At 40.5% G+C, this 286,834-nt stretch overlaps 8 protein-coding genes, 3 long non-coding RNA genes and 2 pseudogenes across 31 annotated transcripts; 5 read left to right on the forward strand and 8 right to left on the reverse strand.

Moving 5' to 3' along the window:
• Window positions 1-4,938: 4,938 nt before the first annotated feature.
• LOC148054571 (uncharacterized) lies at window positions 4,939-17,217 on the forward strand. Its single transcript, XR_015706984.1, has 5 exons — window positions 4,939-5,055; window positions 6,266-6,372; window positions 10,045-10,237; window positions 15,603-15,756; window positions 16,669-17,217. It is a non-coding gene; the product is annotated as an uncharacterized LOC148054571 (long non-coding RNA).
• LOC148054572 (uncharacterized protein C12orf50 homolog) lies at window positions 7,124-15,593 on the reverse strand. The gene is given in 7 exon segments (XM_087765546.1): window positions 7,124-7,881; window positions 9,067-9,264; window positions 9,452-9,571; window positions 12,753-12,866; window positions 12,959-13,036; window positions 13,984-14,151; window positions 15,195-15,593. Coding segments are annotated over 7 exon segments (1,065 nt in total). The 5' UTR covers window positions 15,421-15,593; the 3' UTR covers window positions 7,124-7,720.
• Window positions 17,218-20,460: 3,243 nt separating the features above from the next.
• On the reverse strand, window positions 20,461-23,128 carry LOC148054573 (uncharacterized protein C12orf50 homolog). The gene is made up of 5 exons (XM_087763981.1): window positions 22,999-23,128; window positions 22,572-22,769; window positions 21,938-22,027; window positions 21,295-21,386; window positions 20,461-20,688 (listed from the first exon to the last, which is right to left on the reverse strand). Exons 1-5 carry the CDS (start codon window positions 23,126-23,128, stop codon window positions 20,629-20,631), a joined length of 570 nt encoding a protein of 189 aa, XP_087620107.1. The 3' UTR covers window positions 20,461-20,628.
• Window positions 23,129-26,890: 3,762 nt separating this feature from the next.
• On the reverse strand, window positions 26,891-31,410 carry LOC148054574 (uncharacterized protein C12orf50 homolog). The gene is made up of 6 exons (XM_087763987.1): window positions 31,034-31,410; window positions 29,823-29,990; window positions 28,798-28,875; window positions 28,593-28,706; window positions 26,985-27,182; window positions 26,891-26,901 (listed from the first exon to the last, which is right to left on the reverse strand). Exons 1-6 carry the CDS (start codon window positions 31,257-31,259, stop codon window positions 26,891-26,893), a joined length of 795 nt encoding a protein of 264 aa, XP_087620113.1. The 5' UTR covers window positions 31,260-31,410.
• Window positions 31,411-34,368: 2,958 nt separating this feature from the next.
• On the forward strand, window positions 34,369-46,116 carry LOC148054575 (uncharacterized). The gene is made up of 5 exons (XR_015706769.1): window positions 34,369-34,485; window positions 35,683-35,789; window positions 39,460-39,652; window positions 45,020-45,173; window positions 46,083-46,116. It is a non-coding gene; the product is annotated as an uncharacterized LOC148054575 (long non-coding RNA).
• LOC148054576 (uncharacterized protein C12orf50 homolog) lies at window positions 36,540-45,010 on the reverse strand (annotated as a pseudogene).
• Window positions 46,117-47,944: 1,828 nt separating the features above from the next.
• Window positions 47,945-59,613, forward strand: LOC148054577 (uncharacterized). Of its 2 annotated transcripts, XR_015706513.1 has the most exons (4): window positions 47,945-48,061; window positions 49,224-49,330; window positions 58,514-58,667; window positions 59,580-59,613. It is a non-coding gene; the product is annotated as an uncharacterized LOC148054577 (long non-coding RNA). The 2 variants fall into 2 exon arrangements; XR_015706512.1 differs by lacking the exon at window positions 59,580-59,613 and having other exon boundaries at window positions 58,514-58,701.
• Window positions 50,627-58,331, reverse strand: LOC148054578 (uncharacterized protein C12orf50 homolog; annotated as a pseudogene).
• A 3,766-nt stretch (window positions 59,614-63,379) lies between the features above and the next one.
• LOC148054579 (uncharacterized) lies at window positions 63,380-79,709 on the reverse strand. Its single transcript, XM_087766005.1, has 18 exons — window positions 79,115-79,709; window positions 77,904-78,071; window positions 75,705-75,713; window positions 74,300-74,377; window positions 74,095-74,208; window positions 72,913-73,020; window positions 72,486-72,683; window positions 71,512-71,625; window positions 70,330-70,437; window positions 69,903-70,100; window positions 68,931-69,044; window positions 67,749-67,856; window positions 67,322-67,519; window positions 65,918-66,025; window positions 65,491-65,688; window positions 64,857-64,946; window positions 64,214-64,305; window positions 63,380-63,607 (listed from the first exon to the last, which is right to left on the reverse strand). The coding sequence occupies exons 1-18, from the start codon at window positions 79,338-79,340 to the stop codon at window positions 63,548-63,550; spliced, it is 2,289 nt and encodes a 762-aa protein (XP_087622131.1). The 5' UTR covers window positions 79,341-79,709; the 3' UTR covers window positions 63,380-63,547.
• A 4,706-nt stretch (window positions 79,710-84,415) lies between these two features.
• LOC104011691 (uncharacterized protein C12orf50 homolog) lies at window positions 84,416-96,110 on the reverse strand. The gene is made up of 15 exons (XM_087763988.1): window positions 95,697-96,110; window positions 94,486-94,653; window positions 93,463-93,540; window positions 93,257-93,370; window positions 92,076-92,183; window positions 91,649-91,846; window positions 90,677-90,790; window positions 89,496-89,603; window positions 89,069-89,266; window positions 88,097-88,210; window positions 86,916-87,023; window positions 86,489-86,686; window positions 85,855-85,944; window positions 85,212-85,303; window positions 84,416-84,605 (listed from the first exon to the last, which is right to left on the reverse strand). Exons 1-15 carry the CDS (start codon window positions 95,920-95,922, stop codon window positions 84,546-84,548), a joined length of 1,974 nt encoding a protein of 657 aa, XP_087620114.1. The 5' UTR covers window positions 95,923-96,110; the 3' UTR covers window positions 84,416-84,545.
• A 2,972-nt stretch (window positions 96,111-99,082) lies between these two features.
• Window positions 99,083-108,866, forward strand: RLIG1 (RNA 5'-phosphate and 3'-OH ligase 1). Of its 2 annotated transcripts, none has more exons than XM_087767766.1 (7): window positions 99,083-99,224; window positions 101,198-101,315; window positions 101,877-101,972; window positions 105,362-105,478; window positions 105,831-106,025; window positions 107,164-107,333; window positions 107,928-108,866. In XM_087767766.1, the coding sequence occupies exons 1-7, from the start codon at window positions 99,135-99,137 to the stop codon at window positions 108,114-108,116; spliced, it is 975 nt and encodes a 324-aa protein (XP_087623892.1). In that variant the 5' UTR covers window positions 99,083-99,134; the 3' UTR covers window positions 108,117-108,866. The 2 variants fall into 2 exon arrangements, with proteins under 2 accessions (XP_087623892.1, XP_087623893.1); XM_087767767.1 differs by having other exon boundaries at window positions 99,090-99,188.
• Window positions 108,866-164,582, reverse strand: CEP290 (centrosomal protein 290). Of its 14 annotated transcripts, none has more exons than XM_087767748.1 (56): window positions 164,284-164,582; window positions 162,062-162,118; window positions 161,319-161,439; window positions 161,101-161,178; window positions 160,279-160,348; window positions 160,025-160,071; window positions 159,506-159,649; window positions 159,246-159,299; window positions 158,140-158,292; window positions 157,592-157,774; window positions 157,148-157,237; window positions 156,951-157,073; window positions 154,971-155,094; window positions 154,262-154,434; window positions 153,584-153,746; window positions 152,802-152,902; window positions 152,625-152,709; window positions 152,030-152,142; window positions 151,039-151,839; window positions 148,855-148,939; window positions 147,319-147,461; window positions 146,575-146,739; window positions 145,435-145,584; window positions 144,309-144,424; window positions 141,873-141,975; window positions 138,876-139,106; window positions 138,144-138,317; window positions 136,465-136,576; window positions 135,408-135,613; window positions 133,117-133,268; window positions 132,031-132,142; window positions 130,798-131,253; window positions 129,508-129,672; window positions 129,160-129,267; window positions 128,939-129,073; window positions 128,007-128,273; window positions 126,778-126,885; window positions 125,978-126,177; window positions 125,107-125,320; window positions 124,756-124,893; window positions 124,440-124,661; window positions 123,753-123,869; window positions 122,150-122,295; window positions 121,110-121,265; window positions 120,374-120,497; window positions 119,162-119,809; window positions 117,947-118,081; window positions 117,589-117,675; window positions 116,227-116,391; window positions 115,781-115,903; window positions 115,296-115,459; window positions 112,975-113,116; window positions 111,212-111,285; window positions 110,951-111,054; window positions 109,972-110,078; window positions 108,866-109,679 (listed from the first exon to the last, which is right to left on the reverse strand). In XM_087767748.1, the coding sequence occupies exons 3-56, from the start codon at window positions 161,418-161,420 to the stop codon at window positions 109,491-109,493; spliced, it is 8,847 nt and encodes a 2,948-aa protein (XP_087623874.1). In that variant the 5' UTR covers window positions 161,421-161,439; window positions 162,062-162,118; window positions 164,284-164,582; the 3' UTR covers window positions 108,866-109,490. The 14 variants fall into 14 exon arrangements, 13 of the variants coding, with proteins under 13 accessions (XP_087623874.1, XP_087623873.1, XP_087623872.1 ...); XM_087767747.1 differs by having other exon boundaries at window positions 162,062-162,180; XM_087767746.1 differs by lacking the exon at window positions 162,062-162,118.
• Window positions 164,583-164,696: 114 nt separating this feature from the next.
• On the forward strand, window positions 164,697-199,752 carry TMTC3 (transmembrane O-mannosyltransferase targeting cadherins 3). 6 transcript variants are annotated; one of them, XM_087767761.1, is made up of 17 exons: window positions 164,739-164,778; window positions 171,819-171,931; window positions 172,219-172,320; window positions 173,149-173,263; window positions 173,828-174,044; window positions 175,655-175,873; window positions 179,961-180,060; window positions 180,758-180,873; window positions 182,556-182,728; window positions 183,603-183,855; window positions 189,556-189,704; window positions 192,059-192,179; window positions 192,798-192,909; window positions 193,649-193,752; window positions 194,972-195,141; window positions 195,825-196,051; window positions 197,575-199,752. In XM_087767761.1, the coding sequence occupies exons 5-17, from the start codon at window positions 173,856-173,858 to the stop codon at window positions 198,384-198,386; spliced, it is 2,745 nt and encodes a 914-aa protein (XP_087623887.1). In that variant the 5' UTR covers window positions 164,739-164,778; window positions 171,819-171,931; window positions 172,219-172,320; window positions 173,149-173,263; window positions 173,828-173,855; the 3' UTR covers window positions 198,387-199,752. The 6 variants fall into 6 exon arrangements, with proteins under 6 accessions (XP_087623890.1, XP_087623886.1, XP_087623891.1 ...); XM_087767764.1 differs by lacking the exon at window positions 171,819-171,931 and having other exon boundaries at window positions 164,697-164,778; window positions 173,808-174,044; XM_087767760.1 differs by lacking the exon at window positions 171,819-171,931 and having other exon boundaries at window positions 164,697-164,778.
• Window positions 199,753-286,834: the final 87,082 nt, after the last annotated feature.

Here is a 286,834-nt window from a genome sequence, read left to right on the forward strand (position 1 = left end):
CATCTCTAAGTGACATACCTTCACTAGTTTAACTACATTTAAAAAAAAAAAAAAAGTATTTGTACGTGTACACATGCAGTTAAACCAGCGCAGAGTGTTGTATGGATTCTCTTTGCTAGATTTAAGGATAACTTTCTGTAATAAAACGAGACTGCCTAGAGAGTTTTGGAAATCAGTGGAACAAATTACTTAAGCTGAAGTCACACCACTATCGTTCCTAAACAATCCTGTGAGTTCGCCTTCAGTGACCAGTGTGTACAGCCCCTGTTCAAAAGCTTGTTTGCAGAAGAGGAGTGCCTCCTCAACTCGTAATTTCGTCCCTGAATTTTGAGCAATTTTGGAATCGAAACCCATGCTACTGCCTTGTAAAAGAAAGAAAAAAACTCTTTACGAGTCTCTTCATCCTGCTCCGTATCGTCCTCTTCATCCTCTTCGTCGTTGAGGTTTATGATCAGTGGAGGGTGAATTGGTCTTAAAATAGTCTCTTGAGTTCTGAGTGGTTCTTGACGATGGGCTGGATGCAGAATCCCTTCTTGGACACCCTGTTGTAATGGGGCATCTGCAGAAAAGAACGTGATCTTGATTTTGTTTGGAGGGAACTAGATATCGAATCCAAGCTCAGACCAGCAGGTGTAGTTTTGAAATCCTTATCATACTGAAGGACTCGTTACATAGACAGATTGTGCCTTTTAGGCAAAATACTTTAATTTAAAATAATAATAATTTACACTTCATTAGAAGAAAATCAGAAAAGACAGTCTTTTCCTCAGGCATTTCTATCTCCCCATAATGTCTGCAGCAAAACGGTTTCAGCACTGGGATAGCATTTTCTGAGCGCCAGGAAATGCAAGGGACTGAAAATAAACATGGTGAAAAATGGTGGGTCCATTTGTATTGTTGAAGCCGACCAATTTGCAGCTATAGATACAACCCGGATTCTGTGCATTCTATCAGAAGTATTGAAGCGGGCTATGTTTTGCAGTTTGAAAGCGAGAAGGTGAAGCACGGGCATTTTCTTTTATTCCAGGTGTTGTTAGTTGTGTGCATCTCTTGCTTGCCTACGAGCAGCATGCGTATCATCTTAAACCCATTTCAGTACCACTCCTGCAGATGGGATTTGTTGTATCTCATGCAAGAGAAAGTAAGGTGCAACACTTTAGCTTGATAGAGCCTTTTTCAGTGTCCCGACTAGGATATTATTAGCTCTGCGGAGTGTAAGCCCAATCAAACTTAAATGAGTTTAACAAGATTTTGAAGTATTAAGCGGAATAAATGCAGTGTTGGTATTGGCAATGTTATTGTGGAGCACGCGGACTTTGAATTTGAATCCATGTAACGTGTTGTGCTCTATCAACAGATACTGCTACTAGTGGAAGGAGGATCCATAGCATGACAGCTCAAAACCCCCATATGGCCCCCCTATTCAAATGCCAGGGCAATTCCTTTCTGTGCCTTGAACTTGCTGGGAGAGCAGACCGTACCTGAGTGATTTGCCATGGTACAGTTCTCGACCTTAATAGATATTACGGGAGCGCTGGAAGGACGATTTTGTGTATTTACTTACGCTAAGGAACAAATTGTTGAGAAAGTATTGTTACTCACTGTTGCTAGGTGGCAAAAAGAGTCCATTTATATGACGAGGTTTGCTATGATGGAATGCGCAGCTGATCCTCATGCAGCCTATGGGTTGTGTTTCCCAGTAACAGCGGATGTTGCTGTACTTCTGCTGCAGGAGAAAACGGTTTTCAGATCTTGTAAAAAGAAGCAGAAAAAGGACCAAATGGATGAATAGGTGGTGCCCTGCTGTGCAGATTTTGTGGAACCACATTCTGATATTTTAGAACGTTTAAAGTTATCTTAAGCTCCAGATAACTCTAAAGTTGCCCCGAGTGAGCTCAGACAAATAGGAACTCGGGTTTATAGCCTGGCTATGACCTACATCCCAGCGGAGAGCTGCAAATGCCAGGTTGCCGGTTACTTTTTAACGCGTTTCTGTGTAATTTTTTAAAGGAAGACAAAGTCACACGTGAAAATATTGGAATATCACCCGGTTCCAGACATTAACAGCTGGGGCTAGGAGCAGCACCTCCAAAACACGCCGCTCTTGGACTGTAGTCAGTACCACTGGACCATCTGCCGAGACACGCTGGGGTCTGGAGCCGAGGTATCAACTTCTACCTTTACATAATAAACCTCCCTTTCAAGACGGATATATCAGGAAAATGAAGGCTACAAACCACTCTGCAATCTACAGCATTTACCTGTGCATAGTGGGAATAGAAATGGGAATAGCTGTCACTCCCAGCTGCGGCCATTTTCACCTCCTGTGTTTCTCCTCCACTCTCTTAACGCTGGCAGAACATACAGGAAAACGTTAAAGCTATCAACGTTCAGGCAAATTGTAATCTTATCCTGAAAGCGGGAGTTTTCTTTCAAAAACTGGACCTTCAGAACCTTAGCTCTGCTGCTTTTTTGAAACAAAACTCCCACAGACAGCAAAATACGCTTGAACGAAGGAGGTGGTACCTTCTCCAGCCTTGCTGAACCGACGAAGGCAGTTGCTAGCCGGTATAGAATGTTACCTTTCCACGGTTGCCAACCGCTCCTCCAGCTGGTGACATCAGCGTGATGGCGCTGCGTGGCCTGTCCAGCTTGAACATCTTCCTTTGTCTGCATTGCTTCAGAGTGAAGTACGGGAAATCGGACCGTTGCAAAGAGTCTCCCATTCCGGTGTTTCTTTAACGTAACATGGACCGAACCCATTTGGCGGGGCTCAGTACCCAGCTTCTTGCCGTGGGACCTGTGGCCTTAGAAACAAAGCTTTGGCACCACAAAGACAAACCTTGTTCGTTGACTCTTTGTAACCAAAACCCTCGTGCCCAATGTTTTTCTTACTGGACCTCTTTCTTTGGATGGGGAAACTTGCTGCTTCCCACTAGTGCACTCTTAGCTGTTAACTGCTTGCGTTGTTGGGGTTCATTGCTTCTGCGTGCTTCCAGGACGCCCGCTGCCACAGCTAAAGCAGACAGAAGAGCGTACACTTGTGTCCCTAATTAACACCTCTGTTCTCATGCAGGTCCTAGGCTGCCTCTGAACAAAAAATACCTAGGTGGGAGATGAAGTTGCGGTCCTGGAAGATGGCGGGGCGAGCTGCTCTCCCCAGGACATGGGGTCACATTTACAACACGGAGTGACAACGGCAAAGGAGAATACCTCGTGCCTGAGCACCGGGGCTTTGGCCCGGGAATAAAGTGATTTCTACGGGAAGGACTTCACCTAAGTACAGAAGGAAACCGCTGGCTGGGCTCAAGGTGGGGAGTGCTGGCGAGAGCTGTGAACAGAGAAAGGCTGTGAAAAGGCTCCCACAGTTCCGTAAGCCCTACGACTGAGTGGGGCACAGAGGGGAAGGAAAATTCAGGAGGGCAGATGAGAGCCTTTGGAAGAAAGTGGGAACACCGCCAAGAGCTATCCGAAGAGGGGCTCTTTGCAGCTGTATAGCTGTGCCTAAATGAGGCACAGAAGAAGGTCTGGTCAGGAAGAATGAATTCTGTATTGGGCTTGCGTGGCCAGGTTTTGGTAGCGGCGGGGGCTACGGGGGTGGCTTCTGTGAGAAGCTGCCGGAAGCTTCCCCCGTGTCCCATAGAGCCAACGCCAGCCGGCTCCTAGACGGACCCGCCGCTGGGCAAGGCCGAGCCCATCAGCGACGGTGGTAGCGCCTCTGTGATAACGTCTGTAAGAAGGGGAAAAGACTGCTGGGCAACAGGAGCCGGAGAGAGGAGTGAGAATATGTGAGAGGAAGGAACAGCTCTGCAGACACCAAGGTCAGTGAAGAAGGAGGGGGAGGAGGTGCTGCAGGCACCGGAGCCGAGATTGCCCCGCAGCCCGTGGTGAAGACGATGGTGAGGCAGGCTGTCCCCCTGCAGCCCATGGAGGTCCATGGTGGAGCAGCGTGGAGGACAGCACGCCGCAGCAGGTGGATGCCCGAAGGAGGCTGTGACCCCGTGGAGAGCCTGCGCTGGAGCAGGCTCCTGGCAGGACCCTTGGACCCCTGGAGACCGAGGAGCCCAGGCTGGAGCAGGGGAAGAGGGCGAGGAGTCCTCCCCCTGAGGAGGGAGGCGCGGCAGAGACCACATGTGATGAGTTGACCGCAAGCCCCCTTCCCCGTCCCCCTGCGCGGCTCCCAGGGGAGGAGGTGGAGGAGAAGCAGGAGTGAACTTGAGCCCGGGAAGAAGGGAGGGGTGGCGGGAAGGTGTTCTAAGATTTAGGTTTTATTTCCCAGTACCCTGCTGGGATGTGATTGGTAATAAAGCCAGTGAACTTCCCCGAGCCGAGTGTGTTTTGCCCGTGGCGGTGAGGGGCGAGCGATCTGTCCCCGTCCTTCTCTGGGCCCAGGAGCCTTTCGCGGTGTTTCCTCTCCCCTGCCCAGCTGAGGAGGGCAGTGACAGAGCGGCTTTGGTGGGCACCTGGCGTCCAGCCGCGGCCAGGCCCCCACCGACCCAGAGGCTGCGCAGCGAGGCAGAGAGCCTGGGTGAGAAAAGGAGGCCGCTGCCCTGAGGGAGGCAGGAGGAGACCCAGAGAGGCCCCCACCCGCTGGGGACAGGGCCCCCAGGCCCGGGCGTGTGGCACCCTGGAGAGCAGAACAGGCAGCCTGAGGAAAGGCTGCCGGCCCGGGGGAAGGGCAGCGCCGACGGCTGGCGGCCGCCTCAGCCCGGCGCCGAGCACAGCTGGGGCGGCCCGGCCCGGCCCGGCCCGGCCCCGCCAGGCCGGGAGCCGCCGCTGTGGGCAGCGGAGCTGCCCCAGGCCCGCGGCCGGGCTGGGCGTCGGAGAGCGGCGGAGCCGCCGCCTGGCTGAGGGCTGCTGGCGAGAGGCGACCGCGGCCCGGCCCGCCGTCCCCGGCACACAGGTGCGTCGCGGGGCTGCTGGCGGGCGGCCGGGGCCGGCGGCGGGAGGGGGCGGCCGGGGCCATGAGGCGCCGTGGCGCGGCGCAGCGGCAGGTTCCGTGGTCTGTTCGTGACCGAGGTGAAGGAGGAGCCGTCGGCCAAGCGGGAGCGCCAGGTGGCCGGGGCGGCACGGGGCCGGGGCGGGGGCAGGCGGGGCCGCAGTCCCCGCGGCGGGGCCGTGGCCGTGGCCGTGGCCGTGGCCGTGGCCGGTCCCCGTGCCCGGGGGAGTCGCTGGGCCGCGGGGAGGGGGACAGCCGAGAGGTTTCGGTGCAGCTCTTGAGCGCAGTGCGCGGTCGAGGTGTCCCTAGGGCTCCCCCTGAAATGCGGGCCAGAAAGGTCGTTTGGGTGCCGTTTTGGCTCTGTCCCAGGCTTTTCCTGCCAGGTGCATCCAGGTGCTCACCCTGGCGGTGTGTTTGCTTTTGCTCAGTGTGGGCAACAGTCGTGGCGAGGAAGGAGGCCGCTCCAAGGTGGTCGTGCTGGCGGCCTGTGGAAAAGCATCCTGCCGTCCGCGCCTGTGAGCCCTGTGGGGAAAACTCAGCTTGTCTCTCTCTCTCTCTCTCTCTCTCTCTCTCTCTGGGTTTTTGGTTTTGGTTTGGTTTTGTCTTTTTTTGTGATCGAAGGCGTATCAGGCTTCTGACAGAAGAATTCATTTGAGGCTGGATATAGGTGTGGAATACTTGCCAAGGGGCAAGTAATGGAGGCCAATCAAAGTTTGTTGTCCCCGAGATGTCGGGACAGATTGGGGTGGCATTCACCTGTCCAGCTGTAGCCCTCCCCCAACTCGCGTTTCCCGGTTTTAGTAGCAGCACCTACTGCTGTCTGTTGGCTGCCCAGAGAACTGGAATGCGTCTGGGTGACTTTCTCCCGCTGGTGTTTGACTTCTGGGTGGAAGAGCGGGAAGGATTGCCAAACCATCAGCAACTGAATTGTTGGGCTCTCAGTGCCAACACCATCTTGATAATGGTGGTGGAAGGGTACCTCCCCGTGCTGGTTTTGTCTGGGATAGAGTTAATCGTCTCCATAGTGGGTGCTATGGGGCTGTGCTGCTTTGGATTTGTGCTGAAAACGGTGTTGCTAACACAGGGACGCTTTTGTTACTGCTGAGCAGCGCTCCCACAGCGTCAAGGCCTTTGCTGCTTCTCACCCCACCCCACCAGCGAGTAGGCTGGGGGTGCCCAAGAAGCTGGGAGGGGACACGGGCGGGACAGCTGTCCCCAGCTGAGCGAAGGGGTGTTCCGCACCGTAGGACGTCGTGCTCAGCAATAAAAAGCTGGGGACAGAAGGAGGAAGGGGGAGGTTTGGAGTGATGGCGTTTGTCTTCCCAGGTCAGGCGTGATGGAGCCCTGCTTTCCTGGAGGTGGCAGACAGGCGTACAGTGCAATTCCTGCTGAAAAGGTGGACGGAGCCTGCTGTTGCGTGACTACCTATAAGGGTAATGAGGAAGACCCACATGCAGATTTCTCATGCTGACTAGAAGCCCTGTTTTACTTGCTTTTCACTTTTATGAAGTGAAGTCCGCGCCACACGGACACGTCCTTTAAATACGTGCAGGGACGGGGACTCCACCACTTCCCTGGGCAGCCCGTTCCAGGGCTCGACAACCCTTTTGGGGAGGAAGTTTTTCCTCATACGCAATCTAAACCTCCCCTGGCGCAGCTTGAGGCCGTTTCCTCTCGTCCTGTCACGTGTTACCTGGGAGAAGAGCCCGACCCCCACCTGGCTCCAACCTCCTTGCAGGTAGTTGTGGAGAGGGGTAAGGTCTCCCCTCAGCCTCCTTCTCTCCAGGCAGCAACCCCGTTCCAAACAACCCCCCTTCCCTCAGCCGCAGCAGGGCACAGCCCAGCACAGCCTGCGCCTGCTCAGGCTACCTGTGCTGTGGATAATGTAGGTAAAATAGATAATGTAGATAAAATAGAATACCTCTTTATTTGTATTAGGTACATTTATCGTACACTTACGAACATACAAACACTAGTTTTAAACACAAATGCCCATTTTTACCAGTTTCAAAATGCTACAGCGTCCTTCCTACATCTTAGTTTTGGAATATGCAATTTTATCATCTTCCGATCTCCAGTTGATAAAGCTAAACTGAAATAAGGACATTTTCTTGTCAATTGACGCGCTGGCTTCATCTCCTGTCTACATATCGTTCTCCTTTTCTGTTCACTTCCGTGCCGGCTTCATCTCCTGTCTACATATCGTTCTCCTTTTCTGTTCACTTCCGTGCCTTCCTGGCTCTGCTGCCAAAACAGATGTACAGACCGTTGTGTGCATAATTTAGTAGAGTGAAACTATATGCTCTTTCAGAAACATCTTAAGAAGTAAGCTTTCAAGACGAGACACAAGACAGAGGTTCTCATCTCTGCTTTCAAGACAGCTGTAAAATGTCTTAGTGGTCCTTAGGGTATCTTGTGAATGTTTGGTAGCCTGGGTCCTTTTCTGAATTGGGACCTGGGCTGATCATCGTTCAGCTATGGCAGGTGCTTCACGAGCAATCCACCAGAGAGACGCAGAGATCACACTCACATGGTCCCTGCTGTGCTTTGGCCAGTGCTACAAGCCAAAACCCGCTTCTTGCAGCTCCTCGCTTTACAGGCGGGAGCATGGTTTGCTTTCCTATCAGTAGTACTGTGACAAATTAGGAATCATGGGTTAGTTAGGCAAAATGACACGTCTGCAAACAAATGGAACTATTAACTGCCCTTTCAGACTGCTCAGCGTTGCTTAGAATCTTGCGGGTTTTGGTTGGGGAAGTTTTAAGGGCAAGTTTACGTTTTCTAGGTGGGCAGAGACGTGTCCCTCTGACTGAAAAGACTGAGTTGTAAAAATTTCTGTCAGACAGTTACCTGAATGGTTGTTTTAAACCTGGAGAACGTTTTTGCACGTGGATTTCTTTTCCTCCAAGTTGGTGCACTGTAAGATCCTGAAGTATATTTGTCTATAGGAAAAGCATATACATTGTCTCTTAATTTCAGCTACAATTTCCGGAGAGACTCTCTGAGCCTGACATGGGAATTAAATATTACATGAGCTGAAGTATCAAGGAATGCATCAGGTGAATCATAGCTCATCATCTGAAATACAAGCTAGTGTTAAATACAGACTTTCTCTCTGGTACTTCAAAGATCGTTGGTAATCTTGTGGAGTGTCCGTCGCGCTCCCAGGATCTTCCAAATGAGGCGATTCTGCCACGGACATCCTTGACTTGAACCAAGTGAACGTTCCCGTGTTGAAAATCTTCCCACAGGCATCAGTTGCTTTTAGATTAAACAAACCCATACTGCAGTCTGCTTTTTTGTCTCTGCTTGTGAAAGCAGCAGAGTGTGCTGCCTAATGACTAACCACCTTCTGTAAATTATGGTTCAAAGTCATTATAATTAATAGTCTGGTTTTCTGCTCATTCCAGCTTAATTCCGTAAATTCAAACTATTAGTTTAACTAATAATAATCCTAAAACTTTCAGCTTATACACAACATGTGAACTATTACCATAGTTTTCCGTCTGGGTCCCAAATCTCCTATTTGTGTTGAGCCGATTCTTTTGTTCGGAGCATTTCCCGCCATATGGCTCAGGTCCTGCTGAAAAGAAAGGTAGCGAAAACGTAACGGTCGTTCTGATGACAAAAATGCTGATCACCTATTTTTTTTTTTTTTTAAGCAATCTATCCTTTTTCAGCCTGGCAATTTGATAAGATGTGTTCTTCAGAACGAAAAAACCCACAACTCTTTGTGCCCGAGATGAAGCAGTGATGTTGGGATTCATTTCACTTAGTTTTATGCATCTGCAAGTAGGAGTTACTCTGCCTGAAGGAGGTTCCTTTTATTGGAAATTAAGGCAGGGAGGCACCTCAGGATGGAGACTGAATCCAGTTTAAGAGAGGTGACTGAAACTGGCAAGATGAAATCGCTTTCTTAACTGCTGATTACTTAAATGCTTTACTACTAAATTTCTTGCTGAAGTTCTGCAATCTACTTGTGCAAATTATGCTGGACCAAATTTACTCTTGCCCCTATTTAGGCATCAGCAACTTAATATTCACCTGCAGGGACAAAACCGAAAGCAGCACAACACAGACAGGTAAATTTGAGGCATTGGAAGAATCCTGTGTAAGCAGGAACCCACCTGTCGATCCATTGAACTTTGGTTCCTGGGTGACGGTTCGGTAGACTACATATGCTGATCTTTGAGGTTCTGAAGAATTGAAATAAGTCTTTCTTCCAGTGTCTCTCACGTAAGGCATGGAAGGAGCAGTTTCTTCATCCTTACTTTGACCCCTGTGTTGGTAACTTGGTTTTACTTTGGGCTCTGAAGTGTGAATTCCTAAAAGTGAAAAAAGAAACAAAAATGTTGTGCTGTTACTCCAAATTTGTCCTACTGCAGGAGACTGGAGGCTGGAAGACGAGATTAAAAAAACCGTTCTTTGTGGATAGCCCCATCAAAATACATTCAGTCATTTTATTTACCACACGATGGTCAGCAATGAGTGGCCTATACTAAAGTATATTACCTCCATTTTCAAAGGATGTACGATCTGTTCTGGGCATACTCTCTATTGGTGCTCTCCTTCCTGAACTCGCTCCTTCTCTTTTTGTATTACGAAATTTTGTAGGAATTGTGTTACCGTCACCTGGAAAGGCAACAGAAAGAATGTTTTAGCTGCTTGCGTGTAAGCACAGGGAGTGGCACGGCCGTTCTCTGCCTCCCACCTCTAGGAGCTAGTGATTAGTTTAGTGGAATTCCCTTTAACCTCTCTTTTTATAATCTTCTTTCTCTTTGGTTTGTTATTTGGGTCCTGTCTAGTGTAACTCAAGCAACTCGAGCACCTGATGTATGACTCTCATGCTCTCTTAAGAAAATACCATAATACACAGGTTGAAGATGACTATGGCTCCAAAGTGAAGAACCAGCTAGAAATTACCTGCTCGTTCTTTAGCTTCTCCTTTTCATGAATGATATTTATGAATCCCATCTGACCGAACTTATGGTATTTTCAAGATGCACATCATCCTAGTACCTAAAGCCTTGGGGAACTCAGTTGAAGAAATGCCTTGGGGAAACATCTCTATCCTTCTCTCTGAATGGATCTGTCTGTATTTTCAGACTGTCTCAGGCGCAGCTGTGAACACAACCCCCTCATCCGCTACTCTCCTGTAAGGGCTGACTGCCTGCCCAGATACAGTTCTCTGCACTGCCTCGGTGGTGAGTGGACCTCTGGAACATCTCGGGTTAATCCCATGGAGACCAATGCCCTCCGGCTGAACCATGAATGGCTTCTTCTGTCTGGAGCATCTAGGTACATTCTGGACGTGGGCAGTTCGTGAACAGAACAAAACACTACCCATGAGGAGGCTAAAATTGTAATAGCATTGGTTGCGTAGGCAAGCCCACTTCCAACTACAAACAGAACTTTACAGGGAAGGCTGCAGCATAAAGTAGCCCCAGCGCTCTCCAGCTGGCCCCTGCGACTCCGCAGGAAGAGGCGGCTTTGCCTGTTCCTCCTTTGCTCCTGCGCTTTTGGTCAATAAGCTCTTTTGGTTCCTCTCAGATCAGGCCAGAATGCAGCAGAAACTCTGTACTTCTGCTTCAGTTTAGGGGGTAGTTTAAAGCCAAAAGCATCATAAATCCATCCCAATCAAAACTCCAGGGAAATCCTAGTTGTAGAAAAATACCATGCAAAGCAAGCTCATTCTTTCGCCCACTGCTGGGAGGAAAAAAGTTGAACGCTTCTTGAGAGGAAACTGAAATGCTACTGCAAAACTGTTTCTACCACTTTCCGTATCGAGAGAAAAACGAGAAGTTAAAGGTGGACTATTTTGAGCGTTATTAAATACTTTCAAAAGAATAAATCACATAAAAGATTCTGCAAAAACCAGGGGTCAGAATATTCGTGCACATCTGCGTGTCTTTGGATTCATCCCTCTGAGATGGGTAGCGAAAGGAATTCTTGCTATCAAGGTGGCTAAATGATTGTTCATGAGTATTCTATCTGACTAATTGTAAAGCTTCATAAAGCTTTCCGTTTCTCTCTGTGGATACTGCTGCAATCTACTTGTGCAAATTATGCTGGACCAAATTTACGCTTGCCCCTATTTAGGCATCAGCAACTTAATATTCACCTGCAGGGACAAAACCGAAAGCAGCACAACACAGACAGGTAAATTTGAGGCATTGGAAGAATCCTGTGTAAGCAGGAACCCACCTGTCGATCCATTGAACTTTGGTTCTTGGGTGACGGTTCGGTAGACTATATATGCTGATCTTTGAGGTCCTGAAGAATCGAAATAAGTCTTTCTTCCAGTGTCTCTCACGTAAGGCATGGAAGGAGCAGTTTCTTCATCCTTACTTTGACCCCTGTGTTGGTAACTTGGTTTTACTTTGGGCTCTGAAGTGTGAATACCTAAAAGTGGAAAAGCAAACAAAAATGTTGTGCTGTTACTCCAAATTTGTCCTACTGCAGGAGACTGGAGGCTGGAAGACAAGGTTAAAAAAATGTTCTTTGTGGATAGTCCAATCCAGATCGGGATTGTCCGTATTTGCCACTAAGAACAGAAATCAGCTAGGTGGTGCTAAATCACCGAGCAGTTGAGTAAATAAAAGTGAATAAGCCAAGGGTTTTCTCAAAATACCTTTGCCTGTTCCTGTAGTAGGTGAATTTCTTGGCTTCTCAGAAATCCATTTCTCTTCCTTTGCTTCTTTACCGTGATGGTTCTTTACCAGCTCAGTCTGGTTTGTTTCTGAGGGATTAAAATAGCACATATTTACTGTTTTATAAAAGCTCGCAAAATTTTCTGATCCAAAAATGCGGTGGTGTTTTGAAAACCTAATCTCCCACTTCATACACAGGTCTTCTTGGGTGGAACATGGTTTTACGTGTTAATTATTCTAAAAGTATCATTCCTCAAAAGGAAAGTGGCTGTATTCCTTCTAGCAGAGTTCGTGGTCACAAAATCTTGAAAGCAACCTCCAAAACTGACTGATAAACACAAAGACCAAGGCTACTTTGAACTTGTACAGTTGCTGTGAGCAGGTCTGGCTCCAAAGGCTTCTCATTATGAATTAGAAAATCTTCATGAATACTGTATTTAGGGTTTACAGTTTAAAAGTACAAACGTTTGCTTGGAATCCACATACACATTCGTAATTCCTGAGAATGAAAAGTTGCATGCAATGTATGTGTGCGTTCACAGGGGGAAGAAGTAAGTCCTTCTGGGAAGTCAAAGTGTAGCATCGAAATGGGAACGCAATGCAAAGGGACTCGGAGGCACAGGGTGACAGACACCTTGTGAGCTCGGAGTGTGTGTCGTTACAAGAGAACTCAGTTAGCAACAGAACAGGAACCGTGATATGGTCCAGTCTACCGGTGCTTGTTTCTCATCCCTTGCACATGAGGTATGCTTTGCCTCTGTCTCAGTTGTATCAGTTCAGCTGTGTGTTGCCCTGCAAGCTGAACAACTAAAATGAGGTGGCATAAAAAATAACTTCAATTTATAAAAGGATTATTTTAATCCTCAGGCACTTCAGTGATACAGTTTAGAGCATGGGCCTGCAAATAGTTTTAACAGCTGAACTGGCATGGCTGACGTAGTGACAAACAGCCTTGCAGAAATGCCATTGAATGGCTGGAGATTCAACCTTCCTATAGCAGCTTTACCTCCGATGTCAGCACACCTAGTAGCTAAGGCTGTTCTACTCTATGCATGTCCTTTTCATAACTCCACAGAACCATTTATTTTCTATGCAATAGTTTCTCCCTATAGCAGTAATTTAAAAAGTGGCAAACATTGTCCAAGCAGATGAAAAGTACTTGCCTTTCTGCACGTCTCGCTCGGTAGCTTCCAAGGGTAATGGCTCATTTTCCCGAGGTGAAGACACAGTTGTGGTTGATTGGTGTTCGTGAGGGTACTGAATCCTGTAATACTCTCCTAAACATACCCCAAGAGGGAAAAAAAAACCCCAGAGTTTCCTATATTGGCAGCATTGCCATTTAGGAAAGAGTGACCAATGTCATATTTACCAGATTTGTAGCATATGTCCTTTATTGCTCTTTCCTCTTCAACATCTGCAGCAGTCTTAGGCACCCAATTGGAAACATCTGTAGGAAGTATTTTTAGAGGATTACTAGAGAGTTGTACAAAGACGTTCAACAATTCTTAATAATCAAATACCAGAATGAATTTCATTTTGGTCACGATTTGGTTTTTTCTGCTGACTGTGACCGAAACATCTTCAGTCCTCATTTTCAAAATAATCCTGCCTTTACACTCAAAAGGAAATCTTGCGATTAACCGTGTGATCAGGGAGTGGTTGTCACAAAACCCCTGCCCAAAGTTACTGTCCTGCAACGTCTGCCGGCAGAGCTGGTGAAGTGAGTGCTCCTTACCTGTCTCAGTGAAGGCTAACTAAGATTAGCCAAGCCCTGCTGTTTCTAGTTTTGAGATGAATGTGGCTTCCTCAGACTGAAACCGAGTTGGGAAGCACTAACAGGCAGCCCTGCCAGCCAACCTGAAGGGCAGGGGGAAAGTGAAAAGCAGCTTGGGGCTGCCTGAGAACTAGCAGAGTAATTTGCGGAGTGCACGCATGAGAGTAGGTCGTTCCCTCACTTTCACTCTGCGGGAATGTGCAATTGCTTCCTTCCCTGTGAATCTCTCATCTCTAAGTGACATACCTTCACTAGTTTAACTACATTTAAAAAAAAAAAAAAAAGTATTTGTACGTGTACACATGCAGTTAAACCAGCGCAGAGTGTTGTATGGATTCTCTTTGCTAGATTTAAGGATAACTTTCTGTAATAAAACGAGACTGCCTAGAGAGTTTTGGAAATCAGTGGAACAAATTACTTAAGCTGAAGTCACACCACTATCGTTCCTAAACAATCCTGTGAGTTCGCCTTCAGTGACCAGTGTGTACAGCCCCTGTTCAAAAGCTTGTTTGCAGAAGAGAAGTGCCTCCTCAACTCGTAATTTCGTCCCCGAATTTTGAGCAATTTTGGAATCGAAACCCATGCTACTGCCTTGTAAAAGAAAGAAAAAAACTCTTTACGAGTCTCTTCATCCTGCTCCGTATCATCCTCTTCATCCTCTTCGTCGTTGAGGTTTATGATCAGTGGAGGGTGAATTGGTCTTAAAATAGTCTCCTGAGTTCTGAGTGGTTCTTGACGATGGGCTGGATGCAGAATCCCTTCTTGGACACCCTGTTGTAATGGGGCATCTGCAGAAAAGAACGTGATCTTGATTTTGTTTGGAGGGAACTAGATATCGAATCCAAGCTCAGACCAGCAGGTGTAGTTTTGAAATCCTTATCATACTGAAGGACTCGTTACATAGACAGATTGTGCCTTTTAGGCAAAATACTTTAATTTAAAATAATAATAATTTACACTTAATTAGAAGAAAATCAGAAAAGACAGTCTTTTCCTCAGGCATTTCTATCTCCCCATAATGTCTGCAGCAAAACGGTTTCAGCACTGGGATAGCATTTTCTGAGCGCCAGGAAATGCAAGGGACTGAAAATAAACATGGTGAAAAATGGTGGGTCCATTTGTATTGTTGAAGCCGACCAATTTGCAGCTATAGATACAACCCGGATTCTGTGCATTCTATCAGAAGTATTGAAGCGGGCTATGTTTTGCAGTTTGAAAGCGAGAAGGTGAAGCACGGGCATTTTCTTTTATTCCAGGTGTTGTTATTTGTGTGCATCTCTTGCTTGCCTACGAGCAGCATGCGTATCATCTTAAACCCATTTCAGTACCACTCCTGCAGATGGGATTTGTTGTATCTCATGCAAGAGAAAGTAAGGTGCAACACTTTAGCTTGATAGAGCCTTTTTCAGTGTCCCGACTAGGATATTATTAGCTCTGCGGAGTGTAAGCCCAATCAAACTTAAATGAGTTTAACAAGATTTTGAAGTATTAAGCGGAATAAATGCAGTGTTGGTATTGGCAATGTTATTGTGGAGCACGCGGACTTTGAATTTGAATCCATGTAACGTGTTGTGCTCTATCAACAGATACTGCTACTAGTGGAAGGAGGATCCATAGCATGACAGCTCAAAACCCCCATATGGCCCCCCTATTCAAATGCCAGGGCAATTCCTTTCTGTGCCTTGAACTTGCTGGGAGAGCAGACCGTACCTGAGTGATTTGCCATGGTACAGTTCTCGACCTTAATAGATATTACGGGAGCGCTGGAAGGACGTTTTTGTGTATTTACTTACGCTAAGGAACAAATTGTTGAGAAAGTATTGTTACTCACTGTTGCTAGGTGGCAAAAAAAGTCCATTTATATGACGAGGTTTGCTATGATGGAATGCGCAGCTGATCCTCATGCAGCCTATGGGTTGTGTTTCCCAGTAACAGCGGATGTTGCTGTACTTCTGCTGCAGGAGAAAACGGTTTTCAGATCTTGTAAAAAGAAGCAGAAAAAGGACCAAATGGATGAATAGGTGGTGCCCTGCTGTGCAGATTTTGTGGAACCACATTCTGATATTTTAGAACGTTTAAAGTTATCTTAAGCTCCAGATAACTCTAAAGTTGCCCCGAGTGAGCTCAGACAAATAGGAACTCGGGTTTATAGCCTGGCTATGACCTACATCCCAGCGGAGAGCTGCAAATGCCAGGTTGCCGGTTACTTTTTAACGCGTTTCTGTGTAATTTTTTAAAGGAAGACAAAGTCACACGTGAAAATATTGGAATATCACCCGGTTCCAGACATTAACAGCTGGGGCTAGGAGCAGCACCTCCAAAACACGCCGCTCTTGGACTGTAGTCAGTACCACTGGACCATCTGCCGAGACACGCTGGGGTCTGGAGCCGAGGTATCAACTTCTACCTTTACATAATAAACCTCCCTTTCAAGACGGATATATCAGGAAAATGAAGGCTACAAACCACTCTGCAATCTACAGCATTTACCTGTGCATAGTGGGAATAGAAATGGGAATAGCTGTCACTCCCAGCTGCGGCCATTTTCACCTCCTGTGTTTCTCCTCCACTCTCTTAACGCTGGCAGAACATACAGGAAAACGTTAAAGCTATCAACGTTCAGGCAAATTGTAATCTTATCCTGAAAGCGGGAGTTTTCTTTCAAAAACTGGACCTTCAGAACCTTAGCTCTGCTGCTTTTTTGAAACAAAACTCCCACAGACAGCAAAATACGCTTGAACGAAGGAGGTGGTACCTTCTCCAGCCTTGCTGAACCGACGAAGGCAGTTGCTAGCCGGTATAGAATGTTACCTTTCCACGGTTGCCAACCGCTCCTCCAGCTGGTGACATCAGCGTGATGGCGCTGCGTGGCCTGTCCAGCTTGAACATCTTCCTTTGTCTGCATTGCTTCAGAGTGAAGTACGGGAAATCGGACCGTTGCAAAGAGTCTCCCATTCCGGTGTTTCTTTAACGTAACATGGACCGAACCCATTTGGCGGGGCTCAGTACCCAGCTTCTTGCCGTGGGACCTGTGGCCTTAGAAACAAAGCTTTGGCACCACAAAGACAAACCTTGTTCGTTGACTCTTTGTAACCAAAACCCTCGTGCCCAATGTTTTTCTTACTGGACCTCTTTCTTTGGATGGGGAAACTTGCTGCTTCCCACTAGTGCACTCTTAGCTGTTAACTGCTTGCGTTGTTGGGGTTCATTGCTTCTGCGTGCTTCCAGGACGCCCGCTGCCACAGCTAAAGCAGACAGAAGAGCGTACACTTGTGTCCCTAATTAACACCTCTGTTCTCATGCAGGTCCTAGGCTGCCTCTGAACAAAAAATACCTAGGGGGGGAGATGAAGTTGCGGTCCTGGAAGATGGCGGGGCGAGCTGCTCTCCCCAGGACATGGGGTCACATTTACAACACGGAGTGACAACGGCAAAGGAGAATACCTCGTGCCTGAGCACCGGGGCTTTGGCCCGGGAATAAAGTGATTTCTACGGGAAGGACTTCACCTAAGTACAGAAGGAAACCGCTGGCTGGGCTCAAGGTGGGGAGTGCTGGCGAGAGCTGTGAACAGAGAAAGGCTGTGAAAAGGCTCCCACAGTTCCGTAAGCCCTACGACTGAGTGGGGCACAGAGGGGAAGGAAAATTCAGGAGGGCAGATGAGAGCCTTTGGAAGAAAGTGGGAACACCGCCAAGAGCTATCCGAAGAGGGGCTCTTTGCAGCTGTATAGCTGTGCCTAAATGAGGCACAGAAGAAGGTCTGGTCAGGAAGAATGAATTCTGTATTGGGCTTGCGTGGCCAGGTTTTGGTAGCGGCGGGGGCTACGGGGGTGGCTTCTGTGAGAAGCTGCCGGAAGCTTCCCCCGTGTCCCATAGAGCCAACGCCAGCCGGCTCCTAGACGGACCCGCCGCTGGGCAAGGCCGAGCCCATCAGCGACGGTGGTAGCGCCTCTGTGATAACGTCTGTAAGAAGGGGAAAAGACTGCTGGGCAACAGGAGCCGGAGAGAGGAGTGAGAATATGTGAGAGGAAGGAACAGCTCTGCAGACACCAAGGTCAGTGAAGAAGGAGGGGAGGAGGTGCTGCAGGCACCGGAGCCGAGATTGCCCCGCAGCCCGTGGTGAAGACGATGGTGAGGCAGGCTGTCCCCCTGCAGCCCATGGAGGTCCATGGTGGAGCAGCGTGGAGGACAGCACGCCGCAGCAGGTGGATGCCCGAAGGAGGCTGTGACCCCGTGGAGAGCCTGCGCTGGAGCAGGCTCCTGGCAGGACCCTTGGACCCCTGGAGACCGAGGAGCCCAGGCTGGAGCAGGGGAAGAGGGCGAGGAGTCCTCCCCCTGAGGAGGGAGGCGCGGCAGAGACCACATGTGATGAGTTGACCGCAAGCCCCCTTCCCCGTCCCCCTGCGCGGCTCCCAGGGGAGGAGGTGGAGGAGAAGCAGGAGTGAACTTGAGCCCGGGAAGAAGGGAGGGGTGGCGGGAAGGTGTTCTAAGATTTAGGTTTTATTTCCCAGTACCCTGCTGGGATGTGATTGGTAATAAAGCCAGTGAACTTCCCCGAGCCGAGTGTGTTTTGCCCGTGGCGGTGAGGGGCGAGCGATCTGTCCCCGTCCTTCTCTGGGCCCAGGAGCCTTTCGCGGTGTTTCCTCTCCCCTGCCCAGCTGAGGAGGGCAGTGACAGAGCGGCTTTGGTGGGCACCTGGCGTCCAGCCGCGGCCAGGCCCCCACCGACCCAGAGGCTGCGCAGCGAGGCAGAGAGCCTGGGTGAGAAAAGGAGGCCGCTGCCCTGAGGGAGGCAGGAGGAGACCCAGAGAGGCCCCCACCCGCTGGGGACAGGGCCCCCAGGCCCGGGCGTGTGGCACCCTGGAGAGCAGAACAGGCAGCCTGAGGAAAGGCTGCCGGCCCGGGGGAAGGGCAGCGCCGACGGCTGGCGGCCGCCTCAGCCCGGCGCCGAGCACAGCTGGGGCGGCCCGGCCCGGCCCGGCCCGGCCCCGCCAGGCCGGGAGCCGCCGCTGTGGGCAGCGGAGCTGCCCCAGGCCCGCGGCCGGGCTGGGCGTCGGAGAGCGGCGGAGCCGCCGCCTGGCTGAGGGCTGCTGGCGAGAGGCGACCGCGGCCCGGCCCGCCGTCCCCGGCACACAGGTGCGTCGCGGGGCTGCTGGCGGGCGGCCGGGGCCGGCGGCGGGAGGGGGCGGCCGGGGCCATGAGGCGCCGTGGCGCGGCGCAGCGGCAGGTTCCGTGGTCTGTTCGTGACCGAGGTGAAGGAGGAGCCGTCGGCCAAGCGGGAGCGCCAGGTGGCCGGGGCGGCACGGGGCCGGGGCGGGGGCAGGCGGGGCCGCAGTCCCCGCGGCGGGGCCGTGGCCGTGGCCGTGGCCGTGGCCGTGGCCGGTCCCCGTGCCCGGGGGAGTCGCTGGGCCGCGGGGAGGGGGACAGCCGAGAGGTTTCGGTGCAGCTCTTGAGCGCAGTGCGCGGTCGAGGTGTCCCTAGGGCTCCCCCCTGAAATGCGGGCCAGAAAGGTCGTTTGGGTGCCGTTTTGGCTCTGTCCCAGGCTTTTCCTGCCAGGTGCATCCAGGTGCTCACCCTGGCGGTGTGTTTGCTTTTGCTCAGTGTGGGCAACAGTCGTGGCGAGGAAGGAGGCCGCTCCAAGGTGGTCGTGCTGGCGGCCTGTGGAAAAGCATCCTGAAAACTCAGCTTGTCTCTCTCTCTCTCTCTCTCTCTGGGTTTTTGGTTTTGGTTTGGTTTTGTCTTTTTTTGTGATCGAAGGCGTATCAGGCTTCTGACAGAAGAATTCATTTGAGGCTGGATATAGGTGTGGAATACTTGCCAAGGGGCAAGTAATGGAGGCCAATCAAAGTTTGTTGTCCCCGAGATGTCGGGACAGATTGGGGTGGCATTCACCTGTCCAGCTGTAGCCCTCCCCCAACTCGCGTTTCCCGGTTTTAGTAGCAGCACCTACTGCTGTCTGTTGGCTGCCCAGAGAACTGGAATGCGTCTGGGTGACTTTCTCCCGCTGGTGTTTGACTTCTGGGTGGAAGAGCGGGAAGGATTGCCAAACCATCAGCAACTGAATTGTTGGGCTCTCAGTGCCAACACCATCTTGATAATGGTGGTGGAAGGGTACCTCCCCGTGCTGGTTTTGTCTGGGATAGAGTTAATCATCTCCATAGTGGGTGCTATGGGGCTGTGCTGCTTTGGATTTGTGCTGAAAACGGTGTTGCTAACACAGGGACGCTTTTGTTACTGCTGAGCAGCGCTCCCACAGCGTCAAGGCCTTTGCTGCTTCTCACCCCACCCCACCAGCGAGTAGGCTGGGGGTGCCCAAGAAGCTGGGAGGGGACACGGGCGGGACAGCTGTCCCCAGCTGAGCGAAGGGGTGTTCCGCACCGTAGGACGTCGTGCTCAGCAATAAAAAGCTGGGGACAGAAGGAGGAAGGGGGGAGGTTTGGAGTGATGGCGTTTGTCTTCCCAAGTCAGGCGTGATGGAGCCCTGCTTTCCTGGAGGTGGCAGACAGGCGTACAGTGCGATTCCTGCTGAAAAGGTGGACGGAGCCTGCTGTTGCGTGACTACCTATAAGGGTAATGAGGAAGACCCACATGCAGATTTCTCATGCTGACTAGAAGCCCTGTTTTACTTGCTTTTCACTTTTATGAAGTGAAGTCCGCGCCACATGGACACGTCCTTTAAATACGTGCAGGGACGGGGACTCCACCACTTCCCTGGGCAGCCCGTTCCAGGGCTCGACAACCCTTTTGGGGAGGAAGTTTTTCCTCATACGCAATCTAAACCTCCCCTGGCGCAGCTTGAGGCCGTTTCCTCTCGTCCTGTCACGTGTTACCTGGGAGAAGAGCCCGACCCCCACCTGGCTCCAACCTCCTTGCAGGTAGTTGTGGAGAGGGGTAAGGTCTCCCCTCAGCCTCCTTCTCTCCAGGCAGCAACCCCGTTCCAAACAACCCCCCTTCCCTCAGCCGCAGCAGGGCACAGCCCAGCACAGCCTGCGCCTGCTCAGGCTACCTGTGCTGTGGATAATGTAGGTAAAATAGATAATGTAGATAAAATAGAATACCTCTTTATTTGTATTAGGTACATTTATCGTACACTTACGAACATACAAACACTAGTTTTAAACACAAATGCCCATTTTTACCAGTTTCAAAATGCTACAGCGTCCTTCCTACATCTTAGTTTTGGAATATGCAATTTTATCATCTTCCGATCTCCAGTTGATAAAGCTAAACTGAAATAAGGACATTTTCTTGTCAATTGACGCGCCGGCTTCATCTCCTGTCTACATATCGTTCTCCTTTTCTGTTCACTTCCGTGCCTTCCTGGCTCTGCTGCCAAAACAGATGTACAGACCGTTGTGTGCATAATTTAGTAGAGTGAAACTATATGCTCTTTCAGAAACATCTTAAGAAGTAAGCTTTCAAGACGAGACACAAGACAGAGGTTCTCATCTCTGCTTTCAAGACAGCTGTAAAATGTCTTAGTGGTCCTTAGGGTATCTTGTGAATGTTTGGTAGCCTGGGTCCTTTTCTGAATTGGGACCTGGGCTGATCATCGTTCAGCTATGGCAGGTGCTTCACGAGCAATCCACCAGAGAGACGCAGAGATCACACTCACATGGTCCCTGCTGTGCTTTGGCCAGTGCTACAAGCCAAAACCCGCTTCTTGCAGCTCCTCGCTTTACAGGCGGGAGCATGGTTTGCTTTCCTATCAGTAGTACTGTGACAAATTAGGAATCATGGGTTAGTTAGGCAAAATGACACGTCTGCAAACAAATGGAACTATTAACTGCCCTTTCAGACTGCTCAGCGTTGCTTAGAATCTTGCGGGTTTTGGTTGGGGAAGTTTTAAGGGCAAGTTTACGTTTTCTAGGTGGGCAGAGACGTGTCCCTCTGACTGAAAAGACTGAGTTGTAAAAATTTCTGTCAGACAGTTACCTGAATGGTTGTTTTAAACCTGGAGAACGTTTTTGCACGTGGATTTCTTTTCCTCCAAGTTGGTGCACTGTAAGATCCTGAAGTATGTTTGTCTACAGGAAAAGCATATACATTGTCTCTTAATTTCAGCTACAATTTCCGGAGAGACTCTCTGAGCCTGACATGGGAATTAAATATTACATGAGCTGAAGTGTCAAGGAATGCATCAGGTGAATCATAGCTCATCATCTGAAATACAAGCTAGTGTTAAATACAGACTTTCTCTCTGGTACTTCAAAGATCGTTGGTAATCTTGTGGAGTGTCCGTCGCGCTCCCAGGATCTTCCAAATGAGGCGATTCTGCCACGGACATCCTTGACTTGAACCAAGTGAACGTTCCCGTGTTGAAAATCTTCCCACAGGCATCAGTTGCTTTTAGATTAAACAAACCCATACTGCAGTCTGCTTTTTTGTCTCTGCTTGTGAAAGCAGCAGAGTGTGCTGCCTAATGACTAACCACCTTCTGTAAATTTTGGTTCAAAGTCATTATAATTAATAGTCTGGTTTTCTGTTCATTCCAGCTTAATTCCGTAAATTCAAACTATTTGTTTAACTAATAATAATCCTAAAATTTTCAGTTTATACACAACATGTGAACTATTACCATAGTTTTCCGTCTGGGTCCCAAATCTCCTATTTGTGTTGAGCCGATTCTTTTGTTCGGAGCATTTCCCGCCATATGGCTCAGGTCCTGCTGAAAAGAAAGGTAGCGAAAACGTAACGGTCGTTCTGATGACAAAAATGCTGATCACCTATTTTTTTTTTTTTTTAAGCAATCTATCCTTTTTCAGCCTGGCAATTTGATAAGATGTGTTCTTCAGAACGAAAAAACCCACAACTCTTTGTGCCCGAGATGAAGCAGTGATGTTGGGATTCATTTCACTTAGTTTTATGCATCTGCAAGTAGGAGTTACTCTGCCTGAAGGAGGTTCCTTTTATTGGAAATTAAGGCAGGGAGGCACCTCAGGATGGAGACTGAATCCAGTTTAAGAGAGGTGACTGAAACTGGCAAGATGAAATCGCTTTCTTAACTGCTGATTACTTAAATGCTTTACTACTAAATTTCTTGCTGAAGTTCTGCAATCTACTTGTGCAAATTATGCTGGACCAAATTTACTCTTGCCCCTATTTAGGCATCAGCAACTTAATATTCACCTGCAGGGACAAAACCGAAAGCAGCACAACACAGACAGGTAAATTTGAGGCATTGGAAGAATCCTGTGTAAGCAGGAACCCACCTGTCGATCCATTGAACTTTGGTTCCTGGGTGACGGTACGGTAGACTACATATGCTGATCTTTGAGGTTCTGAAGAATCGAAATAAGTCTTTCTTCCAGTTTCCCTCACGTAAGGCATAGAAAGAGCAGTTTCTTCATCCTTACTTTGACCCCTGTGTTGGTAACTTGGTTTTACTTTGGGCTCTGAAGTGTGAATTCCTAAAAGTGAAAAAGCAAACAAAAATGTTGTGCTGTTACTCCAAATTTGTCCTACTGCAGGAGACTGGAGGCTGGAAGACAAGGTTAAAAAAATGTTCTTTGTGGATAGTCCAATCCAGATCGGGATTGTCCGTATTTGCCACTAAGAACAGAAATCAGCTAGGTGGTGCTAAATCACCGAGCAGTTGAGTAAATAAAAGTGAATAAGCCAAGGGTTTTCTCAAAATACCTTTGCCTGTTCCTGTAGTAGGTGAATTTCTTGGCTTCTCAGAAATCCGTTTCTCTTCCTTTGCTTCTTTACCGTGATGGTTCTTTACCAGCTCAGTCTGGTTTGTTTCTGAGGGATTAAAATAGCACATATTGACTTTTTAAAAAAGCTCGCAAAATTTTCTGATCCAAAAATGCGGTGGTGTTTTGAAAACCTAATCTCCCACTTCGTACACAGGTCTTCTTGGGTGGAACATGGTTTTACATGTTAATTATTCTAAAAGTATCATTCCTCAAAAGGAAAGCAAAAGTGTCTATATTTCCTCTAGCAGAGGAAATCTTGAAAGCGAACTCACAGACTGACTATAAACACAAAGGCCGGATACGTCCTTTCTCTACACTGCCTAGGTGGTGTGTGGACCTCTGGAACCTCCATGGTTGAGCCCGTGGAGACCAATGCCCTCCGAAGGAGACCACCTGGCTGAACCATGAATGGCTTCTTCTGTCTGGAGCATCTAGGTACATCCTGGACGTGGGCAGTTCGTGAACAGAACAAAACACTACCCATGAGGAGGCTAAAATTGTAATAGCATTGGTTGCGTAGGCAAGCCCACTTCCAACTACAAACAGAACTTTACAGGGAAGGCTGCAGCATAAAGTAGCCCCAGCGCTCTCCAGCTGGCCCCTGCGACTCCGCAGGAAGAGGCGGCTTTGCCTGTTCTTCCTTTGCTCCTGCGCTTTTGGTCAATAAGCTCTTTTGGTTCCTCTCAGATCAGGCCAGAATGCAGCAGAAACTCTGTACTTCTGCTTCAGTTTAGGGGGTAGTTTAAAGCCAAAAGCATCACAAATCCATCCCAATCAAAACTCCAGGGAAATCCTAGTTGTAGAAAAATACCATGCAAAGCAAGCTCATTCTTTCGCCCACTGCTGGGAGGAAAAAAGTTGAACGCTTCTTGAGAGGAAACTGAAATGCTACTGCAAAACTGTTTCTACCACTTTCCGTATCGAGAGAAAAAACGAGAAGTTAAAGGTGGACTATTTTGAGCGTTATTAAATACTTTCAAAAGAATAAATCACATAAAAGATTCTGCAGAAACCAGGGATCAGAATATTCGTGCACATCTGCGTGTCTTTGGATTCATCCCTCTGAGATGGGTAGCGAAAGGAATTCTTGCTATCAAGGTGGCTAAATGATTGTTCATGAATATTCTATCTGACTAATTGTAAAGCTTCATAAAGCTTTCCGTTTCTCTCTGTGGATACTGCTGCAATCTACTTGTGCAAATTATGCTGGACCAAATTTACGCTTGCCCCTATTTAGGCATCAGCAACTTAATATTCACCTGCAGGGACAAAACCGAAAGCAGCACAACACAGACAGGTAAATTTGAGGCATTGGAAGAATCCTGTGTAAGCAGGAACCCACCTGTCGATCCATTGAACTTTGGTTCCTGGGTGACGGTACGGTAGACTACATATGCTGATCTTTGAGGTCCTGAAGAATCGAAATAAGTCTTTCTTCCAGTTTCCCTCACGTAAGGCATAGAAAGAGCAGTTTCTTCATCCTTACTTTGACCCCTGTGTTGGTAACTTGGTTTTACTTTGGGCTCTGAAGTGTGAATTCCTAAAAGTGAAAAAGCAAACAAAAATGTTGTGCTGTTACTCCAAATTTGTCCTACTGCAGGAGACTGGAGGCTGGAAGACAAGGTTAAAAAAATGTTCTTTGTGGATAGTCCAATCCAGATCGGGATTGTCCGTATTTGCCACTAAGAACAGAAATCAGCTAGGTGGTGCTAAATCACCGAGCAGTTGAGTAAATAAAAGTGAATAAGCCAAGGGTTTTCTCAAAATACCTTTGCCTGTTCCTGTAGTAGGTGAATTTCTTGGCTTCTCAGAAATCCATTTCTCTTCCTTTGCTTCTTTACCGTGATGGTTCTTTACCAGCTCAGTCTGGTTTGTTTCTGAGGGATTAAAATAGCACATATTTACTGTTTTATAAAAGCTCGCAAAATTTTCTGATCCAAAAATGCGGTGGTGTTTTGAAAACCTAATCTCCCACTTCATACACAGGTCTTCTTGGGTGGAACATGGTTTTACGTGTTAATTATTCTAAAAGTATCATTCCTCAAAAGGAAAGTGGCTGTATTCCTTCTAGCAGAGTTCGTGGTCACAAAATCTTGAAAGCAACCTCCAAAACTGACTGATAAACACAAAGACCAAGGCTACTTTGAACTTGTACAGTTGCTGTGAGCAGGTCTGGCTCCAAAGGCTTCTCATTATGAATTAGAAAATCTTCATGAATACTGTATTTAGGGTTTACAGTTTAAAAGTACAAACGTTTGCTTGAATCCACATACACATTCGTAATTCCTGAGAATGAAAAGTTGCGTGCAATGTATGTGTGCGTTCACAGGGGGAAGAAGTAAGTCCTTCTGGGAAGTCAAAGTGTAGCATCGAAATGGGAACGCAGTGCAAAGGGACTCGGAGGCACAGGGTGACAGACACCTTGTGAGCTCGGAGTGTGTGTCGTTACAAGAGAACTCAGTTAGCAACAGAACAGGAACCGTGATATGGTCCAGTCTACCGGTGCTTGTTTCTCATCCCTTGCACATGAGGTATGCTTTGCCTCTGTCTCAGTTGTATCAGTTCAGCTGTGTGTTGCCCTGCAAGCTGAACAACTAAAATGAGGTGGCATAAAAAATAGCTTCAATTTATAAAAGGATTATTTTAATCCTCAGGCACTTCAGTGATACAGTTTAGAGCATGGGCCTGCAAATAGTTTTAACAGCTGAACTGGCATGGCTGACGTAGTGACAAACAGCCTTGCAGAAATGCCATTGAATGGCTGGAGATTCAACCTTCCTATAGCAGCTTTACCTCCGATGTCAGCACACCTAGTAGCTAAGGCTGTTCTACTCTATGCATGTCCTTTTTATAACTCCACAGAACCATTTATTTTCTATGCAATAGTTTCTCCCTATAGCAGTAATTTAAAAAGTGGCAAACATTGTCCAAGCAGATGAAAAGTACTTGCCTTTCTGCACGTCTCGCTCGGTAGCTTCCAAGGGTAATGGCTCATTTTCCCGAGGTGAAGACACAGTTGTGGTTGATTGGTGTTCGTGAGGGTACTGAATCCTGTAATACTCTCCTAAACATACCCCAAGAGGGAAAAAAAAACCCCAGAGTTTCCTATATTGGCAGCATTGCCATTTAGGAAAGAGTGACCAATGTCATATTTACCAGATTTGTAGCATATGTCCTTTATTGCTCTTTCCTCTTCAACATCTGCAGCAGTCTTAGGCACCCAATTGGAAACATCTGTAGGAAGTATTTTTAAAAGATTACTAGATAGTTGTACAAAGACGTTCAACAATTCTTAATAATCAAATACCTGAATGAATTTCATTTTGGTCACGATTTGTTTTTTTTTTGCTGGCTGCGACCTCTGCTTCTGGACAGAAAAATGATTCCTTAACAGCAGGTATTTCCAAGTGCAACGTGCTGATGACAAAAATGCTGATCACCTATTTTTTTTTTTTTAAGCAATCTATCCTTTTTCAGCCTGGCAATTTGATAAGATGTGTTCTTCAGAACGAAAAAACCCACAACTCTTTGTGCCCGAGATGAAGCAGTGATGTTGGGATTCATTTCACTTAGTTTTATGCATCTGCAAGTAGGGGTTACTCTGCCTGAAGGAGGTTCCTTTTATTGGAAATTAAGGCAGGGAGGCACCTCAGGATGGAGACTGAATCCAGTTTAAGAGAGGTGACTGAAACTGGCAAGATGAAATCGCTTTCTTAACTGCTGATTACTTAAATGCTTTACTACTAAATTTCTTGCTGAAGTTCTGCAATCTACTTGTGCAAATTATGCTGGACCAAATTTACTCTTGCCCCTATTTAGGCATCAGCAACTTAATATTCACCTGCAGGGACAAAACCGAAAGCAGCACAACACAGACAGGTAAATTTGAGGCATTGGAAGAATCCTGTGTAAGCAGGAACCCACCTGTCGATCCATTGAACTTTGGTTCCTGGGTGACGGTACGGTAGACTACATATGCTGATCTTTGAGGTCCTGAAGAATCGAAATAAGTCTTTCTTCCAGTTTCCCTCACGTAAGGCATAGAAAGAGCAGTTTCTTCATCCTTACTTTGACCCCTGTGTTGGTAACTTGGTTTTACTTTGGGCTCTGAAGTGTGAATTCCTAAAAGTGAAAAAGCAAACAAAAATGTTGTGCTGTTACTCCAAATTTGTCCTACTGCAGGAGACTGGAGGCTGGAAGACAAGGTTAAAAAAATGTTCTTTGTGGATAGTCCAATCCAGATCGGGATTGTCCGTATTTGCCACTAAGAACAGAAATCAGCTAGGTGGTGCTAAATCACCGAGCAGTTGAGTAAATAAAAGTGAATAAGCCAAGGGTTTTCTCAAAATACCTTTGCCTGTTCCTGTAGTAGGTGAATTTCTTGGCTTCTCAGAAATCCATTTCTCTTCCTTTGCTTCTTTACCGTGATGGTTCTTTACCAGCTCAGTCTGGTTTGTTTCTGAGGGATTAAAATAGCACATATTTACTGTTTTATAAAAGCTCGCAAAATTTTCTGATCCAAAAATGCGGTGGTGTTTTGAAAACCTAATCTCCCACTTCATACACAGGTCTTCTTGGGTGGAACATGGTTTTACGTGTTAATTATTCTAAAAGTATCATTCCTCAAAAGGAAAGTGGCTGTATTCCTTCTAGCAGAGTTCGTGGTCACAAAATCTTGAAAGCAACCTCCAAAACTGACTGATAAACACAAAGACCAAGGCTACTTTGAACTTGTACAGTTGCTGTGAGCAGGTCTGGCTCCAAAGGCTTCTCATTATGAATTAGAAAATCTTCATGAATACTGTATTTAGGGTTTACAGTTTAAAAGTACAAACGTTTGCTTGAATCCACATACACATTCGTAATTCCTGAGAATGAAAAGTTGCGTGCAATGTATGTGTGCGTTCACAGGGGGAAGAAGTAAGTCCTTCTGGGAAGTCAAAGTGTAGCATCGAAATGGGAACGCAGTGCAAAGGGACTCGGAGGCACAGGGTGACAGACACCTTGTGAGCTCGGAGTGTGTGTCGTTACAAGAGAACTCAGTTAGCAACAGAACAGGAACCGTGATATGGTCCAGTCTACCGGTGCTTGTTTCTCATCCCTTGCACATGAGGTATGCTTTGCCTCTGTCTCAGTTGTATCAGTTCAGCTGTGTGTTGCCCTGCAAGCTGAACAACTAAAATGAGGTGGCATGAAAAATAGCTTCAATTTATAAAAGGATTATTTTAATCCTCAGGCACTTCAGTGATACAGTTTAGAGCATGGGCCTGCAAATAGTTTTAACAGCTGAACTGGCATGGCTGACGTAGTGACAAACAGCCTTGCAGAAATGCCATTGAATGGCTGGAGATTCAACCTTCCTATAGCAGCTTTACCTCCGATGTCAGCACACCTAGTAGCTAAGGCTGTTCTACTCTATGCATGTCCTTTTTATAACTCCACAGAACCATTTATTTTCTATGCAATAGTTTCTCCCTATAGCAGTAATTTAAAAAGTGGCAAACATTGTCCAAGCAGATGAAAAGTACTTGCCTTTCTGCACGTCTCGCTCGGTAGCTTCCAAGGGTAATGGCTCATTTTCCCGAGGTGAAGACACAGTTGTGGTTGATTGGTGTTCGTGAGGGTACTGAATCCTGTAATACTCTCCTAAACATACCCCAAGAGGGAAAAAAAAACCCAGAGTTTCCTATATTGGCAGCATTGCCATTTAGGAAAGAGTGACCAATGTCATATTTACCAGATTTGTAGCATATGTCCTTTATTGCTCTTTCCTCTTCAACATCTGCAGCAGTCTTAGGCACCCAATTGGAAACATCTGTAGGAAGTATTTTTAGAGGATTACTAGAGAGTTGTACAAAGACGTTCAACAATTCTTAATAATCAAATACCAGAATGAATTTCATTTTGGTCACGATTTGGTTTTTTCTGCTGACTGTGACCGAAACATCTTCAGTCCTCATTTTCAAAATAATCCTGCCTTTACACTCAAAAGGAAATCTTGCGATTAACCGTGTGATCAGGGAGTGGTTGTCACAAAACCCCTGCCCAAAGTTACTGTCCTGCAACGTCTGCCGGCAGAGCTGGTGAAGTGAGTGCTCCTTACCTGTCTCAGTGAAGGCTAACTAAGATTAGCCAAGCCCTGCTGTTTCTAGTTTTGAGATGAATGTGGCTTCCTCAGACTGAAACCGAGTTGGGAAGCACTAACAGGCAGCCCTGCCAGCCAACCTGAAGGGCAGGGGGAAAGTGAAAAGCAGCTTGGGGCTGCCTGAGAACTAGCAGAGTAATTTGCGGAGTGCACGCATGAGAGTAGGTCGTTCCCTCACTTTCACTCTGCGGGAATGTGCAATTGCTTCCTTCCCTGTGAATCTCTCATCTCTAAGTGACATACCTTCACTAGTTTAACTACATTTAAAAAAAAAAAAAAAAGTATTTGTACGTGTACACATGCAGTTAAACCAGCGCAGAGTGTTGTATGGATTCTCTTTGCTAGATTTAAGGATAACTTTCTGTAATAAAACGAGACTGCCTAGAGAGTTTTGGAAATCAGTGGAACAAATTACTTAAGCTGAAGTCACACCACTATCGTTCCTAAACAATCCTGTGAGTTCGCCTTCAGTGACCAGTGTGTACAGCCCCTGTTCAAAAGCTTGTTTGCAGAAGAGAAGTGCCTCCTCAACTCGTAATTTCGTCCCCGAATTTTGAGCAATTTTGGAATCGAAACCCATGCTACTGCCTTGTAAAAGAAAGAAAAAAACTCTTTACGAGTCTCTTCATCCTGCTCCGTATCATCCTCTTCATCCTCTTCGTCGTTGAGGTTTATGATCAGTGGAGGGTGAATTGGTCTTAAAATAGTCTCCTGAGTTCTGAGTGGTTCTTGACGATGGGCTGGATGCAGAATCCCTTCTTGGACACCCTGTTGTAATGGGGCATCTGCAGAAAAGAACGTGATCTTGATTTTGTTTGGAGGGAACTAGATATCGAATCCAAGCTCAGACCAGCAGGTGTAGTTTTGAAATCCTTATCATACTGAAGGACTCGTTACATAGACAGATTGTGCCTTTTAGGCAAAATACTTTAATTTAAAATAATAATAATTTACACTTCATTAGAAGAAAATCAGAAAAGACAGTCTTTTCCTCAGGCATTTCTATCTCCCCATAATGTCTGCAGCAAAACGGTTTCAGCACTGGGATAGCATTTTCTGAGCGCCAGGAAATGCAAGGGACTGAAAATAAACATGGTGAAAAATGGTGGGTCCATTTGTATTGTTGAAGCCGACCAATTTGCAGCTATAGATACAACCCGGATTCTGTGCATTCTATCAGAAGTATTGAAGCGGGCTATGTTTTGCAGTTTGAAAGCGAGAAGGTGAAGCACGGGCATTTTCTTTTATTCCAGGTGTTGTTAGTTGTGTGCATCTCTTGCTTGCCTACGAGCAGCATGCGTATCATCTTAAACCCATTTCAGTACCACTCCTGCAGATGGGATTTGTTGTATCTCATGCAAGAGAAAGTAAGGTGCAACACTTTAGCTTGATAGAGCCTTTTTCAGTGTCCCGACTAGGATATTATTAGCTCTGCGGAGTGTAAGCCCAATCAAACTTAAATGAGTTTAACAAGATTTTGAAGTATTAAGCGGAATAAATGCAGTGTTGGTATTGGCAATGTTATTGTGGAGCACGCGGACTTTGAATTTGAATCCATGTAACGTGTTGTGCTCTATCAACAGATACTGCTACTAGTGGAAGGAGGATCCATAGCATGACAGCTCAAAACCCCCATATGGCCCCCCTATTCAAATGCCAGGGCAATTCCTTTCTGTGCCTTGAACTTGCTGGGAGAGCAGACCGTACCTGAGTGATTTGCCATGGTACAGTTCTCGACCTTAATAGATATTACGGGAGCGCTGGAAGGACGTTTTTGTGTATTTACTTACGCTAAGGAACAAATTGTTGAGAAAGTATTGTTACTCACTGTTGCTAGGTGGCAAAAAAAGTCCATTTATATGACGAGGTTTGCTATGATGGAATGCGCAGCTGATCCTCATGCAGCCTATGGGTTGTGTTTCCCAGTAACAGCGGATGTTGCTGTACTTCTGCTGCAGGAGAAAACGGTTTTCAGATCTTGTAAAAAGAAGCAGAAAAAGGACCAAATGGATGAATAGGTGGTGCCCTGCTCTGCAGATTTTGTGGAACCACATTCTGATATTTTAGAACGTTTAAAGTTATCTTAAGCTCCAGATAACTCTAAAGTTGCCCCGAGCGAGCTCAGACAAATAGGAACTCGGGTTTATAGCCTGGCTATGACCTACATCCCAGCGGAGAGCTGCAAATGCCAGGTTGCCGGTTACTTTTTAACGCGTTTCTGTGTAATTTTTTAAAGGAAGACAAAGTCACACGTGAAAATATTGGAATATCACCCGGTTCCAGACATTAACAGCTGGGGCTAGGAGCAGCACCTCCAAAACACGCCGCTCTTGGACTGTAGTCAGTACCACTGGACCATCTGCCGAGACACGCTGGGGTCTGGAGCCGAGGTATCAACTTCTACCTTTACATAATAAACCTCCCTTTCAAGACGCATATATCAGGAAAATGAAGGCTACAAACCACTCTGCAATCTACAGCATTTACCTGTGCGTAGGGGGAATAGAAATGGGAATAGCTGTCACTCCCAGCTGCGGCCATTTTCACCTCCTGTGTTTCTCCTCCACTCTCTTAACGCTGGCAGAACATACAGGAAAACGTTAAAGCTATCAACGTTCAGGCAAATTGTAATCTTATCCTGAAAGCGGGAGTTTTCTTTCAAAAACTGGACCTTCAGAACCTTAGCTCTGCTGCTTTTTTGAAACAAAACTCCCACAGACAGCAAAATACGCTTGAACGAAGGAGGTGGTACCTTCTCCAGCCTTGCTGAACCGACGAAGGCAGTTGCTAGCCGGTATAGAATGTTACCTTTCCACGGTTGCCAACCGCTCCTCCAGCTGGTGACATCAGCGTGATGGCGCTGCGTGGCCTGTCCAGCTTGAACATCTTCCTTTGTCTGCATTGCTTCAGAGTGAAGTACGGGAAATCGGACCGTTGCAAAGAGTCTCCCATTCCGGTGTTTCTTTAACGTAACATGGACCGAACCCATTTGGCGGGGCTCAGTACCCAGCTTCTTGCCGTGGGACCTGTGGCCTTAGAAACAAAGCTTTGGCACCACAAAGACAAACCTTGTTCGTTGACTCTTTGTAACCAAAACCCTCGTGCCCAATGTTTTTCTTACTGGACCTCTTTCTTTGGATGGGGAAACTTGCTGCTTCCCACTAGTGCACTCTTAGCTGTTAACTGCTTGCGTTGTTGGGGTTCATTGCTTCTGCGTGCTTCCAGGACGCCCGCTGCCACAGCTAAAGCAGACAGAAGAGCGTACACTTGTGTCCCTAATTAACACCTCTGTTCTCATGCAGGTCCTAGGCTGCCTCTGAACAAAAAATACCTAGGGGGAGATGAAGTTGCGGTCCTGGAAGATGGCGGGGCGAGCTGCTCTCCCCAGGACATGGGGTCACATTTACAACACGGAGTGACAACGGCAAAGGAGAATACCTCGTGCCTGAGCACCGGGGCTTTGGCCCGGGAATAAAGTGATTTCTACGGGAAGGACTTCACCTAAGTACAGAAGGAAACCGCTGGCTGGGCTCAAGGTGGGGAGTGCTGGCGAGAGCTGTGAACAGAGAAAGGCTGTGAAAAGGCTCCCACAGTTCCGTAAGCCCTACGACTGAGTGGGGCACAGAGGGGAAGGAAAATTCAGGAGGGCAGATGAGAGCCTTTGGAAGAAAGTGGGAACACCGCCAAGAGCTATCCGAAGAGGGGCTCTTTGCAGCTGTATAGCTGTGCCTAAATGAGGCACAGAAGAAGGTCTGGTCAGGAAGAATGAATTCTGTATTGGGCTTGCGTGGCCAGGTTTTGGTAGCGGCGGGGGCTACGGGGGTGGCTTCTGTGAGAAGCTGCCGGAAGCTTCCCCCATGTCCCATAGAGCCAACGCCAGCCGGCTCCTAGACGGACCCGCCGCTGGGCAAGGCCGAGCCCATCAGCGACGGTGGTAGCGCCTCTGTGATAACGTCTGTAAGAAGGGGAAAAGACTGCTGGGCAACAGGAGCCGGAGAGAGGAGTGAGAATATGTGAGAGGAAGGAACAGCTCTGCAGACACCAAGGTCAGTGAAGAAGGAGGGGGAGGAGGTGCTGCAGGCACCGGAGCCGAGATTGCCCCGCAGCCCGTGGTGAAGACGATGGTGAGGCAGGCTGTCCCCCTGCAGCCCATGGAGGTCCATGGTGGAGCAGCGTGGAGGACAGCACGCCGCAGCAGGTGGATGCCCGAAGGAGGCTGTGACCCCGTGGAGAGCCTGCGCTGGAGCAGGCTCCTGGCAGGACCCTTGGACCCCTGGAGACCGAGGAGCCCAGGCTGGAGCAGGGGAAGAGGGCGAGGAGTCCTCCCCCTGAGGAGGGAGGCGCGGCAGAGACCACATGTGATGAGTTGACCGCAAGCCCCCTTCCCCGTCCCCCTGCGCGGCTCCCAGGGGAGGAGGTGGAGGAGAAGCAGGAGTGAACTTGAGCCCGGGAAGAAGGGAGGGGTGGCGGGAAGGTGTTCTAAGATTTAGGTTTTATTTCCCAGTACCCTGCTGGGATGTGATTGGTAATAAAGCCAGTGAACTTCCCCGAGCCGAGTGTGTTTTGCCCGTGGCGGTGAGGGGCGAGCGATCTGTCCCCGTCCTTCTCTGGGCCCAGGAGCCTTTCGCGGTGTTTCCTCTCCCCTGCCCAGCTGAGGAGGGCAGTGACAGAGCGGCTTTGGTGGGCACCTGGCGTCCAGCCGCGGCCAGGCCCCCACCGACCCAGAGGCTGCGCAGCGAGGCAGAGAGCCTGGGTGAGAAAAGGAGGCCGCTGCCCTGAGGGAGGCAGGAGGAGACCCAGAGAGGCCCCCACCCGCTGGGGACAGGGCCCCCAGGCCCGGGCGTGTGGCACCCTGGAGAGCAGAACAGGCAGCCTGAGGAAAGGCTGGCGGCCCGGGGGAAGGGCAGCGCCGACGGCTGGCGGCCGCCTCAGCCCGGCGCCGAGCACAGCTGGGGCGGCCCGGCCCGGCCCGGCCCGGCCCCGCCAGGCCGGGAGCCGCCGCTGTGGGCAGCGGAGCTGCCCCAGGCCCGCGGCCGGGCTGGGCGTCGGAGAGCGGCGGAGCCGCCGCCTGGCTGAGGGCTGCTGGCGAGAGGCGACCGCGGCCCGGCCCGCCGTCCCCGGCACACAGGTGCGTCGCGGGGCTGCTGGCGGGCGGCCGGGGCCGGCGGCGGGAGGGGGCGGCCGGGGCCATGAGGCGCCGTGGCGCGGCGCAGCGGCAGGTTCCGTGGTCTGTTCGTGACCGAGGTGAAGGAGGAGCCGTCGGCCAAGCGGGAGCGCCAGGTGGCCGGGGCGGCACGGGGCCGGGGCGGGGGCAGGCGGGGCCGCAGTCCCCGCGGCGGGGCCGTGGCCGTGGCCGTGGCCGGTCCCCGTGCCCGGGGGAGTCGCTGGGCCGCGGGGAGGGGGACAGCCGAGAGGTTTCGGTGCAGCTCTTGAGCGCAGTGCGCGGTCGAGGTGTCCCTAGGGCTCCCCCCTGAAATGCGGGCCAGAAAGGTCGTTTGGGTGCCGTTTTGGCTCTGTCCCAGGCTTTTCCTGCCAGGTGCATCCAGGTGCTCACCCTGGCGGTGTGTTTGCTTTTGCTCAGTGTGGGCAACAGTCGTGGCGAGGAAGGAGGCCGCTCCAAGGTGGTCGTGCTGGCGGCCTGTGGAAAAGCATCCTGCCGTCCGCGCCTGTGAGCCCTGTGGGGAAAACTCAGCTTGTCTCTCTCTCTCTCTCTCTCTCTCTCTCTCTGGGTTTTTGGTTTTGGTTTGGTTTTGTCTTTTTTTGTGATCGAAGGCGTATCAGGCTTCTGACAGAAGAATTCATTTGAGGCTGGATATAGGTGTGGAATACTTGCCAAGGGGCAAGTAATGGAGGCCAATCAAAGTTTGTTGTCCCCGAGATGTCGGGACAGATTGGGGTGGCATTCACCTGTCCAGCTGTAGCCCTCCCCCAACTCGCGTTTCCCGGTTTTAGTAGCAGCACCTACTGCTGTCTGTTGGCTGCCCAGAGAACTGGAATGCGTCTGGGTGACTTTCTCCCGCTGGTGTTTGACTTCTGGGTGGAAGAGCGGGAAGGATTGCCAAACCATCAGCAACTGAATTGTTGGGCTCTCAGTGCCAACACCATCTTGATAATGGTGGTGGAAGGGTACCTCCCCGTGCTGGTTTTGTCTGGGATAGAGTTAATCGTCTCCATAGTGGGTGCTATGGGGCTGTGCTGCTTTGGATTTGTGCTGAAAACGGTGTTGCTAACACAGGGACGCTTTTGTTACTGCTGAGCAGCGCTCCCACAGCGTCAAGGCCTTTGCTGCTTCTCACCCCACCCCACCAGCGAGTAGGCTGGGGGTGCCCAAGAAGCTGGGAGGGGACACGGGCGGGACAGCTGTCCCCAGCTGAGCGAAGGGGTGTTCCGCACCGTAGGACGTCGTGCTCAGCAATAAAAAGCTGGGGACAGAAGGAGGAAGGGGGAGGTTTGGAGTGATGGCGTTTGTCTTCCCAGGTCAGGCGTGATGGAGCCCTGCTTTCCTGGAGGTGGCAGACAGGCGTACAGTGCAATTCCTGCTGAAAAGGTGGACGGAGCCTGCTGTTGCGTGACTACCTATAAGGGTAATGAGGAAGACCCACATGCAGATTTCTCATGCTGACTAGAAGCCCTGTTTTACTTGCTTTTCACTTTTATGAAGTGAAGTCCGCGCCACACGGACACGTCCTTTAAATACGTGCAGGGACGGGGACTCCACCACTTCCCTGGGCAGCCCGTTCCAGGGCTCGACAACCCTTTTGGGGAGGAAGTTTTTCCTCATACGCAATCTAAACCTCCCCTGGCGCAGCTTGAGGCCGTTTCCTCTCGTCCTGTCACGTGTTACCTGGGAGAAGAGCCCGACCCCCACCTGGCTCCAACCTCCTTGCAGGTAGTTGTGGAGAGGGGTAAGGTCTCCCCTCAGCCTCCTTCTCTCCAGGCAGCAACCCCGTTCCAAACAACCCCCTTCCCTCAGCCGCAGCAGGGCACAGCCCAGCACAGCCTGCGCCTGCTCAGGCTACCTGTGCTGTGGATAATGTAGGTAAAATAGATAATGTAGATAAAATAGAATACCTCTTTATTTGTATTAGGTACATTTATCGTACACTTACGAACATACAAACACTAGTTTTAAACACAAATGCCCATTTTTACCAGTTTCAAAATGCTACAGCGTCCTTCCTACATCTTAGTTTTGGAATATGCAATTTTATCATCTTCCGATCTCCAGTTGATAAAGCTAAACTGAAATAAGGACATTTTCTTGTCAATTGACGCGCTGGCTTCATCTCCTGTCTACATATCGTTCTCCTTTTCTGTTCACTTCCGTGCCGGCTTCATCTCCTGTCTACATATCGTTCTCCTTTTCTGTTCACTTCCGTGCCTTCCTGGCTCTGCTGCCAAAACAGATGTACAGACCGTTGTGTGCATAATTTAGTAGAGTGAAACTATATGCTCTTTCAGAAACATCTTAAGAAGTAAGCTTTCAAGACGAGACACAAGACAGAGGTTCTCATCTCTGCTTTCAAGACAGCTGTAAAATGTCTTAGTGGTCCTTAGGGTATCTTGTGAATGTTTGGTAGCCTGGGTCCTTTTCTGAATTGGGACCTGGGCTGATCATCGTTCAGCTATGGCAGGTGCTTCACGAGCAATCCACCAGAGAGACGCAGAGATCACACTCACATGGTCCCTGCTGTGCTTTGGCCAGTGCTACAAGCCAAAACCCGCTTCTTGCAGCTCCTCGCTTTACAGGCGGGAGCATGGTTTGCTTTCCTATCAGTAGTACTGTGACAAATTAGGAATCATGGGTTAGTTAGGCAAAATGACACGTCTGCAAACAAATGGAACTATTAACTGCCCTTTCAGACTGCTCAGCGTTGCTTAGAATCTTGCGGGTTTTGGTTGGGGAAGTTTTAAGGGCAAGTTTACGTTTTCTAGGTGGGCAGAGACGTGTCCCTCTGACTGAAAAGACTGAGTTGTAAAAATTTCTGTCAGACAGTTACCTGAATGGTTGTTTTAAACCTGGAGAACGTTTTTGCACGTGGATTTCTTTTCCTCCAAGTTGGTGCACTGTAAGATCCTGAAGTATATTTGTCTATAGGAAAAGCATATACATTGTCTCTTAATTTCAGCTACAATTTCCGGAGAGACTCTCTGAGCCTGACATGGGAATTAAATATTACATGAGCTGAAGTATCAAGGAATGCATCAGGTGAATCATAGCTCATCATCTGAAATACAAGCTAGTGTTAAATACAGACTTTCTCTCTGGTACTTCAAAGATCGTTGGTAATCTTGTGGAGTGTCCGTCGCGCTCCCAGGATCTTCCAAATGAGGCGATTCTGCCACGGACATCCTTGACTTGAACCAAGTGAACGTTCCCGTGTTGAAAATCTTCCCACAGGCATCAGTTGCTTTTAGATTAAACAAACCCATACTGCAGTCTGCTTTTTTGTCTCTGCTTGTGAAAGCAGCAGAGTGTGCTGCCTAATGACTAACCACCTTCTGTAAATTATGGTTCAAAGTCATTATAATTAATAGTCTGGTTTTCTGCTCATTCCAGCTTAATTCCGTAAATTCAAACTATTAGTTTAACTAATAATAATCCTAAAACTTTCAGCTTATACACAACATGTGAACTATTACCATAGTTTTCCGTCTGGGTCCCAAATCTCCTATTTGTGTTGAGCCGATTCTTTTGTTCGGAGCATTTCCCGCCATATGGCTCAGGTCCTGCTGAAAAGAAAGGTAGCGAAAACGTAACGGTCGTTCTGATGACAAAAATGCTGATCACCTATTTTTTTTTTTTTTTAAGCAATCTATCCTTTTTCAGCCTGGCAATTTGATAAGATGTGTTCTTCAGAACGAAAAAACCCACAACTCTTTGTGCCCGAGATGAAGCAGTGATGTTGGGATTCATTTCACTTAGTTTTATGCATCTGCAAGTAGGAGTTACTCTGCCTGAAGGAGGTTCCTTTTATTGGAAATTAAGGCAGGGAGGCACCTCAGGATGGAGACTGAATCCAGTTTAAGAGAGGTGACTGAAACTGGCAAGATGAAATCGCTTTCTTAACTGCTGATTACTTAAATGCTTTACTACTAAATTTCTTGCTGAAGTTCTGCAATCTACTTGTGCAAATTATGCTGGACCAAATTTACTCTTGCCCCTATTTAGGCATCAGCAACTTAATATTCACCTGCAGGGACAAAACCGAAAGCAGCACAACACAGACAGGTAAATTTGAGGCATTGGAAGAATCCTGTGTAAGCAGGAACCCACCTGTCGATCCATTGAACTTTGGTTCCTGGGTGACGGTACGGTAGACTACATATGCTGATCTTTGAGGTTCTGAAGAATCGAAATAAGTCTTTCTTCCAGTGTCTCTCACGTAAGGCATGGAAGGAGCAGTTTCTTCATCCTTACTTTGACCCCTGTGTTGGTAACTTGGTTTTACTTTGGGCTCTGAAGTGTGAATTCCTAAAAGTGAAAAAAGAAACAAAAATGTTGTGCTGTTACTCCAAATTTGTCCTACTGCAGGAGACTGGAGGCTGGAAGACAAGGTTAAAAAAATGTTCTTTGTGGATAGCCCCATCAAAATACATTCAGTCATTTTATTTACCACACGATGGTCAGCAATGAGTGGCCTATACTAAAGTATATTACCTCCATTTTCAAAGGATGTACGATCTGTTCTGGGCATACTCTCTATTGGTGCTCTCCTTCCTGAACTCGCTCCTTCTCTTTTTGTATTACGAAATTTTGTAGGAATTGTGTTACCGTCACCTGGAAAGGCAACAGAAAGAATGTTTTAGCTGCTTGCGTGTAAGCACAGGGAGTGGCACGGCCGTTCTCTGCCTCCCACCTCTAGGAGCTAGTGATTAGTTTAGTGGAATTCCCTTTAACCTCTCTTTTTATAATCTTCTTTCTCTTTGGTTTGTTATTTGGGTCCTGTCTAGTGTAACTCAAGCAACTCGAGCACCTGATGTATGACTCTCATGCTCTCTTAAGAAAATACCATAATACACAGGTTGAAGATGACTATGGCTCCAAAGTGAAGAACCAGCTAGAAATTACCTGCTCGTTCTTTAGCTTCTCCTTTTCATGAATGATATTTATGAATCCCATCTGACCGAACTTATGGTATTTTCAAGATGCACATCATCCTAGTACCTAAAGCCTTGGGGAACTCAGTTGAAGAAATGCCTTGGGGAAACATCTCTATCCTTCTCTCTGAATGGATCTGTCTGTATTTTCAGACTGTCTCAGGCGCAGCTGTGAACACAACCCCCTCATCCGCTACTCTCCTGTAAGGGCTGACTGCCTGCCCAGATACAGTTCTCTGCACTGCCTCGGTGGTGAGTGGACCTCTGGAACATCTCGGGTTAATCCCATGGAGACCAATGCCCTCCGGCTGAACCATGAATGGCTTCTTCTGTCTGGAGCATCTAGGTACATTCTGGACGTGGGCAGTTCGTGAACAGAACAAAACACTACCCATGAGGAGGCTAAAATTGTAATAGCATTGGTTGCGTAGGCAAGCCCACTTCCAACTACAAACAGAACTTTACAGGGAAGGCTGCAGCATAAAGTAGCCCCAGCGCTCTCCAGCTGGCCCCTGCGACTCCGCAGGAAGAGGCGGCTTTGCCTGTTCCTCCTTTGCTCCTGCGCTTTTGGTCAATAAGCTCTTTTGGTTCCTCTCAGATCAGGCCAGAATGCAGCAGAAACTCTGTACTTCTGCTTCAGTTTAGGGGGTAGTTTAAAGCCAAAAGCATCATAAATCCATCCCAATCAAAACTCCAGGGAAATCCTAGTTGTAGAAAAATACCATGCAAAGCAAGCTCATTCTTTCGCCCACTGCTGGGAGGAAAAAAGTTGAACGCTTCTTGAGAGGAAACTGAAATGCTACTGCAAAACTGTTTCTACCACTTTCCGTATCGAGAGAAAAACGAGAAGTTAAAGGTGGACTATTTTGAGCGTTATTAAATACTTTCAAAAGAATAAATCACATAAAAGATTCTGCAAAAACCAGGGGTCAGAATATTCGTGCACATCTGCGTGTCTTTGGATTCATCCCTCTGAGATGGGTAGCGAAAGGAATTCTTGCTATCAAGGTGGCTAAATGATTGTTCATGAGTATTCTATCTGACTAATTGTAAAGCTTCATAAAGCTTTCCGTTTCTCTCTGTGGATACTGCTGCAATCTACTTGTGCAAATTATGCTGGACCAAATTTACGCTTGCCCCTATTTAGGCATCAGCAACTTAATATTCACCTGCAGGGACAAAACCGAAAGCAGCACAACACAGACAGGTAAATTTGAGGCATTGGAAGAATCCTGTGTAAGCAGGAACCCACCTGTCGATCCATTGAACTTTGGTTCTTGGGTGACGGTTCGGTAGACTATATATGCTGATCTTTGAGGTCCTGAAGAATCGAAATAAGTCTTTCTTCCAGTGTCTCTCACGTAAGGCATGGAAGGAGCAGTTTCTTCATCCTTACTTTGACCCCTGTGTTGGTAACTTGGTTTTACTTTGGGCTCTGAAGTGTGAATACCTAAAAGTGGAAAAGCAAACAAAAATGTTGTGCTGTTACTCCAAATTTGTCCTACTGCAGGAGACTGGAGGCTGGAAGACAAGGTTAAAAAAATGTTCTTTGTGGATAGTCCAATCCAGATCGGGATTGTCCGTATTTGCCACTAAGAACAGAAATCAGCTAGGTGGTGCTAAATCACCGAGCAGTTGAGTAAATAAAAGTGAATAAGCCAAGGGTTTTCTCAAAATACCTTTGCCTGTTCCTGTAGTAGGTGAATTTCTTGGCTTCTCAGAAATCCATTTCTCTTCCTTTGCTTCTTTACCGTGATGGTTCTTTACCAGCTCAGTCTGGTTTGTTTCTGAGGGATTAAAATAGCACATATTTACTGTTTTATAAAAGCTCGCAAAATTTTCTGATCCAAAAATGCGGTGGTGTTTTGAAAACCTAATCTCCCACTTCATACACAGGTCTTCTTGGGTGGAACATGGTTTTACGTGTTAATTATTCTAAAAGTATCATTCCTCAAAAGGAAAGTGGCTGTATTCCTTCTAGCAGAGTTCGTGGTCACAAAATCTTGAAAGCAACCTCCAAAACTGACTGATAAACACAAAGACCAAGGCTACTTTGAACTTGTACAGTTGCTGTGAGCAGGTCTGGCTCCAAAGGCTTCTCATTATGAATTAGAAAATCTTCATGAATACTGTATTTAGGGTTTACAGTTTAAAAGTACAAACGTTTGCTTGGAATCCACATACACATTCGTAATTCCTGAGAATGAAAAGTTGCATGCAATGTATGTGTGCGTTCACAGGGGGAAGAAGTAAGTCCTTCTGGGAAGTCAAAGTGTAGCATCGAAATGGGAACGCAATGCAAAGGGACTCGGAGGCACAGGGTGACAGACACCTTGTGAGCTCGGAGTGTGTGTCGTTACAAGAGAACTCAGTTAGCAACAGAACAGGAACCGTGATATGGTCCAGTCTACCGGTGCTTGTTTCTCATCCCTTGCACATGAGGTATGCTTTGCCTCTGTCTCAGTTGTATCAGTTCAGCTGTGTGTTGCCCTGCAAGCTGAACAACTAAAATGAGGTGGCATAAAAAATAACTTCAATTTATAAAAGGATTATTTTAATCCTCAGGCACTTCAGTGATACAGTTTAGAGCATGGGCCTGCAAATAGTTTTAACAGCTGAACTGGCATGGCTGACGTAGTGACAAACAGCCTTGCAGAAATGCCATTGAATGGCTGGAGATTCAACCTTCCTATAGCAGCTTTACCTCCGATGTCAGCACACCTAGTAGCTAAGGCTGTTCTACTCTATGCATGTCCTTTTCATAACTCCACAGAACCATTTATTTTCTATGCAATAGTTTCTCCCTATAGCAGTAATTTAAAAAGTGGCAAACATTGTCCAAGCAGATGAAAAGTACTTGCCTTTCTGCACGTCTCGCTCGGTAGCTTCCAAGGGTAATGGCTCATTTTCCCGAGGTGAAGACACAGTTGTGGTTGATTGGTGTTCGTGAGGGTACTGAATCCTGTAATACTCTCCTAAACATACCCCAAGAGGGAAAAAAAAACCCCAGAGTTTCCTATATTGGCAGCATTGCCATTTAGGAAAGAGTGACCAATGTCATATTTACCAGATTTGTAGCATATGTCCTTTATTGCTCTTTCCTCTTCAACATCTGCAGCAGTCTTAGGCACCCAATTGGAAACATCTGTAGGAAGTATTTTTAGAGGATTACTAGAGAGTTGTACAAAGACGTTCAACAATTCTTAATAATCAAATACCAGAATGAATTTCATTTTGGTCACGATTTGGTTTTTTCTGCTGACTGTGACCGAAACATCTTCAGTCCTCATTTTCAAAATAATCCTGCCTTTACACTCAAAAGGAAATCTTGCGATTAACCGTGTGATCAGGGAGTGGTTGTCACAAAACCCCTGCCCAAAGTTACTGTCCTGCAACGTCTGCCGGCAGAGCTGGTGAAGTGAGTGCTCCTTACCTGTCTCAGTGAAGGCTAACTAAGATTAGCCAAGCCCTGCTGTTTCTAGTTTTGAGATGAATGTGGCTTCCTCAGACTGAAACCGAGTTGGGAAGCACTAACAGGCAGCCCTGCCAGCCAACCTGAAGGGCAGGGGGAAAGTGAAAAGCAGCTTGGGGCTGCCTGAGAACTAGCAGAGTAATTTGCGGAGTGCACGCATGAGAGTAGGTCGTTCCCTCACTTTCACTCTGCGGGAATGTGCAATTGCTTCCTTCCCTGTGAATCTCTCATCTCTAAGTGACATACCTTCACTAGTTTAACTACATTTAAAAAAAAAAAAAAAAAAGTATTTGTACGTGTACACATGCAGTTAAACCAGCGCAGAGTGTTGTATGGATTCTCTTTGCTAGATTTAAGGATAACTTTCTGTAATAAAACGAGACTGCCTAGAGAGTTTTGGAAATCAGTGGAACAAATTACTTAAGCTGAAGTCACACCACTATCGTTCCTAAACAATCCTGTGAGTTCGCCTTCAGTGACCAGTGTGTACAGCCCCTGTTCAAAAGCTTGTTTGCAGAAGAGAAGTGCCTCCTCAACTCGTAATTTCGTCCCCGAATTTTGAGCAATTTTGGAATCGAAACCCATGCTACTGCCTTGTAAAAGAAAGAAAAAAACTCTTTACGAGTCTCTTCATCCTGCTCCGTATCATCCTCTTCATCCTCTTCGTCGTTGAGGTTTATGATCAGTGGAGGGTGAATTGGTCTTAAAATAGTCTCCTGAGTTCTGAGTGGTTCTTGACGATGGGCTGGATGCAGAATCCCTTCTTGGACACCCTGTTGTAATGGGGCATCTGCAGAAAAGAACGTGATCTTGATTTTGTTTGGAGGGAACTAGATATCGAATCCAAGCTCAGACCAGCAGGTGTAGTTTTGAAATCCTTATCATACTGAAGGACTCGTTACATAGACAGATTGTGCCTTTTAGGCAAAATACTTTAATTTAAAATAATAATAATTTACACTTAATTAGAAGAAAATCAGAAAAGACAGTCTTTTCCTCAGGCATTTCTATCTCCCCATAATGTCTGCAGCAAAACGGTTTCAGCACTGGGATAGCATTTTCTGAGCGCCAGGAAATGCAAGGGACTGAAAATAAACATGGTGAAAAATGGTGGGTCCATTTGTATTGTTGAAGCCGACCAATTTGCAGCTATAGATACAACCCGGATTCTGTGCATTCTATCAGAAGTATTGAAGCGGGCTATGTTTTGCAGTTTGAAAGCGAGAAGGTGAAGCACGGGCATTTTCTTTTATTCCAGGTGTTGTTATTTGTGTGCATCTCTTGCTTGCCTACGAGCAGCATGCGTATCATCTTAAACCCATTTCAGTACCACTCCTGCAGATGGGATTTGTTGTATCTCATGCAAGAGAAAGTAAGGTGCAACACTTTAGCTTGATAGAGCCTTTTTCAGTGTCCCGACTAGGATATTATTAGCTCTGCGGAGTGTAAGCCCAATCAAACTTAAATGAGTTTAACAAGATTTTGAAGTATTAAGCGGAATAAATGCAGTGTTGGTATTGGCAATGTTATTGTGGAGCACGCGGACTTTGAATTTGAATCCATGTAACGTGTTGTGCTCTATCAACAGATACTGCTACTAGTGGAAGGAGGATCCATAGCATGACAGCTCAAAACCCCCATATGGCCCCCCTATTCAAATGCCAGGGCAATTCCTTTCTGTGCCTTGAACTTGCTGGGAGAGCAGACCGTACCTGAGTGATTTGCCATGGTACAGTTCTCGACCTTAATAGATATTACGGGAGCGCTGGAAGGACGTTTTTGTGTATTTACTTACGCTAAGGAACAAATTGTTGAGAAAGTATTGTTACTCACTGTTGCTAGGTGGCAAAAAAAGTCCATTTATATGACGAGGTTTGCTATGATGGAATGCGCAGCTGATCCTCATGCAGCCTATGGGTTGTGTTTCCCAGTAACAGCGGATGTTGCTGTACTTCTGCTGCAGGAGAAAACGGTTTTCAGATCTTGTAAAAAGAAGCAGAAAAAGGACCAAATGGATGAATAGGTGGTGCCCTGCTCTGCAGATTTTGTGGAACCACATTCTGATATTTTAGAACGTTTAAAGTTATCTTAAGCTCCAGATAACTCTAAAGTTGCCCCGAGTGAGCTCAGACAAATAGGAACTCGGGTTTATAGCCTGGCTATGACCTACATCCCAGCGGAGAGCTGCAAATGCCAGGTTGCCGGTTACTTTTTAACGCGTTTCTGTGTAATTTTTTAAAGGAAGACAAAGTCACACGTGAAAATATTGGAATATCACCCGGTTCCAGACATTAACAGCTGGGGCTAGGAGCAGCACCTCCAAAACACGCCGCTCTTGGACTGTAGTCAGTACCACTGGACCATCTGCCGAGACACGCTGGGGTCTGGAGCCGAGGTATCAACTTCTACCTTTACATAATAAACCTCCCTTTCAAGACGGATATATCAGGAAAATGAAGGCTACAAACCACTCTGCAATCTACAGCATTTACCTGTGCATAGTGGGAATAGAAATGGGAATAGCTGTCACTCCCAGCTGCGGCCATTTTCACCTCCTGTGCTTCTCCACTCTCTTAACGCTGGCAGAACATACAGGAAAACGTTAAAGCTATCAACGTTCAGGCAAATTGTAATCTTATCCTGAAAGCGGGAGTTTTCTTTCAAAAACTGGACCTTCAGAACCTTAGCTCTGCTGCTTTTTTGAAACAAAACTCCCACAGACAGCAAAATACGCTTGAACGAAGGAGGTGGTACCTTCTCCAGCCTTGCTGAACCGACGAAGGCAGTTGCTAGCCGGTATAGAATGTTACCTTTCCACGGTTGCCAACCGCTCCTCCAGCTGGTGACATCAGCGTGATGGCGCTGCGTGGCCTGTCCAGCTTGAACATCTTCCTTTGTCTGCATTGCTTCAGAGTGAAGTACGGGAAATCGGACCGTTGCAAAGAGTCTCCCATTCCGGTGTTTCTTTAACGTAACATGGACCGAACCCATTTGGCGGGGCTCAGTACCCAGCTTCTTGCCGTGGGACCTGTGGCCTTAGAAACAAAGCTTTGGCACCACAAAGACAAACCTTGTTCGTTGACTCTTTGTAACCAAAACCCTCGTGCCCAATGTTTTTCTTACTGGACCTCTTTCTTTGGATGGGGAAACTTGCTGCTTCCCACTAGTGCACTCTTAGCTGTTAACTGCTTGCGTTGTTGGGGTTCATTGCTTCTGCGTGCTTCCAGGACGCCCGCTGCCACAGCTAAAGCAGACAGAAGAGCGTACACTTGTGTCCCTAATTAACACCTCTGTTCTCATGCAGGTCCTAGGCTGCCTCTGAACAAAAAATACCTAGGGGGGAGATGAAGTTGCGGTCCTGGAAGATGGCGGGGCGAGCTGCTCTCCCCAGGACATGGGGTCACATTTACAACACGGAGTGACAACGGCAAAGGAGAATACCTCGTGCCTGAGCACCGGGGCTTTGGCCCGGGAATAAAGTGATTTCTACGGGAAGGACTTCACCTAAGTACAGAAGGAAACCGCTGGCTGGGCTCAAGGTGGGGAGTGCTGGCGAGAGCTGTGAACAGAGAAAGGCTGTGAAAAGGCTCCCACAGTTCCGTAAGCCCTACGACTGAGTGGGGCACAGAGGGGAAGGAAAATTCAGGAGGGCAGATGAGAGCCTTTGGAAGAAAGTGGGAACACCGCCAAGAGCTATCCGAAGAGGGGCTCTTTGCAGCTGTATAGCTGTGCCTAAATGAGGCACAGAAGAAGGTCTGGTCAGGAAGAATGAATTCTGTATTGGGCTTGCGTGGCCAGGTTTTGGTAGCGGCGGGGGCTACGGGGGTGGCTTCTGTGAGAAGCTGCCGGAAGCTTCCCCCATGTCCCATAGAGCCAACGCCAGCCGGCTCCTAGACGGACCCGCCGCTGGGCAAGGCCGAGCCCATCAGCGACGGTGGTAGCGCCTCTGTGATAACGTCTGTAAGAAGGGGAAAAGACTGCTGGGCAACAGGAGCCGGAGAGAGGAGTGAGAATATGTGAGAGGAAGGAACAGCTCTGCAGACACCAAGGTCAGTGAAGAAGGAGGGGGAGGAGGTGCTGCAGGCACCGGAGCCGAGATTGCCCCGCAGCCCGTGGTGAAGACGATGGTGAGGCAGGCTGTCCCCCTGCAGCCCATGGAGGTCCATGGTGGAGCAGCGTGGAGGACAGCACGCCGCAGCAGGTGGATGCCCGAAGGAGGCTGTGACCCCGTGGAGAGCCTGCGCTGGAGCAGGCTCCTGGCAGGACCCTTGGACCCCTGGAGACCGAGGAGCCCAGGCTGGAGCAGGGGAAGAGGGCGAGGAGTCCTCCCCCTGAGGAGGGAGGCGCGGCAGAGACCACATGTGATGAGTTGACCGCAAGCCCCCTTCCCCGTCCCCCTGCGCGGCTCCCAGGGGAGGAGGTGGAGGAGAAGCAGGAGTGAACTTGAGCCCGGGAAGAAGGGAGGGGTGGCGGGAAGGTGTTCTAAGATTTAGGTTTTATTTCCCAGTACCCTGCTGGGATGTGATTGGTAATAAAGCCAGTGAACTTCCCCGAGCCGAGTGTGTTTTGCCCGTGGCGGTGAGGGGCGAGCGATCTGTCCCCGTCCTTCTCTGGGCCCAGGAGCCTTTCGCGGTGTTTCCTCTCCCCTGCCCAGCTGAGGAGGGCAGTGACAGAGCGGCTTTGGTGGGCACCTGGCGTCCAGCCGCGGCCAGGCCCCCACCGACCCAGAGGCTGCGCAGCGAGGCAGAGAGCCTGGGTGAGAAAAGGAGGCCGCTGCCCTGAGGGAGGCAGGAGGAGACCCAGAGAGGCCCCCACCCGCTGGGGACAGGGCCCCCAGGCCCGGGCGTGTGGCACCCTGGAGAGCAGAACAGGCAGCCTGAGGAAAGGCTGCCGGCCCGGGGGAAGGGCAGCGCCGACGGCTGGCGGCCGCCTCAGCCCGGCGCCGAGCACAGCTGGGGCGGCCCGGCCCGGCCCGGCCCGGCCCCGCCAGGCCGGGAGCCGCCGCTGTGGGCAGCGGAGCTGCCCCAGGCCCGCGGCCGGGCTGGGCGTCGGAGAGCGGCGGAGCCGCCGCCTGGCTGAGGGCTGCTGGCGAGAGGCGACCGCGGCCCGGCCCGCCGTCCCCGGCACACAGGTGCGTCGCGGGGCTGCTGGCGGGCGGCCGGGGCCGGCGGCGGGAGGGGGCGGCCGGGGCCATGAGGCGCCGTGGCGCGGCGCAGCGGCAGGTTCCGTGGTCTGTTCGTGACCGAGGTGAAGGAGGAGCCGTCGGCCAAGCGGGAGCGCCAGGTGGCCGGGGCGGCACGGGGCCGGGCCGGGGGCAGGCGGGGCCGCAGTCCCCGCGGCGGGGCCGTGGCCGTGGCCGTGGCCGGTCCCCGTGCCCGGGGGAGTCGCTGGGCCGCGGGGAGGGGGACAGCCGAGAGGTTTCGGTGCAGCTCTTGAGCGCAGTGCGCGGTCGAGGTGTCCCTAGGGCTCCCCCCTGAAATGCGGGCCAGAAAGGTCGTTTGGGTGCCGTTTTGGCTCTGTCCCAGGCTTTTCCTGCCAGGTGCATCCAGGTGCTCACCCTGGCGGTGTGTTTGCTTTTGCTCAGTGTGGGCAACAGTCGTGGCGAGGAAGGAGGCCGCTCCAAGGTGGTCGTGCTGGCGGCCTGTGGAAAAGCATCCTGAAAACTCAGCTTGTCTCTCTCTCTCTCTCTCTCTCTGGGTTTTTGGTTTTGGTTTGGTTTTGTCTTTTTTTGTGATCGAAGGCGTATCAGGCTTCTGACAGAAGAATTCATTTGAGGCTGGATATAGGTGTGGAATACTTGCCAAGGGGCAAGTAATGGAGGCCAATCAAAGTTTGTTGTCCCCGAGATGTCGGGACAGATTGGGGTGGCATTCACCTGTCCAGCTGTAGCCCTCCCCCAACTCGCGTTTCCCGGTTTTAGTAGCAGCACCTACTGCTGTCTGTTGGCTGCCCAGAGAACTGGAATGCGTCTGGGTGACTTTCTCCCGCTGGTGTTTGACTTCTGGGTGGAAGAGCGGGAAGGATTGCCAAACCATCAGCAACTGAATTGTTGGGCTCTCAGTGCCAACACCATCTTGATAATGGTGGTGGAAGGGTACCTCCCCGTGCTGGTTTTGTCTGGGATAGAGTTAATCGTCTCCATAGTGGGTGCTATGGGGCTGTGCTGCTTTGGATTTGTGCTGAAAACGGTGTTGCTAACACAGGGACGCTTTTGTTACTGCTGAGCAGCGCTCCCACAGCGTCAAGGCCTTTGCTGCTTCTCACCCCACCCCACCAGCGAGTAGGCTGGGGGTGCCCAAGAAGCTGGGAGGGGACACGGGCGGGACAGCTGTCCCCAGCTGAGCGAAGGGGTGTTCCGCACCGTAGGACGTCGTGCTCAGCAATAAAAAGCTGGGGACAGAAGGAGGAAGGGGGAGGTTTGGAGTGATGGCGTTTGTCTTCCCAGGTCAGGCGTGATGGAGCCCTGCTTTCCTGGAGGTGGCAGACAGGCGTACAGTGCAATTCCTGCTGAAAAGGTGGACGGAGCCTGCTGTTGCGTGACTACCTATAAGGGTAATGAGGAAGACCCACATGCAGATTTCTCATGCTGACTAGAAGCCCTGTTTTACTTGCTTTTCACTTTTATGAAGTGAAGTCCGCGCCACACGGACACGTCCTTTAAATACGTGCAGGGACGGGGACTCCACCACTTCCCTGGGCAGCCCGTTCCAGGGCTCGACAACCCTTTTGGGGAGGAAGTTTTTCCTCATACGCAATCTAAACCTCCCCTGGCGCAGCTTGAGGCCGTTTCCTCTCGTCCTGTCACGTGTTACCTGGGAGAAGAGCCCGACCCCCACCTGGCTCCAACCTCCTTGCAGGTAGTTGTGGAGAGGGGTAAGGTCTCCCCTCAGCCTCCTTCTCTCCAGGCAGCAACCCCGTTCCAAACAACCCCCCTTCCCTCAGCCGCAGCAGGGCACAGCCCAGCACAGCCTGCGCCTGCTCAGGCTACCTGTGCTGTGGATAATGTAGGTAAAATAGATAATGTAGATAAAATAGAATACCTCTTTATTTGTATTAGGTACATTTATCGTACACTTACGAACATACAAACACTAGTTTTAAACACAAATGCCCATTTTTACCAGTTTCAAAATGCTACAGCGTCCTTCCTACATCTTAGTTTTGGAATATGCAATTTTATCATCTTCCGATCTCCAGTTGATAAAGCTAAACTGAAATAAGGACATTTTCTTGTCAATTGACGCGCTGGCTTCATCTCCTGTCTACATATCGTTCTCCTTTTCTGTTCACTTCCGTGCCTTCCTGGCTCTGCTGCCAAAACAGATGTACAGACCGTTGTGTGCATAATTTAGTAGAGTGAAACTATATGCTCTTTCAGAAACATCTTAAGAAGTAAGCTTTCAAGACGAGACACAAGACAGAGGTTCTCATCTCTGCTTTCAAGACAGCTGTAAAATGTCTTAGTGGTCCTTAGGGTATCTTGTGAATGTTTGGTAGCCTGGGTCCTTTTCTGAATTGGGACCTGGGCTGATCATCGTTCAGCTATGGCAGGTGCTTCACGAGGAATCCACCAGAGAGACGCAGAGATCACACTCACATGGTCCCTGCTGTGCTTTGGCCAGTGCTACAAGCCAAAACCCGCTTCTTGCAGCTCCTCGCTTTACAGGCGGGAGCATGGTTTGCTTTCCTATCAGTAGTACTGTGACAAATTAGGAATCATGGGTTAGTTAGGCAAAATGACACGTCTGCAAACAAATGGAACTATTAACTGCCCTTTCAGACTGCTCAGCGTTGCTTAGAATCTTGCGGGTTTTGGTTGGGGAAGTTTTAAGGGCAAGTTTACGTTTTCTAGGTGGGCAGAGATGTGTCCCTCTGACTGAAAAGACTGAGTTGTAAAAATTTCTGTCAGACAGTTACCTGAATGGTTGTTTTAAACCTGGAGAACGTTTTTGCACGTGGATTTCTTTTCCTCCAAGTTGGTGCACTGTAAGATCCTGAAGTATGTTTGTCTATAGGAAAAGCATATACATTGTCTCTTAATTTCAGCTACAATTTCCGGAGAGACTCTCTGAGCCTGACATGGGAATTAAATATTACATGAGCTGAAGTGTCAAGGAATGCATCAGGTGAATCATAGCTCATCATCTGAAATACAAGCTAGTGTTAAATACAGACTTTCTCTCTGGTACTTCAAAGATCGTTGGTAATCTTGTGGAGTGTCCGTCGCGCTCCCAGGATCTTCCAAATGAGGCGATTCTGCCACGGACATCCTTGACTTGAACCAAGTGAACGTTCCTGTGTTGAAAATCTTCCCACAGGCATCAGTTGCTTTTAGATTAAACAAACCCATACTGCAGTCTGCTTTTTTGTCTCTGCTTGTGAAAGCAGCAGAGTGTGCTGCCTAATGACTAACCACCTTCTGTAAATTATGGTTCAAAGTCATTATAATTAATAGTCTGGTTTTCTGCTCATTCCAGCTTAATTCCGTAAATTCAAACTATTAGTTTAACTAATAATAATCCTAAAACTTTCAGCTTATACACAACATGTGAACTATTACCATAGTTTTCCGTCTGGGTCCCAAATCTCCTATTTGTGTTGAGCCGATTCTTTTGTTCGGAGCATTTCCCGCCATATGGCTCAGGTCCTGCTGAAAAGAAAGGTAGCGAAAACGTAACGGTCGTTCTGATGACAAAAATGCTGATCACCTATTTTTTTTTTTTTTTAAGCAATCTATCCTTTTTCAGCCTGGCAATTTGATAAGATGTGTTCTTCAGAACGAAAAAACCCACAACTCTTTGTGCCCGAGATGAAGCAGTGATGTTGGGATTCATTTCACTTAGTTTTATGCATCTGCAAGTAGGGGTTACTCTGCCTGAAGGAGGTTCCTTTTATTGGAAATTAAGGCAGGGAGGCACCTCAGGATGGAGACTGAATCCAGTTTAAGAGAGGTGACTGAAACTGGCAAGATGAAATCGCTTTCTTAACTGCTGATTACTTAAATGCTTTACTACTAAATTTCTTGCTGAAGTTCTGCAATCTACTTGTGCAAATTATGCTGGACCAAATTTACTCTTGCCCCTATTTAGGCATCAGCAACTTAATATTCACCTGCAGGGACAAAACCGAAAGCAGCACAACACAGACAGGTAAATTTGAGGCATTGGAAGAATCCTGTGTAAGCAGGAACCCACCTGTCGATCCATTGAACTTTGGTTCCTGGGTGACGGTTCGGTAGACTACATATGCTGATCTTTGAGGTTCTGAAGAATTGAAATAAGTCTTTCTTCCAGTGTCTCTCACGTAAGGCATGGAAGGAGCAGTTTCATCATCCTTACTTTGACCCCTGTGTTGGTAACTTGGTTTTACTTTGGGCTCTGAAGTGTGAATTCCTAAAAGTGAAAAAAGAAACTTGAACAAAAATGTTGTGCTGTTACTCCAAATTTGTCCTACTGCAGGAGACTGGAGGCTGGAAGACGAGATTAAAAAAACCGTTCTTTGTGGATAGCCCCATCAAAATACATTCAGTCATTTTATTTACCACACGATGGTCAGCAATGAGTGGCCTATACTAAAGTATATTACCTCCATTTTCAAAGGATGTACGATCTGTTCTGGGCATACTCTCTATTGGTGCTCTCCTTCCTGAACTCGCTCCTTCTCTTTTTGTATTACGAAATTTTGTAGGAATTGTGTTACCGTCACCTGGAAGGGCAACAGAAAGAATGTTTTAGCTGCTTGCGTGTAAGCACAGGGAGTGGCACGGCCGTTCTCTGCCTCCCACCTCTAGGAGCTAGTGATTAGTTTAGTGGAATTCCCTTTAACCTCTCTTTTTATAATCTTCTTTCTCTTTGGTTTGTTATTTGGGTCCTGTCTAGTGTAACTCAAGCAACTCGAGCACCTGATGTATGACTCTCATGCTCTCTTAAGAAAATACCATAATACACAGGTTGAAGATGACTATGGCTCCAAAGTGAAGAACCAGCTAGAAATTACCTGCTCGTTCTTTAGCTTCTCCTTTTCATGAATGATATTTATGAATCCCATCTGACCGAACTTATGGTATTTTCAAGATGCATGTCATCCTAGTACCTAAAGCCTTGGGGAACTCAGTTGAAGAAATGCCTTGGGGAAACATCTCTATCCTTCTCTCTGAATGGATCTGTCTGTATTTTCAGACTGTCTCAGGCGCAGCTGTGAACACAACCCCCTCATCCGCTACTCTCCTGTAAGGGCTGACTGCCTGCCCAGATACAGTTCTCTGCACTGCCTAGGTGGTGAGTGGACCTCTGGAACATCTCGGGTTAAGCCCATGGAGACCAATGCCCTCCGGCTGAACCATGAATGGCTTCTTCTGTCTGGAGCATCTAGGTACATTCTGGACGTGGGCAGTTCGTGAACAGAACAAAACACTACCCATGAGGAGGCTAAAATTGTAATAGCATTGGTTGCGTAGGCAAGCCCACTTCCAACTACAAACAGAACTTTACAGGGAAGGCTGCAGCATAAAGTAGCCCCAGCGCTCTCCAGCTGGCCCCTGCGACTCCGCAGGAAGAGGCAGCTTTGCCTGTTCCTCCTTTGCTCCTGCGCTTTTGGTCAATAAGCTCTTTTGGTTCCTCTCAGATCAGGCCAGAATGCAGCAGAAACTCTGTACTTCTGCTTCAGTTTAGGGGGTAGTTTAAAGCCAAAAGCATCATAAATCCATCCCAATCAAAACTCCAGGGAAATCCTAGTTGTAGAAAAATACCATGCAAAGCAAGCTCATTCTTTCGCCCACTGCTGGGAGGAAAAAAGTTGAACGCTTCTTGAGAGGAAACTGAAATGCTACTGCAAAACTGTTTCTACCACTTTCCGTATCGAGAGAAAAACGAGAAGTTAAAGGTGGACTATTTTGAGCGTTATTAAATACTTTCAAAAGAATAAATCACATAAAAGATTCTGCAAAAACCAGGGGTCAGAATATTCGTGCACATCTGCGTGTCTTTGGATTCATCCCTCTGAGATGGGTAGCGAAAGGAATTCTTGCTATCAAGGTGGCTAAATGATTGTTCATGAATATTCTATCTGACTAATTGTAAAGCTTCATAAAGCTTTCCGTTTCTCTCTGTGGATACTGCTGCAATCTACTTGTGCAAATTATGCTGGACCAAATTTACGCTTGCCCCTATTTAGGCATCAGCAACTTAATATTCACCTGCAGGGACAAAACCGAAAGCAGCACAACACAGACAGGTAAATTTGAGGCATTGGAAGAATCCTGTGTAAGCAGGAACCCACCTGTCGATCCATTGAACTTTGGTTCCTGGGTGACGGTACGGTAGACTACATATGCTGATCTTTGAGGTTCTGAAGAATCGAAATAAGTCTTTCTTCCAGTTTCCCTCACGTAAGGCATAGAAGAAGCAGTTTCATCATCCTTACTTTGACCCCTGTGTTGGTAACTTGGTTTTACTTTGGGCTCTGAAGTGTGAATTCCTAAAAGTGAAAAAGCAAACAAAAATGTTGTGCTGTTACTCCAAATTTGTCCTACTGCAGGAGACTGGAGGCTGGAAGACAAGGTTAAAAAAATGTTCTTTGTGGATAGTCCAATCCAGATCGGGATTGTCCGTATTTGCCACTAAGAACAGAAATCAGCTAGGTGGTGCTAAATCACCGAGCAGTTGAGTAAATAAAAGTGAATAAGCCAAGGGTTTTCTCAAAATACCTTTGCCTGTTCCTGTAGTAGGTGAATTTCTTGGCTTCTCAGAAATCCATTTCTCTTCCTTTGCTTCTTTACCGTGATGGTTCTTTACCAGCTCAGTCTGGTTTGTTTCTGAGGGATTAAAATAGCACATATTTACTGTTTTATAAAAGCTCACAAAATTTTCTGATCCAAAAATGTGGTGGTGTTTTGAAAACCTAATCTCCCACTTCATACACAGGTCTTCTTGGGTGGAACATGGTTTTACATGTTAATTATTCTAAAAGTATCATTCCTCAAAAGGAAAGTGGCTGTATTCCTTCTAGCAGAGTTCGTGGTCACAAAATCTTGAAAGCAACCTCCAAAACTGACTGATAAACACAAAGACCAAGGCTACTTTGAACTTGTACAGTTGCTGTGAGCAGGTCTGGCTCCAAAGGCTTCTCATTATGAATTAGAAAATCTTCATGAATACTGTATTTAGGGTTTACAGTTTAAAAGTACAAACGTTTGCTTGGAATCCACATACACGTTCGTAATTCCTGAGAATGAAAAGTTGCGTGCAATGTATGTGTGCGTCACAGGGGGAAGAAGTAAGTCCTTCTGGGAAGTCAAAGTGTAGCATCGAAATGGGAACGCAATGCAAAGGGACTCGGAGGCACAGGGTGACAGACACCTTGTGAGCTCGGAGTGTGTGTCGTTACAAGAGAACTCAGTTAGCAACAGAACAGGAACCGTGATATGGTCCAGTCTACCGGTGCTTGTTTCTCATCCCTTGCACATGAGGTATGCTTTGCCTCTGTCTCAGTTGTATCAGTTCAGCTGTGTGTTGCCCTGCAAGCTGAACAACTAAAATGAGGTGGCATAAAAAATAACTTCAATTTATAAAAGGATTATTTTAATCCTCAGGCACTTCAGTGATACAGTTTAGAGCATGGGCCTGCAAATAGTTTTAACAGCTGAACTGGCATGGCTGACGTAGTGACAAACAGCCTTGCAGAAATGCCATTGAATGGCTGGAGATTCAACCTTCCTATAGCAGCTTTACCTCCGATGTCAGCACACCTAGTAGCTAAGGCTGTTCTACTCTATGCATGTCCTTTTTATAACTCCACAGAACCATTTATTTTCTATGCAATAGTTTCTCCCTATAGCAGTAATTTAAAAAGTGGCAAACATTGTCCAAGCAGATGAAAAGTACTTGCCTTTCTGCACGTCTCGCTCGGTAGCTTCCAAGGGTAATGGCTCATTTTCCCGAGGTGAAGACACAGTTGTGGTTGATTGGTGTTCGTGAGGGTACTGAATCCTGTAATACTCTCCTAAACATACCCCAAGAGGGAAAAAAAAAACCCAGAGTTTCCTATATTGGCAGCATTGCCATTTAGGAAAGAGTGACCAATGTCATATTTACCAGATTTGTAGCATATGTCCTTTATTGCTCTTTCCTCTTCAACATCTGCAGCAGTCTTAGGCACCCAATTGGAAACATCTGTAGGAAGTATTTTTAGAGGATTACTAGAGAGTTGTACAAAGACGTTCAACAATTCTTAATAATCAAATACCAGAATGAATTTCATTTTGGTCACGATTTGTTTTTTTCTGCTGACTGTGTCCGAAACATCTTCAGTCCTCATTTTCAAAATAATCCTGCCTTTACACTCAAAAGGAAATCTTGCGATTAACCGTGTGATCAGGGAGTGGTTGTCACAAAACCCCTGCCCAAAGTTACTGTCCTGCAACGTCTGCCGGCAGAGCTGGTGAAGTGAGTGCTCCTTACCTGTCTCAGTGAAGGCTAACTAAGATTAGCCAAGCCCTGCTGTTTCTAGTTTTGAGATGAATGTGGCTTCCTCAGACTGAAACCGAGTTGGGAAGCACTAACAGGCAGCCCTGCCAGCCAACCTGAAGGGCAGGGGGAAAGTGAAAAGCAGCTTGGGGCTGCCTGAGAACTAGCAGAGTAATTTGCGGAGTGCACGCATGAGAGTGGGTCGTTCCCTCACTTTCACTCTGCGGGAATGTGCAATTGCTTCCTTCCCTGTGAATCTCTCATCTCTAAGTGACATACCTTCACTAGTTTAACTACATTTAAAAAAAAAAAAAAAAGTATTTGTACGTGTACACATGCAGTTAAACCAGCGCAGAGTGTTGTATGGATTCTCTTTGCTAGATTTAAGGATAACTTTCTGTAATAAAACGAGACTGCCTAGAGAGTTTTGGAAATCAGTGGAACAAATTACTTAAGCTGAAGTCACACCACTATCGTTCCTAAACAATCCTGTGAGTTCGCCTTCAGTGACCAGTGTGTACAGCCCCTGTTCAAAAGCTTGTTTGCAGAAGAGAAGTGCCTCCTCAACTCGTAATTTCGTCCCCGAATTTTGAGCAATTTTGGAATCGAAACCCATGCTACTGCCTTGTAAAAGAAAGAAAAAAACTCTTTACGAGTCTCTTCATCCTGCTCCGTATCGTCCTCTTCATCCTCTTCGTCGTTGAGGTTTATGATCAGTGGAGGGTGAATTGGTCTTAAAACAGTCTCTTGAGTTCTGAGTGGTTCTTGACGATGGGCTGGATGCAGAATCCCTTCTTGGACACCCTGTTGTAATGGGGCATCTGCAGAAAAGAACGTGATCTTGATTTTGTTTGGAGGGAACTAGATATCGAATCCAAGCTCAGACCAGCAGGTGTAGTTTTGAAATCCTTATCATACTGAAGGACTCGTTACATAGACAGATTGTGCCTTTTAGGCAAAATACTTTAATTTAAAATAATAATAATTTACACTTAATTAGAAGAAAATCAGAAAAGACAGTCTTTTCCTCAGGCATTTCTATCTCCCCATAATGTCTGCAGCAAAACGGTTTCAGCACTGGGATAGCATTTTCTGAGCGCCAGGAAATGCAAGGGACTGAAAATAAACATGGTGAAAAATGGTGGGTCCATTTGTATTGTTGAAGCCGACCAATTTGCAGCTATAGATACAACCCGGATTCTGTGCATTCTATCAGAAGTATTGAAGCGGGCTATGTTTTGCAGTTTGAAAGCGAGAAGGTGAAGCACGGGCATTTTCTTTTATTCCAGGTGTTGTTAGTTGTGTGCATCTCTTGCTTGCCTACGAGCAGCATGCGTATCATCTTAAACCCATTTCAGTACCACTCCTGCAGATGGGATTTGTTGTATCTCATGCAAGAGAAAGTAAGGTGCAACACTTTAGCTTGATAGAGCCTTTTTCAGTGTCCCGACTAGGATATTATTAGCTCTGCGGAGTGTAAGCCCAATCAAACTTAAATGAGTTTAACAAGATTTTGAAGTATTAAGCGGAATAAATGCAGTGTTGGTATTGGCAATGTTATTGTGGAGCACGCGGACTTTGAATTTGAATCCATGTAACGTGTTGTGCTCTATCAACAGATACTGCTACTAGTGGAAGGAGGATCCATAGCATGACAGCTCAAAACCCCCATATGGCCCCCCTATTCAAATGCCAGGGCAATTCCTTTCTGTGCCTTGAACTTGCTGGGAGAGCAGACCGTACCTGAGTGATTTGCCATGGTACAGTTCTCGACCTTAATAGATATTACGGGAGCGCTGGAAGGACGATTTTGTGTATTTACTTACGCTAAGGAACAAATTGTTGAGAAAGTATTGTTACTCACTGTTGCTAGGTGGCAAAAAAAGTCCATTTATATGACGAGGTTTGCTGTGATGGAATGCGCAGCTGATCCTCATGCAGCCTATGGGTTGTGTTTCCCAGTAACAGCGGATGTTGCTGTACTTCTGCTGCAGGAGAAAACGGTTTTCAGATCTTGTAAAAAGAAGCAGAAAAAGGACCAAATGGATGAATAGGTGGTGCCCTGCTGTGCAGATTTTGTGGAACCACATTCTGATATTTTAGAACGTTTAAAGTTATCTTAAGCTCCAGATAACTCTAAAGTTGCCCCGAGTGAGCTCAGACAAATAGGAACTCGGGTTTATAGCCTGGCTATGACCTACATCCCAGCGGAGAGCTGCAAATGCCAGGTTGCCGGTTACTTTTTAACGCGTTTCTGTGTAATTTTTTAAAGGAAGACAAAGTCACACGTGAAAATATTGGAATATCACCCGGTTCCAGACATTAACAGCTGGGGCTAGGAGCAGCACCTCCAAAACACGCCGCTCTTGGACTGTAGTCAGTACCACTGGACCATCTGCCGAGACACGCTGGGGTCTGGAGCCGAGGTATCAACTTCTACCTTTACATAATAAACCTCCCTTTCAAGACGGATATATCAGGAAAATGAAGGCTACAAACCACTCTGCAATCTACAGCATTTACCTGTGCATAGTGGGAATAGAAATGGGAATAGCTGTCACTCCCAGCTGCGGCCATTTTCACCTCCTGTGCTTCTCCTCCACTCTCTTAACGCTGGCAGAACATACAGGAAAACGTTAAAGCTATCAACGTTCAGGCAAATTGTAATCTTATCCTGAAAGCGGGAGTTCTCTTTCAAAAACTGGACCTTCAGAACCTTAGCTCTGCTGCTTTTTTGAAACAAAACTCCCACAGACAGCAAAATACGCTTGAACGAAGGAGGTGGTACCTTCTCCAGCCTTGCTGAACCGACGAAGGCAGTTGCTAGCCGGTATAGAATGTTACCTTTCCACGGTTGCCAACCGCTCCTCCAGCTGGTGACATCAGCGTGATGGCGCTGCGTGGCCTGTCCAGCTTGAACATCTTCCTTTGTCTGCATTGCTTCAGAGTGAAGTACGGGAAATCGGACCGTTGCAAAGAGTCTCCCATTCCGGTGTTTCTTTAACGTAACATGGACCGAACCCATTTGGCGGGGCTCAGTACCCAGCTTCTTGCCGTGGGACCTGTGGCCTTAGAAACAAAGCTTTGGCACCACAAAGACAAACCTTGTTCGTTGACTCTTTGTAACCAAAACCCTCGTGCCCAATGTTTTTCTTACTGGACCTCTTTCTTTGGATGGGGAAACTTGCTGCTTCCCACTAGTGCACTCTTAGCTGTTAACTGCTTGCGTTGTTGGGGTTCATTGCTTCTGCGTGCTTCCAGGACGCCCGCTGCCACAGCTAAAGCAGACAGAAGAGCGTACACTTGTGTCCCTAATTAACACCTCTGTTCTCATGCAGGTCCTAGGCTGCCTCTGAACAAAAAATACCTAGGGGGAGATGAAGTTGCGGTCCTGGAAGATGGCGGGGCGAGCTGCTCTCCCCAGGACATGGGGTCACATTTACAACACGGAGTGACAACGGCAAAGGAGAATACCTCGTGCCTGAGCACCGGGGCTTTGGCCCGGGAATAAAGTGATTTCTACGGGAAGGACTTCACCTAAGTACAGAAGGAAACCGCTGGCTGGGCTCAAGGTGGGGAGTGCTGGCGAGAGCTGTGAACAGAGAAAGGCTGTGAAAAGGCTCCCACAGTTCCGTAAGCCCTACGACTGAGTGGGGCACAGAGGGGAAGGAAAATTCAGGAGGGCAGATGAGAGCCTTTGGAAGAAAGTGGGAACACCGCCAAGAGCTATCCGAAGAGGGGCTCTTTGCAGCTGTATAGCTGTGCCTAAATGAGGCACAGAAGAAGGTCTGGTCAGGAAGAATGAATTCTGTATTGGGCTTGCGTGGCCAGGTTTTGGTAGCGGCGGGGGCTACGGGGGTGGCTTCTGTGAGAAGCTGCCGGAAGCTTCCCCCATGTCCCATAGAGCCAACGCCAGCCGGCTCCTAGACGGACCCGCCGCTGGGCAAGGCCGAGCCCATCAGCGACGGTGGTAGCGCCTCTGTGATAACGTCTGTAAGAAGGGGAAAAGACTGCTGGGCAACAGGAGCCGGAGAGAGGAGTGAGAATATGTGAGAGGAAGGAACAGCTCTGCAGACACCAAGGTCAGTGAAGAAGGAGGGGGAGGAGGTGCTGCAGGCACCGGAGCCGAGATTGCCCCGCAGCCCGTGGTGAAGACGATGGTGAGGCAGGCTGTCCCCCTGCAGCCCATGGAGGTCCATGGTGGAGCAGCGTGGAGGACAGCACGCCGCAGCAGGTGGATGCCCGAAGGAGGCTGTGACCCCGTGGAGAGCCTGCGCTGGAGCAGGCTCCTGGCAGGACCCTTGGACCCCTGGAGACCGAGGAGCCCAGGCTGGAGCAGGGGAAGAGGGCGAGGAGTCCTCCCCCTGAGGAGGGAGGCGCGGCAGAGACCACATGTGATGAGTTGACCGCAAGCCCCCTTCCCCGTCCCCCTGCGCGGCTCCCAGGGGAGGAGGTGGAGGAGAAGCAGGAGTGAACTTGAGCCCGGGAAGAAGGGAGGGGTGGCGGGAAGGTGTTCTAAGATTTAGGTTTTATTTCCCAGTACCCTGCTGGGATGTGGTTGGTAATAAAGCCAGTGAACTTCCCCGAGCCGAGTGTGTTTTGCCCGTGGCGGTGAGGGGCGAGCGATCTGTCCCCGTCCTTCTCTGGGCCCAGGAGCCTTTCGCGGTGTTTCCTCTCCCCTGCCCAGCTGAGGAGGGCAGTGACAGAGCGGCTTTGGTGGGCACCTGGCGTCCAGCCGCGGCCAGGCCCCCACCGACCCAGAGGCTGCGCAGCGAGGCAGAGAGCCTGGGTGAGAAAAGGAGGCCGCTGCCCTGAGGGAGGCAGGAGGAGACCCAGAGAGGCCCCCACCCGCTGGGGACAGGGCCCCCAGGCCCGGGCGTGTGGCACCCTGGAGAGCAGAACAGGCAGCCTGAGGAAAGGCTGCCGGCCCGGGGGAAGGGCAGCGCCGACGGCTGGCGGCCGCCTCAGCCCGGCGCCGAGCACAGCTGGGGCGGCCCGGCCCGGCCCGGCCCGGCCCCGCCAGGCCGGGAGCCGCCGCTGTGGGCAGCGGAGCTGCCCCAGGCCCGCGGCCGGGCTGGGCGTCGGAGAGCGGCGGAGCCGCCGCCTGGCTGAGGGCTGCTGGCGAGAGGCGACCGCGGCCCGGCCCGCCGTCCCCGGCACACAGGTGCGTCGCGGGGCTGCTGGCGGGCGGCCGGGGCCGGCGGCGGGAGGGGGCGGCCGGGGCCATGAGGCGCCGTGGCGCGGCGCAGCGGCAGGTTCCGTGGTCTGTTCGTGACCGAGGTGAAGGAGGAGCCGTCGGCCAAGCGGGAGCGCCAGGTGGCCGGGGCGGCACGGGGGCGGGGCCGGGGGCAGGCGGGGCCGCAGTCCCCGCGGCGGGGCCGTGGCCGTGGCCGTGGCCGTGGCCGTGGCCGGTCCCCGTGCCCGGGGGAGTCGCTGGGCCGCGGGGAGGGGGACAGCCGAGAGGTTTCGGTGCAGCTCTTGAGCGCAGTGCGCGGTCGAGGTGTCCCTAGGGCTCCCCCCTGAAATGCGGGCCAGAAAGGTCGTTTGGGTGCCGTTTTGGCTCTGTCCCAGGCTTTTCCTGCCAGGTGCATCCAGGTGCTCACCCTGGCGGTGTGTTTGCTTTTGCTCAGTGTGGGCAACAGTCGTGGCGAGGAAGGAGGCCGCTCCAAGGTGGTCGTGCTGGCGGCCTGTGGAAAAGCATCCTGAAAACTCAGCTTGTCTCTCTCTCTCTCTCTCTCTCTCTCTCTCTGGGTTTTTGGTTTTGGTTTGGTTTTGTCTTTTTTTGTGATCGAAGGCGTATCAGGCTTCTGACAGAAGAATTCATTTGAGGCTGGATATAGGTGTGGAATACTTGCCAAGGGGCAAGTAATGGAGGCCAATCAAAGTTTGTTGTCCCCGAGATGTCGGGACAGATTGGGGTGGCATTCACCTGTCCAGCTGTAGCCCTCCCCCAACTCGCGTTTCCCGGTTTTAGTAGCAGCACCTACTGCTGTCTGTTGGCTGCCCAGAGAACTGGAATGCGTCTGGGTGACTTTCTCCCGCTGGTGTTTGACTTCTGGGTGGAAGAGCGGGAAGGATTGCCAAACCATCAGCAACTGAATTGTTGGGCTCTCAGTGCCAACACCATCTTGATAATGGTGGTGGAAGGGTACCTCCCCGTGCTGGTTTTGTCTGGGATAGAGTTAATCGTCTCCATAGTGGGTGCTATGGGGCTGTGCTGCTTTGGATTTGTGCTGAAAACGGTGTTGCTAACACAGGGACGCTTTTGTTACTGCTGAGCAGCGCTCCCACAGCGTCAAGGCCTTTGCTGCTTCTCACCCCACCCCACCAGCGAGTAGGCTGGGGGTGCCCAAGAAGCTGGGAGGGGACACGGGCGGGACAGCTGTCCCCAGCTGAGCGAAGGGGTGTTCCGCACCGTAGGACGTCGTGCTCAGCAATAAAAAGCTGGGGACAGAAGGAGGAAGGGGGGAGGTTTGGAGTGATGGCGTTTGTCTTCCCAGGTCAGGCGTGATGGAGCCCTGCTTTCCTGGAGGTGGCAGACAGGCGTACAGTGCAATTCCTGCTGAAAAGGTGGACGGAGCCTGCTGTTGCGTGACTACCTATAAGGGTAATGAGGAAGACCCACATGCAGATTTCTCATGCTGACTAGAAGCCCTGTTTTACTTGCTTTTCACTTTTATGAAGTGAAGTCCGCGCCACACGGACACGTCCTTTAAATACGTGCAGGGACGGGGACTCCACCACTTCCCTGGGCAGCCCGTTCCAGGGCTCGACAACCCTTTTGGGGAGGAAGTTTTTCCTCATACGCAATCTAAACCTCCCCTGGCGCAGCTTGAGGCCGTTTCCTCTCGTCCTGTCACGTGTTACCTGGGAGAAGAGCCCGACCCCCACCTGGCTCCAACCTCCTTGCAGGTAGTTGTGGAGAGGGGTAAGGTCTCCCCTCAGCCTCCTTCTCTCCAGGCAGCAACCCCGTTCCAAACAACCCCCCTTCCCTCAGCCGCAGCAGGGCACAGCCCAGCACAGCCTGCGCCTGCTCAGGCTACCTGTGCTGTGGATAATGTAGGTAAAATAGATAATGTAGATAAAATAGAATACCTCTTTATTTGTATTAGGTACATTTATCGTACACTTACGAACATACAAACACTAGTTTTAAACACAAATGCCCATTTTTACCAGTTTCAAAATGCTACAGCGTCCTTCCTACATCTTAGTTTTGGAATATGCAATTTTATCATCTTCCGATCTCCAGTTGATAAAGCTAAACTGAAATAAGGACATTTTCTTGTCAATTGACGCGCCGGCTTCATCTCCTGTCTACATATCGTTCTCCTTTTCTGTTCACTTCCGTGCCTTCCTGGCTCTGCTGCCAAAACAGATGTACAGACCGTTGTGTGCATAATTTAGTAGAGTGAAACTATATGCTCTTTCAGAAACATCTTAAGAAGTAAGCTTTCAAGACGAGACACAAGACAGAGGTTCTCATCTCTGCTTTCAAGACAGCTGTAAAATGTCTTAGTGGTCCTTAGGGTATCTTGTGAATGTTTGGTAGCCTGGGTCCTTTTCTGAATTGGGACCTGGGCTGATCATCGTTCAGCTATGGCAGGTGCTTCACGAGGAATCCACCAGAGAGACGCAGAGATCACACTCACATGGTCCCTGCTGTGCTTTGGCCAGTGCTACAAGCCAAAACCCGCTTCTTGCAGCTCCTCGCTTTACAGGCGGGAGCATGGTTTGCTTTCCTATCAGTAGTACTGTGACAAATTAGGAATCATGGGTTAGTTAGGCAAAATGACACGTCTGCAAACAAATGGAACTATTAACTGCCCTTTCAGACTGCTCAGCGTTGCTTAGAATCTTGCGGGTTTTGGTTGGGGAAGTTTTAAGGGCAAGTTTACGTTTTCTAGGTGGGCAGAGACGTGTCCCTCTGACTGAAAAGACTGAGTTGTAAAAATTTCTGTCAGACAGTTACCTGAATGGTTGTTTTAAACCTGGAGAACGTTTTTGCACGTGGATTTCTTTTCCTCCAAGTTGGTGCACTGTAAGATCCTGAAGTATGTTTGTCTACAGGAAAAGCATATACATTGTCTCTTAATTTCAGCTACAATTTCCGGAGAGACTCTCTGAGCCTGACATGGGAATTAAATATTACATGAGCTGAAGTGTCAAGGAATGCATCAGGTGAATCATAGCTCATCATCTGAAATACAAGCTAGTGTTAAATACAGACTTTCTCTCTGGTACTTCAAAGATCGTTGGTAATCTTGTGGAGTGTCCGTCGCGCTCCCAGGATCTTCCAAATGAGGCGATTCTGCCACGGACATCCTTGACTTGAACCAAGTGAACGTTCCCGTGTTGAAAATCTTCCCACAGGCATCAGTTGCTTTTAGATTAAACAAACCCATACTGCAGTCTGCTTTTTTGTCTCTGCTTGTGAAAGCAGCAGAGTGTGCTGCCTAATGACTAACCACCTTCTGTAAATTTTGGTTCAAAGTCATTATAATTAATAGTCTGGTTTTCTGTTCATTCCAGCTTAATTCCGTAAATTCAAACTATTAGTTTAACTAATAATAATCCTAAAACTTTCAGTTTATACACAACATGTGAACTATTACCATAGTTTTCCATCTGGGTCCCAAATCTCCTATTTGTGTTGAGCCGATTCTTTTGTTCGGAGCATTTCCCGCCATATGGCTCAGGTCCTGCTGAAAAGAAAGGTAGCGAAAACGTAACGGTCGTTCTGATGACAAAAATGCTGATCACCTATTTTTTTTTTTTTTTAAGCAATCTATCCTTTTTCAGCCTGGCAATTTGATAAGATGTGTTCTTCAGAACGAAAAAACCCACAACTCTTTGTGCCCGAGATGAAGCAGTGATGTTGGGATTCATTTCACTTAGTTTTATGCATCTGCAAGTAGGGGTTACTCTGCCTGAAGGAGGTTCCTTTTATTGGAAATTAAGGCAGGGAGGCACCTCAGGATGGAGACTGAATCCAGTTTAAGAGAGGTGACTGAAACTGGCAAGATGAAATCGCTTTCTTAACTGCTGATTACTTAAATGCTTTACTACTAAATTTCTTGCTGAAGTTCTGCAATCTACTTGTGCAAATTATGCTGGACCAAATTTACTCTTGCCCCTATTTAGGCATCAGCAACTTAATATTCACCTGCAGGGACAAAACCGAAAGCAGCACAACACAGACAGGTAAATTTGAGGCATTGGAAGAATCCTGTGTAAGCAGGAACCCACCTGTCGATCCATTGAACTTTGGTTCCTGGGTGACGGTACGGTAGACTACATATGCTGATCTTCGAGGTCCTGAAGAATCGAAATAAGTCTTTCTTCCAGTGTCTCTCACGTAAGGCATGGAAGGAGCAGTTTCTTCATCCTTACTTTGACCCCTGTGTTGGTAACTTGGTTTTACTTTGGGCTCTGAAGTGTGAATTCCTAAAAGTGAAAAAAGAAACAAAAATGTTGTGCTGTTACTCCAAATTTGTCCTACTGCAGGAGACTGGAGGCTGGAAGACAAGGTTAAAAAAATGTTCTTTGTGGATAGTCCAATCCAGATCGGGATTGTCCGTATTTGCCACTAAGAACAGAAATCAGCTAGGTGGTGCTAAATCACCGAGCGGTTTAGTAAATAAAAGTGAATAAGCCAAGGGTTTTCTCAAAATACCTTTGCCTGTTCCTGTAGTAGGTGAATTTCTTGGCTTCTCAGAAATCCGTTTCTCTTCCTTTGCTTCTTTACCGTGATGGTTCTTTACCAGCTCAGTCTGGTTTGTTTCTGAGGGATTAAAATAGCACATATTGACTTTTTAAAAAAGCTCGCAAAATTTTCTGATCCAAAAATGCGGTGGTGTTTTGAAAACCTAATCTCCCACTTCGTACACAGGTCTTCTTGGGTGGAACATGGTTTTACATGTTAATTATTCTAAAAGTATCATTCCTCAAAAGGAAAGCAAAAGTGTCTATATTTCCTCTAGCAGAGGAAATCTTGAAAGCGAACTCACAGACTGACTATAAACACAAAGGCCGGATACGTCCTTTCTCTACACTGCCTAGGTGGTGTGTGGACCTCTGGAACCTCCATGGTTGAGCCCGTGGAGACCAATGCCCTCCGAAGGAGACCACCTGGCTGAACCATGAATGGCTTCTTCTGTCTGGAGCATCTAGGTACATCCTGGATGTGGGCAGTTCGTGAACAGAACAAAACACTACCCATGAGGAGGCTAAAATTGTAATAGCATTGGTTGCGTAGGCAAGCCCACTTCCAACTACAAACAGAACTTTACAGGGAAGGCTGCAGCATAAAGTAGCCCCAGCGCTCTCCAGCTGGCCCCTGCGACTCCGCAGGAAGAGGCGGCTTTGCCTGTTCTTCCTTTGCTCCTGCGCTTTTGGTCAATAAGCTCTTTTGGTTCCTCTCAGATCAGGCCAGAATGCAGCAGAAACTCTGTACTTCTGCTTCAGTTTAGGGGGTAGTTTAAAGCCAAAAGCATCACAAATCCATCCCAATCAAAACTCCAGGGAAATCCTAGTTGTAGAAAAATACCATGCAAAGCAAGCTCATTCTTTCGCCCACTGCTGGGAGGAAAAAAGTTGAACGCTTCTTGAGAGGAAACTGAAATGCTACTGCAAAACTGTTTCTACCACTTTCCGTATCGAGAGAAAAAACGAGAAGTTAAAGGTGGACTATTTTGAGCGTTATTAAATACTTTCAAAAGAATAAATCACATAAAAGATTCTGCAGAAACCAGGGATCAGAATATTCGTGCACATCTGCGTGTCTTTGGATTCATCCCTCTGAGATGGGTAGCGAAAGGAATTCTTGCTATCAAGGTGGCTAAATGATTGTTCATGAATATTCTATCTGACTAATTGTAAAGCTTCATAAAGCTTTCCGTTTCTCTCTGTGGATACTGCTGCAATCTACTTGTGCAAATTATGCTGGACCAAATTTACGCTTGCCCCTATTTAGGCATCAGCAACTTAATATTCACCTGCAGGGACAAAACCGAAAGCAGCACAACACAGACAGGTAAATTTGAGGCATTGGAAGAATCCTGTGTAAGCAGGAACCCACCTGTCGATCCATTGAACTTTGGTTCCTGGGTGACGGTACGGTAGACTACATATGCTGATCTTTGAGGTCCTGAAGAATCGAAATAAGTCTTTCTTCCAGTTTCCCTCACGTAAGGCATAGAAAGAGCAGTTTCTTCATCCTTACTTTGACCCCTGTGTTGGTAACTTGGTTTTACTTTGGGCTCTGAAGTGTGAATTCCTAAAAGTGAAAAAGCAAACAAAAATGTTGTGCTGTTACTCCAAATTTGTCCTACTGCAGGAGACTGGAGGCTGGAAGACAAGGTTAAAAAAATGTTCTTTGTGGATAGTCCAATCCAGATCGGGATTGTCCGTATTTGCCACTAAGAACAGAAATCAGCTAGGTGGTGCTAAATCACCGAGCAGTTGAGTAAATAAAAGTGAATAAGCCAAGGGTTTTCTCAAAATACCTTTGCCTGTTCCTGTAGTAGGTGAATTTCTTGGCTTCTCAGAAATCCATTTCTCTTCCTTTGCTTCTTTACCGTGATGGTTCTTTACCAGCTCAGTCTGGTTTGTTTCTGAGGGATTAAAATAGCACATATTTACTGTTTTATAAAAGCTCGCAAAATTTTCTGATCCAAAAATGCGGTGGTGTTTTGAAAACCTAATCTCCCACTTCATACACAGGTCTTCTTGGGTGGAACATGGTTTTACGTGTTAATTATTCTAAAAGTATCATTCCTCAAAAGGAAAGTGGCTGTATTCCTTCTAGCAGAGTTCGTGGTCACAAAATCTTGAAAGCAACCTCCAAAACTGACTGATAAACACAAAGACCAAGGCTACTTTGAACTTGTACAGTTGCTGTGAGCAGGTCTGGCTCCAAAGGCTTCTCATTATGAATTAGAAAATCTTCATGAATACTGTATTTAGGGTTTACAGTTTAAAAGTACAAACGTTTGCTTGGAATCCACATACACATTCGTAATTCCTGAGAATGAAAAGTTGCGTGCAATGTATGCGTGCGTTCACAGGGGGAAGAAGTAAGTCCTTCTGGGAAGTCAAAGTGTAGCATCGAAATGGGAACGCAATGCAAAGGGACTCGGAGGCACAGGGTGACAGACACCTTGTGAGCTCGGAGTGTGTGTCGTTACAAGAGAACTCAGTTAGCAACAGAACAGGAACCGTGATATGGTCCAGTCTACCGGTGCTTGTTTCTCATCCCTTGCACATGAGGTATGCTTTGCCTCTGTCTCAGTTGTATCAGTTCAGCTGTGTGTTGCCCTGCAAGCTGAACAACTAAAATGAGGTGGCATAAAAAATAACTTCAATTTATAAAAGGATTATTTTAATCCTCAGGCACTTCAGTGATACAGTTTAGAGCATGGGCCTGCAAATAGTTTTAACAGCTGAACTGGCATGGCTGACGTAGTGACAAACAGCCTTGCAGAAATGCCATTGAATGGCTGGAGATTCAACCTTCCTATAGCAGCTTTACCTCCGATGTCAGCACACCTAGTAGCTAAGGCTGTTCTACTCTATGCATGTCCTTTTTATAACTCCACAGAACCATTTATTTTCTATGCAATAGTTTCTCCCTATAGCAGTAATTTAAAAAGTGGCAAACATTGTCCAAGCAGATGAAAAGTACTTGCCTTTCTGCACGTCTCGCTCGGTAGCTTCCAAGGGTAATGGCTCATTTTCCCGAGGTGAAGACACAGTTGTGGTTGATTGGTGTTCGTGAGGGTACTGAATCCTGTAATACTCTCCTAAACATACCCCAAGAGGGAAAAAAAAACCCCAGAGTTTCCTATATTGGCAGCATTGCCATTTAGGAAAGAGTGACCAATGTCATATTTACCAGATTTGTAGCATATGTCCTTTATTGCTCTTTCCTCTTCAACATCTGCAGCAGTCTTAGGCACCCAATTGGAAACATCTGTAGGAAGTATTTTTAAAAGATTACTAGAGAGTTGTACAAAGACGTTCAACAATTCTTAATAATCAAATACCTGAATGAATTTCATTTTGGTCACGATTTGTTTTTTTTTGCTGGCTGCGACCTCTGCTTCTGGACAGAAAAATGATTCCTTAACAGCAGGTATTTCCAAGTGCAACGTGCTGATGACAAAAATGCTGATCACCTATTTTTTTTTTTTAAGCAATCTATCCTTTTTCAGCCTGGCAATTTGATAAGATGTGTTCTTCAGAACGAAAAAACCCACAACTCTTTGTGCCCGAGATGAAGCAGTGATGTTGGGATTCATTTCACTTAGTTTTATGCATCTGCAAGTAGGGGTTACTCTGCCTGAAGGAGGTTCCTTTTATTGGAAATTAAGGCAGGGAGGCACCTCAGGATGGAGACTGAATCCAGTTTAAGAGAGGTGACTGAAACTGGCAAGATGAAATCGCTTTCTTAACTGCTGATTACTTAAATGCTTTACTACTAAATTTCTTGCTGAAGTTCTGCAATCTACTTGTGCAAATTATGCTGGACCAAATTTACTCTTGCCCCTATTTAGGCATCAGCAACTTAATATTCACCTGCAGGGACAAAACCGAAAGCAGCACAACACAGACAGGTAAATTTGAGGCATTGGAAGAATCCTGTGTAAGCAGGAACCCACCTGTCGATCCATTGAACTTTGGTTCCTGGGTGACGGTACGGTAGACTACATATGCTGATCTTTGAGGTTCTGAAGAATCGAAATAAGTCTTTCTTCCAGTTTCCCTCACGTAAGGCATAGAAAGAGCAGTTTCTTCATCCTTACTTTGACCCCTGTGTTGGTAACTTGGTTTTACTTTGGGCTCTGAAGTGTGAATTCCTAAAAGTGAAAAAGCAAACAAAAATGTTGTGCTGTTACTCCAAATTTGTCCTACTGCAGGAGACTGGAGGCTGGAAGACAAGGTTAAAAAAATGTTCTTTGTGGATAGTCCAATCCAGATCGGGATTGTCCGTATTTGCCACTAAGAACAGAAATCAGCTAGGTGGTGCTAAATCACCGAGCAGTTGAGTAAATAAAAGTGAATAAGCCAAGGGTTTTCTCAAAATACCTTTGCCTGTTCCTGTAGTAGGTGAATTTCTTGGCTTCTCAGAAATCCATTTCTCTTCCTTTGCTTCTTTACCGTGATGGTTCTTTACCAGCTCAGTCTGGTTTGTTTCTGAGGGATTAAAATAGCACATATTTACTGTTTTATAAAAGCTCGCAAAATTTTCTGATCCAAAAATGCGGTGGTGTTTTGAAAACCTAATCTCCCACTTCATACACAGGTCTTCTTGGGTGGAACATGGTTTTACGTGTTAATTATTCTAAAAGTATCATTCCTCAAAAGGAAAGTGGCTGTATTCCTTCTAGCAGAGTTCGTGGTCACAAAATCTTGAAAGCAACCTCCAAAACTGACTGATAAACACAAAGACCAAGGCTACTTTGAACTTGTACAGTTGCTGTGAGCAGGTCTGGCTCCAAAGGCTTCTCATTATGAATTAGAAAATCTTCATGAATACTGTATTTAGGGTTTACAGTTTAAAAGTACAAACGTTTGCTTGGAATCCACATACACATTCGTAATTCCTGAGAATGAAAAGTTGCGTGCAATGTATGCGTGCGTTCACAGGGGGAAGAAGTAAGTCCTTCTGGGAAGTCAAAGTGTAGCATCGAAATGGGAACGCAATGCAAAGGGACTCGGAGGCACAGGGTGACAGACACCTTGTGAGCTCGGAGTGTGTGTCGTTACAAGAGAACTCAGTTAGCAACAGAACAGGAACCGTGATATGGTCCAGTCTACCGGTGCTTGTTTCTCATCCCTTGCACATGAGGTATGCTTTGCCTCTGTCTCAGTTGTATCAGTTCAGCTGTGTGTTGCCCTGCAAGCTGAACAACTAAAATGAGGTGGCATAAAAAATAGCTTCAATTTATAAAAGGATTATTTTAATCCTCAGGCACTTCAGTGATACAGTTTAGAGCATGGGCCTGCAAATAGTTTTAACAGCTGAACTGGCATGGCTGACGTAGTGACAAACAGCCTTGCAGAAATGCCATTGAATGGCTGGAGATTCAACCTTCCTATAGCAGCTTTACCTCCGATGTCAGCACACCTAGTAGCTAAGGCTGTTCTACTCTATGCATGTCCTTTTTATAACTCCACAGAACCATTTATTTTCTATGCAATAGTTTCTCCCTATAGCAGTAATTTAAAAAGTGGCAAACATTGTCCAAGCAGATGAAAAGTACTTGCCTTTCTGCACGTCTCGCTCGGTAGCTTCCAAGGGTAATGGCTCATTTTCCCGAGGTGAAGACACAGTTGTGGTTGATTGGTGTTCGTGAGGGTACTGAATCCTGTAATACTCTCCTAAACATACCCCAAGAGGGAAAAAAAAACCCCAGAGTTTCCTATATTGGCAGCATTGCCATTTAGGAAAGAGTGACCAATGTCATATTTACCAGATTTGTAGCATATGTCCTTTATTGCTCTTTCCTCTTCAACATCTGCAGCAGTCTTAGGCACCCAATTGGAAACATCTGTAGGAAGTATTTTTAAAAGATTACTAGAGAGTTGTACAAAGACGTTCAACAATTCTTAATAATCAAATACCTGAATGAATTTCATTTTGGTCACGATTTGTTTTTTTTTTGCTGGCTGCGACCTCTGCTTCTGGACAGAAAAATGATTCCTTAACAGCAGGTATTTCCAAGTGCAACGTGCTGATGACAAAAATGCTGATCACCTATTTTTTTTTTTTTAAGCAATCTATCCTTTTTCAGCCTGGCAATTTGATAAGATGTGTTCTTCAGAACGAAAAAACCCACAACTCTTTGTGCCCGAGATGAAGCAGTGATGTTGGGATTCATTTCACTTAGTTTTATGCATCTGCAAGTAGGGGTTACTCTGCCTGAAGGAGGTTCCTTTTATTGGAAATTAAGGCAGGGAGGCACCTCAGGATGGAGACTGAATCCAGTTTAAGAGAGGTGACTGAAACTGGCAAGATGAAATCGCTTTCTTAACTGCTGATTACTTAAATGCTTTACTACTAAATTTCTTGCTGAAGTTCTGCAATCTACTTGTGCAAATTATGCTGGACCAAATTTACTCTTGCCCCTATTTAGGCATCAGCAACTTAATATTCACCTGCAGGGACAAAACCGAAAGCAGCACAACACAGACAGGTAAATTTGAGGCATTGGAAGAATCCTGTGTAAGCAGGAACCCACCTGTCGATCCATTGAACTTTGGTTCCTGGGTGACGGTACGGTAGACTACATATGCTGATCTTTGAGGTTCTGAAGAATCGAAATAAGTCTTTCTTCCAGTTTCCCTCACGTAAGGCATAGAAAGAGCAGTTTCTTCATCCTTACTTTGACCCCTGTGTTGGTAACTTGGTTTTACTTTGGGCTCTGAAGTGTGAATTCCTAAAAGTGAAAAAGCAAACAAAAATGTTGTGCTGTTACTCCAAATTTGTCCTACTGCAGGAGACTGGAGGCTGGAAGACAAGGTTAAAAAAATGTTCTTTGTGGATAGTCCAATCCAGATCGGGATTGTCCGTATTTGCCACTAAGAACAGAAATCAGCTAGGTGGTGCTAAATCACCGAGCAGTTGAGTAAATAAAAGTGAATAAGCCAAGGGTTTTCTCAAAATACCTTTGCCTGTTCCTGTAGTAGGTGAATTTCTTGGCTTCTCAGAAATCCATTTCTCTTCCTTTGCTTCTTTACCGTGATGGTTCTTTACCAGCTCAGTCTGGTTTGTTTCTGAGGGATTAAAATAGCACATATTTACTGTTTTATAAAAGCTCGCAAAATTTTCTGATCCAAAAATGCGGTGGTGTTTTGAAAACCTAATCTCCCACTTCATACACAGGTCTTCTTGGGTGGAACATGGTTTTACGTGTTAATTATTCTAAAAGTATCATTCCTCAAAAGGAAAGTGGCTGTATTCCTTCTAGCAGAGTTCGTGGTCACAAAATCTTGAAAGCAACCTCCAAAACTGACTGATAAACACAAAGACCAAGGCTACTTTGAACTTGTACAGTTGCTGTGAGCAGGTCTGGCTCCAAAGGCTTCTCATTATGAATTAGAAAATCTTCATGAATACTGTATTTAGGGTTTACAGTTTAAAAGTACAAACGTTTGCTTGGAATCCACATACACATTCGTAATTCCTGAGAATGAAAAGTTGCGTGCAATGTATGTGTGCGTTCACAGGGGGAAGAAGTAAGTCCTTCTGGGAAGTCAAAGTGTAGCATCGAAATGGGAACGCAATGCAAAGGGACTCGGAGGCACAGGGTGACAGACACCTTGTGAGCTCGGAGTGTGTGTCGTTACAAGAGAACTCAGTTAGCAACAGAACAGGAACCGTGATATGGTCCAGTCTACCGGTGCTTGTTTCTCATCCCTTGCACATGAGGTATGCTTTGCCTCTGTCTCAGTTGTATCAGTTCAGCTGTGTGTTGCCCTGCAAGCTGAACAACTAAAATGAGGTGGCATAAAAAATAGCTTCAATTTATAAAAGGATTATTTTAATCCTCAGGCACTTCAGTGATACAGTTTAGAGCATGGGCCTGCAAATAGTTTTAACAGCTGAACTGGCATGGCTGACGTAGTGACAAACAGCCTTGCAGAAATGCCATTGAATGGCTGGAGATTCAACCTTCCTATAGCAGCTTTACCTCCGATGTCAGCACACCTAGTAGCTAAGGCTGTTCTACTCTATGCATGTCCTTTTTATAACTCCACAGAACCATTTATTTTCTATGCAATAGTTTCTCCCTATAGCAGTAATTTAAAAAGTGGCAAACATTGTCCAAGCAGATGAAAAGTACTTGCCTTTCTGCACGTCTCGCTCGGTAGCTTCCAAGGGTAATGGCTCATTTTCCCGAGGTGAAGACACAGTTGTGGTTGATTGGTGTTCGTGAGGGTACTGAATCCTGTAATACTCTCCTAAACATACCCCAAGAGGGAAAAAAAACCCCAGAGTTTCCTATATTGGCAGCATTGCCATTTAGGAAAGAGTGACCAATGTCATATTTACCAGATTTGTAGCATATGTCCTTTATTGCTCTTTCCTCTTCAACATCTGCAGCAGTCTTAGGCACCCAATTGGAAACATCTGTAGGAAGTATTTTTAAAAGATTACTAGAGAGTTGTACAAAGACGTTCAACAATTCTTAATAATCAAATACCTGAATGAATTTCATTTTGGTCACGATTTGTTTTTTTTTGCTGGCTGCGACCTCTGCTTCTGGACAGAAAAATGATTCCTTAACAGCAGGTATTTCCAAGTGCAACGTGCTGATGACAAAAATGCTGATCACCTATTTTTTTTTTTAAGCAATCTATCCTTTTTCAGCCTGGCAATTTGATAAGATGTGTTCTTCAGAACGAAAAAACCCACAACTCTTTGTGCCCGAGATGAAGCAGTGATGTTGGGATTCATTTCACTTAGTTTTATGCATCTGCAAGTAGGGGTTACTCTGCCTGAAGGAGGTTCCTTTTATTGGAAATTAAGGCAGGGAGGCACCTCAGGATGGAGACTGAATCCAGTTTAAGAGAGGTGACTGAAACTGGCAAGATGAAATCGCTTTCTTAACTGCTGATTACTTAAATGCTTTACTACTAAATTTCTTGCTGAAGTTCTGCAATCTACTTGTGCAAATTATGCTGGACCAAATTTACTCTTGCCCCTATTTAGGCATCAGCAACTTAATATTCACCTGCAGGGACAAAACCGAAAGCAGCACAACACAGACAGGTAAATTTGAGGCATTGGAAGAATCCTGTGTAAGCAGGAACCCACCTGTCGATCCATTGAACTTTGGTTCCTGGGTGACGGTACGGTAGACTACATATGCTGATCTTTGAGGTTCTGAAGAATCGAAATAAGTCTTTCTTCCAGTTTCCCTCACGTAAGGCATAGAAAGAGCAGTTTCTTCATCCTTACTTTGACCCCTGTGTTGGTAACTTGGTTTTACTTTGGGCTCTGAAGTGTGAATTCCTAAAAGTGAAAAAGCAAACAAAAATGTTGTGCTGTTACTCCAAATTTGTCCTACTGCAGGAGACTGGAGGCTGGAAGACAAGGTTAAAAAAATGTTCTTTGTGGATAGTCCAATCCAGATCGGGATTGTCCGTATTTGCCACTAAGAACAGAAATCAGCTAGGTGGTGCTAAATCACCGAGCAGTTGAGTAAATAAAAGTGAATAAGCCAAGGGTTTTCTCAAAATACCTTTGCCTGTTCCTGTAGTAGGTGAATTTCTTGGCTTCTCAGAAATCCATTTCTCTTCCTTTGCTTCTTTACCGTGATGGTTCTTTACCAGCTCAGTCTGGTTTGTTTCTGAGGGATTAAAATAGCACATATTTACTGTTTTATAAAAGCTCGCAAAATTTTCTGATCCAAAAATGCGGTGGTGTTTTGAAAACCTAATCTCCCACTTCATACACAGGTCTTCTTGGGTGGAACATGGTTTTACGTGTTAATTATTCTAAAAGTATCATTCCTCAAAAGGAAAGTGGCTGTATTCCTTCTAGCAGAGTTCGTGGTCACAAAATCTTGAAAGCAACCTCCAAAACTGACTGATAAACACAAAGACCAAGGCTACTTTGAACTTGTACAGTTGCTGTGAGCAGGTCTGGCTCCAAAGGCTTCTCATTATGAATTAGAAAATCTTCATGAATACTGTATTTAGGGTTTACAGTTTAAAAGTACAAACGTTTGCTTGAATCCACATACACATTCGTAATTCCTGAGAATGAAAAGTTGCGTGCAATGTATGTGTGCGTTCACAGGGGGAAGAAGTAAGTCCTTCTGGGAAGTCAAAGTGTAGCATCGAAATGGGAACGCAGTGCAAAGGGACTCGGAGGCACAGGGTGACAGACACCTTGTGAGCTCGGAGTGTGTGTCGTTACAAGAGAACTCAGTTAGCAACAGAACAGGAACCGTGATATGGTCCAGTCTACCGGTGCTTGTTTCTCATCCCTTGCACATGAGGTATGCTTTGCCTCTGTCTCAGTTGTATCAGTTCAGCTGTGTGTTGCCCTGCAAGCTGAACAACTAAAATGAGGTGGCATAAAAAATAGCTTCAATTTATAAAAGGATTATTTTAATCCTCAGGCACTTCAGTGATACAGTTTAGAGCATGGGCCTGCAAATAGTTTTAACAGCTGAACTGGCATGGCTGACGTAGTGACAAACAGCCTTGCAGAAATGCCATTGAATGGCTGGAGATTCAACCTTCCTATAGCAGCTTTACCTCCGATGTCAGCACACCTAGTAGCTAAGGCTGTTCTACTCTATGCATGTCCTTTTTATAACTCCACAGAACCATTTATTTTCTATGCAATAGTTTCTCCCTATAGCAGTAATTTAAAAAGTGGCAAACATTGTCCAAGCAGATGAAAAGTACTTGCCTTTCTGCACGTCTCGCTCGGTAGCTTCCAAGGGTAATGGCTCATTTTCCCGAGGTGAAGACACAGTTGTGGTTGATTGGTGTTCGTGAGGGTACTGAATCCTGTAATACTCTCCTAAACATACCCCAAGAGGGAAAAAAAAACCCCAGAGTTTCCTATATTGGCAGCATTGCCATTTAGGAAAGAGTGACCAATGTCATATTTACCAGATTTGTAGCATATGTCCTTTATTGCTCTTTCCTCTTCAACATCTGCAGCAGTCTTAGGCACCCAATTGGAAACATCTGTAGGAAGTATTTTTAAAAGATTACTAGAGAGTTGTACAAAGACGTTCAACAATTCTTAATAATCAAATACCTGAATGAATTTCATTTTGGTCACGATTTGTTTTTTTCTGCTGACTGTGACCGAAACATCTTCAGTCCTCATTTTCAAAATAATCCTGCCTTTACACTCAAAAGGAAATCTTGCGATTAACCATGTGACCAGGGAGTGGTTGTCACAAAACCCCTGCCCAAAGTTACTGTCCTGCAACGTCTGCCGGCAGAGCTGGTGAAGTGAGTGCTCCTTACCTGTCTCAGTGAAGGCTAACTAAGATTAGCCAAGCCCTGCTGTTTCTAGTTTTGAGATGAATGTGGCTTCCTCAGACTGAAACCGAGTTGGGAAGCACTAACAGGCAGCCCTGCCAGCCAACCTGAAGGGCAGGGGGAAAGTGAAAAGCAGCTTGGGGCTGCCTGAGAACTAGCAGAGTAATTTGCGGAGTGCACGCATGAGAGTAGGTCGTTCCCTCACTTTCACTCTGCGGGAATGTGCAATTGCTTCCTTCCCTGTGAATCTCTCATCTCTAAGTGACATACCTTCACTAGTTTAACTACATTTAAAAAAAAAAAAAAAAGTATTTGTACACGTACACAGGCAGTTAAACCAGCGCAGAGTGTTGTATGGATTCTCTTTGCTAGATTTAAGGATAACTTTCTGTAATAAAACGAGACTGCCTAGAGAGTTTTGGAAATCAGTGGAACAAATTACTTAAGCTGAAGTCACACCACTATCGTTCCTAAACAATCCTGTGAGTTCGCCTTCAGTGACCAGTGTGTACAGCCCCTGTTCAAAAGCTTGTTTGCAGAAGAGGAGTGCCTCCTCAACTCGTAATTTCGTCCCTGAATTTTGAGCAATTTTGGAATCGAAACCCATGCTACTGCCTTGTAAAAGAAAGAAAAAAACTCTTTACGAGTCTCTTCATCCTGCTCCGTATCGTCCTCTTCATCCTCTTCGTCGTTGAGGTTTATGATCAGTGGAGGGTGAATTGGTCTTAAAATAGTCTCTTGAGTTCTGAGTGGTTCTTGACGATGGGCTGGATGCAGAATCCCTTCTTGGACACCCTGTTGTAATGGGGCATCTGCAGAAAAGAACGTGATCTTGATTTTGTTTGGAGGGAACTAGATATCGAATCCAAGCTCAGACCAGCAGGTGTAGTTTTGAAATCCTTATCATACTGAAGGACTCGTTACATAGACAGATTGTGCCTTTTAGGCAAAATACTTTAATTTAAAATAATAATAATTTACACTTAATTAGAAGAAAATCAGAAAAGACAGTCTTTTCCTCAGGCATTTCTATCTCCCCATAATGTCTGCAGCAAAACGGTTTCAGCACTGGGATAGCATTTTCTGAGCGCCAGGAAATGCAAGGGACTGAAAATAAACATGGTGAAAAATGGTGGGTCCATTTGTATTGTTGAAGCCGACCAATTTGCAGCTATAGATACAACCCGGATTCTGTGCATTCTATCAGAAGTATTGAAGCGGGCTATGTTTTGCAGTTTGAAAGCGAGAAGGTGAAGCACGGGCATTTTCTTTTATTCCAGGTGTTGTTAGTTGTGTGCATCTCTTGCTTGCCTACGAGCAGCATGCGTATCATCTTAAACCCATTTCAGTACCACTCCTGCAGATGGGATTTGTTGTATCTCATGCAAGAGAAAGTAAGGTGCAACACTTTAGCTTGATAGAGCCTTTTTCAGTGTCCCGACTAGGATATTATTAGCTCTGCGGAGTGTAAGCCCAATCAAACTTAAATGAGTTTAACAAGATTTTGAAGTATTAAGCGGAATAAATGCAGTGTTGGTATTGGCAATGTTATTGTGGAGCACGCGGACTTTGAATTTGAATCCATGTAACGTGTTGTGCTCTATCAACAGATACTGCTACTAGTGGAAGGAGGATCCATAGCATGACAGCTCAAAACCCCCATATGGCCCCCCTATTCAAATGCCAGGGCAATTCCTTTCTGTGCCTTGAACTTGCTGGGAGAGCAGACCGTACCTGAGTGATTTGCCATGGTACAGTTCTCGACCTTAATAGATATTACGGGAGCGCTGGAAGGACGATTTTGTGTATTTACTTACGCTAAGGAACAAATTGTTGAGAAAGTATTGTTACTCACTGTTGCTAGGTGGCAAAAAAAGTCCATTTATATGACGAGGTTTGCTATGATGGAATGCGCAGCTGATCCTCATGCAGCCTATGGGTTGTGTTTCCCAGTAACAGCGGATGTTGCTGTACTTCTGCTGCAGGAGAAAACGGTTTTCAGATCTTGTAAAAAGAAGCAGAAAAAGGACCAAATGGATGAATAGGTGGTGCCCTGCTGTGCAGATTTTGTGGAACCACATTCTGATATTTTAGAACGTTTAAAGTTATCTTAAGCTCCAGATAACTCTAAAGTTGCCCCGAGTGAGCTCAGACAAATAGGAACTCGGGTTTATAGCCTGGCTATGACCTACATCCCAGCGGAGAGCTGCAAATGCCAGGTTGCCGGTTACTTTTTAACGCGTTTCTGTGTAATTTTTTAAAGGAAGACAAAGTCACACGTGAAAATATTGGAATATCACCCGGTTCCAGACATTAACAGCTGGGGCTAGGAGCAGCACCTCCAAAACACGCCGCTCTTGGACTGTAGTCAGTACCACTGGACCATCTGCCGAGACACGCTGGGGTCTGGAGCCGAGGTATCAACTTCTACCTTTACATAATAAACCTCCCTTTCAAGACGGATATATCAGGAAAATGAAGGCTACAAACCACTCTGCAATCTACAGCATTTACCTGTGCATAGTGGGAATAGAAATGGGAATAGCTGTCACTCCCAGCTGCGGCCATTTTCACCTCCTGTGCTTCTCCACTCTCTTAACGCTGGCAGAACATACAGGAAAACGTTAAAGCTATCAACGTTCAGGCAAATTGTAATCTTATCCTGAAAGCGGGAGTTTTCTTTCAAAAACTGGACCTTCAGAACCTTAGCTCTGCTGCTTTTTTGAAACAAAACTCCCACAGACAGCAAAATACGCTTGAACGAAGGAGGTGGTACCTTCTCCAGCCTTGCTGAACCGACGAAGGCAGTTGCTAGCCGGTATAGAATGTTACCTTTCCACGGTTGCCAACCGCTCCTCCAGCTGGTGACATCAGCGTGATGGCGCTGCGTGGCCTGTCCAGCTTGAACATCTTCCTTTGTCTGCATTGCTTCAGAGTGAAGTACGGGAAATCGGACCGTTGCAAAGAGTCTCCCATTCCGGTGTTTCTTTAACGTAACATGGACCGAACCCATTTGGCGGGGCTCAGTACCCAGCTTCTTGCCGTGGGACCTGTGGCCTTAGAAACAAAGCTTTGGCACCACAAAGACAAACCTTGTTCGTTGACTCTTTGTAACCAAAACCCTCGTGCCCAATGTTTTTCTTACTGGACCTCTTTCTTTGGATGGGGAAACTTGCTGCTTCCCACTAGTGCACTCTTAGCTGTTAACTGCTTGCGTTGTTGGGGTTCATTGCTTCTGCGTGCTTCCAGGACGCCCGCTGCCACAGCTAAAGCAGACAGAAGAGCGTACACTTGTGTCCCTAATTAACACCTCTGTTCTCATGCAGGTCCTAGGCTGCCTCTGAACAAAAAATACCTAGGGGGGAGATGAAGTTGCGGTCCTGGAAGATGGCGGGGCGAGCTGCTCTCCCCAGGACATGGGGTCACATTTACAACACGGAGTGACAACGGCAAAGGAGAATACCTCGTGCCTGAGCACCGGGGCTTTGGCCCGGGAATAAAGTGATTTCTACGGGAAGGACTTCACCTAAGTACAGAAGGAAACCGCTGGCTGGGCTCAAGGTGGGGAGTGCTGGCGAGAGCTGTGAACAGAGAAAGGCTGTGAAAAGGCTCCCACAGTTCCGTAAGCCCTACGACTGAGTGGGGCACAGAGGGGAAGGAAAATTCAGGAGGGCAGATGAGAGCCTTTGGAAGAAAGTGGGAACACCGCCAAGAGCTATCCGAAGAGGGGCTCTTTGCAGCTGTATAGCTGTGCCTAAATGAGGCACAGAAGAAGGTCTGGTCAGGAAGAATGAATTCTGTATTGGGCTTGCGTGGCCAGGTTTTGGTAGCGGCGGGGGCTACGGGGGTGGCTTCTGTGAGAAGCTGCCGGAAGCTTCCCCCGTGTCCCATAGAGCCAACGCCAGCCGGCTCCTAGACGGACCCGCCGCTGGGCAAGGCCGAGCCCATCAGCGACGGTGGTAGCGCCTCTGTGATAACGTCTGTAAGAAGGGGAAAAGACTGCTGGGCAACAGGAGCCGGAGAGAGGAGTGAGAATATGTGAGAGGAAGGAACAGCTCTGCAGACACCAAGGTCAGTGAAGAAGGAGGGGGAGGAGGTGCTGCAGGCACCGGAGCCGAGATTGCCCCGCAGCCCGTGGTGAAGACGATGGTGAGGCAGGCTGTCCCCCTGCAGCCCATGGAGGTCCATGGTGGAGCAGCGTGGAGGACAGCACGCCGCAGCAGGTGGATGCCCGAAGGAGGCTGTGACCCCGTGGAGAGCCTGCGCTGGAGCAGGCTCCTGGCAGGACCCTTGGACCCCTGGAGACCGAGGAGCCCAGGCTGGAGCAGGGGAAGAGGGCGAGGAGTCCTCCCCCTGAGGAGGGAGGCGCGGCAGAGACCACATGTGATGAGTTGACCGCAAGCCCCCTTCCCCGTCCCCCTGCGCGGCTCCCAGGGGAGGAGGTGGAGGAGAAGCAGGAGTGAACTTGAGCCCGGGAAGAAGGGAGGGGTGGCGGGAAGGTGTTCTAAGATTTAGGTTTTATTTCCCAGTACCCTGCTGGGATGTGATTGGTAATAAAGCCAGTGAACTTCCCCGAGCCGAGTGTGTTTTGCCCGTGGCGGTGAGGGGCGAGCGATCTGTCCCCGTCCTTCTCTGGGCCCAGGAGCCTTTCGCGGTGTTTCCTCTCCCCTGCCCAGCTGAGGAGGGCAGTGACAGAGCGGCTTTGGTGGGCACCTGGCGTCCAGCCGCGGCCAGGCCCCCACCGACCCAGAGGCTGCGCAGCGAGGCAGAGAGCCTGGGTGAGAAAAGGAGGCCGCTGCCCTGAGGGAGGCAGGAGGAGACCCAGAGAGGCCCCCACCCGCTGGGGACAGGGCCCCCAGGCCCGGGCGTGTGGCACCCTGGAGAGCAGAACAGGCAGCCTGAGGAAAGGCTGCCGGCCCGGGGGAAGGGCAGCGCCGACGGCTGGCGGCCGCCTCAGCCCGGCGCCGAGCACAGCTGGGGCGGCCCGGCCCGGCCCGGCCCGGCCCCGCCAGGCCGGGAGCCGCCGCTGTGGGCAGCGGAGCTGCCCCAGGCCCGCGGCCGGGCTGGGCGTCGGAGAGCGGCGGAGCCGCCGCCTGGCTGAGGGCTGCTGGCGAGAGGCGACCGCGGCCCGGCCCGCCGTCCCCGGCACACAGGTGCGTCGCGGGGCTGCTGGCGGGCGGCCGGGGCCGGCGGCGGGAGGGGGCGGCCGGGGCCATGAGGCGCCGTGGCGCGGCGCAGCGGCAGGTTCCGTGGTCTGTTCGTGACCGAGGTGAAGGAGGAGCCGTCGGCCAAGCGGGAGCGCCAGGTGGCCGGGGCGGCACGGGGCCGGGCCGGGGGCAGGCGGGGCCGCAGTCCCCGCGGCGGGGCCGTGGCCGTGGCCGTGGCCGTGGCCGTGGCCGGTCCCCGTGCCCGGGGGAGTCGCTGGGCCGCGGGGAGGGGGACAGCCGAGAGGTTTCGGTGCAGCTCTTGAGCGCAGTGCGCGGTCGAGGTGTCCCTAGGGCTCCCCCCTGAAATGCGGGCCAGAAAGGTCGTTTGGGTGCCGTTTTGGCTCTGTCCCAGGCTTTTCCTGCCAGGTGCATCCAGGTGCTCACCCTGGCGGTGTGTTTGCTTTTGCTCAGTGTGGGCAACAGTCGTGGCGAGGAAGGAGGCCGCTCCAAGGTGGTCGTGCTGGCGGCCTGTGGAAAAGCATCCTGAAAACTCAGCTTGTCTCTCTCTCTCTCTCTCTCTCTGGGTTTTTGGTTTTGGTTTGGTTTTGTCTTTTTTTGTGATCGAAGGCGTATCAGGCTTCTGACAGAAGAATTCATTTGAGGCTGGATATAGGTGTGGAATACTTGCCAAGGGGCAAGTAATGGAGGCCAATCAAAGTTTGTTGTCCCCGAGATGTCGGGACAGATTGGGGTGGCATTCACCTGTCCAGCTGTAGCCCTCCCCCAACTCGCGTTTCCCGGTTTTAGTAGCAGCACCTACTGCTGTCTGTTGGCTGCCCAGAGAACTGGAATGCGTCTGGGTGACTTTCTCCCGCTGGTGTTTGACTTCTGGGTGGAAGAGCGGGAAGGATTGCCAAACCATCAGCAACTGAATTGTTGGGCGCTCAGTGCCAACACCATCTTGATAATGGTGGTGGAAGGGTACCTCCCCGTGCTGGTTTTGTCTGGGATAGAGTTAATCATCTCCATAGTGGGTGCTATGGGGCTGTGCTGCTTTGGATTTGTGCTGAAAACGGTGTTGCTAACACAGGGACGCTTTTGTTACTGCTGAGCAGCGCTCCCACAGCGTCAAGGCCTTTGCTGCTTCTCACCCCACCCCACCAGCGAGTAGGCTGGGGGTGCCCAAGAAGCTGGGAGGGGACACGGGCGGGACAGCTGTCCCCAGCTGAGCGAAGGGGTGTTCCGCACCGTAGGACGTCGTGCTCAGCAATAAAAAGCTGGGGACAGAAGGAGGAAGGGGGGAGGTTTGGAGTGATGGCGTTTGTCTTCCCAAGTCAGGCGTGATGGAGCCCTGCTTTCCTGGAGGTGGCAGACAGGCGTACAGTGCGATTCCTGCTGAAAAGGTGGACGGAGCCTGCTGTTGCGTGACTACCTATAAGGGTAATGAGGAAGACCCACATGCAGATTTCTCATGCTGACTAGAAGCCCTGTTTTACTTGCTTTTCACTTTTATGAAGTGAAGTCCGCGCCACACGGACACGTCCTTTAAATACGTGCAGGGACGGGGACTCCACCACTTCCCTGGGCAGCCCGTTCCAGGGCTCGACAACCCTTTTGGGGAGGAAGTTTTTCCTCATACGCAATCTAAACCTCCCCTGGCGCAGCTTGAGGCCGTTTCCTCTCGTCCTGTCACGTGTTACCTGGGAGAAGAGCCCGACCCCCACCTGGCTCCAACCTCCTTGCAGGTAGTTGTGGAGAGGGGTAAGGTCTCCCCTCAGCCTCCTTCTCTCCAGGCAGCAACCCCGTTCCAAACAACCCCCCTTCCCTCAGCCGCAGCAGGGCACAGCCCAGCACAGCCTGCGCCTGCTCAGGCTACCTGTGCTGTGGATAATGTAGGTAAAATAGATAATGTAGATAAAATAGAATACCTCTTTATTTGTATTAGGTACATTTATCGTACACTTACGAACATACAAACGCTAGTTTTAAACACAAATGCCCATTTTTACCAGTTTCAAAATGCTACAGCGTCCTTCCTACATCTTAGTTTTGGAATATGCAATTTTATCATCTTCCGATCTCCAGTTGATAAAGCTAAACTGAAATAAGGACATTTTCTTGTCAATTGACGCGCCGGCTTCATCTCCTGTCTACATATCGTTCTCCTTTTCTGTTCACTTCCGTGCCTTCCTGGCTCTGCTGCCAAAACAGATGTACAGACCGTTGTGTGCATAATTTAGTAGAGTGAAACTATATGCTCTTTCAGAAACATCTTAAGAAGTAAGCTTTCAAGACGAGACACAAGACAGAGGTTCTCATCTCTGCTTTCAAGACAGCTGTAAAATGTCTTAGTGGTCCTTAGGGTATCTTGTGAATGTTTGGTAGCCTGGGTCCTTTTCTGAATTGGGACCTGGGCTGATCATCGTTCAGCTATGGCAGGTGCTTCACGAGGAATCCACCAGAGAGACGCAGAGATCACACTCACATGGTCCCTGCTGTGCTTTGGCCAGTGCTACAAGCCAAAACCCGCTTCTTGCAGCTCCTCGCTTTACAGGCGGGAGCATGGTTTGCTTTCCTATCAGTAGTACTGTGACAAATTAGGAATCATGGGTTAGTTAGGCAAAATGACACGTCTGCAAACAAATGGAACTATTAACTGCCCTTTCAGACTGCTCAGCGTTGCTTAGAATCTTGCGGGTTTTGGTTGGGGAAGTTTTAAGGGCAAGTTTACATTTTCTAGGTGGGCAGAGACGTGTCCCTCTGACTGAAAAGACTGAGTTGTAAAAATTTCTGTCAGACAGTTACCTGAATGGTTGTTTTAAACCTGGAGAACGTTTTTGCACGTGGATTTCTTTTCCTCCAAGTTGGTGCACTGTAAGATCCTGAAGTATGTTTGTCTACAGGAAAAGCATATACATTGTCTCTTAATTTCAGCTACAATTTCCGGAGAGACTCTCTGAGCCTGACATGGGAATTAAATATTACATGAGCTGAAGTGTCAAGGAATGCATCAGGTGAATCATAGCTCATCATCTGAAATACAAGCTAGTGTTAAATACAGACTTTCTCTCTGGTACTTCAAAGATCGTTGGTAATCTTGTGGAGTGTCCGTCGCGCTCCCAGGATCTTCCAAATGAGGCGATTCTGCCACGGACATCCTTGACTTGAACCAAGTGAACGTTCCCGTGTTGAAAATCTTCCCACAGGCATCAGTTGCTTTTAGATTAAACAAACCCATACTGCAGTCTGCTTTTTTGTCTCTGCTTGTGAAAGCAGCAGAGTGTGCTGCCTAATGACTAACCACCTTCTGTAAATTTTGGTTCAAAGTCATTATAATTAATAGTCTGGTTTTCTGTTCATTCCAGCTTAATTCCGTAAATTCAAACTATTTGTTTAACTAATAATAATCCTAAAATTTTCAGTTTATACACAACATGTGAACTATTACCATAGTTTTCCGTCTGGGTCCCAAATCTCCTATTTGTGTTGAGCCGATTCTTTTGTTCGGAGCATTTCCCGCCATATGGCTCAGGTCCTGCTGAAAAGAAAGGTAGCGAAAACGTAACGGTCGTTCTGATGACAAAAATGCTGATCACCTATTTTTTTTTTTTTTTAAGCAATCTATCCTTTTTCAGCCTGGCAATTTGATAAGATGTGTTCTTCAGAACGAAAAAACCCACAACTCTTTGTGCCCGAGATGAAGCAGTGATGTTGGGATTCATTTCACTTAGTTTTATGCATCTGCAAGTAGGAGTTACTCTGCCTGAAGGAGGTTCCTTTTATTGGAAATTAAGGCAGGGAGGCACCTCAGGATGGAGACTGAATCCAGTTTAAGAGAGGTGACTGAAACTGGCAAGATGAAATCGCTTTCTTAACTGCTGATTACTTAAATGCTTTACTACTAAATTTCTTGCTGAAGTTCTGCAATCTACTTGTGCAAATTATGCTGGACCAAATTTACTCTTGCCCCTATTTAGGCATCAGCAACTTAATATTCACCTGCAGGGACAAAACCGAAAGCAGCACAACACAGACAGGTAAATTTGAGGCATTGGAAGAATCCTGTGTAAGCAGGAACCCACCTGTCGATCCATTGAACTTTGGTTCCTGGGTGACGGTACGGTAGACTACATATGCTGATCTTTGAGGTTCTGAAGAATCGAAATAAGTCTTTCTTCCAGTTTCCCTCACGTAAGGCATAGAAAGAGCAGTTTCTTCATCCTTACTTTGACCCCTGTGTTGGTAACTTGGTTTTACTTTGGGCTCTGAAGTGTGAATTCCTAAAAGTGAAAAAGCAAACAAAAATGTTGTGCTGTTACTCCAAATTTGTCCTACTGCAGGAGACTGGAGGCTGGAAGACAAGGTTAAAAAAATGTTCTTTGTGGATAGTCCAATCCAGATCGGGATTGTCCGTATTTGCCACTAAGAACAGAAATCAGCTAGGTGGTGCTAAATCACCGAGCAGTTGAGTAAATAAAAGTGAATAAGCCAAGGGTTTTCTCAAAATACCTTTGCCTGTTCCTGTAGTAGGTGAATTTCTTGGCTTCTCAGAAATCCGTTTCTCTTCCTTTGCTTCTTTACCGTGATGGTTCTTTACCAGCTCAGTCTGGTTTGTTTCTGAGGGATTAAAATAGCACATATTTACTGTTTTATAAAAGCTCGCAAAATTTTCTGATCCAAAAATGCGGTGGTGTTTTGAAAACCTAATCTCCCACTTCATACACAGGTCTTCTTGGGTGGAACATGGTTTTACGTGTTAATTATTCTAAAAGTATCATTCCTCAAAAGGAAAGTGGCTGTATTCCTTCTAGCAGAGTTCGTGGTCACAAAATCTTGAAAGCAACCTCCAAAACTGACTGATAAACACAAAGACCAAGGCTACTTTGAACTTGTACAGTTGCTGTGAGCAGGTCTGGCTCCAAAGGCTTCTCATTATGAATTAGAAAATCTTCATGAATACTGTATTTAGGGTTTACAGTTTAAAAGTACAAACGTTTGCTTGAATCCACATACACATTCGTAATTCCTGAGAATGAAAAGTTGCGTGCAATGTATGTGTGCGTTCACAGGGGGAAGAAGTAAGTCCTTCTGGGAAGTCAAAGTGTAGCATCGAAATGGGAACGCAGTGCAAAGGGACTCGGAGGCACAGGGTGACAGACACCTTGTGAGCTCGGAGTGTGTGTCGTTACAAGAGAACTCAGTTAGCAACAGAACAGGAACCGTGATATGGTCCAGTCTACCGGTGCTTGTTTCTCATCCCTTGCACATGAGGTATGCTTTGCCTCTGTCTCAGTTGTATCAGTTCAGCTGTGTGTTGCCCTGCAAGCTGAACAACTAAAATGAGGTGGCATAAAAAATAGCTTCAATTTATAAAAGGATTATTTTAATCCTCAGGCACTTCAGTGATACAGTTTAGAGCATGGGCCTGCAAATAGTTTTAACAGCTGAACTGGCATGGCTGACGTAGTGACAAACAGCCTTGCAGAAATGCCATTGAATGGCTGGAGATTCAACCTTCCTATAGCAGCTTTACCTCCGATGTCAGCACACCTAGTAGCTAAGGCTGTTCTACTCTATGCATGTCCTTTTTATAACTCCACAGAACCATTTATTTTCTATGCAATAGTTTCTCCCTATAGCAGTAATTTAAAAAGTGGCAAACATTGTCCAAGCAGATGAAAAGTACTTGCCTTTCTGCACGTCTCGCTCGGTAGCTTCCAAGGGTAATGGCTCATTTTCCCGAGGTGAAGACACAGTTGTGGTTGATTGGTGTTCGTGAGGGTACTGAATCCTGTAATACTCTCCTAAACATACCCCAAGAGGGAAAAAAAAACCCCAGAGTTTCCTATATTGGCAGCATTGCCATTTAGGAAAGAGTGACCAATGTCATATTTACCAGATTTGTAGCATATGTCCTTTATTGCTCTTTCCTCTTCAACATCTGCAGCAGTCTTAGGCACCCAATTGGAAACATCTGTAGGAAGTATTTTTAAAAGATTACTAGAGAGTTGTACAAAGACGTTCAACAATTCTTAATAATCAAATACCTGAATGAATTTCATTTTGGTCACGATTTGTTTTTTTTTGCTGGCTGCGACCTCTGCTTCTGGACAGAAAAATGATTCCTTAACAGCAGGTATTTCCAAGTGCAACGTGCTGATGACAAAAATGCTGATCACCTATTTTTTTTTTTTAAGCAATCTATCCTTTTTCAGCCTGGCAATTTGATAAGATGTGTTCTTCAGAACGAAAAAACCCACAACTCTTTGTGCCCGAGATGAAGCAGTGATGTTGGGATTCATTTCACTTAGTTTTATGCATCTGCAAGTAGGGGTTACTCTGCCTGAAGGAGGTTCCTTTTATTGGAAATTAAGGCAGGGAGGCACCTCAGGATGGAGACTGAATCCAGTTTAAGAGAGGTGACTGAAACTGGCAAGATGAAATCGCTTTCTTAACTGCTGATTACTTAAATGCTTTACTACTAAATTTCTTGCTGAAGTTCTGCAATCTACTTGTGCAAATTATGCTGGACCAAATTTACTCTTGCCCCTATTTAGGCATCAGCAACTTAATATTCACCTGCAGGGACAAAACCGAAAGCAGCACAACACAGACAGGTAAATTTGAGGCATTGGAAGAATCCTGTGTAAGCAGGAACCCACCTGTCGATCCATTGAACTTTGGTTCCTGGGTGACGGTACGGTAGACTACATATGCTGATCTTTGAGGTCCTGAAGAATCGAAATAAGTCTTTCTTCCAGTTTCCCTCACGTAAGGCATAGAAAGAGCAGTTTCTTCATCCTTACTTTGACCCCTGTGTTGGTAACTTGGTTTTACTTTGGGCTCTGAAGTGTGAATTCCTAAAAGTGAAAAAGCAAACAAAAATGTTGTGCTGTTACTCCAAATTTGTCCTACTGCAGGAGACTGGAGGCTGGAAGACAAGGTTAAAAAAATGTTCTTTGTGGATAGTCCAATCCAGATCGGGATTGTCCGTATTTGCCACTAAGAACAGAAATCAGCTAGGTGGTGCTAAATCACCGAGCAGTTGAGTAAATAAAAGTGAATAAGCCAAGGGTTTTCTCAAAATACCTTTGCCTGTTCCTGTAGTAGGTGAATTTCTTGGCTTCTCAGAAATCCATTTCTCTTCCTTTGCTTCTTTACCGTGATGGTTCTTTACCAGCTCAGTCTGGTTTGTTTCTGAGGGATTAAAATAGCACATATTTACTGTTTTATAAAAGCTCGCAAAATTTTCTGATCCAAAAATGCGGTGGTGTTTTGAAAACCTAATCTCCCACTTCATACACAGGTCTTCTTGGGTGGAACATGGTTTTACGTGTTAATTATTCTAAAAGTATCATTCCTCAAAAGGAAAGTGGCTGTATTCCTTCTAGCAGAGTTCGTGGTCACAAAATCTTGAAAGCAACCTCCAAAACTGACTGATAAACACAAAGACCAAGGCTACTTTGAACTTGTACAGTTGCTGTGAGCAGGTCTGGCTCCAAAGGCTTCTCATTATGAATTAGAAAATCTTCATGAATACTGTATTTAGGGTTTACAGTTTAAAAGTACAAACGTTTGCTTGAATCCACATACACATTCGTAATTCCTGAGAATGAAAAGTTGCGTGCAATGTATGTGTGCGTTCACAGGGGGAAGAAGTAAGTCCTTCTGGGAAGTCAAAGTGTAGCATCGAAATGGGAACGCAATGCAAAGGGACTCGGAGGCACAGGGTGACAGACACCTTGTGAGCTCGGAGTGTGTGTCGTTACAAGAGAACTCAGTTAGCAACAGAACAGGAACCGTGATATGGTCCAGTCTACCGGTGCTTGTTTCTCATCCCTTGCACATGAGGTATGCTTTGCCTCTGTCTCAGTTGTATCAGTTCAGCTGTGTGTTGCCCTGCAAGCTGAACAACTAAAATGAGGTGGCATAAAAAATAGCTTCAATTTATAAAAGGATTATTTTAATCCTCAGGCACTTCAGTGATACAGTTTAGAGCATGGGCCTGCAAATAGTTTTAACAGCTGAACTGGCATGGCTGACGTAGTGACAAACAGCCTTGCAGAAATGCCATTGAATGGCTGGAGATTCAACCTTCCTATAGCAGCTTTACCTCCGATGTCAGCACACCTAGTAGCTAAGGCTGTTCTACTCTATGCATGTCCTTTTTATAACTCCACAGAACCATTTATTTTCTATGCAATAGTTTCTCCCTATAGCAGTAATTTAAAAAGTGGCAAACATTGTCCAAGCAGATGAAAAGTACTTGCCTTTCTGCACGTCTCGCTCGGTAGCTTCCAAGGGTAATGGCTCATTTTCCCGAGGTGAAGACACAGTTGTGGTTGATTGGTGTTCGTGAGGGTACTGAATCCTGTAATACTCTCCTAAACATACCCCAAGAGGGAAAAAAAAACCCCAGAGTTTCCTATATTGGCAGCATTGCCATTTAGGAAAGAGTGACCAATGTCATATTTACCAGATTTGTAGCATATGTCCTTTATTGCTCTTTCCTCTTCAACATCTGCAGCAGTCTTAGGCACCCAATTGGAAACATCTGTAGGAAGTATTTTTAAAAGATTACTAGAGAGTTGTACAAAGACGTTCAACAATTCTTAATAATCAAATACCTGAATGAATTTCATTTTGGTCACGATTTGTTTTTTTTTGCTGGCTGCGACCTCTGCTTCTGGACAGAAAAATGATTCCTTAACAGCAGGTATTTCCAAGTGCAACGTGCTGATGACAAAAATGCTGATCACCTATTTTTTTTTTTTAAGCAATCTATCCTTTTTCAGCCTGGCAATTTGATAAGATGTGTTCTTCAGAACGAAAAAACCCACAACTCTTTGTGCCCGAGATGAAGCAGTGATGTTGGGATTCATTTCACTTAGTTTTATGCATCTGCAAGTAGGGGTTACTCTGCCTGAAGGAGGTTCCTTTTATTGGAAATTAAGGCAGGGAGGCACCTCAGGATGGAGACTGAATCCAGTTTAAGAGAGGTGACTGAAACTGGCAAGATGAAATCGCTTTCTTAACTGCTGATTACTTAAATGCTTTACTACTAAATTTCTTGCTGAAGTTCTGCAATCTACTTGTGCAAATTATGCTGGACCAAATTTACTCTTGCCCCTATTTAGGCATCAGCAACTTAATATTCACCTGCAGGGACAAAACCGAAAGCAGCACAACACAGACAGGTAAATTTGAGGCATTGGAAGAATCCTGTGTAAGCAGGAACCCACCTGTCGATCCATTGAACTTTGGTTCCTGGGTGACGGTACGGTAGACTACATATGCTGATCTTTGAGGTCCTGAAGAATCGAAATAAGTCTTTCTTCCAGTTTCCCTCACGTAAGGCATAGAAAGAGCAGTTTCTTCATCCTTACTTTGACCCCTGTGTTGGTAACTTGGTTTTACTTTGGGCTCTGAAGTGTGAATTCCTAAAAGTGAAAAAGCAAACAAAAATGTTGTGCTGTTACTCCAAATTTGTCCTACTGCAGGAGACTGGAGGCTGGAAGACAAGGTTAAAAAAATGTTCTTTGTGGATAGTCCAATCCAGATCGGGATTGTCCGTATTTGCCACTAAGAACAGAAATCAGCTAGGTGGTGCTAAATCACCGAGCAGTTGAGTAAATAAAAGTGAATAAGCCAAGGGTTTTCTCAAAATACCTTTGCCTGTTCCTGTAGTAGGTGAATTTCTTGGCTTCTCAGAAATCCATTTCTCTTCCTTTGCTTCTTTACCGTGATGGTTCTTTACCAGCTCAGTCTGGTTTGTTTCTGAGGGATTAAAATAGCACATATTTACTGTTTTATAAAAGCTCGCAAAATTTTCTGATCCAAAAATGCGGTGGTGTTTTGAAAACCTAATCTCCCACTTCATACACAGGTCTTCTTGGGTGGAACATGGTTTTACGTGTTAATTATTCTAAAAGTATCATTCCTCAAAAGGAAAGTGGCTGTATTCCTTCTAGCAGAGTTCGTGGTCACAAAATCTTGAAAGCAACCTCCAAAACTGACTGATAAACACAAAGACCAAGGCTACTTTGAACTTGTACAGTTGCTGTGAGCAGGTCTGGCTCCAAAGGCTTCTCATTATGAATTAGAAAATCTTCATGAATACTGTATTTAGGGTTTACAGTTTAAAAGTACAAACGTTTGCTTGAATCCACATACACATTCGTAATTCCTGAGAATGAAAAGTTGCGTGCAATGTATGTGTGCGTTCACAGGGGGAAGAAGTAAGTCCTTCTGGGAAGTCAAAGTGTAGCATCGAAATGGGAACGCAATGCAAAGGGACTCGGAGGCACAGGGTGACAGACACCTTGTGAGCTCGGAGTGTGTGTCGTTACAAGAGAACTCAGTTAGCAACAGAACAGGAACCGTGATATGGTCCAGTCTACCGGTGCTTGTTTCTCATCCCTTGCACATGAGGTATGCTTTGCCTCTGTCTCAGTTGTATCAGTTCAGCTGTGTGTTGCCCTGCAAGCTGAACAACTAAAATGAGGTGGCATAAAAAATAGCTTCAATTTATAAAAGGATTATTTTAATCCTCAGGCACTTCAGTGATACAGTTTAGAGCATGGGCCTGCAAATAGTTTTAACAGCTGAACTGGCATGGCTGACGTAGTGACAAACAGCCTTGCAGAAATGCCATTGAATGGCTGGAGATTCAACCTTCCTATAGCAGCTTTACCTCCGATGTCAGCACACCTAGTAGCTAAGGCTGTTCTACTCTATGCATGTCCTTTTTATAACTCCACAGAACCATTTATTTTCTATGCAATAGTTTCTCCCTATAGCAGTAATTTAAAAAGTGGCAAACATTGTCCAAGCAGATGAAAAGTACTTGCCTTTCTGCACGTCTCGCTCGGTAGCTTCCAAGGGTAATGGCTCATTTTCCCGAGGTGAAGACACAGTTGTGGTTGATTGGTGTTCGTGAGGGTACTGAATCCTGTAATACTCTCCTAAACATACCCCAAGAGGGAAAAAAAAACCCCAGAGTTTCCTATATTGGCAGCATTGCCATTTAGGAAAGAGTGACCAATGTCATATTTACCAGATTTGTAGCATATGTCCTTTATTGCTCTTTCCTCTTCAACATCTGCAGCAGTCTTAGGCACCCAATTGGAAACATCTGTAGGAAGTATTTTTAGAGGATTACTAGAGAGTTGTACAAAGACGTTCAACAATTCTTAATAATCAAATACCAGAATGAATTTCATTTTGGTCACGATTTGTTTTTTTCTGCTGACTGTGTCCGAAACATCTTCAGTCCTCATTTTCAAAATAATCCTGCCTTTACACTCAAAAGGAAATCTTGCGATTAACCGTGTGATCAGGGAGTGGTTGTCACAAAACCCCTGCCCAAAGTTACTGTCCTGCAACGTCTGCCGGCAGAGCTGGTGAAGTGAGTGCTCCTTACCTGTCTCAGTGAAGGCTAACTAAGATTAGCCAAGCCCTGCTGTTTCTAGTTTTGAGATGAATGTGGCTTCCTCAGACTGAAACCGAGTTGGGAAGCACTAACAGGCAGCCCTGCCAGCCAACCTGAAGGGCAGGGGGAAAGTGAAAAGCAGCTTGGGGCTGCCTGAGAACTAGCAGAGTAATTTGCGGAGTGCACGCATGAGAGTAGGTCGTTCCCTCACTTTCACTCTGCGGGAATGTGCAATTGCTTCCTTCCCTGTGAATCTCTCATCTCTAAGTGACATACCTTCACTAGTTTAACTACATTTAAAAAAAAAAAAAAGTATTTGTACGTGTACACATGCAGTTAAACCAGCGCAGAGTGTTGTATGGATTCTCTTTGCTAGATTTAAGGATAACTTTCTGTAATAAAACGAGACTGCCTAGAGAGTTTTGGAAATCAGTGGAACAAATTACTTAAGCTGAAGTCACACCACTATCGTTCCTAAACAATCCTGTGAGTTCGCCTTCAGTGACCAGTGTGTACAGCCCCTGTTCAAAAGCTTGTTTGCAGAAGAGAAGTGCCTCCTCAACTCGTAATTTCGTCCCCGAATTTTGAGCAATTTTGGAATCGAAACCCATGCTACTGCCTTGTAAAAGAAAGAAAAAAACTCTTTACGAGTCTCTTCATCCTGCTCCGTATCATCCTCTTCATCCTCTTCGTCGTTGAGGTTTATGATCAGTGGAGGGTGAATTGGTCTTAAAATAGTCTCCTGAGTTCTGAGTGGTTCTTGACGATGGGCTGGATGCAGAATCCCTTCTTGGACACCCTGTTGTAATGGGGCATCTGCAGAAAAGAACGTGATCTTGATTTTGTTTGGAGGGAACTAGATATCGAATCCAAGCTCAGACCAGCAGGTGTAGTTTTGAAATCCTTATCATACTGAAGGACTCGTTACATAGACAGATTGTGCCTTTTAGGCAAAATACTTTAATTTAAAATAATAATAATTTACACTTAATTAGAAGAAAATCAGAAAAGACAGTCTTTTCCTCAGGCATTTCTATCTCCCCATAATGTCTGCAGCAAAACGGTTTCAGCACTGGGATAGCATTTTCTGAGCGCCAGGAAATGCAAGGGACTGAAAATAAACATGGTGAAAAATGGTGGGTCCATTTGTATTGTTGAAGCCGACCAATTTGCAGCTATAGATACAACCCGGATTCTGTGCATTCTATCAGAAGTATTGAAGCGGGCTATGTTTTGCAGTTTGAAAGCGAGAAGGTGAAGCACGGGCATTTTCTTTTATTCCAGGTGTTGTTAGTTGTGTGCATCTCTTGCTTGCCTACGAGCAGCATGCGTATCATCTTAAACCCATTTCAGTACCACTCCTGCAGATGGGATTTGTTGTATCTCATGCAAGAGAAAGTAAGGTGCAACACTTTAGCTTGATAGAGCCTTTTTCAGTGTCCCGACTAGGATATTATTAGCTCTGCGGAGTGTAAGCCCAATCAAACTTAAATGAGTTTAACAAGATTTTGAAGTATTAAGCGGAATAAATGCAGTGTTGGTATTGGCAATGTTATTGTGGAGCACGCGGACTTTGAATTTGAATCCATGTAACGTGTTGTGCTCTATCAACAGATACTGCTACTAGTGGAAGGAGGATCCATAGCATGACAGCTCAAAACCCCCATATGGCCCCCCTATTCAAATGCCAGGGCAATTCCTTTCTGTGCCTTGAACTTGCTGGGAGAGCAGACCGTACCTGAGTGATTTGCCATGGTACAGTTCTCGACCTTAATAGATATTACGGGAGCGCTGGAAGGACGATTTTGTGTATTTACTTACGCTAAGGAACAAATTGTTGAGAAAGTATTGTTACTCACTGTTGCTAGGTGGCAAAAAAAGTCCATTTATATGACGAGGTTTGCTATGATGGAATGCGCAGCTGATCCTCATGCAGCCTATGGGTTGTGTTTCCCAGTAACAGCGGATGTTGCTGTACTTCTGCTGCAGGAGAAAACGGTTTTCAGATCTTGTAAAAAGAAGCAGAAAAAGGACCAAATGGATGAATAGGTGGTGCCCTGCTCTGCAGATTTTGTGGAACCACATTCTGATATTTTAGAACGTTTAAAGTTATCTTAAGCTCCAGATAACTCTAAAGTTGCCCCGAGCGAGCTCAGACAAATAGGAACTCGGGTTTATAGCCTGGCTATGACCTACATCCCAGCGGAGAGCTGCAAATGCCAGGTTGCCGGTTACTTTTTAACGCGTTTCTCTGTAATTTTTTAAAGGAAGACAAAGTCACACGTGAAAATATTGGAATATCACCCGGTTCCAGACATTAACAGCTGGGGCTAGGAGCAGCACCTCCAAAACACGCCGCTCTTGGACTGTAGTCAGTACCACTGGACCATCTGCCGAGACACGCTGGGGTCTGGAGCCGAGGTATCAACTTCTACCTTTACATAATAAACCTCCCTTTCAAGACGCATATATCAGGAAAATGAAGGCTACAAACCACTCTGCAATCTACAGCATTTACCTGTGCGTAGGGGGAATAGAAATGGGAATAGCTGTCACTCCCAGCTGCGGCCATTTTCACCTCCTGTGTTTCTCCTCCACTCTCTTAACGCTGGCAGAACATACAGGAAAACGTTAAAGCTATCAACGTTCAGGCAAATTGTAATCTTATCCTGAAAGCGGGAGTTTTCTTTCAAAAACTGGACCTTCAGAACCTTAGCTCTGCTGCTTTTTTGAAACAAAACTCCCACAGACAGCAAAATACGCTTGAACGAAGGAGGTGGTACCTTCTCCAGCCTTGCTGAACCGACGAAGGCAGTTGCTAGCCGGTATAGAATGTTACCTTTCCACGGTTGCCAACCGCTCCTCCAGCTGGTGACATCAGCGTGATGGCGCTGCGTGGCCTGTCCAGCTTGAACATCTTCCTTTGTCTGCATTGCTTCAGAGTGAAGTACGGGAAATCGGACCGTTGCAAAGAGTCTCCCATTCCGGTGTTTCTTTAACGTAACATGGACCGAACCCATTTGGCGGGGCTCAGTACCCAGCTTCTTGCCGTGGGACCTGTGGCCTTAGAAACAAAGCTTTGGCACCACAAAGACAAACCTTGTTCGTTGACTCTTTGTAACCAAAACCCTCGTGCCCAATGTTTTTCTTACTGGACCTCTTTCTTTGGATGGGGAAACTTGCTGCTTCCCACTAGTGCACTCTTAGCTGTTAACTGCTTGCGTTGTTGGGGTTCATTGCTTCTGCGTGCTTCCAGGACGCCCGCTGCCACAGCTAAAGCAGACAGAAGAGCGTACACTTGTGTCCCTAATTAACACCTCTGTTCTCATGCAGGTCCTAGGCTGCCTCTGAACAAAAAATACCTACTGAGTGAGATGAAGTTGCGGTCCTGGAAGATGGCGGGGCGAGCTGCTCTCCCCAGGACATGGGGTCACATTTACAACACGGAGTGACAACGGCAAAGGAGAATACCTCGTGCCTGAGCACCGGGGCTTTGGCCCGGGAATAAAGTGATTTCTACGGGAAGGACTTCACCTAAGTACAGAAGGAAACCGCTGGCTGGGCTCAAGGTGGGGAGTGCTGGCGAGAGCTGTGAACAGAGAAAGGCTGTGAAAAGGCTCCCACAGTTCCGTAAGCCCTACGACTGAGTGGGGCACAGAGGGGAAGGAAAATTCAGGAGGGCAGATGAGAGCCTTTGGAAGAAAGTGGGAACACCGCCAAGAGCTATCCGAAGAGGGGCTCTTTGCAGCTGTATAGCTGTGCCTAAATGAGGCACAGAAGAAGGTCTGGTCAGGAAGAATGAATTCTGTATTGGGCTTGCGTGGCCAGGTTTTGGTAGCGGCGGGGGCTACGGGGGTGGCTTCTGTGAGAAGCTGCCGGAAGCTTCCCCCATGTCCCATAGAGCCAACGCCAGCCGGCTCCTAGACGGACCCGCCGCTGGGCAAGGCCGAGCCCATCAGCGACGGTGGTAGCGCCTCTGTGATAACGTCTGTAAGAAGGGGAAAAGACTGCTGGGCAACAGGAGCCGGAGAGAGGAGTGAGAATATGTGAGAGGAAGGAACAGCTCTGCAGACACCAAGGTCAGTGAAGAAGGAGGGGAGGAGGTGCTGCAGGCACCGGAGCCGAGATTGCCCCGCAGCCCGTGGTGAAGACGATGGTGAGGCAGGCTGTCCCCCTGCAGCCCATGGAGGTCCATGGTGGAGCAGCGTGGAGGACAGCACGCCGCAGCAGGTGGATGCCCGAAGGAGGCTGTGACCCCGTGGAGAGCCTGCGCTGGAGCAGGCTCCTGGCAGGACCCTTGGACCCCTGGAGACCGAGGAGCCCAGGCTGGAGCAGGGGAAGAGGGCGAGGAGTCCTCCCCCTGAGGAGGGAGGCGCGGCAGAGACCACATGTGATGAGTTGACCGCAAGCCCCCTTCCCCGCCCCACTGGGCGGCTCCCAGGGGAGGAGGTGGAGGAGAAGCAGGAGTGAACTTGAGCCCGGGAAGAAGGGAGGGGTGGCGGGAAGGTGTTCTAAGATTTAGGTTTTATTTCCCAGTACCCTGCTGGGATGTGATTGGTAATAAAGCCAGTGAACTTCCCCGAGCCGAGTGTGTTTTGCCCGTGGCGGTGAGGGGCGAGCGATCTGTCCCCGTCCTTCTCTGGGCCCAGGAGCCTTTCGCGGTGTTTCCTCTCCCCTGCCCAGCTGAGGAGGGCAGTGACAGAGCGGCTTTGGTGGGCACCTGGCGTCCAGCCGCGGCCAGGCCCCCACCGACCCAGAGGCTGCGCAGCGAGGCAGAGAGCCTGGGTGAGAAAAGGAGGCCGCTGCCCTGAGGGAGGCAGGAGGAGACCCAGAGAGGCCCCCACCCGCTGGGGACAGGGCCCCCAGGCCCGGGCGTGTGGCACCCTGGAGAGCAGAACAGGCAGCCTGAGGAAAGGCTGGCGGCCCGGGGGAAGGGCAGCGCCGACGGCTGGCGGCCGCCTCAGCCCGGCGCCGAGCACAGCTGGGGCGGCCCGGCCCGGCCCGGCCCGGCCCCGCCAGGCCGGGAGCCGCCGCTGTGGGCAGCGGAGCTGCCCCAGGCCCGCGGCCGGGCTGGGCGTCGGAGAGCGGCGGAGCCGCCGCCTGGCTGAGGGCTGCTGGCGAGAGGCGACCGCGGCCCGGCCCGCCGTCCCCGGCACACAGGTGCGTCGCGGGGCTGCTGGCGGGCGGCCGGGGCTCGCGCCGGACTCCGTTTCCCGTGGTGCAGCGCGGTCGCAGGGCGGGGCAGGCGCGGTTCTGTCTGGGCGCTGGGCCGGCGGCGGGAGGGGGCGGCCGGGGCCATGAGGCGCCGTGGCGCGGTGCAGCGTAAGGTTCCGTGCCTGTTCGTGACCGAGGTGAAGGAGGAGCCGTCGGCCAAGCGGGAGCGCCAGGTGGCCGGGGCGGCACGGGGCCGGGGCGGGGGCAGGCGGGGCCGCAGTCCCCGCGGCGGGGCCGTGGCCGTGGCCGTGGCCGTGGCCGTGGCCGGTCCCCGTGCCCGGGGGAGTCGCTGGGCCGCGGGGAGGGGGACAGCCGAGAGGTTTCGGTGCAGCTCTTGAGCGCAGTGCGCGGTCGAGGTGTCCCTAGGGCTCCCCCCTGAAATGCGGGCCAGAAAGGTCGTTTGGGTGCCGTTTTGGCTCTGTCCCAGGCTTTTCCTGCCAGGTGCATCCAGGTGCTCACCCTGGCGGTGTGTTTGCTTTTGCTCAGTGTGGGCAACAGTCGTGGCGAGGAAGGAGGCCGCTCCAAGGTGGTCGTGCTGGCGGCCTGTGGAAAAGCATCCTGCCGTCCGCGCCTGTGAGCCCTGTGGGGAAAACTCAGCTTGTCTCTCTCTCTCTCTCTCTCTCTCTCTCTCTCTGGGTTTTTGGTTTTGGTTTGGTTTTGTCTTTTTTTGTGATCGAAGGCGTATCAGGCTTCTGACAGAAGAATTCATTTGAGGCTGGATATAGGTGTGGAATACTTGCCAAGGGGCAAGTAATGGAGGCCAATCAAAGTTTGTTGTCCCCGAGATGTCGGGACAGATTGGGGTGGCATTCACCTGTCCAGCTGTAGCCCTCCCCCAACTCGCGTTTCCCGGTTTTAGTAGCAGCACCTACTGCTGTCTGTTGGCTGCCCAGAGAACTGGAATGCGTCTGGGTGACTTTCTCCCGCTGGTGTTTGACTTCTGGGTGGAAGAGCGGGAAGGATTGCCAAACCATCAGCAACTGAATTGTTGGGCTCTCAGTGCCAACACCATCTTGATAATGGTCGTGGAAGGGTACCTCCTTACAGTGGTCATCCTTCACATTGAAAAAGCTGAGGGGATTAGATCTGGAACTGGTATATGTTTTTTTTTTGTTTGGTTTTCAAAGCACAGTCTAGGATAGTACAGGGAGTTATGACTGCTAGGTAAGAAAGGGGTCGTGCCTGGAAAACCAATGGGTATGTTTTCTCACTACCCTGAAAAGTTTCTGTTTCATGTAGTCTTCATAAAATGTTCGTATATCCTGTATTTTATGGTTACAAATCTGATTACTAAAATATAAAACAGCAATGTAATGTAACGAAAGAATGTAGAAGGTTCTCATTTTATGAATTCTGAATTCTCTTTCGAGACTTTTACGAGGCAAGGACTTGCTTTGTGTTTTGCTTGTAGAAAGAGACAGGGACCAGCTTACAAGTCAAAATTGAATGTGGAGAGAGGAGGGAGAGGTGATGATTTTACAGGAAAATATTTGATTCCAAACAGAACTCATTACATGTTTGTAGTGAAACTGTTACAGAAGCCCTATAGAAGTCTTTCTAGAAATGTGGACTAGTTGTGGCTGGATATTTGTTTCAGATCCCCATATTACTTATTTCTTTGCTCTTTTTAAGTGGAAGAATTTTAGTTGCAGCGCTGATACTAAGTATTTAATACCAGGATGCTTCTGCTACCTTGCATTCTACTGGTCTGTGTATTGCACTAACATGGTGCTATTGACTTTCAGCTGCAAACTGAAAGCTTGGAGCAGCTAGTTATGATGAATTTCTATAGCCAGCTTAATACAGGAAGACATATCTCAAAATTTTGTAGTGTTGGACTGGAACCCTTCTAGTTTATATGCGCTATGTAAAGTGGAAGGCCAAGTCATCTCTAAATACTAATCAAGACTGGAAAACAGGGGGAGAGTTTGCAAATAGATTGCCTTTGTTCTTTTGTCTTAGAGCATTTTCCAAACTGTCATGTCTGGGAGAAAGAAGGGTGTATTTTGATAGTATTAGAAATCAGCAATATAATGTTTAATACTGGACTTACAGAGGCCAGCTGTAAGAAGGAGCAAGAATCCATATGAGAACAAGGCAGTAACATAGCCGTGATGAGGGTTTAAAATACCTGTCTTCTTTTCAGCCATTTAAAGTTCTGGCAACTGAAACTCTAACTGGAAAGGCGTTAGAGGCAGATATATACAATGCAATTCCTACTGAAAAGGTGGACGGAACCTGCTGTTATGTAACTACCTATAAAGGTAATAAGGAAGATTCATATGCAGATTTCTCATGCTTACTAGAAGCCTTGTTTTACTTGGTTTTCTTTTTTTTTTTTTATGATCCATTGGATTATAGCTGTTGTGAATTCAACTCTCATTAAACATCGTGACTACAAAATAGTAGTTACTGTAAACATAGCAGGTGTTTATAAAGTTGTTATATTTTATTCTCTAAAATACATGAAGTATGATTTAAGTGAACATGCCAAGGAACTACTCCAGTTTTAAAATTTCTTATTAGTAAATCTTCCCTGCATACTAGAATTTATGCAATAAAGAGTGTCTAACTTCCTTTGGAAGGATTAAAAAGTACAGAGCTTGGGAAGAAATGAGGAGACTGTGGCAAGATTCTACAAATAGATTATTAGATTCATATAGAGTAATTAATTTATTAATTTAAATGGTTATAAAAATGGATATAAAAATTTCTCTAGTGGCAAATGAGAATTCATATCTTGCTTTTTATGTAGTTGATTTCAGTACTCTTCAGGGTACGATTACTTCAGTAAACTGTTGTTTTTATCCCTCTGGAAACTCTAGGGCAACCCTGTCTATGGGCCAGGCTGGATCGAAAACCCAACAAACAAGCTGAAAAAAGGTTTAAACGATTCTTGTATTCATTGGAAGATTGCAAAGGTTAGTGAAGATTTCTTTCCTTCTTTTTGGCAATGGAAATTATCCAGTTGGAAAAACGCCTCTAGTCTAATACAGGAAATGTCAGTGATTGTGCTCCAAGTTTTATAATGTCACTCTTAACTTTACTTCGAGAGAGCTTTAAGCTAGAATAGGTGGGGGAAGGGGATACCAACAGGACTGCGGTAGGTAAGCCAGGGGTTGGCATGGCATCGCCAGAGGGTGGCCGTGCTAGCGGTAACATTTACACTGCTCCTGGGAGCACGGAGGGCTCAGGAGCATATCTGAAATGCTTGTACACCAGCACACATGGTATGAGAAACAAACAGGATGAACTGGAAGTGTTGGTCAGCTCCCAGAGCTATGATATCATCAGTATTAGTGAGAGCTGGTGGAATGAGTCCCACGGTTGGAGTGGTGGAATGGAGGTTCTACAGGCTGTTCAGGAGGGATAGGCAGGGCAGGCGAGGTGGAGGTGTTGCACTACATGTGAGGGAGAGGTTTGATTGCACAGCCCTTACAGTTAGTGATGATGTGGTTGAGGATTAGGGGAAAACAAAGGAGGTGGTATAGTGGGTGTCTACTACCGATCACTCAGCCAGGATGTAAGCACTGATGAGTTATTCTATAGGCAATTAGGAGAAATTTCTGGATTGGTAGCTCTTGTCCTTATGGGAGATTTCAACTTGCCAAACATCAACTGGGAATATCATACTGCTGTGACAAGCAGGTCTTGGAAATTCGTGAAGTTTGTAGGGGATATATTCTTGTCACAAGTACTCAGTGAGCCAACTAGGAAAGGTGCCCTCCTAGGCTCGCTATTTGTGTATAGAGAAGGACTCATGGGGGATGTGATGGTAGGTGGCTGTCTTCGCCGCAATGATTATGAAATGGTTGAGTTTAAAACTTTCAGTGTAATGAGAAAAAAATACAGCAGAGTTGCTACCCTGGACTTCAGGAGAGCAAACTTTAAGCTATTCAGGGAGCTATTTAGCAGAGTACCCTGGGAATCTGCTTTTGAGGGCTTAGGAGTCCATGAGTGCTGGCCAGACTTTAGGAACCACCTTTTAGAAGCACAGGAGCAGGCAATTCCACTGTGTCCTAAGTTAAGCAAGCAGGGCAGAAGACCAGCTTGGCTGAACAGGGAACTCCTCATGGAGCTCAAGAGGAAAAAGAAGTTGTATGATCACTGGAAGCAAGGTCAGGCTTTGCAGAAAGATTACAGAGCTGTGGTTTCTTTATGCAGGGAGAAGACATGAAAGGCCAAAGCTCAATTAGAGTTGAAACTGGCCAGTGTTGTTTCAGATAACAAGAAGGGCTTTTTTAAGTACATTAATAGTAAAAGGAGGTCTAAAGAAAACATTGGACTAATACTAGTTGAAGGAGGTCATCTGACTAATAGGGCTGAAGAAAAAGCAGGGGCATTCAATGCATTTTTTTGCCTCAGTCTTTAATAACACTGACAGACCTTGGGCTGCCCCGGTCCCCTGAGTTGGAGGACCACAAGTGTTGGAACAGTGACTGTCCATTTGTGGTGACTGAAATTGTAAGGGACCAGCTGTGCCAGCTGAATGTTCACAAGTCCATGGGGCCTGATGGGATTCATCCCAGAGTACTGAAGGAGCTAGCGGATGTTATGGCAGGACCCCTCTTGATCATCTGCCAAAGGTCTTGGGAGCCTGGGGAGGTCCCTGCTGACTGGAAGCGAGCCGGTGTTAGCCCAGTCTGCAAAAAGGGTGTGAGGGAAGACCCAGGAAACTACAGACCTGGTAGTCTAACCTCAGTTCCTGGAAAAATTATGAAGATTATACTGCATACTATTGAAAGGTATTTTGAGAATAATGCAATCATCAGGCACAGTCAACATGGGTTCACAAGGGGAAAGTCCTGTTTAACTAATTCGATATCCTTCTACAATAAGGTCACCCGCCTCGTGGATGAAGGGAAGGCAGTGGATGTAGTTTTTCTGGATTTTAGTAAGGCTTTTGATACTGTCCCTCACAGCGTCCTTCTGGACAAGTTGCCCAACTGTGGGATGAGCAGACCCACAGTGTGCTGGGTGAAGAACTGGCTGAGTGGTAGAGCTGAAAGGGTTGTAATGAATGGGGCTATATCTGGCTGGTGACCGGTCACCAGCCGTGTTCCTCAGGGTTCAGTTCTGGGGCCAGTCCTGTTCAATACATCTATCAGCAAGCTGGATGCAGGAGTTGAATGTGCCATTAGCAAGTTCGCTGATGATACCAAACTGGGAGGTGCTGTTGACTCTCTTGAGGGACAAGAGGCCTGGCAGAGGGATCTAGATGGATTGAAACATTGGGCTATGATTAATGGGATGAAATTTAACAAGTCCAAATGCCAGATTCTGCATCTAGGATGGAGTGATGCTGGGCACAAGTGTAAATTGGGAAAGGAGTGGCTGCAGAAAAGGGATCTGGGGGTGCTGGCCAACAGCAGGCTCGGTACGAGTCAGCAGTGTGCCCTGGCAGCCAAGCGGGCAAACTGCATCCTGAGGTGCATCAAACACAGCATAACCAGCCCGTCAAAAGAGGTGATTATCCTGCTGTACTCAGCATTGGTGCAGCCTCACCTGGAGTACTGTGTGCAGTTCTGGGCCCCACAATTTAAGAAGGATGTGACAGTCCTTGAATGCATCCAGAGGAGGGCAACAAAGCTGGTGAAAGGGCTGGAAAGCATGTCCTGTGAGGAGTGGCAGAGGACTGGGGGCTTGTCTAGTTTGGAGAAAAGGAGGCTGAGGGGCGACCTCATTGCTCTGTACGGCTTCTTGAGGAGGGGAGGTGGAGAGGGAGGTGCTGATATCTTCTCCCTGATATCCAGTGACAGGACATGTGGGAATGGTTCAAAGCTGTGCCAGTGGAGGTTTAACCTGGACGTTTAAGGAAGCGTTTCTTTACCGAGAGGATGGTCAAACACTGGAACAGGCTTCCTAAAGAGGTGGTCGATGCCCCAAGCCTGTCATTGTTTAAGAGGCATTTGGACAATGCCCTTAATAATATACTTTAACTTTTGGTCAGCCCTGAATTGGTCAGGCAGTTGGACTAGATGGTCATTGTAGGTTCCTTCCAACTGAAATAGTCTATTCTATTCCACTTCTCTTGCTCTGGTTTAAATATAATGTTGGCTGTTTAGGTAGCTGTTTTTAATCTTAGTTGGTTTTGAACTTTTAAACTGCTTAAAAGATACTATGTTTCTTTAAACCCTCCTACTTGTAGACTGCTTGAGTGTGCAAGATGTTGGTGCTTGTACAAAGTAACTGGGACTACTGTCTGTAAAACAAGGCTTAGATCAATGGTATTTTAATACTTGCATTGAAAGACGATCAAAACCTAAAATTGGCTAACAGTTTGCCAAAAACTGTCACATTATATGTCTAGAATTTGTTTGGAATGTTGAAGAGGATTTCAAGCCTGTTCCAGATACCTGGATTCCAGCAAAGGACATAGACTTCTCTAATGGCAATCCTTTGCCCGATGAAAACGGACATATGCCAGGTACCTATGATGCAGCACAGGTAAAATGGTGGTGGTGGGATATCCATTTTTGAAGTGAATTAGAATTAGTTCCGGAGTTAAAAGTAGTAGTTAACATATTCAGAAAACAATTGGAATGTCATTTATTCACTATCCACAAAGAAAATAATTGCAGTTTGCTCTACAGGCTTACAGGGCTTCTTCAGCTGTCACGTTTGCATTCCTCTGGCATTTCTCTGAGATATGACATAGTTTTTCTTGTTAATCTTGCTGTTTGTAGTTAACTGTGGGTTTTTTTAATGCATGTACAGTTCTAGTACACATATGATAACTTCAGATATTTACTGTGGTAAAATGCTATGTTTTCTCATAGGTTGGGTGCCTGTGGAGAAAAATAGTAAGCAGTATTGCTGGCACTCATCTGTTGTAAATTATGAGGCTGAAATAGCGCTGGTATTGAAACACCATGCTGACCCAGGGCTTCTGGAAATCAGTCCGGTACCATTATCAGAAATTTTAGAACAAACATTGGAGCTTATTGGGACTAATATTAATGCAAATCCATATGGTAAGTTTGCATGGTCTGTTCTTAAATACTTTTTTATTTCGTGGTATTTTTGAGTGAAAACTATGTATTTTCTTTGTATAAGTTTAAAAAAAAAAGTTCTAAGGCAGCAATGTAACCTTTTTAGAAAGGAGAGAGAGGCCTAACTCAAAGAACACTCACCCAAAAATACTCACCTCAGAAAGCTGAGTTGTCATGAGACCACTTATGTCTATTAAACCTCTTTCTACCTGCATGCTCTTTAGGAGTTATTCTAAAAATGCTTTGCTTTAGTATTTCAAAAAATATTCTGACTGGGAAAGTTGTTTTAAATATTTAAGATTGTTTGTTGATACCTTTTCTTCACTTTTTTTTTTTTTACTTGCTCTTCTGATGCTGTTTAGTCCATTAAAGTAGAAAATTTTATTCAGTCACTTTTTTTTTTTTGAGTCTCAAGTTAGTAATAACTTGCAATTTTTAAGTTCTGAAGTATTATGAATATTTTTTTAAGGAAATGTAATTTAAGCTACATTTTGGTTGTGGCTTCTCCCTTTAAAAGCCTTTTAACAAAAAACCAGTTAGGTATGAGCACAAGTGAGTTCTAACTTCTGAGCTTTGCTGTTAGGATAACTCACAAGGATGGATAGGAAAAATAGTAGTACCTGGTCTAAGCATTTTCTCAGAATGTAAAGGAACTGCAACAAAAAATTCTAATGGCTGTATTCTTAGATGATTTATGTTGAACAGTCAGTGAAGAGGCAATGCATTTGTTAACAGCCTCGCTTAAGTATTAATCCATATTCATAAGACAATATGCCAGATTTTCAGGAACTAAGATGTTTGTGCTATTGATCATGATGTGAAGCATGAAGGATTTAGCTAGGAGCTTTATGGTTACTGAGGAGGTGACCACAAGGACAAAGCAGACAACTGTATAAATCTCTGTCATGTTTATTTTATATAAATGAAAAGTTACATGAGGAAGAGACAGCTACATTTGATACTAATATTTAACTGTTCTCTTAAAGGCAGGCCAATGTTGTTGTATCTAACAGAAGTCTACCTTTATAGAGTGCTTTTAAGATAGCTGCAGTAACAAAAGTGAGGAAAATCTCAAGTTATCACATGTAACTAGCAGAAAGATTTTTTTCTTTTAACATAGGATTAGGAAGCAAGAAGCAGCCTGTACATCTTCTTGTACCACATGGAGCATTTGAAATAAAGAATCCACCTACTTTGACACAAAATGACATCCTGTCTTGGTTTGAAGGCTGCAATGAGGGTAAAGTTGAAGGAATTGTCTGGCACTGCCATGATGGGTGTTTAATCAAGGTAAATATATAGATGGATATGTGGAAAGCACTGTAATAATTCATAATATGTGAAGTATTGTGAGGTATTCACTTTTTGTCTTGTTTTCCAAATTCTTTAGTAGTAGATGTTCTCCTAGCAAATCCGGTGACAGTAGAATTAGTCAAGCCAGTGATTCACTACAATGACAACATATTAAACTTTTTCATTATCTACGTTATGCTAATAACTTAAAGTAATTGAGAACATAAAATAATATTTTCTTGCCTCTCTGTATGGGAATCATTCAACATTTTAAAGCTTAATTCTTTTATTTAAAAAATTAATTTGTGATGTTGACTTATAGAACAAATATTGTTAATAAGAACGTGACTTTTGATTAATTAGCAAGTTTATGTTATTTCTGAAGCTGTGGAGGACACCTTGGTTCTGGTTTGCCTTTTGTGCTTCGTTGTTCCTCATGTTATTCAGATAGCTGATTAATGGTTGTAAGTGCCCTAATGCAGAGGATCCTAGAATTAAAGCACACCGCCCCCCCGCCCCCCCCCCCAACTTGGGAACTGTTGGGCTACTACATCAAAATCTCTAAACTGATTTTATTTCTTTTTATTTTAGCTCCATCGCCATCATCTGGGTTTACAGTGGCCACTTGCAGAGACCTACCTGAATTCTCAGCCTGTTGTAATTGCTTTTAATAGAACTAAATATGACTGTGACTTTGAACCAAAGAGTTTGTTTCACCATTTTTCGAACTTGGATGGTCAAAGATTTGACACACTCAAAGATATCAAGTTTGATGCTTGAAATTATTTTTTTCTTTTAAGTTAATTGTCGTATGTGCTGCATTCCTCTTACTTGTGTCTACCAGAGAACTCTGTACCTTAGGCAGCAGCCTAGGTACAGTATGATTTTAAGTTTTTCCTAAATGACTAATTTTATATAATGAGCGATCCAACATCCAGAGCAGAGATCTAGCTTTCAGCATGTTTATTTTCAGTTCTGAAAAATCCTTAACCTTTGAACCCATTATAATTAAGTGTAAGAAGTACGTTGTCTGACACTGACTGTTCCTAATAGCTTAGCTAATGAATGCAATCAACTGTAAAAGTTCCATAGGTTGCATTTCTATAAATATAATTATTATGACACTGTTCTATGTAGGATTCAGATTTAGGACCTAGTTGTTTCTTAACAGTAAAGGACATATTTCAGGTGGGAGCAGAATTAGTCCTGAAATTTGATTTTTTTTTTTTTTTAAAGTTGTAAATTTCTTTTGGGGAAAAACTTCTCACTGTATTATTTAACTGATAAGCTGCATCATTATGCTATTACTTGAAAGCCTAATTAAGCTATATCCTACAGGTATTTCCACTATTTTGGGACAAAAAGAGTAAATAATAGGAAGTATACTCATTCTATTTTGGAGATCATTAGTAATTAGAGACATGACTTGGCTTAATAATACCCATTTTCAGTCTGCATCTCAATCAGGAAACTTCATCAAGGGTATATTAAGTAAGATGGCATATAAAGAATAAAGGTGAGACTGCATGATCATTTGAGTTGGCTTTATTTTATCTGTGCTATGAAAGTATACATCCAGGTATATAAAATATACAAAATGACAAATCATTTATCTACAAAAGTACCATTAGTTTGACTGAAATACTATAATTTTATTTTCAATTCTTTGTTCTTGGATTTTCTAAAATTGAGGTAAAAATAAACAGGGATGTAAGAACAAGACATCCAGCACACTGACCCTGAGTCCATAGTTAAGAAGTATGATAGCACGAGACAGCAAGAACAAATTACATATTTTTGATCTGCAACTTAGCATACTTAGCTCATTTTAAGAGTTTTTCAACTTCTAGGATAACTCCAAGGTTTCAACTTCACCCAGCACCTATGTATTACCCAAATTACTGTTATGAATTAAAATATAATATTGCAAAGGAGTTGGGAGAGGTAAAACTCACTTTTATTTTGCCTGGGGTATATAAATACTGACCACAATCTGTTGACTAATCCAATTCTGCACTCTCAGGTATGTGCCAAACTATTGTAACTTTAATAGACTTGTATCATTCCAAGATAAAAACAGACAAATAAATCAGTATTATGTAACTGCCCTGGAATTTATTTTCTGTATGAATACTGAGGATACTAAACACTAGCTTAATCAACAGAAACATTGCCTGGACTATCCACTTGAATGCCAAACTCTTCAGAAAGCTGCTTTAATCTCTCTTCTAAGATAATATTTTTTTTTACTTCTTCATTGTAGTTATATTTCAGATCCTCAATTTCTTCAAAAAAGGAAGGGTCAAAGTTTTCTAGTTCTCTTCTCAGCTTTTTTGTTTCTTCCTGTTAAAAAGAATAAAGGAGTACCACCTGTATCTAAAACTTAGGAAATACACATGAACAACAGCTTTTTTTGCCTTTTTCTTAAGAGGCTAAATTATGAGAGAATAAGTGTGTTCTCTAGAGACGCAAAAATCTACCCACGAACAGTACGTTCACTAACAACACAATAGGCTTCATAAACATATTTAGAAATTGACTTTGTCATTAAATATTAGTTTAGATATTAAACAGCTCTTTCTAGCTAACCATAATTTTGCTCATTATCTTGCCTAGGATGATCCTTGCAACTCACCTTTAATTGCTGTTTTTCCAACTCTGAGGCTTTCAGCTGTGTCTGGAGGTCAGCTACTTCTGTCATTAACTTGTCATGTTTATCCTTCTGTACAATTTCATTATGTCCTGCAAAAATAAAGATAATTTGTTATGAAATTGAAGGTAATGAAAATCAATGAATGACATGAATAATCTTGTTACAGTAATTCCATATCTCCCGAAAGCTGAAACAGCTGAAGTGTGTAAACCCCACTGGCATCGACAACCACCAAAAATTCCAGTCATCTGGTCTTTTCTTTAGTTCTTGTACAAATTAGCTGGTGGTGTCTAGTTCCTGTGATTGCATGCAGTACTCCAAAGGCCAGTCTACTAGCATACTTCTGAGAAATATGACATGTACAGTTTCTCTGAATTAAATGCAGGAAACTTGGAAATAATGTAGTATAAGGATCTTGTTAACTATATTGGTATTTTCAAGAGGGTTAATTCCCCCTCCCCCCAGTCATGTGGCAATGTGCCGCTCTATAGTGCTCTGCTTTTCCCGTGGGACGGATGCCTGCTAAGTCCTAAATCAATCATAGAGCTGGTATCTGGAGATAGACACTGATTCTCTGGTAGCTTGGAACCCAAGGCAAATGGGGCAGGCAAGAAGGTTTCAATGAATGACGGACATCTCACAAGTAGTCTTTTGAGGTTTATAAAGCAGATGGTGGCATGAGCTACACATCTTCTGGGAAAGGGAAATCTTAAAAAAAATTACAGCCTCTTTTTCAAGGTAATTAATTATGGAGATTTTTAATAACACTTCTCTATAAAAAACTTGTATAAGTACTCAAAAATCCAAGACCTTAGTCTGCTCCAGTTTACACTACTCTGGCATTAATGTAATTCAAAAAATTCTGTAGATTTATTGTCATATTGCACACACGTATTAAGTAAAAACAGTTTTAGGCCCAAATTACAGGAAGATCTTTATTTTAGGTATTGAAAATGATTACCTGCTGCAGGATCTTCACTTGTATGTGTGCGTATGTGGTGCTTATAATCCTCCACCTGGTGAGCTAGTTCTGCTTTTTCTTTCTCTAATTGCTTATTAGTTAATCTGGAATATAAAACAATTTTAGAATAATTTTTAAAAAGTATTAAAATATTTTAGAATATAAAAGATTTAACTAAAGATCACAATGGCCGTTTCCTGATCATTCTTATTTCACGTATATTGGCTGAGGTATTTCTTTAGTTATTTAAAAGTACATTACCTTAAAAGCTGAAGCTCCCTGATGAGGCTTTGCTCTGTCCTTGCACCTTCAGGGAAGTGTTTGAGAAGCTCAATCTTAAAAGAAAAATCAAGGAAGTTTTACTCTTGAAAACAGTATCCATGGATAATGCAGTTCAGATGGAATTCTCTTTGATACAGGATTAAAAAATGAATGAAAATAATACTAAGGATGTAACCAAGTACTACGTTATCACAGAGATAAAAACCGAAGTGGTCATCTGCTGACAGTTTCCACAAAGCTAATTATCTACAGCCTTTTTAAAGTTAGTATAGATCATTGCTACATATTTCATGAAGGGTGAAGAAAAAAGTATTCAACAGTTAGATTTACAAAGAAAGTTAGACACACAGCTACATTAGCATAATTTATACATATGCTTAAGGAAGTGATATGCCTAAATCATTTATATGCTTTAAAAATACTAGTGACGTGCTTATTTGCATACCTAGATGTTCGAGTTCCTTTTTAAACATCATATGAAAAGCCTGTGATTTTGCAACGAAAACCCAAATGAGTGTATGTTGACTAGAAATGACCTGCAGTCGTAAGTTAGAATAGGGCCCTGACCAGAGAGGGGGTTAGCCTCTAGAAGTGCCTTTCAGTAGAAGATGTTGGAGCAAAAAATAATTGTTTTAAGTATGAGACTACATACAGTTTTTGAATGCAGTGACAATTTATGAACTCTCATAAGGCTACTGTTAGCGATAGGCTTTTGTTCTATTACTACCTAAAAGGGTACGGATTTGTCTTTTTTTCACAATCAATTGCTGTTTCTTTGAAACGTAGTTAACCTTGGCCACATCCCTTCATCAGTATTTGAGACATGAAAGAAACTGGGAAATGTGTTGTTCCAGAGAAATATCACATAATGAAAGAATTTCATCTCTGTTAATTTTGCTGCTGGTATACACTTCATGTTAATAATGCTGACTTTAGAAAAGGGAAAACAAGCAAAAATTAACAAAATAATTGTTTTATAGGACTTGATTCCAAGTTCTATTTATTGAACATATTTACTTGTTTACATAATGTATACAACTTGCTCTATTGAAAGTTGCATATTCGGTACCTTACTTTGAGAATGGCCAGTACAAGATGTCTGGGGAAGAAAACCATGCACATATTAATAAATGAGAAGATGGAAGCTAATCTAGATGGATAGCCCTGGGGCTACATCTCTGGAGTAAAGGCCAAAATTTGATAGATCTTTTCAAAGATACCGGAGTTTAAAATTCATCAACTTCTCCATGTGTGAAATATTTGTAAGACTTATTAGGGACTGCATGTAAGAGGCCGTATTGGAAACAGGCATGAAGATTCCCTTCAGGATGACGAAGTCAATCCCCCAAAAAAGACCCGGAAGAAAGAGGTAAGTCCCTGTAGCAAACTCACTCTGCAGAACAAGCTAGAAAGATTTTAAGAACATTTGAAGCATCTGTACCTACAGGCTTTCATGTGATCAATGAAACTGTAATACAAAACCCTACACAGAAGAATACAGTAGAAAAAAATTAACTTTCCCCTAAGACTGCAAGTCAAGAATATGTATTGATAATATGTGGTAAACCTTGTTAATTAGCTAAAATATGTAGATGTGCAATTATGGCAACTAGGACTGTAAAAAAACCTATAAAAGCATGGATTAGAGAAAAAAAATGTACTCTGCCAATATAGACATTAGAAAGAAATTAATTAATATGAAGCAATCTATTCTCAGAGTCATCTGGCTAAATTTTACTCACTTGTTCCTTTAGATCTTGTAAGTTTTTATCAGCATTGTGTTCACGTTCTGTTGCTTCCTGAAGCAGCCGTTTAAGGTCAGTAATGCTTTGGGTTTTTTTAGCAATATCCATTTCCATTTCCTTCATCTTAGTTTCGTGCATCCTGGTAGTATTTTTGTTTAGAAAAAGATAAGAGGGAAAGCTAATACTTTTGCAGAAATAGAGATTAAAATATCTTTAGGGGATTAAATGCCATAAAATACACCTTAAAATACATTTGGGACATTGGCCTTGAAATAATGACTGGTCTTATAAATAAGTGAGCTGAAAAAAGCACAATGAAAAATACATTTTTAGTCTTAGAATAAAGGCTTTTCCAAATGTTACACTTTTGTGGATCTTACTTTGAGTCTACGCTTTACTAAAGAGGGACTGGAATCTTTTTATGGTATCGCACATAAACCCCAAACTACGTCCTGCTAAAAACATGCACGTCTGTTATTGATGCAGTGTGCACATTGGTCAGGTCTTACTTCAGTGTCGTACCTTTGACAGTATTTTTCTTATGATTTAATAATTTATGGAAAATAACGTACTGAGAAAAGGGCTAATAGAGATACAGAAGATGAAGACTCCAAGGGCAAAAATGGTCTACAAGAAATTATGTTTACCCTGGAGTAACAGCAGTCTGAGGAGGATTCCATTTTGCTTTGAGCCGTACAAGGTTACAAAAAGATTTTGGTAGAATCGTTGAAATGTTGGTTGGAAGGTATCTCTGGAGGTCATGTTTCAGATGGGAGATTGGACTACAAGTTTTCAGACAGCAATACAACCTCCAACATCTTGCTACCTGCCAAAGAGCCTTCTGAAGGACCCTCCAGGACTAAGTATTCCCAAAAATCTGCTCTCTTCCATCCTTATGCAGGACACAGGCTGTTTATTTCTCTTAATAGCATAAGCATCGTTTCATTTTCTTGTCCGTTTCTGAGATACGGCAGTACAAGAGATGATATCCAATTAAAAACTCTTTCCTCAAGAGGGGCAAAATTCTCTTCGTCCACTTTGATGAATCACAGGCGTGTTTTATGTGAACGTATCTTATATCAAACTTCATATTCTATATCAATCTGTTCATTATTAAACATGCTAGTGTGACATATAATTAGCATCCTTGTGCCTAGCTCATTATTGAAAATGGGTGTAAATAGTAACGCTTTTCGGACTGGCAATGGTTTTGGCATGACTGTTTGCCAAAATCATTTCTGTAAGCAAACCACAAAACGCAGAACTAAACAGCTTGCTCCTAGCAAAGACATGAAAGCAATTAAAGTTGTTCAGGCTGTCGGGTTAAGATCTCCAGCCTGTGTAAGTAGGTTGTCACAGAAAAAGCATCTGAACTCATTGCAGAGGTACAGATAAATTAAAAACGTATGCCTAAGTTGCAAAGCAGAAATTGGTGTCATAAAACTGTTTTCTTTAGTTTGTTCCACGTTGAGTGATGCAAGTGATACCTGAATTTTAAAACAACTGATAGGTAACTTTCAGATAACTTACTGGTAAAGAGTCGTAGACATTTACTATTACTACCAAACCAAAAATGATTTTTGATGCTGCTTTCAAAGTCTGAGTTTTATCTAAAAATCTAGGAAATGGCTATTCCCACACTTCATTTTATATATTGGAAAAGATAATCCAGTGCTAGTCTCCGAGTTTTTCTCCCTTCTACAGACAACAGAATCAACTGGCTGACTGCAGTTAGCTTTCAGGGCCTTCAGAACACACATAAAGAATCTTTAGCTATGCCTACATGTCCCAGCGAGTACAGAAATCCCAGTGGGTTTTCTAACACAACCTCTGCACATTCACATGGTTAAATGCAGATTCAAATGCAGCCAAGCTGGAATATGCAGGTTGCTGGCTTCCAGTTTTTGTTTCAGATTGTCATCCATGAGGTAAGGTATTGAAATACTTTCTATGTTCAGCAAAAATGCTGACATTATTCCACAAAGCACAAATACAATACATTTAAGCAGCAAGGAACACAGAACTATCCAGAAGTCTACAGCTGATCTGAAGAAGGGAGATAAGTAACTGGCTTCTGTACAGAAGCAGCTAACAAGGCCAGTACTTATGCACACTAGATCTCTTCTGGATTCGTATCAGAGACCTGTATACTGATTCTACATACTAATATAGAATCAGAAAATAAAACACGGATAATATAAAACTATCTTCAGAAGAGGAAAGAAAAATTATGAAAATGCAAGTCTAATTTGTTTGCTAATATTTAAAGAGGAATTATCACTTGCGTTTATCTTCCTTACTTCATTCTCATTTCCTACCTTGTTACAACAGCAGACTTCCAGCTTTTGCTGTCAGCTCCATCAAATCGGCTCTCAGCCAAATTTAGTCTCTTAATGGTTTCCTCCAGCTGTACAGTTAACTTCTCATTTAATATCTCCAAGTTATTCTTCGCTATTCGTAGCTTCTCTCCACTGTCAGCTTCCTATTGTTCAATAAAAACAAAGGTTTATGGAATACTTAACCTCACATGAAGCCCAGAATTATCTAAAATGATGGTGAGATAGGGTCAGTGCTGATTTAGAGGAAAACAATGCATCCAAGATCACTAGCACTACAACTTCCAAATTCTGTCTTGGGCTGCTCCTTGGATATCTCCTCTTCACATATAATTAACAATTCTGTCATAGCAATATCAGTGCTTAGAAAAGTGTCCATTCCATATAGAACATTAAAAAAAAAAAAAAAGATACTTGCCACAACCAGTAACTAATGGAAATAAAGGGATGCATTACAATGATCATACCTTTTTCAGTTCTTTACGCAGCCTCTTATTTTCAGTAATGACTTTTTCCATTCCTTTGGTTTTATCTTCATAATGCATACTCAGCCGGCCCCCCAGATGAAGTTTCATTTTTTCCATTTCAGACTAAATATCAGTTTGTTAAAACACATATACATAACTTAGTAGGAAATTTCAGATTTCCATTTTTAAAGCACAGCATAGTTACAGCTACCTAGCACAGTGAACATAACATTTAATCACATATTTAAATATATCCTTAAGGTATAGAGGACCTTTACATAAATCATGCAGTACATTATGCTAAAATGAAGTTCTGCTTTTGTGTTCTACAAGTTTAATATTTGTTTTTTGTGCCAATCTGTCAACAACAGGCTGGCTGCTCCATTTTCCTACTAACTTGCATATGAACTGCTATCTAAATATAGTTATTAGAGATAAATCAATACCTTTAGCCTCTCATTTTCCTGTTCAAGACCAAGTAATTTTTCATTAGAAACCACAGCTGGAGCTTTTTTCAGATCTTCGTTTTCCCTTTGGACTCTCTCTACAACCTTTTTCATCAAACCAATTGTTTTTTCCAGTTCTGGGACTGTCTTTCCACTTCTACCAGCCTATAGAGAGGGAAGAAAAAAAACTAAAAGGAAGGAAACAGTTCATCTTAACCTTCTGAGATACTCCAAATCTTACTTTATCGCTTATTTTCCCATTGCAATTTATATTTATAAAAAAGATGTTATATTTTGGTGTGACTTGAACCCTAAAGTTTCTTGCATATGTAGCTCGCCAAAATGATATATTCACCACCGAAGTCAACATATCAGCTCCTTCATCTTCTGTGTTACCCAAGAAAGCTGCAGTTAAGTCTCAAAATCTGCTGTACTTTATGAACTAAACTGAAACATTAGGAAAACAAATCAAAGTACTACTGTTGTTTTTTAGCTTTTCTTGTAGAGCAATTCCCTGATCCAACAGACCATGCAATTGCTTGAATGCTAATACTGTCGGGGCGCGGGGGGGGAAGAAGGCCTGGGACCTTGAGGGAGGAAAAGAGGGCCCTTTTTTAGCAACCATACTTCTGCTGGATTAAGGTTACAGAAGAACTACATATTAAATCTTCTCCCTTTCCCAAGGCATATATTCTCCTTGCAGAGTGATACATAAATAAATAAATAAAGGGGAAAAAGCTTGTAATTTCTCTATTTTTCTTCTTTCACTACGTTCATTTATGAGGTAGAAAAGATGTTAAAGGGTGTTCAAATGCATTTATTTTCTCATCATCTTTGTAGCGACTGTTTTCCTTAGCAATAATAATTTAAAGATGCTGTTGTTTCTAGTTCTGGGTCCATGAAGTACCTCCTTTTCTTTCTACAGAGGTAAGGAGCACAGTACAGTGGGGGGGAAGATTTTACTCCCTGGAGTAAACAAATAGTCGAACAAATAGTTCGACAAGTTAGTGGCAAGAGAGATACTGGGCACTGCTGAAGCCTTTTTTTCCTATAACTTCTGAAATATTGCTCTACTAAAGTAGCTGACAGTAGCTAGGGTAAAATTTAACTGTGTCATCCTGCATTGTACAACAAACAAAAAACTTCACTAACAATAACTTAACACTTTCTAACATCTGCATCAAATCAAAACCCTATCTTTTAAATCACAAAGCTGTAACTGTATTATGTATTTACATAAACACATTAATATAATTTTCATTTTTCATATAATTCATAATTTAGCTTTACTAAAATATTGGGCGTTTTTTTCATATTTCGGTTTCATTTAATTATGATGAAAAATGCTGTTACAGTACTCACCCCTCTAATGCTGCCCAGCTTTCGTTCAACATCCGCTTTCTCTTTTTTGAGAAGTTCACACATTTCTTTTAAGTCACCTACTTGGTCCTAAAAAAACAAAGTAATAAGCGACTTATTTAGATTTCAAATTGAGGTGAACAGTAACAAAATTACAGTTGGTTTCCTTTGAAAAATGTAAAAAGAAAGCAATTTCCCATTGCAATGACATTTTTCATCATTTCTACCAGCCATTGAACCTTCTCATCTTCCATAAAAACATGAAAAACTTAGAGTACATACAGAAAAGATATCCATTTCTTTTTAAGTAATCCCTTAACCTGTGTCAAGGTAAAGAGGACTAAAGGTAAAAAGATGTTACCTTTAGTCTTGGCAAATCTTTATTGGCCTGCTCTAGCTGGAATCTTAGCTCAACGTTTTCAGATGACAATCTTAAATTTTCCTTTAAAACCTCTTGTTCTCTTCGATATTGATCATCCGATCCTATTCCTGATGTCTTGAGAAAACAGAGGGGAAAAAAATTATTAAGTGGTAATGCACTATTCATTGTATCAGTTGTAGCTGATAAGGAGCAACAGAGAATTAGTATTTTTCAGAAAAATAAAACAGATAACAGTTATATCACCAGTTTTGATCTAATCTGCTCTGACTGTAACTCCTTCTCTTACATTTTCTAAACTTGCTTAACCTTTAAGGGAAGTTTACAAATCAAACCAAAATTCACTCTCAAACTATTGGGTAGTTAAGATAATAATAAAAATAAATATTAATAAAAATAAATAACAAAAAAATAAATAATAATAAATAATAAATCTCAAAGCCTAAAAGACAAAAAAGCTACTGAATGTAGTAAGCTGTGACACTGTACCTGGGAACAGCATCTAATGTTAAGGACATATTCTGATATGTTTATTAAATAGTTCATATGGCATAAGGCATTTCACTGAAGTCAAAGAGATTACAGAGCAAGTTAGGAAGAGCAGTATATAACTCTTGTTCTTAGTCTGTTAGTTCCTACAGTCTTAAGTCTTTATCCATAGAGGCTAGTAATTTCTATTACATAAAAAGTGCTTTGCATGCCTTATATTGCCAATTCCAATCATAAGTATATGGTAAATTATTATGCCTGACTAGTAAAGAGTAAAACCTTCTGATGATACAATAATCAACAGCTTTTACTTATGTAAGTATGGAATTAACCATATGATCCACTAATTCATCACTAATAATGACAGGAATAAAGTATTTGCTTCAGTAAAGCATATTTTTTTCTTAGCGTAAGTAACAACACATTGTAAGTCTCTTAAATAATGAAGATCATCAACTAGCTGCATGTATGATCACGATTATTTGTAAACTTTCTGGATCAAAATTTTAGAATTGACAGTAGCTTACTTGTGAGGTGACATGCATGCCTATCACGAAAGTATAGGGTTTGCTTTATGGACCACTTGGTGACTACTTCAGTATCCCTGCAGATCATGCACAGGAAACTACTGCATTATCAAAATCAAACTATCCTATTTCTACATTATTTATACAGAAGAAATGCTAGAGAACTGCTACAGTATCAAACCTCGGGCATTTCACAAAATTCTGGGGTTTTTTCAACCCCCTCGGTACCACTCTGGTAAGTTTCATGGTTATCCTCTGCAGTCTGTTGATTCATTTCATTATTGACCTTTATTTTTTCTGCTTCATAGTCATTAGCTTGATTAGAAGGCCCCCCTGAATCAGACTGACTGCAGCTCATTCTGTCAGTATAAGGCTCTTCTATACTTTCTCCTTCTTCAACATTTGATTGCTCAAGTATTTCTTGCTTCCTCTCCTCTTCAAATTCTTCATTAATTTTTCCATTTCCAGGTTGGGTTATATTTTCTTCTTTTTCACAGCAGTTCTCTTCACCAGCTTCAGCTATATTTTTGTTTTTCAATCCTTCCCTAGAAATATCTGTGTCCTTGCATTTCTCACTATCTTTAGGATGCTGCTCAGGAGACACTTCTGTGCTTGTATCCGCAGTAGCTTCATGGCCTTCATTATGCATGATGCATATTTGCATGTCTGCTTCCTCATCTATTTCATTGCCACTAGTAATGCTATGATTAGTCTGATGTTTGATTTCATCCCTATTTGAAATAGATTTCTTCTGAAGGGAATTCAAATACTTTTGTTTACTGATACTGATAGGAACAGACCTGGTCCGTTCAGTTTGGTCACATGTACTCTGATTCAAGTTGAAGACAGAACGAAGCATGAAAGAAAAGCAGAAGACAGTAAAACAAAACAGGAAATAAAGAAACCTATAATGTACTGTTAAATCTATTTCTTGAAAGACTAAGATAACCCAAGAATGCAATATTTGCAATATAATGAACCTTGTAAAAATCAAAACACAACAAAACCACCTAACGTAACTGAAATGCAGCTCAGTATTTCCCCAAACTCTGTGTATCCCAAATTTTCAATCAATATGGAATATACAAGTAGTCTCTCAGTTGCAGCTCACATATTTAAAAATACATATCCTTTATTTTGCCACATATGCTAGGATGCTGAATATTTCACCTTCTCCCTGTAGAACACGGAAACTAAAAGATTTTGGGGTGGGGGGAGGGTGTTTTGTTGTGTTTTTTAAAAACACTAAAAGCTGAATATTTCATATCCTCTTCTAGAATACTATCATTTGAAATAAAATCAGCTAAATGACACAGAATACCAAATGCGTAACAAATATTTTTGTTAAGTAGGTGAGATTCCTCTAGGTAATATGGTTACATTAACAACTTACCGAGGGTCTAGAATATGTCTCTCTCGAATATTGTCTCTGCAATGCATTAAGCTTTTCCTGGAGGTATTGATTTTTAAAATGTAATTCTTCTACAACAGAATCTCGTGGGATTGCTTGCTGCGTTCTACATCAAAAAATGAATCAAGCCAAAACAAACAAATTACTATTAATGCAGAAAAACATCCCTTAAGGCAAAAAACCTATGAACTTCTGCATTACTAGACTGGATTCTCTAGTATTACCGGGGTAGTTATTCTAAATCAATGTTAGCCATATGCACTATTTCAACTAATCCCCATGAATCAAAAGTATTTACTTTGGCAAAAGGAATCTGCTCTTTTGAGATATGTACAGCTTCTATTACTCAGGTACACTATCCACTGTGATAGCAGATACACTGATTAAGAATACACTCCCTAACTGCAACTTAGCAGGTCCAGTAACTTTCACCAACCCTAAACTGTAATTATAATTTTACACAATAGGACCCAGATGTTTTTCATATTATTTAGCTTTTTAGAATAATGAACCAATGCTGCATATTCTCTGAACATGCACAATTGCTCCCAAGCAGCTTTAAGTTTGCTCGTCACAGACTCAAAGAAGGATTTTTGAAATTCCCATCTGTTTTTTTCCTTATTGAATCAGTTTGCCTAATAGAGATTACCTCTTTTCACAAATTTTTTTCTTATTTAGATTTTTCAGTTTGTATGGATTCTTTTAAAATGCCTCTCACCTCATGTGAGCAACTTCATTTTCTAAATCTAGATTTCGTTTTCTTAGTTCTTCCAGTTCTTTTTCACTATCTGATGCTCTTACTCTGACAACACGGTCAACAGTGACACCAGTAGTTTTCAGTTTTTTCTGTAGAGAAATTTTCTCTTTTTCAGTCCTGCAACATCCAGTAAATTTACAGTTAAAACTTTATTTGCTAACTTGCTTTCTTTAGGAGAAAATATTTTGTGTCTTAAAGAATCCACATTTGCAACTTATTTGGTCACTGAACCACACCCCCTTTTCTGTTTAATAAGGTTACCTTATAGACAGTACAGCTTTAAAAAAAAAACAAAAACCAAAAACTAAACCTGGAAAAAACAATGAATGTTAAGTCAGTATCATGCATGTCGTAAACCCCTTGCTTGTCTTGCCTATGTTTTATGTGAAATTCATGCAAGACTTGCTAAGAATAAATGCCGTTTTGAAGCAGTTTCAAACCACAATTTAACAACAGCTACAATCGCCATCGCAGTTTCCTTTCTCTTCTGCATCTTCTATCAATAAACCCCTGCCATTACTGTATGGAAGTAAACGTAACATTTGCAGAGGGTTTGCACATGCGTTTTTTTTTAAAAGGCTTCCATGTCATAATCCTAGAACCGTCAGTACTGCAGTAGCATTACATGTAACAGTAGCACAGTATCCAGTCCTAGCAATCTGATTAAATAACACAGCAGTGAGGAACAGCCTGTCTTCATAAAGCTGTTATTTGTTTCATGGGAATAACAGAATGCTATATACAAGAAGCATAATAAAGGATTTAAATGAGTTTTATTCAGTTTCTTGTAGTAAAGGTTGTTGGCTTCTACAAGGGAAAGAATACTAGACGAGTAGCCTGCTGCTTGAAAATTAACTAATCCTTTTAATCTCAATAGCAACGTCAAATTCTAGACATCAATCTTATGAACATAACAAACTGTTATAATTATTATGTGGCAAACATATTTGGATTTCCCTTATGTCATCATTTTGTAGCTGAATCTATTAAAACCAACTCACTTGGTATAAATTTCCTTCAATGTATTCAATTGTTTGGCTAAAGCATCTGCTTCTTTTTCCTTTTCCCTTAGTTTGTGCCGCAATCCTTCCATTCTGATTTGCCATTTTTTACCTTCCTCCCACCTAATTATTTCCTCCTTGGAGGTCTGTGAAGCACATAAACAAATTATGTATTTCTTTTTGAATTTTTTTCTTAAAGCAAAATAAGCAAACACGTTAGAAAACCAAGAATGATATATTCTTCATTTACCAATTTAAAACATGAAGCCATAGCAGGCATATATTATTTATCTTATTTACCATAAGGTAAATAGCAGGCCCAGCTGGATACCTGAAGTATGCTGTAGTGACTGGTGTATAAAGCTGATGCAGTTTAATGTTATTACCAAATTCTTCCTTAGCTTTTAATATTCATTTTACAAAAGAGGAGTGACACATTTTATGAAATTAGAGGTGCTCTTCCAACGCACCCTTTTACTTTGAATTACACATTAGTAAGGAAGACAGATTAAAGAAAAAGAAGTGTTTTTCTATGCCAGTTTACAGCAGATCTGTCTTCTGCAGCTCACCAGTTTAGATGCCCCTGCTGAACAGCTGTACAATTCGTCATTTCAGTTTATTTTTTCCTATGAGAAATGGAATCTCTACTTAAAGTTATAATTCAGTAACTATAAATTAGACATCAATTAACACCTGTACCTATGTGATCACAAATGTCTACTGAAAAATCAGAGTCAATATTCCTGTAAGCAATTTTTTTTTTTTTTTTTTTTAAATTGGACTCTCCCCTTCTCCAGTTAGCCCCTGTACTTTCTTTTCTGTCTTCATTCTAAACAGTTACTGCTACTAAGGGACAGACAGAATGCAAAATCTTGGAAAAAGGAAAAAAATGCCAAGTTTGAGAAAAATATCTCTAGACACTAAGCAACAGGTATTTAAAAAGTCTCAAATTAACTGGAAGCATAAGTGCAGTCCTAGAATAATATTTAATATCATAAATAGTCTGAATGTCATTACACAAACATGCTATAATATTCCAGTATATTTTATGATTACTACGACAAGCCACTAATTAGTTACTGAAGTAGTAAAATAACAAGCAAAAAATAAACAAAACAACTGGTAAAATGAACGCATCTCCAATTGCTCAGAACCTCTTGTATGTGGAGATCACTATTGTGAAGAATAATCACTTATACAGACATCATCCCTTTTAGGATTCACACTTTTGCTCCTAAATACTTCATGTTTTTATCACTGCATTAATTATTAATTAATGCACATTTGACAGCACTTATGTAATCCTGCTACCTATAAAATCTTAGTGTTCTAAGATCTGTAATGGATCTTTAATTCTACAGAAAGGGAACGCTATTATACCAGTAAGAGCATTAGTAACTGGTATAATAATATTTTCCTGCCCTTTTATACCAGTAAGAGCAGTAACAAAGAGCACGGGAAACATGAAGTTACAGTCATGAAACTGCTTTTCTTCTGGTCAAGTTTGGTTTGTTGGGCTTTTTTTAGAGGTAATAGGGAGAGTTGAACTGCCTAGACCTAGGCTGATGATGTCTTTCAAAGCCACGATCTAAAGATCACATACCTTGTCTTCTCTTACACCTTTTTTTTCTGTTTCTTCACACTTCTTCTCAAGTTCGCTTTCCAACTTTTTAATTTTTTTCTGAAGTTCATCTATCAGACTTTGTTCATCAGCTTTGCTCTGAAAAATTACAAACTTTTACAAACTTAAAAGTTTAATGACCACTACCGAAGTATTTTTCTCCACTCAAAAAATAAGGACTTTAATTCCAATTGCTAGAACTAGTTTACAACCTAAATGATACTTTCAAAATTATCTTTAAATTATTAAAGTATTGGAATGTAACTTCACACTCTAAACTGAGTAATCAGCAGCAAGTAGCTAAATTAAAAAAAATTAGACAATTCTACTGTAAATCTTTTACTTTTCTTCTGAAAGGAGAATTAAGGACAGCTAGGAAGATCACAAAATTCCATTTTTCAAAGAAGCTTTGAAAGTGGTAATTCAACTCCTCAGACTCTTTCAAACATATTTCAAGGAGCAAGTGTTTTTCAGTCTCATCCTTTTATTTGAGGCATGCTTCCAACAGCAAAAGTTAATAGCTCACATGTAACCCAGCCGATGAGCAAACATAAATTTTTAAATCAAGTCTCCATGCCTGCCAAAAGTACTTAATCTTTCTCCCCAAAACCAGCACATCTGTGCAGAAACTTGACCAAGAGCGAACATTTTTTTAAAAATCACTTCTACCTGAATGCTACTGCTCAGCCTCCTAATCCGTTTCTTCAGTTCTTCATTTTCTTTTTCCATTTCATTTTTCTCTCTCAACATTTTAGCAAATGCTTTTTGTTTCCTCTGAAGTTCTTGGTTCAACTCATCCCTTTCATCAGACAAAGAACCTTCCCTGGTTTTACATATTTTAAGGTTATCTGTAAGTTTTGTAATCTGATTATTTAATTCCTCTATCTGTGTCTAGAAGAAAACAAACAAACAAAACAGCAAACCCCCAAAATCAGGATTATCAACAATACAACAATGAAATACAATGATATTACCTAGTACTCACCGTAAGCCCCTTTGTTTGTTTGTCAACAATCTCCTGGACATTCATATATGCCTCTTTTTGTGATGCAGCAGAAATAATCTGCTGTTCAGCATTAGCAGTCATTTCTGCTCGGAGTTCTAGAAGTGCTTTACTCAAAGCCTGAAAATAATAAATTCAAGTTCTTTTGACTGAAGAAGCCACTAATATGAACATTATAAAACATTATAAAACAAGAAAAGGCAATTATATTCTACTGTGTTATATTATGCAATTATATTCTACCTATATTCTGCTGTTATATACATAGAATTCTGAAGTATTAAGCAACATTAAACATTTATGTGACATAGGGATTAATTTTTGTTGACTAACTTTCTGCTGCTTCTCCTTCATGGCTAACTGACTCTTTAGCTGTTCCACCAGGTTTTTCAGTGTTGCTGTGGGTGCTCTATTATTTGCTTCTTTTTGGACCTCTAGTTCAGCTTTTACATTTGCTAATTCCTTCTCCATCCGAGATACCACGTTCCTCAATCCATTTGCTTCATCTTTGAGTTGTCCCACATCAACAGTGTGCTTTTCCTGAAGCCTAAGAAAAAATAAGCATTAATAGGGTATACTGCAATAATTAAGTTAGCAAATCCCAAATAAAAAACAAAGGGCACAATGTTATATTTCCTATTATTGTTAAAGCAAATGACGCATAGATTTGGAAACAGCAAAAAAAGACTGACTCAACAAAGAAGGCCTCCATTAAATAAAAAAATTACTCAAGAAGATCAGCAAAATGAGATTAGAGCATTGTTCATTCTAATTCCTGGCCCTAATAGGTACATAAGGCATCATACTTTTCTCCTTTTAAACAGGGGTTAAATTTTCGCGAATTTAAACTTGTTAGGCAGCAAGCCCAAATGGATGTATCAGGGGAAAAAACAACCCAGAACACAAACTAGCAAGTATCACAGTAGCTTAAAGACAACTCTCATACCCAGACTCCTTGAATACTTGCTTTTACACTGAATGGCACAAAGTTAACAACTGAGAGGCATTTTTCCAAGCCACAGTTTTTCAATATTAGCCCCGATGAAGGGCTACAGATTAAAAATAATTTACAGTTACCAACCATAGTAATTCTTTTTAAATTCAGCAAAAACACGTTCAATTGATAGACCGGTCCTGTAGCAGCAATGCATAACTGACTTGATCCAATCCAATTGTGACTTATGTTAACAGTCTAAAAACTTACTGTGCTCTGATAGTCTCAAACTCTTTGATTTTCATTATGGTAATTTGTTTTTGTTTCTCCAAATCAGATGATGTTTTCTTTAATTTTCCAACAAGTGCAGCAACAGAATTATCCTGTTCTTCTACAGTTTGCTCCATTTCAGCTAAGCGGAGAAAATGTTTGTTGTCGGAAAGTGATAAAGAAGTCTTGTTCACTAACTCCTGTAAAACAGAACAAATACATGTAATAAACATTTTAAGCTTTAAATCAAAGGTAAGCATTAGTGATGCATTTTAAACTCTATCCTGAATACAAGCAAGCATTAATAGCTAACATGTTTATTTACTGAGATGTTATTCTTAGTCCACAGAGAAAGCAGTCACACTGGTTTGAAAAGAACTTTATGCATCTAATGATCCACAGAATAACCAGTTTCTGTGAAACCTTCTGGATAGGTTTCACCTTATCATAAAGTGTCAAGAGAAAATTTGTATTGAAATGGGTTAGTTTAACATAACCACAGATTGAATGAAAATAACAGAAAACAAAATATACCTCTCTCCTAGAAGTCTCCATAAATTAGGATGATATGAAAAATGCTCATATATATTAAAGGTGGTAAGTTTGGTTTTTTACACTTGACTTCTAATCCATCTCTTGCGAATTCTCTTAAGAGTAATACAATAATTCTGTACCAACCACCCATTTATTTTTCTTGTCAGCATTTACTACTTACTTTTGACTGCAAAACTGTTCTTTTGAGCAACAACTTAAAAACTTTGGGAACAACTTCACTAATCCCACAAATACACATAACTCACCAAAGCAGTCTGTTTGAATTTATTAAGGGAATTATCAGTATGCAAATTTAACTTCTGGTGTAGAACTCTAAGGTCTTCCTCATGCTTCTTTGCTATTTCCTCTTGTTCCTGTTAGTTCAAAATAAAAATGTAACTCTACTGATGCACACTATTCCAGAAAGGCATGAAACTACAGTACCTTCATGTTGATTGCTCACTATTGCTCCCCAAATTTTCCTCTAAATCTGGCAATTTAAAAAATTCTTTTCTTCTTGCTATAATCAATGATTTTTTTTCCCTTTTTAACACTACTGGGAAAAAAATCTACTATTGCAGTTTTAAGCTATGTAGCAAGTAGCACGGTGCAGTAGGACAGGAGCTGGAAGGCAAAACAGTTGGTGTTGGTCCTCACCAACTATGACGATCAATATGGATAGTGATATCCATACTATGTACTTTTCAGGTCTATTTACTTCAGACTATAGTGTGACCCTGTGGATTGAATGTCTGCTAGCAGAAAGAGCACTGTAGGCTCATTTTCAGACTGCATCTTCTGGTTTAGTTCCAAACCAAAAAACTTGCTTTCTCTCAGAAGAAATAGCTACACATGTTAACCAAAGCACGCTAAGTGAAGATGATAGGAAGTCTGCTTTGGAAATGTGCTCCTGATCCAAATACACTAAAACTGATGCATGTTTAGTCTTGAAGAACCTTTTAGACACAAGGTTTACGCTTTAAAATATGCTTTAAAGGTATAAAGAATAAAGAATATAAAGTATACTCAAATAATACAAAGTATGCTTAGATATACTGTTAATGCTTTAAAATATGCTTTAATTTAAAAAATGCTTTAAGAAGCATATTTTCCATAAATGTATGTCTTTCCTGTACGTTTCAAATTCACTCCAAGATGCACTCCAGAGACCTTTGGTGCAAGTACTGGAAAATCCCATATAAATATACAATATACTGAGAGCACTTCTCACAGCAGAATTTTAATTTTCTTCCTGTCACACTAATTTAATTGCTAGACAGACATCATGTACATAACTTCTTGACTAAGTAAGCCTCCTATTTTAAGAAGTTAAAAAATTCTAGATGAACTTTCTACATAAAAAATTACTAATTGTCGCTGTTCCATTAGCTCTGAGGTCAGAAACTTTATAAGATTTCACTAGCAATGAGATAAACAAAGAATCAACTAAAACAACTTAAAAATGGAAGAAATTTTGTGCAAAAAGTTTAACTACCTCTCTAGCTTTGGCAAGCAAACGTTGGTATTTTTTTAACACTTCCTCCTTTTGATTTAATCTTGCTTGCATATTTGCAATGGTTTGATGAGCAATTTTTATGGCATGATGGTACTCTGGATCATCTTCTTGTCTGCCTAATTCAGCCATTATTTTCTCTCTTTCTGATGTTGCAGGTAATCGCAGTCTTAGTTCATTTATAACTTTGTCTCTTGATAAAACATTTTGTTCAGCTTTCCACAGAGCAGCTTCCTTTTCTTTTAATTTCTGCAACAAAAGGCAATTGTTGCATTTCCAGAATTCAAACACTGCAAAAAGATCTTATTTTTTAAAAAATGTACCAGAAAGATTTGTCTAAATGGACTTATAAACACAAAACGTTTTGCACTCAGTTCTGGTTGTATGGAATTACTATTAAATGAAAAAAGCCCCAGAATATCATTACACTGTCTTTATGTATTATTCGCTTGCCACAAGACACTTAAACAATTCATTCCGTGCTACCAAATTAAGAAGCTGGTGTTTTCCAAATTTCTTAAGAACGACAAAGTGTCTTCTGTAACAGAATTTCAATGTAGCAACCCAAGATAAAAGGATTTTGCTATGCTAGTTGTTAAATTTTATGTAACACTTGCTAAATTTAACTAGCTATAGTCAACTGAATTTTGTACAGCAAGAGCATCTTACCCTACTAAACGAATGTTCTAAAATATTAAAAAATTTTCCCCAAGAATTAGTTCCAATGGAAAAAATATTTCATTTCAGTCATAGTATGATTGCATTATTTACATTTTCTCTGTGTTAAATACTTCTAAGGAATTGGACACATATGAGTGACATTTATAAAAGGTTATTTATTATATAAAAACAAATAAAAGGGCATAGAAATACAAACTTTGTCCCTTTATATGATAATTAATACATTTAATTACCTCCTCCAGTGATTTGCAGGTTGCCCTAGTTTCTAGGATTGTTCGAATATGCTCCCGAATCTTTCTCAAAGCCAACTCAAGTTGTTGTGGGAGTGGCAAACTAGGGTCCGGAACTGATCCTGTAGCCTCTTCTAACTGCACGGAAAGATTCATATTCATGTAATCTGACAGCTCTGAAAAACGTGCTTATGGGTCTATTTTAGTTAATTCAGTGCGTGTACCTTTAGAGCCGTACTAAGTATTTCATTTTGTTGATGATCACGCAGGTCTAACTGGCGCTGCAGTTCTACTTCCCTCTGGTCCCAAGCCATTTGTCTTTCTTCATGAAACTATAAGAAATGTTTGATAAAGGTGTGTTATCTATTGAAGGCAAAGGGAATTTTATAACCACCTTAAGGAGAAAAGAAAGATACCAAAATGTAAAACACTCAAATGTGCTATTAAAAAGAATTATGGAACCGAGACACAAACATCTATGTTAAAAACTTACTACAAAGAATTTTCCTTTTAAAAATCACTTAGTGAAATAAGGAATAGGCTGGTTTTCAATAGCATGCAGAAATACATACCTTGTTCTGCTGTACAATTTCTTCTTCCAGATTATTGATTGTACGTTCATATTCAGAAATTATATTACGCAAATACTTCACCTCTTCCTTTTGCTTGACTAACTCTCGATTGAGTTTAAGTTCCTGCAGATGGAGTTCCTCCATCTTCATATGCCATTCAATTACCTAATAATGAATGATACACTATTATATTTACCAAGCCCACAGGCCAACTAGATGCAGTTACACTCTTTGACTTTGAGGCAGTATGGCACTTATCCAACCAACAGGAAGAAAGAAGTTCTGCTTTTTTAAGGTTCTTCACTTCTTTCGAGCGAGGAGGCATGGCAAAAGCGTGAAACTGCAAGAGGAATGACTGAAAAGTGCAACAGACAACTGGGGAGGTAATAGGTTTTCCCTACACTGACAGAAGTGCATTGCAAATAATTTTCAGATGACCTAACTAAGTTATACCCTATGCATCTGCCTAGACTGAACAAAAAAAAACATGCAAGAAGTTTGGTTGACTTTTCTAAAACAGCAAAAGATTTTCAAAACCATTAAAAACTGTATGTATTCAAAAATGAACATGTACTAAGAGTAACAGACATATTGATGTCAAAATACTCTAGAAAAATATTTGAAAACTAGCTTAAAATTAAAACATGCCAAGAACGCTACAACCATCGCTTACATGCAGACATCTTTAGTCATGACAGATATAACTATATTATATAATACAGAGTGATCTGGAAGAGAAGTGAGAAAGCCTTATTCAAGTTTCAAGGCAACTTTGTTTACAATAGCAAAATATGATTAAGTAGAATTACATGAGTATAATAACATTTCTGACCATGCTGCCTAAATTATCGCCCCTGGATTTATTTAAAAAGACATGGATTTGTAGCGAAGATTTCAATGCAAGCTCATGGAACAGAACTTCAGAATGCTACTCTGTGTTTAATTTAATTTCATTCATAATTTAATTCAATTTATAATTTAATTCAATCTAATATAACTGAATTCATAGTTAGCCTCTACTTCCTATGCCACTTAATTGGGCAGAAAATTAGTACATCTGACTGTGCTGACTTTTACAGGAAAAATAACTAATGATGTAGTACTTTTTTAAAATAGGAAAACAAAAAATGATAGCTGTCATATTCTAACGAAGTGTATTTTGAAATCATTAAGTTCTACATTAAAACAGACATTTAGGGAACAAGCTGAACTGAAACGTAACTTAAATGCAGATCAGATGCATTCTAGCTATTCAAGCTGTAACGCTATTCAAGCTGTAAAATAGCAAACCTTTTGAGCTCCTCTTGTATCCTTCAATGCACTTACTAATTCTTCTAAACTTTTCAGTTTTAAGTCCATCTCTAATGCTCTGTTTTCTGCATTTCGACGCTCCTGCTGGGCATGCTGAACTTCTTCCAGGATCTTCAGTTTGTCATTCTGTAGCTGAATCATTGTTTTAGAGAATTTTTCTTGCTGTGCTAAAGGCAGAGCACCACTAAACTGTCGCCGCAAAGACTGAACTGTCTGTTGTAGATGCTTGGCTCTATTCCTTCCTTCCAGTCGGGCAAAATATAAGGTTTGCTCTCTCTCATCAAGCTTCTGCTCTAAACGTAGATTATGGATCTCCATCTTCTGTAGTTTCAATTTAAGCGTCTCCAATTTGCCTACAGCAACAGATTCACTACCTTGAAGGGCTATGATATGTTGATGCAGTTTTGCAATAACTGCTTTTTCATCTGACTGTGCCTAAGAACAAAATATATAGAACAGATTTATTTTTCATTTTGAATACATTAATGCAGTGTACATGTAAATATAAACAAGCTATTATTTTTCTGTATTTTATATATTGCATGTATTTTATTTCACAGACAAGAGCAAGAATTAGCCTCTAAAACCAGCTTTTTCTTTTTCCACTATTGTTTCTACAGCCACGTTTCAGAAGTACACCTTTTCAGATACTGATCTTAAAAATTGTATCTTTCCAAAATACCAAGAAATGCGGAAGAAATGAGGAAGAAATGCGTACCTAAATTTAGATAATATGGTAACGTAAAAGCTGACAAAAGTGTTGTATTTAGGGATTCAAACCATTCTACAACACGAAAACAAATCCCAAGAAATTGTTTCAGCTAATAACAAAGCAATATAATAAGTCTACTGCAAAATTTCAAGATTTACAAGTCATTGCTTGTCTTGTAAAAAACGATCAAACTTTCCTGACATTATATTTAAATACTGACCATGAGCTATTAATCATATAGGAATAAATATTACATAAATAACATGGAAAAAAGCTCATGATCTGTAATAGCTGTACAGCTAGAAAGAGAAAAAATGGAGAAGGGAATAATTAATGTAATATAGAACTCTTGAAAGGGTATGGCTACTACAAGGACCAGCTTGCCAAGATCCTTCTGAAATGCTTTTGCAGTTTCCTAATTCACTGTAAAATTACTTCGTTTCTTCTCACTCCAGGGAAAAGAAATCCAAACTGCAGTGTTAATAAAGGTTGAATTTTACCTGATAGTCTAAAATTTGCATTCTAAGAGATTCCACCTCTTTATCTCTGTATTGCTGGCGTGCCTCCAGAGCTTCAACTTGCATTTTTGCTACATCAGACAGTTCTCTTAACCTTGCAGGGAAAACAAGAGTATTGTGTCACTTGAAAGCACTGACTAACCCATTAAGTTTTTCTACATAGAAGATGCTAAGAAAAGATGCTTAGTATGTTTTCCTAATATCAAAACATTTGAAGGCTTTGCTTTTTGCAGCATAATCTCCTCTACTACTCAGAGTCCTTGCTATGAAAATTCTTCTGTATTGCTTCTCAGCTTTTTCACAGGACATTTTCCTGTACATTATACAGAGGTTTGCTAGCAGTAACCTACTCCAGAAAAACAATGCCATGGTTTTTACCGGAACTAAGCACCTCTGTCCTCTATTCCTCTCCTACTTCAGGACATAAATACTCAAAATGTTTAATTCTCAATTCCTTTCGCTGCTTCCCCAAGTCTAATCACTCATTTTCAGTGTCAAAAATCACTGCAAATATCCCCACGGACTTGCTGTTTTAGGAATATAACAGGATCACATTATTTACTCAAAGACAAATGTCCATATCGACATATCTAAAAAGGTCAGTTTTTCAATTTATGCATACAAAGTTAATCTCTTTTATGTAAATGGCACCCCACTCCCCACCCCCCGCAGTTTAATCTTCGCGGTATCTATGACTCTTTGAAAGTAAGAATTGCTTTCCAATTTCTTTCCTGAGATTTTCATACATTTAAGGGATGTTGTGGCACAGAAACAAAATAAACCTACATTAATTAGTTTAAAAATACTACTACTGAGTATCTAAGTGCACACTTACCCATGTCTACCCAGGCCTTGTTCAAATCAAAAAGAAGCAAATTACTTTCTTTATAGTCACAAATCAAATGCTTCATTTTCCGTTTCAAATTTGGCATATATAAATGGCAAAAAAAATAGGCATTGAAAATTATCTGTTAGTAATACATTAGTGTATTACATAAGCCTATATAGCCTAAATTTTTGCATGCTTCCAAACATACTGCATTTGAAATTTGTTACTTCAACACTTACTTTGATACTTCAATCTTGAGCTCCATCTCACGCTTCTCTAGGTCCATGATTTGTCGTCTATCTGCATCACTTACTGCCTTACTTACACTCTTTGACAGTTCATCTCTCAATTCCTGTTCCACTTTCTGTGCCTCAAGGTTGATTTTGGTGAGCTTAAAAAAAAAACACAAAACCAGAAACAAACAAAATGGTATCTTAAGCAAACAACTGCTCCCAACTCTTCAAGGTAAAAGCAGTGCCAAAAGTAGCTTCTCTTTTTTAGTCATTGCAAAACACTGTTCAGCTGTGTTGAAAAAACAGTTTCCTTTCCTCTCTGTTTAAACATCTTTTTGTTTGCATACACATAGGAACAGATACACAGGTTGGTACAGAACAGTATTCTAAATTAAACACAATTTTTATTAGTGAATTTTCTTAAAACCATTACCACAATCACTCGCTCTTAAACTAAAATAAGAAAAAAAGAAAAAAAAGAATAAGATTGTAAACTCTTTAGGAAATGAACAGTCTTACTTACATATTTATATACTGTCTAGTATATCGGGATTGGTAACCAAATACAGGTTCTAAGTGCCAAGACTCACAATAGTGTAGTTCTTTTGTTCCTTCTAAAAAGAACTTTCATAATTAAGTGATATTCTTTCAAGCAGCCTGATTTTTCAAGTTGATTATTAAATACCGAGTAACCAATGTTTCAATTCTAACCAAAGAGCATTAAGAAAAGATAGATATCTGAAAAGCATTAGGCAACACAGAGAAGCCTCAGGAATTAATTTAGTAAATACAGTTGTGGCAGATTAATCTGATACCACTCCTTAATAAAATAACTGATTTCCTAAACGAACAAAAAAAGTGTGGTGTATCTTATTATCTGCACTTCACGTATTTGAGGCAGTACTATCCGGAAAACTAACAGTCATGTTGAAGTAGATTCATGAGTTTAGAAGGAGATGTCTAGTAGACTTGTAGTTATCAGTTCTTAAACTGGTATCACTTACAACTTTCATTAATTACCTTAGCACAATCTTGTTTTTTATCTATCTGTCTGTCTGTCTATCTAAAAAAAAAAAAGCAGTGATGACAGATTAGGAGGCACTGACAACAGGAGTATATGAAACAGAAATTGTATGTCCTGGAGCTGCAGAAATGAGGAAAAAAAGGGATGCACAGAGGAACTAATAAAAGAAAATTGTGGCATTAAGAGTTCATCCACTCAAAATGAAGGAAAACCAGCAGACCTAAATGTATCGCAAGACAGATAATATATGCAAAAGAGAAAAAGGGAAATGTGATCCTAGGGTGCATCACCTGAGGTATTTCTTAATGAAATCAATGAAGTCATGCCACCAGAAAAGGCTTTAACAATACTGCTGCTGAAAAGCTTTGTACACTTTCAGTTACTCCATGTCCAAAATTAATTCAAATCAAAACAGTGTAACAAACACAACTAACACAACACAGAAATGGGGAGTCCAGATAACAGCAATCTAAAATAGCTAGGCTAAAGTCTAGCAAAGCACAAGGAGTGGGAGATGAATACAATCTATCAACATTCCTGTCAACATAACTATTCTTTTTCTTCCTTTCTTTCTATGAATTATAGGCCAATACTGGCACAAGAACAAATGCGTACAACTGCCTATAAATAAATTTAGACTAGAAATTACAATAAAGTCTCGTACTACTAAATAATGAATTTATGGAACAAACTTCAAATATGAATAGTGAGGACAAAAAAAATCTAACAAAATTAAGACTGATATGACAGAAATACTAAGGATCATCAGCTTCAATGGCACATGACTTCTCTTCTATTCCTGTATTATAGATAATGTTTGGCATGTGTCAGAGGACATAGCCAGTCTGTAACAGAATCATGACACTATCATTTGCAAAAGGGATGCAAAGGTCTAACATTTTATGAATCTTTGGCAATTAAGGGGAAATTAGCAGAAAAGGGATCATATGAATTAGACACAAGAAGTAACAGGTTAAGAACAGACTTTTTTCTAGCAGTCTGCTGAAGAACTAGCAAAGTATCTGTCAAGATGCTCACCATGTGTTTTGCAGAGATTAACTAATGTTTGAAATAAACTACTCACAGATTAATTAGTTATATTTTTTACAAATGACCTGCGCATGCAAAATTGCAGCTCTTAAAGGCAGCTATATTTTGCACCATAAGCTAATTTGCCAGTCATGATATAAAATAAATTAAACCTTTTTTGAAAAGCTCAAAAATATGCTTTTAAGATGTGTCAGATTATGTTGTTAAACCTCAACAGATTTACCTCAGCAAATTTTGTTTCCAGTTCAAAATTACGTTCTTCTATTTGCTTTACGGTGTTCCTTAAATGTTCATACATTCGTTGTGAATGCTCTGCTCTCTGTCTTTCATTGAGTTCCTTCATTTCCAACATTGTGATTTTCTTAGAAATGGACAAAATCTCACTGTTGGTTATTGCTTTTGTGGCCTTGTCCATGGCATTGTCATCCCCTACATTCAAAAATATTTAAATTAGGGAATACACGAGCTGATTCAACTATGAAAAGTATTCGCACCATGAAACAGAACATGAGTTTTGCTTTATCTCTGTCAGATAAACTTTATCAAAACACCTATATTATTTTTTTAAACTGCAGGCATGGTTATCTTGCCTTATTACATGTTTGAAAGATATCTAATTTGAATAAAATATTATTATCAATTAAAAATAGTTATATCTGCAACCACGGTTATTGAGACTGATAACTGTTTTCAGTGTAGCCTTTCACTTTATCGTTAATTCAGCTGGTAAAACTTTAATTTAAAATCCGTAAAAGAAATAGATGTGGATGAGTTCTTCTTGAATAACGGGAATGTAAGCTGTACACAAAGAAGCCCCAGCTATCAAGAAAAAACACTTTGTTACAGAGCATGAAACCAGGAAAAAGAAATCATTTTCCTGACAACCTACGAAGTACTTTGACTGACAATCAAGTTAGAACATATTGCACCTTATTTAAAAAAAAAAAAAAAAAAAAAAAGAAATAGAAATAGGTGATGTTGCTTTACAAGTCCCAGCTTTTAAACCCTTGACCCAGTAACCCAAGAAAAGTCAACGTGGAACAGTTTCCAGAGGAAGATGCCAAACTTGGTTTTGGTCAAATAGATAAGTAAAATCAAACAAATAAAAAACCAAACAAAAAAACCCACCAAAACCAATTAAGACCATTAATGAAAGACATAAAATAGTTTTCACTTTTTTTTTTGTGAGATACATCAATTTTTAAATGTTTTAAAATATTACTTTTACACAGGACATACCATTTGAATTTTAATGTTGCAATATAACTTTTCATACTTGCCCAGTTTAGTCATCTGTTCCCAAGCCTGTTCGACAGTGTGCAGTTTCTCTTTCGTGATCTCCAGTTCCTTATTCAATAAATTTATCTGTGCTTTCAAGGATTCATTCTCACGCTGTATGACAAAAAAAATTGCAACATAACAGCAAACTATTTAACTGTAGCAGATGTGGTGTTTAGTATCTATAAAATCTTTTAAATTAACAGATTTTACCTATGCACAACCCGTAATCTAAATATATGGCAACAGAAGAGCTTAAGTTTCCTCCTAAGCATAAAAATGCTAGTCTTTGCTCTCTCTGTTGTTTCTTACTGTCAACTAGTATTACTGTGAATATTTATCATCAGTGACTGTGATTCCTAGAGCGTCTAGAATTAGATGAAGAAATCTATGTTTGTCATACTAAACACCCCATTAACAGTGGAAAAGAAAGAAGTACTTCTGAAGGATATTTCATCTTGCACATAAATACATGTTTCAGACAGATCATATGCTTCTTTTAGCTCTTTTAGGCATCTACTATGATGCCAAACATTAGTTTTGTAACTGTTCCTTCAGTTACTCCTCCAAACAGAAACACAAATTTACACATTAACCAGTAAAACAAATTTAATACTTCATATTAATTTTCAATTTCTAATTTTCTAAACACATTTTTAGTTTGCTACTGATAAATGATTCTCTAGCTCTGTGAAATTACTGAAATAGGCAATGCAATTTTTCATACACCCAAAATTTCATAAAATAGAGAAGGAATCATTCGTTCTTTAGCTAACACAAATGCAACTATCTGTTCCCAAGCAGACAAATACAATAGTTCAATAAGTTTATCCACCACATGTATTTAACCCTTGTCAACCACAGAAACCCAACAGACAAGAACATGACATGAGTTTTAACTAGTAGTTAAACTACTGCTTTCTTGGACTATTATTTCTGACATGAATGAAAAGTGGGAGGTAGTAAACTATCTTTGAAGCCAGCTTCACAGTTCTTGAAAAGATGCTCCCTTCTACTTGAGAATAAAAGTTCAAATGAATAGTTACGTATTTGCAATCCCCCTGACATTTTTCAAACACATTGTGAACAATCTTTGGTTATTTACTTTTTTATGGAAGTAAAATTCTGAAGGTTTACTGACTTTTGGAACTGAACATTTAATTCTTTTAATTCAGGAATTAGTAAGAGTATTTTCTTTGAGAGAAAGCTTTGAAAGTGTTTACACTCATTCTACTTTCCTTATGACCTCCAAAACTGAAGACAACAGCAAATATTCCTTCTGCCAGCCTTGTTTTGGTAATCAAAGAACTAAAACAACTTTGTGAGCAAACATACCCAGAGCTTAACTTAAAAAGCAAACAAACAAAGAAAAAACCCAAACAACCAAAACCACCAAAACAATTTAACAAAATGTGTTTATGTACATCTATTGAAATAAAATCTGGGACTCTGTATATGTTTCTTAATCCACTGGAAAATACCAGGTAAGCAAATTAAAATTCTATAGCAACAGTAAGACTGGCTCCAACATCTCATACCCACTATGCAACTGTTATAACCAGCAGTTCTAGTGTTGGGACTTCTGTTCTATCTTTCTATTAAGTGAGAACAAAAACCAATGTAGAACAAATGTATAAAGTGGGTTTTTTCCCTTAGGGTCCAAACATAATGCAAACATTACCTCCATGTGTTCCATGTTTGTTGTCCGTTGGACGAGTAAATTATCTTTTTGTAACATATCTCTGTATTTAGCAGTTAATGCATTATACTGCTTATTAGCCAGTTCTAGCTCAGACAATGGCACGCTACCATCCAACACTTTTTGCAGAGCTGCAATCTTAAAGCTAGCCATTTCCTATGAAAATAATCAACACAATGGGTTACTAAGGTCTGCTAGACCTTTAAATAGAAAAAATAAAATTACTCCATGGAAAAAGAATATCACTTAATACAATGCTTTAGAACATGATACTGGTTTATTTTACTAAATTACTGTCCATCTTTATAAATTGCTTGCAATAAACATTGACAACATTTCTCTGGTATTCCAACTCTCTGGGTAATTTTACCAATAGTTGCCTCTTAATCATAAGGCACTGTCAAAAACATATTTTATAAAGATGAGTTAATACAGGCCCCAGCAATCTGCAAGGCCAAAAAGTAAGATTTGGTTTCATATGACACTTTCAATAAAAAGAGCTTGTTGAAGTAACTTCAGAAGGGGAAAACTGACAGGTTTCGTATTATGATGCTTATTTAAATACAAATAATGTTTTGACAAAATTTACCACAGCATTTAATAAGTATTTGGGCAATGCATTCAAGAAACTAGTACTGCCTCCATTTAAAAAAAGTGTATTTATTGCCAAATTGTAAAAATAAAAATGTGTACTATTACTACTATAAACTATACCTTGAATCGTTGCAAGTTTCCAATCTTCCCTATAACTGCAGTCTCCATATATGTTATTTCACCCTTTAGTTTCTCATTTTCTTTTCTAAGATGCCGTTCCGTTTCAAGTAAAGTGGTATACTGCCTTGTTAGTGACCTTTCATTAACTCGTAAAACAGTTATTTTTCTATTATTTTCTGCAAGTACTTTTTTTCTTTCATCAGGATCCAGCTGAAGTGCACTGAGTAAATTCTGTAAAACAATTTTTTTAACAAGAGCTTTGTAGAGAAATATGGTAAAACTCAACTACGTAGACAAGCTTTCTTGTACATTTTTTAATCTAGGTGTAAAAATTCTGTTTATCTGCCTGAAATAATTTCTTTTTGCTAATAAAACATATACACACACTCAACGCATGCATAAGTATACAATATTCTATTATAAGAAAAAAAAATTAAATCTTCAAAATCATTAGTTTCTGAGGAATAGAAGCGAAATACATCTGACTGACTAATTGGAATTTTAGTTAATGCTGACATTTTGAAAATTTAGAGCAAGAATAATTCTTTGCATATATTATCATCAGTCTTCCCCTCTTTTACTAGAATCAAAATAGATGTATTGGAACAGTTTTCTAAATCAAATAGAATTCTTGTGGTTCCTAACAAACACTAATAACATCCTATTTTGAGGACCAAACCAGTATTTGTAAAGTAACCACAGGACCCATCATAAGGAATCATGAGTGTGTTTGTGTGTATGTGTGCACACACGTGTGTTTGCATGCATATATAAATCCGCGGTGGGGGAGGCGGACAGGGGGAAGAGTGAACTACAACTCAGGTTGCAGAAGGCATGTGAGCTTTAGCTTCGCTGTCACACATATCAGCTTGCCAAGGAAACAGGGAATAGAAATTGGAGCTGTAAAATCCCAGATTCCTATGAGCCTAATGAAGAAGCGTCAGCAGGTAGCTAGAAAAAATTCCTGAGCCTGAAGCCATGAAAAAAATCTAGTTCTGTGACAACTGGCACAGATTTGGCTTTTCTGATCAAGAAGCCTCTTTTCCTTAAGATTTTAAGAGAAAGCAACACATTTTCATTGATCATTCACAGTGAATTAATTTCAGAGAAATGTTTAATCTGAAAATGTTCACCTAATTCTAATCAAAATTACATACTAACAAAAAATAATACTACATAATAGTATGCATTTCTTATCTTTGGATGTGTTTCTGGAAACAAAAGCTATTGGGAAACAGTAATTTCTGAAAAGATCTCAGCAATACTTTGATAGCAGCACTAACACCATAAAACTCCATTGTATTTTAAAGACATTTAACAAAACCAAATCCCAGAAATATCAATTCTGCTACAATCTACTCCTGTGACTCTAGAAATGCAGAATAAGATACTGAACAAATTAAGTAAGATGACACCCCCCTCCTTGTTTTTTTTAAACATACAGTAGAAACACCTGCAAAACAATTTCAATTTCACTTTTCTCGAAATATATTTAGACTTAATTGCCTCAGGATACAATTATTTTGCAAATCAATTACACTTATGAACATGATTATAAGCAGGACCACATACCACTAGGGTCACCCCTCAGCAGAAGAAAAGGGTTAGAACTCAGCTGTTTAAACTTAGGCATCCAAAGTCATTTTCAACACCTTGTGATATCCTTGCCCTGTGTCTGCTTCTCTAAAGGGACATGTGTCCCCCATATGTCTTCTGTTGTATTTGGCAGCTTTTGGTATCTGCCCAAAGATACGCGAAGCCATCTAAAATTGCATTATGTCTGTGATTTGGCACCTGCATCAATTCCAGAAACTTTTCCATGTCACCTACTTAAAAAGTTATTTTTCACTTTTCTTAACAGAATATTGAATTTAGTGAAAATAAATCAAAATAGAAAGACAAAGTCTGTTTCCTGTTTTTGTGAAATACTGATACATATACATTAACATGTATATATAAATAAGATGTAATTCAAAGTAATAATGTTAACTCTTAGTATAAATTAGTGTTTTCCATGGGGGTGCCTGCACTGCTCTGCCTCCCATTCAAACAGCCTGGATAACAACTGCTGTTCAGTGAGCAGTGTGAATGTAAATAGTGTGTGCGAACAGAATACCTGAGACTGACTGAGAGGGCATTTGCTCAAAACTGATAACGTTAAAGAGGAGAATGACCATCAACCAGACTGAATAGTAACCATAAAATTAGAGACCTGAAACAAAGAAGTAGTCAGCTTGAAAATTAGTATAAAAGAAGCATGAAAACTTCTACTGGTGGGGGCAGAGAGAGTTATAATGCAGCACTCAACCTAGTTCATCTTCAGAAGCTTCCCTACTGTCCCTGCATCCTCTGTGCAGGTGTGAGTGCTCTCTCCCTGCTGGACACCATGAGCCTCAGCACTCCAGCTGATGGACTGGCAGTATCAAGTGCAACAAGTAGGGACCCACACCTCAGCTGTGTGTATGTGACCTCCTGGGGCAATTTCTCCCCAGTGCATGGATTAGCAGACTGCAGGGAGGCGCACGGGTACATCTAACACCAGAGCACCCCCACATGAACACAGTACCCTGGAGTACACACAAGAGGTATGTGTACGCAGTGAACTTGCACTCTCAGGAAAGGGGGTGTGTGCTGCTAACCTGAAGGGGCCAGGGAGTGAATACAACTGTGTGAATGTGGATGTGTGGGATGAGAAATATTTGGGATTAATTCCTGAATGGTGCTTAGAGATTGTTAGGTCTACAGTAACATTTTTTATGTGCTTTAATATTGTGATTTACCTTCTGTATTGTTGATACTGATTCTGAATGTATAGTTCACTGATTGGTAGTTACTTAAATTCCACTAATAAATCAATAAACCACCTCCCTTCTCATTTGATTTGAATTGAGCAGTTTTTCCCTGCAATATTTTCCTCATCTAACAAATTACAGTATTGTATCAAAACCTCTATGTATCAAAACCTTTTTGAAAAATGGAAGCAACAAAATTACCTACAGAATATGCCTTTATTTTTGTAGCATCCTGTTCTTTTTGCTCTTCTAGCTTTTTCTTTTCCTCTTTCATATCTTCTGATTCTTTCTGCCAGCTTTCCTTTTGACTAAAACAGTAATTAAATATTTTCATTTAGAATGATGAAAGACTTGATGATTTTTAAAACTGTAACTAAAACAGCAACCCTGAAATGTTGCAAACCAAGATACTTATTTTTAGCAGTAACATAATTTGAAAAAGACATTATAAATTGTAGATGGATTACTGAAAACTATCCCCTCTGTTTAGGCTGCAGCTGGTTTAATGATGAAAATAATTCTTGAAGTGTCTTATCTCTTCTTCACATGTGTACTATAGTGCAGAGATAGAGATGTCTTACTCCCCAAAAATACACACACATGGGATTTAATCTGCTTTAAATTACGCACATGTATTTCAAATTAATTACTTTCTTGAACATGTCTTTATAAAAATATGCGAAGTTTAAAACTTTGGTAATAAAAACATTTCCACTTTACTTACCTCTCTGGAAACTCCAGATCTCCCATTTATAGGAAGGGAAACAAAAATCATACTACTGGCATTTACCATGTTGTGAGCTTGGAAATGGGCCTTGTCTTTTTGAAGGAGACTAGGCCCGGCAGATTTCAGCAGGTATTCACAATTGTGCCCAATTTATCATTAAGGTTGGAAAAGACCTCCGAGATCATCGAGTCCAACCATTAACCTAACTGCCAGGTCCACCTCTAAACCATGTCCCTAATACTTTGGCTGGTAAGATTTACAGCTAGATAAAATGGTTTGGCAAATAATGAATGACTCTTTCCATAACTGCTTCCTTTGCATGAAGCACTTGCACGTTCATTAGCTAAGAGAGACAACTTGCAAGGGGAACAAGGCTTCTGCAGCTCCTGAGAGACAGAATACCTAAGTTGATTTTGAAGTACTTTTAATTAATCATACAGAACGGCACAGTATCATAAGGAAAAGATTACTCGCTCATCCCCTGAGAATTCCCCACAGCATAATAGTTGGCTTTTTCTTTAAAAGAAGTCGGTTCAAATTTCCCCTCAGGAAGTGGACAGAATTAAACTGTTTCCCATAACTAAATTCTGCATTAGAGGCGAGACTTCTAAACAAAAGGGCAGGCAATGGCTGTAATATTAACTCCATTTTTTCAATGGTTTTGCAAATTATTCCTTCTATTACATTTATTTTACTTCAAATGCATAAAGGACACAATTTCCCATGCTAGTTTTTGTATTTCAGTGAAAAAAAAACCAAAAACCATAACAAGATTCAGCTTCACTGTGGCCCAAAGTACTCTCCTCTATCCACTTTTATTTATTTATTTGAAAACAAAAAAGGCTATGAACTGTTTATACGTGTCTAATAAGGAAGTTCCTATAGAGTGTATAGGATAGTTTAGGCTAGTTTAAACAAATAATCAAGAGTATTTCAGAAGTAGTATTTTCTCTTCAAAGAAGATCTCTTAGTTTCTTCCATAATGGAAGAAAATGGAGGAAAAGGAAACAAAATGCTCTGAAAGTGAGTCTTTATAGGATGCCAAGTCACAGAATCTCCTCCCCTAACTTCAATCTGTAACAGGTTTGGAGAAGGAGCCTTGAATCATCATCTTGTCCCTGTCATTGGAGGGATCTAATCTAGTAGAAAATGAGGCAGTATATTATAGCCTTTAGTATTTTCAAAAAGCTATAGCTTTAATGCCTCTAACAGAGACAATGTTATCTGGGAAGTCTTAACTGATTCAAAGAACAAACCCAAAAGATAAAACACCCTTATTCCAAAAGCCATCCAGTGACTGTTCATTCCAGTCCCATGACAGAGAGGACACAACTAACAGTCTGTTAACTGAAGAATCCAAATCACCATATTCATCCCTATGCTCCTACCACATGAAAATCCTTTTTTTTTGACCATAAGAAGAGTTTTACAGAAATTAGATTCAATGAAGCATATAAAGGAACAAAGAGTCTGAAAGAAAACCAACTACGAAGTCCTGACAATCTGAAATTTTGAAAGAGATCTCTGACTGTATTTGGATAACAGTTTTCTCTCCCCCCCCCCCCCCCCCCCCCGCAGGAAAACTGTTAGGACCCATACTTGAAAGCAAAAGAAAATGAGACGGAAGAGTCCGTAATATCAGGTTCTAATAAAATACAAGATATCAGATGCAGAAAGCACAATGCAATCCTCACTATAAAGTATGCAATATGAAAAGAGTCCAGCAGAAAATGTTTTTTGTAAGTTTTCTGAATCTTTATAGGACTAAAGAAAATATATGGAATCTATATCCAAAAGCAGCAGCATTTATGACATTAATCAAAGAACTACTTCAATACAGCAGCAAATGTTGTATTCAAAATTATTAAACATTTAGATAGTTGAACTTTTGTAATTCAGAAAAAAGAACAATACCTTTGATATTCTTTATACAGCAAGCCTTGTTGATGACGAATTACTGCAAATTTTCGCTTGTAGTCCTCTACTGAATCTTCTAATTGTTTAAGTAACTGTTCTTTATTTTCCAGTTCCTAATATTTATTTTCCAAATAAAAACATTGAAGTGATTAATATAAGTTTTAAACATGAAAGGATTAATCAAAATGCCAGTTCTCCCTTGCGTTTTTCATGATAGATGCTTCTGTCATGAACAGTGTGAACTGCAGATACAAAATGTGTATTTTCTTTAGAAGCAACAGATGAAAAAAGTCCAATAAACTTCGGCATTCACATTAGTAGATGTGAAATAGTGCATAACTGCACTGTGGATTACAGACCTCAAAGTTCAAAACATCATAACATGTTGCTAGCCCACAAAGAATACTAATCGAATGTCTAACTGGAAAGTGGTATTTCCTTCTCATGTTCCCAAATACTCTTCTACTTTATAATCATATACAGAAAATATTCTCTAATCAATAATAGTAAAGTGATCAAAGACAGAACAAAATAATTAAATAATAATAAAAAGGTAAGTTCTTTTCACTCCAATTCTCAAAGAGTCAATTATTCTTTACATATGCTTGTTTGCTGTGCTTCCCACGGGAGCTTCCCATGGGAATCACTGGCTTCAGTTTCAATGTATTTATGCCTCTTTTTACAAATGTTGACATATTTTTGACAAATAATGGAATGAAAATTCATATGGTAAATAAATAGAGACCTTTGCTGTATAGAGGAAAACTGCTCAGAGTAGGATAGGCACATGCAGACTCAGGTGTGGAATCCAGATAGCAGTAAGAGAGAATTTTTCACAGAATGAGTGCAACTACAGAAGTAGAAGGAAGAGTGGGCAAATATTTAGATCAAAATTCAGATTTAAAACAAAAAAATCTGAATTGCTGTCAAAAATTTAATTAAGTATTACCTTCCAGGTTTACAACACAGCAAAATACTTACCGCTTTAAAAAAACAGAATAGCCCAAAGAGTTTACAGGATCAGAACTTCAAAATAATTTGAGAGTTCTACCATGACACTAGATTTTGGAGGAATTAGATATATGTTACAAATATTCTTGATATCAAGGAGTAAATGAGTTACCTGTATAAGACGTATTAAATACTCATTCAGAGAATTAATCATATTAACACTTGAAGGAGCCATTCCTTCTGGAAGATTCACTGTTCGGAAAACAATATTGGCACCTTCTGACTGACGTAATAAGCAGATTTCATTTTTCAGTTGTGCAATCTAAAGAAAGGAAACAAAAACATAAAAAGTAGCTCTTGCTATTCAATTAAGAAAAAAATCACTGATGGAAAATATATTGTTTGCCTGTACTATATCAGTTGTTATTAACAACTTAATTCACTTCCATTTATATTCTAAAGCATTCAAACACTCTTTAAAGTAACCTTTTAAAAATGCTGTGAATCCATAAATCATTAAATGCATAACATCTTAAGCCAAATTTATCAAATTACTCCAGCAATCAGGGCAGCTTCACATATCTAAGGATTCACCACAGTTTTATTCCAAATTGTTTAAAACACAGTGCATTTCCATTCCTTTTAAAAAGATGGAGTTTTGGATAGAATTATTGCAGTGGTTATTCGATGGTTTATTCTAAACAAATCTTTGCCTTTTCATTTAACTTCTTAAAAGCTCTCTGGTTCTCTACTCTAACAGTACATAAAACACTATTCCAGAATATCAGTTATGGGCAAATTTTTTTGCATCACCAAAGCTGTTCTAAAAGGCAAATTTAAATTTGGCTTCTCGTAAGATAATATTCCATTCCTCACTCCTGCCCTGGAAGAAGCATTCCACAGAATCAATTGTACAACCTAAAACAAGATACAGGATTTTAGAGAATGATTCATCATTTTAGAACACTTAAATCTCTGTTACTTATTTATAAATAACAAATGCAAGACTACTGGCTTTTGAAGAAAGTCATTTGTGAGCTTTTTCTGGGCACGGCTCTCCCCAAAAGATAGGCATGCTTGGTGTTTAACATGATAGGATATTCCAAGGATAAGGTAACATTAAGAAGAGTAAGATTTGAACTAAAAATGGACAAATTGGTAGATCCAATATATAAATTTAATTAAGATTTGTATAATTATACTGTTCACATAAGTCAAATTCAGTATCTTATAGACTGTGTGGTTTTGTTCTAAATTATCAGAGCAGCCACTTTTCAAGTACAAAATAAATTGTATAAAATAAATTTTATACCTTTTCATTCGCATTTGCCAGCTGATTAGAGAAATTTGTTGCCTCCTTCTGAGTCTGTTTCAGTTCCTGTCTTAATTCTTCATTTCGTCCTGTAAGCTGGTCAACCTGAGCTTTCAAATGCACACTAGCATCAAAGATTCCCTCTGAATTCTTTGACTCCATTGCCTAATACAGTAAACATTTAATTAACAAAACAGAGAAGTGGTGCAGAAAAGCTTTGTTTTTTCATAATAAACTGGAGCCCTCAAGTTTAGACTACATGAGATTAGCAAAAAGAATGAAATTTTAATGTTTTAAAATCTACTTATCAGTTTTCTGATGATATATTTGCCATTGACTGTGATTTAAATGGTTAAATTTTCCTGTAAAAACACTAATTTTTTTGGTAAGATGTTGAATAAAGAATTTTTCTTAAACATTTCCTGCAGGTCCCATAGAGATAAAAGACATGCAAACAAACTTTTACCTAAGCTTTATGACTGGGACAATAAACTTGCCAAAGACAGTTTTATCTATCCAGCTGAAGATTTTTGTTTTATTCTTTTTATTGGAAATCTCTTGTTGCTGTATATTTTTAATTTGCATTTTTAAAAAGGTATCACACTATGTACTCCTACTTGTAACTAAGGAAGTATATGTATAAGGAAGCTACTATTTAATTATACAATAACCCAATAATTGAGGAGGAAGAAAAAAGCTTGTTAATCCTGTAAAGCGAAATAGTACTTTAGAAACCAAGCTTACGTTAACTAAACGATCCAGACTAGGGATTATTAAAGCTGTTTCTCCTCCCTTGACACTAGGATCCTTCTGCATTTCCTTGACAGCTTGCAATATTTCTTTCATTCCTTGTTCAAGTTGTTTATTCTCTTCTGACAATTCTTTTACTGTAATAAAAAATGTAAATGTGTCTAAAAGCACTGAAAAAATGAGTTAAGGTTTCCTAGGACATTTCATCATAATATTTGTTGATCTGATATATAAAAAGAATGTTCATATTATATATAGACGTAACGAATTAGGAAGTTAAAAGTAGAGCTGCTAGGAACATCTGGAGAGTGTATTTTGCTGGAAAAATAGCAACAAAACAATAATGAAATGCCTCATGGGAACACATTTGACTTTATTGAACCTTCCAGTATTCAATGTTTCCTGCCACTTTTTTCACTTCTTTAGTAGCCTGTCTGACTGGCTTTCACAAATCCAGAAATGTGGCTATCTTGGAAATGTTTGGCTGTAACAATGAAGTATATAGGAATTGCCTGAATTCCTGCTGCAGACTGGGAAAAAAAGAACATTTAAATTATTTGGCTGTAATAAGGACTCTCAAGACATATAGTTTTCCTGACACCATTAGTCTCTCAGTGGAATTCCAGAGTTTCCAGCACAGAGCAAGCAGTCTGGAAACTTTAAAAACAACAAACCTGTCAGGACATTCTCGAACATATCTTAACAATACGGTTAACTGTCCTGAAGACCCAGGAGTGAACTGCAAAATCTGGAGCAGTTTGAGCAGTTTCACTGAGTCTATTTTGAAAAGTCAAAAAGAATTTTTAGAATTCACATTCTCTGGGAAAAAATTAAGATTCTTGCCTAGAGAAATTACCATTATTTTTATTTCAGAGTTCGCAAGCGGTGCACTTCAGCTAACATACATATATACATAAGCAGCAAGTAGGTTTAATTCCCCAACACTTCCTTGGATCCAGAAAATTACACAAGTAAATTGTATAATTGTTATAATTGGGATCACTCACAGAGGTAAAGCCGTTATTAGGTCTGATTAATGAAGGAAGAACATGAGAGATCCCAGTTTAATGTAGTTAGTAGGAATAAGCTGTTTCATGTATTATCACTAATTTAAGTGATAAAATTTAATTTAAAATTAGCAACATCATGTATTTATACACAGCACACAAAGATATACACTAATATAAACACAAAATTAAAAAAAAAAGTCTTTAATGAGAATCAAAGAAATTCCAATTCGGTAAATGCCATTTACATTCATTGTTTTGTAATCACTGTGTTCACACCTGGACCAATTCACAACCATAATTTCCACAGTTCAGAAGTATATCAGAATGACTGTATAATAACCTTGTATGTACGCAACAAATTCAACCATTGTGAAAGATACCAAAGTAAACTGCATTGAAAACAGAAACTGTAACGTCAGATTATTTGTGGTCACAATCATAGAAACAGATCAACTAAATAAACAAACTATCTGCAGGTACCTGATAATATTCCCTAGTTTTAAAACAGGTTGCAACTTACATTTAGATTGAAATTGGGCTATTACAGTCCTGTTCTTCTCCAAATCTCTCTCTCTCACACTTAATTCATTTGCAAGATACTCATTCTAAAGAGAAGAAAAAAGAAGACTCAAAATTTGTAATTTAGGAATTTTACTATTAGAATTTTCATTAAGACCCTGTGGTTAAATGAGAATAAATGCTTGAAAATATTGCTAATCCACATATATTCAGCAGTGAAAGTACATAGTATGTAAACCAAAATGAGGTGTTATATAGAAGGCAACAATCAAAGAAATAGCCTCATCTTCACAGTCAAAATTATCAGGAAAAAATATTTAAACCATGAATAAAGTTTATATAAATAATTATCCTGTTTTGTTTTTTTTAAAACCTTGTACTACCTGCACTGCCTGGCTTCTGCATCTTTCAAGATCTAATTCTGTATAATTATTTAGCATATTCTTGATCAACAAATCTCTGGATATCTGCTCATTCTAAAAAAAAAAACCAACAGTAAGTTCTTAGTATAGGATCCTATCTCCATTTATATACAAAAAAATTATATTTCCAAGACTTATCTTCCAAAATACAAAAAAACCCACTTCTTTTCTACTGAAAATGCAATTAGTAGGCATTATTCATTCCACAGCTTGGCTAACACAGTATTTTAAGAGAAATCACAACAGCAAAGCATACTCCTGTAGCATGGAAAAAACTGTTGTATGATTGAAAAAAGCCTGATGTATATAGACTTATACTTTCCATTGATCAATTACATAGCTCAACGGGCTCAACAGAAATGCCATCAGTTTCAAAACATTTCAGTTAAAGATAGGAAAGACCTATTTGCTTATCTTATACATTGTAACCGTGATGTTTCCTCATCACATTCTTGGATGGTTACTCCCAGACAAAAAATACACGGATCCTAATTTTAGAAATCTAATGTTCTAGTCCCAGCCTTTTTTCAAATTTGGAGTACGCCTTCATGAAAATTTCCCAGTCCACATATGAATGTCCTGCCTGAAATGCAATGGCAACAGAGATGGATTCTCTGGAAGAATTACACAAGGGGTATCCCATATAACACTGTCTAGGGAAACATGTATTCTTGGGTCATGCAGCAGTTGGAACAACAGTCTGGTACAGACCAAATGTCTGTGAGACTCTGAGGGATTGGTTTGATCCATGCCCCAAAGGTATCTCTAGCAACCAAAGCAATGTCCTCCACTATACAGAAAACTAACACAGCTTTTCAAGGTACCAATTTAGGAAGCTACCAGTGAATAATTTTTTTACATGATTTATCATGTGAATAAAAGAAACCACAGTAAGGATCCTGAAATCAATCCATTCTTTCACTGATTATATAAAAAGTTTTCAAAAACCCTTTTGAGAACCTAAAAGATTTTATCATTAGAGATCATTTTAATAAATAATGGAATTTTTCATTGGAAATATTTTTTTCTGAAACCAGATATACATTATCTTTGTGAGTTGGCAGGGAAATGGACAAAAAGAAGAATCAACTCAGGAACTTTGTAGATGTTTCCCAGAAGGAAAGGCCTTTCTCATTCCAAAAGTCTAACTTTACACCACCTGTTCTCCCTGGAGGTAGGAGACATCCTCTAGTCAAATAACAACTGCATCTTTTAACAGAAATCTCATCTTCTATCTTTCATACCAAAGGACTGATTCAGTCCCTACTTCATTCAACTAACGCTTGTAAATTACCATTTGTATTTCTCTGTATTTATTTAAAACAATTTTTAAAAGTAATCCTCCAATTATGTTGTTTAAAATAAAGTTGCAACAATTGATTTGTATGAGATGAAAGGCTGTATGCACTAATAAGAAAAGTGATGAGTACTTTGTTTACATAGATGTGTGTAAGGTCTTAGAATAAAAACTGTTCTCTCTTCGTACCCATCTACATGTGTGTGCACAGGTGTTGTGCAAAATTTTTCCACCAACAGAATGAAAATATATGCCTACATTTTTCAATCCTATGTCAACAAATAAACTGAAAATTAATGACTTGGCCCTTTTTTTATTAGAAGAAAAAAAGCCCAATTCTATTAGAACTATCCTATAGCTTTAGTTAATAAAGATGAAAGTAAACTAACGCATCTTTATTTTTTGAATTTATCTTTTAAATGACTGCAATAGATATAGACATACACATACTATAAAGGTGTCTCACCTGTGATCTAAGAAGCACTAATTCTCTCCTCAATTGCTCTATGAGATTTTCAACAGGATCTACCTGACCTGAGTGTTCTGATTGCCCGTTTTCAAGTCCACTTTCCAAAGTTTTTACTTGCAACAATTCTGTTAAGCATTTCTTTCCTTCTCTGTCTTCTTGAAAGGCAGTTAAATGAGAAAACTTTACTTGTGAATAGTCTTGCTTATCCTTCAATGTCATTATTTGTGTTTTGTGCATTACTGGCTTTCCAAGAGCAGATGAACAAGGAAGCAGAGAATTTTTGCTGAGACATAGTCCCTGGCTAAAATCTTCCTGACCTGTTTGGTCTGAATTAGAAGTTATGGACACTTGTTTCTGAAAAGATGGTTTGTTTCTGTAATTCCAGTTATTAACCTCTGAGGTCTGAGACACTCGCTGATGAGCAGAAAATGAACCTGTGTAGTCTGATTTTAAGTCTTCTGACATCTCTCTATCATCTCTAGAGTCTGTTATCCCTGATGTCTGTGTAAATTGTAGCTCTGGTGAAATGAAAAGCTCTTTTATACTAAGAGTTTCAGAATTACAGTTGTCATTAACTAGTTGCCACTCTGCCACATGTTTTGAACCTAAACGGACTGAAGAAGTATTTCTACTTTTTTCCAGGTGATCTAAATTCTCAAGTATGCCAGAAGTTCTTCTAGGTAGATTTCCCACAGCCTTCCTGTTTTCAGCTATATCCTTCTCTGACTTCAAAAGTCTAACTGGTGCTTCTCTATCTGGAAGTGTGTTTCTCCCTTCCATGTTACGCAAGCTGCAAGCCTATATTCACAAAAATATAGAATATTCATTAGTCTTCTAAAAAAATTACAAATTATTACTTTTTGGATTTTTTAAAAGCAGTTAATAAAAGCACCTAGAAAATATTTGAACAGATATTTACAAAATTACATTATTTTTATTTTGAAAGAGAAATACAATAAATGTTTATGAACTTGCTTTATGAACCTACCTTTGCTTTTACTTCAGCAATATTATGCCTGTTCAAGAAATCCAACTTCCTCTTATTCATTCCTTTCTCTTCAGTAAAGCTATCAGTTATCTGCACATCACCCGCATCCAGTCCTAATTGCAAGTAAAAGTACAAATAATGAATGATTATGAATTTTTAATTGGTCTCCAAGCACGGGAATATATTCCATTTAGTATACCTGAGTTCTAGTTTTCTACCTGCAAAGTAAGGAGCTGTAAACCTTTCCATTTGAGCACATTATGCTTCCCTGGGTGGCAAAGAATTGAAATTTTAGAATTTTTGAAACACACACATTATATAGATTTACTGGAAATCATGGCGAGATCATCCTGCATCCAAGAACTGCAGGCCAATGACACAACTCTCAGTGATGCAGTACTAGCCATCACAAGTCAAAAAGCTACTGGGCTGTAAGACTACGCAAATACAAAACCACTCACTTCTTCCTACAGATTCAGTGAAATGTATTTAGCCTTGTAATTTAAACAAATGAGTAAATATAACGTAGCTATAATAAGTATAGACAGCATGTTTCTGAAAGGACAGTTTATAATAAAAAAAAAAAAAATCCTACCTGTTGCAACTTTTCTTCCTTTCTCCTGAGCCAACTTACGAACCTGTTTTTTCAGTTCAATTCTTTCTTCTTCTAGTCTTTCAATCTGCATATTATTATTCACAGATCAGTACTTTGTTTTGTTCAAATACATTTTTATTATGTAGCTCTCACACAAAACCAGGATTTATCACTTGCCTCTTGCAAAAGAATCTGGTTTTCAGCTCTATATTGCTGCTGCTTCAGTGCTTTGCTGTTTCTGAATTCATTTAAATTGATCATTGTCTTTGGCTCAAGACCTAAAACACAGTATATGCTGTATAATTTATTTATTGAGGAGGAACATTAATCCTATTAATCATTAGAATGCAGTTAATTTAAATCAGAACATAACTAGTCAAGTAGTATTAAAAAAATAATACATTGATAGTTGAATATATGTATTTCTATATATGTACACACATCTTACGCTCCATGTAATAACACCAGAAGAAAGCATTATTTTACTTGAGTTACTCGAAAATCAAAATGCAATAAAATGCCACCTAAAATTAACTATATTCAGGTTTAGATTCTTCTTGTATATAAAAATAAGCCTGTCCAAAGTTTTGTCTGTGTTTTTCAATCTAGCACTACAACTTCAGTATGTTATTGTTTCCAAACACCATATTATGCAATTAATTAAGCAGTGTACAGTCAAAGAGAAAACAAAACCAAAAAAGCACTACAAAACCTATTCTCCTGCTTTCTTCAGTCTAAGCAACCTCCAAGCCAAGTTTAGTCACGTACATTCAAGTTTAGTCATGTACATATTAGGCATTTTGTCCTAACTAACTAAAACTAAAACTACTTGCAAGTATTAGCGGAATATACAAAATTATTTCCAAGTAGTTACTTGGTATAGTAAAAGATTTCAACGGCATAATGTTATTTCAATTCTTACACAACAAGTAATTAAAAATGTAATGGATATAGCATACCTAAGCGCTCTCTGAGTTCTTCATTTTCATCAAGAAAATCATTTATTTTAAATTCAAGTTTATTGACTTCCTTAATTAATGTTTCAATTTCATGATCTCGTATTTTGATTTGCTTTTTTAAATCTTTTATTTCAGCAACAGCCTCTTCCAAACCATATATTCCCTGTAAAAGCCCAAACGGAAAGTAAAAACAAAACAACCAACAGAATATGTAAGAAAATAAATTATTAATCTGTCTTTCATCATTACACAGATAAGAAAAAATGTTTTTCAACCTGTATCACTCTTCTGTACTCTGCTTAGTGAAAAAACTTACTGAATAAAAAGCAGATCCCACAAACCTATCTGACTACAGTCTCCGCATATTTCAAAATTGAGTCCTTTTACTACATGATACTTCAAAAAATCATATCTTTAGTGTTCAATTAGTGTTCAAGGGAGTTCAGAAGCCCATATGAATGTGTCAAAATTGACAACTTGTAAAAATTGTTAAGTATGGCTAATAAATTGCATGCAGTCAGTGACCACTAAGTGTTATTATGAAAGAAAAGAAAAAAAAAACCATGCATCAGAAGTCATTCAATTTCTAATTAGAACACAGTCAATAAAAAATGGAAGGACAAAACGTTCTCCTAAAAATATGCTGAAATACCCTGTCCACTCTGACAAATCATTTACCACTTCATAGTCTCTCATTCGTTTCAGGGCCTCAGCAAGCTCTTTGTCCTTTTCTCTAGCATCTGCTTCTGCTAATTCTGCTGATTTCTCAGCCTCCTTAGTTCTCTCTTCTAGCATTTTTAACTTTTCTTGCATATCCCCAATACGATTCTGCTGAGCAAGAGATGAGTGACCTGGAAAAAAGAACCTTGATCTGTTTACCATTCAACTAGGAATTCTTGCTAACAGCCATTAAGCAAGAAAGAAACACTTCAGATAATGTTATAACAGAAATCTTCATTTTCTGCTCTTTTTAGTTAAGTCATTACAAAAGACTACATGAGAACTTTTTTTATTCCCCTAATCATTCATTCGAACACTAATTATGAGAAGTCAGTGCACATAAGGGACATCAGAATTTATTTTGAATTGCATGCTACTACTCATTTGCAATTCTTGATAGGGCTGAGACATTATATGTTATGCTCTAACCTTTGCAGAGCAGGTATAGTTTTATTAGGCACTGTATTACCCATAAAACCCACTGAAGTACTGTGAATAATTTTAAACTCTTTATGAATTTTTAATAAATGGAAATGAAAAAAATTAGAGACTAATATTACTCAAATACTGCAAATACTTTTTCTGTATTTCTAGAGAACGAAGAACAGTAAATCTGTGGTTTCTTATTTTCCTTTCCACAGATATTAAAATTAAATGATCATGTTACCTTTATCTTTTTGGAGATCATTTTTTAATTCCTCAATTACAAATGCATTTTGTTCCATTTCTTTGGTATACTGTTCAACTTGCTCAGTAAGCAATCTTATCTGAGCATCTCGCTCTTGCACACCCTACACACAAAAAAAAAGAAACTCTGTTAAAGAATTCTTCTTCACTGACAGGCAAACTACCAATATAGACCACCACACAGTAAATGAAGAAATTAAAAGTAGCTAAGACAAAACAATTTATAGAACATCAAATATACTGTACTTACAATATAGAGTTCAGATATTATCTAGAAGTTGGGTATATAAAGGCAAAGCAGGAAAAATAAAAGAAAGAGTAAAAATAAAGCATTCAAACACAAAAAAATAAAAGCAGTATTTTAATATATCAATTTTAAATGGAACAGTTCTCAAAGAGTAGGCAACGTATGATCAAAAGTTTCAGACGATACAGGTTTCTTACAGCTTCCTCATAAACAATTGCCAGTGGGAACTGAGAGATACAAGTTCAAGATCAGGAGGACTAACAATCCATCATACATGACACCTGTATTGCAGACAGCCTTTCAGCAAGTCATCCAACTTTTAAAAATTCATATGACACCTTGTTTTGCGTGTATATACATCCATAAGTACACACAGACTGTGAAAGTGAATTCTATTTATATTATACGATTTCTGTGCTTATACGTGAACTTTAGAAATATCAGATGTTATTAATGTTATTTTTTCTGTGATGAACGAAAAAAGAGGAAAAAGATAAAAAAGAGACTTGGGAAAAAGTTATAGAAAGTAATTATAATGTAAAAATCTTAAGAGTTGCTGACCTTACTTTATACCATTGATATGAAAAACAAAAGCTCAGGCTTTCTTAGAGGACAATTATAACCACTTTTCAAATCTAAAGGTAAAGAGTTTAGCAAAGTTCTAAGGAGTTAAACACAACCCTTTAGAATGTAAATATACACTGAACCATAACAAGCTCAGTCCATTTTGATTTAAAACACAGTGCAGTAGCTTGATTTAATTTTTAAGTAAGTGTCTGCTTTAAAAATAGGCTTATTTCCACAAAACTGTTCAAAACATCATGATAATGATGGTCATCCAAAAAAGCAACCTCTACAGCCATCTAGTCAGCTAAAACCAGACTCTACACCTCCTTCTCAAAGTTACTTTCAGCTGCCTTCCTCTTCTGATCATCAGAGGCTGATTTGTACTTAAGGTTTTTTTTCTCCTGAGAAGCTCTCTGTTCCTAGTTTTGGAAGACTGCATAAATATATCTCACCATATTGCTCAGTCTACAAGGGCCCAACATGTAACAGAAATGTCATTTCTGTCACATTTATTTAAAAAACTTGAAGCAAGGCAGGAAATCATCCTGGTACCATACAGTATGCTATCCATAATGTATATTTCAGGGTTCCTAATGGGCTGCGTTATTTATTTATTCTTCTTATGTTTTTCAAGAAAGCGGGGAAATTCAGAATCATAAAGAACTATGTAATTTTGCAGGAATATAAGAGATACTTAAATTCAGCTAGCTCTATCATGGGCTGAACCACAGAATTAATAGTATGGCATCAGGTACGATAAAGGAACACAGAAAATTAAACTCTAGGTCAGACTCTTCCTTGACTAACAAATTTAGAGGACAGAAACCGAGCTATAATTTAAAAACGTTAAACTATGGATGCTTAGATGTTACAGCAATCACTCTACTAATAGTTAGAAAAGATAAATATGAAAGTAACAGAACCAACTACTAAGGGCTCAGTTCATACAGCAAGAGAAGTTTCCTTTGTGCATTGTCTATTAAGTTAACTTTGTAGTGGAATGAATCAACCTTTCTCATAATTCTCAGACATAAGTAGTACATATTCTGGTATTTGCAAACTATGAAAGACTAAATAATTATTTGTTCACTAGCATATTTAGTGAATGGTAATTTTTATGTGTGTAATTTCTCACATAGACTGTACCTGCTGAAGGGCCAGTATACTGTTCCTGTCTACATCAAGTTGCGCCATTTTCATTTTCTCTTTCAAGTTAAACAACATTTGCTGATACTCTAGGAGTTCATCATCTTTTGAAGCTAAGATTTTCTGAAAAGAAGATGAAATACCATCAGAACACTTGAAATAATTCCTAAAAATAATTTAAAAGTATTTAAAAGTACCTTCCATTCTTCAACTTTTGCATTTACAGCTGCCAGGAGTGGATCGTCTTCTTCATTCTTTGCTTTCAGCTGGTCTGAAAGCTCTTGAACCTAGAAATGCCATTTGGATGAACATCATGTCACAAAAATGTTTTCCTTAACCAATGTGTATGTACAAACACACTACATCAAGAAGATACAATTTAACAGATTAGCATTACATGCAGCAAGGGAAGGTCATGACTCTTAAGAACAGAGTATGACTAACATTTTGTACAAAAAAATTTTGGGATCTGCAGTTTTAAAGTTTCCACCAAATTTAAAGATCACACTACTTTTGGAGAGTGTTATTTCAGTAGAACGTGTGTTTTTAACTAGACATGTTGAACATTTTTTAATTTAAGCTAAAATATGAAAATACAGTATAAACCTAAAAAAAATTACATTCAATAAGTCAGTTCTTACTTGAAATTTGTACTGTTCTTTCTCTTTTCTTAACTGATCCATAACAGTATCAGATTGTTGCACAATTCGTTTCATTTTGTTATATTCATCAGTCATCTTCTCCATTTCTTGCACTGATTCCTCAAGATTCTTCCTCATTTCTTGGTTTTGAATGTCTAACTTCTCATTAGCTTCAGTCAAATTCTGCAAAATTAAAGAAAAACTGCTTTTAAAAAGTGCACATCTTAATACCTGAATAAGCACTAATTGACAGCCACCTTAAACATACTTGAAAGTCTTACATGAAATTAGCACGGAAGAGAGTATTTCACCTCTAGATCATCAATTTCAACAAATCCGAACAGCAAATAGAAGACAGATCTCCCATTGCCAATAACTTCAATACCTCCGCCAGATTGACAGATGCAGAGTATATGCATCACAGAACCCCACTGCATTACAAATTCCCTTACTCCACATGACTTGATCTGTAAATTGACATAGCTTTGTGAAAAACACTATTGTCAGTAACAGTCTAATAAATACTCAGTAGCATGCATAGATTTTACCTGAATTTCATCCAAATACTGGACGAGCTCAAAGTTCTTTTTGGACAACTGTGATCTGTAATCAGAGTCCTCTCCTCTTCGTAATAGAATTGTTTCTTTTTGAGAATCTATTTGCCTCTGATAGTCAACTACATCCTGACGCAATTGCTCATTCTGCACAGAAAGCAATCCAAACTTAAATCTATTTTGAAGAGTTGAAGACAAAATTATTGCTTTTCTAGCAAGCTAACACAAAGAGCTAAGACAGTCAAAACCCATCCAAATTCCTACAGTTTGCTTTTAAAAAACTTAAAGCCTCACCTTTTTCTTTATGAGTTTTTTCTTCAGATTAAAAAGGAGAGAACAAGACCAAGAGAACAAAGCATGAAAAATATTAGAAATTATCTTTGCTTTAGGAAGACTAAACAGGAATCAACACAGAGAAAAATAAAATAAGAGTTTTCTATATACCTGTCCATGCATGTACATACATACACACACATACATAAAAGGGCATTTTGAGGAACTCTCAAGGTTTCCCCTCAGGACATTAATTTAGCTTTTGCTGTCTGTTTTATTCTCTCAGAGGCCAAGATTACAGGTATTAAATGCTATAAAATATGCATTTTTTTCCAAAAACAGCTAGAAAAAAATGCTTCAAGAGAACAATTAAAAAAAATTCTAGTAATAAAGAATGTTAACTCTAACTTTGCATTTATTGTTATATTAACATTTGACTTTTTATAATTTTATTTTAACCAATCAGACAATCTTAGCAAAAGCAGCAAGCATAAACCAAATCCTGTCTAATATCTATCAAATCTGTCAATAGTATTTAAGAAAAATACTAAAAATTCAAAACATGAAATCCAGACAAAATTAATGCAGAGAAGGACTATGTAAATTCAAATGTAGACACCTGCTGACCTCAATTAACTAAGTTTCATTGGAGCAGACGTACTATATATTTGCTAAATGTGATTAAAATTCCATATTCTCTTTGTACCAGCAACTAGGAAATGTTCTAAAACATCATACCACACCAAAGATTACAAATACAGAAAGCTAATAATATATTTATAAATAAAGTTAAAAATACAATAAATGAGCAATAATTCTTTACTAACCTCTCTCCTTAATTTGATGTTTTCATTTTCGGCATCTTCATTTCGAAGAGCAAGCTAGAGCAAGACAGAAAACCCTTCTATGGATCACTAACACCACAAACTATGAATACAAAGAACTCCAGAAACAGAACAGAAAACAAATGCACAGCCGTCCTACTTCATCAGTGGTTTTTTTAATTTCAGGCTCTTTTCAGAACACGGACTTTTCAAAAGATGTGCCAGAACAGCTTTTAGAGAGGTCAAGCTGAAGTCCTTCTTACCTGTTCATTCACTTTCTTCTCTTTTTCCAATTCTTTTTCTATATCCATTAACCGTCTCTCTTTTTGTTCTAATTGTTTTTCCAGTTGGTGGATCTCATCACGCAAAAAACGAGTATCACGACCACCAGCAGATCTTTGAGCCATCTTAAGAGTATTAAAATAACATTATAAGTATAGTACAGTTCTTCAAAATAGAAAGAACTAAAAAAACCAAAGCAGATGCTAAGACTAATGTGGCTAATATTCAGGAAAAGCAACAGAAAAGACTCACTAGCTTCTTTCAACAAAACCCAGAAATCTATAAAAATAAATGGGATTTATTAAAGTATAAAAAAATTCATTGTACATACAGCCTTTTGCAAACCTGAGGCTGAAGAATATTCAAAAGCCAATGAAAAGTATTAGCTAAAATGGAGGGCTATTACATCTCTTTACCAGATTAAAACACAAGTCTAAAAAACCTCATTAAAAAAAACCACCAAACAGCACTCTCTAAATTAACAAAATTTTAAAACATACCTCTAATTCATTTTGAAGTTTCATCACCTTTGTTTTAAACTGATTTTCTGTTAAAATAGAACAGATATAGTGAATTACCCAACAAGGCTAAAAGTACGTAAAACAACAACGGTTAACCTTAGTCTTTAAATATTGGCCTCGCTGAAGCAATTGACTTCAGAGCAGTTGTTATTTTATTCAGTTCCCTAAACTCAAAAATACCTAAAAATGCATTTAACAAATCACTTAGGAACATAATAAAAAGGCTTGCTTACCACATTTGGCTTGCTCTTCCCCAGCTTTTTCAACTTCTTCTAATGCCAGTTCTACCTCTTGAGCCTTCATCTGGGAAAAAAAAAGTATAGTAAACAAAGCAGAAATATTTACTACTAACGTAAATTAAAAGATTGTTCCATAGACCTCATGTTTAAAATGATGAAAACGTTTACAAAAGAACATTGATTTTCTCTTTTTAAACAAAGGAAACCAATCCCGCTTTTCCCCATGCTGACAATTAAGAAGTTCAGATTGTTGAAATATCTTCTTTAGTAATTTATTCTACAGGGCTACCTAAACATTCAAAAGCATACTGCTGAGAATTAAAAACAGTAAAAAAGCCTCTCTAAAACCAATGTGCTAACCTATGCTGCTGTTATTTCTTGCTTTCAGTACTTTTATGAGTAAATACAAGAAAGTATGATAGATTTATAGGATCAGTTTTAGGATGGCGGTGTTTCTTCATTCATGGTGACATTTTTATTTACTCTAAAACATCAACCTACCACAAAAACTTCTATTAAAGTTAAAATCATTACCAATAACTTATATCATCTAATCAATTTTTGAGATATTTGTTTGCGTTTTCCATCTATAAAACTAAGGTTCCCTAACTATATAACTGTGTTAGTCTTAATCACTTCCCACTGCTACATGCCATAATCCCAACAGCTACAAGCAGATACTCTGGTGCAAGCACACATTTAGCATATAAATCTCTTAGGAGTAACCAGTGTGTTCAATGCAGGAAAAGAAAAAAGAAAAAAAAAAAATAAACAAATGCATCTGCAAAATTGTAGAAAGTAAGGATTAATACAAACCTTCATTAGTGACTGAGTAATTTTAAAAAGGTGTATCAGTTGTTCTGGAGTTTCAGTTTTTAAGTCTTTCCCATCAACCTAAGGAAAGAGACAACAGTGTTTTTATACAAATATCAATGAAATCCACAAAATAAGTCATTGATGCATGTGAAAGACCAGAGACAGTTTAGGGAAGAATGTATAACAAAACCCTTATGTTCTGTTTTCCCCTGGAGTACCTTGGACATGGTCTGCAGCAATCTGTCTGCTAGTTGCTCTTGACGAGGCAGAGCATCTGGATCAACCTTCATAAGCTTCTTCCAATCTAAAATGGGTGCCATATTGAATTTATAATCTTTCCTGGAACAAAAATTAAAATAACAATTATCAGACAACATCAGTGCCAATCAATTTTATGTCAAATGATTTAAAGGAGGCTGGTCACTGAACCACACAAGATGATTCTAGTAACTGTATCGATTTTGTAACACTGATTAACATTGTGTTCATATCTTGGTCTACTGCAAACAATGAGACTATAGTAAAACCATTTTTTCTTTAAGTTAAAAATTACATCATGCATACTCAATGAATTTGTGACACTAACAGTGAAGATCAGGACACATGTGAAACCTCTATTTTAACTTTAATATCCTTCTTTTCATCCCCACCTCTCAATGCGGGATTTTTATGTTAATGAACAAACACAACCAGATGTCATTTGAACCAGCCCTTGTAGGAGAAACATCTCCTTACAATCACAAAATCATTATTCCTAATATTTAAAACACAACCAACACCTGCTTTAGTTTGATACCATAAGCATCCATTTCTTGACATTAATTTCTAAGATATCAAACTCTTGTATTAAATACCCTTTCCTTTTGATTAGAATACTTGAATTGATAAAGGACAGTAAACAACCTGGAAACTGACAAAAATCTGATCGGAAAGTGGTGCAAAGTTTTGTTCTACTGCTCACCTACTGGTTGCTGTGAGCCACAGTGACTTGTCATATATCTGAAAGTCAATGCAGTATCTGAAGAAGGCAGATGGGATGGGAAGTCTTGGATTATTCTATTCTCTGGAGCTGTCTCTAGCCTTTATTATCAATATTTAAAAAATTAGATTCTGCCAAGTTTAAAACAGAACATTTTTTTAATCTACTTATTGCCCCAAATTATGAATATGGCATAAACGGTTAAGAAAATTAAGAAATGAATAAAATTAACTAGAATATTAAATTCATTATTATTCAAAAAACTAATGATACAGCAGGGAGATATATTTTATGAAAAAAAAAATCAAGCTCAATCCATAACTGTAACAATGCTCTATGCTGAGCATGATATTTTGAGATCTGATCCATCATGCACCCTGTTCATCATTCAGCAGTTTAAAGACACAACAACTGAAACTTCCTCCATTAATGAAAGGCTGACCTGGTATTACTTTCCCAAAAAATATGCCCAAGAAGTCTGAAAGAAGAGCTCTAAGAATTTGAAAACCAGCTGTATGCTTAAGGGAGGATAAAAATCAACATTTCCTCATTTTTTCCGAACACATGAACTACTCGAGAGCTCCCCTATATTTACCATTTCTTCAGTGTTTGCTAAATGTTTTAGAAAACATTCATTCCATATAATCCATGACTTTGTAAGGATGACATCATATATACATTTTTGCTTTTCTGCTTTGTTGTACACAGCAAAGGAAAATACGAGAAAATCACACACAGGTGCGTACTGATCTTGGTGCTCCTACTTCTTCAGTTAATTGAATACCACTTGATTTCATTAACATACTTGTTTAAGGGTTGGGGTTTTTTAAACATATTAATTTTTTCTTAAACAATGAGATGTAGGAATTATGGGTATGAAATGCCCAACAATCAAAACTATTCTGAAAGCAAATACACAACCTTATTACTGTCAATCTTTTCCTACTTTCCATCTTTCAAACCTCTTTTTCTCTTAACTTATAAAATACGTCTTAAGGAAGTATCAGTCCTAAAATTTTATCCAAAAGGAGAGATATCTGTACATAAACAAAATAATCCAACTTGTTGGGAGACCAGCTATAGTAAGGTGGAGGGGGGGCACAGCCTAAGCATACAGTATGTTCCACAGTGTGTACATACTTAAGGACAATAAGAGAGAACTCATTTAATTGAAGAGTTTTCCATCATAAAATTTAGCTGATCCCTTGCCCTCAACTAGAACCTCTGCTTTTAGTTGACACATAAACTGTGTGGTCAGACACTGAGATCATGGCTCTACAACAAGTGTGAAATACATGTGCATGTGACATTAGTTATCACAAGATTTTCTTGACTTACTCAAGGAATCAAACATGCATAAAATGGCCAGATGTTACAAAGTTCAGCAAGGGCAGACAGAAAAGGAGGTCCGGTGGGCATGTTTAAGTACTGTCAGAAAAAGAATAACGTCCTGTGCTGCCTATAGGAAACCACGTAAAGAGGCAGCTCAGCTACCATGCAGATAGGTATCATCTATCTGCACCAGTAGGAATAGCTGTGCTTTTTCCATAAAGGTGCATACAATGCGCACCAGAGAGTCGTATGTACTTAAGCAAGACCGAATGCCAAGAAGCAGCATAGCAGCATAGTCATCCGGGAGATGTGCTCTGCTAACTCCGTATTAGTTCACCAGGACTAACCCAGCTTATTAGCATTCTGATTTTCAAATTACATTACCCAGACTAGCTCTCATCTACTAGCTCTACAGAGCACTAGGTCTTAACGACAAAGCCACAACCAAAATGGGATCTTGTGCGGCCTTCCTATTTTCTTCCAGTTCGCATATCCCAGCCCCGGGAATAACACAGTGACAGCCCGCGATCCCTCCAGGATGCTGCCGAGAGACAACTTTGCCTCCATTTCACCGGACTCTGCCGAATCAACAAATCGCGTCCACCTTCATCGCGGGGCCCAGCTGAGGCACCAGCCGAGAGCAGACCCAGCGGGCTCTAACCTCCTCCGGCCACCGCGCTGCGACGATGCCTAAGCCCGGACTCTTCTGCCTGGGACCCGCCGCCCCGGGCCCGGCTGCCCGCGGCGCTCCCGGGGCAGCGCTGGCCGCCCCGGCCGGCGGCAGGGCAGAGCGCAGCGATCCTGGCCTCCTGCCTCAGAGCCGCGCCGCGCCCACCCGCGGCCGCCGAGCACCCCCCGCCCCGTGGCCTCACCGCTCCCCGAGGACGGTGGTGGCGGCGGAGGCCGCTGCTAGGCGACGCCATCAAACTCTCCCGCCGGCTCCGCTCCCGGGGACCCGGCTACTCGTGGGCGCGGCGAAAGACAACGCTCCCGCGGCAGGACAGGCCCCACGGTGCTGGGCGGGCACTCGCAATCCCGAGGTACTGCACGGCCACACGGGAGGGGAGACGGGCGGGGCGGGGCGGGGCGCGATCCCGCTCGGGCGAACCGTTTCACCAGGGCAACGGCGCTGGGCCGCAACCCCACGCCGCCGGCGGCGGGCTGCGTGTCCCAGCGTGCCGCGCGGCTCCGCCGGGACCACAGCTCCCGGCATGCTTCGGGGCCCGCCCTCCCGGGGCGGCTTCCCGGCAGCCTTTGCCGGGCGGAGGGTGGGGTGCTGTGCGCGTGCGCGGTGTCTGGCGGCGGCGGAGGAGGGAGCTGCGGGCGGGGCACCGGTTGCGGTGGGGCCGCTTCCTCCGCGGCCTCAGGTAGGGCGGGCAGCGGCGGGCTGGGGGCTGTTCCCCCACAGGCGGGATTTGGCGGGGCGGGAGGGTTGGGTCCGGCCTAGCTGCTGCCCGCGGTAGTTTCCCGCGGCGGCGGGTGGTCCGCTCTCCCCTGGCCGTGCCTACCGGGCCTCATCCGTGAGCCCTCCGCGCATGCTGAGCGCCGGGCTGCGCTGCGGCCTCCTTCCCTGGCCGCGCTTCCGCGCCCCCGCTCGGCCCGCTCCCTTCCTCAGGCTTCCCGGCGGCCGCTGCTTGTCCGGCCCCCTCCGCCCCCACCCCGGCCTTGCGTTTCCTCCCTCGCCCCGGGGCTGCGGGCATCAGGCTGTGCCCCGCATGACCGGCTGGCCGGAGGGCCGCAGCACTGCCCAGGTATGCCTGTGCTTTATGTGTAAGTACGTAACAGTCGGGGCCCAGAAGACAGCTTGCAGAGCAGTACAGGAAAAGATCGCATCTATAAACTACGCGGATCCATTGAGTACTGGTGGCCAGCGAGGAGGTCTGAGCGTTGGTAGCGATCTCATGGTCCAAAAAGTTTGGGATCCTGTGTTTTAGGTAATTGGGTGTGAACGCATCTTTTCAAATAAAAAAAGGAAACCCGGCAACCAGTTGAGGTATGTGTATATCTTTGTATTCATTCAACAGCTGTGGAGAGCTGAAGATGATTTGGTTTTTATTTCTTAATGGAAAGAGAAAGGTGATCATAATGTCATCTGTGGACTCTGGCCTTTTTCTGGATTATTCATTGTTTTCTTTTTCTTTGCTGTCTGTTGCTTACTGTTGATATTTAATGAAGGCTGACGATACACAAGATGCTTGGCACTCTTTATAGTTATGTAACTTGGTCCCGTCACAGCATAACATTTAATTCTTGATTGAAAGTAAAGACTTCTATACTTCAGCCAGGGATTGGTTAATTACAGCTCTCTATTTGGATCGGAAAGGCAAACTTTGTAGTTAGGGAAGGGAAAGAGACTAGATTATATTTCATGAATGGGAAATGTTACTAAAAATAAAGTTCATCATGCTTCAGTGTAAAACAATGATTTCTTAGCAGGAGGGGCTTTTATAGGTGGAGCAGGTGATCCACAGAGAATAATACTGCTTTGCTACAAGATGAGCTCTCAGGAAATGGATCCCCCTGTGATATAAAAAGAAAATAATGCATTGATTTTAGGATGCTTCTGAATAGGAACTCTTTTTTTTTTTTTTTTTGTCGTCTTCGTCAGGTTAACAAGCTGTTAGGGCCATTACAGCTATTTAATGTGCTTCAGCATTTTTTTGTGTGTTGTTCTGTTACAGAATCAACAGAAAATACACCATTACATATACTGATAGTGAAACCACATCTAGGTTATAGTTGCATAGTGCAGCTGGTAAAGAAGATTGATGCAGAACTAAAGGGGATTTTGAGGTGGGCGTGAAAACTTCCAAAAGTGAAAAAAGAGCAAAAAGAGCATGGAAGTATTAACCCGACACAAAAAGAGAAAAGGTTTAAAATTCAGAATGGCTTAGAGCAAGTGAATTAGTTTTTCTTTTGTTCTGCATCACATCTAATCGTGTGACAAACTGTATAAGTCGATCTTCTTTTGGTGGGAATACATGCTTGTAGTTCTGGAGCCAAAGAACATTTTAGCTCCATGGTACACAGCTTGACCTACCCTGATAGAAGAGTAAGGCATCCATGTTAAACCACAGTTTCGATAACAGTATGCCATTTGAAAGACCTAATACAAAAACCACAATGTGAAAGATCTAATGGAATGTTATTAAAAATACCGCAAGAAGTCATATACAGACCAAGCATACTAAATAAGGACACGCATAGCAGAGTCTAAAGGCTGGCTTTTCAGCTTATGCCACCCATGTAGCTTTTGGTTTTTTGCTCTTTGGAGTTAACAAACATGCAGTTTCTGCTGTTGTATTTCTAGAACGCTGAAGAGTATTGATCTGTTTGGTCAGCATTATTTTAGAGACGCTATTTTTGCATCAGTGTCCTATGAGGACAACAAAAACCCCAAACCCTAAAGGTTTGACTTTGAAGTGTGAGATTTTGTTAATCATTTTAAGGTATGAAATACCTTCAAATAGAAACCATACCTATGTGGTTTGTATTTCAACTGACTGTTGCACCAGTTGCGTTGAACAAACTGAAGCTAAACCACCAGCTAAACCAGTATCTTCATCTCACCCATTTTTAAATTGTTTTATGTTTTGAGCCTTGTTTGTACCAGAGTACCATAAAATGTCTGGAGTGTTAGTTCAGCTGCTTGGTTGCCAGCAAGCTCTGCACAGTCTTCCTCATGGGAAATCTTTCTTCTGACCTGCAACATGTTCTGACTCCATGTCAGAGCTGCCATTCCTCATCTAGTTGATCCTTCAGAACTGTATGAAGAGGAGGCTGGGCGCCATTGCCTTGCTGGGGAGTGAAGAGTACTTCAGATTAGTCCCATTCCTCTTGATCCTGTAGTATTTGCAGAAGAAGGTTGCCACATTAAAACTTTCGTTATGTTTGTTCTGCTCTAGGATCTCAGCAAGATGAAAGGGGAATTGAGGCATGTTTTGCATTCTTCTTCCTCCTGTCTTCCCAAATACTGCTGGCTTTCTCCTATATGAGATTCGAGGCCAATCATTTCAATCTCAGCTGTGCATCTAAGTTGTTTCATACTGGAGTTGTACCTTGGAGTGACATTTTTAAGAGAAGATAAATTTAAAGGCTATGTTGGAAAAGGACAACAGAAACAAAAGGATGATCTCTTTCTGTCATTAAACACTCGTATCAAGTCAGCAGAAAGAATATTCAAGTTAGCAAATAATAAAAATACAGAAAGGGTGGCAAGTAGGCAAGACAAATTAGGACATTAGCAGAGCCTCAGAAGTTGAATTAAAATGCCACTTTTAAGTGACTGTACTGCTGGGTTTGGTAAGCCATTGTATATATCTCTGCTGATACTCATCAGTTCAGCCACCAGCTCTTAGATCAACTTGTTGCTCACCTGTTTAAAAATAAATCTGGGAGTGGTTTTAACAAGTCTATGTTTTCTTCCACCTTTGATAATTTGATGGTTTTCTGTGTGAACTGTAAATATGTTTTAAACAGTTCAGGACCTTAATGGTTTTCAAAGTACATGTCTCCAGAGTAAATGAGATGCACAACTATTTTTTGGCAGCTCCTTTGTGTATGTCTAGCTCTTCACTGGCTTTAGAACTCCAAACAGGAGAGTGGGAAGCCCACGTATTATGATTAGGTATGTGCATAAATGCTCATTAGCTTGTTTTCAAAGTTTTTCAAGAAACTGCCTATCCGTACTCAAATTGCCTGTTTTTTTGTTTCCAGCAACCTAATTAATGTAACACAAAATTAAGTTCCTTGGGATTTATGTAGCAATTATGCTTCACATGGCACATGCAAAGTGCTGTTTATCAAAGTGACTCGGTGGAGTTAAAGACTGTTGCCTCACTGATGCTTACATTGTCATCTCTAGAGTTGCAGTTTGATTATGGTTGCAAATGTTAACATCTTGGTATGACTGAAAAGTGTCAGGTGTATTTTTAATATCTATGAGTATTTAATATAGTGTGAATGAAAATATTCTCCAAGTATGAGGGAGAAAAAAGAAAATCAATCTTTAGATTGTAGTAACTAATGTTCTGTTATGGACAGTGAATAAGGTGAATTTTAAAGAAGTTTTCTGACAGCTTGAACTGACTTTCAAAATACTGACTGTATCAAAAGTTGTAAATATCAAAAATATGTCAATTATGCTGAGTGTTTTCAAGAGTAATAAGAGCTTTCATACAAAAGCTGGAACAGGTTGAAACTTTGCAATTGGGACATCTGTTTGAGATGAATTTTAATGATCATGTTTGTTCCTGTCAGTTTCTGTGGAAATCATGAGCAGGATTAGGTGGATTACACAAGCTTTTTCCCACACAGAAGTGCCACGGTTTTTAAATTCTGTGTTACTGCCACTAGCCATGGCTTTTTTCCTAAAGAAGAAAAAAGTGACTTGCATAGAACATTTTATTTGAAGGAGGCTTCATCAGAACAGTAGTTGTTATTAGTGGCCCTCAGGGTATAAAAGAGGTAAGTGCCATTACGCCGTAGAAGAAAAATTTTAAATCTATGTTTAAGTTTCTAAAGTTAGGTAGTAAGATGTGTCTAATCAACACAAATATATTTGCTCCTGCAAGGCTCTGTTGTTGACATAAGGTGGCAGACAGCATGTTTATTAGGTGGTAGCTAGTTATGGAGTGCTAAATAGCTGTTGCATATTTAAGGATTGCAGCTGTATTCCTTCCTAAATACATACTTCCTAATTTTTCCTAAATTCATATCGGCAGAAAATGGCTTCCACAATCCCAAATCTCCCAACTGAGGATACATAGAGCATCATTATGCATTTTTTATTTGTGTTGAATTATTTGCGCAGACTACTATTATTTTGCAGTATGCAGTGCTAAACTGTAGTGTCACGGATTTGGTAGTGATTGTAGAGAAATATTTTGTTTTCCTACTTTTAGAAAAAAGTTTTGGGTTCGTAGAGGGTTCTCAACAAGTTGGAAGAGGAAAACTACATACCTTACAAGCCAAACCTGCTTGAGAGCTCTGGTTCTTGTCTGTCCTTTCCACTTAATGTCTCTGTATACGCATGAAGACAGTACAGTGCAAAATACAGATTTCTGTGCCACACAGCTTGAGAAAGTTAGGCTAACAGTCAGGTGTTTTGCACAGCTTGGGCATTCTGTTTTCCACAGTCAGCTCTCATGATCATGCAGTTTCTGTCTCACAAGGCTTATCTTGCTGTGTATTGTTTTCAGCTGTATATTCTTCGTGACGTGTTCAGCTATTGTTGTAAATTAAAACATCCAGCAGAGATCTTGGTAATAAAGTATGTGTCTGTCCTGATTTCATCTAGTCAAATGGGGGCTTTGTGGCTGTTCCATAGACCACAAACTGGCAGTCATACAGCCCAAGGGGTGGTTAAGATATCTGATGGGCAGTCTTACAAGCTATGAAAGTAGTGGGTAGGTGAGCTGAAAAAAATAACTTGAGGGACAGTCAATCTGTTTACATGTGTTGGAGCAGTCAGTGATGTGGTTCTCCATCACAGCAAGCCTGTATTAACAAACAAGTTGTTAGGCAGGTATTTATCAATACACCCATCACTGGGAGTGGTGAAGTACTGTCACTTACAAGATCATACTTGTGTTGCAAATTTCAACATGTCTGTTGGGCAAGAAGGGGAATATATCCACTCACCATGAGTCTCCTGAGGAGCCCAATCATACCAAGGCTTCAGCAGCCTCTTGTACATCTGTGATCTATGAGATTCTCAGTCTTGCATACTCCTTATATGGCTTCTTACTTTCCAACATCAAACTTAAAACAGATTAGTTGGCGTGAAAAGTGTGTTGGCTGCCAAATAGCAATTTCTGTTTTCCACTGAGGTTAGTGGCAGACATACTTTTGCCTGGCTTATTACCAAGTACAGATGAGCTTTCATAAGCCTCCCTCTGTTTTAGTCTTGCATTCTCAACACGTCGATGATCATTCCAGGTTTGAAGCTTGGAGTTCGGTGGTGGACCTAGCTGTAGTAGCAGATAGGAAGTAGTAGTTCCAATGGTGAACCTTCCTCAAAATCTGCCTTATTATGCTAACATAAAGGACTGCAAAAACATCTTTTCCATATTTATGCTTTAATTCAGCAAGAACATTAAACTACCCTGTAATCAGACAAGATGGAAAAACTAATTTTCCTAACTTTATGTACCTTTACAGTATGTTTCAGGAAAAGAAGATCTTAGAATGCCAGAACGCAAGTCAGATGCAGTAAAGTATCTGTGCTACAATTTTGTGCAATCTACAGATAGTACGTGGCCTTGAATTTCCCATTTTTCTCTTTGTGCTTGCCTAGAAAGCAGATTGCTGGAAAATGGAGACTCTTCCAGATTTTCATTATGCCCATCTGTTGCCAAGACCTACTAGTACTTTTGCACACAACAAAAATTTGAGAGGGGTATTGTGTGATGCTTGGCACAGTTCCAGCAGTGTGTTGTGTGACTTGCTGCTAAAACCAGAACAATTCATTTTGTTGCATATGTTCATTCCTAACAGTAAATGTAGTAAGCTGTTCAGAATTGCCTGGAGTGTCTGTGGCTCAAATCCTGGTCTTGAAAGACCAAATTATAGCCATCTATATGCTATCATATCTGTGATTGAAATGTGCATGTAAAGGAGAGGGTGAATTGCAAATTAAAAAATTGTGAAAAGGTGAATTTTTTCTGGAGTTCTCAAACAGGTTTCTCTGATGGTGGGCTAGCCACTTAAACTTGACTTTGGATGTAGCTAAAATCTTAATTTCTTTGTACCTAAGAGTTCCCTGTCATTCGAATGAAAACAATATTTTCCCTACAGTTAGCATGTAGGTAAATGTAGCTCTGCAAGGGAACAGCATGGTCAGTAGTGGTGTAAAATTAGAGTTCTGGGTGGAAGAAATAGTAGAAATTCAGAGCAAAAAGAAAGGCTTGTGAAAGCATTGGAATTGCCTATGAATAAGGGATAAGTAAAGTAGCTGTCTTGACATATATTCTGTGTAGGGAAAAGAAAAGTAAAAACCTGCAAAAAGTAGTTGAGGAGCTAGCAATTAAGGTTGGTTAAGCTTTTCCTTTTGATAGGAGACTATACTTAGGAATCTCTCCTTTTTTTTTTCTAGTTGAGTAGCAGTAGCTGTTTCTGAAATAGGGTTGTTAAAGAATTACCTCAGTTACTCTTTGATACGCAAAGCAGTATCTGCAAGGGCTTGCTGCTTCAACTAACCAATACAGTAAAATTATATCGTGAATAAAGAAGTCTCAAGTCACCAAAAACCTACTCACCTTGAGATGCTTTTTCTTAAAGGGCAAATTTAAATAAACCTTACAGTTAGTTCTGCGTGGCAATATTATCTTGTCCCATTAATTTTTGGAACACAGTATTTAAAAAATGGAGGCTTATATATTGGAAAATCATTACATGTTTGTTGTAGGTCCTTTTCAGATGTCACTGCTTTTCAGTAGAACTAGTGAACTTCAAGAAGTAGGAAGTGCACTGTTCAGAAGCTGTTGCAAACAAGGAATTTCAAACTCTGTTCCTAGCAGGGTGAGAAACAGCAGTTTCTTCTCCTCCACATTCTTTGCGGGGGGGATACTAAAAATCTTTGGTGAGTTGGAGTTCAAAAGTGGGCTGTCTTTTAATGTATTCCTGCAGTATGCATTGTTTTCTTTTTTTAATAAGATTTCTCTGGCTGCCAAGAAAACCGTAAATATGTTCAGACTTATTCTTGGCTTAGTGTTTTAAAGTACTCTCTTCCAGCCTGGCAAAAAAAGATGTAGCAGCATCCTTTAACATTTAACATTGTGGTTTTTTTTTTTTTCCTTATTACAAAGGTGGTGGCAACTTTGAAAAAAGGCTCTTTCTTGGTTGAAGTAACATCAATAGCCAGTGCTCCAAGTACTACAAAAGAAGAAAAAGACCTTCAGTGCCATTATGTGAGTAACACTGAATAGATTGGTTTGATTCCTTTTAAATTATCTTTGTCCTGGTTTTTAGTTTAACTGCACCTGCATCGTGTTGCACAAGTATTCCCTTTCCTTTCCACTAGTTGTGATAGGTGATTGTCATGCTCTCAGGCCCAGGCTGCAAACCACAACTGAGATTACCTGTCTGGATGAGATATCTTTATGGCTTGTTTTTAGAGGATAGTATACTTAAACCTGAACACAATTAAAAAAAAACAACAAACCAAAGCAAAAAAAAAGTCACCAGCATTTCATGCCTTAGGACAATAAAACAGACTATAGCTTCCTAATAACTCATCAGCTTTAATGTGTGAACCCTGATAGACATAAGGCCAGTGTTTTTACATATTTATGGATCCATATTATCCGGCTAATATTAGCTGTTCTGTGTCCTTACAGATGCTACCTCTCTCTAGTTTTGGGGAAAATGCTGTATACTTTTGTTCAGTCATCCCTCCTTTTTCTCAAAACTAAGTCAGTGTTCCAGTTGTCTGTAGCATTTCAATGTCTTTGGCCCCAACAATTGGCAGTAATCCGTGCTGCATCAACCAGTGGTCAAAAAGAATGCCTTTGACCTGTAGTTACCTTCCTGTTCTTCCAAGGCAAAACAGTGTTTTCAAAGAACCTGATACCTAGTAATTTCACCTCTTGATCAGGTCACCCATATATTATTTTTTAAATAATCATAAAACTGCTCTTTAATAATTTCTGGGGCTTAGGAAGTTTATGCAAGATGAGAGAAAATAATGTAAGATGAAGTTAATTTGTTGTGTCTTTTTTCATGCTGTTTTTCTTTAGACAGGACTCTGGTGAACATTCAGTGACATCGGAGCAATTGGCAGAGTTGAGAGAAAAATGACCTTTTCGTGAACTTCTATGAAGAATGCAGATGAACAAAGTGTGAGCTTCCATGGTAAGTTTAACTTTTTATTATGGCTAATGTCCTTCTTTACCTGTTCTTGAACACCTATATTTATGAAGTTCTTCAGAATGTTTGAAATTCATTTTTTTAATTGCTTTTGAAATATTTTGAGAAACACGTTTAAACCTAAGACGTGCATAATTAACACACTGTCCACCTTTTTGATAACTTAGTATTCTGTGTCAGTATGTTAAATTACTCAGGGTTCTAGAGAACTTAATTTTCATAGTTCTCCAGTTTGCAGCATTCACTTGAACTGCATAGCTGTCTGCTAAGAACTACATCACAACTTATCATCAATCTTCTTTTTTTAGTCAAACATGAAATGTAGCAGTGTATCCAGCTTGTGTGAGAGCTTTTTAGGGGTGAGACTTTTTAATGAGATTATTTCTTTTAAACACTAAATTGTGTAAGATGGATGAGACTTTAGTTTTTAGATTTTTAGATATGTAGTGTCATTAACTTCAAAAATATTGGATGTCTTAATTTGACTTTATTTATCAAGTTTAGTTTTTAATCAGTAAAACTTCTCAAGTTTCTGTCCGTATATTTCAGCTTTTGTTCATGAAAACTCTTAGAGAAGATGGCTGATGTAAGCCTGAAAGAAGCAGCACTAATAGTTGGTGTGGTGGCAGCCTGCTATTGGAACAGTCTCTTTTGTGGCTTTGTTTTTGATGATGTTTCAGCGATTTTGGACAATAAAGATTTGCATCCTTCTACTCCATTAAAAAATCTGTTTCAGAATGACTTTTGGGGCACTCCAATGTCTGAGGTAAACTGTTTGTGAAACGCTTTGAGGCATTTAGGAAATGAAAAAAAACCTTGCAGAGAGTTTTTACGCTTTTTTCCCCTAATGAGGTTTTAACAGAATAGTTTGTTTCTGATGGAATTTGGTGGTGCAAGTGTTTTGTACTATAAGATCAGAAACAGATGTCGCTTATATTCTTTACCTTTGTACAATAAAAGAACTTGTAAGAAAATAAAGTCATGTATCGCACTTCAAGATGCTGGGTGTTACCTAATTCCAATATCAAAATCAGACAACTGATCATTAACCCTTTTCCTCCTGCAAAAGCTAGACATTGACATAAAAAGGTATTTATTTCTAATTGCAGTCTGGAAGGAAAGATAACACTCTTAAACAACAAAGCTAGGAGTTAGAGAATGGATATTGAATCCCATTAAATTTATTTGAGTAAGTATGTTTATGTGAATTCAGAGTTTTTGGTTTGTAGCCCATGTAGAGTGGCTATGTCTTTATCTGAAAAGCTGCATTGGCATTAAAGTTGTTGATAAACATTGTTAAATGGCAAAGGCTAAAGGATTTACATATAGTTTAGAAAATTAGACATGGTACCATTGCTGAGTAAATGTATAAAAATTCTCTGACAGTCGTAGTTTTTTTGCCTATCAAGGCATTCCACCTAGTAATCTTATCTTTTCTTACGTCCATAAGTTACAGGGTTAGTTCCTTGTGAGATACTAATTCCTAGCTCTACAAATAGACTTTGATACATAATTTTCATGCAAGCATGTAATGAAAGCTTCCAGACTCTTGTTCAGACGCCATCTAGTCCTGTAGTCATTGAGAGTAAGTGGATTCCTAAACACCTCCCAGTAAAATTTCAAGTAGTAGTTTTCAACATGTTTTTACTCCACAAAAACCCTAACCACGTGGACCGGGAGAAAGCCATCTCATTTAGCATTGATTTTGCACTTAAAACCAACTGAAAGTCGAAATGAAGTCAGATTAATTTGGTCATTCATGGCTTTTAAAATATTTTTCCTGTCTTGTGTGGGAGTCTGTCTGTATGTACAATTTCATTCACTGTCCCAGCCCCCCAGTTTCGTCTTAGATTTTCTTCCTTTATTTTACAGACATATTCAGCAAAATATCAACAGGCTGTGGGTTAACAAATGCATATTGGAGCAGGAAGATGGTGTTAAGTGTAGTTTTTAAAAGGGTTTATGGGTGGAGTAACTGGCAACATAGACATATTGACTGGCAGACATACTGAAAATATATAAATAATACATTTAGCTGAGCACACCAAATTTATATTTTATAAAATACTGATCTAAAACATGAAATGGCAAAGTAATCAAAATACTCGAATAATACATTAAAGCTGTGTGGAAGTCGGAAAAATAGTCATAATTAACTTCTCTGTTTAACATTTTAATTTTAAATCAAGTTTTCATTTAATACACTAGATTATTTATTTATTAGTATTACTGATTTTTCAGGTCTTTATTTTGAAGGTAGATGCCTGAGAATAGAGGAGGGGAATCATGTATGCATAGATTTTTAGAAAGATATTTTGGAGTAAAAGTCCCTTTATACATTGATGGTAACTGATTGAATTGTTTCTTTTCTTTTAGGAGAGGAGTCATAAATCCTATCGTCCCCTTACAGTTCTCACGTTTCGCTTAAACTACTTGTTCAGCGAGTTAAATGCAGTTTCTTATCACTTCCTAAATCTGGTCTTTCATGTGGTGGTTTGTGTAGTCTTCCTGAAGGTCTGTAAGCTCTTTCTGGACAACAGGAGCAGCGTAGTTGCATCCTTGCTCTTTGCAGTGCACCCAATACATACAGAAGCGGTAGGTATAGCTGTGATGTGCTTAATTTGTTCAAGCTGTATTAATTAACCTTAAATTTAATGGGTTTTGTATCTGTTTATGTATTGTAGCTCAAAGAGGTGTGTGATTTTGCTAGTACTTACTCTGCCCTTTGCAATGAGTGGTGGAGGGGACAAAATTTTAATGCTCGGAGTTGTTTGGTATTCCATGCAGCTACTGAAAAATAATTAAAGAAACATTAGTTATGAAATAAGTTAGGTCTCTGCTATGAACATTGGCTTTTATGATGATGGCTACTTTAGTTTACGTAGATATTTGTGTTCTGTGATGATTCATCCAGTATCGTATTTTGCAAATACTATGAATACCTCTTAATTTCCAGAATCACTAAGCACTCCCCTCTAGCTAATCACCAAGTCTGTTCTGTTTGCTTTCTCTTATGTCAATATATCTATCTCAGCAGGGCTTTTTCTAGGATTGTTGTTGCTATGCTACATTCAGCTTAGGGCCGTTCTGTTTGAACCTTCCATTTTTTAACATATCTGATGTCAGAAAGAGGAAGTACATTTCTTGCCTCTCATATTTACCTTTCCTTTGATCCTGTAGGACTCTTCACTGCTATGAAAGCATCATTTGTACAAGCTGTCTGATTATATACTTTTTAGTGGTCAACCAGGCTTGCAATGTTGTGGAGTAAATGGAGTCTTGCGATCGCCATTCATTAGATTTGTTTCCATCAGAAACTGATAAAGCAGATCTGTGGAATTCTCTGCTGTTATTTCTGCACCATTTAGACTGGCTTTCCTAGATTCCAGTTCACACATGTTCCTAAGCCCATTCTGAGGCTCTGTTTTCTTATAGTATTAGCTGATTTTCAGAAAACTGAAAGTGTTTAAAACTTTTGCTTCTTTGGAGGTGTTATCCCACTTTTTTTAGTGTGTTTTTTGGGGAGGGAGATATCTTTCGATATTAAGAAAATAAGAAGGGTTTGCTCTTACCTTATGCTGTATTTTTTGGTCCTGATTTGTCTGGGTAAAGAGTTCATGTCGCTTTCTTGTTCTCTAAAAACACAAATCCCTGTCAGCAGCAATTCAGTAGCCTGCATCTGTGTATTTTGAGCAAATCTGTATAGGAATTGAGTTCATGGGGTTTAAAATTGGCTGCTATTTGAGGTACTAATATGTCCTTGCTAGAAGTTGTTAGTGGCATGTTTAAAAATGCAAAAATTAAACACCTAAAACTTTTTGCTTGCTTTTGTGCTTGAAAGCACAAACCCCCATAAAATCCTGGGTAAAAGATGGGTTAAAAAATAATTCGCTAATTTAATTTGGTTTTCTGTTTCTTTGAAAAAACATGCTTTAAATTTCCAAGTTTGGCTTTGCCTCTGTAGTAAATGTGATAGTATCTTTACAGGAGCATTAGCAAGTTGCTAGTGACTTACATTAGTGGGTCATGGCTTAGATCATCCTATGTAATTTTATCACTTTCATTCCAAATATGATGATTCTTTATCATACTTGAACTGTCAGATTCCATACCAGATAACAGTAACACAGTTGCTTTTAGTGCTATGCAGCAGAGTTAGCAAAAAGTATCGTACAAAACATTGTGTAATGAAAGCTTATTGTGTAAGGCAGTGTATTACAAAGTTACGAAGTACAGTTACGAAGCAGTTTTGTAGTAAGTGTGTAATCCCTGATATTAGCCACATGAGGGCACTGTAAGATTATGTGATTGGTAGTACTTAAAACACTTAAGAGACTCTGAGATTTAAGTGCAATTGTAATTGAATTCCCCTGCTGTTGTACTTAGGTACTCAGTAAAGAATCAGTTAAGGAGTTTTCTTCCTCCTCCCCCCACCTTTTTCAATTTAAGTTTTCTGCGTTTGAGAAATAGTGTATTTTATCCTTTCAAGTGTTTGCATTGAGAATGCTGCCTAACATACAACTAAGGATTCTTAGAATTGGCTGTTGAGACTTGTGCACCTGTATAAAAGGCAAAACAACTGGAAGTTTCTGTTGGAAAAGAGGAGGTAATAATGAGCTGTATTTTAGAACTGGGGACTTGGGTGCTGACTAACTTATTCAGACTTCAGTGAAAACTCCGAAACAGGTCTCATTCCCTGTTTTTATATCATTTGATGGTACCTTTTTTATCTTTTATAATTGAAATGTATCTGATTTGAATTCCTTCAAATTAGTCTCCTACTTATTACTCCCCTGCACAAGAGTTTGAAACAGCAGATGCAATACATAAACATTTCAAACCTTTACCTATCTCATGATAAATGGATTTTTCCTGGAGAAGTTAGCAGAGCAGGATAAATAGAAAATAATTTTCTGCTTGACTTCAGAGAGAAGCTGGGCTCTTGTACTGGTAATATATCATTTTCTGAGGAAAAATTTTTGAGGAAATGGGTTGAATAGCAGCATCATAGTTTCATTTGTCCTTGTCCCTAGAATTCCAGTTCAGTCTTTCTAGCTACTTTGCTACTGTTCTGGCCAGAGGCATGTTGACCACCTTTACAGCTACAGGATATCAACTAACCTTGTGAATGCTAGAATTTTCTCTCATAAGTCACCCTTGTGTCCAGAAATAGAATCTCTCTTGTGTTGGCAGGGGCCTGTGGAGGCACACCAGCACACTTGCTTTACTAATGATCTCTTTCAACTGAGCTACAGACAAAGTTGTCTTTAATTTCTGTCTTAACGCTGGACAATTTTGAGATTCAGACCAAGAATCCTTGAAACATCTTGAGACATTTTGGAAACAAACACCTGTATACTATCCAAAATGTTAACACAAACTCTGGTGTCCTATCAGTATTGAAACATGCTTTGTCTGTTCATGATTCGGTGAGTTCTTTGGTAAATGTACCCTACTCCCAACAGAAACACCAGAGCATGATTTCAAATTCAGATTTGAATACTTTTCTTTACGCTGTGACCTTGGATATTGAGTTATTTTTTCTTTTTATGCTGTGCTGGATCAATCATGCTTGACCAAGAATGAACCTAGCAGTAAAAACTTCTAGCTGGGTCCGGATGGCTGAAAGTCAGTTTTCAGCATCATCATAATTAAACGGTGAGCTATGAGGTTTTCTTAGCTAAATATGACCGTCTGCCTCAGGATCATATGCCATTTTTCAGGCAGCTTACTTGCAAAAAATTGGATGTAATCAGAAGCATTACAGAAGAGGATAAATGATGAAGAAAGGCAGCCTAAATGGTACTGTGGTCAGCACAGTGGCTACTGCAGTAACCATTAATGTAGTGACCTGTCCTCTGTCTCTGGTTGTTGGCTGCACCTTAGTGTTTTTTGAAAACAACTCCTGAAATGAAAATTAATGTATTCCATTGTTGATCTGAAACAACCTTCTGCCCTATGGATTTTAGCACTTCTTCAGATTTTCATAAAATCCATTCCTCTCTGTCTTATTACCAAAGGGGGCACTACCTGCAATTTCAATATTGCCAACCAAATTATCTTTTAGAAAATTGCCAAGGCCTGTAGTAAAGCCCGAGTCATTCTTTAACTCCATTGCACAGAGCTTGCCATCAATTTATTTGTAACTTGTGACTGCTCACCTAAGAGCTGCCATAGCACCAGTCAAGGGAATGCTTCTTTCAGATTCAGATCTGTTCAGTCAGTCAGAAAAGGTATGAACAAAAATAACAATCATAGTTTCTGTATGCCACTGTCAGCAGGATGTATATGTACAACAGTCCTTGTCAGGCTTCACTTAAAGCTCCTATTGATGAAAGACGATTTCTTCCAAATACTATGAAGAAAGCAGTTATCATGCCCAAATTCTGCCTCAAATGCTGCTTGTGGCTGGTGTTACTAAAGATACAAGGAAGTACAGCATTTCTCAGTTGTCTTGTTAATGGTGATACACATCAGCTACAAGTGGCCACCAGCCACCTGTATCACCCTGGTCTTGGGTTCAGTACTGATTGAACTGAAAGCAGCCTTACTCTTAGCCTTTTTTGCTTGGTTTACAGATCTTGTTTATGCATATCCTGGTAGTATGTCGGTCATGCACTATTCTAGTACTAGAATAGTCACTAGAAGAATAATATTGTTTTTTCTTTTTTTTTCTTTTCAGGTAACTGGAGTTGTGGGCAGAGCAGAGCTTTTATCATCTATCTTTTTTCTAGCTGCTTTTTTGTCATATACAAAATCTAAAGGGCCAGATAATACCATAGGTAAATGATTGACAAATATATACTTAATTTCGGTATCACTGATAATAGAGCTCTTAAAATGGTAATATGGATGTATTGCTTATTCAGCAAGTGTGTACAAAAAACCCTTCAGCCCCAAGATACTCATGTAATAGTACTTTCTATTATAAATTGCCTTTTTTTTTTTTCCTTAAAGACTTAAGCACTTTCTCAGTTGTTTTGTAACACCTAGAGTAGGGGACTGTTGCACTGTCTTCTATTAATGCAAGTAAGTGGAAGTATGCTGAGATGCCTCAGATGGTCACAAGTAAGCTGCAAAGTTTCAGTGCAGATGTAGGAGGCTTGCCTCTTTTCCAAAATCAAATTGACGTGAAAATTCATGACTGCCTATAAAACATTCCATTTGAAAAAGTGTTCTGGTGAATTAGGAAAGATTGGGGTTTTTTTGTTTTCCTATCATGGATGAGTCTTTTGCCTTTCATTTAGTTCTTTCAATTTAAGGGAGGCAATTTTAAAACCGATACATCTATGTTATTTTCTGTAGAGTAAAACTGGTAATCTTGCCTTTAATAGCAAATGGCATACTGAATAAGTTTATAGAACATATCACGTTCAAACATGAAAAGCCAAAGTCTTCACCTTTTAGGTTAATTTACTTTATTAAATGTTTGTTTTGTTCCAAGATAGAACATTTTCAATATGTCTTCTTTATTTGCAGTGTGGACTCCAATTGCAGTGACTGTGTTTCTAGTAGCTGTTGCAACACTGTGTAAAGAACAAGGAATAACGGTGGTGGGGATATGCTGTGTGTATGAAGTATTTATTGCTCAAGGGGTAAGCTGTTGAAAAATAAATTGGATTTCTTCTCAGGAATTCTGTAATGAGACATTAAGTATTTTGAAGTGTCATATTTCAGCACTGATTTTTGTCAGTTCAGGCTAACTCTATAGTTCTGTTACATTTTTCAGATTTTTTTTGCCTCAACTAATGTTTAACATACATGGCTCATGGTGAGGGAATCCAGTGACTTCTAAGTTGTCCTTTACATGCCATACAGAGATGTTACCAAATATACTGAATAAAGAATTGGCATGTCTTAATGGAAACCTAAGGTTTTAATTGACTGAGGTTTGCAAAGATTAGCATGTAACAGTTTTAGTTTTTTAGTTCCTGTAGTAAAAATAGAGAACATACTATATACAAATGCATTTCATCACATTCTAATGAATAACCAGACATTTTGGAGTAGTCTTATTTGAATCTGTAATAGTCTTCTGAAATTTGTTGTTCTAATAATACCTTTAAATTTAATTTCTAATCTGATAGGTTTCATCTTAAGCTTTGATAACTCTTCAAGTTAATAGTAACTTTTCTTTTGTTTAGAGAAGCAAAATGTTCCTGCAATAAAATAATTCTTGACTTTTTAATAGTCAAACCATATGCAATTTAAAAAAGTATGGTTGCATATTCTAAGAAAATTTTCTAGTTTACTATGCCTTAATTACTTGAAGGAATATTTTGCAAAAACTGCACCAGTAAAAGCTGAAAGATTGTCTATCTTGGGGATATATATTCAAGGCCAAAATATCAAAATCACATTTTTTTATGCTTACAGAAATACGTGTGTTTGTAACTATTGCCTTTGCAAGTCTAGTGAATAAGCATATAATTTTCAAACTTGATTTCTGAGGAAATCACTAGTATGTGACCATACTTTTCAATTCACTCTTCCTTTCTTCTAGTAACTTCTGATCTGATCCTCAATTTCATGAAAGTTTAAAAAGTTTGTGTAAAGTCAACTGAGTAGAAAAGATAGAATCCAAACTGAGGCTTCTTCTGAGAGTACAGGTGTAGCATGAACTAAGAGTTTGACAAGTTCTCAAAAACCTATCAATATCTGTAATTCAGCTAACCAGTATATGTGAAGCAATAAATCATCCCCAGCACAAGACATGAAGACATAGGGAAAGCTGTACACAGAGAAGAAATTAGGGTATGTAATGGGGAACTGTGCAAGATCATACTGTTCATAAGTCAGGGAGACATGGGTTACTGCAGTAGAGGCGTAAAATAGGACTCCAGGGCTAATTAGGAAATGAATAGTATTTCTACTGTTCCTAAGGAATTTTGTTTATAGGACAAGTTTTCAGAGAGGCTGATAATTCTAAAAATAGTGATTTCTCTTTTTCAAAATTTATTTCATGGTCATACTTGTTATATTGAAGTCTCTGAAGATGGTACAAATCTTTTAATTTCTCAGTGCAAAATGCAGAACTACAGGCATGCAAATTCAGCTATGATAGTGTTAACTCTATTCAAATATTCTTGCAATTTTTATTAGAATGGTGGACTTCTTTTTGGGTGTTGTCATGAAAGCTCTAAGAAGCTGAGTTAAGTAACTGTTGGGAGCAGGCATTTAGAGAAAACCAAGGAAAAAAAAAAAAAGATTAGGTAGCTCATGTTTATCTAAGGGATAAATAAGTACACTGATTATAAACACTTTTTTTCCTTTGCAGTACACCTTGCCCGTGTTGTTGGACACAGCTGTACAGATTCTTCGGGGGAAGGGCAGTATTCCTTTCTCTATGCTCCAAACACTGTTGAAGCTCATAGTACTAATGTTCAGTACACTGCTGCTTGTAGTTGTCAGAGTCCAGGTTATCCAGTCTCAACTTCCAGTGTTTACAAGGTAATAGTAAAGTGTCGCTTATTTACAGACACTGGTAAATAAGATGTGGCTTAATGAGGTCTCAATGAAATGGCCAAAAATACATCAACCTAAGTGTTTATTAGCTTAATTTAATATTGGTAACTGTACAATATGACTGTAAAATATTACATTTTTTTGTGAAATTGATAAATGGTATATTTCAGTACATGCTGACAAGAATGTCTGAAATATCAAGGTATCCGAGCAGGCATTAATTTTTAAAAACTTAGAGTTGTTAGTTCATCTTAGTAATTCAGAAATTAGATGTTTTATTACTAAAGTATTTTTATTGGCCATGTGTTTGAACCTTGGTTGAATACTCCAAACCTCATAATAAGTTTTTCCTTTCCTACATACAAAATATTTTTTTGGTTTTAGGTATGTACTATGCAGAAAGCATGGTTGACTTCAGATACAGTGCTTGAAGATAAGTGTACATGAATAATGTCAGAACTGAAAAACTGTAATTTATCATAAAAGTGTGCAAGCAATGTAGAAATACAATAATCTAATATTTTCCCTGAAAAATGAGGCAAACTATTGAAAACATGAACAAGAACCACTGAACCCAACTTTAGGTGTAAATAATTCTGTTTCTTCTAACTTGCGTTGTTTATATCCCAAACCAGTTTCTTAAACTTGGAGGAGGCTCAGTCCCGCGCTAAGATGAATCATCGTGCATGGTTCCCAAGTTACACACCTGACAAATGCAGGAAGATTAGGTTATTGTACATGTCTATAATTGGTAGTTCTACCTATGAATCTAAAGTTTGCTGGTTTCTGAGCACAAAATGGATCAAGACCATATCTTTTTTTCATTAAAAGCTTCTTTTTCTCCTTTCTTTTGCTCTAGGTTTGATAATCCAGCTGCTGTGAGTCCCTCCCCAGCAAGACAGCTGACTTTCAACTACCTCCTCCCTGTAAATGCTTGGCTGCTTCTCAACCCCTCAGAATTATGCTGTGACTGGACAATGGGAACTATTCCTCTCGTGGAGTCTTTGTTAGATGTTAGAAACATTGCCACCCTTACCTTCTTTTGCTTTCTGGGATCTTTGATTGTCTTCAGTCTCCGATATCCTGGGGATTCCTCCAAGACTGTATTGATGGTATGAATGATGCATTGTTTTTGTCCTTTTTTTTTAAGAGTGTAAGTGGCTCAGGTTGTTTGGTCACATCTCTAATCAGCTGTGATCCGGACATATTACGTGCATCTCCTTTTGGGCTAGAATGAACACATAAGAAAAGAGGAAAATTGTTGTAGCAACAAAACCGTTAAATTGTGATTAAGTATGTGGCTCTGTCAGGAGTGAGATGGAGAAAGTATAGACAAGAGATGAGAATAAATATGCCCCTTGTTATGTATTTGCAAACTGTATTGCAGCCTTTCTCAGGTATTCAGAACTTGACTAGTAAATGGGAGCTTTCAGTAGAACTAAATATGTTTTGAGGATCGGAATGCATTTCCATCCTGCAAACTGCCTACCTTTTTAAAATGTCAGTAGTCATGCTGCATATTTAGCAAGTTGACTTGATTTTCTTTCTCTTAGGTACAAAAGAAAAGGACATATTTTGGCATTTAGGAGTATAAGTTTTCCTCTTTTGTTGTTGTTCTTTTAACAAAGGCACTCTTCTGTGTTTTTTTCCATATTCTAAGGAGAAACTAATTTTGTCAACCTGTAAGATCAGTTCCTGTTTTTCAGTATTATATGACCTTAAAATGGAAATGGATTAACAGGGAAGAATATTTTGGAGGAAATTGAAAGGAGCAAATGAACTAGTTTTTTTTTCATCCAAACCCAGTCATCTTTTTGATTGCTTCCATTGCAAATTTTCACAAGGTCAATGATTACCCGGTACCATGTTTTTTATTAAATCAGTGGTGCAGTTGTGTGTACAACAAACCTGCATGCATAGATCTTGGTCTGCTTCAGAAATAATGTACTTTTTTAATATGTAACTCAGCCAACAAAAGTTTCAGATTGGTGGGAATATTTATGCACAATTTAAGACTAAGGATTTCTTTGCTAATCAGCTGACAAACTTTGATTCACTTCAAAGAGACCTAACGTTATAGTTTTGACTCATATGGTTTTTCTTGTCTTGTCACTGGGGCGAGGCAATTTGTTTCACCAGAAAATCTGTGAAAATGATCTGTAGAATTGCTGATGAAGCCTCTTGTCCTGAATTTGGAAACCATGTATGAAGAAGAGAAACTTAGATGGCTTATTGATGTAATAAATGTGCAGTGACATACCCAGAGAAAAATGTTACAGTTTTACAGCACTTAAAAAATGGAAAGGAGTAGTTTAATCTTCCTTCTTATATAAGCTGAAACAATTTTTTTCCAGTGCCTTGATAGCAGTAGAAATGTGTGTGGGGAGTGGTTCACTTTTTTCATAGGACAGCTCTTGAACTTTAAGGCTCTTCATTTCCCTACATTTCTGTTTACTCCATACCCAGTAAAGCTCAGAAGAGGAAAGGGTTAATGGAATTGTCAGCATACATTGTTGTAAGTCAGTTTTTGTTTGAGGGTAGTTGTTTTATGTTTGTTTTTATTATTCCAAGTCTTTTTTATAGGAAGGGTCTTCTGAGATCATTCACTCCAGCATGAGAGCCTTAATGTTGCTTAACACACTATAATACTTGTTTAATGAAAGTCATTTTCCTGTAATATATACCTGTGTTGTGTATATAACCTTCAGTATGATGATGGGGTTTTTTTCAGACATAGTATCTAAGTGCCTGGAAGCTAATTTCTTAGGAAATGAGAATGCAATATTTTATATTAAAAACGGTTATGTACTATAACATGCAACAACATTGTAGGCCAAAGCCTATTTCTGCCTTCCAGTAAGCCATTAATGTCCTGATGTGGACTGGATAGTCTGCCAAGGGAGAGAACAATTTCTTTGTGATGGCTTCTCAATCTGACTTACTAGAGAAATCATAGCACCATCTTTAAAGTGAAGAAAGTTAGTCTTTATTTAGTGATAACAATTTACACAGATTATGACAATGTTCCAGATAATTATGTTGAATTACTAGTTTTAAAAGACTTTTTTCCACACTTGGTTCTCAGTTCTGCCAATAAAAGCCTGAATTTGTGCTGGTCAAAATAAACTACTGCCCTGGCAAGTATGAATCGTATGTGCTATCCATATGGATGCCACATGGTATTAGTATAATGGTGGCTTCATCACAGTTGGTACCATGATTGACTGCGCTGTTTGATGTTTAACACTCTAATGAGTGTCACTAAAGCAGTAATAAAGGACTTCGTAAAGAGCTTCTGCCATTACAAATCTCTAGCATGTTTTGGCACTTCCACTAACTGAATGAGAATCTGAGGTGTCATGCTGAAGCCTGATCTAGGGGAAAAGTCTCAAGATACTTTTGTTTATGAGATAAGAAAAGGTACAACTTTAGACCTGCTGCAGAATTAAAGATGTTTATCTGGACTTTGAAAAAAAAATGCAAAAGAGAGGGATCTAAAATGCAAAAGAGAAGTGAGGTCACAAGTATGTCTGCACATGTCTTTCTGTATTTGCTGATGTGGAAATGGATTTGCTTGAGGGACAAGACAGAAGAAGGGGTTCCTTCTCCCATTTCCTCAAGTGCCAGTGGACATTCCACAGTTCTCCCCAAGTACAGTCTCACAGGATGAACTCATTACTGGGAGATGCAAAAGTTGAAGGACTCATTTTCAGTCAGTTTTCTTCTGTTTGATACCAGTCATCTCCAGGAAAAATAACTCCAGTAAGTGCATACATTGTGTTTCATTTTGTCGTATTTTAATTTTTGCCATGAGTTCTAAAATTGTCGTTTCAAAATAACAGAACTAGGAGAGGATGAAACAGATAAATTGCCTTTTTTTTTACCAACTGACAATATTAAATTAACAAAAAATGGGACTGTATATTATAAATTGGAACACATGCTTTGGCAGGTTGATGTCATTATGCTGCTTGAAGTAATCAATTTTTCTTACATTAGTAAAGGACATGCCCTGTAGACAATGTATGAGCACGTAAATTCTCTTATATTTTCTGTTTACTTCATCCCTGTGAACAGTGAGATAACTGTCAGACTAAGTGGCCTTTATAAATAGGTTACACTCTACATATTGGAGATGTTGCGTACTAAGAATAGTACTGATGCGGAATTGCTTTGGTGGCTTTTCAGTATGATTGTGGCCCTTGTTTGTTCATGGAATTTCTTGGGTATAGACATCCCTTTTTTGGCTGGCGAGATTTAATAAAAGCTTTTTAGTATCTTTTGATATTTGCTAAGTGTCCCAAACAAGGGTGCTTTACCTCCCTTCTGATAAGACAGCACTCTGTGCTACTCAACCGCAAACTTTGGTGGCTTGTTGCTATGCAAATGTCAGGAACAGACAGGTATCCTTAGGCTTCTTGGAGTAATTTTTTCACACTTTTAGGTGTCGTGCCAAGACATCAGTACTTCTATATTTAACAATATTTATTTCTCTACTCCCTATGCTTACACCTCATTCAAGCTTTGAAATGTTTCCTCGTGAATTTTTGACTGTTTACTTAGCAGTTCAGATACTCTTCATAGCTTATGGTCATATTTTAGAATTTTGTCATATGCTTTTTTCTTCCTGCGTACTTTAATGGTTTCTTTGGGGGGGGGGGGGGGGGGTGTTTTTGTTTGGTTTTTTTTCAGTTACCTTGACCAGGGTATTTTTTGAACAGAGCCTCTGCATCTGCTGAAAGACTATGATAAAAAGAAAGAATAAATGAACAGAAGAGAATGCATTTTTATTTGCACTAAGGCTTTGAGTCTATTGCCCAATAAATTGTATTTAAAGGACAGTGTACGAAGGAGAGGCAAAAGAATCTAAAGAGAAGTTCGGCAAAACATTGTGGAATGTTTGTCGTCAGAGGAATTGCACATAGAAGAACATACAAAGACCTTTTTATTAGATGCCTAGATCATAAGCGCTCAGTGGAGACCAAACACTTGCTGTATCAGCTGCAGCATCCTTTCCACTCAAACCCATTGGCTTTCACTCTTGACCATTCACTTTTTTGTTGACCTCATGGGGCTGTGGGACCAATGTCCTTACTATATTACAAAAGCCAAACAAAAAACCCATGCATTTTTTGAGCAATAATGTAAAACAATAATTTTTAAAATCTTAAGAGGTGACTTCTTCAAATCATTTTATCAGAAGATTTCATAAAATAAGTTAATTCATGTAAGCCTATGTACAAACCTTACATACATTTTAAAGCTAAATACAGGTTATTCACATTGCAGTAAAAACATTTATAAAACAGCACATTGTTTGCTAAAGCACACTTCAAACATGCTTTTGTACTCACCAATGCATTTGACTGTTCAAAACAGAATGAAATACAGAATGATATCCTCACTTCCCATAATCCACCCCCAGAAGTGTGAAGGCATTTGCTATAACTAAATTAAAAACTGATACAGAGGACTGGCTTGGGGCTAGTGTGATGAATCCTGCATTTCAAAGTGGATTACAAAAACCTATTACAGAGTTCTGTGTTGAGGGTTTTACTTTTACAGATTGGGAAGTGCTCTATAAGGAGCATGTACTATAAAAATGTAAAGGAGAAAGGGAGAGGAATGTGAAATGGCATTAAATTAAATTTTATCCCCAAGTAATCAATATATTCTCTATATTGTGCTTGTGATTTCTTCACAGCTCAGTTACGTATTTATTTTCATGTAGCTTAATGAATTGCTGTGGATCACCTGAGCTGTGTTAATGGTCCATGTGCATATTCTTGGCCCCTTGAAATATGAGCTAAAACCTTACATGAAGTCTTAAATCAGTGTTGCCTTTTTATATGGGAAATCCTACACTGACTTTCAAACTGGATGTGTTAACTGTTTTAGCATGGAAAAGACAGTTAAAGTTACGCTTAAATCCAGACAGAAGGTGACAGCCAGTTGTACTGAAAGCTTCTAGAAAATTCCTCTTACTTTCTTTATTCAAAGAAACATTCCATTTCTCTAGGGATTTTGGGTTTTGTAACTTGGAGGTCAGATATTTTGAAATAATTATTTGAGTCTGTTCTAGTACCAGAGATTGTAAAGCTGCTATTTAACAATCACCCAGGACTTAAAGCAAATGGTCATGTCCACTTCCTTTGCAGCAGATGGATTTCTTTGTCTTTTAATAAACACACCTTTTGTTAAGATGTCTGTCACCAACCTAAGAGCTGCAATTACACAGTTAAGTTCATTGTCATGTTAGAAATTGCAGGGTGCCCTTAGTGCGTTCTCTAAACACTGATGTTTATTCAGTGTTTGATTCTGATTTTTATGTTATTTCTTCATATTTTTTACAGAAACTAAAAATGGACTTTATTGTAAAAATAACTGCTTTATGCATCATATAAGCTGGTATAAATTTTTAATTGTTATAAAAGATAACGTCCAAGGTTCTCAGACTGTCATGTTTTTGTGTGTGGAACTCCTGTTAAAACATTGTTTTGAATTTCATCCTTTGATCCTAGTGTTTTTTCATACAGCTGCTCTTTTCTGTAATATAGAAAAACAAATACACTTATAGGCCCTTAAGGAAGGAATAGTGTCGTTTGCAGGTTAAAACTTGCCATGTTCAGAGTGGCCTCAATGTAAAACAGATCTTTATGTTTAAAAGAATAAACCAAAAACCCAAAGATTTACTATGTATGTCTGTTTTTCTGGGATTTTTTTTTTTTTGTAATTGCTTCGTAATTTGTTTCTTGGGTACAGTTTGTTCCTGCCTAATCTTGATTGCTAATTCATTTGCATCTCTTTTCTAGGCACTCTGCTTAATAGTGCTACCATTCATTCCTGCATCAAACCTCTTTTTTCCTGTTGGGTTCGTAGTAGCAGAACGAGTGTTGTATGTTCCCAGCATGGGATTCTGCATTTTAGTAGCGCATGGATGGAAGAAATTGTCAAATAAAAGGTAAGGTAGTGTTACCTGTGACTGGTTTAACTCATCTCTCTTAATTTCATAAAAGGTAACCATATTTATAACTGCAAGCTTTACCAGTAGAGCTTTTACCAGTATGAATTTTTTACATTATAGCCCTTATTCTGTTTCAAGTTCTTAATGAACACAGAATAATGACTAAGAAACCATTTGGCAGTCATGTGAACACATGACAACACGGAATTTCTTAGGAGACTAGTGGATTATTCTGATGGTATTATAATGTTTATTTAAAATATATATACATATATATATGCACACACGTATACACATATATATTTTTAATTTTTTTAATATATATATAAGCGTACATATTTATATAAAAAAAGCCTGAGACTGCACCAAATATTTTTTAGAATGTGGTGTAACTTACATTACATGTTGCTACAAAATGGACTTTACCTAGGAGCCTAGTAGTATCACCCATCTCTTTTCTGCAAAGAAACACAAGTATTTCCTGTTTAAATCCTAGATGTTTTTAAGGATTTGGCAAAAAAAATTCTTGGCCAGATTTGATTTGTACTTTATTCAAAAGTGATTACTGACTGAAGTTTATATAATGCATGTATATTAGTCTGCAGCATATTAAAGTATCTTTTACTGGTTACATTTTCAGACATGCCATGCTAGGAATGGACATCAGAGCCATTCAGTATTTGTTAAACTAAAGAATTTTTTTGGTAACAATTTCTCCTTAGTAAATTCTGCTCTAAAAGCACGTTTTGCACGCACCTTTCTTTTTTCTGCTGTCTTCTCCATTGATTTGCATATGCCTTCCTCTGACCCTTGTTACCCCAATGGCATCCTAATGCTAGTTCAGACAAATGGAAAGGCAGCAATTCCCAGTCTATGATGTCTGCTATCATTAGAGGTGAGGCCTTGCAGTATAATTTATGCAAACTGGTGCTGCCAAAGCTGACAGCATTGGATAATGAGAAATTAGTGATACTTTGTGGGAGTGAGGAGAAAGTATTCTCACAAATCCCACTACGAGGCAGTAAAAATAGAAGCGATGTGAAAGAAAGCAAGGAACCGGGAAAGGATGGCTGGGGAGAAAAATTAGGCAGCAGTGTCATTTACTACAAAAATATTGGGAATCAGCACTCTAAAAAGTCTTAGGAGAGAGAGAAGGCTCCTTGCTTTAGAAATGTATGGAAAGAAGAAACTTTCTCATGAGGCTGGTGAGGATATAGATTACTGTATATGCCAGTTCTCACTGGTTGCTTTGCTAATGTTTTAGAACAGCAGAATTAAAAGAGAAATTCTACTTTCTATTTTTTAATATTTTTTTAAAACCAAGCACAATAGTTTAAGTTTGCACAGCATTTTGTATATCTTAAAAATGGAGGGGGAAAAAAAAAACTTTCAGTTTTTAGCAGACTCCTGTGAAGTACATAGTGGTGTGAACAGCTGTTCCATAAATCCAGTATAAGAAATAGCTGGCAATGGTGAACAGCCGTATGTCTGCTCAAGAATGAGATTTTTAAAACTAAATGATATCCATAATTGTAGGAAGGCAACTGGGTGTTTAACGTGTTTTTTCATAATTAAATTAGAATTCAGAGACCAAATGACCAGCGTGTTAAAGCGTATGTTTTATATCTGTTGTGGTTAAAGTCAGTTGTGTTTAAACTCCAGAAAAATAAACTGCATGAAATCTAGAAGATTGTTCCTGACAGGCTTGTCATAGAGAGTGACTTCTGCCCCAGTTGGCAGCTTTAAAAATAAAATGGCTACAAAGACACAAAACTTTACTCCTATTTAGATATTACAGTAGCACTAGGATTTTATTTGCTTATGGAAGATTGAGTAGTCTCCACAGCAGACCTCTCTATTAAGATGTGTTCTACAGTATGGGAAAGATTAGTGATGTGTGCAGTAAAATATTTGTGTGGAAATGTCTGATATGAAACAAAAGGATGGGATGATGTTTTACTTGCCTTCTTCATTTTTTAACATTTTGTACAGTGTTTTGAAGAACTTGTTTGACATCATGATCATGTTCATTGCCTTAAATTACAGATAAGCTCTAACAGAAGTATAGTTTTCATATATTTTTTTGTTTATATTATGTGGATTGCATTTGTTCTTATTAAGTGAATTACATAGCGATAACAAAAAATGAGGTAAATGTCCAATTTCAAGTTAATTTTGTTATTATTTCTTTTCAAATTTTGACGTGCCATTTGGTGATGAGGCAAATAAATTGGAATATACTATTCACAATTATGATCCTCAGTTTATTTGCTCCTAGCATATGAGATACTTATTCTAGTATAAATTAGAATTGTTTGTTTGCTTTAACAAATCTTTGTTTTATTTAATAGTGTGCTAAGAAAAATCTCTTGGGTTGGTTTGGCTGCGGTACTGTTCACTCATGCCTTAAAAACACTGCACAGAAACTGGGACTGGGAGTCAGAATACACATTGTTTATGTCAGCTTTAAAGGTACTGTATTCTATTTGAAAAGGATAATGGAAAGTTTGTGTTGCTGTTCTCAGAAAGCTGCAGTAGAGCATGATAAAAATGTAGAGAAACAATGCTTATTTTGCCACTTTTATTTCTACGTTGACAGTATTAACATCTAATTAGTTGCTTTTGGGAATACTTTAAAAGCAGTGTGATGCACACATAGGAATTCATGTGCAAGAAACATGATATTTTTTTTCTTGTGTTAAAGCAGTTAAACGTATTCTCTTATCTGGATGAAAGCGTGATGTTTCAATATAAAAGTCTACAAAAAGTTTGATGCGTAGAATAATTTCTTCAATGTGCATATGGCATGATAGGATAGTTTGTACAACATCCCATAACAATTATAATTAATTTTAAAACGTTTGGTATTTCTAGGGGAAAATAACTAGAATAAATAGATGTTGAGCAACAAGTTCAATGTAATCATTCTGTACGTAGCGTTTTGTTACTCTTCATATGTAGCAGCTTGATGAAATCTGTCATTTGCTATGCATTTTTACATTTTTAAGACACAGTTAAAAGAAAATCAGTTGTTATGTAATAATTTCAACTTAATACCTTATGCATTGGTATCTTTTTTTCTGTTTTTAGGTAAATAAGAACAATGCAAAACTATGGAACAACGTGGGGCATGCGTTAGAAAATGAAAAGAATTTTGAAAGAGCTCTGCAGTTCTTCATACAAGCCACTCAAGTGCAACCAGGTAAAAGCTTTGACTAGTTGCCATTGAATGGTGTCTCCACACTCCTAGTATTTCAGTATGCTTAGCTTACTTAACAAAATCTTCTCAATGATCTGTTTTTCTCCAACTGAACATCAAACGTTGTCATAAACTAAGTTAATTGATCTATAGTTTTCAGAAAAAAAGTCCTCCAGAAAAATTTCTATCTATAAAAAGATGCAAAGACTTTCAATTTAAAACCATTATTTGGATGATACTCTTTTCTGAATTAACTTAAACTGTAGTTTCTTATGAAACATAATTATTGTTTAACTTTCTTATTTAAAACTAAGGAGGTGTATAAAACAATTAAAAAATCAAGATAGTATCAAAGTGCACATTTACTCCATTTTACATATTGTTGCAAAAGAAGTTCTAGGTAGTACTGGACAACCTTTCCTTTTTCCTTTTAAAAGCCTAACAGATAACTTTCAATTTATGTGTCTTTACTGTAGCAATAGATGAAAGACACATACGTGGGAGTATGACCTCAAATTTTTTACCATTTCCCAAGTAACTTTATAATTCATCTTTGGTTCATGGTTAAATTATTAGCTTCATGATTAAGGTGAAAAATAATATAGAATTCCTTTTTTTGTTGTTGTTGTTGTTGGTCTTTGTGCAGTACCTATACTTCACGCTACTCTGAAGGCATAGGTGTTTATTTTCATGATACTCAGTGCATGAAAGTATTTGAAATTTAATTCTTTTCTTTATTAAGATGATATTGGTGCCCACATGAATGTAGGAAGAACTTACAAAAACTTAAACAAAACTAAAGAAGCTGAAGAATCATATATGATTGCTAAATCATTGATGCCACAGGTAATTAGTAACTTTATTTTATCTACCACCACAGGAGGGAACTCTTTCAAACCTATAGTCATGATAAGTTTTCCATATTTTTCCTGAAGCTTTGTGTTGCTGTATACTTTAAAGTTGTTAGTTTTTTTTTTAAAAACCTATCTGTTAAAAGAGTAGGTTGTATACAATCATGGCTGGTAAATGCTAACTTGAAACTTCTTTGTTAAAACTATTTTAAGGTACTTTTTATACTGCTGTGGGTTTGGTTTTTGGTTGTTTTTTTTTTTTCCTGAAATTGAGGATAGAAAAGAAAGCACCGGTTACAAATGTACACCTACAGTTTCTGGTCACAGTGAGTTTATTTTCACTTACAGCTAATACATTGATGATGACTGAGTTACTGAGCCCTCAAGAGAAGGCTTAAATGTAGCATTGAAGGTGGGAGAAGGTAGCCGCAGCAGAAATAAAAAAGTCTTTGCCTGAACATAATTTTAAAAACATGTGCTTTGTTGCCTTTATCATTTGTTAAGCTATATTTATACCTAGCAAATATTACTTATTCTAGCTCTTTAGGAGAAAAAAAGAGGAATATTTTGGAGAACATATGAAGGTAACAAAAGCTGTGGGTAAAATGAGACTGACAGCAAAAATCAGCAGTCCTTTGAGTAGAAGTATGGCATTAAAAGGTTTGTATTGTGAAACAGTATGAAGATTCTAGACGGAATTCTCAAGTATAAACAGTACAACAGTTGCAATGTCGTAGCATTTTCATTTTTCATGACTACTTTTCATCTGCTATATCAGTGGCTGGTAAAATCCTATTTACACTTACCTTAGGCTGGAAGGTTAAAAAAAGAAATGAAAATTTCTAGTAGAATGTCAGTTTAGGCTTTAGGAAATATTCTTTGTCTGAGTAGGGAAAATTTTGCAAGGTCTGGTTGGTTTCTAATGGCTATCTGCTTGAGCCCAATTAGGTAGTAGCAGAGCTTAATTAATGAATATCTTAAATATGATATTAAAGTCATCTATGTCTTCATAGAATTAAAGAAGAAAAAAATTCTGTTTATATTTTGGTATAATTTCTGGGAAAGAAGAATTGCTATTTGTAATCACTAAGAGCCTGCACACTAATGTCCAGTAGTACCCTAAAACAAATGTGGCAGAGGAAAGAGGAGACCTATACTGATTTTTTTTCATATTTTTACTCATCTGTGTTTGGTACATACATTCTTTTTGACAGATTATTCCAGGTAAAAAGTATGCAGCAAGAGTTGCTCCTAACCATCTCAATGTTTATATCAATCTTGCAAACTTAATTCGAGCGAATGAATCTCGCCTTGAAGAAGCGGATCAATTATATCGACAAGCAATTAGTATGAGGCCAGATTTCAAGCAGGCTTACATCAGCAGGTATCTTTTCTAATTTTAGAGAGACATGTTCTTGAATAAACATTTATGTATTTGCAGTGCTATGAACAGTATTTAGTTCATATAGTTGAATTAGCTGCTGGAATTGATCCATTTCCAAATGAGAAGATGAAGATTTGGGGCAATAATCAATTATTCATTAAAAGCCCTATTCTTTTAAATTCCTGCTTCAAATGGTGTGTTTCCACATAGACTGTGTATTCAGACATAGTTAAAGGTGGTCCAGAAGATGCAAGACTTAACTAAAAAGCACATAAATGTCAGCTAAATAGGCAAGAGTAATGTTGCTGTGGGTACTGACGCTTCTGTTCACTATTTTGTTAGTTGTGACTCCCATTGGGACTTAAGCAGGTGCAAAGATGGCTGAACTATAGCTGTTGCAGTGTAATTATAGAGCCAATATCAGGAACCCTTGATCACTACTTTTCTGTTTTTTGTCCTGCATATGCATTTGTAGTATACAGACTTTTGAGAGCTGAAAGCTTTGGGAAAGGAATGTAAAGAAGGTCCTGTACAGTTTTGTGTTTCAAACAAACAAACAAAAAAGAAAAAATGCTGTTATCTCACATCTACTCTCTATAGGAAGGCAAACTTTTAAAAAACCTGTCAATTATTCTCATATTAGTATGAATAAAAGTTGAAAGTTAAATCTGATTCTTCAACAGGGGAGAATTACTTTTAAAAATGAACAAACCTCTGAAAGCTAAGGAAGCTTATCTTAGAGCTCTAGAACTAGACAGAACCAATGCTGACCTGTGGTACAACTTGGCAATTGTTTACATTGAACTGAAAGATCCAACAGAAGCCCTGAAGAATTTCAACCGAGCGCTAGAACTCAACCCAACACATAAACTGGCATTATTCAACTCAGCGCTGCTAATGCAGGAATCTGGTATGTTAGTCATCCCTTATATAAATATTGTATATTTGCATTTATAGGATCCATGCTATTTAAATTTTTTTTAATTAACTTTTATTTTTGGAAGGCAGAAGTTCATAGCATCATCAAAGAAGAAACTGTTTATTGTAATAGTCAGCTCTGTAATTTATTGGTAGTGTATGGAATTTGTGCAAAGTGTACAATACAAGTGCTGTTTTACAATATAATATCTTATATATATAAAGTGTTACACAAACATCTTCAAAATTGTGCCTATATAATCTTAAAAAAAATCATCTTTAGTAAAATATGTGTGATATCTATGTTTTGCATTTATATTGATTGCTTTCATTCTTCATTGACTAAAAAAATACAGCTAACTTCTGTCGGCTTTAAATCTATCCCTAGGAAATGTGAATGTTTTTCATAGGTTCCTCTATAATACTGCTAATTAGTATGAATGAAGTTGGATTTTCATGAGTTTGTTTTTTTCGTATGTGTAGCTTCTAGCTGTATGGGTAAGTATAAGCCTTTTGTGAATTCAGGCTGTTGCAAAGAGTATTTGGCAAGTGACTGTAAGGTTTGTTTCCCTTTTGTTGGGATAGTAAACTACCCCTAAGAAAGAGATAATACAGAGTTGATTGGAGCTGATGCAAATGGATTATTCTCCATCTCTTCTCACATAGTAAGTTAGGTAGTACAAGAAATGCCGTGTTTATTGTCTATAGAAGCACAAGGGGCTTCAAAGAAGCAAAAGCATTAGCTATCTAGTATTCAATTATTCATACTGGAAGGTGCAGCACTGTTTCAGGAGGTGAAAGAAAGCGGCTAAAATCAGCTCCCTGCTCCCCCATCCTTCAGTAAGTCTGTGCTTTGTATTCCTTACTAAAATATGTTCACGGGAGTATTCAGAAAAATAGTACAGACTACATGCTAGTCTAGCTAATCACTGTATTGTCAGATAAGAGAATTCTACTATATCTTTGTCAAACTTTGATGCAAATTAAAATATGGGAGTTATAGATGTTATTGTTTGGGTGTTAGAAGATATTTTAGCCTGGCTACACTGAAGTCACCTTATGTGATTTCTGTCTTTAAACTCTTTCAATCTGTCTTTAACAAAATGAGATCTTCCACTGCAAGTTCGCCTCTGTACGAGCTGGTTTGTCAGAACTGACATCATCTCTGCATTCCGATTACTCAACCATACATGAAAATAACTTCTCTTAAACTTGTAGAGACACCTTTTGTATCTATTATACCAAACCTAAATATTATTCAACAGATAATAGAGTAATGATGCTGACTTTGGCTACAAGTCAATTGTAAGTAGTTTCATTCTATAAAGAAGGTACATGTGATTTACTTTTGCTGTTACACAGCAATGATAAAAACTAGCATTTTAAACCCTTTCCCTTTGAACAGTTGTGTTAAAGAAATTACATTTTAATTTGTATAAAAATTAGCATTTTACAGGCCTGGTCTAAAAATCCATCAGAATGAATCTGGAATTAAATGCGTTTTCTGTCATTTAGGTGATGCTAGGCTTAGACCTGAAGCTAAACAAAGACTGTTACATTATGTGAAAGAAGAACCACAGGATGCAAATGGGTACTTCAATTTGGGTATGCTGGCAATGGATGACAAAAAAGATACGGAAGCAGAGGCATGGATGAAGAAAGCCATAAGGTTACAGCCAAACTTCCGAAGTGCTTTGTTCAATTTGGCGCTGCTTTATTCTCAGACAGGAAAAGAATTGATGGCTTTGCCCGTCCTGGAAGACCTACTGAGATACTACCCTGATCATACCAAAGGTCTGATTTTGAAAGGAGATATCCTTATGAACCAAAAGAAGGATATTGTTGGAGCAAAAATGTGTTTTGAAAAAATTTTGGAACTGGATCCCAACAATGTACAAGGAAAACATAATCTTTGTGTGGTTTACTTTGAAGAACGAGACTTAATAAAAGCAGAAAAATGTTTGGTTGAAACACTAGCACTGGCACCTCATGAAGAGTATATTCAGCGTCATCTAAACATAGTTAGAAGTAAAATTGCATCACTCAGTACTACGGAACAGTCATCACTTCCAGCAGATGGGACTGCAGCTGCAGAAAAACAAAATTCATTTCAAAATTTGAAAGAAGTAAAAAATGAGCAGAAAACCACCCAAACAACAGTTGATAACAATAAAGGGTACTCAGAAAATAAGAAACGAACAGAGAAAAACAATATGGACAAAGACACTCCCAAAAAATCTACAAAAGAAATCAAAGACATTGAGAAAAAGAGAGTTGCTGCTTTGAAAAGACTAGAAGAGATTGAACGTATATTAAATGGTGAATAGTCTTTACCATGTCACAATAGAATAAGGGGAGAATACTATTTTTAATTATTGTTTAATACATGATCCAACTGGAAAGTGGTCTCAGTGATTTGAAAATAGAAATAATTTTGACTGCATATTACTTAGCAAGCAGCAGAAGGCATTACAATGCTTTGTGTGAGAAGACTGCAACTTTTAAATGTGATGTGGGGGATGGGTGGGAATGGAAGGATAAAGGGTGGAGAATAATCTTAAATGCAGAATCCTAATAGTGAGAAAATAGCAGTCATAAAAATCTTTGGTAGTCAGGGATATTCAGTAACGCTACTTTCAAAGAATCAGTGAAAGATCTGAATGGAGAATTAATGGGATAAGCCAGACACTGCTGCTTTCCCCCATATAAATCTGTTTGTATTAACATTATCTACATTCCAGTTTACAAATCATCAGTTTAAGTCTTTCTAGACCTCTGCTATACATGAAAAAGTGTTTTTCTTTGCGTTATTTGTTTCCAGAACTTAACAAAAAGTCATCAAAATGCCACTGGTTGTAGTATAGGAGGATGCAACAACACTAAAATTTTCAGTTGTGTTCTAAATATGGAATGATATAATAACCTTTTAATTGTTCTTTACTTACAATGCTAATGGTTTGTACTGTTTTACCTGGTAGAAATCTTATGGTGCTCTTAAGATCTTTAGACTATGCTTTTACTTTTAAAGAAATGTGTGGGTTTTTTCTTCAACTGTCAATGATCTGGTTGTTTTTAAAAATTATATTAAAAAGGGTGGTTTTCTCACATTTACCCCAGTTCACTGAATGCTGATAAATGCCCTTTCGGTACAGCAACCAGTATGCTATGCAGTCATCCTTGTTGACTTTCTATCGATGGCTCCTTGGTGTAGTGAATTCTTCCTTGTTTATTGCAAACTGGCTTTACTATTTCTGTCATTGGAACAGTATTTCTATTCTCATGACTGTTTACAACAGTAATACAAACAATGATTGCTGAAGACAGTGTAATAATTAAGCCACTGAATTTAGCAATGTTTAACACAAGGAAATGTAGATGATATCCTTCCAAATACTAAGTTCTGTTGTTTTGATGCTTTGTCATGGGTGTGTGGTTTTTATTAAATATTTATTTTGACTACTAAAATATTCCCATTTACACTTTTCCACCAATGCATCATTTTAATTTCTTACGTGAAATGAAAATCTTTGCAATTTCAGTGTTGATTTTATCCTTGTGCAATGCATATATTTTGTTTAAATATACTACCACTTACCTAAAGCCGATGTTTTCCTTAATTATGAGAAAGAAAAGAAGTGTAAGAGCTGGGTTCAGTAATAATTTAATTAATCATTAAATCTAACTCTTACTCTTCATGTTTTGTCTTATTTCGTGATGTACAAGTATTCCTTAGCAACGCTACTGTTTGAACTTAATCCTTTCCATAACTGCTCAACTTTCTGCCCAGGGCAGTAATCCAGCTGGAAGATGTCATATTTATCTTTGTGGGAGGGGATCTTAAATGGTTGAAGGCCTTGCCACGGACCTTTTCTGTATTATGTATCATTTGTAATGTTACCACAGCAATTGGTTGCAAGGTAATAACTAGGGGAAAAAAAAGTGGGGTTTCAAAAACATGATTTAAAAGCTGCAGACAGGAACAGGTATGGGGCGTGCAGCTGTTCTTCATACAAAAGTTTTAAGTGCTGCCTGTAGTGCAGTGTAACGAAGTGCTCCTAGGAATCTATTGACCACACCTTGAAAATTGCTGTTTTATCTTGTCTGTGAATGTCTGTTACTTGCAGCTAAAATAGCTGATATATTGACCTTTATAGAAACACTAACTTACATATTAAGTCTTCCTTCCAAACCTTTGTTCTACTAAAGAATGTCGTTGTTCTGGGTGATACAAAGGAACATTAATTTGAAAGTGGAAGGAACTAGGTAGTAAGAAAAGGTACTTTCTCTCTGATGGAGGAGGCCAGGGTTTTCCTCTCGTATCAAGAGCTCCCAGAATCCCGTTGCCACACTGCTTTCATTTGGTTTGTAAATTGAAGAGGGGAGGAAAGGCACATTCTCTATTTCTGCCATTGAGCCTCTGTCATGCTGCTCTCATCTTGACCTTCCAAGTAGCTGCTCTTTAGGGACCAGCAAGAATTGTTAGATTTATTGGCGCTAAGAGGTGCCATCAGGTTTAACTCACTAAAATCATCAGACTAATGTCAACTGAAGGATGCTGAAGGTAGGTCTTTCAGTCTGTTAGCAGGTACTATGCCCCCTTTGTCTGTTTTAAAGAAATTTTAATAAAAACAAGTATTTTGACTAATGTCAGTGCTCCGAGTTGTATTTAGCCTGTTAGAATGTGTCAACCATTTTAAAATTAAACTCTCATGAGAAAAATGATTCAGTAAATTGAAGTGGCATAATGTCTGAAAAATAATCAAAATAACATTTGCTCATAGGAAAACTATCAAAGAGAGAATAATTTTGGCTTTGTCTGCTTGCAGATAGAACAGAATAATCAACAGGCGTTTTCCCCCTTTCAATTCAACCTGTCTTTTCTCCTCTCCCTCATGTGCAAGAACGCCATAAATATCCCTTTTCAGAACTCCCAATTTCACTAATACGTAAGAACTGGGAATTTCCAAGGATGGGACAGGCATACTAAAATAATTTGTAGCCCTTTTCTCATACAATGTAATTGCTGTGGTTGCTGAAGAAACCTGAAGAGACGTCTTACATAATCTTTGCATGCATACACAAATCACATGTACAGCTGCAATAAGCATATTAAGTATTATACATATTTGTGCATATAATTCCAGTGCAAAATTCTGCATTTATCAGATGAATTTTTTGGTCTTTTGGAGGTGAATATATGCATAAAAAGTCAGAGGTGAATAAATGTAAACGTAAGGATTAATTGGATACGCATGCATATAGTTGAGACAACTAGATGCTTATGGGTAGTGCAGTTACAGAAAGACAACATGTGCAATTGTAGGTTAATCTTTGTAGAAATTTTTTTTCTGTTCTGTACATGAAATATCCTAGGACTTAATTTTCTAAGTATTGCAAGTATTCTTTATTTTCCAAGTATTATTCTTTGCATTGCAGTTAACACGATCAACCAGATCTGATTTCTTTTTTTTTTAGTCTATTGTTTTTTATCAGCTCTGTCAGGGAAATAGTCAGGTATTGTGAAGAACAGGAAACACTTTCCTACAAACAGGCATGTACAAAGTGTCAGAGATTGGAGTCACAAAGGATTAAGTGGGACAGAAAATCTTTTCAATGTGCAGTGCAATTTGCACCTTGATTAGGCAATACTGGAAGAGGTAAAGTGAAGCTGGGAGTAAACATATAGGAAGATTGCTGTGAATGGAGGGTTTAATGTAAACGGAAGCAAGAAAACATGCAACACATGTACTGCCAGAGCCTTTAACTGACGGAAATAGGAAGCTTTAGATCCTGCTCAGTTGTGGAGACTTACTGAACTGTGCCTTGTTTTGGAACACAACAGAAATTTCAGTATATTTAAAAGGAAAACTACATGCTGAAAGGTAAGTGTGTTTTGGCTTCAACCTGTGAAATAATGGCTGTGTAGCTATAAAACCTACAGGGAGTTCTCGTCCAGCTCCTCATTCCCCACTGGCTCTCTGGCACAAAGCAGACAGGCTCAGAAGATCCCCCAGCTCTGAAGGGGACGCAGGTTTGTTCTGTGCCCGTGGGATGCAAAAGATGTATATGTTCTTTGTTTTCCAGGAGGTATGACAGTGTGGTTACTGAGTTCCCCCTGAGTAGACTTAAATCACCATCAACATCAGGGTAGCTGAACCACAGGCCTGTGGGATAGGCAACCTCACGTTTAATGGGACTTCTGAGCAAAGCACTGACTTCTGAGAAATGTTGATTTTCTGATAGAGGAGAAAGCACTCTCCTTCTAGGGTATGGAGCTTTGGGCTGAACATGCAGGCATTTGTTCCTTCCTGAATTTCTCTTTGGAAAGACTCAGTGAAGATCAGAACAACTCTGGGAAGTTAGCAGCCCACCCCAGCCTCTTGCAAACTTTTCATTCCACAAAAGCACCAGGAGGAGTCCCAGTTTGGGTGAGTGTATGTGGCTGGGCTTTTCCTTGCAGAGGCTCTGTAATCCACCTCTGCCTGGCAAAATGTCTGGAACCGCAGCAGAACCTGCTACTCCTGTAAAGCCCTGCTTCAGCCACTGCCCTGTAACCAAAATTATGCTTCTCTGACTTTCAGCCTAGGGATCCTGCTTTGCTTAGACAGAAAGCTTGAAAATGGAAAGGCTGGAAGACACCTCTCCTTCCACACGTCCTTCACCTCACTTTCTCCCTGTACAAAACTGCAGCACTCTTTGTATAGTGTTTCAACTGATCAAGAAGAATCTGTCCCCCAAACTTCCAACATAGCTTACAAAAAGGGTAAGACATTCCTGCCTGGGATCAAAATAATATAGCTTACATACATTACTATGCTACAAATTCTTTTTTAAAAAAATAATCCTAGATAGATATCATGTTATTTTTATAGCATTCAGTGAGTGGTAGTGCAGCTAGTATTCTTTGAAAACTTAAAAACTGCTTTCTGCAGTCTAATTATTTAGTGCCTGTTTACAAGCCAGTGGTCCTGCATGTGGGATATATGTCTCTTTTGCAAACAGCCAGAAGAAATTTTGTATACACACATCAGTCTCTCTCAAACAAAAAGCAACGATGCAAAAGAAAAAAATCAAACCCAACCCAAAACACCCCAAAACCAAACCAAACCCACTGCAGAATGTTCTGCATAATTATCCTGGGATGGGAACAACATAATAAGCTGTGTAACTTTGTTGGACTAGGAAACAGTTCCAGAAAAACATGTTTAACCTTCCCCAGCACAGTGTCATACTTTCAAAGATTGCTAGAAAGAGAATTGGACTTCATAGATATCATATACTCTGAACTAAGGAATTCTGTTTAAAACAAAATATTAATATAACGTTAATAGACTCCAGCATAGCACAAACAACGGTTAGGTGCTACATCTTTACGAGTATAAGAAATAAGCTATCAAAAAAAAGTGAGTAGAAAGTCCCTGTTCAGCTGGTGTCTTCACTGGTGCTTACAGAACTGTAAATGTCTTTCGTTAAATGCCCATACAGAGGCACTAACATTCTTTAGAGTGAGTTTGAGGTTACATGCTTGTTTGGGTGAGCTCAGCCTTTTTCAGATGTGGACAGAAACAGAGAAAGCAATGAAATGCTTGGGTTTGCGGGGCTTTGCATTCCGGACTATGCCTTGGCATTGTGGAAAAATGTATATATACTTGCCAACATTTTAGTTACTGGTAGGTCAACATAGCAGACAAATCGGTGCATTTGATATAGTTTTGGGGGTGATATGACGTACAAGCTTTATATGAGGTTATGAATTCTCTGTGTCTTTTCTACACTGCAACTGTTATGAATGTGAAGCCTGAAAGATTCCAGGTAGAATAGAAGTAAGCATTAAAATACAGCAAGTTGTTCAGATTTCCTACACCTATTCAGCATATATGTTTGTTCTTTATGTGTAATTATCGGGTTATTGTCTTTTTAAATACACATAGCAAGGTATTTTTAATTATGTGTGTATTCATCCATGCACAATGAGAGTAGGTGGAGGAGGAAAATACAACAATTACAGGATGTCTTACCAAAAGTACAAGTCATAAATCTTGATTTTTAAAATACCATCTTGAGCGTGCACTCACCTTTATTTCATTTGTAATTGTTAACCCAGTCCTACGCTTCTGTTGTACGTGATTGTCATTAGAGCGCGATGCTGTAGCGCTAATTCCCCAGGACTGAGAGCTCAAACGAGATTGTGACAACTGGGGCTTACAGAATGGGGGATTAGTTGTTATCTCTCCTCAGCCTGAAGCTGAATAATTGAGGCTTGCTTGTTTGTTTGGGCACACTGCTCGTTTCATCTGCAGGAATATCAGACATTATGGATGAATATCTTAGTTTGCAAGATATAGTAATTTCTCTGTAAATGTGTGCCTTCTCATTAGCAGGCAAAGATAGCATGATGATATTGGGCACACCTAAAAGCTGTAGATGGTACAGGTGAGGGAAGCCAAATTATAAGAAATGTTGTTACTGAAATCAGTAAGATAAAAGCTATGCAATAACTGCTGTGCTCTGAAGTTATGCAAAAATATGATAAGTCTTATTCAGTTAAAAAACCAAAAAGACAACAATTGATAAAAGAAGTTTAAAAGGAGCTTCCGAACACCCTTTCTACCCTCTTGAACAAGTTTTAAACAGATCTGGAATGCTGGGTTTTCTTCAGCTCTATGCATACACATTTATCACTTTTCCAGTATAAATAGCTACAAACAAATAAATAGAGACAATGAAAGGTATGTGAAAGCTTGAAACTCTTGAAATTCAAATCCTTTGCAGAAACATAAAAGAAGCTGAATGGGTAATATTTCTTTAGATGCATCTATATGAGTGGGTTTGCATGAAGTTGAAGTATGAGCTTTATTGATGAGTATTATTTGGATGAGTCATACTATATTTCTGCCCATTACTTGGGTGAATATAGTCAACGTTTTAGTGCAAATATTTAGGTTTAAATTTACCTTTCAAGGGATATTGCTTCAGCTGTTTTTACAGATATTGCAAAAGAACTAATTTACTAGAATATTCAAGAAAAGCAAAAATAGGAAGTATAATTAGGTTTTGGGACTAATTTCCTTCTGATCAATATACATGAAAAAGTATGTATTTGAACAAAAATATATACATTGCTCAAGGATCAAAGCAACACTGAAATTGCAGAGATTAAGAAACTAAAATGATGCATACGGATTTTCCAATTACTTGCACTGGTTTATCTTGTGATAAAAATAACAAAAGGAACCCTCTTTCCATTGACTTCCTTTACCTTTTAATTATCCTACTTCTCCCTTAAAGAACAGCTTTTTTTTTTTTTTTTTTTTTTGAAATTATGAGTACAAAATTAGCAGATGATCCTTCGGCTTACAAACACAAAACATATTGTGAGTGTAGAAAAAGAAAAAAACATAAACCAGAAAGCAACTGAAATGCAAGAAGACATCTAGGGTTTTTTTGTTTTAAAAATTAATAACAAAATAACAAATGCTGTTATCTTATGCTGTCTAGTGTCTGGATATCCTAAGAACCTTCTGGCTGATGAGGAAATACAGGAAACTTTAACTCGTCAATTACTGACCATCTCAACGTCAGAGTTCAAGAACCATTTCATATGATTATTTTTATTAGTATACTGTTCCTTCTTCAGCTCTAGATGAAATGGTATAAAGGGCTTGAAGGTGAGATTGAATTTCAGTAGCACAGTCTCTGTATTTCTGGAATACTTTTGGGTTGTCTTTCCTTTGTTCTCTTGTGTTCTTTTGTTTCTGTGGCAGTGGTGATTTCTCACACTGCCAGTGTTCCAGGACAGAGGGTTGTAAAGAGGGAAAACAAAAAGCAGAAGAGCTAACTGAATGTTTTTAAGTCTTTATATATGTATTACTAATAAGCATCTTCAGTGTTCTGCTTTTTAGAATCATAGAAACATAGAGTAGTTTGGGTTGGAAGGGACCTTTAAGGGTCATCTAGTCCACCCCCCCTGCTTCTGATTTAAATACATACTTATAACTTATATATGTATATAAATCACATATGTCTTTGCTAAAGAACTGAAACATAATTATTTCAAGATTTGCTAGGGACAGTGCTCATTTTGCTTTATTATTGAAAACTATTATTATTGCTATTTGGAACAGCAATGCAGAAAAATACCTACAGGCAGCGATGACCAAGTTACTGCTTCAGGTTATTACCTAGTATGGAGCACTTGCATAAATCACAGTAATGATCAGCTAAGTGCAGAGACTTACATAAATAAATCTATAGAGTTGTATAACATGTAGCGCATAACACCATGTAACTGAATTTTGCTGTTTTATCTTGTGATTGGGTTTATTTACTGCTTGGGTTCTGGCAGGGTTTTGAGAAGGTAGCAGTTTCTGCTTCCATGGGCAGCAACTGTTCAGACAGTTGTTCATCTGCATTCCATTATCACTTCAGAGGTGAAGGCTGTTTGTTATCTTTGTACTTGACCTCTTGGTAAGTATCTTGTTAAAAGGAGGAGCAGAGGGGTAGAGTCAACAAGCTAAACTAGAACAAGATTTCAAACAGATCATGATTATATCAAAACCAGCTGATCTACGTATAAGGATGAAATTAGCTAGCATTATTCTATATTTCTGTCCTGCATTTAGCTATTTGCAGATAGTTTTTGTTGTAGTCCTCATACTAACTTTGGTACAGTTTAGGCCAACAATATAAATCTTAAGCAGCAATCCAACCCATGTTCTCTATGTGACAGGATAAATTACAGTGCTCTGCATAACACCACTGGAAGATGTGGCCTCTGACCTGAGAAGCTTATCATCATGGAAGTATGTGATGATCTAAACTAGGAAATAAATAAAAATGGCATTTCCATTATATATTGGGGACTAGCAATAAAACATCTAGGGTCTTACCAAGCTTCTTAATTCTACTGAAATATGATGATCTTCATGATATTGCTTGTTAATATCCCTCCAGACCTGTAGTTTTTTTCTCAAGAATTTACTGCTTTTCTATGACTGCATAATTAGAGGAAAAATAATAATCTGCTTTTAAACATTACTGTCAAATCCTATACTCACAAATTTTTAATTTTAATTCAGGGTGACAGGTGTCATCCTGAAGAGCCTGTATGTAGAATTGCACTGAACAGTGAAAGTGCTGTGAAGGTCACTTTTGGAATATTGCAGGTACAACATGACTGGAAAGGGCTAAGAGGGGAAAAAAAAAATCATCCAAGATTTTTAAACTCAAAGATACAACTACTGTGTCAAGACGTGTTTACTCCACAGATTACTGGGTGCTTGAGTACACACTAGCGAAATTTCACTTCCAACTTGCTTTTCACTTCTCTCTTTCTAAGCGTTCGTTTTCAGAGACTGAAAGTGGGTTACATAGACTATGGTCTAATTTGGTGTGGCTGCTCTTAGAAGGAATTCTGCTGTGTACTCAAGGTGGTCGGGGGCTGTAGCATATGATGTGTGAAGAGAAGCTGAAGAAGCTGATTTTGTTTTGCCTGAAGACGACAAGACTATAGGGGCTTCTTACTGCAATCTTCAACTCCCTGTAGGTATTTGCACAGACTCTGGAGCCAGATTCTCCTTGGTGATGCATGGTGAAAGGTAATGAACACAAGTTGTAGCAGGGGAAATTCTAATTAAATGCAAGAAAATAATTCTTCTCAGCATTCCCATTTGCAGATGATTATGCTATTCAGAGGCACATCACCCCTTTGACATATTGCCTGCTTCAGGCTCTTCAGCAGTCGCATCCTTGTGAGAACGGGACTGTACTGGCCAACCACTTCAGCAAAGCTGGAGCGAGTGATTTTGCCATGCCAGATACCATCTGGGCTGACTCCAGGCATACACAGTAGAATTCAAAAAGGTACAGAGAAGGATAACAGCAACTAAATCAATGCAAAGGCATCGCAAAAGTCACGCATTACTTACGCAAGGGTTTCCCAGGGTAGAAGAGATCCAGAGAAGAATTATGCAATTTACAGAAAAGATGAACAGGAAATTACTTTTCTTTATTTCTCTTAATGCCAGGCTGGGAGACTTAAATGAATGAAGACTCTGCTGGTAAAAAGAATGTCTTCACAGGATACCTAATTAAATTTTATTGTTCATTGCAAGATAGAATGTCCTAAGTTGGGAAGGGACCCACAAGGATCATTGAGTCCAGCTTCCGTCCCTGCATAGGACAACCCCAGAATTCACACCACATGTCTGAGGGTGTTGTCCAAATGCTTCTTAAGTGTTGTCAGGCTTGGCACCATGACTACATCCTGGCGGAGCCTGTTCCAGTGCTCCACCACCCTCTGGGTGAAGAACCTTTTTCTAATAACCAACCTAAACCTCCCCTGGCATATCTTCCTGCCATTCCCTTGGGTTCTATCATGTTGTGGTTGCTGAGGTATAAAAGATACCAAGAACCTAACAGCTATACTGATGAAAGTGAAGATCTAAGAAATACTGTTAGACACAAGGAAATAGATGCAACTTCTGATTTAGAGAGATCCTTATCTGCAAAATGTCAAAACCTGATAGAACATACCAAGGGAAAAAAACACCTTTTACTTGCCCTATTCCTAAACTTGTTCCTAAACTTTTCCCCTAGGTATTTGGCTGTAGATACAGAGACTCTGTAGCAAGCTAAATGGACTTTTGGTCTGATCCACACCAAAAGAAATATTATTAACTTCAAAATTATCAGAGAAAAAAGTAGAAAAGTTTTGATTGAAGTAACATAGAATAAACAATTATATATTTTAAGCCCAGTTTTGGATATACAAATATAGATGAAGATCTTGTCTGTAATGTTTTTAGACAGATAAATGTTATGGGATCTTCAACTCTGCAGATACAGACTAGACAACAAATACTAAGAATATGGTAAGGCCCGGATATTGTGTGCATGCTGGCCAGCAAACTGTTAGTTAGATAGGCTGTGAACCTGCAAAAGGTGACATTAACTAAAATTAGTTTTGTTAAGAAGAAGAGTATGTGAGAGGATCTGGCTGTAAAAAAACAGATTTGCAGAAAAAAAGGTACAAACTAATTTATTTTAAATTAAATGGAAAAAATAAGTAGTCCTGTTTATTCAAGCCTGGTTTTGCAAGGGGTGGATTTTTATACACAGATGTACTAAGACAAGTAAAAGGATAAATTAAATATAGAGAAAGGTGGAAATAAAATACCATGAAGTTCTCTGTGTAGACTGAGAGGCTATTTTATAGTTGGTTTAGCAGATGAAGAGAATACTTGATACCATCTTTCTGAAATTCAGCTCTGGAGAAACTAATAGTTAAACTCCAGGTGACAAGAATTAATGGAGTTATTGGAGGGATGAAAGCAATCCAGGAAGAAGCTATCCAATGGGCAGCCCTGCAATATCCAGTAGCACAGTAGTTACTAGCAATATTCCTAAAAGAACTTGGCACTGAACTTTTGTAATATTGTCATTAATGGTCCTGGTAGAAATACAGTAAAAATGTAGATTGTATCTGTTGACAATATTAATCTGTAAGCATTGTCAATACAGGGTAGGTTATTGCATAAGAATCACTTGTTAGGACTGGATTAGTAGAAATGGGATGAAATTCAATAATAGATGCACCCTGGTACTGGTATCAAACTTCTGTTGAAAGCGAGAAGTCTGCAAAGAACTGCAAAGAAAGGTGGAAATGCACTTGGCTGTCCTACATAACAGCAGGATTATAAATTACTGAAGTAGTTTAGCCAGAAAATGAGGTGACTGTTGAAAAGGTAACTCCAGTAGAAATAGAGATGTTTCTACTACAAGACACTGGTGATTGCTGATTTGGAATACTCAGTTTTGATTACCTATGTTCAAGATCAATAAATTCAAGCTAAAACAAATGCACAAAATCTCTTCTGGGTGAATAAGGAAAGCAGAGGGCTTACCTTCTGCAAAGAGCTAGAGCTTGTTATCTGAGGCTAAACAAGTCAAAAGGCATGTGGTTATCAAGATATTCAGTAGGAGGATGAAAACTGGAAGAAAAATTACCATTTAGGCTAAAAGCCAATGTTTGTACAAGAACAAAAAGGGAGAAAACAATTATAAATAAACTCAGGCTGGAAATGAGGCAAAAGGCCCAGACTACTGGAACAATATATTTTGGGACTATGTTTCAAGGAGAACAGTGCGGGGGAGGTGGGGGGGATAAGTTATCTTAGGTAAAGGCCATGAACATTTTTGAAAGCGAGTGCATTAAATGCTACCTGTAATCATAAAAGACTAAACTTTGTGGTCCAGGAGGTTCATTCTAATTTTGTGCTTCCTTAAAGCACTCTGAGCTAAGAAATTATAGGAATTTCCATCCCATCTTCTGTTTATTTTACAGTGTATGTTTAAATTGGAGGTACTCTTGTGAAAGTAACAATGCCTATTGCAAACTGATGTATTTTGCATATGAAATCTTTCTGCACACAACAATGCAAAATCAGATCATATTTGAATTGCCTGTTTTCAGTGGTTGTAATCTTACTGAAATCTTAATGCAACAGTGAAAATAAGTTGTCTAAACTTGTGCATTTATTTTCTTCCTGAATTATTTTGCTGTCTTAGTCCTTTGAATTAAGAAACTCTCACTATAGGTTAAATGAAAGAATAGTGAAACTTTTAAAGAGCCAACTCGATGTTAAGTCAAATCCCTTGATGTACAAAATATCATGTAGTTGCATGTGCTGAGTTCCTGGTGCAATTCATGGGGGAGTACATGAAGCAACTGAAAGTTTGCAGTAGAATTCAATTTTTATGAAGATGTTAATATGGCCTTTTTATATCTATTGGAGGTCATAGTGAAAGCCTTACAAAACATTGGAGTGAGTCAGTATTGTGGGTAATATGAAGTTAGAGAAGAATATGCAGATCTCTCCCTTTCTTTTCTTGTTTCCATGCCCTCTGGCTTGTAGGCCAAGACGACACAGTTTGCTACAACCATATGTATAATAAAATGTATTTTGTTATACATTATAATAACCATCAAAATGAAAAACTGGTTATAAATCAAAAAAATGGAAAATGCATTATTTTGTACTGGATTATATTCTTGGTTTTGAATATGATTTATAGTTCTGACTTTATATGTGTGTGAAAAGTAAATCATAGGTGCAGGATTGCCTCCTAGAAACATTTTAACCAGTTAAGGTAATAAAGAAACACAGAACAAAAGTACAACCTACTTTATTCTTTTATTCAGGAAATATGGAAAAATTGGTTGCTGAAATAATTTGTTAAATTTAAAGCAAAAGAAAAATTATTTCAGAGTCATCTTTTATGTGTTAAAAAAAAAAAAAAAGGAGTGAAAGAAGTTCTAAGATCACAATGAAGAAATGACAGTACCAAAGAACATAGAGAATGTACACTTAAAAATAAAATGAGGCCCTGGAGTTTCCCGGTTTTGTTTTTTAAAATTATTGAACACATATTGGGAAATGTGGTCTGATCCTCATCCAAACTTTCTGTGTGTCTCCCTTTTGTTTCTGTGAGCAGGAGGATCTAAGGAATGTCCTTGCACTATGTTAAAATGAATAATAATTGTGTAATTCAGAAAAGATCCAAATGTAAACCTAATTATTATAATTTATCATTTTATTTCCTTCCAGCCGAAGTCATATATTTGAAATACAACGTAAGGGTCTAGCTTGAAATTTTCGACACCCAAGAGGCATAAACACATTTTTATATTTATAGTGAATCAATATTATATCATCTTTATTAAAATTTTGGTGGTAAGAATTTGTATTTTGAAGTGTTTCCTGTTTGTATTGTAGTAAAGGTTTGACACTGCAATGCTAAAGACTTTGCTCGCAAACATGCCTTGGCACATATACAAGAAGATAGGTGCAGGCAGCCCTGACCACTCCTACCGCTGCTCTGAGGTGGCTGAATACAATAACCATGATCCCGAAACAGGATAAATCATTGCAGGGTTGTGCCTAATTTAAGACATAATTCTTTCTGAGCAGTAGAGGTTTAATCCAAAACCTCAGAGAGTATCCTAATCCTCATCCCTCAATGCTTTCCCAGTGTTGAAACACCTCTTTTCCAGAGCTTACTTCCCACTGGCCACAGGCAGACACCCTGTGCCTCTACCCACTGTGCTGGTAGCCCAGCCTTCGCCTTCTGTTTTTGAAAGAAAAGATACAGGCAGTTTGTCATCCATCCTTATTCAACAATCTGTTAAAAGTAGATCTATCTCTATCTCAGATTTACCTTAAACAAAGGCAGTTTACCAGATGGTTAATTTAAAAATCAAAGCAGAACAAAACCTTTTTCTATTTTCTACGATATAGCTTTTCCCACTTTTTTCCTCCCCCTCCCCGCCTATAGACCATGAGATTTGTTCTCTCACCTGCAGTCTTTCCAGAAAGACTTGACTGCCTTCAAAACTTTTGTGTCGTAGAAGATGTATGGTTTCACCTATTTCTGAACCATATGTGCTAGACCTGTGAGGTTTTTAAATGTCTGACTGCCGTGTGAGGGATGTAAGGCCGAATGTAGGTCCTCAGTAACCCTGCTCAGCTGTCGTCTCAACTGAGGTTTTCCTCGCATACGCAGGACTCGTTTCCACAGCATCCTAAGCTTCTGCTTGTCGAGATCTCATGGGACTTAAGTTTCTATTGCTACACGCATGTGCTGTCCCAAGTCATTAAGGCACCAAAGTACTCAGGCCTTCAGGAGATGGGCACACCTGAGCTTGTGTTCCTATGGAGGTTTATTCCCTTCCTCATTCTTAAAATGCATTGGGAAGATCCAGCCTTGCACAAAACACAAATCAAGAAAAAGATATTTAATTTTTTTTTGGTGTTCTGCTTTTTATTTCTTTCCTTGTCTAAGAATCTGTTATTACGGGTTTGCTTTGTATGCAGAAGTTTTGGGTCTAAAGCTCGCCTCTTGATTTGAGAATGCCCTCAGGCTGCACAAGGGCTACATTTTAAGGCATGTTTCTCATACACTCTTCTTGAGAATATTCTGTTTAGAGCAATAGGGATTTAGTTTAGATCTTCATTAGGACCCAAGCTGTTAGGAGTCAGGGAAATTCCCTGACACTGGACCCATTCACATCACATCTGAGAACTTGCATCATCTTTCATGCTGCTTTATCTCATCTTTATTGAAAATGACAGCTTTGTTGTTTTTATTTAATTCTCTCCTGTATTCACAGAGAAGAGCTTGTTTGTGTGGAACGTTCTTTTTTTTTTTTTTTTTTTTTTTTCTGGCTGGACTGATTTATTTTGTAAAGAAAAAAATTAATTTTTAAACAATCTAACAGATGACTATAAGGATTTTGCTTTTTAAATATCTCAGAGTTCTGACCTACAACAGCAAAGTGCTTAATTATTCCGTTTTGAACTCAGACCCCAGATATGTCTCATATGAGGAAAGGATCTTGATTAGATTTATTCCAAGTGTGGGATAGATGAGGCTAGTGTGGAAAAAATGTTTTACTCATCCTCTTGTCACTAGCATTCCAGAGTAGGTTTTTTGTTTCTTTGTTCTATAATATGAATCTAGTGAAGAAAGCTGTTTCGCTTTAATTTTCTTTTAGGGAAAAATGTCTGTTCAAATAAATGCTTGTAAGTTATCTCTTAATGTAGAAGACATGCACACTCAAAAAATTAATCCAGGAGAAGATTTATCAGATTTATGAAAAACATTTTACATTCTTCTATAATTATAGAAAAAAAGTATGACATAAATTGGATATGGGCAGCCATAGTCATGGAAAATATTTTATTAAGATCTTAGCAGCAATGTAACTTAAAGGTAATACAGCATAAAATGACGATGATAGGGCAAATAAATAACAGGCAAAAGCATTTCTCATAAATCTGTTAAGTCATTGTCACTCTCAAAATATTGTTGGATTGAAATTCAAAATTAACATGATAAAAAACCCGTGGAGGATAAGGAGGAGGGGAAATTATACATATATATATACACATATATATTATATGTGTATTCACAATATTTATATGCACACACATATATTATTATATAATAATATATACAATTGTCTAGTAGATATTAGAGATATATTATATAATGTATATGTATATAAAAGTTTTCTGGCTGTTTTACCACATTGTTATTCATACGTTTTAATGAGTTTCATAGGAGAGTCTCTGCCTCTGTGTGTTATTTTTTCATAGCATGGTTAAATTATCTTTTTCTCCCTTTTCTGCATTCTTTTCTCTTAAGGCAAAAAACATATTGGAACAGATCCTGTAGGAGGAGGTTTTTGAAATTTTCAGAAAGATTTCTAGTGGCCACATGGATAAGCTAGTGTATGACTAAAGTAGGAAATTAAGTGTGAGGAAAGTTATGGATTTTTTTTTTGCAATGTACTAGCTGCACCCCAATAATTGCTTGTGGTCATGTTTTCATTCCATAGTAAATGAAAGGAATCCAACACTGTGCTGAAGGTGGCAGTTTCCAATCAAATACTGCATTGCAGATTCATAACCTGCCTTTTTCTCACAATGAGAGAATGAGAGCTGTGTAACCTGTCCTAAGTTTTGTTGCAGTATTTCTCAACCTGCCATGTTACTCTAATTAGTAATAAAATAAACCACAAAAAAGTCATTGTAATATTTGAGTAGAGTAAGTGGTGACTTTGATTAAGTGGATTTTTGTACAGCTAATGTAGATTTTTCACTGTATTCCTTATTTCCAAAAAAGATTTCTTAAGCCATAATCACAGCTATTCTCACAGATACCTCATTTTTTACTCATATGCCTGTAAACCATTACATTTTTTACATCACATGCATGTAAACTGTTCTGCTGTTAAAACACAGTGTTTGTTTGGATTTTTTTAATTCTCTAATGAGTCATACACATGAAAACACATTATTCCCAGAGAAGCTCATGTGGGTTTATAACAATCTGACTATACAAATACTTAGAGTCAGCAATGAATTCATTTAACTTTGAAGTAAAATACTGCTCGAAGATTAAATTTGGCATGAGATTTTAAAAATATTTGTATTTTTAATATATATGGAAGATAAGGTGATGGAGGGAATATAATTTTGACAAGCCTAATCACAAATTCTGTAGACCTAAGCTTCAGCAGATGGGATCTTTGATGACAACAATATATAAAAAGGAGGATACTTGTAAAACTTTTAATACTACTATACATAGTTTTCTGTGTATGTAGAGGTACATCTCAGAAATGAATTCTTCTAATATACGGAGAATCTGGGGAATACTTTCCAAAGAGACCTGAAAGATAACTCCTGAAAATATGTTGATTCATAATTTGTTACAGTTAGCCTGCTAATAATTAATGCTGCTAATAATACATATTTTAGATCAGTATGCAAAAAGTTAAACTCTTCAGAGTATCTTTATAATGGTTGTTTATTTGACCCTACTGGAGATTCAACTTTTATTCTGCATTTATAGAGGTCAGCACTTCTGATTGTATACCAGACCATTTTTATAGTAGGCCTATAAGATCTCACGTTGTTAAAATAAACACTAGACTTCTTTTGGATGATCAGAAGCAAAAACTGAAGATGTGGCCTTTGGTTTTCTTCCTTATTGCACTTTTACATGACCAAAATAAAAATTCTTTGCTTTTAAGGTCAAATATGTTAAAAAGTTAGTATGAAATACTGCACTCCAAGAAAATTTTTGGTGGAATCTTTTCCAGTAGACTTATCCTTGATATACTGACTGGTGAACTATATGAAGCCCATATAATCTTTTTATGCTGAGCAAAACTGAATTCCATGTACATATTGCCTATATAACTTGCATTGAAGACTTTAATACTTATACAAAAATTGAAGCTGTTCATTTTGCCTTCAATGAATTTTAGGAGATAGAATTTTTCTACTCACAGTGGACTTAGAAATCTCTGCTTTCTCTCTATTGGTGTTAGGGTCAAAGGTTAGCTTGTGACATTTCTAAGCTGTCAAATATTTTGGCTACCTCTGTGTTTTATTTTTTTCTTTCATTTCCCCATATTCCATAATTCTTTTCTGTTAAGTTTAGAAAAGTGTATGTATTCTTGTCTACTTATAAACAAGAGCTCTGATATACTCATAGTATCTTACTGCATGCTCGTATTGCTTTATGCAATCTGACAACAATAGTTATGCCACTTACCCTTTCCTTTTCAGGACAAAGAACACAGTCAAGAAGCTTGCTATGGAAGTACTGCTCTTCATTTTTAATGTCAAACAACATGGTATTAAAAAAAAAAAAAAAGAAAAGAAAAATAATTGTGATTGTATAAGTGAGTCTTGTCTTCAGATCAGCTCCTACCTCCTAGAGGAGTTTATCCCAGGATTTCAGGTCGGCTGACAAGTATATTCCTTTATTTGAGTAGACTGAGAACATATCCTGCCCTATGAAAATTCCCTTGTGCCACAGGAGCAGAGTTACTTGTCCTGGATGTTAGGTGGTGTTAGATGTTCTGCCCCTATAGGCTATAGAAAAAGAATGATGAACCCCTGAATGTTGCAGAAGTTTGGGGTGTTTTTGTTGGTTTTTTTTGTTTGTTTGTTGGTTTTTTTTTTAATAGGAAGCTGCCAAGGGAGGTAGATGGTAGATCTGATCTGTGTTGAACTGGTGAAGAATGTGCTGATGAGATGTGTCTAAGCAATGAAATTTTCTAGTCTAACTGTATCAGACAGGTGTCATTTGAGAAGTGATCAAAGCCTGCAGTCCACCTGACTGAGGCTAAATTAGGTGGCTAAACATTATTGCCAGTGATTCTGAGATTTAGTGCCAACAGTTGTCTAAACTTCTCTTTAAGAAAGTTCTTTTTCCTCAACATTCTGTACAAAGAAAGGGCATACACCTACCTGCGCAGCTGCCGTGCTTGTAATCCATCCAGTCATGCCATCAGGAGGGCATGTTCAGGCACACAAGTCCCTTCATGCATCCAAGGGCACGCTCAAGTCTGAGCTTGCATGTGCATTTTGCTGTCTTTGTGGACCTGTCTGATTTGTGAGAATGGGACTGCACTGTTAACCAAAACATATTAAAATGGCAATGGGAACCTTTCAAAATTATTTCCTTTGTGAACTATGTTGCTTCTTTATTGCAAGTTAGTCCAGTTTTAGACCAATGTTTTTCATTTCTTCACTGACCTTATCAGGTCAGCACATTTTCTTTTTTGCTGGTAGTGATGTAGGTGTATATCACAGAGAACAGAAGCTGTGCATGTCCTCTAGAGGCAGATTGTAAAATATTCTGTTTGGAACCCAAGGCACGGACATTCTTACTGGACAACTGCTGTCATACAAGTGGTATGTGACACACTTAGGGAAATCACTGAATAAAAAACCGTCATCTTAATTGTAACGAATATTCCCATTGTACAAGACAAAGTTGTATATAGTTTAAAAATGACTCCCATGCTTCAGAAAATTTATGTTTAAAAGGAAAGCTAATTATGTCAAGGGACATAAGAAAATTATTTATGATATTCCTAAGAGTCACATTTAGAGTGATTTGACAGTAGAATGGGTAATAAATATTCTTAAGTAAATAATTGTTGGAAAAGCCAATTTATAGAGCTTTATTGTGTTTTGTTCAAATGAAGTTTTGATGATTCAAATAATTTTGGGGGATGTCAACACAGGAGTCTCACTGGGATAGGGAAAAGCTGCCAGGAATTTTGGTGGATGCACCGTAGGTTCAAAAAAGCTGCATTGCTGGAAGCAGTGTGGCCACCAATCTTGTAATGACCTGGTCATTGACCTTGTGAATAACATTGTAAATGACCTTGTAAATGTGATCTTCTTGGGAGATTTGCTAATTCTCTTAGCAGTGAATTAGCCAAGAACATTCAATGAGAAGAGTCAGGGCCAAAATCCTCCAATTTACTGGAAAGTACTTTCAAAAAGTAAACAATTCTGTCAAAGCAGAATCCTGACTTTCAGTCAGATGGGTTTTCATATCTTTATGAGAAATATCACAAGCAATTATCTTTTACCTTCACTGAAAGATAGCGTTTAGTCATAAATCCGAATCTAGAGGTACTTTAACTGAAGCATAGTTTAAAGGCACACATGCTACGTTCTCAGTGCTATTCAGTAAAACACGATCACAATATTTCACATATCTTGGTAATGTCAAGCCCATCTTCTGCCTGCAGGTGAAAATACTTGTTGTCTTTGTAACAGGTTCAGTAGTTTGGGTTACATTCTTCTTCTAAAGCCTGTTAGTCCTGAAGAAACCCCAAAGTGGAAAGTTGGAGTCTTGAAGTTACACTGATTTGGGCCATTGACAAGATTTATTTAGTAATCAATTTTAAGTATGCTATGAAAATATATATGCATTAAAATACAGTAATGCATTATTATGCAAATCTGAAAAACAAACAAGAGTCAATTGTGTAACTGGTAAGAGTTAAGAAATGTTTGGAAAGAATTTCTATTTCAGCAACTAGGGTTAAGTGGATAAACAAGTTCCTATCTGTGAATATAGGTAACAGACTGATGCATCACTTCTCTTTTTGTTCTGTTCTGTGCTTATGCTCTTTTGATTTAATAGTCACATGAAATCATGGCTCAGTTTCTTCTGAGGTAAACCCATGATATCCTGCGATACTTTCAAAGCAGTGAGTCAGAGAGAAAGATAGTGGCATTTACCAGTATTTAATTATCCCTGTCTTCCTTCTCTCATTAGCAAGCTATAAGCCATAGCAAAACAACTGAAAGGAAGGAAGAAAGAAGCCATGAACAGTACCAAAAATCAACCTTTATTTAATGGAGCATCTGGAACATACTAATTTTACTGAGTCTTACTTATTAGTGATACAGAGTTCAGCTAATCGCTGTTAAGGGTCTATAACTTTAATTTTTGTATTAATAATTTTTAAATGAGACTGAAGTTAGCTTTTAATGCTGCAAGCTTTTAAATTGCTACACTTAGGCAAGACTTGCTTTAGGTGATGGAGAAATAAACTTTGTCTCTGTGTTACATCCCTTAAAGCTGTGTGGGTAAGGAGTGAATGCTCCCTGCCCTGCTCCCAGTAGTCTCAACTCCCAAACTATTTGCCAGAAATATTTTCAGCAGACCAGCTGGCACTGCCTTTTTCTGGCATGGCTTGTCTTTTTTTAATCTTTTTTTCTTTAGGCTGTATTTGTACTAATTTTGGGGGACAAAATTACCTGGTACTTACCATCAAAATGCCTCTTTCTGTGCCACTGTCTGATAACAACGGACCCTGAGAGCAGGGTGGAGCCATATGTAGTGCATATAGACGACATTTGTAAGAGAGAACCTGGCTCATACTGTACTTTTACAGGAAACACTCATTGCATGACAGGATTTGTTTTGATTCAGTTCCCAACAGATGTGAAATTCCCAGTTTTGTAGATGAGGCTCTTTTTTGATAAATATTTATCTTTGGAGTCACTATGGACCAGGTATATATACCCTCTCAGTAGAAATTCAGAAATGATAGAACATTAGTTTCATTTTTCAAATGGTTTTGCTATGTGAATTTGAAAAATATCCATTTCTTTGGCTGTTTTTATCCTATTTCAACTTTTGGATAGAGCAACCTTTTCTTTTAACTAACTATAATTTCTTAACATTTTTTGTAAGTGGATCCAGACCTTACTTGAGCAAATACACCACTTTGTTTTCAGATGTTGTTTTTTCTACAGATTCTGCATGTGGTATCCTTCATTTAGTATCTCCTTGTTTAAAATGTTCTGGTCTGATTTTTCTTCCAGAAGCACTTTTCAAAATTTTTGAACTCTGATTTATTATAAAATATTTGGTTGTTGGGCACTGAAAAATTAAATATACCAAACACCAAAAGTCATCCAGCTGAATTTGTACTCTGTTCTCTGTATTCTGTACAGTTTTAAAACTTCTGCATCAAGGTCTAAAGCCCATTGACTATTGTTGACTCAAGCTAATAATTTCCACTTAAAATAGACAGTGAATTTGGTAGACTTTTGAGATAAGGTGAACTTCCTGCACAGACCATGAAATCAAGTAACGTACTGGATATTAATGTTAAATGGAATCAGAACATAGTATTTACATTCATTATAAAACATATCCTGATGTTCTGCTAACAGAATCTGTGCACTGACTGAAATATTGATCAGAATATTTAACCGAAAAGCAACCCTGAAATTAATACTGGTAACAGTAACTATGCATTTCATCTGCCTAGTTTTTGTGGAATGTACATATGTCAAGACTGTCTTAGTGATCTAAAAAGTGCAGATAGACTTTAGGCAACATTCTCAATGCCATCCACTGTGCACTTAGTCTTGCAAGAAAACTAAACTGCCTGATTTTTTCCTGGCATTGTTCCATCATGCTTTTAACCAGGACAAGTATTCTATACAAGGTATTTTTCTTAGGGATATTAAATACATTCTTTGTAAAAATCTTAATTAATGAAGAGAAGCCAGAAGGCATAATTTTCTGATGTAAGAATGCCCAAAACAAAAAAGTTGAAATGGGTTGATGGATTCAGTGTTCCACATTCATCTGGTGTGAAGCATACAAACACATCCTCTATCAAGTACCAAACGATGTTAAATATTGCTCAGACACTAGTTTGAGACACTAACTTTGAGGTCATGTTCCAAGGATTGTGTCTGTCTACAAGGTATAAAGAGGAGCAAATCTCTAATTTCCCCCGGTCTCAGCTGGGTACAGAGCCAGGCTCTTTTGATGACTTGCTCTGCTCTAGTGCCATGGCCAACCTGTGGACATCCTCACTCAAGCTATTCTCTAACCTGTCATGGTCTTTTTCCCTTTCACCAAACTTAAATTTCATCCCTGCAGGATTTAAAACATTAGGAGTTGCAAACAGAGGGAACAGAAGAGAGAGGAAAAAAATGTCTACCTTTCTTGCCAGCATTGTTCTACTTGTCCTGCAAGAAAGTATTAGTTGAATCATGGTGAGTCAGTTGGTTAGTACATTCACTTACCACAAAGTAGACCAATGTTTGCTTCTAAGGAATGCTTCAGTATTTCATATTAAGCAATCATTGGAGCAGGGGTTAGAAATGATATTTGACTCATACCTCTCAATGAGGAATCCATTGATGCAGTGCATTAATACCAAATTGTGTTAACACTGGTAGGATAAATTAGTTTCTAAGAATTTTCAAGGGAAAATGGTATTACAAATACTACCTAATTTCTTAAACTTTATATTCTAAAGGACTCAGGACTTTATCTGATTCTTAGAAGGGTCATTGGGGAATGTGTATTTTAGTGAATGATGAATTAGGCCTGCAATAAATACAAAAATAGGAGACTGCAAATGGTTCTAATGAGAGCTACTTCTTGTAGGCTACAATTTAGGAAGGTATGTAGGAACCCTCATTAACTAAGCATGTAAACAGTTATATTAACTTCAGGAAGTTTACAAATATGCTCAATACAGGGAACATACTGAGCTCCGGACATCTGACAGATACAATACAAAATTGCAGGCAGGCTGCAAATTATAATTTCAAGTTCTTGTTTCTAAGATTCCAATTTGCTTTCTATGTTTTTATTGAAATTTTAAAGTGAAACTCTCTGAAATTCCAAAACATTTACCGAAACTGTAGAAGGAAGTGTCAGATGACATTCACTTCAGTATGATAAGTTGAATTCTATTAACTTTGTTTGTCAAAAGCTTTTTGATTGTCTCAAAATAATATCTAGCACTCTGCAAACATAATCTATAGCTTGTCAACCAAAAGAATGTCAATTCCAATTACATCACTACATCAGTGCTGCCTTTTATTTTTTCTGAACACAGTTGATCATCTCTAGAAATTTAATGATTAAAATCACTGAAGAAACAGATGTCCACATATACTTTTACATACTTGATTACATATTTTTCAATATCTTAGGTATATCATAATTAAAAAAAAAAGAACAAAAAATTTGGTTGGAACTCTTTATTCAGTGTGACTTCTCAAATGAACAAGAGTTTTCAGGAATACTTAAATAGTCACATTCGAAATCATTAAGGATAGGTGGGTTACACAGAGTTATAGAAAATAGAAGACTTCTGAGACAATAACTAGTCTAGTCATTTTTCCAAAGGCAGAACGAATAATATCTAAACTGTTGACAGCAGTTTTTCCAATTCATGCTTAAAAATGCACAGTAGTTGGATTACACAGCCTCCCTTGGTTATCCATTGTGGCGCTTAATTGCCTTTGCAGACAGGTCAATCATAAGGAAAGCTGCCTGCCGATCTTGCAGCAGTTTAGCTTATTGCTCCACTTCAGAGTAGTTTGGAGTGGACAGAGCAAGCAGCTGAGTCGCCTACATTTTCTTTGTGTCTGAAGAAAAGGAGGAAGGTGCCTCCAGATGGGAAGCAGATGACTGTTACAAGCGCACCTGTGGGAGTCTGGAGGTGAGGACCTGAGCCCCAGGCTCCCTGGCTGTGCCAGAGAGCCAAGCGCCGAGCCCGGTGTGGTTTGAAATGGCAGCCGGGTCTCAGCTCCTCTAGGTATATAGCCACAACTACAGCGCAAGCCACCTAGGCCAATGGCTGGCACTGTGGCTGCATAATGATACTTCAGATTAATAATTTCCTTTACTAAGAAAATGTGGGGACTTCAATACTTCCAGTATGTTGAGTCTCTAAATTCTTACAGGGGACTGGATTGTGTTTGCAGATAATGACCTTCCAGAGATGAGCAGATTGACAACAGAGCTGAGGCTGTTTTGCATTACATTTTAATTATGCTGTAGATAGCGGTTTCTTTTTTTTTTTTTCAGTGAATGAAAAATAAATTTTTCTTGTCCAAGTTTTGGAATAAAAATGGATTTCAAATTTCTGGTCTTAAACATTGTACTTTCCTAAATACATCTACAAAAATTCTTATTTTGCAGTGCTGGGATTTTATTTTTCCTTTTATTTTCTATGTATTTCATCTTCTTCTTACCTGATGCTCCAACTTGTAAATGTTGATGACTGGATGTGTTGGGAAAAAAAGTAATCACATGAAATAAGAGGGATTTCACAAGAACTGTATCTGAAGATCTTGTTCAAAAAAATCCTATGCTCTAAATCAACAATACTTTTTTTTAAAAGCTGAGAATATATGTTTTTATTAAAAGTATTTTAATCTAAATAAAATGCTAGAACTGCATATTGCATGGACTCCATTCTCTTGGACATATATGATATATGATGTTTACAAGGAGAGATACACTGCCATAATCATTTTTAGTTAGCAAAATGACACAAAAAGAATCATAGATATCAGTGCAGATGAGGGGAAGAGAAAGACTTTAAATCATCTTTTCACATTCAAATGCTTATATTATGAGAACAGAATAAAAGAAGTTGGGATGGAAATACGAAGGAAGAGATATGAGGACAATTATTTTCAGGATTTTGACTGATTATTACCAAAACCAAATCATTTAAAAATCCAAACCCACTTTATTTATTATTGGTTAATTTTGTAATTATTCTTGACATTGCTTAATTCTTATCTCTTGCACTTACTGGTCTTTATTAAGCTTTGTGGCAAAACATGACATTTTATTTTCAATAATAAATGTTTCAGAATGAAGAAACATCATAGGGGTTTTTTTGTTGTTGGTTTGTTTTCTAGAAGAAGAAAATTTAATTAAGATTTTTTTAAAAAAAGGATTATTGAAGACCAAAGGCAATATGATTATAGGAAACAAAGAATTTTTAAGCTGAAAGATTCTTCTCTGTTTTTTCATTTATGTGTTATTGTGAGAGATTATACAGAAGAATAGATGGATGAAGTCATGCAGCCAATGCTGAGTCAAATGTAGATTGCAAAGCCCTGTTTCTGTGTTAATGAATGCTTTATCTTTTCTCTTTCAAAAATATTTCATTTAATGACCCTTACCTAAGCATTACAATTTGAGCTGCCTCTTACTTAATTAAATTGAATTAATATTTAATTAAATATTGAATAATGTAATATTTTTTAATTAACCTGTAGTTAGTTGTTATACTGGTTTATAATTTGGTTATTTGGACTGGCTGTAAATGGCACTAAGGCTGTGTTTCACTCAGAAAAAATAAAAGAACTTAACAGCCTAGCCATTTTTAGTATAACAATACCAGTAGTAAGTAGTAGTGCTATTATTTCAAATATAACAGTAATTTCCTTTCAGAAAGTTGTCTAGAAGCTGTCTTAGCATGGTCCCATGTCAATGTGAGAAGACAGATATTTTTAGTGAACAGAGAATGCAGTCATTGCAGAAATTGAAGAATGTCTAATGGTTTCCTCTTTAAAGAACAAATTTCTTCATATGGGACCACATGAGGAACGTAGTAGGAGTACATGCAGAACTGAAATGAAAGTATAGTTTTCATGTAGAAATCAATCCAAATCATTTAGATGCTATAACTTATATTTTGAAAATACATAGACATGCCACAGCTACATTGCTTATGCACAAAGCAGGTTACATAAATGAGTATATGTATGTGAATATTTTTGTTGGGTATAATAGCATGGCAATAGGCAAAATAAAAATGCCTAAATGAAATACAGGTTTCATTATTTGCAGAAGTTAATTAAAACCTTGGCAAGATTTTTTTCTTTGATATTCTATACCTAATTGTTTTAAAAAATGAATACTTTTGATAAACTTCCTAGAATTGTGTCTGGCATCTTTAAAGACACAGTTAGTTTAGTCTGTACCTTGTTCTCTGTTCTAAAAGTGAACATTGCTTTTGTTGTTTAAACACAAAGCATGTCCCTATTGTCACTTCCAATTTCAATTTTAGCTGGTCTGAGAATTAAAATATTTTGAATTCTAGGACAAGTAGGACTTTCATGTCTGACTTCATCAAAGGTTATAATCTTTACCTTATATTTTATCCACCTATATGCACCTCTGTTCATATATCATTATTAGACTGCAAAGGAATGCTCTTAAAATTTAGGAAATATCAGAAATAAACTTGCCTTTGCAATGTTATGCCAGCCCCCTTGTGTGCTTTTCAGTTCTTGGTTACATTTTTAACTTTTAATCCAAAGAAGTACTTACAATTAACTTCACAAATATTTCTTTACACTTTCCATAATCATTCACTCAGGCAAAAAAAAGATGGAGCTAAAACAGAAGGTGTAGTAGAAGGTGTAATTGACTGAGTTAGAATTTGTCTGGAATGTTCACGTTAACTCACACACTTATTTCATACTTTAACCATATACTTTAACTATTCCTCTAGAACATTATTCCATTTCTAAAGACCTTGAGGCTAAAAAAGGACTAATTCAAGAAAGAAAGCCTATATAATTCTCTTGAGTATATATAATTCTCTGAGTAAAAGCTTTTCCCCTAGTGAAGCATAATCCAGTTATATATAAATATGTATGTGTGCATATTTATGTGTGTGTGTCTATGTGTGTGTTTGTGAACTGCAAAAATAGATACAGAAACTTTTTTAAGAACAAAGAGGGGAGTAGTTTATATGAATCATGGCACACTAAGACCTGACTTAAACATCGGCACTGGTTTTATTGGAAGTTTTAAGAGATGGCCAACAGATCATGGCTGGCCAATTAAGGGGAAAAAGGAAGCTTTATTTTTGACTGACATGTATCTTGAAACACTTACTGAGTTCACGATGTTTCACTTAACTCAGGCAGAAAAGACTAATGTGTTTGAATATGATAGGTTTGGCAAACACAAGGAGTAATGACCAAGGCTTACAGAAGAAAAAATTGTTACTTGGATCTGACCAAGTACAGACATTTTCAAAGTAGAACCCTCTATTTGTGAATTAACAGGGCACATGCTAGCTGAAGTCTGAAGTGACTGTCTAGACATGTAGGTGTTGGATTGTGCAGAAATCTGTTGAGTTTACATGGCAAGGTTGTGGTAACCAGGGGGGCTGCAAGCGTGGCTTCTGTGAGAAGACAGTAGGAGCTGCTCCCATGTCGGACGGAGAAAATGCCAGCCGGCTCCAAGACAGACCCACTGCTGGCCAAGGCCAAGCCCATCAGCAACAGTGGTAGTGCCTCAGTGATAACATATTTAAGAAGGGGAAAAAAAAAACCCTGCACAACTGCAGCCGGAGAGAGGAGTGAGAATATGTGAGAGGAACAGCTCTGCAGACATCAAGGTCAGTGAAGAAGGAGGGGGAGGACGTGCTCCAGGCACTGGAGCAGAGATTTCCCTGCAGCCCATTGAGAAGACCATGGTGATGCAAGTTGTCCCTCTGCAGCCCATGGAGGTCCGCGGTGGAGCAGATATCAACCCACCACACCTTTATATACACAGTCTCTCTCAGAGAGGCTTCCTTTCTTCTGGTTTTGTTATTCTTGACACCTGGCACTGTAGACAAGTTTAAAGAGGGGTGGATTACTGGAAAATTCAGAATTAATCCCTAAAATAAAAAAAAAAAATTAGAAGTTTTCAAACTATGGAAAGCATAATGAGTGAATGAATACAGGAGAGACAGCAGCTTGATCTCTTGATATATTCAAAAATTAAAACAAAAGAAGCTGGAGGATGCACATTCCTCCTAAAGGACCATGTGAAAGACGTACATTGGTGAATAACAAATTTAACGTGCTATATTTTAATGCAAAGGAAAAGAGCTGCTGTTACTGGACTGGCCATGCACCAAGGTTTGTGCTATTGTCAGGAGGATATCCTCATTAAGGGTTCAGAGGTCCAAAACAATTAAGCAGTTTAAAAATGTCTTCCAGAGAACAGAGAAACCCTTAATAGAGAACAAAAGGGAGCCAGAAGAAATTAACACAGGATACGTATACGTAGATCACAGCTCAGCTGACATCACCACCAAGGTGTCTGCCCTAACTGGCAAGGAGAGTGTCCATGGGAATGACGGATTATACTTGGAAATTTTTATTCAGTTTTGTTCCTTAACCCAGCATTTTGTGAATGCTGTTGAGCAGTGTTTCTCTATGGACGTGCAATGCAGATAAAGACTCTGAGAAAATGAGAACTTACAAAAGTTCAAATTCTCAGTCAGACTGAAGTACAAAATTTAATTCTCCACAGGTACGTCCAGGGAGGGTTACAGTTCTATTCTAAAGAAGTAAGATCAAATTTAGAGATTTAGGTATTTTGAGCAATAATGAAAATTGGAAGTATAATTCATCCCAAGATATTTATTTTTGTACTTTGACATTTACACTGAAAATGGCTGTATCTATGTTGGACAATCTGGCCTGTGAGAAAATGGAGAACAGGCCTGATTCATCTGCTTTACTTTTTGCTTGTTAGGATACCTCTATTTGATTTGGTGATATTACTCCTATACTGTTTCAGTACCTCCAAATACACCAAGATGTATATAATCAATTTGAACAAATAACTTGATGCATATAAGAAAGTTTCATGTCTTTAACTAAGGCTGGATGAAACAGGTTATAAACCACTTGCTGCTGTTGTTTAAAATGGCCTAGAAATCTCTCCATTTACAAGCGTTGCTTTTTTTTGTCCGTTATGAATGTAGGTTGCAGACACAATCTTTAGAAAATTTACAAGTGGAATTAAGCAAAATACAAAGTTAATTTTTACAGCAGCATGTTTTAACCCAAACCAAACAAAACATATAGCCAGTATCAGATGAAATAGGACATTAACTGCCTGATCTGCTGCTCAATTTAAGATACTCTGGGGAATGACCAAAACTACCAGAACAGTTTGAATAGGATGGCATGCTTCCAGTGCCTAACACCAAATAATCACAAAATAACAGAATGGTTGAAGTTGGAAAAGACCTCTTGAGATCATCCAGTACACCCACACTGGTTCAAAGAAAGGTCAGCTAAAGCAGGCTGCTCAGGGTTGTGTCCAGTTGGGTTTTGAACATCTCCAACGATGGACTCCACAACCTGCCTGGGTAACCTGGTCCAGTGTTTGGCCACCCTCACAGTGGACAAATTTCTCCTTCTGTTGAAGTGGAAATTCCAGCATCTCACTTTGTGCCCTTTAACTGAGCACCATGGCTAAAAGTATGACTTCATTGTCTACTCCCTGCCATCAGACATTTGTACACATTGGTAAGATCCACCTGAGCCTTCTCTTCCCCAGGCTGAACAGTCACAGCTTTCTCAGACTCTCTTCATATGTCAGATGCTCCAATCCCTTAACTACCTTCATGGCCCTGCACAAGACACTCCAACAAGTCCAAGTCTCTTATACTGGGGAACCCAGAACTGGACACAACACTCCAGGTATGGCCTCACCAGTGTTGAGTAGAGGGGAAGGATCACCTCCCTTGACCCTCTGTCAATGCTTTGCTTAATGCAGCACAGGAGGCTTTTGGCATCTTTTCCTGCAAAGGTGCATTGCTGGGTCATGTTCAATTTCTTGTCCATCAGGACACCCTTAGTCTTCTCTGCAAAGCTACTTTCTAGCTAGCTGGCCCCTGGCTTGTACTGGTGTCTGGCATTATTCCTCCCGAGGTGCAGGATTTGGTATTTGCTTTTGTTGAACTTCACAAGGTTCCTGTGGGCCCATTTCTCCAGCCTGTCCAGGTCCCTCTGGATGACAGCACAACATTCTGGTGTATCAGCCACTGCTTTCAGATTTGTATCATCAGCAAACTTGCTGAGGGTACACTCTGTCCCATTGTCCAGGACATTAATGAAGATGTTAACAAAATTTGTCCCAGTATTGGCCCCTGGGGTGAACCACTAGTGACTTACCTCCAACTGCACTTCATGTTGCTGATCCCAAAGCTGTGAGCCCAGCAGTTCAGCTAGTTTTCAGACCACTTCACTGTACATTTAGCTAGCCCATACTTTAGCTAGCCCATCAGTTTGTCATTAATGATACTATAGGAGAGTGTCGGAAGCCTTACTGAAGTCATGATAAACAATGATGTCAGCTGCTCTCTCCACATCTACCAAGTCAGTCATCTCATTGTAGAAGGCTATCAGGTAGGTAAGGCATGGTTTCTGGTTCATAAATCTGTACTGAATACTCCCCATCCTCTTGTCCTTCATGTGCCTGGAAATGGTTTCCAGGATGATTTACCTCCATCATGCTCCTAGGCATTGAGGTAGGCTGACCAGCCTACAGATCCCTGAGTCTCCCTTCTTGCCCTTCCTGAAGTAACATTTATTTTTTTGCAGTCTTCAGGAACCTCTCTCAGTTGCCATGACTTTTTGAAGATAATGGAGAGTGACATCTGCCTGCTCCTACAGGACTCGTGGGTGCATCCCATCAGGCCCCATTGACTTAAGTATGTGCAGTTTGTTTAAGTGCTCCCTAAACTGCTGTTCCTCCACCAAGGGGAAGTCGTCTTTGCTCCTGATTTTCTCACTTGTCTCAGGGAGCTGGGATTACTGAAGGCTGCTCTAAGCAGTAAAGACTGAGCTGAAGAAGACTTTGCATAACTTAGAATGATAGAATCATAGAATCGTCAAGGTTGGACAAGACCCTTAAGATCATCGAGTCCAACCGTCAACCTATCACTGCCAAGTCCATCTATACCATGTCTTCAAGCACCGTATCTATCCATTTTTTAAATACCTCCAGGGATGGAGACTCAACCACTTCCCTGGGCAGCCTGTTCCAATGCTTGACCACCCTCTCGGTGAAGAAGTTTTTGCTAATATCCAACCTTAACCTCCCCTGGAGCAGCTTGAGGCCGTTGCCTCTTGTCCTATCACTTGTTACTAGGGAGAAGAGGCGGACCCCCACCTCGCTACAACCTCCTTTCAGGTAGATGTAGAGAGCAATAAGGTCTCCCCTCAGCCTCCTCTTCTCCAGGCTAAACAACCCCAGTTCCCTCAGCCGCTCCCCATAAGGCTTGTGCTCTAGAACCTTCACCAACTTCGTTGCCCTCCTCTGGACGCACTCCAGCACCTCGATGTCCTTCTTGTAGTGAGGGGCCCAAAACTGAACACAGTACTCGAGGTGCGGCCTCACCAGTGCTGAGTACAGGGGCACTATCACCTCTCTGGTCCTGCTGGCCACACTAGTCTTGATACAGGCCAGGATGCCATTGGCCCTCTTGGCCACCTGAGCATACTGCTGGCTCATGTTCAGGCAGCTGTCAACCAACAGCCCCAGGTCCTTTTCTGCCAGGCAGCTCTCCAGCCACTCCTCCCCCAGCCTTTTCTATGTCCTCTGTCACTGGGTCTCCCACTCCTTTCAGCAGTGGACCTGTGTTTCCCCTTACTTTTGCTGTTTATCTGTCTGTAGAAGCCTTTCATGTTGTTCTTCATGCCCCTTATCAGATTCAACTCCTGGTGGGCATTTTCTAACAATGTACGTGCACCATTGGACAGTGTCTTTATATTCCTTCTGTGTGACCTGACCTTGCTTCCACTTCTTGTGTGTTTCCTTTTTAAGTTTGGATTTTTTCAGGACCTCCTTGCTTATCTATGAGGCCCTCCTGCCACCCTTGCTTGATTTTTTTATTCATCAGGATGAACCATTCTGGAGCTTGTAGGAGGTGAACTTTGAAAATCACCTCCCTCTTCTGGAATCCTCTTCTCTGCAAGACCAAATCCCATAGGAGTCTTCCAAGCAGATGCCTGTGCAGGCCAGAAGAATGCAAAAGTTCTCTGGAGTGGTTCGTTTGACTGCATCCAGATAGCAATCCCTAAATTATTTGAGAAAAACTGGCTTTCCCTGCATCCCAATTGATACCATACAGCACTAAGCCTTCTTCGTTGGTGGTAGAGAGAGGCTGCAAGCTTGTACAGTCTCTCTGCATGCCATGTTCATATTTCTATCCCACCCACCCCCCAGTACTATATTCATCCCTAAAACCAGCAATGTTGAGGAAACTTTGTGCTTTATGTATACACCAAACTGTGAGTAAATAAAGCAAATATATATAAACAGGTTTGTGTTCACCAGACAAATTACTCATTTACATTAGGTGATTTTCCTTCTATTGGATAAACAGCAGATAACGTGTTTCAGTTCTGTTTTTTTTTTCAGCCACGGTATATCCACAGGGGTCTATTTGTTGAGAGATCTGGACATGATTTAGGCAGTTTACAGTGAAATATGGATTTAGATATGTAACTGTTAGTCTTTATAACCCTGTGACATTGGCTGGTGGGAAAAAAAAATAACCAGCCTGATAAAATGCACACTGAAAAAGAGTGCAGTCAGACACTGATCCATATTTAGCATGGTTGCTATGGAATAGCACAGATTAACATGCTATCAACTGCTGACATGTTATTCAAGAAGAAGTGGGAATTCAAAAAAATAGAAATGGACAGATAAAAATTCAAAAAAACCTATGTAAGTATTGTATTTCAGAAGAATGGTGCAGGTGATACATATGGTACGACTCAGTGATTGCCAGACACTGTGAAACGTTAAGGGAGCTTGTCCACCCTAGTTGGACACATAATGAAAAGGAGTCATTGACATGTTTTGTGTGTTTGGTTGGTGAGGATAAGGAACATTTATTCTGCACTTTTTCCTGGGAAGAAACATCAATTTAAGACATGTAAGGCCCAGGACATGGTACTGTTAGAATGAATGACCTTGCCATCTCTCAGCAATACTTATAACCGAGGGAGTTTTTCAAGTCCAAATGGCAGGATAAGGTATCTCAGAGGCTAACCGAAGAGTTTTAGAAGTATTTAAAGCTCTGTATTACTGAAGCGCTCACTGTTATTGGTGCTATGCTAGCCTGGCAAGCAAAGATATACTATTGGAATCTATCTTTAAAGCAACTTAGCTTTGGAGACAGGATGTCTGGGACAGGGTTGCAGACATTGGTGTTTTGTTAAAAAGTTGCAATTGTCGGAGAGTAAATGAAGCAGAACTTTGTCAAATTTAACTCAGCCAGTCTTTGGGCTTGGTTGCAGGTGTCTTACAGTGGGCCAGCCCTGCCATTCAAAGAATTGCTGGTACAAGCACTGTGAGACCTCAGCAATGTGTTTTTGTGGATAAATATGTGCTTCCATATTGTCTGTGTTAAAATTGAATTCCTGCTATGAAAAATTAATGGTGTATGTTGTATTATTCATTAGGAAGAAGATTTGCCTGACAATTGTTTCTTCTAAGTAGGTAATCCATAATGTAAAGAAAATGTCATAAGAATATAGTGACTGCACAATCTGAGCATAGCTTGTTTCCTCTCGGTCATATGTTGCTTTTTGGTCATACATTGCCTATTACCTGAAAAATTCAAATAAGCAGTGTTTTACGTGGTTACTTGGAGGGAAGAGGCCAACTTTTATACTGTTATATCTTTATATAATATTCTTTTGTCTTTTGGCTTAAATTATTTATGTACTTAATGCATAAACCAGAAACATTTAAACTCCTTGGACATTTCAGGCACATCACTAGGGCTTACACATTAGAAGTACCATGTCCCCTGTCCCCACCCCCGCTAAAACTACTTACACAGTCACCTGAATTTGTCTCTCATTAATCTGTAGAAAAAAAACATTATAGGAAAAAGATTGTAATTATGTCATTTTGCAAAGGAGAACAAAGAAGAATGCTTTTATAAATGTTCATTGCAAACCGGTTTTGGTATGATGCTGCTTCTCTTATCGCTTCATTTGCACAGAAGCAGGAAAAAGCTTCTGGTGCATTCACATCAGGAAACTATGGATAAAGGAAGTGTTCATTAACAGGTTTATTTTAGGGCAGAAAAGTCAACCATGACAGTAAGATATGCATGTATATGACACTCCAGAAAGTATTTCTAACTACATAATATTTTTCTTTCTGTGTATACCCTCAGGGATCATCTGTCAGAGTGACTACTCACTCTGGCTTACTTTTTAGGCAGAACTAACTATTTTCATTTCCCATAATAATATTTTCTGTCCACATAAGCGCTTCTCCTTCTGTGTTAGAGAACATGTGGATAAATTGTAGACTGGGAATCTGAAATGTCAAAATGACCGAGTAGCTACTTTGAAATAATGGATGCTAAAATTTAGTTAGCAAAACTTGTGACAAATATTTTTAAGTAATAAACAGAAAAACTCTTCCAAAGATAGAGGATATACGAATTCTGATAGTGGAATATTATTTCATTGCTTGTCTTAAATTTATACTTTTGGTATTCACTTTGAATTTGTTTCGTTTCTTTGAAATATTTGTAAATTTTGTTGAATAAACACTCTTGTTTGACAGGGTATGTAAGTGTAAATGTTATATTGACAACACAGTTTTCAGTCAATCTAGATTGTCTACATGTACCTAGGCAACATCTTGTCAAATTCAGCAGCTCATAGCAGTTTCAAAAGACTTTAATAGTGTGCGGTTTAGAAAACATTAGCAGTAATGAGCTTTTCCATACTAATTCTAGCTTATGAAAGGAGTTCACTGCCCCCCATCCCCCCTGAGCTGTTTCAGAATTAAACTGATAAATCTGAAAGTTATAACGATTTATTTCTGGCAGGAAAAAAAAGCAGTGCTAAATAAGTGCTACTAGTTTTCTATTTAGCTTGAAAGTTTGCAGACTACCTAGTCCTTCAGCTAGAAATTCTAGTACTTTTCAATAAATCAAGGGAACCTGTGGCAGAAAGGGTAGATTATTTTATTTGCAAGATTCCTGGCAAAGTGAAAAAGGGAAAAGACAATGCACTATAGACATTACGTATCTATATATATATTAAAAAATATATAACATTTTTATATATGTATATATTATGTATATGTGTGCATTTATAGTATTCCTACACACACACACAAAAATATATATGCAACACCCATAATGCATTGACTGTATATTGACTATATAAATATATAAAAATGTATACATACATGCATACATACATACATATAAATAAATATATAAAAAATTGATTCTTTTGAAATAAGTAAACCCAAAAGCATTTCCACTTTTGGCTAGAAATGAAGATGTTATTTGAAAATAATTGGATGCGTGCAGAGCCACAGAAACTCAGTAAGTTGTAGATCACTTGGGAGGTGTGGAAGGTAAGGGAAATGAAAGCAACAGGGTGCTTCCCCAGTACACCAGTGCCAATAGTAACTCCAGGTTATGGAGTTCCTTCCTCTCCCTTTCTTAGGCTATTTATTTCTGCTCCTGCAGCACAGTTCAATTCCTCTTCTACCTCCTAAGCCTCCAATCTGCTTTGTACTTAGCTGAGGAAAAGCCATTGTCCAAGAAATGAGGTAGATCATGAATATCAATGTGCTACTCATACCTGGCTGCCTTTTCATACATGTTAAGGAGATCTACTGTCTCCAGAAATCCCAGAGTTTCATATCACCATAGATTCCTGACCATGTAAGCAAGAATGAAGACTAACGAAAACACAGCTATTACCCGTGTTTCAGACTCCTGGAAAAGTCCACTGATATTCATGATAATATCTTTTGCAGTCTGCAGTTCAATACTTCGTATTTCAGCATATCTCTCTGAGTGTAAATGGTAGGAGCTTGGTGCCTTATGCAGCTTGTGGCAGTGTGTTTGGTTCTATACTGTGTACTGGTTTGGTTCTATACTGTGTACTTTACCTGACAGCGTACTCCACTTGTTTTTTCTGTAAATCTTTTATCTTCTGTCCATACTCTGTGCTGTTATCTTTGGAAAGGAGTAACTGAGGCATGTCTGACTATGGCCAACATACTGAATGCTTCTTTAGTCTAGAGAACGCACATAATAGAAAGGCAAGAGAACATATTTAGAGGGATACCAGATTAGCTAATAGACCTGACTGAATAGCAGAGAAAACAGACTGACAAACTGTTTTAACTGCCAGGGTTTACAAACACAGTAAGTCAGCTGTGGATATTTAACTACATGGGCATTTAAACCTTGCCTAAAAAATGGAAGAGTCACAGACTACATTTGCAACAACAGCTATATGTGTCTGAGAGCTGTTTTAGTTCATAACAAATGATTATAGCACTTCTGTGTTCAGAATTCAAGGCCAGGTTGGATGGGGCTTTGAGCAACCCTGTCTAGCGGAAGGTGTCCCTGCCCATGGTAGCAGGGTTGGAACTAGATGAATATGACATTACTTTTTATATTCACATGGGTCTTTTATAAACATCTATAACTGCCATCTTTATTTTGTCTATTATAAAAACAAACCAAAAATCCCAAAATTACTTTCTAGTGTCACGGGATAAATAATTAAGAAAACTGTCTTGTTGTGAGGCAAGAGCCTGCCACATGCTCAACAAAGGTGCTGAGAGACTATAGAGTTTTTTCTAGCGCAGAAGTCATACTAACCTTACTGCTTCCTTAACAAGCCTAATTTAAGCTCTAAATAGTGTTCTAGATGTGTGAACTGGTGATAGAGCCTGAAAGGAAGAAGCCAGATCCCTTGGAGATTCCAAAACAATAAATAAAGGCGAGGCTCTGCTTCAGAAGACTATTTTTTTTAATGTGTGCATGTAATTAGTGGTTATAGGTTTTCATTATTTTGTTTCATCAAAGCCCTGAGGTGTGCCAGCACAGCAGATGTAGAAAGAAGAACCTAAATCCAGAATTCTCATTAGGCAGGTGCAATATCTGTGATCCGACCAAATGCCATTGATGCTGTGCTGGCAATTTCATCACCAAGGAGGAGAGATGAGGTACAACATGTGAAGTGGAAAGGCTGGTGTGCTAGAGTGCTTTACAGTAGGTCATGGAGAGGCAGGTTTGAAGCTAAGCATTAGTGGCTTTGAAGCCACTAATAGATTTTAAGGGAGAGGAACTGAGAGGTAGAACTTGCAGCGCATCTTTTTTCAGTAGTTATGATACTTTTTCTGTTATTTGAGAAACTCTCTGATTATGAGACACTTTGCATTCACATTCAAGACTTGGACACATCAAGCTATCATAATTCAATTGAACATAAAAAGGTCTCATTCGAGCACTACATATGATAACTAATCTTTATTGTTTTCTGATCTGTTTGATTTTAGGTGTAGTCAAGGTTTCTTCCACTGAATTTTTATGTTTTTCTGGGTTGTCTACCTGATGAATCAGGTAAACTGACAGGAGATAAAACTTTTAGATATAATAATCATAGGCCTACAACATTTGTTAAGGAATTAAAAATTTGCACAATGGCAGATGTAAATGTTGTTCACAATTGCAGAAAATGACTTGAATGCATGTATTGTACCATACTTTAGGAAAGCAAAAGTTCAGTGAGGGTAAAATATGATAAAGCACTGGAAAATAACAACGGTTTACCTCTCTCTGCCCTTGGCTGCATGCTCCCTTTTCCCCTCTTGTGTTGGCTCAAGCTGCTATGCACATAGTATTCCCCTTTCCTGGTGATTGGTGGTGGGGCTCTGCTGGTGTGGAGGTTTTCTAAATTCTGAGTGAATAGAAAGGAGATAGCTATTAGTAATGCATGAACTTGGAAACTGCATGCACAGTGTAACACTCCAAATCTTATTTTTGCCAGAAGGAAACTCATTCTATCTATGTGAAGCTATGATTTTTTTCTAAGTCTTATTTGATAGTCTAATCAAAATAAATCAAAGAGTTATAATAATACTAACATGATACTACCATTTAATAATAATACTACCATTCACAGTCCAAATTAATATGGGAAAGTCTCTGTAATACAGGTAATTACACAGAAAAAATTTCTAAGTCTCTACTTATTTCCTCTGGTGTTATGCTCACTTTCCAGTGTCCCTCCAGGTTCTTAAGGTTGTTCACCAGTCTTTTTCAAGCAGAAGAGACAGGAAAGGGTGCCAGTGAGTTGTCTATGTCCCCACTTCTATACCAGCTGGAGTCTGATGCTTCAGGGGAAAAGCAAAAGGGTTCCTTCCTCTTTGTCTTGGGGTCCACTTATGTTTATGTTTATCCATTTTCTTAATGTGTATATGAACATTCTCTTAATTTGTTCTCAGTTATTTTCATATTATTTCAGTTTCTTAGTTTTCTGTTCTCTTTGTACATCTAAACTTGTTTAACAAGATTGTATTCCTGTAGTGATCACTGACTGATCATTGTGATTTTTGTTTAGTTCAGGATCTCTGGTACCACTCTGTGTTTACGCTCTTGCAAGCCATATTTTATTTTATGATCATAAATAGTTCAATCTACAAGAAATAAATAATTACTTTTTCTCACTATAAACTAAAGCTAACTTAAACCAAACCTGACTGCTAGGTAATAGCTATTGTAGCTAAAACAAGCTAAAATCAGCTTAGGCCATAGGCTAGGCCAGGAAAGTCTGGAGCTCCTACACTGCCAGGTTAACACCAAGCCTGTGGACTTTTAGTCCTAATGGTAAAAAAAAACCATGCTTACTGGACTAAAAGAGCTCTACCTCGCTCATAGCTTCTCCCCCCAGGTCTCTCCAGCTCAGGAAGCTCCTGATCATTCTGGGCTCCACACAGCATGCAGTGCACGTCTTCAGATGCTCATCCCTGGGAAAACGTTGTTCATGACCTCATAGGGACTAGAAGATTGGTTACCACCTTGGGACTTATCTCCTGAAGCTCCTGTAGCACTTGTCTGTCCCAGTGCTCAGAGAGCACCAACAGAAGCCGTGTCAGGACTCTGATGAGTATGGCGGGGCTGAAGAGACCATGAGCAAGCACCTTGCCTACAATTTACTTTCTGCCTGAAACCTCCTGAGCTTTCTCTGCCAGTGCAATTCTACCTGGCAGGTGCTTTTGGAATTAGAGATGGCCATCTCCTCCCACAGCAGTGGCTGTTATCAATCCTGTTAAGCAGATGTCGGAACACAGCATAAAATTCTTGGTTCATGAGGATAAATAGAGCTATGAATTCTGCTGTGGATACAGAAAACAAGAATTAATTTCTAATTCATGCTTTTTATTTCCCAAGCTACTTTTTTTCTGTGAAAGGTTAAGCATCTCACCTCTTGGCCCAGTGGCAGTTTCTTGCTTCTTTCCACTTTGTAGATACAGCATATTGGCACAGTCACATCCAGCCATACCTTATGGCCACAGCAGTCACCTTCCTTTGATTCTATGGCTTTTTTTTTTTTTTTTTTTTTTGAAAGAACACGTGGCTGGGACTTCTACTCAAGTTAGGAAAATTAAGAGGAAAAACAGAGGAAATCCTACTGAGTTTTGAGGACACACCGAGTTCACATAAAGCTCAGAACTTGCAACGGCTCAGAACTTGCAACAGCTTCTGTATTTCATCTTGGGCAGTTAATTATTCATTTTAGGAGGAAAATAATTGACTAATAGTGGAAGCATCACTTTGAGTGCTGAGTGGAAAACGATTATTTACTACTCAGTAATTTGACATACCTTGTTCAGGTTATAGGTGAAAAGTATTTTAATGTGAGAAAGGTAAGCTAGTATTTGCCAGCAGTTACTCATATGACTCCCTTTACTGAAAGAGAAACAAAGTGCAAGCTATAATGAATCTTCTCTATACTTTCATTCTTGGTGGATCTGCGAAGAAAACCTGTGAAAATCAATACAATGCATGACTTGTAGACATGGCCCATGCCATTTAAGATAGTAATTTAATTTTGAGAAGGATGTCAAGAAGTAAAATACAAAGAAAGTTTTGACTTTTCTGTCTGTAAGACCATCGGTATCCCGCTCTGATGGATTTCTAAGAGAAATTCAGATAGTCAGAGAGCAGAAAAGGATACTATTGTTTGTATTAGGGTGGCATCCTGGGGACATCCAAGAACAGAGCTTCATTGTGCTAAGCAGTATAGAAAGGGAGTAACTGACATCATCTGCACTGACAGGGATGCCAGGAATTCCTCAAAGATGGGAATTCAGAGGGGATAGCTAAAACTGTACAGGGCTGAATGGAGCACCAGATCAGACCTTAGAGCTGCACAAAGCTGTAGGATATGTCCTCCTGATAAAGGGAGGCACTATGCAGAACTACTAGCTCAAGCCTCAACAGTGATAGAGCTGCATCTATGGATAGCAGGATTACCTACGGCAAAAATCTGAATCTTGATCTATGGCTCAGTAGATGTTTCAACCTGTTGTTGGAGCAGGGTTCAGGGTCAAAAATGATACCAAGTTGAATGGTTTGACAGCAGAACATGAAATAGAGATTCTTGGTTTATGAAATAACATTAAGATTAAATATTTAAAAGAAGATGCAGGAAAAATTACTATAAATACCACTAAAATGCTTTTTCACACGAGAGCAAGAGAACAAAGTCAGTCCATGACAATAGACTTCCCTGAGCTAAAGAGAAAATCCCATTTTCTTGGGAGTCTTTATATGAAGCCCAATTTTTATGAATCACAATACCTTGTTCTTGCCAAGTTCTGCCCCTTGTGTTCTTCAGTTCTAGGATATAGTTAAAAGAGCCATTTCAACTATCTTAAACTAAGAAACATCTGCTGTAACAGTGTGCCAGCATTGCCAGGGATTGGCTCTCAAACTGAATTTCTATTAGGCACTACCTTAGCAAACATACTGTGCTTGTCAGCATTATGTAAAAAGGGAATCGTGTCAGTCTTTCTGTAATAGATATGTCTTTTATTTTGGGAAAAATTGAAAAAACTTTCTCCTAAGTAGATATTCCTGCAAAAACAATCATATGCTTTTTACAAACATTTCTAATAGTAGGTAGTAAATATTAAAAAGATATGCTGCCTGTTACTTATTCTATGAGAAGCCTGCTTGGTCTTTCATCTCTCTTTTTTAATCTTGCTATTATTGATTAAACAGTTATGTTTCCTAGTACAAATTTTTAAAAACTGAAAAATGATTCAATGATTTTTTCCTCCCAATACAGCCTATTTTTTCCCCAATACATTCAATTTGGCCAACATAATTTCAATTAATATTCATGAAATCAAAGTAATTTAAAAAAGCCAAAAAAAGCCCTCAGAACATTGGCCTAAAAATTATGGAAATGGCACGTTTTTCTCTTACTAATACTTTCTCTGTAGTTCTTGAACTTGCTGTCTAATTGCAACTAAATTTGTCAAAGGGGCAGAGGTATCAAAATTATACCAGGTTCCTATAAGCTTTGTAAAAATTTAAAGCTGGGTAGATGAGAGATTTATTTTTCTGTCCTTTTTAGGAAAGGTTTCTGAAGGAGAGCCAAGGAAGACTTTTACTGTGCTCTGATGTGCTCTGGCACATGAGACAAGAGATCACTGCAGCACACCGGCGTTCATACAGCAACCAGCCTAACTGGATATGTGTCACCAATAATAGCATGCGGTGATTCAAAGCATAAGAGGGAAACACAGCCAAGGAGCTGTCCTGCAGAATGGCTCATGAGCAGAGCTGGTTACTTCTTGTAGTGGGGGGAACATCGACGTATATATCATAAATCATATAGGAATAAGGCTTTGCAGGTCATTAATAGACCCACTGGAGCAGAGTTCAGTTTACAAATTCTTGTTTCCTACTTCAGTTCCTATATTTCTATATTTGTTAATGTAAGATAACCGCAAAAGGGAGAATTTACTACTACTGCTAATTCTACTACTGCTACTACAGAAATAAGTGAGTAAATAAATAAAAACTGTAGACTTCCCACAGAAAGCAACATAACAAATCTAATGATACTTTATTTCTGAAGTAGTAATACTAATTAACTGCAATATGATCTAAAGCTCTGCTATTACTGTAACAAGTGGATCCTACTCTTTGAATTGCCTGTATTCGCTATGCTGCCTGTCATTAAAACTGCAGGATCAATCCATATTGGAAGTAACTGTTAGTTACCATCTATAACTGTCAGTTACCATCTATAACTGTCAAATCCTAACATTTAAAATGGAAATCTTACGTTTCAATGATATCCACTTTACTTTTTAAATTTAAGTCAAAGCCAGTAACTTGTAACAATGAGAGCAAGAGAAAAAAAAAAATCTAGTAACCTTCTTGAGTCCAGGATAAGGATGGACCCTTGACTTTTATATTTTAATTGGCTTTGGTTTTTGGCTGTGTTGAACTGAATCAGAAATGTTGTGATCTCAGTTGTTTTTAGCCAAGGGGTCTTATGCAGAAGTTGGTTTGCTTTATTTATTTATTTTTACTAGCAAACAATTTAGAGTAAATTTCCTCTAAACTTTTCTCCTAGAATTTCTCATGATGCATTTCATAGTGTATCTGTCTTTCTCTCTAGTTAACTTCCATTTTTCCTTCTGACTTGGAATTCTTTTGAATAAATAGTTTATACAGAGATGTACCACTTAGTTCTGTGATTTTTGGATGCATTCTTTTCATTAAAGGTTCTGCATATTGTTCCTATACCTTTTTCTTGTGCAGTAAAAAATACATTCAGCTGTACTTTAGAAACATTTGCTGCAAGTTAAATATGCAGACTGTTCACAGATGATCATGTTCGTTTTCATGGGGTTTTAAAATCAACTCACCCCATGAAAGACCAGAAAGTTAAAATCAAACAAACACCTTTTTATTTAGATAAATAAGATAAAAACATCCTTGAAGCCCCTGAGAAAATGACTGAATTTACAGCAGAGTCAGAAGTCAGTACTTCAATTTTTTTTTTTTTTCAGGATAAGGTAGGAGAAATCCTATTCTTTAATTTAAAGGCAATGTCTGAAAAGATTGTTAACCATATTTTCAAAGATCTTTTCTTTGCAGAGCCCATTTTTGAAAAAAATCTCTGCTGATCTCAGTCACAATAGGACTGCACAAAGAAAATGGAAATCGTATCCCAGATTTTTTTGTTAAAATGACTAGTTTTTGTCTTTCTACATTTTCGGTTGCCAGTTTATATGGCATTTTGCTTATGATATGGTAGGGTTTGCATTATCAGTTACAGTTGGTGTTTCTCAACTGTAGCTTTTTGCAAACAGGCTTATAAATATCACAAGCAGTTCTCTCTCATCAAACTGTCTTCTAGTTCTCCGAACTGAAAGATAACATTTAGACTTAATTTCTATTATGTAATGATCTATTGTATCCATCTGGGTGATAATGAAGAAGTGATGATTTTCATAAATGTTGTACTTGAGACAGAACAATTTAACTACGTGGAGTCTCCTACGACATTTGCATAAGATGATGGCATTAAGCTCCCAGTGGTGCTCTTCCCATCATACACAAGATCAAAGAGCTATTATGCTCTGAGCCTGTCTGCAGCTGTTAAATGCTTTCAAGGACTGTTTTCTCTCTCTCAATTTTTCAAGAGTATTTACCATAGGGGAGTATCAGGGTTCCCACTGTACTTGAGCTGTAATTTCCCAAAACCAATGTTGTGTTCAGTCAACTGCCATGTTGTTTAATTTCTTTGGGTTCAGCAGCTGAATAGCACACACATAGCATACCATGGCCATGAAAAATGCGGTGTCTTGTTCTCAGGCACTGAAGCTCTCCAAGGACCTGCCAGCTGTCTCCTGCCGACTCACTAGGGGAGAAGTGGCTGCTACCACCTTCTTCAATGCACTGCATGTGGGAATAATGACCTTGGCAGATGCAACAGGGAGGAAACAGGACACAAAGACATGCATGTGTGTGTGTGAATTTAAGGGAGAGGTACAAAGATGAGGAAAAGGCACAAGGATGAGACTTAAATTTAAGTTTTCTTCAGTCTTATTGTTATGGTTCCAGAAGCTAAACTCTCAGTGCAAGGGTAGTTATGCATTGAAACACCATGCTGCAGTTAGAGTTCTACTAGAGTATGGTGAGGACTTTGGTGGCTTAAAGCAGACCCTGGTGGGAACTGGTCCTACAAAACACTAGTAGGACATTACTTAGGTACTCACCTTTGCTCATCCTCATACATTGTTTAGCTTTGGAAATCACAGAATGGTTGAGGTTGGAAAGGACCTCTGGAGATCATCTAGTCCAATCCCCCTGCTTAAGCAGCGTCAGATAGAGCAGGTTGCCCAGGACCATGCCTAGTCCAGTTTTGAGTATCTCCAAGGATGGAGAGTTTATAACCTCTGGGACACCTGGTCCAACATTAGACCACCTGCACAGTAAAAAAGCATTTTCCTGTCTTTGGAGGGAATTTTGTGTATTTTAATCTGGGACCATTGCCTCTTGCCCTGTCCGTGGGCACCACAGAGAAGTCAGTGGCTCCCTCTTCTTCATTCCCTCCTCTCATATTTGTACACACGGATAAGACCCCCCCCTGAGCCTTCTCTTCCCTAGGCTGACTACTCCTAGCAATCTCAGCCTTTCCTCATGTGTCAGATGCTCCAATTCCTTGGTCATCTTCCAGGCCCTGCATCAGCCTCACTCTAGTAAGTCCATATCTTTCTTGTACTGGGGAACCCCGAACTGGACCCAGCACTTAGTGTGTATGTTTCATTAACGCATTCTAACAGGGTTTTGCAACAGTATTTTATGACCCCATGTACAATAGTGGCTAAATACCCTGGGAGTAATGGGATCAAAAAGAAGAAGAGATTGGATGCTCACATGCTGTAACTACTATTTATGTTGTAATAAACAGTATTTTTTTTCTTGTTTCTCAGTATTTACAATATTGGAATTTATCTAAGGTGTCCCTCTCTATTTTGCATAATTACATCTCATCACATGAAGACTCATTTCTTTTATTTTCCAAGTGATAAACACTATTTTTTGCCTCCACAAGAGAAATACTAAAAAAGAAAATGAAAATATGCTTGTCAGAATTTTTTGTAACATTCTCTAGAAATTAAACTCACACAATCTACTTAAACAGATGAAGATCATTTTGTTATTACTTAGTTACAAAACAATAGCCCTCTTTTTTTACCATGGCTTTCTGCAGGTGTCTCTTAGCACTAGTTTCCAACTTTTTCAAAACATCTTAGTGTTTAGATATATTATTGGGCTGTAGGAGGTATGCAAACAAAGTAACCCATAATCCTTGCTTTGAAGAATTTGCAACCTAAGGCTATGTCTACAATATCTTTTTATTTGTTGGCAAGAAAAACTGCTATGGAGAGTATTTTCTTGTATTTTTATATTGACCAAAGCTCAAAACAGACATTTATATGGCTGGTCAGTGATTCAAATGGAACTACGCATTGACTAGTAAATAACATAAGTTATTGTTACATACTAAAACCCTAGGCGAAAAATGGTCTCAATAAACCTAGTGTGGAAAAAGCAGAGGTAAAAAAAAAAAGGACACAAAGCTCCAGGTGATTCCATTTACCATCTGCAGCAAGAGACTGAGGCTTAATACTTGAATCTTATTAAATTTTTTTTAACATCTTCCTTGCCCAGTACACAGTTGACCTCCTAAAATACCCCTGAAGCACTTATACTATGCATATTTACAGTGGGTTTCATTAAGATTCTCAAACTGGGAACAAAAGCTAATAATTTAGAAGATATTTCTCTAAAATCACTGCTGTTAAGACAATACCATCACAACTGTGTTTTCATTTATAAATATCTTAAAAAAAATTTAAACTCACTCCTTGACCTCAAAAATGTGAGCACTATGGAAAAAAATCCATTTTCACACTACAGAGCAAGTCTAGTAAGGAATGCCACCTTCTTTCTGCATTCTTAATTAAGAGAGTAACGTGAAGATAATTAAGTACCCAAAGGGCAGAGGTGTCCAGACCTACCAAATAAAAGCCCTTGGTGACAAAAGATTACTTTTTTTTAATGTACGACTGTTTTGAAGTAGTAAAGAGCTTCCTAGTCATATTAATACTTTGGCTTTTACTTTGTCATGGAAGACCTGCTGCTAGGCTTTGTTTCATAGGAACAAGGACTGAGTTCAAATTTTAGGGTCACTAATAAACAATCTCAAGTCCTATCTAATCATCAGGGAAAAAGAAAGGAGGTAGCCTAACACCCATTGAATTAACACATCCCGCTCAGGAATACAAATTGGCTTAAAAGACAGCACTTTGTTTAAGGGGAAAAGGACAACCGAACATAAATAGGTTAACCCATGCTGGCTTCCCCACAGCATGAGGATTTGCAGTTCTCTGGTTTCCTGGAGAGACAATAGTTCATCTTACAGGCACCAGACTAAGTTTGCAATTTTCATAATTTGGCACACGAAGTCAGGCTGCTTAACTCCACGAATTACAGCCTCCAGTAAAATCCATCACTTTTCAAATAGCCAGTTACACTAAAGGTTTACAGATGAATTATCAAAGAAGTTATTTGCTTATGAATTGCAAAAGTAGTTACTAGAAGAGAGTACCTTAAATGATACAAAATGTTGCTTGGCATTTTAGGATATGTTTAATGCTGAAGCCTTTAGTGTAATTACCAAGTAATCCCAGAGGGCTTGTCATGGGCCACTTTTGAAGCAGATTCCTATTATACAAAGAAAAGTTTTGTCTGGGCACATCTGCAAGTTATATATGGTAGGGTTATATAATAGAGATAATTAGCACTGCATATTCATGCCAACACTTGCATTTGTAAGCTTATTTTTTAATGCAACTGTCAGGCAAACAAACTTGCACTGTTTTACAGAAATGTAATAGGAAATCACCTGTTAAAGTTTTAGTCAAACATAGTGGCAGTGGCTGAGAACATATGTTCATATCTACTGCAAGCTCCAGCTGATGCCTCTATACTGTAGTGTACCTTTTTTTACCCATGTTTCTGCTTATGCCACAGAAGTATTTTCTTAAACGTGACTGCAGGAATAAGGTATACTAAACCCTTGTAGCACTGAGTCAAAAACAGTCTGCTCAAGGGAAGACTGCATATCCAACCTTGACATTGACCAAATCCATCAGAAGTGTCATGAGCTCTTTTTTTAAATTTAGTTTTGACCCAGAACAGGTTGACAAAAGTCCTCACAAGTGCTCAGTGTCAAAAAAAACTAATCTGTTAAGCTATTTCTGAAAACACTTTTCCCAAATCATTGTTGGCCCAGAATCAGAACTGCTGATGTCCCCACATGGTTTAATGGCATTCCACAGGAACTGCCCAAGGATCCCTCCTCAGGGAACACTCCCCTGAGGAACCGCTCTGAACACCAGTGCTAGAGCTGGGCATCTGACACCCTGGCAGCACAGGCACTGCAGACCTACTAGCAGTACTGGTAAGTAACACACTAGCAAATAAAATATGCCTGGGCTGTCAGGAAGCAGCACAGGCCAGCTGCTCCCTCTGAGATGAGGGCTGGGAACAGCAGGGGCTCCTGTGGGGCAGACAAGGAGCAGGTCAAACTCATAGGTGGCAGCCAGGTCCAACCATCAGTCCAGATCTACAGCACAGCAATGAGGTAGTGCCAAAGTCAGACCTGGGAGCCAACTTGCAGGTCAGGATCAGGTCCAGCAATCACTTGGCAGACCCATGGTGATGAGGCAGGGCCAAGGTAAAACCACGAAGTCAGCCTGCAGGTTGGTGTCTGGATCAACAAGGTCCACCACCAGCCATAACTGTGACTGAACTAGAGACCACCATTCCTCTAACTCAGTCCCAGGTCTGAGCTTAAATAGAATTTCTGGGCCCATGACTGTGGGTGGAGGCCCCAGGTGAGGTTGGTCAGAGCCATTAGCACCCTCAGGGCCCTGACAGGGTGTTTTCTTTTTCCTGGAGAATAAGTATCATGAAAGGGTTCATATCCATCTCCTCCTGCAAAATAGTTTGCCCTCATATGTGCTGCCAGCTGAGAACAGTACGTGAACTATGGAGTACTAGTTAGCATGGGGAAAAGTATGCCAGGGATGTGCTGCATGGGTGATTTCCACCTGGGCTAAAGCCCATGGCTTGGTGCTATTTGATGTTGTGATACAGATGTAACCTAGAGCCTCTGCTGGAACCCAGGAATCGATGACTCGGTTAGAGCTGACATATAGATTCTGGGCTTGCTGATAGCAACTTTGAACTGAATCATCTGGAAGTAATAACAGCAAGTTAGTCTCAAGTTTTTCTTCCCTGATGACAGCTCTTTTAATTATAAGCATACTAGAATTGTTTGTCCTGATAAGCATAGTCTCAAACCTGCTACTTCTGATAGCATCATGGGTGATGATGACATATGGAGTGCCAGAGAATTTAGATAACCCCCTTATGATCTTCCTCAAGGAAGATTTCTACATTGATGTAGTTATTTTCATAGTGGAATCATCTCCAACAATTATACAGAGATCTCGAAATTATCAAGTCATTGTGAGATTGTGAGATCTCTTTTTCTGTTTAAAAGAGGATTGCTTCCTCTCTGCCTTGTATTAGATCTGGAGAAAAATTATGAAAGCCCCTACATATTGAACCTGACCATAGTTCTTTGACGTTTACTATAAAAAAGAAACAAACACATTTTAAAAATAGTAGACGCAGTGAATAGGAAACGACTTATTGTTTACCTACCTGTCATAGACTTTCCTTGTTGGCCACTATTGTGCTAGTTTTTTGATCCTTTTCCCTTAGAGACGTTCTAACCTACCTCACATGAAAAAACATGGAGCTCTGGTCCATTCAGAGCAACAGCAGCTTCAACAGGGATGGATTGTAACAGCAACTTTTCTGTACAGAAAGTATGTCATTAAAATACCACCAGAAGAGCAGTACTTCCAATTTCTGTTCTGTGTATAAATCTTCATACTAGATGAATCTATTTTATGATTGCCGTCTAATGAACAAAGAAACCTACCAGGCCATCTTGTAGGATGTTGTGCAGGATAGTTCAATAGTTTGTTGGGCTTGCGTGATTTCTTTAGAAAATGTCCTTTATACCTCTAACAGCTTTGGAAGAAAAGCTCATCTGCAAGAACTGAGTATGGGATTCTGTCCAGATTTAAGACACCTACATTTACACATCCAGATGTGCACTCTCTTCTAAATTCCAATTACAGTGACTGGAGATCTTGGCATACAGCCACTGAAGCTTAGACAGTGAAACAGCTGATAGTTGCTTCGTATTTCCTTTGGGGTGAGTAGCTCTGCACTGGCAAGAAGAGCTCAGATCAGTAGAATCCTACGTCACGTACATATACACATAAATGTAGATGTCTTAACCTCTACGCTGAATCCTTCCCTGCACATCTACCTCCAGCGAATGAGAGTGTCAAATATAACCCCTGGATCCAGCGGATACAGCGATGCCTGAGATCTAGGTTCTGCACTGAAGCTTTTACTCCACCTGACTTTTCCCAGTGGGGGAGCAGTACACTTCGCACAGATCCAGTATCTCCAAAGGCAGCAGTAGGGAAGCACAGTCTAGCCCAGTTCATATACAACTCATTCAATGACTTAGGAAAAGAGGTCCACTCATAGCTTTCTCTTGTTGGAGTACTAGCATCAGGAATGTTTTTAGAGCAGCCTCTGCATTCTGGCTTGTCTGAGCAGAACAGAGGCCAGTCCTGCACCAGAAAGAGAAAGCCAGCTTGCTGGTGAAAGAGAGGGGAAGAACCAGGGGACGAGCATCAGTTTCCCTAAAACCACATAAATTCAGGCCCACTCTACTGAGAAGCTAGTTAGTTTTCTAACCAGCCACACCCTCACAGGATGTTTTATTCTGTCATTCTTGCTGCAGACTGATATGTTTCGTCCTGCCTTGGTACCAGTTGAATTCACAGCAAGTCTATAGAGACATGCAGGTTGAGGTGTAGAACCTGGTAGTTCTAGTGCCCCTGTATCTGGCAGGGGAGGAGTCACAGTGTACTCCAAGAGGACCCCCTCACATCAGCACTGAGGGTGCAGCACGAGGCACAGCAGCCCACAGTGCAGGCAGTCATCATAAATCCACAGACTGAGAACACCCTTTATACTCTCTGGAAATGACCTACTTCCATAGAACAATCATTGACTTGTTGGTGTATAGCATTCCCTAAGACAAAAGAAGAGTTTAAAATACCACCTGTCCTTCATGAATGTACAGTTGGGGTGATCAAGTGCAAATGGATCAGTTCACCTGCACACTGTAGTCAGTGTCTTTGGCCCATCTTATAATTTCTCTCAGAGTGATTGTAGGCAATTATGTTCATAGCATCCATTACCTTACCAGCTGTTGCCCCTCAAAGATCATTATGGGCTTTAAGAGAAGCAAGACTTCTCATTTAAATCATTCCTATATGGGGTGTTTGTGTTAAGCTGTCTGCTTTCTTTTAAAGGATACCAGAAATACACTTTTTGCACCTACACATTTAGAATACATCTGTTGCATGAAGCAGTTTGTAGGGACTTTGGCTGTTGAAAGCTTTATCCCTTGTTTCCAGCTCCATCTCAGCTAACCAACTTTCAGGAGAAGAATTAGTAGTTTATTTAGTTGTGTTATACTGAAATGTTCAAGCCTATTGTACCTGCACGTAGCCTACCTGTGGGCACTGCCCAGAAAAATTATTATATTTGCCAAACTCAGAGTAATGGGATTCATTTGGTATAATCTGGACATTCTCTTCTTTTTCTTTTTGTCTTTATTTTTTGTGTGGAGGCACTTCTGAAAGTTACTGTTAGATGCTAATGTTAGATGTATCTGCTGGCAGCTAAGTACAACAAGCAGGTACCCACAGCTGGAGTTTGCAATGAACATTAGGTGCCTGAGGACTCCTATAAAATCTACTAGATAGTTATCTGCATTGGCCACATGACATTGCTTCCATAAAATAGATCCTAAATTACTACTGTCGTTAAAAGTATCATTTTTTAACTCAGCAGAACAATTTTAGTTCTACATTAGGTACTCAGAAGTTAACCAATTTTAGGATTACAAAGACAATTCGCCTCAAGCTAGCCAAAGATAATGATCACTGCCTTATTCCTCTTTATTTCATAGTTAAACTACGAAAATGAAACAGATTAACATTGTGAATGCTTGGTTTTTATTTCCTTTTTTTCCTGTCTTAATTAGAAACAAAAACCTTGGATAAGTCCAATTTACTTTTCACATGAACTGAAGTAATTTCCTCCTAAAGCCCTAGTCTAGTCTTCTCATATTCCAGTAAGTTTTAACAGACTCCATCATTATTTGAGAAATTCAGTCTCTAGAGAGAACTTTTGGTCACATAGTGAATACAAAACTAATGTTTGATTCCCTGACACTACAAAGTCTTTTGAACTACAATCCACCCTAAGTCCTAGGTCTTCAGTGCCAGTTATATAAATGTTCTATTTTATTCTCAGGTAGATAACAGCTTTGGGCAATTTAAAGGTAGAGCTGGTAGATGAAGGCAGAACTGTTACAAATTATGGCATATGTAGTGCTCTGCAGTTTCACTCTCTGAAGAACTGCCACAAATGTATTTTTATCCCCTTCCCTTTAGATTACACAATAATGCAATATGTTTTGGAATTTCAGTAGTGCTTTTCTACCACTGCTGCTATTAAAAATGTTATTCAAGAAAAACAAAATTTCCTCTCCCTTCTCTGTTATTCCACTGTGTCTACATATCAGTCTTGTTTCTGGAAACATCTCAAGTCACGTGGATGGTGTTTTGTAGTCATGGCTGCTCTTACACTTTGATCTTGTCTTTCTGTGATTAATGTATCTTCTTAGTACGTTGAATTGCTAACTATGATAAAGAGAATAACAAGTAATTGTTCCTTTGGATTAGCATTGGAAAATCCATAAATTTGTAGACTGAAACTAGATTATCAGTAAAACTCTGGTATTTCAGTGTGTTTCCTCATCATATCTCAAGCAATTTAGGTTTTACTGGTGTATTTATTGCCAAAGTTCAAGAACTACAAATTTGGAGGGAAAGTAATCCCAACTTTTTATTTGAATTTTTAAATTTCTTCTGATATTAAATCTAAAAAATAGGACTTTGATAATTAAAATTATAGAAATGTTCATTGGATGTGCCATATTAACTAATATCTAATTAAGATGATGTGCAGTTAACTTACAACTTCCATGGAACAAAAATAATACATCAGTTCTTCTAAATCAGGACCAAAATAGTTGTTACAGAATCATAGGAAAATTCAGGTTGGAAGGGACCTCAAGAGGTCCTTCTCAAAGCAGGGTCATACCACATTGTTCATGTCTTTATCCAGTCTAGGTTGAAAATCTCCAATAACGAGACTGCACGAACTTCTCTGGGAAACCTGTTACAATGCTTGACTGTCTTTATGGTGAAAAGATTTGTCCTTATACCCATTTGGAGCCTTTTATGTTTCAAGATTTGATAGAAAACTGATTTTGGCCTTTGGATAGGTGGCAGTATTACACATAACCTATCACACAGTTATTTATTCATACTACGGGACTTAAGGTACTATCTTGACATAAGCTGTGACAGATGTCATCAAGTTTTATTATAAAATGTGGGTTTCCAGTTCTAAACTGAATAACTTAGCAGAAACAGCAGCTTCCAAAAATCTGCAAGTAGCTATAAGCATACCCTACAGTTCTACTGAGCACATCTGCCATAACAAACCTGCCAAAAATTCAGGAAATCAATGGATCTGTCAAGAATGGAGAACTGCTTTTTGAATCCTTTATTTATAACCAAATCAAGCATTTGACTATAGCCTCCTCCCTGCTGGGATCTTCTTCTGTCAGTAGAAAAAGATATGCAGCAGACCTTTAATAAGCCTCTGTCTGATGAGAAGACTATATTATGGCTTAGTGATGTACTAACAGAGCAGCCCAGTGAAAAATGCTTGAACTGAAGGAAGTCGGTTTTTTGAGAGCTATCATAGAACAAAATGAAGAATTTTATCCGAGATACAGACTTGTTATGCTATTCAATCAAACATTTCTTTCCCACTTAACAATATGGAGAGATACTGTCAAATACAGAATATTTTGGAGAACTATTGAACATGACTTCCTTAAATCATTATGCAGCCAGGCTGAAACACAAAAATGGAAACTTGAAGACTGAGACGTTTTCCCATATTCTGAAATACAGCATTTTTGGATATGTACAACTAAAGGGTAAATTGTTGTATTTGATCTGAGTACAAATGTTACTTGCAGCAAAGATCAGCATTGCTAATTCCTACTTATTTTTGTCAATTCATTTAGCCTGAGAGAAACTGTGGGAACATCTGTGAAAACATGCTCTTTTTCATTCTATCAAAGTAAGGATAAAAGGATATTGCACAGAATTTACACTTAGAACATCCTTCAACTATCCATAAAGAAAGGTGAAACCTGGCTGTGTTCCAGTAATTGCAAAATTTTTTATGGGAAATAAGGAAAGCATAAGAGATCTAGCTGAAGATAAAGTGAGGAGATAGTTAAATCGTAAGTCTAAATGAATAACATATAAATAAAATAAAATTAAAGGGCAGTCATCCAGATATTTCAGAAGTTTCTAATGTGACTAGGAAGTCTGGAAAATGGCCAAAGACAAGATACACGTCCATGGTCCCTGGTGATTACTTTGTTCCCTGTAAAAATTACTGTGTAAACACATTATCGACACCCTTGCAAAATATTTGTATGGATTGTCTTTTTGAGGATTGTATCCAAGGCAGAAAACCTCTGGCTGATGAAGCAGCTCTATTTAGTTCCAGAAAAGTTTATAAAAACAAGTATTTACTATTCATGCCTTATGTAAGAGTTGGTCAAAATCATATAAGGCTAAAATAAGATTAATTGGTTTGACCTGAAGATAGGGATTAGACAGAGTCCTGTAGTATTACCAAATCCTTTTTATTTGTAGCCTAGAAGACCTCACAAGAACCAGCACTAATAGAAACCTATGGGATGGAATTTGCATAGGGAGAGCCAAAAAAAATAGAGATATATACTTTGAGGTATTGAATGTTTTGGGTTATTGCAACAAGATGTGGAGAACTTGAGGAAGAACAGCAGGAAAAACAAACAAGTTAGGTCTAAAGCCACACAACATCAAAAGTTGTTTCTGACATCTAAAATACCAGAACATTTTCTTGCCATTTCTGTCCTAGCCCAAAGAGACAACTGAGAATTCAAGTCAGTGGGTAAAATATTACACAGAATAATTTAACTTACATTCAACTTAGCAATTTAATCAGCAATTAGACTTCTGAATAGTGTAAACAATGACTGTTTTACTTCCATGTGAAATGTTTTACTGTTTGCTTGTGAAACTTGCATATAGAAAAAGCTGAGATATTAAGAAGCCATTGTTTTCACACTGGAATATTGTGAGAGACTACCACATGTTACCCGTGTTTTAGATATGACTAATGAGAAGAAAATTGCCCACATTTGCCATAACAGCAGTTAAGCCTGATAAAATTAGAGCAGACAAAGAAAACCTGAGTTTGTGGAACTTGTGGGTCAGAAGGGACAGACTGTGAAGGAAAGATGTGCAGGGAATGATGCTCACTGCCAGAGGTTAGGGAACATGTGGTGGCTGTGGTTTGATAATGGCTGATGGATGTGGTAGCATGCATTTTAACAGGCTGTGCAACAACTGTAAAAAATGCAGGAAGGTTTGCACTGTGCGGTTTCCTTGAGTTGTATTCACCATCCTTTGTCATGTCATTCCAGAGTACTTTTGCAATCCGATGCAAATGTTTAGTAGTTTAAGATAGTTTAAGTAATGCAATATAAGTTTTGTTTCATATTTATATATGTACATTAGTTTGTAATGAGACACTCTTTGTGTTCATCAACATTTTCATTTGTTTTCTATGGCAGGATATGTGACTCTTCCAGAAGCCTGAATTCTGATCTATATTTTAAGGATTTCATCATAAATCTGCCTTTAGTGTTTGTTCAGGCAGATTAATATTTCCTACAACCATATTAGAAAAAGGTACATTAGTTATCCTGTTGCCTGTGTAACTAGTCCATCTTTGGGATGATAAGCTTTTGTGGATATACCCATACTTGTTTAATAGCTTGTCTACGTGGATAATATGCAGTTAAACACCATAGACATGGCATGCATTAAATTACACGGGCTTTATATACTAATAGGCTCCCCATAAGTATTCACAGTTTGAAAAACTTGAGAATTTATTTTACTGGGATTTCCAGCAAGAAAGGACACATGCATTTTATCCCCAGCCCTTTTAAGAATTATGGAAGAGATTAATGCACTGTTCTCCTCTAGTCCTCCAAAAGGATGACGATTTCAGACCCTGGTTTCAGCTGTCAGGACTGAAGAAATGCACTTCTGTTGGGGATTATAGGGCCCTCTTGAGGGCTGTATGTGTATTTGGGAATAGCAGCTGCCACAGATTCATCAGCAGATTTATCAAACCATTTTGCATCTGAGAAAATTTTGATGTCTCTTAGCCTTAAAAAAATGAAGAAATAAAAAGTGAATAGCTGAAATAGTAGCTGAAATTAAAAATTTATCTAATCTGGAGAAGAAGGAACTGGCATTTTTCTTGAGGTGATATTATACTTCATTTTTCATTCTGTGCACTTGAACATGGTTGCACATATATGTGTTGGTTCTCATGCATGGAAATTAACTTTTACAACCCTTTAAAGAAATCAGAGATCTGTTGCAAAGCACAGCAAATTTGAACCATGTCAGATTTGGTTTTACATTTGGACAAGCAACACTCAAATAAATACTTTTCAGAGCTAGGACCATCTCCCACCCCCCCAGAACACAGTGGTATGTTGCTTCCTTCACTTTTAAGGATTTATGGCTAAGATAGTCTTCTGGAAGTAAATTTTGAACACCCTTCAAATTATGCACGGGTGTACTACTGGTTCTGGTTGGGACAGAGTTAACTTTCCCCATAACAGCCCTCATAGTGCTGTGGTTTGTATTGGTATTATCAATTTGTATTGTGTTGATAATACACCAGTGTTTCGGTTACTGCTGAGCAGTGCTCGCACAGCATCAAGGCTGTCTCTCCAAACCACGCCCCCTCCAAAGGCCAGTAGGCTGGGGATGAGCAAGAGGTTCAGAGGGGGACATAGCCAGAACAGCTCACTCAAACTGACCAAAGGGATATTCCATACCATATGACTACATGTTCAACAATAAAAACTGCCCTACTTCCTAGGAAGTGGCTGGACATCGCCTGCTAATGGGAAGTAGAGAATAAAATCTTTTTGTTTTCCTTTGCTTCCATGCATGGCCTTTGCTTTTTCTTTATTAAACTGCCTTTGTCTCAACCCACAAGTTCTTTTTCATCTTACTTTCTCTCCCCCTGTCCTGCTGAGGAGAGGGAGTTACAGAGCGTCTTGGTGATCACCTGGTGGCCAGCCAAGGTCAACCCATCACAAGGGTTAAAGGAGGATCTAGTGCAGTCTGAAAAGACAGAAAATTATGTCCTCAACATCATATCTCATCCTAATCAGGATATTAGAGAAAGTGAACTGAAAAGAGGACACTCTTTTCCTTTCTTGGCCCTCCAAAACTCCTTATTTCCTTTTGGGAATCACAGAAGCAGAACCTTATATTTTTCAAGTTACCTCCTAGCCAAAACTATTTCCTAAAACATAACTTCTCCTCCCCACCCCCAAGGCAGAATCTCAGGCCAAAACACATTTTCTCTTTTAGCAGCTTGGTTAGATAGGATAAATTAACTTCTCCCCAGTCCTAGATTTTCTTGTGGGATCCTCTTTATCCACACCTCAATCTTTGCAGTTCTTTAGGGTGTCTACACATCTTGTGCATTTTTAAGTCCTTTAAATCACTGCTAAGAGGAAATGGGTCTAAACCATATCCCTACATAAACTTTGGGTTTAAAAGCTGTTAGAAATGATCTCTCTCATTTGGTTTTGCATTCATATACTTTTAGTAAAGAAAGAAAACTGCAGTGACTCTTAAAACATACCACAAGCCTCATGTAAAAATTGACCCTTGTAGTCATTCTAGGACAATTTTCACCCTCCCTAGATATCTGAGTAGTTCACTAAGTATCCTTTACAGGGAGGAGAGCCCTTATGTAAAACAAATCCATGACAGATCAACTGTTTGGTAAGGATTAGCATTTGTCATCCACCTTTGAATTGCGTAAGCGCCTAATTTCTCCTCTGTTCAAATGCAGCTAAACCAATTAAAGGAAATAAAACTTTCACTCAGCTTTTCAGCTTGCCATATGAATCATCTCTTAATCCCATGATAGAGGCTCTCAAATTAATCTGCATGGTTCTGTTTAGTTCCTCAGAAATACATAAATTTAGTATTCATCATATACTCAGGGCGGTTCAGAAAGGATCTGAAAAATGTTACCACAAAACCCCTCTGGCATTCTCATCCTCTTTGTGACCTTAGGGCTGTCAAGTTCTTAATTTTCAGAGGTGCATAATTAGAGTCCTTGCTAGTTCATGTAAGAGCTGTGAATTGTCATGTCCTATGAAAAGTCGAACACTGGACCAAACCTTCAAAATTCGTCTTGTGTGTCAGTCTACACAGCAAAGCAGAACATCACAGAGATATCCAAACTAGTGCAGAGCAGTGTCATTCAGTCAGTGCTAGAGAGTTGTGCACATCTGTATGGAATTGCATCCAAGGATATTAGTTTGGCTGAGAAATAACGTGCCACGGCCAAGGCAGAGTATCACATTAGAATGACTATGCCATTTCCTCTTAATGGCAATGTGTTTTTAGAGTTAGCTTAGATACCTTCATAAAGTTCCATCTTGCAGTACTTAAACAAATCCTCTAATAAACAACTTCACAAATAGTATATTTGCTTTGTGTAACTATTTTTCAGGTGTCATCTTTGGCTATCCTACATTTTAGCAGTAGCAGCTACAAAGCCCTGAAGGCAAACGAGACTGTGAATGTGAACATTAATGATTGAGATGTTAGATTTCTTAAAGGTTTCATGCAAGTGGTAGCCTGTGTCGAGCTACCGTGCAGTAAGGCACGGATGATGGATTGGCTAAAAATATCTCTATATTATTGTATTGGGCTTGTATGACAAGGTTTTGGTAGAGGGTGAGCTATAGGTGTGGTTTCTGTGAGAAGCTGCCGGAAGCTTCCCCCATGTCCCATAGAGCCAACGCCAGCCAGCTCCTAGACGGACCCGCCGCTGGGCAAGGCCGAGCCCATCAGCGACGGTGGTAGTGCCTCTGTGATAACGTATGTAAGAAGGGGAAAAGACTGCTGGGCAACAGGAGCCGGAGAGAGGAGTGAGAATATGTGAGAGGAACAGCTCTGCAGACACCAAGGTCAGTGAAGAAGGAGGGGGAGGAGGTGCTGCAGGCACCGGAGCAGAGATTGCCCCGCAGCCCGTGGTGAAGACGATGGTGAGGCAGGCTGTCCCCCTGCAGCCCATGGAGGTCCATGGTGGAGCAGCTGTCCACCTGCAGCCTGTGGAGGACACCACGCCGCAGCAGGTGGATGCCCGAAGGAGGCTGTGACCCTGTGGAAAGCCTGTGCTGGAGCAGGCTTCTGACAGGACCTGTGGACCCATGAAGAGAGGAGCCCACACTGGAGCAGGTTTTCTGGCAGGATTTGTGACCCCGTGGGGGACCCACGCTAGAGCAGTCTGTTCCTGAGGAACTGCACCCTGTGGAAGGGACCCATGCTGGAGCAGTTTGTGAAGAATTGTAGCTTGTGGGAAGGACTCACATTGGAGAAGTTGGTGGAGAGCTGTCTCCTGTGGGAGGGACCCACAGGAGTGCAGGGGAAGAGTGTGAGGAGTCCTCCCCCTGAGGAGGAAGGAGTGGCATAGACCACGTGTGATGAACTGACTGCAACCCCCATTCCCTGTCCCCCGTGCCACTCAGGGGGAGGAGGCAGAGAAACAGGGAGCAAAGTTAAGCCCAGAAAGAAGGGAGGGATGGGGGGAAGGTGTTTTAAGATTTAGTTTTTGTTTTCTTGTTACCTTACTCTGATTTTATTGGTAATAAATTAAGCTAATTTCCCCAAGTTGAGTCTGTTTTGCCCATGACAGTAAACAATGAATGATCTCTCCCTGTCCTTATCTCGACCCACAAGATTTTTGTTGTATTTTCTCTCCCCTGTCCAGCTGAGGAGGGGAGTGATAGAGCAGCTTTGGTGGGCACCTAGTATCCAGCCTGGGTCAACCCACCATAATTATAAAATGTAGACATCTGTGGGGGTTGCATAAGTATACAGGGAACATGCTGTAGTAAGGTTTTCATGAGGAGAAAAAACTTGCAACTCTTTTCTTGATATTCTTGTGATTTTCAGTTATTCCTTTGAAAATACCTTTAGTACTATTAGTAGTAATAATACCTTGAAAAGTAGAGCCCTGAATTCTCCTGTCACTTTGAAAAGATAGGGGTAGATTTTAAAGAAAATCCCACCAAAATTAGTCCTCTAGGCAAGGGTGACAGTGTCACATTTAGACACTGTATTTACATGTTGCACAACAGCTGCATATTCATGGTATTTTAGAGTCCACTAGCTATTTTGCAGTGAGTTGCACTGCATACCAAAAAAAGTAGAAACAGATATTAAAGAACTAATTTCACTGAGGTCCAGGTACAAATCCCATTGAAATAAATGAAACCTCAATACCTGCTGTATGTATTATTTTATTGTACTCATATGTGTGTCTTGAGCAAAATCTAATACAGAAATATCTCACCTTTAATTTATTTTGGATATCATAGACCTCTTGGCAACATGGACCGTATATTCAGGAAACAAGAAAACAAGTACAGCTGTCAGTATGAAAATGCTATAAAAGAAAACAGAATCTCTTCTAATTCATTGTAGTCTATACTTAAAAATTTAAATCACCTTATTGGTTTTTATGTCTGCCATGTCCTTTTTCATCACCTCTGAACACTACTCCAGCTTTAAATCTTTACAGGGCTTGCTCTGCAGATACAATTTTGTCACTAGCAGTGGTCTTTGTGCACATCCTACTAACAAAGAAATGTTTTGATCCACAGAGATGACAACAGGCTTTATTCTTCTCTTCTGTAAATCCAATAAATTCCAAGTCTGCAAGTAGTCATAAATTAAATGTACATTTTAGTGTTTATATAGGGAAGCTGTTGTGTTTAGAGAATGGGATTAACCAGAGTGGTCACAGAAAACTCTGAATAACAAATCCCATGCTCCCAGTAAAGGCCTAGATCTTTACAACATGAAAATAGTGGTCTGCCCAAAGCAGGGCTGTGTTTCTCAGAAGGTAAGGAATAATATTGCACTTTATTGTAAAATATCAGACATCTGTCAACTGCAAATTACCCTAGTGAGCTATTCAGTAGATTCTCCTTCTAAAAGTTCACATGTTCCTTTGCAGAGTACTCAAAATTTATAAATGTAAAGAGGTAATCCAAAATATTTTATTGTAAAAAATAAAAGAAAGAACATGTCAATGCAGGGTTCTACTAAATGGACGTATTTAGTAAAATAGACCTGTATTTATACACAAAGGCAACATTTAAAAAGATGACACTTCCCTGTAAAAGTGAGAATACATTAAAAGGGAACTTATGGTTTATATTGCCAAGATTTTATTCTTAAGAATTAGATGTGAAATAAGATTTACAGGATCCCTACTCTACTGAAAGAAAGAAAAATTATTGCAAAAACATTTATGTAATAGATTTCAGGAGCACAGAAGATTTAAGATTTAAAATCACACTGATTTAAGAACAATTTTTGGAGGATATTAAATTAAAACCAATATCTAACATCCTGTCTCTGGAAGCAGAGGACACAGGATCTGGATCTGAAAGGGAGCAAAGCTTTACTCGTTGTGTAAACTCTTCTGTGTTGAAGCAAGCTAATTCAATGCTTCCAATGGCATGGATTTCACACCCTTAGGTTACTGAATCATTGCAGAGACCTCTCAGATCTCACTGCAAGAAGTGATGGTGCAACACAAGCAAGTTACAATAGTGTTTGTGTATTTCCCATAATGGGTTCTTACTTGGTATGCCTTGAACGTGGCATACAAGCATGACTGCTTGTTGCAGCACCAAGATGAATGTTCAGAGCAGATATGTGTACATACTTAAAGGCCCACTCTTCCTCTTCTGTCCTTTTTAAAGGATATATAACAAGTTCCGTTAAATGAATTTGGAATGCCTTATGGTATTTAAGAAGTCTTCTGATTATCGCTCCCTCACTTCTTGTGGTAAGGAAATTCTCATTTTTTAAATATAACAATATCAACAAAACTGGATTATTTTCTCTTCTTTAGCAGATGACCCTGATTCATTAGTTACAGTTAGTTGCCAGCTGGGATATTATGGCCAGAAATTCCGTATAATACATCCAAAATAATATTTGTATGAGTAGACCCCGGTTAAACGATTGTTCCTAGTTTTGAATATGCGCACTTCACCTGCTGATCATGTAGAAAATTTGAGTACAAAAGCACAGACAGATTAATTTGAATTGCTGAACTTAATTATAACTAAATTATTTGATTAATGAAAAGGAATAATTCTATCGTCTTTTTCAGAAGTAATGGTAAAAAGTTAAATGATAAACAGTCAATATGCTAATTAAATATCTCCTATTCCTAGGAAGAAATTTTTTTATTTTTACTTTTTGCCTGCCTAAAATTGTTTATCTGTCAGGATATGATCATGTTCTGTCTCGGAGTGTAGTGGACAGCAATATATCTTGGTAACAATGGTGGATAATCATCTGTGCTACTGATATCAAGCCTAGAGGGAGGATTTTTTTCAATAGGAAGGGAATTAATTAGGAAAAAAATGTTTCAGTGCTGGGTTAACATGGTCGCAGACAAATAACACTTGAAAGACATGTAAAATTGTATAGTGCTGAGCCATAGGAGAACCAAGTGAAGGTGGTATTAATCTGAGATTGTTTTCAGTTTTTCAAATAAATATGAATCCCCTCAAAAGATGTAAGTTTGGGTTATTTCTAGCATATGAATTTTACACTTAGCAATTAGAAAAAATCTACTGCTTACAGCATCTTAAAGTTCTGGTTCCTGGTTCCACATTTAGCTTGATTGCACTTCTGGCAACCTGACATGGTCAAATGCAAACAGATGTTCCATGGCAGTGGGATGAAGTTCAAAACTGCTTGGACACATCAGTGCAAGGTTCTGCCAACCTAATTAGCTGTGATAAGAAAAATTCAGTATTTTATTAAAGTCACATGTTGTTCATTAGTATATCAAGACTTTGTCTTTGAAAGAATAAATTGATTGTCATCAAAAGTGAACAAGGTATTTAAAATAGCTTTATGAGAATCTGGTCCATAAAATTTCATTGCCTGGAATGGCAAATGCTGTGGGTCAGATACACAACGACAGCTAAATATTCTTCGTGTTAAGTGTACTTTTCTGTGTTTAGCTTCTGAGCTCTCACTTAAGACAAAACCCATCTGGAGCATAACATGAGGACGTGCCCAGCAATCATTAGATGATAAATCAACCTGTAAGTAAGTTGCTGTCATTTCTTTCTATTTACTTTTGTTTTCTAATAACTGAGAAATAAAACAATTCTAAGTGCATATGAAAGGGACATTTTGATTGCATGAACATAATTGTTTTCCTTTTTTGGTGTACTTTAACTATAAGTAACTAAGATATTTGATGTTGTTGGGACTGCTTGTATGCAACTCTACTTTGGCAGGCTCTGCCCCTTACTGTCTTAGATAATGGCACTCATAAATAACAGAAATAATAAGCTAGAAGGCAATAGCTCTCTTCTAGCAATTTCTGATTGTCACCAACCTCTTCAGCCATATTTGCTGTTCCCTCTGCTGGATATTATGACACATCAAGTTTAGGTGGTCTTCTCTCAGCTGTGCATCATCAGCCTTCTCAAATCCTCAAATCCTGTCAAATGCTGACCCTTCTCCAAACTTCTGGAACTAGACTAAGATATTTATTACTGATTACTTTCATATAGCATACGGCTGAGGAACACTAGTAACTCATCAGTACTGACTGTTTAAATACTGTATAAATAGAGAAAAAAATATTGGCAACTTCTGAAGGCAGTGCCTCTAAACACAGAAGTAGAGACGTGAGATCAACATTTACAAATGAGTGGTGATGTAGGCATCAATGCAAAGGAGAGTTTTAAAGAGAAATTTAAAGGGGAACAAGAAAGTAGTTTTGTGCATGTTTACAGAGATCCCAAGCTGGCCTTACTGTGCTGAATGAAGATAAGAATTATCTTCTAAGATTAAAGGAGACGAAGATCCAAACCATGACGATAAAGCCGATGAAGCAATATTCGGGACACTAAGGCAAGCATCTGGTCAACAGAACCTGGTTCTCATGGGTGACTTCAACTACCCAGACATTTGCTGGAAGAACAATACAGCAGCTCGCATGTCATCCATCAAATCCCTGGAATGCGTAGAGGACTGCTTCCTCTTACAAATGTTAGATGTGCCAACCAGGAAGGAGGCACTGCTGGACCTGCTATTCACAAACCAAGAAAACCTGCTTTGTAATATCTCTGTCAGTAACAACCTTGGCTGCAGTGATTACAGTATTGTGGAGTTCAGGATCTGGCTGAGCATGCTGAAGGTTAGCACCAAGACAAGGGTTCTAGATTTTAGAAGAGCAAACTTCAGCTCACTCAGAGCTCAGTTGGGAGGGATTCTGTGGGAAGCTTCCATGGAGGATAAAGGAGCCAGTGAGTGCTGAGAGTTCTTCAAGAATGCTCTCTTGGAAGCACAAAACCAGTTTATCCCCTATAAAAGAAAGGGAACTAAGCGGAGCAAGAGGCCCCCTTGGCTCAACCACGAGCTCCTGGGTCTGCTTAAAATAAAAAGAGATGCGTACCAGAGGTGGAGAAGTGGAAGATTATCCACTGAGAACTACAAGGGCATTGCCAGAGTGTGCAGAGATGCAGTTAGAAAAGCAAAAGCTCAGCTTGAATTGGAACTGGCCAGAGATGTTAAAAATAACAAGAAAGGGTTCTTCAGGTATGTAAATTGCAAGCGGAAACAGAAGGAAAACATAGGCCCACTGTTAAACAGTAGAGGTGAATCAGTCACCAACAATGCTGAAAAGGCAGAAGTTCTCAACACTTTCTTCACCTCTGTCTTTACCAACATTGTTGGATCCCAGGCATTGAGAACAAAAATCCAGGATGATCCAAACATAGACCCACCATCAGTGAAGAAGGAGTTAGTAGGTGAATTATTACAGCAGCTTGACCCCTACAAATCGATGGGCCCTGACGCCATCCACCCAAGGGTGTTGAGAGAGCTGGCTGATGTCATTCTGGGGCCACTCTCCATAATCTTTGAGAAGTCGTGGAGATCGGGAGGATGTCCCAGATGACTGGAGGAAGGCAAATGTTACCCCTATCTACAAGAAGGGCTCAAGGAAGGATCCGAGTAATTATAGGCCCATCAGTCTTACTTCAGTCCCTGGGAAAGTCATGGAACGGATCCTCCTGGGTGCCATCACAAGTCAGATGAAGCACGTGATTGGGAAAAGCCAACACGGCTTCACAAAAGGCAGATCGTGCCTGACAAATCTGGTGGCCTTCTATGATAAAGTGACCTGCTCAGTTGACATGGGGTGAGCGGTGGACGTTGCCTACTTGGACTTCTCTGAGGCCTTCGATACGGTTCCCCATGGCCTCCTCCTGGGGAAATTGATGTGTTATGGCTTAGACAAGTGGTCTGTGCAGTGGGTGAGGAATTGGCTGGCAGCTGCACCCAGAGGCTGGTGGTAAATAGCTCTTTTTCAAACTGGCAACCTGTCACAAGTGGGGTCCCCCAGGCATCAATATTGGGCCCAGTGCTATTCAATATCTTCATAAGTGATGTGGATAACAGGATCAAGTGTAGCCTGATGAAGTTTGCAGATGACACCAAATTGAGTGGAGAAGTAGACACTCTGGAAGGGAGAGACACCCTACAGGAAGATCTGGATAGGCTGGAAGAGTGGGCTAACAGGAACCTTATGAAGTTTAACAAAGTGTAAGGTCTTGCACCTGGGAAATCACAATCCAGGAGTGCAGCTCAGACTGGATCCACCTGGCCAGAAAGCAGCTCCATGGCAAGGGACCTGGGGGTCCTAGTGGACAGGAAGCTCAGTATGAGTGAACAGTGTGCTGCTGCGGCCAAGAAGGCCAATAGGATGCTGGGTTCCATCAAAAAGGGCATCACCAGCAGAGATAAAGAAGTCATTATCTCTCTCTACTCGGCGCTTGTCAGGCCACACCTGGAATACTGTGTACAGTTCTGGTCCCTGTTACACAAAAAAGATGTGGACAGGCTGGAGAGGGTCCAGAGAAGGGCCACCAAGATGATCAAGGGTCTGGGAAGCCTGCCGTATGGGGATAGGCTGAGAGAACTGGGCTTGTTCAGCCTTGGGAAAAGGAGGCTTAGAGGTGATCTCATCACCATGTACCAATACTTAAAGGGGAGCTACAAAGAAGATGGAGACTCCCTTTTTACAAGGAGTCACATGGTGAGGACTAGGGGTAGTAGGCAGAAGTTACTCCCAGGGAGATTCTGATCGGACATGAGAGGAAAATTTTTCACAATGAGAAGAGTCAATCATTGGAATGATCTCCCCAGGGAAGTGGTTGACTCTGCTACGCTGAACATGTTTAAGACTCAGCTGGACATGGTGCTGGGCCATCTCGTCTAGATTGTGCTAGAAAGGTTGGACCAGATGATCCTTGAGGTCCCTTCCAACCTGGTATTCTATGATTCTATGAGACAAGATAAGAGGAAGGGTATAGGCAATCATGGTTTTGACATAAGCTTTTATGTTATATAAATAGCTACCTTTCATGAGAAAAAGGAGAGGGAGCAGGTAGAAGGATACAAACAGATATGAAAAGAACAGAGAAACAGACTAAGGAAATTATCTTTGAATCAGCATTTTGCTTCTTTCCTTTTGAACAACACAAGACTGTGCTTGTCATGGACAAAGAACAGGCCATTGAGATGACTAAAAATGGCATTCTTCACCCAAGTGTATCCTTAGGGTATGTCCCTGAATTCCTTTGGGTCATTTGCTAAGTTCCTACTAACATCTCTGGAAATACTCTGTCCGATACTCCTTCTCAAAAAAGGGGTCTCTCTAGGACAGTGTTAGCTTAATCACACTTCTTCTAGACATCCTGTTAAGTAAACCATCTGATCACAGGATTAACCCTACAAAGGCATATGAATGTAAAATGAAATTGATGATAGTTTTAAAAGATTTTAAATATAACTTCTTACTTTAGGCAGCATATAAAAGTATTTCTCTCTCTCCCTATCTCTGTCTTAGTAGATATAAAAATATAGGAAAGATGAAAAGCACTTTCATACCTCAGTTTTCTAAACAATAATGACCATGCTTTCATCAAGCTATCCTGAAAACAGAATGTCATACAAAATATGAGACTTCTTAAGTAGAAACTTCTGCTTCTACCTGCAAGCTTGCATGCCAGTGGCTTTAACAACAGGATCTTTGTAGCAGTATTCTTAGTTTCCCAGTCTCATTTGAGATATGCAATACATTTTGTATACTAAACATTTTATTTTGTATATCAAATATTTTGTTTTGTCATCAAATATTATAGAGACATCTCCTCAGATTAGTCACTAATTTCACTTTTTCCATAATTCAGTCAGTTAGCCTTCCTGTCTTCCTAACAGCTTCAGGTTGTTGGTGGGAGCAGTCAATGTTTTTTGAGTTTTATTTTGTTCTCTGGGGAAGACTTCCTAAGTAAACAGGATGTCATGTGGGGCACCTTCTGCAAACCATTTTCTGAACCATATTTTTTCAGTATGAATGTTAAGAACACTACGTCTCTCAAATATAGTAAAAGTCAATTCATCCACCTGCTAAAAGTATCATAATTCACAATAGTCTGTATCTCACTGGGTAATTTTCCAGCCAGCAGCAGGATCTTACATGTTGAAACAATATTTTGTCTTTCCTCTGGAGATACGTTGTGTGTGACTTGAAGTAATCCATTGAATTTACTCAAACAGTAGGCATGTGTTTCAAATGCTGACACTGGGAAAGAGAAATTTCAGTTTCCATTTGACCGGTGCTTCTGAAAATCCACCTTCCCACAGTCAATGAAGAATGAAGAACAGTTATTTTTCCATACCTAGCTGAATGAATTGAGGTGCATCCTGTAACTTACTTCCAGCTCTACTTTGGAAAAGGACTAAGGGAAAACTCAGCATCACCCCATAATTTTTACTACAGGATAGGAGTGACTAATGGCATAAACATAGTAATGATGGGCATTGCTATTAAAAAAAACTTTATCATATACATCAGCTCATCTGAAGAGTGGTTTGTATTGACATATACTACCAGTATTGATGATTGCTTTAAATAATAAATCTCATATTTAGCCAAATCAGTTCTGTTTTCTATATTGTAACTAACTAGTTTTGTTAACAAGAGAATTTACATTACATTTTCTTGATGTTAGGAAGTCCACCTTTTAGTCTGATCAACAGGTGTCTGGATTTCCCCCAGACTTGGTTTGCATCCTTATAAATATTTGTAGCCTATTCTGACATCAATGGAGTTGCAGGTTGTAAAATAGCTTTAATATATTTTCCATTCATTGTCTATTTGCTTCTTTCATTTTTTGAAAGGCACAGCTGGCACAATTTTTCTGGCACAACTTACGTGGACCTACTGCAACAAGTGTATGCACATGACAAGGACATGATCAAAGGCATTCTATTATCAGATGTCACCGCAGGGATATTGCAAGAGATATCCATCAGTCTAGTCCACATAATTATAATTCTTCAAGGCATTTCGAAAGGACAAAATCTAGCAATCAGGTGATTGCAGAACCTTCTGCAGAGAAAGACAATTAAATGCTAGAAATCCCATTTGTTAATTTTGTATTTCCACTATTTTCTTGTTGATCTTTATTCTATACTGTGTTCTACTTCTACTATTTCTACCTTGTCAGAAATAAATATGGAGATAAAAATGATACTCAAAGACACTTATGCAACATCAACTTGAATACAGTGAACTCTTTTAAAGCTGTTAAATGTTCTTATGCCTGGTTCTAAGGCAATTATTATGATGAGACTCTGCGTTAATGAGACTCATTTGACAGATTAATTTAAAAAAAATTATTTCTTTGTTATATAATCCCCATTTCATCAGAGCTTGAATGCTGACAGAAATTTAACCCTACAAAGTACTATGAAGACTCAATATGAAAAAGAATTACTGGTAAATATTAAATTCTGGTAAGGATAATAATTTGGTTGAAATCTGTGTGCAAATTTCAGTTAGCACATCTTTTCTTGTATATTGTTATGAAATTGAAAGCCTTCTTGCACTTTTTTCCACACACCCTTAAAGCAAAAAAGGGAAACTCCCAGAAGACAGTAGTTTAACTCTGAGCTTCATTTAGTACTGCTAGCTGCCACAGTGGCCAAATTTAAGTACTTTTTCCCTGATACTTCATTTTTCCCTGATGTTTCTTTTCAGCTCAAAACAATAGCTAGATTGCTTTAAGAATCAATTAATCATATAAAATGTCATTTCAACTTTTGGCTAAATTGAACAGAATGAAAGTGTGATTTTGTAGAATTCAGGATACAACCAGCCCAATTCAACCAAATTCTAAGGCTTTGAGAGTGGTTGGATACTAGATCTTGGTATAATAAGTCAAGTTTCATTGTTCTAAGTTGTTCTAAACAAATAATAGCTTTAATGTCTCCATTAGGAAGAGGATAGGAGTTACATGTACTTAAAGTATACGGAAGACAAAAAGAATTAAAAGTAAGGAGAATATGCACCCACTGCTACATGGGGGTAGGGGACCTGGTGGCAAAAGACATGGAAAAAGCTGATGTACACAATGTCTTCTTCGCCTAAGTCTTCACTGGTTAGACTTGTCTTCAGCAATCCTGGGTCTCTGAGACTGATAGGAAAACCTGGAGCAAGGAAGACATACTCTTCCTAGAGGAGGTTTGGATTAGGGAACATAAAACAAACTAGACATACACAAGCCTGTGGCCCCTGATGAGATGTTCCCATAAGTTCTAAGGGATATGGCCATCATCACTGTGATGTTGCTCTTGATCATTTTAGATCACTTTGATCTTTAGAAAGGGCAAGAAGGAAGATTCAGGGAACCATAAGCTGTTCAGCCTCACCTCAATACCTACCTAGGAAGGTAATGGAGTTAAATCCTCCTGGAAACCATTTCCAGACCTGAAGGACAGAAAGGTAATAGGGACTAGCCATCATACAATTATGAAGGGGAAATCATGCCTGACCAATCTGATGACAGACTTTTGTGATGAGATGACTGGCTTGGTGGATGAGGCAAAGGAAGTGGATGTTGTTTATCTCAACTTTAGCAAGGCTTTTGACACTATTTCCATTAGCATCCTTATAGAAAAACTGATAAAATACAGGCTAGAGAAATAGTCAGTGAGGTGGGCTGAAAACTGGCTGAACTGCTGGGATTATAGGATTTTTATCAGCAGCACAAAGTCCAGCTGGAAGACAGTCATTTAGGGTGTAACCCAGGGATTAATACTGGGACAAATTGTGTTTAACACCTTCATTCATGATGACCTGGATGATGGAATAGAGTGTACCCTCAGCAGATTTGCAGATGGCACAGAACTGGGAGCAGTGGCTAATACACCAGCGGGTCATGCTGCCATGCAGCAGGACCTGGACAGGCTGGAGAAATGGGCCAACAGGAAACCCATGCAGTTCAATAAGGGCAAGTGCAAAGTCCTGCACCTTGGGAGGAATAACCCCAGCCACCAGTACAAACTGGGACTGATGAGCCAGAAGGCAGCTCTACAGAGAAGGAATTTTGTGTTCTTGTGAAAAACAAGCAAACCATAAGCCAGCAATGCACGCTTGCAGGAAAGAATGCCAAAAGCCTCCTGGGCTGCATTAGGATGAGTGTTGCCAGCAGGTCAAGGGAGGTGATCCTTCCCCTCTACTCAGCACTGGCAAGGCCACATCTGGAGACCTGGGTCCAGTGCTGGGTTCCCCAGTACAAGAAAGATATGGACTAATTAGAGTATGGCTGGTGCAGGGCCAGGAAGATGACCAAGGGATTGGAGCATCTGACAGGCTAAAATACATGAAATTCCATCTGAACACAAGAAAACACTTTTTTACTGTGCAGGTGGTCTAATGTTGGACCAGGTGTCCCAGAGAGGTTATAGAGTCTCCATCCTTGGAGATACTCAAAATTGGACTGGGCACGGTCCTGGGCAACCTGCTTTAGCTGACCCTGCTTGAGCAGGCGGATTGGACTAGATGATCTCCAGAGGTCCTTTCCAACCTCAGCCATTCTGTGATTCTGTGATTCTCTGATCCTACATGTCAAAACTATCTTAATCTTTGAGTTTTTTTCAACAGTGTTTAAAATTCTTTGTAAAATGCCTTCTGGCATTATGACTAGTGTGGTAGGAAGTTTAAAACAAGAAAAATGTTCTGGCAGCAGCTTTCATTTGTTTGTTTATACTAGCTAGTATTTTGTTTATTTTCTCCCTTTCTTTATAATTTCTAGCTTGGGAGACAAAAAAAAAATTACAATTTGGTGTATTTAGATTGCAAATGTTTACTAAGTTTTCCTTTGACGCCGGTATGCCTATAGGAATATTGGAAAAAAGTGGTTAAAATACATCTATGAGGACTACATGAATAGGTTTTAAATGCTAAATATATAGGCATATCTTTATCTAAAGTTGCTTACAATTTCTAGTTTTCCAGGGGGGATTTGTTCGATTTATGCTAGAAAGATTTTGGATATGCATAACATTTATTCAAACCATGTATCAGCATGTTTTCTGGATTTATGGTGAATTCAAGTATAGAGAGTTGAAAAATGAATCATAGAATCATAGAATCATAGAATGCGTTGGGATGGAGGGGACCTTTAAAGGTCATCTAGTCCATCCTCCCTGCAATTGGCAGGGACATCTACAACTAGATCAGGTTGTTCAGAGCCCCATCCATCCAGTCCTTGAATGTTTCCAAGGATGGGGCATCTACCACCTTTCTGGGCAACCCGTTCCAGTGTTTCACCACCCTCAGCGTGAAAAATTTCTTCCTTATATCTAGTCTGAATCTACCCTCTTTTAGTTTAAAACCATTACCCCGTGTCCTATTGCTACTGGCCCTGCTAAAAAGTCTGTCCCCATCCTTCTTATAAGCCCCCTTTAAGTACTGAAAGGCCAAAAATGAACTCTATTTACATATCTGTATATATCTATCTGTGTGTGCATGTGTATGCTTCATAACAAAAAATGAGAAACTGAATATCATGTGTATTTTAATGCCTATAAATATTTATAAATAGTTAAGGTTACATTTTGCAACACAACAGGAAGTTGCATCTAGGCCAGTGATGAGGAGAGGTTTATCTTTTTGTTTAAAAGAAGCAGTGAGAAAGTTGAAATATGACTCTTTTCAGACAATACAAAATAAAACTAAGATACAGGGGAAAATATGATGATAGCAGTACTTGAAAAGTTAGTTTATGGTTTGAGCAACCTACAGATATCTGCATGATACCAACAAGCTGATAACTCATTACTACGGGAATTGTGTAACATAACTATAAAAACAAATAGCATGATTAGCGATTTTTGCTGTTTGGTGCACAGGAAGAAAAAAAATCATTAAATAATCTTGTAATCAATGGCAACAAACCTACAGTAATACCACTGCCAAATAATTAAAGTAGGTTTTTGCTGGAGAGCAAAAAGGTCCTATTCCTTATATACATTAAATTGGCAATTTCTTCAAAGGAGCAATCGCATATGTGCTCTACCAATAATTTTAGTCTACTAACACCATTCTAAGCTTCTCCCTTGGTAGAATCCTGTGGAATGGGAGAGTCTAGGCTGTTACCACAGAAAAGATGCAAAGCCATTCATAAGTGGGAGATATTTTTTGATGCTTTAATTAAGTTTATTTTTGTAAAATGTGATAATATGAATCATTGGCTTGTAAGACACTTTACCTTGATGGGTAAACTGTAGCTGAAGTCCCAACTGCTTCCAAAGTTGATCGACCTTTGGGTACAGATTTTCCAATGGGTCTTTCTTTCTATTATCATCTATTTTCACACATTTCTGTAAGAACATGCAAATAGTAGAGAAGATGCTCAACTACATAGCTTTCAACAAATAACCCCTTTATAGGTCACTGAATTAAAGGCTAAAAGGAAAACATTCGTAACCTAACTTGAATGTCATATGAAGTTACATTTTACTTAAGGCTAAAAGGAAAACATTCGTAACCTAACTTGAATGTCATATGAAGTTACATTTTACTTAGTTATCCCCCTTTTGATGCAGTAAATTGTATTTCACTAAGACATACCAGTGTACAGTAAAAGTGATTTTTCAGAAAGTCATGCAATGCTGACTTATACAAGACACCTCTTGTATAAGTTTTACTGAAACTGCTGAAAATATGTCCTGTTTCTCATTCGGATTTCTGACCTGGGCTTTCAAACACTGTCTTTTGTTATGTCTTCTTCATTAAAATACAAAACACTTCAGCAGTTGTTTGTTTCCCTCTCTCTAAAGGTATTTGTACACAGTTACCTCTTAACCTTCTTTTGAAAAACTGGACAGACTGAGCTTTTTATTACCCTTCCCATTATACTTTTTTCAGTACTTGTATTGTTTTTATGTCTGCATCTTCCCTAAAATAGGTGTTTTAACAACTCTTAAAAAAGTACAGACTAAAACTAGAAAGAGTATCTCAGCACCTCAATAAGGATATATACAGATGTAAAATGTACTTTATTTATGCTATGGTGGAATGCATGATAAAGACATATTTTCTGTGAAAGCGTACTGAGTGACTTTCAGGAATTAGAGGGCAGAATATAATTGCTATAATCCCAAATCTGCTCTGGTATATCTCGTTTCATTACTGCTATCACATGAACTCTGGGTTTGTCTACTACCAAAGTACCTCTAAAGAATTCACAACTTGTTGTTTAATTTTTCTTCAAGACAATTTAATCTGCAAATTCTCTTACCTTTGGGCAATTAACCTTTTTGAAGAACTAAGTGTATGCATTACTTGTTGAGATGCTTCTGTTTTGCTATATTGAAGGCAAATCAATTCATGATGACTTTTTTCTTACAGCACAAGCCGCAGTTCAAGAATTAGTCTTTAACCATCCCAAGGAGTTCATAACAGTGTGAAGGATGTAACAGTGTCTTTCAGAGATGAGCAGCAATAATCAGGCAAAGCCTGTCTGTCACACAGAAAGACTTGGCAGAATAATCACTTCTGTTACATAGTCTCCACCTTTTTTCCAAAATTCAATGTTAATAAACCTATAAGTAGGTAACCTAAATGCTGTACAGTATGAAAAATGACAATTGGAGAAAAAAGTGAGGACAAGAAAAGATAACTGTTGGGACTGAGACAGGAGGTGTAACAGTACAGTTCTTACAGAGCTAAAGCTCACGGGGAATGCTGCAGAACCCTGAGGCTTTGATATCTGGATGGAATTGGCTGGGGAAGGGGGACTCTCAACAGAAAGAGATTTTCTTGACCATCAACAGACCTGAAACCACCAGTGAAAACAAAAAATCTTGAAAATGAGATTCACAAGTTTTCAGGAAGCTATGTTTCCAAGAGGAACAGATACAATTGAGACTAGCAAGTGCATCACCTACAACAGCTCTGATTAATCTTAAGCTTATAGTTGGAAAAGTAACTGTGATACTTTGGCTGATTTTTTTTTAGAAAAGATCCAATAGTTATTTGAATCTGTTTTTCCAGGCAACAGAAAAGATTACTGTACTATGTAGCTTTTCCTAAGTCTAAACCTGTCACAGGTGTATCAACTGGCAAGAACTCACCCATCACCCCATCCCCAAACATTGCTTCTCAGAACCTACAAATGCAGGCAAAGCTGTTTATGTAGCATCCCAACCCATCCCATAAGGTTTATCTGGACAGGCTGCATTAATGGGCTGAGGCCAGCTGTATGAGGTTCAACAAGGCTAAGTGCTAGGTCCTGCACTTGGGTCACAGCAACCCCATGCAACACTACAGGCTTGGGGAAGAGTGGCTGGAAAACTCCCTGGCAGAAAAGGACCTGGAGCTGTTGGTCGACAGCCAGCTGAATATGAGTCAGCAGTGTGCCCAGGTGGCCAAGAAGGCCAATGGCATCCTGGCCTGTATCAAGACTAGTGTGGCCAGCAGGACCAGAGAGGTGATAGTGCCCCTGTACTCAGCACTGGTGAGGCCACACCTCGAATACTGTGTTCAGTTTTGGGCCCCTCATTACAAGAAGGACATTGAGGTGCTGGAGCATGTCCAAAGAAGGGCAACGAAGCTGGTGAAGGGTCTAGAGCACAAGCCTTATGAGGAGCGGCTGAGGGAACTGGGGTTGTTTAGCCTGGAGAAGAGGAGGCTGAGGGGAGACCTTATTGCTCTCTACAACTGCCTGAAAGGAGGTTGTAGTGAGGTGGGGGTTGGTCCCAAGTAACAAGCAATAGGACAAGAGGAAATGGCCTCAAGTTGTGCCAGGGAAGATTTAGGTTGGATATTAGGAAAAACTTCTTCACTGAAAGGGTAGTCAGGCACTGGAACAGGCTTCCCAGGGAAGTGGTTGAGTCTCCATCCCTGGAGATATTTAAAAGATGGGTACATGTAGTGCTTAGGGACATGGTTTAGTGGTGGACTTGGCAGTGCTAGGCTAACGGTTGGACTTGATGATCTTAAGGGTCTTTTCCAACCTAAACAATTCTATGATTCTGTAGACATATGGCTCAGTGTTCCACCTAACAGGAAAATTCTTTCTCACCAATGATGGAACTGCTGGCTCATCTCCAGCGCTTTCTGCTTTTTACGTTTCATCTGGTGGAGAGAGTAGGGGGAAGTCCAGAAAAATTGTATTGACTTTTCCTTTCAAGTTGACCTTTAGACTGAGATAATTTCATATAGTATTTGTTCTAATGTATGGCATCATTAATGGAGACAAGCCAAAGGATTTCATAATGATGCCCAATCTAGCCTTCCCCTCTTTGTTCCAGAGAAACACCACTTAATGCAGAGTCACAGACAATAAATGAAGGAACTTGCTTGATAGCCAGTTCTTCTCCCTGAAGTTCTTTGTTTCGTTGTTCAAGAGATTATTTGCTTGGCAGGTCATTGGTTTAGAGACAGTTATGATTGTACTTCATCTGTGGGAACTAAGGGACTGACTCAGCAGCACTTTGACTCTAATGTTGTTTTGTAGCTGTCTGACTCCTAAGTTGTACCTGGAGGTTTTCTATTTTCCTTTTGGTGCAAATAGGGCACCAAAACATGTCTCAAGTCTTTGATGATTCCTCCCTTTCCTTCCCTCTTGCAGTAAAGAGAACTTGTTTAAGAGAACTTACTGTCTTGTGGTTTTAATCAGCTCTAGGATTCTGCAAGAATTCAGATGATGAATCCTTATGCTTTTCTTTTTTGGACTTGGTACCCACATATGGTATGAGAAAATCCTAAATTTGACAAAACTTTGAGGTAGAGTTGTCTAGCCCTTTTCCTTACACAAGAACAGAAAAAAAAAAAAAATATAAGCAGTGTCTTAAGTTTGGTTTTATTATAACACAAAATATGAAACCTCCACAAGGTAGTTATTTACAAAGAAGAACCTCAAATCTCCTGGGCAAAGGAGACTGAAATTAAAAGTTTGAAACAAACCAGTACCCTGCCAGTCGTGCCCTTGTAAGGACACAACCTTTTCTTCAGCCTTGCTGTCCATTCCAGCAACTTTCAGTAGCTTCCTGGGTTCCCACAAACTCCACACAGTTTCTTCTGGGTCCCCTGCTTTCTTTGCTTCTGAGTCTTAGCTTTGGACTTACTTCTTGCTTCAGAAAGGCCTCTTGCTCCTTTCAGGAGCAAAACTGTTTATCTCAATGCTTCATGTTCCCATTCTACTCTCTGTCCTTGGCTGCTTGCCCTATGCTTCTCTGCACTTGCATATACTCAGCTGCTCTCAGGGGAAGAACAAACTCCTTTTCCCTCTTCCTTTCTAGAGGAGGTGGCACCAAAAGCATGGCAGCCAGGTCAGGGAGTCTCTCTCTCTGTTGCCCAGCCACAGTCTTGTTACAAAACACACAATTTGCATGTGTGTGGTACAGGGTTGCATCAGTTGTCACACACAGGCTGAAAGATCATCGTGGTTGGATCAGGTTTCAGTTACCCTGAAAACAAGAAGGGAGAGCACAGAAAGTAAATTCTAACTGATATTGCTAAAGATTAATATAAAATGGGAGCACAGACAAAAAGGGACATGGTCAAAAAGTCCAAGGTGCAAAATGAACAAGAGACGTAAGGGTTAATATTGACTTAGAGAAGAAACTTTGTTCCTGAGGCAGGACAGAGAGCTGTTATCTTGATTTGACCATGTGCTTCATGTTCTCTTTTTTTCACTTAAAAAGTCAACTGTAGTCAGCCAATTGGTACAGGTGCAGCAGAGAAAAAAGTGTTTATACTGCTTCAGTAAGAGAAGAATGGGTTAGCTGGATGAATTGCAAATACTTTGAAGGCCTAACAGAGTCATCCAAAATGTATCTAATAAAAGCAAGGAACTAGTGATCTCTAGGCCAGTCCATTTAATTTCAGTTCCAAAACAAACAAACAAACCTGCTGAAACAAAAAACCGCAAATATTTTCTAACCAAATAGAACATAACAAGGAGATAAGTAACAATCAAGATGGACTTCTCCAAATATGCTACTTTTTAAAAAAAAATTACTCCTATACTTTGACTAGGTAGCAAACTTTTTCGGAAGGGGGGAATTGGCAGATATTATCTGTCTTGTCCAGTACTACTTAAAAGGCATTCTCATGAGGAAGCTAGGGAAATAATGACTGGATGAAGCAGTTGCACAACTGATTGGAAACATATATCCAGAGGAACAGTCATTCATATTTTGCTGTCAGACTAGCAGCTAAATAAAGTAGGTTTCTATGGGAATCTCTCCTGCATCTATGACTGTTCAACACTTCTGTTAGTGCCTTGGATGAATGGCTGCCATGCATTTTTTGAGGAAAATTTAGTATTCAAGATCATCTTGACAAATCAAAGAAATGGTCTGATAAAAACATGCTGCAATTCAGTAGGATAAATGCAAAAATATATCTTTACATAGAAATATTTGGCTGTACAAATATAGCTTGAGGGAGGATGCACAAATACTTCAGAGCAGCATGTACAGTTAAAGTAAATCACATGCTGAAAATGAGGTAAATCTCTCATGTTGTTATAAAAAAGACAAAAGTCATATATTAATAAATAAACCAAAGTATTTTCTGTGAAATGCATGAAGCAGGTCTGTGCTATCTGGTGCTGTATGATTGAAATTTTGAAATAATCTGCAGTAAATTCTTGAAAGAAAATGGTATATTTAATCCAGAGAAAAATATGTAGAAGGAAGCAGTAAAAAATAAATAAAATAAAAAGAATTGTTCTTTTAATGTAAACTACAATAAGAGTAGACACCAAGAAAAAGTCTCCAATTAAAAAAAAATAGAGTGAGGTGCTGGAAAGTTCATCTCAGGCTGTTAGTTTTCCATGGCTGAAAGATATTAAAGAAAGGTTGGACAAGTGTTTGACATAGCTGATTTTACCTTTGGCTGGGGAAGACGACTTACATGAAGGTGAGGAATAATTGGAGAACTGCATTTTTTTCTTTTCACACCTACTCCGTCAATAAAAAGTTGGGTTGGAAGAATGTTTGTAAATATCATGGCTTCTCATTAATTGAATCATTTTCTGCAATAATATTTCAGATCTCCCTCTGCCCCCGAGAATTTATTTTGAAATACTCTGCAAATGATTTGAAGATTGAAAGAGGAAGCAGTTCTCTAAGTACAAAGTATCACCTACTATCTGGAAGGATTTATATACAGAATAGACTATAATGTCTAATTACAAATTTGTGATAATTGATACTTGATCTCAGAGCTCTGATTAGACTACTTAAAGGATGTTTCTAGGTAAAAATGGAATAAATGGGAAGTCAGTCTCAAAGAAGACTTTCTGAAGTCGCTGGGCTCCAGGCTAACTACTTTTGGCTGTTATAACCCCAGTTGCCTTTAACATAAATTAGATGCAGTTAATTAAATTAACTTGATAAGCAGATTTCCAAACAGCTAGATCAGCTGGAACTGGTCAACCAAAAAATGCAAGTTACTATTTTTGATTTTATTAAAAATCTCATGTGCTGTAAGCCAGCTAAAGCTGAACAAAAAGATATCTAGCAATGAAAAGAGTTGTTGTGGTTTAACCAAGCAGGCAACTAAACACTACACGGCCGTTTGCTCACTCCCCCTGACAGTTGGATGAGGGAGAGAATTGGGGAAAAAAAAAAGTAAAATTCGTGGGTTGAGATAAAGACTGTTTAATAGGACAGAAATGGAAGGGAAAATAATAATAATAATAATAATAATAATAATAATAATAATAATAATAATAATAATAATAATAATAATAATGATGAAAGAATAGACAAAGTAAGTGATGCACAATGCAATTGCTCACCACCTGCCGACCGATGCCCAACCAGTTTGCGAGCAGTGGTTGCCACCCCCCAGCAAACTCCTCCTAGTTTATATAGTGAGCATGACATCATATGGTATGGAATATCCCTTTGGCCAATTCAGGTCAGCTGCCTTGGCTGTGCCCCCTCCCAGCTTCTCAATGGTAGGGCATGAGGAGCTGAAAAATCCTTGACTAGTGTAGGCACTGATTAGCAACAATTAAAACATCAGTGTGTTAACAACATTATTCTCATACTAAATCCAAACTGCAGCACTATATCAGCTACTAGGAAGAAAATTAACTCTATCCTAGCTGCAAACAGGACAAGGATATAATAATTTTATAGGGGGAAAATATTGAACATATATGGAGAAGACTGGATTTTAGAAAACAAGGCTTTTAACATAACAGGGGGAATCAAGGATGTATTGTTATTGGTCATACATTCAGGCCGGGTTCTGCTGTCTTCCATTTATGAGTTTTGGCCATGTTAATAAATACCTTTGTAATAAAAAATATTTTCTGTTGAACAGCGACTCATATTCCAGAAAGTTTCCCACTTTATAATATCACATTGAAGCCCTTCACAGCCTAGTAATTTGCTATTAATATTTATTTTTGTAAATAATTTTACTGGAGAATATAATTAATTAAGCCAATATGACACAAGCATCATTTTTTTATTGCTAATTATATCATACATGTCTCTAGTGAATATCTTTTGATCTCATCTTTCCCTAAAAACAAGATTCAGTTTCATTCTAAAAATTCCCTTGTGTATTAATGATTAAACTTTAACTTCTCTAAGGTGCAATAAGAACTGAAAAAGTGATATTTAGCATAAATTTTATAGAACAGCTTCTTGTAACATCAAGGAAGCAATAAAAGAACACTGCTTACGAAGCAATCTATGTACCATTCTTCTACTTAAAAGCACACTTGGGGGTTGTTAAATAATAATATATTACTAGGCATTCATCATACTGGATTCCCAGTAGAGACAATTATCCTTTTGTTTCCATTGGAAAGCAAATTATTCTTTGTGGAGACAAGTCTTAGGCCTTAGTTATGTTCCCATGTCTGATACAATTTTGAAATAATTCATTTTGCAGCAGAAGTTAGGAAGAGTATGAGTGGCTTTAGCATGACACTACAGTCACAGATTGGGAAGCAAAGACTTCCTGACCTGTTTCACTGAGAGTAGTCAAAATCACTAACACAAACAGCTTTATAACATCTCATGCCTTACTTTTGTGTTCTGTTCTATCTCTTCATCTTGTTTTTCATGCTAATATTTTTGATCAATCCCTATGTTCTGTTTCTTGAAAATAAAAATAGTTGGGGATTTTATTTGACAGTATCATCAAAAACGAGGATATCCTGCAATCAGGATACCTTGGAAACCAAAGGTGAGAGACAAATTCTTTTGACCTACTGTCTATTCCCTCTGTATAGTCTCTTTTACTGTTATGTGGGTTTTGGCCTTGTGGCATGTGCACTCACAGTCACAAAAGGGAAGAGGGGTAGGGCAACAGAAACAGCTGTTCATTTCCTACATAAGAAATGACATGGCACACCTTGGCTGAATGGTTTCTCATCTTTGCTAGGAAGTACTCTTGGCTGTGATTTTCTCAAACACATTTGAGGGAACTGTTCAGCTTTGCAGGGAAATATTCATTGAACCAGAGAAAATTTAAGAAAAAAAAATTAAAATATTAATTGGAGCAGATTTTGGAGTCCAGTTCTTCTCCTTCCCAGATGAAGGCCCTCAGGATCTCACTCTTTCTTACATTCTCTTGTCTCATGAATATTTAATTCTGCTATGTAAAGTGGAGCAGCTTAAATGGATGATAATGAGAAATCTAATTCCTGAACATATAATAACCACGATTTTCACCCAAGATGGTAGACACAATTCAAGCAAATGAGTTGTCTCAGAAATGAGTGTTCTGAAAGTGCAGAAGATGAAAATGTAAATTTTAATAGTTAAATCTACAGAGCAGTGAGGGAAAGGAGCAGGATGCAGCCCTGGGCAGGGTACAAGAAAGTAAGGAAGCAGAGATAGTCACTCTGGGATGATAGTGCACGGAACATAGAGCAACACCAGTTTTCTCATGTGATGCTTGGCTATAAAAGGCTTGAGAATTGCATGTTTGGTGATGTCTCTGGGAGATAGTGATTGACATGTAACAGAGAAAGGAGCAGACTTTTAATCTCTCGCATCCCAAGCAATACTGAAGCTACTGGATGTACTTTCTCCCATTGGAACTCTTGGGGTGTGGTGAGACTGCCCATAGGATGCACAAGGGAGAAGACAAATGTCCAGTCTCTGAATTCTGACTAGGTTTAGACATGAGACAGATGTCTAGCAGAAGGTAAGACACGTCACTCCTGATCATATCCAGAGGCTGAACTTCAGGTTTCTTGTTTGCAAAAACTAAGTGTCCTCCATATTTTAGTGCCTTGAGAACTGGGCAATAACTGAAAAGTGATTTAGAGGGTTTGATCTGAGTGTTTACTTCCAACTTTTGCCATTTACATCTTTTGTGGATATAATCCTGGGGCTATGCTGTAAGTGTGTTTTCCTTTGCTTCAGCTTATGAGAACCAACAACTCTGTCTGTAACATATTTTCAGGAGGAGCACCAAATGTGAACTGCTTTGAAACACCCTGTTTGTGAAGGCTTTTGATAAATGGCATTTAATTAAACCATTTGTAAGGCAAAAATACAATGAAAACAAGAAACATATCCAGCTTGTTACATAATTATTTTGTTGTTATAATTACAGGGTAGAAAATTCAGAAACTTTAAAATCTTTCAAAAAAAAATGATTGTTATACCAAAAAGGGACACATCACTTGCTTTGACACAGTTGCGTTCTGACATGTGCTGATCATACTGAATATCATTAGGAACCATAATATTTTGCATAGCTTTGATAAGACACACACTATTACTCCATAAAGAAACTTCTTTTTTGTCTCCAAAACACTTCTGTTATAAAGTGAAAGTCCATGTAAAAAAATAAAGGTGCAAAAGTTTCTTATTAACTTGAGGGCCAGCTGGCAACAATTTTTGCTTATAACAATTTAGAAGTAGGAGTAATGTGAAATAATTTGCTGCAATCTCTCTTTCCTTCTAGGCCTGCCTCTCATCACCTACTTTGGGAAAAGGGCCAGTAAGGACTGGAAGCACATATGATCCTTGTTTTGCATAAGAGAAAATGCAGTAGGGGTTTTGGAGCATCGGAACCTACAATTTTAAGTCGCTTGGTGAAAGTCAGGCTGTGTCATATTTAAATGTGGCTTAAGGGCATTTGGTTGTATTCTGTATAACTGAGACAGGTGTTTCTGAAATTTCTCACACCTCTGCAAGAAGGGAAAAAACTAGGTAGCCAGATCATTCATATAAACTCTGTTATGGCCAAGTTTAATTCCTGTCTCTGTCTGATTTAGAGGTAGAACTTGAAGCTGGGTCTCCCGCTGACTGAAGTCTCCCACAGACTCCCACTAGCCTTGCCACTAGCTAATGAAACTTTTTATTTTATGTATATGAAACAACCAGTCATGAAAGTGGAGCAGATCTAATTATCAGTTTTAATTGGTAGAAAATGCAGATAGAACAAATGACTAAATGTAGGAGCTGCTAGAGACTATACAGTTTCATAGATATATGCTGAGCTGCTATAGTCCCTATAGGGCTGCTACAGGCCTGATCCATCCTTGTTGGACTAGTTGTTATCAGCTATCTCATCCCAGAACTGAGTAACTTTATAAAAATTTTGGCTTCAGTTGATCAGCTTCTTTCAACAAAAGTTATTTCACAGGAAAATTCCTGTATCAATTTTATTTATGACAGATTAAGTCTGCTAAGATATGATACTTGTTTGGTTGACTAAGTGAAATAAGTCAATATGTTTGGTAGAGTGTCAAATTCTGCCCCTGGTTATCTGTAGGATAATAAGCTACAAGATGTTTATGCAAGTTTGGGCAAAGTTACGTGACAGTCTAAGGGAAGGAAGGAAGGAAGGAAGGAAGGAAGGAAGGAAGGAAGGAAGGAAGGAAGGAAAGAAAGAAGAAAGGAAGAAAGGAAGAAAGGAAGAAAGGAAGAAAGGAAGAAAGGAAGGAAGGAAGAAAGGAAGAAAGAAGGAGTTGTGGTTTAGCTCCAGTCAGCAACCAAGCAGCACACAGCTGCTTGCTCATGCTCCCCCCCCGGTGGGATGGGGAAGAGAATCAGAAGAGCAAAAGTAAGAAAACTCATGCGTTGAGATAAGAAGAATTTAATAATTGAAATAAAATAATAGGAGTAGCAGTAGCAATAGCAGAAGCAGTAGTAGTAGTAGTAATAATAATAATAGTAATAATAATAATAATAGTAATAATAATAGTAATGAAAAGGAAAAGCAACAAGAGAGAGAGAAACAAAACCCAGGAAAAACAAGTGATGCAACCTCTCACCACCTGACGACTGATGCCCAACCAGTCCCCAAGCAGTGATCACTGCCCCCTGGCCAATTCCCCCCAGGTAATATATTCTGAGCAAGATGTCATATGGTATAGAATATCCCTTTGGCCAGTTTGGGTCAGCTGTCTTGGCTGTGCTCCCTCCCAGCTTCTTGTGCACCTGGCAGAGCACGGGGAGCTGAAAGATCCTTGACTAGTGTACGCACTGCTTAGCAACAACAAAAACATCAGCGTGTTATCAACATTATTCTCATACTAAATCCAAAACACAGCATTATGCCAGCTACTAGGAAGAAAATTAACTTTATCCCAGCAAAACCAGGAGAGAAAGAGAGAAAGAAAGAAAGAGAGAAGGAGAGAGAGAAAGGAAGGAAGGAAGGAAGGAAGGAAGGAAGGAAGGAAGGAAGGAAGGAAGGAAGGAAGGAAGGAAGGAAGGAAGGAAAGGGAGATAGAAGAAAGAAAGAAAGAAAGAAAGAAAGAAAGAAAGAAAGAAAGAAAGAAAGAAAGAAAGAAAGAAAGAAAGAAAGAAAGAAAGAAAGAAAGAAAAAAGAAAGAAAGAAAGAAAGAAAGAAAAAAGAAAGAAAGAAAGAAAGAAAGAAAAAGAAAGAAAGAAAGAAAGAAAGAAAGAAAGAAAGAAAGAAAGAAAGAAAGAAAGAAAGAAAGAAAGAAAGAAAGGAAAGAAAGAAAGAAAGGAAAGAAAGAAAGAAAAGGAAGAGAAGAAAGAAAGAGTGAGAGAAATATGATGCAAAAGTTTGTATCACTGGCACCAGTTCTAGAAGAAGTATGGATTGGTAGGTAAAGCTGAAATTTAGTTTCCTAAGTGGGGTGACTAGGGAAGAATCTACATGTGGATGGGGTCTTTTTGAGGGAGAAAGGAAACAGACCCAAAGACTAATGATATTTTTGTGGTTTCTCCCTACAGCATATAGGAGGTTCTTAGAAACAAGAATAGAAAGAGGTTAATAGGAAGAGGTTATTTCAGATGACAGTTCAGAAACTCTAAGATGATTTGAATTGCCCCCTGGAGTAGCTCATCTCTTTCCATTAACTAGAGAAAAAACGTAGTGAGACTTCTCTGAAACTAACCTCTGCGTACAGTCACTCAGCACTGCTGTGCGGTGCAGTAATGAACACATTTGTACACAGTCTCTCTCGCTTCTGGAACCCATCACACATTCAAAATGATCCAAGTTTTTATAGGAAGAAGATGGGATTTACTTTATATTCACTTTCTAGGCCAAAAAAATCAGAAAAAAAAAGTATTTTACAGAAATATTCAGACTCTCCTTCAAACAATACTGTCCTTCCAAAATATAATCAGAGTTGCTTACAGATTGCCAAAATTGCAAGTGCACTTTCAGCTTGCTATAGGATCCCATGTGGGAAACATGCACAGTTTTGCAGCCTTTCTCTTGGAGCTCTGTAGGGAGCAACTGAGCAGAAACTAGTGGGCTGACGTGGGAAGCTGGCAGGTAAATGTCTCCCTCTGGCAATACTCTTCCTTCTGGGCTTAGCTCATGGCTGCTGAAGTGAAGGTATGGTTCCTTGGTTTAATGTTTTCACCTATTGAGCCAGCAAAAACAAACTTAGTTTTATCAATGAAGTGCTAGTGGAAATATAGCATCCTTGGTAGCATAGCATAACATAACATCTATTCTTTGTCACATTATGGGGATGAATGGGGTTATCATTGATGCACTGCTATTATCTCCTCCTCTTAATTTAGGAAGAATATCCATTTGGAAGCCTGGCATGTCAAGGTAGCAGTGTCTGAGAAGACAAAGTTGTATTCCTACAGAATACAACCCCGCAGACAAATCTCATCCAGTTGCTTAAGGCTGAAGCCCAGCACCACATCCCTTCTCCAAATACAGCATCTAGGTAGTCTCAGCCATAAGTAGGATGCTATGACTTGAGACTGGTTGACCTGTTACATCAGTTGGACACAGCCTCCCCTCATCTGCGCTAACCTTCAGTGCTGGGCTAAGCCTAAAATACAGTCTCTCCCAATTTCAACAGTTTTGGCTTCAGTAGTTGTCTTCTTTTTGAGCTCCTGGGAGGTATCCTTCTCAGGACTCAAAATAGCAGGAAGGCTTCAGGCACTCTGAGGTCTTTCAAAATATTATGGAAGCCCTGAGTGCAGGTGTGTCAAAGAAATAATGAGGATAATGGCTGTCCTAGTTGTGGACTCAAGCCTGGTTTTTTTTAAGATGGTCTCATATTTGTGGCATTGTTCATTGGTCCACACTCTCATCTGGTGTAAATCAGCTATACTCTTTTGAAATCAGTAGAACTGTGCCAAGTTATAGCAACAAAGAATCAGGCCCTTCACTTCATAAAGACACTTACAACACTCACTTGTTAAAAACAAGGCACCTTAGGATTCTGAGAATTCCCCACTGGATTTGGCAGAAATGTAACAATTTGGCTTGTCTGGTGTTAATCTGATTCACAGTCCGGTTAAGAGAGTGTGCCAAAGGAATCCCCAAGCATAAAGGCCGTTTGGCTTTTCTCTCACAGCTAAAGGTGTGTTCCTCCCGCTTGCTGCTTTTCAATGGATGGGACATTCATGCCTGTCCCATCAAGTTTATTCCCCATGTACATTTACTGTTATATTTTAAAATTACCCAGAGTATTGACACATCATTTCAGTACTGTAGCATTTCAGGAAGTAGCAAAATCTTGAGGCAAATCAACTAAAGGCCATAGGTGCCAAAGTCCCAAATTATCATCTGAAATGCTCAGCAACAACCCAACCATGAAAGTAGCTAAATAGGTGCTCTCTCTCCCATTTTGACCTGACAATTCCCTAGGCATATTTAACAGAATTGTGTTGTGAACATATTGTATGGTCCTTACTAAAGCACCTGAGCAGATGCCTTCTAGAATGGCTTTCCAAAAACTGGTTAGAAGGAATACAGTGATGGGCCAGAGTAGTAGGTGTGTGTGACTAATGTGCTTTGCTAATCTTGGATTCTTCTCAAAATGAGTTTATTGATTTTTTTTTTTCCCCTGTAGAAATACAATTGTAGGAAAGAGTTTGTTTCTGATGTGATTAAAATACTTGCAGAGGAAGTGAGAAGTCAAGGTTTAATTCTTTCTTCCACTTGATGGAGGTCACTTCTCTCAGTTTCCAGGAGAAGCATCTTCCTCCACTCTCTGAGCATAACTTCATTGTTCGATCTAGTCACAGGTCTGTGCCTAAAAAGATAGCACATGTTTGCCAGGGAATTTAGGTGAATATTTCCGGTTTTCCACAAAGAGTTTTCTTTCTAGGTGAATCATAAGCACTACAAGGAGATAATCTTATCAACGTTTCTAGTAGAAGCTTTAACTCTTACATTTCTAACTAACTAAAGAGTAATCAGACAAGATTATTAGCAAGATACTCTAATCAGATTAAAAGTCCTACTGTTATCTTCTTTACTCTAAGCAGCCCATTAAAAAAAATAATTACTATCATTATCATTCTCAGTTAAACACCTTTTACCCAAAATTTCACTCACTTTTATCTTCAGTTTCAATTTAAGTCACTGGAAATTCTTTCTAACTCTTCTGATCAATCTAACTACTGTGAATGTCACATGTTGGCTGATATATTCTCCATAATTACCATTGACAACTCTTTGGTTGGTACCTAACATCACCAGAAATGTAAGCAAGTGTTTTGTCTTCTAGCCCAGATAATCAGGTACCAGAAAGTCTCGAAATACATTTAGATGACATTTTACCATATACTGTAAGTGTGTATTTTATTATTTTGGATAGCTTTTGTAAATATTAGCTACATAACAGTTACTTCCCCTTATAACCAGTCTTTCTCAACAGGACATCTGATAGTTGTATTATGTATTGTTCTGGATATGACCTGACGCACTCAAGCTGTCAGTTATCCATAAGATTATTTGCATACCCAGTCTATTGTGGAATAAAGTACTATATGATATTTTAATGAGTTGGCTGCTCTACACAGAAGCAAAGTAGATGATTTTTTTCTCTAACACATTTTGGAAAGGAACATACTTTAATGGTGTTTTAGAAGATTATCTATATTCATTTGGAGTTAAGCTTATTACTAAGTCAGTCTTTTAAATTCTCGCTTCTATGCATCTGATAACATCATAGACATAACCCTTCAGTATAAACAGTGCTCCTGTTTAGACATACTGATGCACTGAAAGACATACAGGTCTTTCAACTTCTCTTCACAATGTCTTACCCTATTAAAAGTATATGGATTGACCTTATTTATAAACAATATCTTTAATCTTCAAATTAAAACAACACAGTCATCTTATTTACCTCCCTTGATTTCAATAGTTAGACATAAAGCACTGGATTGCATCCAGAATCTATATGCAGCTTTTTGTAATGTATTATTCAAGAAGTCTGCCATTACCTACAGTATATATTGCAGTACCAGCTGCTGTTGCAACATAAATAGGGAACTGCCACTTCTCCACTCTGTCAGGAGTATGTGCTGGATTAGTTTATGTAATGAAGGAAGGATCTGGCACTGAGCTTTGCTCAGGTCTCTTCTAGCAGGGCTGTTATAAGCTCAGAAATTCACTATGTGATATGCTCCTCAGCTGAAGTGCAAGGCCTTGATTTCTCCTGTGTATCACAGTCCTGCAGATCAAACTGTCTGGCTCACGAAAGTGTCAGAGTAGCTGCAAATGTGAAAGAGAGGGAGGTACATGGTACCAGACTGAGAATGGTGCCACAGCATGAATGTTGTCAGATTAATAAGTAGCACAAACAGGAAGGCTGCAGACTTCTAAACCCTTGACATTTGCATCATATTTATATACTTCATTTTACAAAATCAGCCAGACACAAGTGGCTTGTGCTACACTGTTTTATATAATGGCAGCGTGGTCATCCTAAAGGCTAAACTCCTTGACCATTCCCACTTCCTAGCTCTTGGAACACCTTTTGTAAAATGTTGAGGGCTAAAATATCACTAAGGGTAAAATATTAAGACCACTTAGTTATTGCACTCTCCACAGTATTTTTAGAAACAGTTTGGATGGGGAATACACAGTTTTGAATGACCCCACTTAAATCTAATATCACTTGTCTCAAATGGACACATTATGTGTTCTGCATCTTCAAGGAGGCACATATGTTTCTTTCCATGGAAGAGGAAGGACATAAATGGCTGAAAGGCTCTTTACAGCTATTTATATCTCTGATCAGATGGTGAGCTGTGTCATATGAGGGTAGGAGATCAGTGGTGGATGAAGGTGAAAGCACTTTTGCAGCAAGATCGAAGATGGGAACAACTGTTTGGAGGTGAGAGAGAG

Source organism: Nipponia nippon, unplaced genomic scaffold (assembly GCF_047370975.1).
Source record: "Nipponia nippon isolate SJK-2023a ecotype South Korea unplaced genomic scaffold, ASM4737097v1 scaffold_3, whole genome shotgun sequence".
Taxonomy (NCBI): domain Eukaryota; kingdom Metazoa; phylum Chordata; class Aves; order Pelecaniformes; family Threskiornithidae; genus Nipponia; species Nipponia nippon.

Bases quoted from the DNA above. Each gene is read 5' to 3' on its own strand.
- LOC148054579 (XM_087766005.1), bottom strand. From the start codon at position 79,340: ATGTGGTTCCACAAAATCTGCACAGCAGGGCACCACCTATTCATCCAT. The intron at 70,101-70,329 runs GTATTTTGAGAA...TTTCACTTTTAG, and splicing joins TACTACAGGAACAGGCAAAG to GAATTCACACTTCAGAGCCC. The intron at 67,857-68,930 runs GCAAGTACTTTT...TTAATCCCTCAG, and splicing joins CGAGCGAGACGTGCAGAAAG to AAACAAACCAGACTGAGCTG.
- LOC148054573 (XM_087763981.1), bottom strand. From the start codon at position 23,128: ATGTGCTATTTTAATCCCTCAGAAACAAACCAGACTGAGCTGGTAAAG. The intron at 22,028-22,571 runs GTGGGTTCCTGC...CTTTCTTTTCAG, and splicing joins AAAGTTCAATGGATCGACAG to CAGGACCTGAGCCATATGGC. The intron at 21,387-21,937 runs GTAATAGTTCAC...CTTTTCCTGTAG, and splicing joins GACCCAGACGGAAAACTATG to ACAAACATACTTCAGGATCT.
- RLIG1 (XM_087767766.1), top strand. From the start codon at position 99,135: ATGAGGCGCCGTGGCGCGGTGCAGCGTAAGGTTCCGTGCCTGTTCGTG. The intron at 101,973-105,361 runs GTTAGTGAAGAT...TTATATGTCTAG, and splicing joins TTCATTGGAAGATTGCAAAG to AATTTGTTTGGAATGTTGAA. The intron at 107,334-107,927 runs GTAAATATATAG...TTTTTATTTTAG, and splicing joins ATGATGGGTGTTTAATCAAG to CTCCATCGCCATCATCTGGG.
- LOC104011691 (XM_087763988.1), bottom strand. From the start codon at position 95,922: ATGTGGTTCCACAAAATCTGCAGAGCAGGGCACCACCTATTCATCCAT. The intron at 89,604-90,676 runs GCAAGTACTTTT...TTAATCCCTCAG, and splicing joins CGAGCGAGACGTGCAGAAAG to AAACAAACCAGACTGAGCTG. The intron at 85,945-86,488 runs GTGGGTTCCTGC...CTTTCTTTTCAG, and splicing joins AAAGTTCAATGGATCGACAG to CAGGACCTGAGCCATATGGC.
- TMTC3 (XM_087767764.1), top strand. From the start codon at position 173,856: ATGGCTGATGTAAGCCTGAAAGAAGCAGCACTAATAGTTGGTGTGGTG. The intron at 189,705-192,058 runs GTAAGGTAGTGT...TTTATTTAATAG, and splicing joins AAGAAATTGTCAAATAAAAG to TGTGCTAAGAAAAATCTCTT. The intron at 193,753-194,971 runs GTAATTAGTAAC...TCTTTTTGACAG, and splicing joins CTAAATCATTGATGCCACAG to ATTATTCCAGGTAAAAAGTA.
- CEP290 (XM_087767746.1), bottom strand. From the start codon at position 161,420: ATGGCACCCATTTTAGATTGGAAGAAGCTTATGAAGGTTGATCCAGAT. The intron at 159,650-160,024 runs GTATGTTTTAAA...AATACTCTTAAG, and splicing joins AACTTCAAAATGAATTAGAG to ATGGCTCAAAGATCTGCTGG. The intron at 129,673-130,797 runs GTTTGCTATTTT...ATTCATTATTAG, and splicing joins ATACAAGAGGAGCTCAAAAG to GTAATTGAATGGCATATGAA.
- LOC148054574 (XM_087763987.1), bottom strand. From the start codon at position 31,259: ATGTGGTTCCACAAAATCTGCAGAGCAGGGCACCACCTATTCATCCAT. The intron at 29,991-31,033 runs GTGAGTAACAAT...TCTTTTCTGCAG, and splicing joins TTTTTTGCCACCTAGCAACA to ATGCCCCATTACAACAGGGT. The intron at 28,876-29,822 runs GTAAAGAGTTTT...TACTTCCTACAG, and splicing joins GGAGCAGGATGAAGAGACTC to ATGTTTCCAATTGGGTGCCT.